General features: G+C 37.2%; 8 protein-coding genes across 9 annotated transcripts in view; 4 read left to right on the top strand and 4 right to left on the bottom strand.

Moving 5' to 3' along the window:
- The window catches only part of LOC139120442 (UNC5C-like protein), an 11,430-nt gene extending 4,705 nt beyond the window's left edge, over positions 1–6,725 (top strand). Inside the window, exons 3-5 of the mRNA XM_070684851.1 lie at positions 397–540; positions 3,445–3,672; positions 4,030–6,725. Coding sequence (XP_070540952.1) covers positions 397–540; positions 3,445–3,672; positions 4,030–4,554 — 897 coding nt within the window. The 3' untranslated portion in view covers positions 4,555–6,725. The remainder of the gene's footprint in view (positions 1–396; positions 541–3,444; positions 3,673–4,029) is intronic.
- Positions 6,726–9,463: 2,738 nt separating this feature from the next.
- Positions 9,464–111,125, bottom strand: LOC139120443 (golgin subfamily A member 4-like). The gene is given in 40 exon segments (XM_070684852.1): positions 9,464–13,193; positions 14,038–14,115; positions 14,710–14,844; positions 15,480–15,689; positions 16,021–16,205; positions 16,670–17,135; positions 17,598–18,274; positions 18,890–18,946; positions 20,081–20,203; positions 20,748–20,915; positions 21,375–21,521; positions 22,231–22,347; positions 22,990–23,061; positions 23,759–23,884; positions 25,357–25,389; positions 26,468–26,515; positions 27,393–28,634; positions 35,488–35,622; positions 36,551–36,738; positions 36,741–36,903; positions 37,710–39,550; positions 39,553–43,237; positions 46,570–46,644; positions 48,191–48,310; positions 51,007–51,021; positions 52,874–53,083; positions 53,716–53,862; positions 54,233–54,307; positions 59,449–59,502; positions 62,828–62,884; positions 63,894–64,115; positions 64,855–65,001; positions 66,058–66,360; positions 66,978–67,157; positions 67,680–67,811; positions 68,784–68,906; positions 71,956–72,171; positions 103,811–104,029; positions 104,031–104,622; positions 111,059–111,125. Coding segments are annotated over 33 exon segments (11,520 nt in total). The 5' UTR covers positions 104,457–104,622; positions 111,059–111,125; the 3' UTR covers positions 9,464–13,193; positions 14,038–14,115; positions 14,710–14,844; positions 15,480–15,689; positions 16,021–16,205; positions 16,670–17,135; positions 17,598–17,620.
- Positions 111,126–121,603: 10,478 nt separating this feature from the next.
- LOC139120444 (BCL2/adenovirus E1B 19 kDa protein-interacting protein 3-like) lies at positions 121,604–140,018 on the top strand. The gene is made up of 6 exons (XM_070684853.1): positions 121,604–121,796; positions 129,385–129,550; positions 130,557–130,644; positions 131,174–131,262; positions 133,300–133,446; positions 136,259–140,018. Exons 1-6 carry the CDS (start codon positions 121,754–121,756, stop codon positions 136,299–136,301), a joined length of 576 nt encoding a protein of 191 aa, XP_070540954.1. The 5' UTR covers positions 121,604–121,753; the 3' UTR covers positions 136,302–140,018.
- Positions 140,019–142,907: 2,889 nt separating this feature from the next.
- LOC139120445 (sideroflexin-2-like) lies at positions 142,908–162,812 on the bottom strand. Of its 2 annotated transcripts, none has more exons than XM_070684854.1 (10): positions 162,696–162,812; positions 159,540–159,741; positions 158,834–159,004; positions 157,846–157,944; positions 157,126–157,201; positions 156,758–156,904; positions 146,887–146,953; positions 146,190–146,289; positions 145,403–145,450; positions 142,908–145,082 (listed from the first exon to the last, which is right to left on the bottom strand). In XM_070684854.1, exons 2-10 carry the CDS (start codon positions 159,722–159,724, stop codon positions 144,986–144,988), a joined length of 990 nt encoding a protein of 329 aa, XP_070540955.1. In that variant the 5' UTR covers positions 159,725–159,741; positions 162,696–162,812; the 3' UTR covers positions 142,908–144,985. The 2 variants fall into 2 exon arrangements, with proteins under 2 accessions (XP_070540955.1, XP_070540956.1); XM_070684855.1 differs by having other exon boundaries at positions 162,700–162,780.
- Positions 162,769–179,404, top strand: LOC139120446 (ADP-ribosylation factor-like protein 3). The gene is made up of 5 exons (XM_070684856.1): positions 162,769–162,882; positions 164,980–165,184; positions 169,780–169,886; positions 174,926–175,111; positions 176,237–179,404. Exons 1-5 carry the CDS (start codon positions 162,880–162,882, stop codon positions 176,276–176,278), a joined length of 543 nt encoding a protein of 180 aa, XP_070540957.1. The 5' UTR covers positions 162,769–162,879; the 3' UTR covers positions 176,279–179,404.
- A 1,758-nt stretch (positions 179,405–181,162) lies between these two features.
- LOC139120447 (isocitrate dehydrogenase [NAD] subunit beta, mitochondrial-like) lies at positions 181,163–197,554 on the bottom strand. Its single transcript, XM_070684857.1, has 10 exons — positions 197,402–197,554; positions 193,308–193,379; positions 192,005–192,138; positions 190,901–191,035; positions 189,967–190,099; positions 188,506–188,639; positions 187,659–187,908; positions 184,098–184,192; positions 183,729–183,789; positions 181,163–183,071 (listed from the first exon to the last, which is right to left on the bottom strand). The coding sequence occupies exons 1-10, from the start codon at positions 197,441–197,443 to the stop codon at positions 182,994–182,996; spliced, it is 1,134 nt and encodes a 377-aa protein (XP_070540958.1). The 5' UTR covers positions 197,444–197,554; the 3' UTR covers positions 181,163–182,993.
- A 3,045-nt stretch (positions 197,555–200,599) lies between these two features.
- Positions 200,600–210,879, top strand: LOC139120450 (uncharacterized). Its single transcript, XM_070684859.1, has 4 exons — positions 200,600–200,706; positions 203,600–203,743; positions 204,474–204,704; positions 207,451–210,879. Exons 1-4 carry the CDS (start codon positions 200,665–200,667, stop codon positions 207,715–207,717), a joined length of 684 nt encoding a protein of 227 aa, XP_070540960.1. The 5' UTR covers positions 200,600–200,664; the 3' UTR covers positions 207,718–210,879.
- A 365-nt stretch (positions 210,880–211,244) lies between these two features.
- LOC139120449 (uncharacterized) lies at positions 211,245–243,408 on the bottom strand. The gene is made up of 21 exons (XM_070684858.1): positions 242,329–243,408; positions 234,077–234,151; positions 231,874–231,976; positions 231,367–231,463; positions 230,535–230,614; positions 229,858–229,938; positions 228,668–228,787; positions 227,922–228,036; positions 226,909–227,083; positions 224,707–224,832; positions 224,389–224,491; positions 223,332–223,513; positions 222,558–222,744; positions 221,125–221,166; positions 220,846–220,925; positions 218,735–218,865; positions 217,393–217,550; positions 216,519–216,678; positions 215,179–215,806; positions 213,986–214,066; positions 211,245–213,716 (listed from the first exon to the last, which is right to left on the bottom strand). The coding sequence occupies exons 1-21, from the start codon at positions 243,072–243,074 to the stop codon at positions 213,596–213,598; spliced, it is 3,591 nt and encodes a 1,196-aa protein (XP_070540959.1). The 5' UTR covers positions 243,075–243,408; the 3' UTR covers positions 211,245–213,595.
- Between the last annotated feature and the right edge of the window lie 8,266 nt (positions 243,409–251,674).

Below are 251,674 nucleotides of genomic sequence, written 5' to 3' on the forward strand. Positions count from 1 at the left end.
GACACGACTGTGATATTTTACAGGACCAGTAATGCTAACTTTGACATTTTTTTCAAAACTTTTGAGTGTGAACCATAATTCCTTCTTCTACTTCCCAAAGCGTATTGATATACACATTGATCAGCTTGTCAACTCAAGCCGCACGTGTGTAAACTGCATTGTCAATGTCCGGACTAGAATTCTGATTTAAACAATAACAATGCATTTTACACATGCTTATAGTAGCTAAATAGTGAGTGTTGCAACATTCTTTGGGGAGAAGAATAAGAAGTTGCAATTGATATACAAAAAAAAGAAAAATCGTCAAAAGTTATAATTACTGGTCCGATACGTTAAATTGTGTAAGCGAAAACATGAGATTTCGTCTGTGGTTGAAGTCCTAACGATTTATTATAGATGTTAGAACGAGAAGAAGAAGACCTCGGTGGACACCGGACTGATGCTGGTAGACCCTTGCTTCTAACGACTAATGGTAAAGATGTAACTGTTGAGGTGAAAGTCCAGGGGAACTCGTGGGAAATCTTTCCGACTTCAAAAAAGGTAATCAGAAAATTTAATTCGTCTAAGCTTCGAGAACTGTCAGGAAAAAGATGGTACTTAACCTTTATCTGGCAACTAACTGGACCCTCTCAAAGGCCCTGGTTCTATACACAGCTACTACAATCTTCTACAATCTTTTCGTGCAAAGAACTACGCGTACGAGCGAGACGCTAGTTCCTCCGGTGCACCGTGGTCTTAGCAATATCTTTCCACATCCATGGCGTTGCGTACACTGATTTGCCCTTGCCGATCTGACAGGGCAGGCCTTAAAGGCAACTCGATGAGCAACTCATAAAAGCACTCTTTTTTCGAGTGCTTTTATGTTTGATTAAATTTTAGTGTATTTTATCCTTCTCTTTTTTTATTTTCTTGTCTGTAAGTGGCTACCTGATGGCGCTGTTGATGATAAATAAATAAAATAAAATAAATAAAAACAAAATAACTCGATGAGCAACTCGACGAGCAACGCGACAGGCAACTCAAGTTGCCCAACGCGTTGCCTCGTTCATCTCGTTTGTACGATATGGTCGCGTCTCCCAAGAAGATCAGGCGACGAGTCGCCTGTCGCTTGGACGAGTTGCCTCCTGTACAGACGCGTCGCCCGATGAAACTTTTAACCTCTACTCATGCTAAGAACAGTGATTATGTTTGCGCTCATCGATCGTAGCTTGTTAGTACATGCAGTTTACCAAACTCGAACAGGAACGATACATACTGTGAACTGCAAAAAATCAATAAGTAAGTAAATCAATCTGTACATTGAATAAATCCCAAACAATATCTACCCTCTATAAATTTGACTTCGGAAAATTAGTTTTTATTTTACCTCTTAAATATCAGACCAACTGCTGAAAGACAATTTCTGCAAATTGACCATCAAAATACTCTGCTGTCCTCATATATAGAGGGTATTTCAAAGCCTCGAAAGCATCGATCCGGTCGGGACGACATAGGCAACACATCAGCCCACGAAAGACATACAATGTAAACGCACAGACAAATAGTATAAACAGACTGGAAACGCATGCATGCCTTTTTTTTCCATGGTCGTCTCGGTAGACTATTGGCTTTTCATATTAAAATGAGCTTCAAAGGTGTTAAACTTTTTGGAAGCTTTGTTTGTGGTTGATAATATAACGAGATTATAGGAAAAATACGACGAGATGGCATCGTACTGCCAGTCGCGTAGCAACCATAGTTACTTTGTGAGTTCTCAGGCCAGAAACACTGCTTCACGCCAATCAAAACATAACACGCCAGCAGTTTCATAAACATGTTCTTCCTTGACGCACGTGTAAAAGAGGGTATGACTGACCGTAAACCATTGAGTAAAACCAGACAGTATCGATAAAAGACTTTCAAATTTGGTTCAAACACACTCATTATATATTCATAAAAATATGAGAGGAATTTTTAAAACCGTAAAACTCACTTTCCTGAAGCTCAAAACACTCCCGTTTTCGCCAGCACGTCAATTCCGCTCAGCACCACACGACAACAACAACACAAACTTTGCCGAACCTACTTTCGCTTCACAATTGGCGAAAATCCGAAAATTACCGAAGGATGCATGGTCGGCACTCTTCGGAAAAGAGAGGCGAGAGCAACCTGAGGCGAGGCGAACATGGATGGGTTACGTAACCGCTTCACGCCTTAAACAATACCCGTTGCGACTCTATGTATGTTTCTCTGTGGTAAACGCAAACAACTGCGACAGACTTTAAAGATCCGCTCATTGTTCGTTTTCATCAAGTCATTTTATTTTAGGCGAACATGAAACGTTCTCACCTGATAATCATAGCTGTTTAACAGCTTTCGCCGTTGAAATATGTGTTAACTTCTAGTGCGAAGCAAACCTTACTGACAAATATGCTCGAGCCTTGTAATGTCACCGTGATATCAGTATTTTCGCCCTTTTTACATCACACAAAAAAAATGAATGAAATATATTTTCTTTCCACATATATTTGTCATGAAATTGAAAGTGTTTTACTCCTATTTTACCGTCTCTGCCGTTCTGTCTTTCTCGATCGATCAAAGTATTTTCATCCTCAATGTCCTCATGATTTGTCCAATTGCTGTAACCTTTAGCCTCTTGTGACGTCTTCCAGGTCTTCCGGCCAACGTACACAGACAGACATGCCAGGCCGCAGCATTGTACACCAGACGGACAATTTACGGGGTGTTTTGCGAAAAGGCGAATAAATCAAGTCATTATGGCGCAACTACACTAACGTCTTCAAACGTTAAAGTGGATATGTGCATGTCATTTAAATAAACGGTGTCGTCGATAGCAAGTACATGTATCACAATACCCTTTGCGAACAATAGCTGGCAAATCATCAAAATTCCCACCTCTTACCACAGAGTATTGCACGCATTATTCGTCTAGAAGTTATGGATGATCAATAAATGTCATGTATTAAACTTTTTTCATTGTACAAGCCTTACCTGTGTCGCGTGTTACTTTATCTCTGTATAGTACAGTATTTCAAAGAAAACAGTTTATATCTCTTAATTACAGTCCCTAATCCCTTCATTAATTTGTTCTGCCGATCACCAACGAGGGGGTTTATAACCTTATAAGCAAGTAACGATTTACTTGGTCAGAGAGAAAAGCCCCCACCCCAACCCACCCCCGCATTGGTGATCGGTAGGACAAATTAATGAAGGGGATTAGGGAGGGCAATTAACAGATATGAACTGTTTTCTTTGAAATACTATACACAGATAGCGAGGGTAAAGAAGGATCTTTAGGTACCTCCTTAGCAAAAGGCACACACCCGACACAGGTAATATAATGAAAAAAAGTTTAATACACGACACGATCGTATTCATAACTTACTTCTAGGCGAATATTGCCTGCAGTACCCTGAGCTCTTACTATATCCCGTTTGCACGCAGGTGTTGTCGTACAGGAGACTGTATCTGTGTAATAACGACACGGCCTCCTTTGTTGTTAAGAGAAACAACTTGCACCAATCTGGATCTGCTGAAAGTTGCCATCGTTTCGAATGTGAGATTTCCTTAATCCAGGACGACGAACCATCTCAAGATATCGTAACTTTTGTAGTTTCCGAAGAAATGGTTCCTTCTTCAGCAGCGGTTTCCATTCCTCCGGGAGATTTAAACGTAAGTAAAGAACACGTTTGACAGATATCGGTGATTCACAGAACCTATTCAGACTTTTTATCTTTGCTGTCGTCTTGTTTGCTTAGAAACAGCTTCCGTAACTTTATGTATCGTTATCCTCGCCCTTGTGACTTCATGTAAACTCCCTACCGTAAAACTTGAGATGAAAAATAACATTGAAATCACATCTAGAAAAGTTTAGTTATCATAACGATAAATAAGACAGAATAAGATCTCACTTGATCGCAAAATAAAGCCACGCTGTCTGGAAAATGATGAAGTGACGTCATGGGCCGATTGACTCGATCGAAACAAACAAAGACTTCCACTCATAACAAAGTTTTGAATATGTTTCAGAAATCGTCAGTAAAAGAGTTCACTCAATCCAAAGCTGCTTTTGAGTTTTCTGAGATACAACGACTACAGGTGATGGACGTACCTGACCCTACTGGTAAAGACTGGAGAAAATTTGCCGAAAAAATACTGAAGATGACGCACAAACAAATCAAACAGTTGGAGCGACAGGAAAGTCCGATGTCGACACTGATGGATATTTGGGAATCAGGGCATATCAATCCATCACGAGCGGATTTTAAGGAGTTGTATGACTTCTTTCGCACAATTCAGCGAGACGATGCAGCTGACGTAATCAAAGATCACATCGAGAACAACTTTACCAGAGAGACCAACTCGGTCTCAGAGGAAGAATCGGATTCGACCGCAGCAGATGCAGAATACTTGACTAGCCTCGAAAATCAATTTTTCGCAGTGGCCAAACACGCACGAACGAAAGTGTTACAACAGACGAGCGTCGACGACTCTGGTGTGGGTAGCAGTCGAGCTTCTTCAGCAGAAAATCGGGTATACAAAAAGAACGAATAAACATAATTGTCTACTGTATATGGTTGAACTGCTGACTGTTCAACTCCAGACTGTCAAAAAACAAAATTGCACACATGTACATTTCCAATGCCATTGTACTGTGTTTGAAAGTTTTCAGAAGACAAGTAATTTTAATTACTTTCTGGTTCAGGTGAAAAATAGTGCGAACCTTCGAGTTTCGATAATGCATTTGTGCTTGCTTAGTTCGAACATTAATTTGGAAGGATTTTTGTAAAGATAATTATCTGTTGTGAAAGATGATTGTAGCATTCTGGAAGGCCCATGGAAATCATAGCAATGAGCATGACTTTCTGCAAAAAACACCTCTGGGAACACTATTTTCATCACTTTTAAGGTTATCATAATTTTCGTGAACTTGCTCACATAAATGCATCAGTAGTCAAGATGACATTGACATAACACCTGTCAAGAGGATTCGTGCCATTGAATGTGAAAATTTAGCTCAACGCTACTGTGGTGGCCTATCGGAAATTCAAGTCATGGTCTTGTGCCGACAATTCCTTCGTATTTGAACTTTTTTGGAGAACAGGAAGAATTTATATTTCAAGAGTAAACAGAAACATTATTTACATGGGCGGGTGGGATATAAAAGTTAGCAAGACGGTGGCGACGTTTTGTTATACAAGATGTCTGTGTGTTACCTCAATGCATCGACAAAGCAACACTCAGTAGTCAGCAATGCAAAAGGCGATAGCTTGCAGTGGCAGGCAGATAGAGTACAGGATCGATAGGTCGAGCAGAAAATCGATCGATCAAGCAGACTAATCAGGCGCCCGTGCAGCCATGGCTACGATCATGTGTACTCCACTCCGCGACCATAACATGCAGTGTGACAACTCAATATGTAATGTATTGCTTTTCGTGCCAAATGATGTCATTTGAAAAACATGAGGGGAGCTGATGTTTTTTTCCGATGCACTTCCCCGGAGTAATTGAAGGCCCCGATCGCGTTTCATAGTCACTATGTTCTGTGTTGGACGCTAGGGCAATGCTGCTCAAAAATCGTATAGCAGTATAACAGATTTATACTACCAACCTTTGGGAGCTTTGTATTATCTTAGCACTGGTTTTGTAAATAATTCTTTTTCTCCTTCACTGTATCATATATCAGATTTTTAAGGTACAACTTTTTACCTCCGTTTATGTGTTTCGTTAAAAGTCTTGCCATAGTGAAACGCACCGAACTATACTTAAAAACTACAGGTATATCAAAAACTCTTCAGGAACCTATTTGGTTAAATGACCAGTACAGAAAGACAACTAGCTACAATTTACAATATTCAATCGGAAATTCAAAAATGCCATTGGCTGTGAAAGGTAACTTTCAGCCATAAAGGATTATAAAAAACATGTTTTCTGCTGTTTTATTGTATGCTAAACATGATTGTAACTTATTTGGGAGAATTGGATATTTTAATTGTTCAAGCGTCAGGTGCCCCATGGCTGAAAGTTGCGACATTACAAATTACCCACAAAAACAGTAAAGACAGATGCGCTTACATTTTCAGGTTAAATCAACATTACTACACTATCCAATTATCCCAAATTAGTTCAAATCCTGTTGAAATGATCAGCTGCCATCCTAGGTATATATTTTTTTGAATAAATTTCGGAATCCCTCGGTGGCATTTACTGGTTGTTGATGACATGGCAGCCTGCTGGGTTTGCACATTCACCAAAAATATATCAATTTTGGTACTTATCTTTACATTTCAGTACATATTAATGGTATATGGTAATAAATACTATAGGATAAAGCCCGAGTACGAGGGCTCTTCTGGTATATAAAGTCCAACCCAACGATAAAATGTCGAGGCCGCAGGCCGAGACATTTTATCGTAGGGTTGGACTTTATATACCAGAAGAGCCCGAGTACGAGGGTTTTATCCGACTTAAAAACTATCGCCCCTAACTGATATATTTTTGTTTTCAATGTGTTTACGTCAACCGTCCCCTTTGTCAATGTAACATGTTTAGGATATGAATTAAAACTTTTATTTGTGAAATAGCCTTCCAATGTAATGGAACATCCTATAAATGCCCTAGGGCACATTATATAAATGCCCTAGGGCACAGCAGATTTTGTGTTGCAGCTGGTTTCCGCTGTGTTACCAAATTTGAATATTAAAATGTACCAGATGTCTACAGAATCTGACATGTTCACTTTTGATTGGACAGTACTCTACTACGGCGCTGTCATTCGTTTCTGGAATTTGGTGACCAAGGCTTTATGAGTAAATAAAACACCCTAAATTGAGCACTCTGATTGGTCAATCAACAGTAGATAGTTTTTAATATATGTTTAAATGTTTGTCTGAGTGACACTGAATACTCTCTTAATCCACTTTTACAAGGATTAATTTACATTTTTTGTCAATGTTCATCGGCCAGTATCTGTAACTTTTGATTATTTTTTTCACTATTTCCGTTGTGAAAGTCCATGTAAATGTTAAATCACGACTTGTCAACAACTGTTATTGCTGTTTACATTTGAATTCTAGTGTGGACCAGAATTCAGTTTTCAGTGAGAACAATTCAGTCTACACTGTGTACAGGTGGAGTATCTCAACATGCTTTGGGGAGTAGAATAAGAGCCTGCAGTTGATATTAAAAAAACCCCAAAGTTGTGAGCAAGTCATCAAAAAGTTACAGCTACTGGCGCTTTCAGCAACAGAGGGCTGAAATGAAGATTGGTTAGACAGTGCTTTTCCCAGCAGTGTTACAGTTTGTTATTATACACATTGTGTCAGTGTTTATCAGTCAGCAAATAAAGACTATTTTAAAACGCTGTTTTCATTGTTTCAAGAGACAATCATATGAAAGCCAATACTTCCATTTGCTTTTCATGTTGATGGCACTTGTAACAGCAGCGACTCTGAGAGTCGGTGTACTATGGTTGTTCAACAGCACAGCGAACGGAAAGAACAGAATTGAAACTTAAAATTTTCAAAAGAACTTGATGTCTCGTGTGTACTAAAAGCTTGCTACGTATTTTTAAGCTAAACAATGTCCCCTGTACACATCTGTATGTGAATGTGTCATGTAAAATATGAGAAATGTAAGGTACACAAGTTGTTAGTTGCAGTTAGCTGTTATGTTCAAATCTTCAATGAAACAAGCGACCTAGCGGCCGATATAGCTCCGCTGTGTTTATGTAGAGAATAACTATTTTTGACACATGTTGATGAAGAAGGTGGAAATCTTTGATAGCTCAATGCAGTGGCCAGAAAAAAGTGGCTAAAATAGCTGCAAAAATACACAATAGAAGATTTCATTGTACTTTGAATATATCACATGGATCATCCCTAAGAACATGTCAACCAAAGGTATCTGATGAGTAGTTTTTTGGAGAATAAAATTTTCTGACCAAAAATGGCAACAATTGCCCCAAAAAATAAAATTTGCAGATTTCATCATAATTTCAAAAGATCAAATTTAGTTCATCTATAGAAACCTGTATACCAAATTTCAAAGCTGTTGAACAGTACTTTTTGAGAAACACATTTTTTAACCAAAAATGGAAAAAATTGACCCAAAAATTCAAAATTGCAGATTTCATCATAATTTCAATAAATATTATTTAGTTCATCTATAGAAACCTCTATACCAAATTTCAAAGCTATCAGATGAGTAGTTTTGGAAATACACATTTTTTGACCAAAAGTGGCAAAAATTGCCCCAAAAATACAAAATTGCAGATTTCATCATAATTTCAATAAATATCATTTAGTTCATCTGTAGGAACCTGTATACCAAGTTTCAAAGCTATCAGATGCCCCAAAAATACAAAATTACAGATTTCATCAGAAATTCAATATATATTACTTAGCTCATCTGTAGAAACCTGTATACCAAATTTCAAAGCTATCAGACCAGTACTTTTTGAGAAACACATTTTTTGACCAAAAATGGCAAAAATTGCCCCAAAATTACAAAATTGCAGATTTCACCATAATTTCAATAAATATCATTAAGGTGATCTGTAGGAACCTGTATACAAAATTGCAAAGCTATCAGATGAGTAGTTTTGGAAATACACATTTTTTGACCAAAAATGGCAAAAATTGCCCCAAAAATACAAAATTGCAGATTTCATCATAATTTCAATAAATATCATTTAGTTCATCTGTAGGAACCTGTATACCAAGTTTCAAAGCTATCAGATGAGTACTTTTGGAAATACACATTTTTTGACCAAAAATGGCAAAAATTGCCCCCAAAATACAAAATTACAGATTTCATCAGAAACTCAATATATATTACTTAGTTCATCTGTAGAAACCTGTATACCAAATTTCAAAACTATCAGACTAGTACTTTTTGAGAAATACATTTTTGACCAAAAATCGCAAAAATTGCCTTAAAAATGCAAATTTGCATATTTCTGCACAATTTGAACAAATCTGAAATAGATCATCCCTAGGGACATATGTACCAAATATCAAAGCTATCTGACTGGTAGTTTTGAAGGAGAAGATTTTTAAAGATTTTTTTACCAAAATGACAATAATTGCCTTAAAAATACAAATATGCAAATTTCACCACAATTTGAACAAATCTGACTGAAGTCACCCCAAGTAAACTGCATATCAAATTTCAAAGCAATCAGACAAGCGGTTTCAGAGAAGAAGATTTTTTTACCAAAAACACCAAAAAATGCCCCAAAAATACAAATATGCAAATTTCACTACGATTTGAACAAACTTAAGTGAGGTCACCCAAAGTGAGCTGCATATAAAATTTCAAAGCAATTGGACTTGCGGTTTCAGAGGAGAAGGCAATTGTTGACGGACGACGACGGACGACGACGGACGACGACGGAAAATCAACCTATTTGATAAGCTCCGCGTCGCTGACAGCGGAGCTAAAAATGAAGCCACGAGACAAGTTTAACCATCATTTTACTTCTAGCTTAGCATTCTTTATTTCAGTCTTAAAAGCACTGAAGTGCTGTAGGAAGTGTGATGTGTTACAGAAAACACAGTATCAAAAGTACAAAAATACAAACTAGCTGTGAAACAGCGGTAAATAGCCCCTACACTTCAGTCAGTTCAAGCAAGGCTCAGTTATACTTGTTGTACGATCCACGTCCTTCGTAACTTGCAAAGGAAGTGCATCATACAGGCTACAACTAAAACAACCAGCTCTTCACCGATTCGACACATTCAGACTCAAACATGTATTTGCGATACTGTTTTGCGGGGACTTTGCGAAGCAACGAAGAGCGGTCATTGGCGGAGATATTGATACAAAGAAGCGAGATTTATTGCAGCTGAGCTACTCTGAATCAGGTCATGAGTTCCTTCTGATCAAAATTGGTGATGGTAAAATCAAACTTTGGAAGGCGGTATTCGAGTTTGCCTGTCCAATGTTCATGACCCTTGGGCAACAGGTGACAGAAGAGCGCCCTCACACACTCATATGAAGAAGGAGAGAAACAACTGTAATATTCTTCTGCCAGACGTCAAAGAGATATCAGTACTTTGAATATTACAACCTCCCATAATTTGATTTTTGAAATGATTTGCGATATTGGAATGTCAATATTTCCAATCATTTTGTGGATCTGAAGGAAGTCACACCAGTGTACAATACACTATGAAAAATAGATAATGGCAGATGCACTTGGATGGATAATCACACAGCTATAAGCTTACATATTCTAAATAGCAGATTCGCTATGAGCTTAAATATTCTAAATCTAAGATTCACATTTTATTTGGAGCATATTTTCTAGAAATCTTCGTTTCAATCCTGTAAATCAACACACTACATATATCAAAATCTAGTCAATAATATTACTACGATTTCTATGATTTTTTCAAATCTACATTTTTTATTCGATACCTTTATCATTTGTAAAGTCCATCCAAGTGCATCTTTCCCAAAAAGTGATTCTCTTGTTCTTTTGAAACGGCTGATTCGTACTCGGCCACTTTGGAAATGGCAGACTAATTGGCCATATTGGACTGGTCAACTGGTCAGCCATTTTGAAGTGAGCGGCTAGCACGCGTCTCATTCCCTATGCGGAGAATTTGTCAGCAATTTCAAAAGAACATTACATCTTCAAAATACATATCACATGTCTGCCTCTAAGAGACAAATAACTAGTAAAACTGAAAAAAATTGAGAAGATTTCTCAGTATGGAGAAAAAAGTATATAAATATTATTTTGTGCAAATGCTGCTGCTTCACTTCTCCTCTCACTCCAGCAACCATGAAATACTCCCCTTTTTAGACGAATTCATCTCAATTTTTTTAGAAAAGTCTACCACCACATCCCCGTTGACTCCATAATATTCCTGCTTTGACTCGCTCTCAGTAGTTAAAAGACCCTTAACGAGGCAATTTTCAATGCACCAAAGCCAACACAGAGAAAGGAATGGGTAGCCAACTTATTTCTAGTCAATTAAGCAGACAAGATGCATAATTAACCTCTTCTCCAACAATTCAAAATTAAATTTATGTTTGAAACAAAAGAAAAAAGTAAGGTTGAGGGGGCATATATATCAAACTTTTACAAGGGCATTGTGGGTGATGCATGCTTTATCAAATTTGGTCTACCGGTTCATCATGTAACAGTCACATGACCTATTGTAACCAATGAGATGGTCTTCATGCACAATGTGTGACAGTCACCTGATCATTTGTACCCAATGGGAGAAGAGCCATGGTGTTACATTTTTGTCTGCCGTTTTTTTTATCGGGTCAAATTTAACTCAGTTTTGAGTCAGCATTATCAGCCGAATAAAACTGAGGTATCTTGGACAAAAGCATGATTTTTTTGAGCGTAATCATACTTACAATGCACAAAACAAAATGACAAAAGGGCGAACAGGTATAAAACAATGGAATTTAAAAATTGTTTTTAGTCTTTCTTATGCCGTTTGGGGCTTACAGACAAACGTAGTACTGAGGGAAGAAAATAAAAAGGTAAGTAGAATTTAAAAGTTGCATGCTATGACATTTCGGTTTATGAGATGTGAACTACAGACACAGCATAAGAAAGACTAGTGATTATGTATTAACATAAAAACCACCCCGATGTTTTGGTTGGGTGGATTTTAATACTTGTAATTCAGTCATCACTTTTTCCATCAGGAAAAAATGCCTCACCCCTGAATGTGTTTAGTAAACTATCTACACTATATTAGTAGGGAAGACAGTGTAAAATCTATAAATAGGGGATGTTACTAATAACGGTCTGACGGGAAATTTTTATTTAAATAGTTAAAACAATTCGATAAAAAAAACTAAACACTTCCACACACACAGAATAAAGATAGAACAACAGAAAGAAAATGACATTTAGGAATAGACTTGGCCTTGGGAAAGGGGGAATTGAAAGAAAGATGTGCGACTCCCGGCTGAAAATCCCTGAGGAGGAAAATTCCCCGGAGTCACAGGTTGAGGAATGTGTCTCAAAGTCCCCTACCTGCAGCAAATCAAGTAAGAAAATCCAATTTAAAAAATAATTGAAAATAATTTACAAGGTGTATGTTCCCAGTTAAAGAAACGTTAATGGCTGACCATACAACAAGCATATATAAAGGAAAAGCTGCAGGGCGACTGTCAGACACGAAAAATTTGCATAGTTCGATAAAGGAAAGTTCTTGCACAAGGTGGGAAGCCTTTTCACAAAAATTATTTTTTTTTGTAAAAATATAGTTAAATTTACATTATATTTACATATTAAATACAGGATTATCATTATTCTGAGTGTCATCATGCATAGTTTTTTTTCTTCTAATATTTGGGAAAACTGGTCTCTACAACATACGACTAACAATATCACACACAGTTTACACTGAACATGGACACTGTTGAAAATGTGTCGACACGCAACATAGCTGCATTTCATTTCAAGAAATGAAAGAGAGCTACATCAAGTGTTCATCTTCAGTCATTTTCAGCAGTGTCATTTAGAATTACAGACAGAGAATATTTCTTGTCAGCGGAGCTCAGACCAGCAGTGGCATGGTACAACCGTAACTGGTCTGAACCGGTTCTGTCTGGTTTCTTCCAGCCAGAACCTGGTGACTTGACAAATCAGGTTGGTTCATTTTAATGCTGTCGTTCCCTGATTACTTCAGTTGCGTATCAGTTTTCACTGATATATAAAATGTCGGGTACATAATTTTTATATTACTTATTTTTTGTTCATTTTTTTTCCGGTTTTTTATCCTTTTCCAGTAGAGTAATATTGAGTGAGTTCACATGTTTACGGAATTAGTATATCTTTACAAATGGTTATTTGTTATTTACAATCATTACTGATTTTGCAGAAAAACCAGCAAGTTAGTACCTTCGGTAATATTTTTTCCCAAAATAATTGTTCTGGCTTATTGCATAAGTCATGACAAATTTTTGGGGGTCAGAATTTTGAATACTTCCATCACATCTTGGAGTTCATCCGTGTGGTGAGTATGTCTTTGAGTAGACTTGTATTTTGGGGGGCTTGTGGGGGGCATCGTTTTGATTTTTCTTCAGACTTTAGAGCCACTTCTTGAAGTCTTTCCCGAGGATGGTCTACTGCTTCTTGCAGAGCGTTGTCGAGGAGTGTCGCTAGGCGTCGACGAGTGGCCATTTTGTAGGCTGCCCTGACTGCGTGATTTCTTCTGCAGGGATAACATTCAGAGAGACAAAAATCAGTGTAGCCAATGAAAACCAGCATGCACATTCTACAGTTTGCTGTTTTGGAAAAAAGAGAATCCCTTGTAATTAAGTTTGGGAGTTTTGAATTTTGAAACATCTTTATCATCAGGGCAGTTTGTACATTTTCCAGGTTTTTCATTTCAAAGTGTGTAATCTTCAGACTTCTGTGATACTCCTTAAAGCAGGTTCACATATACACTATTCATCATGTGAATGGAGTCTGTATGTGTAAAGCTGGCATTATTATCTATAAAAAGACAATTTAAGTCATTCATTGAATTCCCTTTTCAGCAATAACCCTGTATAGTATATATACACACACGAGTTGTGTTTGTTACCAAGCTAAATGCCCTGTATAAGAAAATTCTGTAGGTTATGCAACGGGAACCTGTGCTTAATGCATGGAACAAACTTAAGGAATAATATCTCCAAACAGCATCCATGTAACCCCTCTTGAAATTCTATATCACATTATTTTCAACATTTTAACAGCCTGGATAAAAACAACTTCCCAGGACCTAGTTGATTTATTAACACCATATTTCTCAGAAAATGCCAAAACACAGACTTTGGTGGTTGTTCCAATTTGCTAAAAAACTGCTGTGGTGAGATAATGACTATGGAAGGATTATGGAAATTCTTCAATGAATGAAAGGTGAAAATAATTGTTTGCCATATTCTTTATACTTTCCACTGTACAAAGCTCTCTCAATCTGCAATGATGCTCTCAATTGTGCAAACACTGTTTAGCAAAAGGTTTCACACATGGCATAGTCATAAACTCTAGATTGTAAAAGCAAGACTCACTTTTCGGTGGCTTTTAGACTCAGTGACGTGAATCTCTTCAACAAAGTTGGATGGGACAAGTCCTTTCCTACCACGTAGCTGTCAAAAATAAAACATAACACAGTTATCAAGACTCACAGAAATCACTTGATGGCTCAGTTCATGGTGATCACATGCTTTCATGTGCCTGTTTCAAAATTACAACCGTATATTACAGAATGTATGACACTTGATTTATGAATATTCATATCTGATAAAGAGTCATTACGAAATTTGCATATCTATCTATACAAAACTCATTAATAAACTGTCTGCAAATGAATACTTGAATACTTCTAAATCACACTTCAAACACTGGTTGTATTTATGGCTTCAAAACAACAAAGGAAATGAAGTGAATGTAACTGCTCCACCTTTCACAACTTTGCAATCCAACTCTGCCATCCCTGTACAAATGTACTTGAGTTATGGCAATCTGATGAAACTGCCTGACAAACCTATCGACACTCTTCCTAACCATAATCCATGATAATTTGGTTTAGCCAAAGTGTTTTCAATTGGCACAGTTGCATCAATACGCTGAAGTATTGGTATAAAAGGCTATACTTGGTGACTCGATGACACAGAATATACCTGTTACCTTGCACACAACACGGAAAAGAAACCGGCTGATTCATGCCTCGCGTTTCTCACCTTGCCATGAAAGAATCCATCGGAGCGGACTGTTCCATACACAGAGATGATGTCACCTTCTTTGAACGAGAGTTCAAATGATGGATAGTCATTGGGCGAATGCTCCATTGGGTTGTAACTGTATATGGCAATGAACTGAAACATAAAAAAAGATATATTTGTGAGATACAATATATGAAATTTCAAGTGCTGTAAAAACTGCCATGTCTCTATTTCCGTGCATGTTGTCACTCTTGTTAAAATTCTCTGTTCTCCTTGACGAAGCAGGTGAAATCTCTGAATGTGCCCAATCTCAAGAAATCGGAAAGAAACTTACAAATAATTGGCTTGTGATAGAGTTTGAAAGGAAATGTTGATAGTCATTTTCTTTTAAGGAGAGCTGTGTCCATAGGGAAAATGTGACTCATGACTGGACTCATCAACTACTACAGAGATGAGAAGGAAACGTGAACTTTTTGTAGCATATCTGGTTTTGTTTACTTTCAAATTGAAATCAAGTGATTGGGCAACCAATCAACAGACAGGATAACCATGATTTTCATTTTTAACTGCCAGAGTTTGTTCATCTATGAACCGTTAGATGCTGGCAAACTTGTTTTTTGAGTCGATGTGTTGTGTTAATAAACCAGCTTAAGAGATGCACTCAAATTCAAACATGTTACTTAAAGACCCTGACTTGGTCTGTAGCAGTGCTCCATATCAAGACTGTGCTCATGCAGGCCAGTATGTTTGAAATAATAGGGCAGAGTATATTCATGGGAGTTGCTTACTGTTCGTTTCCTTGGTTCACTCATGTCACTGAGGATTGAAGAGACTTCCGTATCTGCCACCGAGTCGCTGTACGTAGATTCCGTTGGATGTGGTGATGACACCGACCCTGAGTGATAAGTATCTACCCTTCTGGATGTCTGGCCAGTAACTGTCACAGTCTCAATGCTGAATGCCATCGGATTTCTCACATTGATGTTCTCAATCAGGGCCTGAAAAAAGAATTTGTTTGATCCATTTAGGCTTTCAGTTTGTGGATGAGGTTACCATTTGATGGAGTTGATGTGTCTGACAGAGTAGGAGATATTTCACAGTATTTTATCGAAATAGTGAAGAGTTTCTTGAAACAATTTTCTCATTATCTTACCCCGAATATCAAAAGTGTTAATAAAAGGGACTACAATATACCGCAACTTCTGAATACGTCCAAGTGTCAGTATTTGCTGTGAAACTACCTTTTCCTTCAAAAATTTATTCATCAAAAATGTGCAAAATACACAAACTCAGCTAATTCCAATTTTTTAAAATCTAATCCTCTGTTACCTTTGTAAGATGAGCACTGTTGACCAGCTGTTTCTGTCTCTCATTGAGGTAGATTTTGTAGCCAGCGACCTGGGCGCCGTTACTCTTTGCCATCTCGTCGAGCGGGGGCGGTGTCCACGCCAGGAGAATACTGCGACTGCTGACCACTCGGGAAATCCGGAAGTCACTTGGAGGTTGAGGGGGTCCTGAACAGACAGATGCACGTAATATTAGGTTTCCTAATACTTTATCATACCTTTGATCTTTTCAGGCCATAATTGCCCTAAATGTGTCTGAACAGGGCATCATGTAGATTCAATTTCTCACTTTGCAGACTCAATGTTTTCAGAGGAACCCTTAATTTCTTACATGGAGAGGTCATATCTCTCATATAAATATGCCTTCTTAGAGAGACACAACTGTATCATTACAACTTGCTATCACTGGTACAATCCATACTTTCACTGAAAATACATAATACTCATGGTCAATCACATGTTGCATCTGTACAACACTCTGTCGATGTCTGTCGCCCTCTATTGTTCATGAATGCGAAATTTCTGTCAAAAGTGTAAAAGTTCCGCGGTAGATTCAGTACCTAAAAACACTGTTCTTTACAACTACACCAAAATTTGGCACTTAATTAATTCAAAGTGTGAATTTTCGTTACCTTCCACTGGAAGACTTGATGGATGCAACATAAGATGATGGAGTGTGCCATTCGGGGACACAGCGGTACTGCTGCTCCCGATGGAGAGGTTAGCCAAGTCCGGCATATCCACACCTCCGAGGTGTGCTGGCGAGCTGCCGTTGCCCATGAATGGCATATCCCCATTTGGCAGCCTGGCAAACGCTGAAGGAGAATTCCCAAGATGCATTGGTGGTAGGCTAAGATGGCCGCCTTGGGACAGTGAGGACTGAGGCATCACAGACAGGTTTGTGAGAAGAGGGGAGCGCGGAAGGCCGTTTGTAAACGATTTGCTGGTACCGTTCAGCTGTTCTGCCAACCTATTTGCTTCTTCGGCCAGCAAAGGAGAGGGTTCATAGTTCAGCGAAAACTGTCCAGAAGTAGGGTCGTGGGATCGATCAGCCATGTTAAGGATATTTCCAGAACCTTGACTCAAATGTGCACCGTCCTGTAAATGATAGAAAAAGATATGCCATTCATGATCCATTCATTTTTGTTTCACATGGATTTCTTTTCAGAGAACTCACTGTACAAAATGTACTTCACTTCAACTGTGAAAGGTAAGCATATTTCTACTGTTCATGATAAACATTTATTGATATGTACATGCATTGGTCTTGCAATTATTGTAATGAGTCACAAAAAAAATATTTTCAGAGGACTTGAACTTGTGACTTTTAGTGTACTTTTTATATAACAATCTCTCAGTAATTAACGCTCAAATTTTACTTCAATGGGAACATGCAATTGAGATAAACTTCTTTATTTATTCTTACAAAAGAAGTAACAAAAAAGAATATGACAAGAATGATTACTGCATCCATTCAGTGGTGTCTAATTTCAGGTTTGTAGAAACTAAATGTACATCACTCACAATGGTATAATCATTTCACAGATACACAAAACCTACCCTTTGCCTCTGCTGTCTGGGAGTCACTCTACCAGCCATGACATTGGACAGCTCATAACTGTAATCCCCGATGGTGCTTGCACTGTCTCTGCCGCTGGCTCCTCTCTCCAGCATCCTGCAAGTTCTGGATCGGCTGAAAGCAGATCCTGCAAGGCACTGCCTGGTGACATGCGACTCCTGGAAGATGATCGGCCGGATGCTCCACCTGATGTCAGGTCTCCCATGTCGGTGCTCAGACTCTGCAAGAGTTCCTGCATGGCTGCCTCGTCTGACAGCTGACTACCGCTGTTCTGACTGGCCGATGGTCTCACTGGGGCAGGGGAGGAACTCTCGATTGCCTGCCATAGCGGCTCGCTCAGTTCATTTATTGCACTTTCTGACAGATTGGGCGTACCCCTAACTGGTTCAGCCATCGGTGAACTTCTGGATGAACTTTCCACTCTGATCTCTTGCCTTCCAACTACGACCTCTGGCTCCTCATTGATTCCTACAAGGCTGGTGCTGTACGGTGTCAAAGGCTCGTTGTATTCCTCATCGGGCATTCGAGATTGTAACCTGCAAACCGCATCCAACAGCTCGCTGGTCCTTCCTCCATATTGCTCTCTGAGTTCTGCAGCGAGCCTTTTGATGACCGCATCCCGCTCTTTGCATTTCTTGACCAGCCTTGAAACTTTAGCCTGAAGTCGTGAAAAATGAGACCATAAATACGCAAATCATCATCACTGACCTGCTGTCATGATCATCTTGTGTTAGTAGAGCGATAACGGTGAAAGAACTTTGACATGCAAAGACACAAAACTAAGAATACTCTATACTTAATTTTACAAACATAGCACAGTGGATTAAATTGGCAAAGACACGTCATGAAATATAAACAGATGGGACTTTCCATTCTCTCTTATCAAGTAAGATTGTCCGCTTGGTACTTCATTGCCTGTCGACAGTCCCTTGTTCCTTCTTTGCCTATAACACCGACATAGCTACTATGGCAGATGCCGTGGAGTATGCTAGTCCCTACAACTGAGAGCCGCAGGTTCAAGGGCGAGTGCTGCAGGAAGGCCCAGCAAAATGTTTGAACTGTAGGCCCACAATGGCACCAGCAGCTGTCAACAGTCTAGGTATTTCATTTTGAAACTGGCTTTGTTTATCAATATGAAACGTTTTCATTCACTGCCCTACAGTGTAAACTAATTTTTGCGACTATAAACATGTAGTACTGTGTTTGTTATCTTGTCACAAAAACATCCCATAAAGCCGCTAGAGTAACATGCTGAATGCTGGGATTTATCTACCTTGAGAGGAGCCACTGCAAGTTCAGCTTCTCGTTTCTTATGCTCCATGTCGTCAAACTAAAGTAAAGTTGACAGGTGAGGTGGTGTACAGTTGTGAGGATCAGAAACACACGACAGAGAGGTGAAATCAAGAAGTGATGGTGGTGATAGGGAAGAAGAGGAAAAGAAGACAGAAAAGAATTAAAAATTAGAAAATAAACATTGACACACTCATTACATGTTAGAAATTATTAAATACTTAAACACACAATATATAAACACAATTATAGTAAAAACAGTATTGTTTGCTGTTAAACATTGGCAAGTTCTTGCCAGGAGAAATTTGTTTTAAAATCATAGAATTGCCGAGCCTGTATAATGAGTGATGAATTTTTGAAGCATCTTTGACAAAACAATTGTTGTGAGAAATATAATGGTACATACAGGTAGCACAGAAACTCTATTTATGTCACCTACAAATACTGATGATGACTATCGGTTATAGAGGTGGTAGTTCACAAAAACAACAGATATAAGAAGAATACTGCTAGCTTGTCCAATAATGTTAAACTAGTTGTCAATATTGATGATCAGTATAATTATCATCAACCACCACGAAAAGAGATAATTACTCATTAAGCCTAACACTATAGTTTGTATGAGAAACTTGTCTAAAATAATGTATACACTTTTTTAAGTTATTAATGCTTTGGATTATGTAACAGCCCCCCCCCAACTGAAAAAAAATGATTTGAAGTCTAAGACTAAATCTGAAATGCTGTCTTTGAAAAGAATTATCAACACAATACTGATATAAACAGATCAACATTGCTAACATATACTCTAACACACACACATATCTGCACACATTCCCTACTGCAAATTCTTCCAAACATCAGACGAACTGGTCAACAGAGCTCCCAGTTTACATTCTGTCCACTGTCCCAGTCTTTGCTACTGTTAAACTACGGAAGCCAGTGAACCACAAATCAAGTCTAGTGTGTATCAAATTCCACCAATCAATGTCACAGTTACAACATAAAGTAAACAAAAACATTGTCTCCTCTGTACAACAATGTGACCCATGTGACCTTTCATCGCACATCTTCCTATCATATGCAATCATTCCCAGGTCAAAGTTTGAGGTCAGTGACCTCAAAAAGCAGGAGAAATTCAAAACTTTGGGAGTGCAATATTTGTATGTATGCCTACCCTGAGCTTGATATCCGTGTAATTCTCTTCCAGTCCGTCCCGGGTTGCGTTCAGTTTTTCATACTCCGTCACTTTGCTCTGAAGGCTGGCCACTTCTTGGAACAGATCTCGCTCTTGTTCAGTCTATGAATTTAATATGAAAAATTTAGCATTTCAAGGTCCTCTCTAAACATGAGGACATTTTTCAAATGCCCATCTCTACTAGAGATCCTCTATAAAGGAAACACGTCTACTTGAAAACATTTGAGGTGGCATCAACATTTTTGTTTGTAGCTCATTAAATCTAGAAATCAAACAATCTGAGATAAGTATAAGAGTCATCTTTGGTGAGACAACAACTGTACAAAATTGAAAGCACCTCTGATACTATTATATGACAAGTCGTTCCAATGCCTTGAAGAAAATAGAGTCAAAAGTAACAATACTACTTCATGACCTGCGATAAACAATAGATCTGGCTGGCATTGCAAGCAAACATCCTGTTTTAAATGACCAAACCACAGTGAATTAGTAGATTTACATGAAGCATCACTCAAATTCCTAAAATCCCTCCCATCAAGTTTACATAAACAATTAGATATATATCACAAATAACGATGTACAAATCATTCTTGCCACTAGAGGGCGCCACATAAAATATGCCCCGGTTTTAGTCTGGTCAACTTACCTTCTGTCTCAGTGCAGACTCTGCAGCTTGTAGTTTACCATGCAGGATGTCTCTTTCACTCTGTAAGTTTTCCACACCCTTCAGTTTGTTCCTCAGCTCTGCCAGGTGTTCTTCAAGTCTTGCTAGCTCCTGAGTGGTATCATCCAGTTCCATACTCTTCGTTTGCAGCTGTGGTTATTGAGGAGACAGAGAGGGGGAGAGAGGGAGGGGAGATCATGTATAAAGTTACATTATATTAATAGTCTGAATTCACTTTTTAAAATGCTATATACTTTGAGCATCATGCAAAATCATGACGGTCTTACATTACAATTCAGTATGTGAGTATTTATTCAACATGATAAAAGTCTATTCTTACAGGACACCTTATAAAATACAGTTTCATAATGGTCAACATTTGAATTGGCACTGCAGCAAAATCAGTATTTGATGTTTTCTGCATCTATGATCTATAACACTTGAGTTTACCGATATCTATATACAACATGAAACTTCTCCTAGTGTACATGATGCAGGACAGCAAAAACTAGAATCTACTATAAAAACATGTGAGAGGGTGTTCCTGGTACTTTCGCATAACGTCAATTCACAACATTATTTCAAGGTTTCATGGAATTTTATAATCACCTCTCTCTTCAAAGCTTCATATTTTCCTGCCAATTCACTGTATTTTGTGTCAGCCTCTACTTGCTGCATTCTGTTGGTTTGTTCCAGGCTGCTCATCTGCTGTCTGAGTCTCTGCAATTCAGTGATCTTCTCTCCCAGCTCTTCCTCCTTGAGAAACAAAAATCAAAGTCAAATGTCAATATTTTCTCAATGTCCTCTAGTTAACCTGTTCATCCCATAATGCCCTGCAAAGTAGGTCTACACTAACGGTAAACCTGTTCACCTTTGATTCCCTGTAATCAGGTTCTACAATCACCATTGATATAACAATGGGTTTGGGAGGAACCATGGTGGTGAAAGGGTTAAATATTAAGTGACATTCAAATTGGCTTCACACTGTCAAATTAGAGATCAAATCCATAAAAAATTACTTTCAATACTTCCTGGAAAGTGACAAAACATCACAATCAGATTCACTCCTAAGAAACCATTCCTGTGGTTACCTTATTCCCACTGTGGATCTGAACACTCAAAGTCACTTAAAAGTCAAGGATTTTTTTCAACAATTTTCAATGACTTTTAGGTCCAAAATACCATTTTCAAGGTATCATTTTTACGAATAATTTTACATATCATTTTGACAATATCACAACTCATCATCTTGTCATTTTTTCTTAAAATACGGATGAATCATCAATTTTCCTGGACTCGATTTCATTTTCATAGACTTTTCCAGGACTTTCCAAGAGGCATTAAAATTTAAGGACTTTCCAGGAGTGTACAGACTCTGTCCCATTGTATAAATTTCTAATAGTAGCTACCACATCCACAGCATTTTACATGATAGAAACAGACAACGACAGCAATAGACACTTACCTTGGAAGCAAGTTCTTTCTCTCGTCTATCCAATTTTGTTTTATACATGATGTTGCTGTCGTCCATACTCTTGATGTCTTCTTCTTTCTGACTCAGCTGTTGTTGAACCTGCTCCAACTGAAAGCATAACAAAAAACAACATTACGTATTTCAAAACTTTCAGTTTTCTCAGCACAGGACACTGGCAGCTTCAGTCTATCACCGAACACTTCACTGTTTTGAGCTCACCTCTACCTGGAAATTTTTTTCAATATTTTTCCAAATGTTTGCAGCCAAAATATGACAGAGCTTGGGGCTGTCACAATGGATGGATTGTGTCCAATATGCCACTGTGTACAATCATAGCCCCTACATAGAGAGGGGTCTATGGTACAATGACGATAAAAAAACACTTATTTTACAGTGACTCGATTTACCTTACAAGTAACACAACAACCTGTTTCTGTAGAATTTTACCAAAGTTTCATTTGATATGTCAATATCAAGTGAAAAAATTTGGAATAAATGCAGAGAATCAAAACTATCAACGCTCTGACTGTAGATTAAATCAAATTTTGCACAATATTCAATTATAGAGACACAATTCTTCTTGCTACACATCACTGATTTACAAAGATACATTAGAACATGATAAAATCATTGCACCCCGTCGGGAACAACGTCATGTTTTCATCCATGCTCTTTCCTAGTTCTCTATGGAATAAAGATAAGTTTTCTGATGTGAAATGTTGGGCACAGAAAACTGGAAGCAGGAATTACCTCTTCTCTAAGCTGTCCCACAATATCTTCATCGGTTTTGTTGACTTTCAGCAGCCTCTCAAGTCGCATCACCTTTCAAATGAAAAAAAAACATTATTCAATTTACAAACAAACTCATCCTTCACCTTGCACAGTTGTTAATGACTTCAAAAACATATCAAATCTGAGGATCAGCTCAACAGCTCAAGTGATTTGTAGACAATCACTATGACATGTTAGAAGCAGTGGATGCGTGGGTTGGTGATATTTTGTAAAGCAAGCAGTTTGCAAATGAAATACTAACTCGAATAATTTATGGATGAATGTAACTGCAAAAGCACCAATTTTAAATGCAAGCTCTCTCCAGCTAGAGTGAACATATACCTCAGCATCCTCATGTTGGTATCCTAGCAACTCTCAACAATTTTTTTGTTGTCTTGCAATATTGGAGCCTCATCTTAAACAGAGCTGTCGTTGTGTGTTTTTTTTTAAATTATCAATCAAGTTTTGCAGTCAACATACAGAATTTCACGTAAACATATGGCTCACTTTACAAGTGCAATTTAAAATACAAATTTGGAAAACAATGTCTTCGGCAAAAATGTTTTTGCAAGTTATTTTGCTAAATTTCCTAACCAGGGTTTCAGTAAGCAAATGAAGCTTTCATTGGAAAGTGAAACAGGCAAGCTCTGCCGATGACATCACTACATTTCAATTCCAAACACAAGTTAGCCATGACATGCGAAAAAAACCCACAAATCACCCAAGTATAGAAACAGCAAAAACTGACCTCAGCCTTAAGGGCCGTGATCTGACTGTTCTTTTCCCTGAACTCAGAATGCAGCTGTGTGTTTTCAACTCGGAGACTGCGGCACAAATTAGCCTTCTCTTTGACTGCTTCCTCTGTCTCTTGAAGCTGGTACATTTTAACGCAAAGGACGAGGGGGGGAAAATATTACAATTTATGGTTAATATGTGATTATGATGGAGCCGTCACCCGATGGTAGGATCAACTGGGTCGTGTTTGCAGACGTCAGTCATGTTATTATTAAAGGTGACTATTAAATGTTGATTATTATTAACAATTCAAGTCAAGATTTTCATTTCATTAGTACATCAGGTTAACTACTGGGAAATGTAAAATGGACTGAAATGTGGATTTGCTTTGTCTTAATTTCACTTGATTAACACAACAAGTGATGTACCATTGTTAAACTGAAGTTCAGCGTGTCATTGGTAATGGTGATGAAAGCTCAGTGGGTTGCCCTTGAACTTGGCTAAGATAACGAGTGATACAGGGGTGACACCAGTAAAAAATTATGGAGTTCAAGGGTTACAGAGTACAATTTAATTCTGTTTGTGATAGAGGATCTGTAAAATTAATATTCATGAAAATTTGCCAGGTATGTTGCCTTGGTAACAGAGGACATTAAGGCACAGGGTAATATAATAATATGCACACAGTGGCCGTATCAATTTCTTTGATACAGTTTTATGAGAGTCATATAAAGTATACAAGCGTGTCATAATTAACATATATAATTTTCATTAGCATTATACGTAACACATGTATGAAGCGCTTTCGTCATTCTGACTAAGTGAAGTTAATTGACAGGGTATTGAGCGGGCAAGCACTGCTTGGCACTGTGTTGCTTTATATTCACATACATTATCAGTGCTTATGGTACACATCAACTGTACAAACAGAGAGTTTGACCTCTGAACTCCTCAATGCTCATCACTTCACAGATGTTGTATACTGAGGTCAACTTTACCATCTGTTTAAAAATAATAAAGACTTTGACGATTCATTGCAATAACACAGAGGGCTACCTTCAATAACTCTTTTCATACGCTGAAGTGGTCCCTATCATGTCAATATTATTTTTGCAGACTTCCTATTCTTTCATCATGGATACATTTAACAGGAGTAAATGTTTATTTTTGGCATTTGTATTGTTCGATGGCCTTGGTCTTTTGATGATAACAAATTTATGAAAATGCAGGGTACATCAATGCCATGAAACGTGTATAATGAAAACTGATTGACAATTTGCATATCATTAGCAACACAATGTTATTGGATGAACGTTATAAAATGTGGTCACATGACAGTCATGTGACCAGAAGACCCCCGAGCGAGCGTGTATTTGGATATTTATATTCATTTTTGTGAACTATCTGTCTTTGATGTTTTCTGAGTCAGTGTTACTAGACCTATTGTTTTGTGTATATTATATATCATTAGTTCACAAAGAAGAGTTATTTCACAGATAGGACATGAAGAAAATGTTGTTCAGGAAGGTCCTGATTTTAAAGACTCAAAGAGGAGAAATCTCAATGTCAATCCTGATTGACAGAGACTGACAAGATGACCCTTGACCTCACCTTGCATTTTAATTCACCGATATCCTCAATTTCCTGCATGCAAAGGATGATGGGAGAAACGATTGTTGAAGTTGGTTAGTGAAGATGTACATATTGATATGTTGGTGACATAATCTCTTGAAATGATCAACGAACAAAACTGACTGAACACGTCATTGTGAGGCACAAAGGTGTACCTGAGGTTCACAGAGTACACAGATGATGTGAAATTTTGGCATGGAATGATAGATAACTGAGCAATGCCAGAGTTGAAAAGAATGCCACACATGGACAGAATAAGAGAAATAGAAAGTAACAAGTGAAAAGTACATGGAACCACATGTGAAATGAACATAAAACACCACAAAAGGCAAACCAGGAAAGCTGCACAGAATTGAAGGCATTTGGCATCAAAACAAATAAAATACTGCGACACACAGGAACCTGAAAATGGAACTCAAAAAGTAAAAAATGAAAAAAGAAGTTGTCATGAACAGAAGAAGTACAAAAAGCACCAAGACCAAAAACATTTATAAGAGATCTGAAAGTATTGCAATAGATGGGTTAGATGTTTAGTAATGATAGCTTGTCTTAATAATGTGTTAGTACAAAAACAAAGGGTGCTATTACATATGATAGTGTTAATGTGTTTATTTGCCGATAAAAACTTACACTACAACAACAAACTAAAGAAACCACACTGGCAAAACATGAAAATATTAGTGCAGTGTTCATGAGTGAAATGGGAAAGAGGACATACTGATTTTAAAGACAAATTTTTGGATAACTTCTTCCATAATGTCTATCTTCCTGGGAAAATTTGGTTAGCATTTGAAGTTTTCAAGTTTCAAATAACCCCTCATGTATCATTTATTTATTTGAACAAATTGGTAGCAACGCAGCAGAAGGTACGATTGTTGACAAAATTTCAATAAAAGAATGAATGAATGAATAAACAAATGAATGGATGAAATAAATCAATATTTAAATTTCAAAGCCAAACTCAAGTTTAAAATACATAAAACTTCACACACAAAAAATCACAAATACACGAAAAAATATTTTGCTAAAGCCGAGTGCAAAACAAAAAAGCAAGAAGAGAGATTTAGAGTTGTGCTCCCTGGCGTCCCACCTGGATTCTAGCAGCGATCTCCCTCTCTCGCAGCACAGCTTCCCTCTCCTGCAATGGATGCAGGATGGAGAGAAGACAGGGAGGGAAAAAGAAGGGGGGAAATGTAATTTGGTTTACAGGAACTACTCGTGTTTAGATTGAGAAGTGTCTACACCACTTAAACCTAGATCCCAGTGGGCTATTACGGAGGGAAAATTAAAACATGCAATGATGATGAAATTTACTTTTGTTCATGACGTTGTTTGTTATATAGTATGCATTTATACAATATGGATTATTTGTACACAGTTCAGTTATATGTGTACAAAGTATGAGTACTTTGTCAAGTTTTCAAAATAAAAAAAATACCAGCAGCAACATCTGGAAGGCAACCTTGACTGAGATAGGATGCAACAGAACAACAAGACGCCAAAAATTCTGAACCATGGAGAGTATATGAACGAGACAATGAAGATCCAACATTCATGAGGGAAAAAAAGTTGACAGAGACAGTGGGATGATGACATGCAGGAAAACATCACAGAACACACCATTTGGTGAAAGCAGTGTTCAAGAACTTGCAAACGTAACGTAATCTGTAAATGACAATGTTGTTAATGAAGCAAGCACATTTTTCATGCTTTTTAATGAATATTACATCTGGTTAAAATATCTAAGTATATGAATTAAAATAACTTGAATGGAATTTTTCATCCAATGATCATGAGTTTGAAAGAATTGAGCGATTTGTGACTGAATGTTTTAAATTATCGTCGTTTCTCCATGATGTTTCTATAATCTACTAGTCAACCGTGACATCAGAATAGCAAGTAACTATCCCGTTTTGGAAGAGATACTTAATTCTTCCGTTCTGGATGACAACGATGATTGGCAGTGTTTCCATGTTGATCATCTGAAAGTGGTAAGTTCTCAGAATTTGCGTTACCTCGCTTTCCGCTCGCAGACGGGAGATCTCGCCTTTGAGTTGCTCTGTCTCCGCGGTGTACAGGTCCTTCTCGCTCTTTCGTCTCTGCACCATCTTCTGAATCCAAAGTGGAGTTGGCGGTTTAGGCAGGACCTCTGGAGGTTCACTCAATGGAGTCTTTGGAAGAGTGAGTGGTTTGCCGGTGTCGGGGAATGCGAAGACCGAGTTTTCTGAGTTTTCCACGTAATCCCGGTCGGTTCCGGTGGACTGGGAGTCCATGCCACTGTCAAAGGAAGGTGGTTTCCGGAGATGCAGGGTTGCCTGCTTTCCGGATCTGTCCAAGACCAGATCTGAAATTTTGGGAGGGTCTGAGCTTGGCAGGGGAGGTAGTTCAACGTCTGAATAGTCTGATTCAGAATCAGATTGGGAGTCTACCATTCTTTCAACCTGAGTTGGGATTGGAGTGGAGGGCAGTGGAGGGGGGACATCAGAATCTGAGCTCAAGGACTTGGAATGACTTTGGAAATGGAAGGATGGATGCATGGAAGATGGCATGGACGGAGCTTCCTGACTGACATCGGAGTTGGAATCAGCGTAGTACAGAGTTTGTGAGACTATCTCCTGTTCATCCGCTAAATCTCTGAACGGCACAGACTCAACCTTGTCCTGTTTCAAGGCATATACTTTGTCTTCCCCTGGAAGGTTTGCAATGAGGCCTTCAATGAGCTTCTTCCTTTCATGAGGTCCAGCAGTATCAAGTCCTCTGGGCGCGGCTCTCGTTCTATCTGGAATGGTTTTCCGCTGGATGTCTTCTCGGATGGAATACAGGCCGTGAGACTTTTGCGCAGGTCTGGTTTTGACGTCTTGATCTGAAGATTTGCTCTGTGGCAAGTTTTCGACCAGCTGGTGAATTGTCCTGCTCCTGCCTAGATCTGCCGTCTTTTGCATCTGCAGACAAACCGACTGCCGATACACGGGCGTGACGTTAGCGTCCACCAATCCCTGGTCAGTATTGATGATCACCCTGTCTATGCCGTTTTCCCACTGACGCTGGGACCTTACCGATTTCTGCGAGATGCTGCCCAGCTTTGGCACCTGAGAATTGTACGGCAGCGCCTCAACGAACTGGGCCAGAGTGATTTGTTTGTTTTGCGGGGTGAAGACTGTGGACTGCATGGCTTCCCCGCAGAGATACCGCAGAGCATCGGTCTGGGTGAATTTGCTGGTGCGCTTGGTGTAGATGGAGTTGAGGATGTCGCCTTTCTGGAATGGAAGCAGTGAAATGGGACAAGGTGAGGTGGCGTGAAATGTTAGCTGACAAGCACTCAAGCCAAGCAACTAATGTTATTATCGGGATGTACGTGACTTTTTTTAACAACTATGAAAGAGAGAATCCAGTGCAACCACACTGATCTACAACTCTACTGGGTTGGCCCACACACAAAGGGATTGAGGTTTACATTAGCAAATTTACATAAAGCTGACATGAAATTTACATGGAAAATGATGACAAACAAATTGACAAAATAACAATCACTGGGGAATTTCTTTAGGAATTGTAATGAAGATGATTTTGACATTGAATGAAAAATGTTGGAAACTCACACACACTTTGAGACATAAAACTAGATATCCGAATTGCAAATATATGTGACAATTTTTTTTTATCCTGTTAATATGACTTTACATTAAGTTAAAGCTTGTTTGCCACCAACACTGAAGATACTTGATATGTTTGACTGGGTATAGCTACAATATATTTTGTTATCTCTGATGCGAACTGATCTTGAGTGTAACCATTGACATTGACATTCCTTTTGTATCTGTGACCTACATTTGGCCTTCTAGCTTTGAGATTAACATCGCAGCCAAACAATCATCGGAAAGTATACTGCCATTGTTGGTATGACGTGTTTTGCAATGATCAATGGCAAATCCTGAAAGTTGCTCGCCTGTGGAAGCAGGTGACACATGAGCTGCAGAATGTATTGAAAATGAGTCGTGTGGCACATGTCAAATGTCCTGATCTGGATGAAAGTGTATGAAAGAACCTGGAAATGTTTGACATAAAATGTAATGAGAGACCACAATGCTCAATATTGGTATTTGAAAAACTTGAGATCTCATTCGCTTTGAAAGTAAAAGACATCATGCTTGTGTTCCTTGCATCCCATGACTATAGACTCTTAATATATCAACTGTAGAGCACTGTAGGTTTACATTAAGTACAGTATAGTTCAGTTAGTGTTGGATTTATAATGTATGAAAAACCAAGTAGGATTTTATCATTGAGTCAAAAAAGCTGGGTTTATAAATTATGAAAACCGTGTAAGGTTTTCTCATTGAGTCAAACTCCATGGTGCAAGCATGTTCCTGCAAGTAAATGCCTTTCCTCCTCTGAACTGTTGACAATTAAAAGGAATAATTGAATTATCAATCATACATACTGATTTAACCAGGATGAATGGAAAGTAACTTTTCCCGTCCCTCCATTAATTTTTGAAAAAGAGCCACTGAAATGTAACTCACTGACCAACCATCAACATTATGCAACTTTTGGTTGGTTTTATAAACAAAGTTGTACTTCACAACCTAGCATAACATAAGTACACTCCTGTTGCATTACCTGTTGAATAACATTCTCCATTAAATAGATTAATGTACAGTTATTGAATGTCAAATGATATTTTTACTGCAACCTGTATGAGCAAATGAGTGCTAAAAATGAATTCTCAATATTGATATCCACATTGACTTCCAGCCACAATCATGTATTGTTGACAAGAGACCAGGTGAGAACATCCATTATATTGCATTATTCAAAGTTTAAGATGACAAGGAGTGACCTTGGCCAATCACATGAGGCCAAAGCTTTCACAATCTATCTATTTTCAGGCAAGGAAGACCAGGTGAAATACTGTGAGTTTATACAGTAGCTACACAGCCTTTGTTTTGATTTCCAACTGATGTGTGTCATACTCAAACAATCTGCAACGTGGCATTAGCAAGTCAGCACACAACATTCAGAGCTATACTTTTTGACTCTGTGCCAAGTTTAAAAGCACACACAGGCAGGTTCAAAACCATTCTTCTTTAACCCTTTCACCCCAGTTCCCTGTGTACAGATCAAACTTTACCATAGAAAACAACGGATTTGGGACAAACCATGGTGGTGAAAGGGTTAAAGTCAACAAATGGTGGCTTCTACCATCCACACACAGCTTGCCCTACATGTAAAAAGATTTATGGCGATTTATCTTGACTTCAATTCTGTTAAATATTTGAGTTGCCAGCTGAATTAGAATTTTATCACCAGATATACTGGCTGCCACTTTGATATCAACCTGCAGTTTTACACCAATATATAACACTATAAAAAAATATGGCACAATAATCTAACTGCTGGTATACAAACAAAAGCCATAACATTTGCAGCAGTCAAAAATACAAAGAAAATACACTTTGCTAAAAAACTTCCTGAAGCTGATGAACTGAGAATTCTGAACCTATACATATCAAAACCAAGTCTTCTTGTACAGTTGATATATAAAGCCTACTGACACACAATCTTCTGCCTAAACCAAATCAGTAATAAAAGAATCTAGAGTTGACTGTGCTTTATATGTCGGCAGGTTTCTAGAGCTCTGTCTGGCTTACCTTAAAACACCTTTGGAATCACGTTGAGATATCCACTCACAAAGATGGACTAACCAGAGTCTCAGAGCACTTCATACACCAGTTCACTAAACTCCTGGCTGTTTTGCCCTGGTTTAACTGTTACATCCCCTGTGTAATTAACCCTAGCTTTACTGAGAGGGGTGTCAAAATCTCAGTCAACAAACAATGGCTTTTAAGTGGCTATCCAGGGATGCTTGGTTGGGACACACACATGACACGGTTGCCAGTGAACTAAGAACTCTATCAGTAATATCTCTCAGGGCTTGGATGCTGATATTTCTTTCTCTCAGTAACTGTTGATCAATTCTTATCATCAGAAAAATTTAATTTATAAATGGAAGCGATTAAATCTAAATATGTTTTAACTGTTTTATATTCTTCTATCGCTACAAAAGCATGGACAGGGGCTTTTGCAAAACAATTATGTCTTAACAGAAGCCTTTGAAGGAATTCCAGATAAAATTGAATGTTAAATTAGCTCAATTGTTACTTCTCACAGGAATCTGGTCGAATACAATTTTTGATTTTCAGTAAAAGATCACATATTGAAATTCATTTTAAAACAAAATTCAATTTGAGATTTCGAGCTGCAAAAAAGACAAGATGATCAAGAAGACCTTGTCAAATGTTTTAGAGAGTTTATGCAAAAATCGAATGCTCTGTATATTTTGAGCTTACATACTTATATACAACATAGAAAGGTAAGATTTAAGCTGTCATCAGCTCGCACTGATGAACAGCACAGATTAAAATGTAAAAGCAGTGACATTTGAAAACTCCACCTAAATAATTTTGAAAATTAAACAAAATATTTTGCTTTGAATTTTGTAGTCCCCCTTCAAAACAATGTTCAATGAAAATGTTTCACAGTACTGTTAAAAGTGATTACACGACAGATTCTAAATCCACAACAGCTGTGACACACAATTCTTTTTCACTGCATTATACGCGACGATAGCAAATCCATTTTTCACAAAAAAAATTGAACAGAGCGTGTGACTCATGAAACAAAATATTACATTTGTTGATTGTCTATTGCTGGGACACACCCATAAAAACAACCTTAGTGTTAAAATACTGATCTGAACTACTAGTATTTCAAAACTCCCCGGCAAAAACTTGCTCTACCAATATAGGTGTGGCCTATGATGTAATTTCAGGTATTTCGATAATTTGTATAACTTTACCAGCCTGGTGCTGTATGGCTTCAAATAAATTGCAATTGCTGTTCCAATACCTCATGAAACAACCTTCTGGTTTGTTTGTAGTGACTTGAGGAAATTGTTCATGACCTTGGGTATTTCAAAGTGCTTTATGTTTTTAAAATTAACATTTGATAAAGAGTGACCATATAAAAATATAATTATTTTTTCATCATCCCATGCTATGTTGACTCGATAATGTCAGCAAGATCACACTTCAATTTGGATCCATATATTCTTAATGTGACTTGCGGGGGCTCTTAAATTCGATCATTAACCTGTTCTGTTTAAAAGCATTCAAAAATTTTGCTGGTATGTGATAGTAATAACTACTGTAGAATTACATTTTACAAAAACCAGTAGGGTCACTTGAAATCTAGCAAATGTGCTGGAATTCCTCTTCCTAACATTGTGACAGAGTCACGCACACACGCAAAGGATATTGATACTCTTTAATCAATAGATTCTTGGCATTTTAATTTGTGTGATGGAAGACATTATGACCCACTTACAATTTCAAAATGGCAATTGAATAAGGAATAATACTGTAGTATTTGAACAAGTCAAGTATCAAGCAGCTTGTTAGAGATAATTTGATGTTGGTGTTATCAGTCTGTTGCCATGGTTACAAAGGTGTATATTTAATCGAAGCAACCTTGTTCACATTTCATTTCTCTCTCTTATTAATGCCGCCATAACCAGCAGCCTTTCCTCAATGCCTGAATTAGTCTGAGAACAAAATATGATGTCTACTGTGTGACTAACAAATTGCTATGCCCTGTAGCATTATATAAATTATCCCGCATGTAAATTTCAATTGCATGTATATTTATGCCACTGTGACATTAAGGAATGTAGCACTTATTGTGAATGTTTTGTGTTTCCTATCATTTGTAAATTTGGCTCCAAAAAAAACCCAAAAGAAAACATAATCTGAGACAAGACTGTTCTGAGATTAAAATTACAGTATGAACAATAATCATCAGCCTTTCTACCACAATTAAAATACATTTTTTTATAGAAAGACACCACTATTAAATATGACCCTCACAATAATGTTTTTAATCCTTGACCCCCAAATTATATTGGCATTACTGCTACTAAATTGCAACTAGTTGTATTATATATTTTGGTTGAATACAGAATAGATATGCAGGGTTACTTCAAAATTTTTTATTCAAAGTAAATAGCAAAACACCAAAAAATTTGGTGTTTTTCCCAAAAAATGTGGCACTATCCATAGTATAGATCATTTACTTACCAGGTTATTTTGAGCTATGTAGAGTTACACATTACCTTTACAGTGATCACAGAACTGATGATTGATGCTAATTTTATCCCAAAGTGAGCTTGAAATTACTACAGATCCGTACTCCTCCAGAATCACAAAAACAGTCAATGTATCAAAGCATGGACTCCATAACCGTTCATGAAAAAGATATTTCCCAAAGGCATGCAGGCAACACCAATGAAATTTTCAGGAATTATCTCAATTCTCAGCACTAAAGGTACAGTGGCCGTATACACACACATACAGCTGCTACGTTGACAATTCATCTGCTACAACAATGGCCGCCGGTCTTACGAGCTGTGCACACACAATTCAGCCGGCAAGAGACACAATAGCTTACACGGTTCATTTTAATGATAATGGCATGATTTGAATGACAAATGAGGATAAATGTACAGCTCTGCTCTCACTTTCCAGGGTTTGGTAGCCACGTTGGTGGCTCAATATTGCTGGTAGACTATGTCATTGCAAATATTTAAATATTTAAATTTTGATTAGCATACAGTGGTACACTGTAATACACAGCAGGCTACAACACTCGCTACGCAGGCCCAGATGTTATTATTTGATTGCTATAACCAGGGTAGTTGAATTTATAATGCACTTACTTCAAATTTATAGAAAGTAAAAAAATACACAAAAATCAAAAATATCTGCAGTTACTGAGACTATTACAGGACAGGGAGTTCCAGCGCTGAAAATTTATGGCACCTGAAAGTCTTCAGATATAAGCCCTGACAGATGTATTTTACATGTTACCATATGTCTGCTGATCACTGTAAGCAGTAACAAATTTCTATCCTTTTTGAATAAGTCCATGGATTTGGGGGTACCATGGATACATCAAGAGACTTTCTGTAGGAAAGGGACAGGTCTTTGTCTTTTATAAATGCTGTAGTAGAAATCTAAATATGAGTACCACCAGATAATTTTTCCATGCTAATCTTGGATAAATAAAGGTTTCATTGCGTGATTCATGAATGGATGGGTATATAACTACCCATAATAACATGGAAAGGGGTGGGGTCAGTACAGTGTAGGATCAAAGTTCACAGAAATATTTCATTGATGCTTTGTATATCATGACACCTGTGGCTCACCATCAACCATTTACTTGTATATACTTTGTTAATTGTACATTTATGTTAGGCTCTATCAAAATTAAATTTTACCAAAAGCATCTATTCAGAAAAAGTACATATTATAAGCCTTTGGACTGGGAAAGGGCATTTTATCTGTTGAAGCTAATGCCCTGATACTGTTACACTTATCACCATTTTTACTGGTCACCTAGATTTTTATGCATTGTACTCTCATCATGTATGTACTACATCCCTTCAAACTTGAGGTCTGAATTTAGAGTGAAATGCTTAAGATGTATTTCTTTCCTATTTGAATAATTGTGTTATCACAACTGTCTACTTTAATGTTTTTGGTACCTTTTTCTCATGCTAAGAATATGTGTATTACATGTAATCCACACCTTGGAAGAAAACTGAGGTCATCTCATGAAACAGTTTATTAGATATAATTCTATGGATTTTATATTGATTTCTGCACTCTGTGTGTTTGCATGTGTGGGAGCGGGTCAGATATTGCGAGATACAAAATGGCATTGAATCACATCTCAGCTAGCTTACAGACTTACCTGTCAGTGTCTTTATCAAGTCTAAATCACCTTTATTACTTTGTAATTGTATATCTATATCTGTCAGTGTGGCGCTGTTTCATCATCAGTTTGTGTGGCTATGTGTATTGATCATCATCAAATTTGTGCTTCATTATCATTTTTTGTGTGTCTGTGTCCGTATATTCTTCATCCGTTTCTGCGTGTATGTGTACTTCATCATCAGCTTTTGTGAATTGGCATGTGTCATTTGTTTTTGTGTGTCACCGAAATGTATATTAACAGACTTTTAAGTAGTACCAAGTTTAAATTTCTCACCTCAAGTGACTCTTGCAGGTCCTTCAGTTCCCGTCTGACACCAGTGTGGTTTGATCTTAGATCAGTGACTTGTCTCTGAGCTGTCTTCAGATGCAACTGAGCTTCATCGTACTTCTCATTCAGTTTACCAATCTCCTGTGTGACACAAAGCACAAAAGCAACAATGCTAGATTTCCTGAAATCACCGCAGCTTAGCTTTCCCAAATGCCTGGGTGACTAGCTTGGAATATAACACAACTGAAATTGATACAGACTGCTGCAAGGGATATACATGGAAACCTGTAACATTGTAGGTAGAATGATACAATAAAGGTACTGCACATAATAGATACTGCATGAATTAGTGTGAAAGATACAGATGTAAAGAAAGTATTTTTTAACTGACTGCTGGGATTAATCCATATGGCAGGTTGGGTATTTTTATAGTAATGTGCTGAAATATTCCCTCACTTCCATTTAGATACCATGTGGGGATAACTTAGTGCTGATAGCTAATTTTAACAGACACACATACTGTATGCCCTGACATGGACAAATCCACATCTGGGTACACTTGACAGCTATCTTTCATAGCACGTTAACTGACATGCTCTCAACATGGTTGCTAGGGGGAGCTACACCTATATTACAGGGTATAACGGTACAGTCAATTTGGAGACTACTGTAGCAATACTTGTGCACTACTGAAAACAGTTATTTAAAAAATCCTACAACATTGCCAGATACATCTAGAGTTCCAGTATACTAACATGGAATATAAATACAGATAATCTTATTGCAATTCACTGCAAAGGCTTCTCTATGTTTTGGGCAAACATTATTGAATTATTAATCCCTTGTATGCTAACATTTCCGACCTAAAATCCCAGTGAAGAGCAAGTTGTGAAGAAAAAATGTTATGCTAGTTTTTGTTGTGGTATTTTCTGTTACTGAAACAAAACAAAGCCAAGAAAATATACAAATTACAATCAACAAAGACATTTTCAAACTTGTAAAAACATGAACAAGACACGTCTTCCATATTGTAAAGTAACTACCAGAATGACATTTTCCAATACAGTACCTTGTCCTTCTCTTCCAGTCGGCATCTCATTTCCAGGATTTCCTTATCAGCATCTGTGTAGTCCTTCTGTGCTTCCACCTGTCTCAACTTGTCCTTGAGTTTGGCTTCCGCCTTTTGAAGCTCCTCCACATTCTGTTCCGTCATCTCCAGGAGCGCCGTCTGGGCCTTCATGCGCTTGAACTCTTCCAGGGAATGCTGATCATCTGGCCGGTGGCGAGATCGTCTTCCAGATTTTCCAGCTGTCTCTTCAACGAGGCCTTGGTTCTTTCAAGCTGGTCAACTTTCATGTTGGCTTCCTGCAGCTCTTGCTGGATGTTGGTGAAGTCTTTCTCCAGCTCTGCAGCTTCAGCACTCTGAGAACAAAACAATTTATTAAAAGGTTCTTGATGAGTTATGTGCTCAAGTCATTGTTGTGCATTAAAAATAACTCTACCTTCCATGATCAAGGTATCAAGGTTATTTCAGGTCACTGAAACAGCCAGGCAGTCCAATAGTGGCGTCTTCTCAGGGAGCAACAGTGCAACCAACAATAAAACATTTTCAGAATACCGTGTACCCATTTCTTCACTGAATAAGGTCTCAATACCAAACAGACCATATGGACACAATGACCACCTTTGGGCATTATTTTAGCCACTTTACAGTAAGTTTATATGTAATTTGGTATCTTGAGACATTTTGAATAAGTAGTTGTGAAATACAGTACCCAAACACCTCCTTCCATATCAGAAAAAGAAAGAATGTTTTAACATAATTTGTGATCTGTATGAGAGAGACAGGCTAATAACTGATATGATAGTTACTCATCGGCAAAGCTGAAACCTTTGAGCATTATATAGTGAGTTAATGTTGGATCCTGATTACAGTATACGGCTAGTTTTCAATCGGGTTCGAACCCACAACATACGGCATCAGTTGCCTAGCGGAGAGGCCACAGAGAGAACCGCTCGGCTAAATCTCCACTCCCAAAAAAGAGTGGTTCAATAGCCGGCTAAGTATATCATACATCAATACAACTGGATTACAGGGTTGATTTTAAGGGGTTGTGTTACTGTGCTCCTGACATTTTAAAATGAAAATGTCAAAATGATTTGAACTTTGAATTACTGGCCCTTGAGAAGATGGTACAAATTTTCGTTTATAAAAAAAAATTTCTCACCCTTCTCTCCAGAGCAGCAGCATTTGATTCCATTTCCCTGATTTTGTCTCTGAATGCGTTTCCTTTCTTCTCAAGCTCTTGAATATCCTCTTTCAATTTGCTCTCGTTCTTCTGCATTTCTTCCACTTTTGCCTGCAGTGATCTCTGAGACTCTTTCAGCTCTGCCACTTTCTCATTCAGGAGATCCTTCTCAAGCGTCAGCTGGTCGTTGTCCATTTTCAGCATCCTTTCCCCACTCTCCAACTCTCTCATGTTGTGCCTGAGATCGATGATGTCGTTCTCGAAGTCGGACACCTCCTTTCTGAGAGTGCTTTCAGAGTTTTCAAGTTTCTTCAGCTTTTGCTTCAGGTTGTTTTCCTCTTTTTCCAAATCCTGGACCCTCTGCTTCAACACCTGCTCAGAGTCTTCTAAATCTTTATTCTTCCTCTCCAACGCTTTGTTTGTCTGCTTTAGAACCCCTTCCATCTTGTCATGCCTTTCTTCAGCTGTACTCATTTCTTTCTGGAGAGTTTTTTCAACTTGCTTAGCATCAGTCAATTTCTTCTGCAAAGTTTTCTCAGCAGTTTCTAGAGTGCCAACCTTTTCTTCATACTGTTTCTTCTCTGCTTCAGCGCTTTTCTTCAGCTGTTCATGTTCTTTCTCCAGTTGTTTCACTTTTTCTTGCTCTTTCTTTTCCCGATCCTGCAAATATGCAAAATCTTCTTCAAGAGTCTTGAGCAACTTCTGCAGTTTGTTTTCATTCTTCTCACTCCTGGCTATCTCGTTTCTCAAGTCTTCTTTGTCACCTTCCAGTGCTTGTACCTTGTCCTTAAGCGTCTCAATTTCTCTGTTTTGAGCTCTGCCTTCCTGATTTTTCAGAGCGCTAATTTCACTTTTTAGATCTTCTTCACACTTTTGCATTTTATCCACTTTTGCACAGAGCTCTTTTTCTCTCTTTTCACCTTTGGCAGCTCGCTCCATAAGCATTGCCTGAGAGTCTTCCTGGAGGGTCAGCTGCGTTTTCAAGTCCCTCTCTCTGTTCTCCAACTGTTCAATCCTCTTCCTTAAGGTGTTGGTCAATTCCTTGCTCCTGATTTCCTGCCTGCTGGCATCCTGGATCTGAAGACTCTGGAATTTGATATGAGGTTCAATTCTTTCCATGTCCCATTCCTTCTTCTTGACATCCAAGCCCAGCAGGTACACTTGTTCTTTCAGCTGCATTTCAACTTCTTCTTGGTCCTGGATTTTCTTCCTAAGCTCATCTTTTTCTTTCTTCCTCTGTTGTAAGATTCTGTCGATGTCTTCATTCTTTTCAGCTATCTTTAGCTTCAATTTCTGCCCAGTTTTCTCCATATGTTCAACTTCATCTCGCATTATGTCCTCTGACATCTCCAGTTCATTGATTCTTTTCTTCATATCTTCTAAGGTCTCCTCAAACTTCATCTTCCTCTCCTCCTCCACTTTTTCCTTTTCCCGAAGTTTGTCCCTAAGCTCACATTCAGTTTTTCCTAACTCCTCAGCTTTCTCCTCTGCGTCTTTTGCTTTTCTTCTCAGATCACAGGCTTCATCTTCCAAGTCAGTGATCTTGTCATTCAAATCCCGCATGTCTCCTCTAGATTTCTTGTTCTCACCCTCCAAACTTTGAACTTGGTCTTCAAGGAGTGATTTTGCAGCCTCAAGTTCATAAACCTTGTTCTGGTTCTTGTTTTCAATCTCCTCAAGCTCTCTGATCTTGTCGTTTAAATTTTTCTCATTGGATCTTCTCTCATACTGCAAAGTTTCAATTTGCTGCAAAAGCTGAGTCTGTGATTCCTTGTCAACCCTCTCAGCTTCTTCAAGGAGTCTCTCAGACTTATTCAACTTTCTTTAAGGCAATAAACTTCATCTTCAAGTTCATCTTGTCTTTCTTCCAGTACCCTTTTCTCCTTCCTAATTTCTTTAACTTTCTTCTCTTCATCTTCAACTTGGCCCATCAGTGAGTTTCTATAACTTTCAAGTTCGTGTACCTTTCCCTGCATCTCACCCTGCTCTTCTTCAAGATTCTCTATCCTTTCTTTAAGAGACTCCTCATTCTGTCGGTACACGGCATTGGCTTCCTGCAACATATCCCGCGCATTATTCTCAGCTTCAATTACTTGGGCCATCTTCTCTTTCAGGATATTCTCTGACTCTTCAAGTTCCTGTAGTTTTGCCTTGTAGAGAAATATCGATGATTCCAAAGTGTTCTCACTCTCCTTGGCCATCTTGGCTAATTGTTCATTCATTTCCTGTTCTCTCTTTCTAAGTTCTTCAACTTCACCTTTCAGTGTTCCTTCAGACTCTTCTAGTTCTGCAACTCTCTCACTCAGGGCATTTTCACTCTGTAGCCAAATTTCAGCGGACACTTCACTTTCCCGGACCTTGGCTTCAAGTTGTTCTTGCACTTCAATCTCTCTTTCCTCGGCAGTGGACAACCTGTTTTTCAGATCATCTTCAGTTTCTTCACATGACTTGACCTTCTCCTTCAAGACCTCTTCATTCTGTTTCCACGATTTTGAAGCTTCTGCAAACTCTTTTCTCAGGTTGTTCTCTGAAGACGTAAGTTGAGATACTTTTTCCTGTAGCAATGCTTCAGACTCTGTAAGCTTAGTAATCCTGCCTTCCAAAGTCTTACCCATGTCTTCACTCTCTCTTCGTACTTTTAATCTATACTCTTCTTGCTTTTTAACTTCTCCTTTCAGTGCAGATTCAGTTTGTTGAAGCTCTTTAAATCTGTCCTCTTGACCCCTGGCATTTTCTTCGAGTTCTTTAACTCTGTTTTTCAGGCTCCTCTCCTGTTCATTCCATGCTTCCTGAGACTCTTCAAAATGTTTGATCTGTTCCTGCAAAGCGGCGACTTCTTTGAGATGTTCTTCCTTCAAGTCACTGTCTATAGATTTCCTCTCCTCCAACTCTTGTTCAAGATCTTCTACCTTCATTTTCAATGACTCCTCGCTGCCTTCTAGTATAACAATGCGATCATCTAACTCGCTCATTTTACACTTCAGTATTTGTTCCTGGGCAGCAAGTTCATCAGCCCTTCTCTCAGACTCATTCAATGAAGTCCTACTGTCTTCCAGTTCTGCTTCATTTTCCTGCAGCGCTTCATCCAAACTCTCAAGCTCAGCTACTCTTTCCTTTAGCACCTTTTCAGAACTCTCAAGCTCTGCAATCTTGCCCTTATATTGTCTCTCCGACTCTTCTAGCTCTGAAACTTTTGCTTCAGATGTTTTGTGGGATTTTTCAACTTCTGCCAATTTCTCCTTCAGAGAGGCTTCCTGACCTTGTAGCTCACTGATGATGTTCTGCAGCTCATCTTCTTTTGCTCTCTTTTCTTCAACGGAACTTGTAGCTTCTTTAAGTTGGTGCGATAACTCATCTCTTCTGGCTGATAGTACATCAATCTTTCCAGAAAGCTCTTCTGATTCAGCCTTCAAAGATTCAAGAGTCAGTTCTTTTTCTTTGAGGGTGTCATTGCCATCTTTCAAATCCTCTAACAATGTTTCTCTTTCTGCCATCATCTCTCCTAACTGTTCCGTCAGATTTGACTCAGACTCTCTCAAGTTGCCTAACATTGTTTCATTTTCTTCCAGCTGTTGCCTTGCCTCTAACAGTTTTTGTTCAATCTCTTCTTTCTCCGCCGCAACTTCAGCTATTTCCTCTTTCAGCTCAGCTTGAGATGTTTGGACCTCTTTTATTGTTTGATCTTTCTCCGCACACTGTTCTTCAGCTAGCTTAAGTCTCTCAGAAACTTCTTGCAGCTTGACAGAAGTGTCACGTTCTTTCTCAGTCTTGATTTTCTCCTGCTCTTCAATTGCAAGTTTCTGCTCATGCAACACACTCTCCTTGTTCTTTAACTCTTCTTCCATGGCTTTGCTTTTCTCCTCCACAGCAGTGATGGCATTCCTCAGCTCACTGACTTCAGAGGTTAGATTCTCATTTTCCTTTCTCAAAACATCTTCAGATGATTTTAAATCATTTAAGTCCTGTTTAAGTTCATCCCTGCTGGCTTGCAATTCTGAAATCTTCACCTCTAAAGACTGTTGTTCTGCCACTGCTTTCTCACTTGAAATTTCATCCTCGTCAGGAAACTGTGTGCCTGTTGTTCTTTGAGCTTTCTCTGCTTCTGTAGCAATTTGGACTCCTGACTCTGAAACATTAAAAGTACCATGCTGCGTTGGTTCCTCCATCACAAAAGTTCCGCCAAAGGCAGCTTCACTTTCATTCCTGATGGTCTCCTTTAAGATCAACTCTTCTTCAACGAATATCTTCGCACACTGTCCTTCTTTGGCATCCACATCAATTGCACTGTCAAGCTCTTCATCACTTGCGTCTTCTCGAAGCATCGTCAGGGCTTCCTGCACGTCAGGATCCTCAAAGGACGATCTCTGTAATAGACCTTCTTGAGTACATTCTGCACTCTCTCTGACAACAGGCTCTTCTAGGGCAGGGGTACTGACTCTCATCATTGCCTCTTCCTTACTGATATCTGCAGATTCCCTTCCTCCGTTTTCATATTCCTGTATCTTCTCCAGGGCTTCTTTGTACATGGTAAGCAGATCTTCCTTTTCACTTGTTTTAGTATCTTGAGAAGCTCTAAGATCCTCAACAGCATGACCCACAGTCTCATTGTTTGCCATATCTTGTATCGGTTCTAATAATTCTTCCTTATCTGCATCTGTCAGTGACAAATAATTCACCTGCTGTTTGGTCACTTTGTCCGGCGACTCTGCGGGTAATTTTTTCAGCTTGGCTAATAAATTTTCATTTTCTGCACGCAGTTCCTTTACATCAGATTCTAGAGATTTTTCAGAATTTTCTAGCTCCCATACCCTGTCCCTCAATTTAAGAATTTCATTTTTCGCATCCTCCTTGTCCATATCTGTACCGTCTGTGGCACTCTCTGTTGGCAGTGCATTCTTTAATTTTTCATTCTCACTTTGTAAAACACTAGTCTGATCCTTCAACAGTTCATTGTCTGACCTGAGTTGATTTATCAGCTCTTTTAATGCCTTTTCTGAAAACTCAAAAACAGTCAGCTTGTCTGTCAATTCATGATTTTCCTCTTTGATCATCTTCAGCTCAGATTCCAAATCACTCAGGGCATTCTTGGATGTTTCTATAGCAGCAGCTTTAATCCTAGCAATTTCCTCCTCCTGCGTCGCTGCCTCCGCCTCTCTCGCATCGCGGAGAGATACCAACTCCCTCTCTAATTCATCTACTTTCTCCTTCAGGGAGGTTTCTGACTTTTCAAGTTCATCAACTCTCCTTTGGAGCTCCTTGTTTTCCATTTCTATATTTGATTCCCCGGACAATATCTTTTGCAGTTCCTCTTTAAGTTCTCCCTTTTCCTGTTTCACTTTTTTTATTTTGTCCTTCAATTGCGCTTCCCTCTCCTCGTAATCTTCAACAACCTCGTTTTGTTTTTCTTTGCTTCGGTGGACATGTTGTTGTAATTCGGCTACCTCTTGTTCAAGTTCATCAATGTGCTCTTTGAGCGCTAGCTCTGTTTGTTCCATTTTGGCAATTTTCTGAAAATGGAGGAAAAAGCAGGACACATGTCAAGGCAAAAATGGTAAACGGACATTACAAAATAAAAAAAAACTTGAAGGCTCACATGTAAACATAGTAATCTGAAAAGTTCAAAAATTAGCATGAAAATTTTGTCTTTTCACTTGCAAAATATCTAAGTTTATACTTATTGTATAAAGTACAGATCTTTTGTCAAACAGACTTTCAATATTCAATAACCATCTTCTGAAACACAATTGGGAAATTGGTGTCTGAGACCACATTCAAAATAATGAGGCCATTTGCAAATATCTTTCAATCGAAGAAACTGATTATATCTTACATATACATAGAAAAATATAAACACAAAAAGTAAAAGGTTTGATTTCTTGCATGCTAAGTGCTGACATGTCCACACCGTGAATGGACAATTGGGGTTGTGAATGATTTGTTCAATAGGGGATTAACTTGGCAAACAGACACTGTCTGTATTTGAACTGAAAGAAATTACTCTGAGACACATTCAAGTCCCACACCGCACACATGAGTTTTAACCAAAAACAGTGGCATTTAAATAAATTCTTGTAAATTATTTTAGGGATGAAACAATACAAAAAAGGTCCAATAACGTCAAAAGCAAACCACAAGTCAATATTTCAACCTGCACTGACTGACATGTGTACAACCCTACTGTTTCTTTATTTTCACATTTGGTAATACCTGATAACAAAGTGTTGTGTTACCCACAATTATATAATTGTTAGAAAAGGGAAAGGACGTGAAATGGAAAAAATGTACACAGGTGGAACAAAGCAGAAAAAATATGCTAAATAAGGACAAACAAGCACCAATCACTAGCATTACGACTTTGAATTTTTGTCAACCCTGATGTGATATATTTTGTTTTCAAATCTGGGTGAACAATAGTTTGAATAAAGTGCCAAAACTGAAGAGATGTACTGGTTTTCACGACTGACACAAACAAAATCACAGAAAAAGTCAACACAGGGGATATGTTGTGGCAAATGACAAATGACAGGGTGGGCTGGTAAAACTTGAAAAGAAACCTATCGGTGTACCAGGGGGACCACTTCAAAGCTATTTCACATGTGAAATGAACCAAAAACACGATGGTATATAGCTTGTTATGATGCTTCATAAAAGATTTTAAATTCATTGTATCCCATCTCATCCAAACAATGCTTCAGTATGTATGGTTTAAAATTCCATAATAATATCATCCCACCACACCAAGATAAGAGAAAAGATGAAAATAAATGACATTACAACCTTTTCCAGGCCAAGCCTGCATTTGCTGAGAATCGTTACTTTTACTCATGTTGCCTGTCACTTCTGACCCAGCACCCATCTCAAAGAACTGCGTACTCAAACTGCACAAACCAACTGTAATCGGGCTGTTTATACATGTACCTGAGGGGGTTTTGATGCACGGTTGATGGCAAAAACCCCCCTTTGACTTTCCGGTACCTTGAAAAGTTCTCCTTTAGGTAACCAAATAGGCTTGATAACAATAGCTTTGTGTCTAAGCTTTCCTTTTGTTACTGAGAAAACCACAGTAAGGTGGATAGCCTATGGTGAATTCCTCAAGAAAATAAAAGAAATGGGTGAACCTGGCGGAGTTCCAAAACAACTACTTGTAATGAATCTACTGTTATACTTTTGTTACGAGTAACCCTGCAAGAAGCTTTACTTGTTGTGACAGAACATCGACACATGTATCATGCTGTCAAGACACATTGCCTTCCTTGCTGATTGGGGTAAAATTACAGAAAATTGTACGCTTGATTTTCAGGTTCCAGGTAACAATAGACAGGTGAAGGATTCTCGACCTCATTATCATACAAATGCATGTACTACAAATGGTTGGGTAATGTACAATGAAAAGACTACTCAAAGCAGTCTGTTTTGTCCCTTTGTGGGGAAAAAACAGAATGTATTGTGCTTATAATCTCTGAAACGTGATTTTTTGAGAATGAGCTGAGATTTGTCGGTACACTTAAGCAGCAGTGTAAATCTCAGGGAATGTTGTGATGATAATAAATGTAAAATTTGGTGGATTTCTGAAAGGTTAAAATTTTCTTTCATGCTATGAATTATATTTCATGGCCATAATTCGAAATGCAGGCTTTGTGATTAAACTGTCTCCAATGAAAATGTGCAATTTCCTGAGAGAAAGAAAAGAAGTGCGGCAAAAGAAAATGTCCAGCCTTCCAACTGAACATTCAACCTAAAAGCACACAATCACAATTTCATGGTAAGCATTTTCTGTCATCATAATCAGAGTGACTGAGAAGTTTGATACAACAATGATAGAGTCACAAGCTCAAAGGATAGCATCCACACTCATAAGATACAATATTGGGGAAGTGATAACAAACTTTTACTGTGGGAAACTTTCAGAAGTTCCCCATAAATCTGGGTATTTGAACGATGTTCTCAGCAGAGACAGGGCTGTCAATTTCTTTGAAGACACTGACTGCGGCAGCACTGGAAAGAAGCGATGTGTTTTTCACAAAACAGACAAAACCAGAATTCTTGAATCTCACTTTTTTACAAAGCAGATCAAAGATAACACCTTACCTGATTGTGCCGTGAAATACCATGATCAAAGAAAATGCAAAGAAAAAGATGGCTCTACAGACTTTACAATTCTAATGCCCTGCTACCAAATTTAGGGCACGGTCATTTGTCTCCATGGCAACTACAAAGGTCAAGTTGGTAATGCCTCTTACTTGTGCTAGTTCATTATTGGTGCCAAGAATTGCAAGTAGCATATTCGTTACTTGAGTGTTCATGAATATGTTCACTTATGAAGACTACATAACCTATTGACATTATGTCTTTCTGCTCTCTTTAAGTAGTTCAGCTGCAAAGATCTGCTTTTGCTTCTTTCCAAAACTGACACTGACATCAGGCATGTTGTGACCAAAGATGAAATATTTAGCCCTAAAAATGATTAAATGTTTAATTGCCACCGAAGATTTGAATAGCAATATGTCAGCCCTAACGACAACTGCACACACAAATTCAAATTCATGCAATTTTGAAATTTTTACAAACATTTCATGATTTGCAAGTAATATGACACTATAAACAGTAACTTTTCCTCAAGATTTAAAGTATTATAAATTTTCATCCAAGACAACACAGCCTTGTGTAATATATATCTTAAACCATGGTAGAGGGTCTAAACAACGTAACTCATGTGCTTCTGTTTTGTCGGCAGAACAGAATATAAACTGGCATGGAAGGAAAGCATTTTGGAAGATGAAACTGCACATTACAGAACAACTTCAATTGACCAAAAAAAGCAACAACAACGCTCACTTACCAATTCGGCTTCTTGGATTTGTTGCACTTTGTTTTTCAGATAATCAAGCTCTTCCAACGTCATTATATTGCTCAACTGCAACAGAGAGAGAAAACGATAACACATACCATGTTGACCATGAGTGAGATCATAATAAAACTGATGGAAAAACCAACTAGCACTTGCTGGTACCAATGATCACTCTCAAGATTTTTGCATATTGAAAATGTTCAATACCTGTCATCATGAGTACCATCAAAAACATGAAATATTTCAAAAATTTGGAGGCAAGGCAGAACACATGAATATGACTTAATGTCTTCTTTCAAGGGCCAAAACACTGTCAGTGATAGGACTTGACCACGGCGTTTGATCAATCACAAGTTATATTACAGGGTAGATCATAAGATCGAAATCAGGGGTATTGCATGTACTTCGTAATTTTCCAGGGAAGATTTCAAGATAGCCAGTTCATCATAAACAGCACGGATTGAACCGTTTCCTGAAATGGGCTTCATAAGAATTTTAATTATGAAATGGGCCATAGTTGTGCAATGTCATAACTTGATACCACTACCAGTATAGTAGTTCTTCCTTGAAGCAAATTGAGTTGCCTTTATGCTTAGACAATGTCCACACTTCATAAACATGGATGTTGATGTGTACATACGTATGCTGGATCTTTACTAGAAAATTTACAAGTCATCTTTACAATTATGTTTACCCACATAACACCTGTTCTGAGTAAACATACTAGGTATTTAAAGTAAATATTGATGTTAGAAGCCAGGGCTGGAAACTACCACTACGCACTGAAAAAAACTTTTGGAAATAATTCTCAAATCTTCATAATAAGTAAAACCAGCCACTGTTTTTATGAAACCACTTCCATTGCATGAAGGCTAATGAGAATAATCAGGATAGAAATCTTGTGTATCGTGCTAAAACACTTACAATACACCTCCACAAACTAGGGCATTGCGTTTTTAGGGCATTTCAGTTCATAATTATCGTGCCAAAGTACTTCAAGGTTTGAACTCCTCTAACTGTATAGCTCTAAGGTAACAATACCAAGACCAGGTATTTATGGTCGATAAGGAACCTGCATGATATATGATGATTTTGTTGACACATCACAGGTCATATTGTACAGAACGCAGTAAACATATTTATGACAGGTCCTGACTTATAAACACCAAAACAAAATACTTGCAGGATTCCCTGGTAATGTGCAGCTTCTAAGAAGCTCGTAGCTTATTGGTTAGCCAAAAATTATTGACATTCATTTGTCATTTCAAACAGCCAATCATCTATACAGAAGCCTTTGCGGCTATATTTTGACCCAAAAGTTGTGTGACAAGGCTTTTCAGTACATTGTTTACAGACGGTTCATTATATTTTGTTCAGACAGTCATCCAAGTCAACCATGGATGGAACATATCTCAATTGCTAATTATCTCTCAGACAATTATTTTAGTTTATAAAATATGTCTCCATGTGTAATTTTACACATTTATCAATTTTCTTTTCAGAAGATGAATCATATACAACATTTCTTCAAAAGGCTGTAAATAATCAGTTATCCATAAGATATACATCAGACTCTCAGAGTGGCAACTGAGGTGACTAAATCTGTACAAACCTCAATTTTCTTGCTCTTAATCTCGGCCCCCTCTTCAGAAGCCATGGTTGTCTGGTCTTTGAGCAGACGGTCTAACTTTTCTTGAAGTTTTGAGTTTTCCTTCTCAAGGGCGGTGACTTTCTGTGATCATATCACAAAAATGAAAAAAAAATGTAAAGAGATAATTCTCTGAAATTGTCAAAGAGAAGGGATTATAGACATACACTTCAGACTGTAAAAACTGTGTAGCAAATTATGAGAAATGCAGTATACAGAGCAAGCAATTTAACACAAACTCTTGCAAGAAAGTATGGCTTCTTCTGACCAAACTTCATTGGTAATTAGTGATGCATTTTATGGATCAGCTGGTCAAAATCCACTGGATGAAGCCCCTTGATACTTTCATCAGAAAATCGGTATATGTTAAGCTGATGGCTGCAACATTAACATTATTCTCATACGGCATTTCTCTTAACTTGTTAAACTACAGACCAAAGGTGCGTTCAATTGTTAGGTGGGAATTCATGGAACTGTAAAGTGTTCCCATTACGCTAGTATTGGTTTCAGATTAGTTGATTACTTCTGTCACTGACTACAGTTAACAAGAGACTGACTATGGTATCGTTGGTATGTAAGGTTAAGTCATTGTTAATACGTGACAATTTTACTGCAGATTAGCCAGCCCTACAATCCTACAACCCTCCCTCCCTTCATCAAACTAGAAACTAAATTTTGTCTTTCTGTCTGTCCTCCCTCCCTGAGAAAGTTCCCCACTTAGGTCCTATTCAATCTCTGGTATGTCTTCTATCTCCCCTGTACTGCCTATTTCCTGATGTCTCTCTGTTTTACTTCCCTATTCAGCCCTTCAGACCTCTTCATAACTCCCAAACTTCTTTACGACTTCTTTTAATCACTTTGGCAGTTGATGCAATTCCTAAGGTTTTGATAATCTCTTTTTGCATCGAGCTATGTGTCAGTCTGTCTTTTGGTCAGTCTGTCTGTCTGTCTGTTTATCTGTCTGTGTCTATGTCTGTATGTTTGTCCATCTGTCTGTACGCTTTTCGTCTCTATTAGTCTGTTACACACCCTTCTATTCCTCTACACTTGATCTGTCTCTCTTTACACTCCAGAATTGTCTTTTTAAAATATCATGACAGTTGTATAGAAATATTGCGTAACACCTTTAAGACACTGTAACAACTAACAAACTACTGTACGGCAAGTTTTCACTACTCTACGGACAATGATATGCAAACCATGCATGGTATAGGTACACTTGAACTTATACATCAACAAATAACGACAACAACAACAACAACAACATGCATTTAAAAGCACAAACATGGAAGTGCATACATTCAAATGACAAGGCAAAGGGACAGGCATGAGGGTCGAGAGCATCAAAACTCTGGTATCTACCTTATATATGTTACTATACCATCAAACTCTTGAGAATTTATGTTCCCATCTTTTGGCCAAAGCAGTAAACTCATGCACTGAACCCTAAAACTTGAAACTGAATACTTAAAATTCTTCCTAAACAGACAGGCAGACCAATGTAACCCATGCAACTTTAATAATCAAGAATTGTGTGACAGTTTAACTCGATCACCGTTCCCACACTATTACAATGATCCATCAATTCACAAAACAAACCAGATGTTGGACAAGAGCATTTTTCAGAAGAGTACCTTGCTAAGACTAGATTACAACAAAACAATTTGGAAGAAAAAACTTACAAAATCCACAGGTTGTCGCTGTCTTACCGAGCCACGGGGTATGTAAACACTACTATACGTTTTGCACACATTTGAATTTGACAAAAATCAATAACCCTACCTCAAAAGCCCAATTAGGAAAGAACAGTTGCCTTTTTTGTGTCTTACACATTGTTGAAAACATAGAAACATTGATTTGCTTTGTTTGAAGCCGTTCCTGACATTTCACACTGTGAAATTTCTGCATTGATCACTTATAGAGTTGAGTTGAAAAACAAAAACAACCACTTGAAGTTTAAATTTCTCTGATGAAGAAATTGAGTTGCTTAATTCATTCCACTTCTACATTGAATCATTAGATGTCAAACTGTTTTGAGTTGTCATCCTGCCAAATTATGACAACTGTGTACTTCTGAAAGTGTGTATCTATAGGTACAACTTACTTATGCAAAGCAGAGTGTCAAAATGGAATCAGCATATTTGACTTTTTGGATTGTCCTTTGACATGGCCCATACTGGTTTATTCTCAGAAACAATCTGGTCAAAAAATGTCAAGAATCAGCAATTTTTTTTAAAATTTTACTATGACAAGAGCTGGTCAGTCTGAATTTTTAATGAAGCACAGCCTTCGTTTGCCTACGCACCAGTTCTTTAATCTTATCCTGTCATTTCTCACAGACTTGAACAATAAAAAGGGGAAAAGGGTTACAGCGTTCAACAACACATGCAGGGTAACGGAACATCACTTCAAAATATCAAATATTTTGAAAAACAAACTGCATGCACATGCAAGGAACACACAAAAAGGCACGTACACAGACAGTACAATATTCAAGCTACACAAGGCACATATTTCTAGTCCTTTCACCCTAAAATCACTTCAAATGAAACAGGCCCCGCCACATACGTGCACTTTGATTATTCCATGTTACAGACATGTACGTATCATATCGTAAAAAATATGTCACATTCAAGTTTATCAAGATAACCATTACCCTTACTGATCTACTGAACTACAGTTCTACATACCACCCTTTATATCTTGGACAGAAACAAGCTACATTCTAATAATTACTGTTAGTTACTGTTGGGTAAATGATGTAAAAATGAATATTTCACCTGTGGAGTTTCGGGCTGCATGCAAAGGAAAAAATGTCATTTGATGGTGTTAGCAAGGAAAGGAAAAAAACAACTCATTGCTTGAAAATGATTAGAGAATACGCATAGATAATCAACAGAATTAAATTCAAAATAATCTATTAAAAAAAAACTATCTGCAATGATCAGAGCCATAAATGACTCCATTCCCCCTATATCTCAGTAAGATGAAATGATCCAGACATGTGATACCAATTGAATCATTCCATCATACTAAGAATTAGGGGTGGTTATAACATTTTCATGTTCTCAGTTTAAAACAGTCATTGCAAACTGCAGACCATGATTTATTTTATGCAAACTGCAGACCATGATTTATTTTATAAAAATTGCAGATAATTTTTTCATTTTTCTCATACAGCCCAGAGTGCCACTGGTTTAGTGATTTCAAGATTTGACAGAGACTGCACACACTTCAGTGATTCAGTCGAAAGAGTTCTCAAGTGTGTGTATAAGAAAGTGTTCATCCCCTCACCAACACACCATTTTGTTGGACAGAAAAACAAAAGGCACTCTTTGGAAAATATACACTCACATTGAATTGAAAATCCAGTATTTGCTAGCCTGTTGACAGGATGCAAAGCGACTCTTAGAAGATCATGCAAGTAGGATTTTTCTCCGTCTGTACAGCTGAAATGCACTTCCCAGGCATCAGCTCAAACAGGGAGCTTTTCAGCCACAACCAGCAATCACACGACAACCCTTCCCAGATCCCCAAATAGTTAAATTTTCTACAAAGCCCATCTACCAGCAAGCATGTATATAGCGCACGGCTTAAATATTTTAGATCATTAAAACTGCAAGCACAGCAAAGAATCAGTATTTTAATCAACAGAAATTAAACGAGTTTTTTTTATGAAAGCAAAATAATAGAACTCATTACATTTTGCATTTTTATGGCACTAAATTAAGCCAAAAATTGACAAAACAAAAATGTACTAGTTAAAAGAGAAGCATACAGATTTCATTCAAAAGCAATGCAGATAAGTTTTTAATAAAGGCAAGGTTTTTTCGCTTTAGCAGATTTGGTAGCAAGGGTAGGTATTTAAAAAGACAGAGACACTAATCAGGCAGCATAAAAATTATTAACTTAAGTTTTAAAGACAGGGAAGCACACTTAAGCTGTACACATTTTCCTTAACGGCAGACCCCTTTTCACAAATCAATGATCGAAAATTTACCCCTCTCTGCTTTAGCCGATGAAAATGAATATGTTTATCAAAATAAAAGCTATTCCTTATATCACCCAGTATAACAATGAGATATTTCTTGCTGTACCTAGAAATGAAATCTAATTTACATATAATGACGAAAACTTGGTATTGACTTCAATGTTTACATTGGCAAAGTGGTTGTGAATCTGTGAGGCTGCAATGCTAATGTCACACACAGTTGAAAAATTCATCAACTGTATTATGTAAGCACTGATAGATCAGAGGGTTGAAATTTTGCAAGAATTTCTTTAAATAGAATCCATCCAGTGAGGACATGACTATAATTGATATTATGTTTAATTGTTCACATATCATTGATCTCTTTCATTCAAAACTTTGAGATTGATTGTCACAGTTTGACTGTCAAATGTAAAGAATTGTGTTTTTGAAAATACCAGAACTTTTTGAATTTCAATTTATTTTGTTCAGAATGAGGCTGATTTCATACACCAGCGAATGAAAATTTGAAAGTACATCTAAACAAAGCAAAAACTGTTTGTTCTTTACAATTTAAAGCCAATCAAACATAGGTCAAGAACAGTTCACCAAAATCATGCATGACTTGGAATATTTTATTGATGTTTTATCTTATTCTAATTTATTTGAAGACATACCTCTTTCTCTTGTTTGACCTCTGCAATTTTTTGGAAAAGGAGTTCATTTTCGTAGTTCCTTCCCTCCCTGGCTGATGCCATTTGTTTTTTCAATGTTGTGATTTCATCGCATAGTTTGGATTCATTATTCAGGTAGACATCCTCCTGGGCACGGAACTTTGCCTCCGATCGTTTCATCTTCTGAATGATGTCCTCAAGCTCATCAACTCTCTGATCAACAAATACAAAACAAATTTACTTTGTGGCATCATGTGAAAACGTGCATGAAAAAACATCAGGAGTATAACAGGAAAGTTTGGCCTTGCAGTCTTGTCATGTTGAAAGACAAACTAACTTTTATTTTATATACACTCTGATAAAAAAATGCTTATCATGCAAAATACCAGCATTCAATCTCAGATGATCCATTTTAGGAATCGTTCTCTTTGGACAAAAGTTTTTTTTGTAACTGGTAAGCCGACCCAGTCGTTGAAATTTCTACCTCAACCAGTTTTCAGAATCAAAAATGCAAAGAGACATCCTCAGCATGTGTGATTAAACTTACTGCGCAGTTTTCAACTTTTCTCAAAAATACATTTGAACCACAAATTTCAAACATTTGGATCACATTCCACAATGTCGGTGACAAACAAGTGGCTGGTTAAAATACTTGGCTTCTTGTTATTTATGATTTATTTTCTGTACTAGAATTTACTGATTACCAGCACCTTCATTTGTGTTGATTCTTTTTTATTCAACTTTTTCCAAAATGTTTGTTTTAGCTTTAAAATAAGGTACATCACTGACACTGAAAACAGAGTAACATAAGCTATCAATTCAACAACACATGTAGTCATACTAACCTTGTTGGACTCCTCAAGCTCACTAAGTTTATTTCGAAGTTCCGCTTCCAAACTACATATCTTGGCAGCCAGCCTGTCTTTCTCGTGTTCCAAATCCATAGTTTTCCTCTTAAGACTGCTTTCCGTCGCAGTCATTTTCTTGAGTTTCTAGGAGGGAAAAACAAAATTGGAAAAAAATAAATTTTGTAAATTCAAGAGATTGAAATCAGATGAAATTAAATTATTGAAATTAAGTCTACTTATGGACTTTGTCTGCTTTTCTGAAAACATGTCTGTTCATTTGAGTCCACCACACCTGAGAGACTAATAGCTGGCACTTCTATAGACAGACTGCAAATGGTTGCTGATAAAGCTTGAAGATTGTCTATCATTGACATTGTACTGAAACACTAACACACACTTTACCATTGAAAGGTTGAATGTGACCTGCTTTTCCATCACAACAAGTTGGTTTGCAAGTGGGTACAGGGAAAAAAAGGCTAAAAGATCTGTAAGATAAACAGGTATTTCAACCTACCAGGTCTGCAATATCAAGCATTGCTCTGGCTCGCACCAGTGTTTTCTTTTCTTCCACTGAGAGCCTATCTTGTTCCTGTAACCAGAGAGAGAGAAACATGTGTGAACTATGGTGCAAAACTTTATTAGACTATATACGAATTGATTCCTTGTGATGAGATATTCTTTATTTCCGTCAGCAATATCAAGTTTGTTTTTGATTAGAGTTGTTAAAACAGTTGATGAAATATGTAATATTGTATTTAATGTATCATTGGCGTGGCAGATTTACTACATAATAATACCAGTATCCATTCGAGTAAAAAAACTTCTTAAATACTAGCGTAACATGAACTTGCAATTTCTCATATAATTTCCAGTCATTCATACATGCACCAGAAATGCCCACTTCTTTAAATTTTTTTAAAGTTTTGCATGAAAAATATTAACAGCTAAAACATGAGTCCAAAGAAAAGATACCATGACACCACTCCTTTAAAAACTTTTGCATGAAAAATATTAACAGCTAAAACTTGAGTCCAAAGAAAAGATACCATGACACCACTCCTTTAAAAACTTTTTCATGAAAAATATTAACAGCTAAAACTTGAGTCCAAAGAAAAGATACCATGACACCACTCCTTTAAAAACTTTTGCATGAAAAATATTAATAGCTAAAACTTGAGTCCAAAGAAAAGATACCATGACACCACTCCTTTCATAATGACAGACAGGATCAAAAAAACATCCGCTTGGTAGACGTCTACTGGCGTATTTTCAAGATTTGTCAAATTAAAGCTGTAACTTTTGAGGTTAATTCCAGTGTTCTGTATTGCTTTTTAGAACAGAGTTCTTTGTTTTAATCCTCAAAAATCATCATAAAATGCTTGATGTCATATCTGTCAACACAGCCTGTATGTGTATGGCATCAAATGTCATTGTTGAAAACTGATTCACAAGTTTACTTTCAACCAGAACACGTTTGTTTCAGGTAGTATGTGAGAACAAAAATCAAGGAGCACCTTGCAAAGTTTGGAACCATAGAAACAAATTACCTAAAAATTCAAAAATGGCTGCTGTCCCAATGCTAACTATATAGGGGGAAATGAAATTTTTAAATTTTCGAAAACTGTTCTTACTGCAAGAGCTTTCAAAAGAGCCCCCACATGTGGTAGACCAGAAAAGAATTGAAAAAAATTTGAGAGTCTGAATATCTGTCCCTGTCGCACATTCTACCATTGTGCATATTGCACAAAATGTGTACCTGGTAGCATTTGCAGAGCTATATGTAATTCTTTCAATTTCAACATGGTTTAGGGTGAAGAAGAAAAAATGTACCAAGTCTTGTTTTCTAGTGAAAAAAATAAAATCGTAGAAGTTACAGCTAACGTTCTTTTTTCACCCTTTGAATGACAGACATAACATTTTTAAAACAGATTTTCAGCCTGTAATTTATCTCTGGGTTACTTCCAGAACATTACACAATATCACAATGTCTATAATACCATTAAATCCATCTGATTCCTGTCAATGCAATTCAGCTGATGAACTGATGGTGTCAATGAGATGCTAGTGCAGCTGGGTCAAACAAGCCTGAAAGGTGAATGCCCTGTATACCTAAAATTGCTCATACTACAATAACAGAGAAAAGTGCTGGGCAATTGCATTTCATTGAAGGTGCACCGTCAATCTATAATTTTGATCTACTAGTTATGTCTTCTACTACTGTTCTTAAGAAAAGAGACTTTTTTTTTGAAAAGGTTTTCACGTTTGACCTCACTGTAAAAACAAGAGGTTTATTCTTGTCCTGATACAATTCAATGAATGAGTATTACAGAAAATGGGACAAAATCATAATTTTCTATGTTTGAACAACATGGACACCAGTTAACAAACGAAACTGGGTTACACTTAGGGTTTTTATTTGCCAAAGAATTAAGCTATAAATCGATGAATCTTTGCACATTGCCAATGGAAAATTCATTTTAAGTAACACTGTCATGAACTTATAGTGAAAATAGATCATTTCATTTATAAGTATTCTTGTGAAATCACAGTTTTTCATAAACACTACACCCAATCCTTGTTTAACGCTGTACGTACATGTTTCTATAAAACATAATAAATTTCACCCTTTTCATATTTTTGTCAAAACTCTGAATTAGCTGTTGGTGAAAGCTACCACATTTCTAAAGACTCCTTATTAAAATTGATATTTCAAAATTCATCGAACATTATTGAGAATAATTTGCCAAAAAACAACAATATTTTACTTTGAAACAGAAAATAACTCACAAATCTTACTATTAGTGGTAAGTAGCATATGCACAATGAAATTGACTGTTTCAAAGTATTACCTATTCTTGGGAGCAACCAGATGGTACAATGCAATGGTTTCAAAAATAAGTAATTCCTTCTGTGTTTGCTTATCATGTATTTGCCTGAACAGCTAGTGTTATAAAAAATTTCTCCCCCTTCAATAATTAATTTGATAGCTATATGACTTTATCAGAACTGTATTTTCTCAGAATGTCAGACAGTCATTTGACATATACGGTACCGGTCCCTGTCACACCAATGTTGTCAAAGTTGATCAAGGTGACAACTTGTGACATTTGCATGTGTCATTACTCTGACATGTCCAATATACAAAGACAACCTCACTACAATACGAAACACACCATTCTCCATGTGCGACATCATGCATACAACATAGGCAATCCTTACCAGAAGGTATAGGGTCTTTCCTGACATTTTGAGCAACTGTTTATGTCCTCAAGCACAAAATATAAAATAATTTGTAAACATGTACAGCGACAGGTGTCCTACTGTTCCTGATCAACGATGATAATTTTGGCTGTTATCATATCCTGAACCAATCGCTAATTGTCACAGAACAATGAGACAATCAAGCAGAACAATGTAACACGTAGTAACAATGAAAGTATGTACCTCCCGCTGTCTGTCTCTCCTGAGCATTGCGGCTGTCTTTGGCAGAGGAAAGCTGGCCATAATTGTGATTAAAAAAGCCCAGTGTTACACTCTGTTCTAGTCGGATAATACACCGATACACATCCTACTCCTGTTCGTACATGTTTTACCAGCCATGGTACCGCACTTTCGTTCAACGTATCCCATTTGGTCAGGATACTATTTAGCAATTTTGCTGGTTGTGGAGTTTATTTTTGGCACTAATATGTCTAACATTAAGTGCCACGCTGAACCCCTAAATAGTTGAGGGGTTTTTAATTCCAATGTTGGAAAAGGAAAGTCAAATAATTGATATAATTTAAATTTGAAAATATTTTACTGAAGAAAGTTAAAATCATGAACATTGCAGACAACTGTAAAAGTATATGACACAAAAACACTGCACCATCATTATTTTCCATATACCAGTTCTTTAATTTCTATAAACTAAATATAACTGACTGTTTTATCAAGAACAAATTCTCCATGGAACCTCAATCATATTATCATTATGATCTCAATAGTTTATTTACATTCTCTATATATAGAATTAAATTTACACAAAATGGTAAATCTACTGATGTTGATCCACAACTTTGTTCTCCATGCGGGTTTCCAAACAAGGTCAGAGTATCAAGCTCAAACCATTAACTGTGAGGGTGGGTAACATGGATGACCTTTGACCTGGTTCATACCACCATTTTTCCCCAATAGAGACTGTTTATATACAAAGGATGACTATTCCAAATAGAGGAAGTTATTGCTATCTTATCAAAATGGAGGTTGTTCCCTTCAAAACATGCAGTAATCTTACAATTACATGGATGACCTTTGACCTGGTTCATACCATCATTTTTACAACAAAGACTTTATATACAAAGGATGACTATTCCGAATAGAGGAAGTTAATTGCTATCTTACCAAAATGGAAGGTAGCCCCTTCAAAAAATGCTGTAATCTTAAAACCCATACCTGACTGTCAACATCAAAGAAATGTGGTATATTTGGTATATTTTAACAGTACAAACACACAAGGGTAAATTCCAAGCCGTACAGTGCAGATGAAGGAATTTTGACACAACATTTAACCCTTGGTATGCATTGCATCATGTTTGATCATGATTATCAAAATAACAATCACTTACTCATCAGTTACACATTTTAAATTTGATGGGACATTGAAAACACTATGGCTACTTGAATACTGAAGGTTAGAGTATGTTTTTACCTTTACCTAACTGAAATTACAATTTTTTCATAGTTGAAAAACTGTTGCTAAGTCACATTCACTGTGTCAAGCATAGCGTTCATCGTAACTTGAAGTAAATCTACGTATTAGAACTGCAGGACATTTGTGGTGCTATCATTCTACGTCTCCAGTAAAATTTTATATCCACAAGAAAATTGTCAACATGTTAGAATCTACTACATCTTTAATGTAAGGACAATATTAAAGCTGCATTTTTTGTATTCTTTGAAAACTCTCTGCACAAATTAACAAAGATATCCTTTGTTTCAAAACTTATCACAAATCAATATACGATTCATGAATTCAACGCGGTGTCTCGCCCTTGTCATCGCTGCAATGAGGAACTACAAAAGATAGTACAGAACCTTACTAACCCCTAACCCAAAAATTCCACCAGCATTACAATATTCTTTTGTTCTTTCTCTTCAGAAGCAAGAAAGAAAAACAAATTTGATGTACTAGAAGCATTTCACACTGAATCCAAAGTTTAGTGATATGACCTGCCCAATAAACCACCTGTTGATGCAGATCCAAAGAAGAATAAGTCCAACTATAGAGGGCATACTTCATTTGAGGCAGGTTTTATCAGGTCATAAACTTCACTTGTGACCATCCTATATTGTCAACTCTTTGTTCGAGAGATTTTACATGCTTTATATGACGAAATTCCCAAGAAAACAGCACTGAAACTCAAAACTTCTTTCATCCATGCCAGCTAATAAAGTAAAAATTCCTCGGATACTTAGTGTAAACTATTAAAGTGCACTTAATGTCCGAATTACGGGCATGTCGTTAGTTTATTAGTTCCTACACTTCTGTATGATATTTATTACTTGTTTACTCAAAGGCATTGAAATCTACACATAGCATTCAAACCAACTCAGTTCACACTTACATTCCACTGCAATAATAGGTGTGATTTGACCATGGCATTGCTGGTTTCTGAACAGAACCATATCAATTACAATCTCTGTCAGCTGATCAAACTTTAAGGAGGGTGAAAAACCAGAGACACTCACCTGAAGGCTTCCCATTTTCTCAAGTTTCTTCTTAATCTCCGAAACAGACATTCCCTGGAAGAGATCGGAGGATTCCATGAGTTCTGACCAATACTTGCTGCCAATCTTCACCAACAATGACTGGCAAAAAACAGACAACTTTTTTTTGCTCTGAAGTCCCAGACAGGCAATTACTAATTACATATCTGACTAGTTCTAATGCAAATCCCATGCAGAAGAAAAGACATATTTGTGATAGGACGGCATATCACAGCACAGACTAAAGCAGGCTTTGGACAAGCTCCAAGAAATTGGGAGAAAACGCAACATGTGTACATTACCCCCTGCAGATTGATCACATTAACTTGCAAACTTGACGGCAGAAATGCTGAGATCACCGCGTACAAATTTTTATGACTGCCTGTACGTCAACAGTATGATGAAACAAACCTGACATTGCAATGAACAGAGTGACTATGGATACCGACCCAGAGCAATATGCATACCATAAGATGATAATTAGAAGCCTTATAAATTATTTTTGAAACAAAATCAATAACCCTGGCCGCAAACCATAGACTTTGCTCTTCTGAAGACGTGTGACCTACATTTTTTTGTATCGATTGATTGTTATGGTGATTTCACCTGTACTGGTGAGTGAATGACCCGCTACACCTCCACTGAGTCAACAACGGAATTTCACATGGATTTTTTCAGCTAATAAAACAGAACAACCAAAAACTGTTCCCACTTGAAACTGAACAGTGTTGGTAGGTGTGAATCATGATGAAATATTTGAATCATAGCTTTCAATCTTTTGTCTATAATTGAAGTTGCTGATTCAGGACCCAGTCAACTGTCAATCTTTAAAACGGCTAATGATGAACTGTTGCATTGTTTTGTTTAAACTTTATCTTGTAGGCTTAGGACAAAAACATTTTAATCGATTAGTACAGCAAAACAACTTCATCACAACGACACATGGGAGTAATGTTTGCATGGTCAGTCATACAGCAAAGTTTCAAACATATTTGTCATTTTTACAAATCTTAGTTGACTTTTGACTTTGTTTATGCACAGAGAAATTAGCATTTTTTCGCCCAATACTGAATCTTTTACTGTGGATTAAAATTGAAAATACTTGTTTAAAACTTGAGATAGTTTTTAACCTTCAAATTGGTACCAACTAATATCATGCCAAATAAGTTGTGAATCATGAATTCTTGAAAAATGGTACTGATCAATCCATGAAGTCACAGAGAGAAGTATTCATTAATATTTTTTACATGTCTTCAACTTTTTTCATGCAAAAATATACTTATTTTTATGAGTAACCGCCTGGCAAAGAAATAATATGCGCAAACAAGAGCCACATGCATAAGGAAGCAAAAGGTTGTATTTTTAATGTCCCCATATATGCAACTTAAAAAGGAAAATATGGCAGGCTATATAATGATGGAAAATGGAAGTACCTCGTCGCTATGGAGATTTGTCAGCTGATGGGTCAGCAAAATTAATGAAAAAAATCACTGTGAATGTTGTTATGAATTTGACAAGATGTAAGATACACTGACGACAGAACTGTTTTGCCATGCAATGTCTGTGCTAGAAAGCTTCAAGTATTGATAGGTCAACATCTATGCAAATATTTTGATGCGACTTTCTGCCCATGTATTGACGTGACGTGAACGTCTTTTTCTTTCTCTCTCAATAGAATACTGATATGCTACCTAGGGCTTAGAGAACAAACCGCAAAGAACTCTGCATTCTGGAAAATGTGATAACGCACGCACATATTACACTAGACAGGGGACTCTGAACAATGTGACTGAACCAGTGAAGTGCTCAGTCAACATACATATCTGTGTTACCCAAGTGAATCAACTATACACATATTGAAAATTAATTCTGCTTCTGTATTCAGTAATGGAAAAATGATCACGTAACACAGTGACTGTACTGTGTTGAGCGTTTTAAGATTAGATGGAGGATCAAGGACCAATGAAAACCAGGCTTCCTTTGGGTGGATTTCATTCAGACATTAAAAGTTTGTTTGGAACTTCTCCCAAAGTACAATTTATTGTCTGCTTCACCAACAATAAATTTTGACCTTGATTTACTAGTCTTTCCAAAACGGTCAGTGTTATGGTACTTGCTGTCAATTTAGCCCTGAACTACAAACTGTCACTAATGGACATTTAGATTTTTTATCCAATGATGATAAATAACCGATGCCCAGCAAGGTGACTTTACATTGGTTTTCGCTGTTTCAATAGGTCCCTCTACTTCAATATTTTCCTCTGATCAATACAAACTTATTGAAAGATAATTCTTCCACATTTGGTGACACAACTATTGTTAGCTCATGAAACAGATTGTAATATCTAAATGACAGTGCATTACACAAACTATCTACTCTGAATATCTAATTCTACAAAGGAGACAATAAACATGCATGCTGGTACATTTATAGTCATTCAAACACGGTACCTAGAATATTCAATGCTATCTATTCAATGCTAAAAATACGAAAACATTCATTAGTAACATTCACCGAAGACAAATTCTGTAAATACAAGAGACATGACGTTAATACAAAGTAACATAACAAAACGATACCAGTCCCAAATAATATGAGACAACATCTATGTGTATAGTCATAGTCTTTGTAAAATAGTTTTATGATATGACAAAGTTTGTGACACTTATAAATTTCATGGAAACAACAAGCTTGATAGAGCAATATATTTGTTTTCTTCACTTTGGCAAAACTGTCAGATTTACATATTGTTACTAAACCCTAATTGTCTGCTTTAAGCAATAATTCTCATCTATATCATTGCTACCTTGACATTGAGAAATTTTTATAAGAAATTAGACATTTTACCTGTAATATATCATATCGACATTCTACTGGTATAATTTAAGTGCAATATTTTGAACCTCATGATGAAAGGTCGTCTGAATATAAAGATCAAACTTTGGGATTAAACACAAACCCTTTCTAATCAAAACTTTTTCTATGAAACGTTCACTGATGTTTGACAAGATTTTTCGATGACAAAAAATCAGAAATTCCCATGAATTCATAAAATTTTAGGTCAGCTAGCTATTAACAGAGTTTTATAAAAATGCTCAGTAAAATTAAACAATAATCAAACAATATCAGTAGCAAAAGATTTAAGATTGTAAATTTTGATTGGCGAACAACAAAGTTACACCGTTGTATCATTTTGTTCATCATATTGACTATTAAAGACAAAGACTATGACTGTATTCACATAAAATTACAACAGTACGACAATTGGTATAAAAATTACAGAGTACACTGGGGAGGGATACGACTGGGACACCACTGCACTGGACTACATTTACATTTGGTGGAGTTTTATTTCCTTACTGTAAAGCCTTCCTCGGTAACGGCGATTTGTAAAGCATTGCCATCACTCTCTGCCACCTGTAACACAATTCACTATGTCAATTCCAAAGGGACACCAGATGTCTGCCGATTTGTTTTGACACAAAAATGTGACCAGATCAGAGCTAATCGACTGAAGAGATTCCGATTCCCCTAAACAGTCTACAGGCATCTCTTTGTAGCAAAAAAAATTGAAAATATTGCAGCAGAAAAACTTGAAATTAGGCTATTTCTTTGAGACCTTGGTATCTAAAAACTTTGGTTGTTGTGATGTTTATTTTGTATGATGTCACACACAAAAATTTCCATCCATAAATAAGTGGATGTTGAAAAAATATCTTCATGTATATAGTTTGCATGCAGTACATACAACAACCAAAGATACAACTGCATTTTAATAACTTATACCAATCAACAAATTTCAATTTCATTTATGAACAGAGCATTCAGCCTTCGAACACAATCCTCAGTACTATTAATTAACCCTTGGAGCACCAAGTCAATTTTTTGTCACCTTTATAAATATTACCTTAGTCAATTTTTTTCAGATTTTTACCAAAATTTGATAAAAACTGTAGCCAATAAAATATGATGTCCATTTTGTCCAAAATTATTAAAAGACTCACAGAAAAATTCATAAAAATTTGTAAAATATTGCACTAAAATGTTGGTGGGAAACATTACAGCACTAAAAGGGTTAATACTGTAATTTATACTGGTAAGAACAACTCTCTTGTGATTGTGCGACTGTGAAAACAGATGACAACTTGTTTGTGAACTCTTCATCTCATGTCATAATGTGACACCCACGATATACAGGGTCAGACCAGACAATGTCTTCTGTACCATTAGCAGATTCCTTTGTGTACTAAACATAACAAAACCTCAAGCTAGCCAAACCATCCATCGCTAATCTATGGTGCTCTTGCAGAGACCTGCAGCGCAAATGTCTAACGCATACACTATGTGATAACTGCCATATTCTTCTATGTTGAATACCCACTATATGAACTAAAACACTATTCCACTGAAAAAAACCAAATCTCACCTCAATTTCTGGCAAAACCGATGTCGTAGGTGAATCGGATCTCTTGACTAGCTTCTCCGGTGACTCTGATGACAGAGAGGATAGGGATTCCGGCGTTACGGAATGTGCCGTCTCCATTCTCTCTTCCAGTTCTAAGATACGGAATTCCAGTAGTTCGTTTTGGTCTTTAGAATCTCGTAAGTCAAACTTAACTTTGTTGATGTTTTCCTCTTGGTCTTTGATCTAGGAAGGAAATGAATGAAATATGGAAAAGCATGTGATAACGAATGCCAAGCCTGATTTTTTTGGATCGACTGCCCTACAAATACTAGTTGCTTTCTGAGTGTAGTCTTGGAAGCAGCAAAAAAATCTCTAAAGGTTGGTCACTGGGTCAAAATGCAACAGCCAACAAATGCCTATCAGGTTGCTTCACCAGATATCTATTTTCCTTGCAAGACTTCAATTTGAATTGCCAGTGAACGCAACAAAAGACACAAGATTGTATTACGGTTGCATGACACCAGTCACTATAGACTATAGTATAGACGGGTCTGGAATTAGCTGCTTCTCAGAGGATAATGTTCTCTCAAGCCTCACTGAAAATTCTTCAAGAGTGATTATAAGTCAAGCCTTCCTATGTATACTGCCATGTTGATCTCAGTAAATTTTTTGAACATGATTTTTAATTTCGCCTAGACGCAAAGTAAATACTATCATGTGTATCTTAGCATATTAAAAGTACTTCATGCCTTTTAACCCTTTCAATACCAAAGTTTAGAAAAGTCCTATTGTTTTCTAGTGCAAGGTTGGACAAGGAGGGGTGAAAGGGTTAAGCTACCATTTCTCAGGCAATCAGTCACCTACTCTTGATTTGCACAAAGCTTTGAACAGCCCTGTCTTCAGTATTCCATAAACAAAATCTTCACTGACACCTTTTTCTCAAGCTTTTCCATGACTACAACTGAAGATTTGGAACAGTTACCTTTTCCTGTAGTTTTCTATTTAACATAATCAACTTTTGCTTTTCTTCCACCCAGCCAGAGTCTTTGCCTTGCTCATGGACAATGTTGTTCAAGTCTTCTATTCTAGCTTGACTGTCAAGGAGGTCCAGCTCTAGTTGTTGTCGAAGCTGCGGCAAAGAGAGAAAATATACTGATGCGTAAAATCAATACAAGCTGTTACAAATCAATAATGTGGTTATCGGAAATCAGTTTATCTGATATAGGGGATCAAAATAGCCAGACATACCTTACATTGTCTCGAGACCCTCCCATCACAATCTGAGATGTACAGGCTTTATTAAAGCACCTTTAGTTGTAACTTATGGTGAATTTTCCTGTATTTTTGTTCAGTTTTGTGCAATAAAGTAGCATGCTTACATATAGACCTTTTCTTTGGTTATCCCACAATCCATTGCAGGGGCAGTTTAAAACTGTGCATATGCACTCGAAACAAAATGTGACTTTTGTTGTGTTGCATACAAATTGTATCACATTGTCCAGTCATACAGTTCATGATGCTAAATATTTTTTGGTGCCTCGTGTTTAAATCGATGACCAATGTATTGAATGAATGAATTGGCCATGGTAGCATCACCCATAACTGCCAGAAGTTCATCACCCTGCTGCGAAAAGCTTCATGGAAGCGGTAAGAGGCCTACTGCACACAATGCTTTGATTTGGTGAAGCTGATTATTTATATTTTGACACACTCCAGGGTGAAAAATAACAGAACATTATTAAGAGTTACAGTTATTTTTCCTTTAAAGGTAGAATGTGCCTCGGGGACAGATATTCAGACTCTCAAACTTTTATAATTTTTTTCTGATATACCACTTTTAGGGAGCTCATTTTAAAGCTCTTGATGTGAGGAAAATTTTCAGTTTTTTGATAATCGAAAATATTGTTTTTCTCCATAAAGTTAACACAGGCATGGTGGCCATTTTGAATTTCAAATATCGGTAAATCTTGGATAATTTGTTTCTCTAGTACAAAAATTTGCACTTTGACCCCGATTCTTATTCTTGATTTTGAAACAGCATAGTTAAAAGATTCCTTGAGGAACGTTTGAGCAAAAGTTTAAGTCCTTCACTTTCGAGGCGCATACTACCTTAAGTGGTAGAATATCAATCGGTCATCAGAAATCAGTCATTTTATTATCTGATGATGAAAGTAGCCCACCATACCTTACATTCTCTCTGTACATCGAGGGACCCTCCTATCATAGCCTGTAGTCGTGCATAGGCTTTCTTCAGCTGTAAATATTCTTTGGAAAGCTGCTGGTAATTTCCTTCTAGTTCGGCTCTTTCGAGTTCGTCCCATTCCCCAGACAGGGTGTTGTCGGACATCTGGGAAATGGACGATGCAATGGACGCAGAATCTATTCCAGTTTCATCTTCTTGGCCTTTAGGGGACTCCAGAATTGCGGGCTGTCTCCGCCTTGCTCTTCTCCGCCTGTGTTGGATGAGATCAAGCCGACGATCTCTTTCCTGAAACACAAGGCAACATAACTTTTATTGTTTTAATAGTAGTTTTTGTACATGATACATTTCAAAACTGCAGAATATTTAAAATTTAAATCTGCTGTGTGTTTTTAGTTAAAGTGTGGTAGTAAATGAAAGTCAACAGGTGAAAACACTTTTGACTAGACACTGCCTCTTGGAGACCTGTGGTGAACTGCTTCTAGACCTGTGGTGAACTGTGAGACTAGAATTCCCTTAGTGCAAATTTACATGAACCTTTACAGTATGTCTTCACGCAAAGCAGCTACATACATCAAGACAAAGGGAAAGCGGGTGTGTAGGGAAGGGATGCACAAACCAAGTTTTCCATGGTCTGAGTTGACATAATTTTTCACCCAAAGTCAGGATTCTCCCATTTTGTGGCCCTATGATCAAGTTAGTGCAAATAGAGGTGTATATCAAAACAATACACAGGAATATGAAGTTAGGCTGTAGGACCACCAAATTTTCCTCAATACTGGCTACTGAAGACCAGGTCTAATTTGCCAATCTTTCCAAATCCACTGTAGATTTGAATGGAAGCAATAATAAAATAGGGATAATGCAAACTTTGCTACAATATCAGAACTCATCAGCCTACTCACAATGATTTGTTGTTTGAGTTCAGTGATTGTTTTAAAGTGATCATCGGCTTGCTTCTTCAGCTGCTCTACTTCACTTTGATCATCAGAAGAGTTTTTACTCAGTCTACCATTTATCTCTACGGTTGGTGATTTCCTTGGATGTTGAGCATCCTGTCTCCTGATAGGGATCCTGGATCCTCTCTGCAAGAAAAAAAAAGTTTCGCATGTACAATTTTTTACCATCAAATTTTGTTATACCCCTATTGTTGTCAATAGGATGAGAAAAACCTATTTATAATGAAATAAAGTGAATGTCTCAATTTTTGTTTGGTTTTGATTTTTTCTTGAGCCTCATATGTCAACTTATTACACTGCTCATTCAAGTTTTTGATATCATTCACAGTCTACACAGAATTCCAGAATTACTGTAAAGCTACTGCGAATTTACTGAAGTTAGAAATTTGGACAAATACTGTAATTTACAACAGCTTAAAAGTCTAGAAGGTGAGACATGATATGTGAATAACACTTTTGCATGATTCTATTGCTTCACAATTGACTCGCTAATAACTATATGAATAGACTGTGACTGGAACTGATGGTTTTGCACAATAAGACAACTCCCCTCCTTCTTTTCTTGTCTGTAAAAGTCAGACAAGATGTTTTTTTGTCCAAATATGCCAACATTAAAGTAACAGAGAGAGCATGGTTACAAAGACTTACAAGTTTATTGTTGTCTTCATTGAGAAACTTGCACCTGTCTTCAAGCCTCTTCTTATCATGTTCCAGATCTTGGATCTGTTTTGCGAGTTTATATCTCTCCGATGTGAAATCTGAGTTCTTCAGCTTTGATTCCTATATTTCACAAAGTGAAAAAACATGAGTCTGTCATCAACTTGGCTCATCTTAATTGGTTTTATCATGTTTTTGGGGTTTTTTTTTTAACTTGCCTACCGGTATACTAATATTTCATGATCTCATTCTTCAAATAATGAGTGGATTCCATTAATCTGTCTTTCATACCCTGACAACACTTATACTATAGGCAGCTCAAATCATTTTATCAAATGTCGTATCATGTTGATTAGGTTTGATGCTTTTTTATGCATCTATTATATCCAACTTAGCGCAAATTTCTCTTCATGTAATGTCGATCAATATAATTTTATGTGATCTTTTCAGCACATTTTTATACTTTTCTTGTTTTTGTAATATCATATAATTTGTCACAAACATTATTTGATTTATCATCCATTGTATAGATATTTGATCCTGGGTACTAAAACCACAAAAATATTTCCCATTTGTGAAATAGGGTTCTTGTGATGGAAGCAGCTGTGGTAGTTTTTTCCGAAACAATGCTAAATTACAATGTTAGATAATTATCAAAGAAAAGACATCAGTACCGTGTTCTGTGTCTATTTTAAACACACCTCTTGAGCCGTTACTAATATCTACATATACATGTACATTACCTGTAATTTGTTGGTTGACACTTGACAAAATCTCAAACATAAATAACACAAAACAAAAATACTAAAACAATACAGGATTTTTGACGACACATCGAACACATGAACAAATAAACACTTTGAGCATGTACAACAAACATTTTTTTTCACAGGATGTCTTCACAGAAATTTCTTTTTGACTGACCAAAAGTATTCTTATTTTCTTCAGATAATGCCTTCTGCACTATCCCTTTGACGAAACTTTAGCATCAAGTTTCAACTCTTCCTGCTAACCAATGTCAGAGTTTGAACTAATATCGATATAAACCATTTATACTCTTTAAAGTGATGGAATTGTCCAGTTTGAAAGACATACCAACACAGCTTTATCCTTTAAAAGTGTCTCATTCACGATTTCCAGTCGTCGAATGAAAGCGATGAGCTCGGTTAGTTTGCGGTGAAACCGTTCTCTCTCGAAGTCCTCTAAGGCCTGAGAGTCCTGGTCATTTGGTTGTTGCCATGCAGATAAACACAAGATGGTCAATTTTGTATTTCTTGTATTTATTATTTATTTAAGTGTGTTTTTATTAATTTTGGTTAAGTATGTGTTTGACAGAATAAATCAGACAAATGTCCAATGTGAGATTACCAAGCGAAATGAGTGAGCGTGACAAGCTGGCCAGACACTCCGAACTGAAAAGTGCAAAATCACATTTGCTGCTGAGAAACCAGACCTACAACACAGGAATGACATCAAAATTTGCATTTGAGATCAATTTATGAGAAAGTTCCTCATCATGGAAGAGAAGGCTTTACACTGAGAAGTCCACAGAATGTTTTCCCTGCATTATAGTGTTACTGCTATTGATTTTTCACAGGTATTGCTCTACTCCTTGATCAGTTTTACCACAGAACAGTATACATAATGCTGGCAAAGAATGTAAAACATTCAGCTCTTATGAAGTCTCTGAAAACTTGATGCACTGTTAGAAACTGTTTCAAATATGCTACAAGTACTTTTGATTGATACAAGTGATGTCAGACAGAGAAGACATAATGCTAAAGTAGAACTTCTACAAAATTAATATAGCGCCCTCACATTACTGACTGAATATTTCCTTTGTTTTTTTAGTTCAACCTCATTTGAGAACTCTTACAAAAGATTAATCCTATGTTATGACATTTCCAGGTTTTTAATCTACAGTTGGTACATTTTGAGGTCATTCCTGTGCAAGTCAAAGCAGTGGATATTATTATTTGCCTTTAAAGCCACACCAATAAACCACCAAATGCATTGCAGACACTTCACAACAACCCTAAGTGAACAGATACACAACAGCTCAATATGGCCACCAATACCAAAAAAGTGTACCAGATACAGAGTTTTGCTAAAATTTTTAATTTACATGAAGCAACTGAATCAATGATGGAATACTGAAGAGACCAATTTTATATTAATTAGTGATAATTACAAAGCGCATTTATAAATTCTGAGCACTTTATCTGCATCAAGCCAATTACATTGCTGTAGATGCACACTGAGCAATTGAATTGCATTTCCGTTTATACATATACATATTCAAAACAAAATTTTCATTCAGCAAGAAAAAAAGAAATAATCACTGAGACCATAAAAAAGAGATCGATCAAAAAAAGCCAAATCCACAGTGAAAGATCACCAACACCAACACCGCAAACACCGTCAACACCACAACAAACTGTAGCATGATTGCAGTTCAGACATGACTTTGAAACCAATGTGATTTGACAGTCCCTGCCCTGTACACACATGACTGTTTTGTTTTACAAATTGGATTTATACCTAAACACTGGCCAAGTATTTGATTTCTTACATATTTTGTAATTTTTCAGTGACTACGTTATCAGGGTGGTAAAAGTGAGTTGGGGAAAAAACAACAAGCTCTTTTGATTTCCAGAAATGTCACTGGTTTTCAGTTGTTATTCAGCTTTTATATGTGTTAAAGTCTTTGGGTAGAATTACAAAAGGGCCCCCTCCACGTTAGTATTTATCTATCCTGTCTGCTTTGAAAATTTATGTCTTGCCTATGTCTCAGAATGTTCCAGTCTCAACATATTCCAATTTGGTTCTTTACATGTATACTGCAATTACTGACTGTATATCCTGATTCTATGGCAGCAAACTTAGTTATTTCAGTGTACATTTGAAACTGAATTTATCCGACACCAAACAAAACATGCATGTGTTGTGCAGGCGATAGAACACCACAGTGAGTGCATTGAAAACTTACAGGCAGAGAAGGAACTGGACTTAAAAATCTACGGTTGAGGACAGCACACTGAGACACCGTGGCATTGAACTGAGGCAGTGCTGATGGCATCTCCTTGTGATCACATGACAAATGGATGAATTAAGATGAGATTGTGAAAACATAATACGGGCAAGAAAAGATGCAGTTACACATATCTGAGAAAAATCCTTTACAATGCCTTATTCCTTGTACCAATTTTGTTGTCAACTTTATGATAAGCATGCTTTGCCTTCCAAACTCATTTACATAATTTTCATATGAGCTTGAAATATATGTATGCTTTTGGCAGAATACAAAATTTACAAAAATGTGAAATATCTCCAAACAAGGAATGACCAAGTGGAGGCAAGGAAAGGATTTTATGGTGATTGCCCTTTTTGTGGCAACACTATGGAATAGTCCAGAGTATTTTGTATGTCAGCTCATTCCACTTTTGGCAGGAACAGGTATGAGCAGCATGGCACAGAATGGTAACTTAAGTTTTTGAAGTTTGTGTGCAGACAATAATGACGGATATAGAAGCATGCTCATGACAGTAATAAAGAAATTACAGTAAGAGACAGTATGTGTGTGTGTCTGTGTTTGTGTGTTCCTGTATGTATGTACACAAGGGAACAAGTATTTCATTCATGCATGTACATTCGTGCGTAGCAGTCCAACAGAAACACTACTGGAAAGACAAAACAAAATAATATGTAAAACATGCAAGGAAAACAAAGAAACAGTATCAAACAGGCATTTAGTAAACATTCAACATAATAAACATAACAAAGAACAATAATACTAGGTTCATGGTGGCCATAGTCAAGGTAAATAATATAGGTTTTTGAAATACGCTGCAGTCAAATCATGAAATTCTTCAATGATTTACAAATTGATAAATTACATTTAGTTACTGGATTTTAGAACTGGTATCTAATTGTTTTAAACTTTCGACTAAATGCTACTTTTTCACTGGATTTCTTTTATGAATACCTACCTACTCATCATGTTTTATACACTTCACCTTTAAAAATTCTAATTATTTTGAACACACTCTTCTCTCTCTCCTCTCTCTCTCTCTCTCTCTCTCTCATCAGTACACCTCTCCCCTCATCTATTCTTAGCTCTAATCTCTCATCCTTTACACTTTGCACTGCTGACTTCTTTCCCTTTTATCTAAAACACTGCTACTCATCTCTGACTACTTAGCATTCACATGAAAGGGACAACACTATCACCACAATCAAAGTGTGTCCCATCATCATTGATACTTACAGGACTAAGCCTTCCCAAAGCATCAGGTCGAGGGCTTGGTATCTGTCTTGGAGATGGACTGCTTTTCTCCCAAGTTTCGGCCATCTTGACCAGGGTTTGAAGTTCTCCTTTCAGCGAATCTTTCTCAGCTTGGAGTTTCTTTGACTGTCCGCTCTGTTGGCCGACCTCTTTCTGCAGCTCGCTAATAACCTTGTTCTTCTTTTTCAGCTCATCCACCTGGTAAGTGACCAATGAAAAGTGTACTTCATAATTCTTTGAATAATATATAACTATATTCAAATAAGTCATGTGTATCTCAGCCAGCGTCATTTTATTGATGCACCCATAAGGTCATTATCATGTCATACGCAAATGCATAAGGCTGGCCATAGTTGAGGTTGACATTGGACTTCCAGGTTATTCTATCACATGGAGCTTGTGTGTGTGACTTAACGTTGAAAAACATCACTCATGTTTACAATAACATTGGAAACATGAAAGTACATAGTGTGAAGAATGGCAAAATTCATCACAACTTACAAGTCACCGAAATTCTTTTCTCGCAGACAGAACTACAATGTGGTGTATCACTGATTTCTTCAAAAATTTTCGCCACAAAATTATAGGATTCAAGTGTATGATTATGAAAGAAGTGCTAAGTCTTGCTTTACAACTTCCAACCAACACATGTACTCCCCTTAAAATTCATATCTCTGGTAATGCATTTGTGTGGTAATAACCACAATGATGTCAAATATCAGAAATATTTCATTAGCTGCAGTTGTCCACCTGTTCAGTTGACGTCACAATCAATTTTAATTAGCTAATGTGTGTAACATAACACAACTGACGATCAAAAGGAATCCAATAAAGAAAGAAAATTAAAGAAAATTAGTCAGATGTGACTGTATTCGAAATTGAGAAAACATGTCTACTGTATTCCCAATGAGCAAATATGAAGAAAGAAACGTGGCTGTTCCCTGTATTCACTGATTGGCTACCAGGAAATGTACTTGACACCAAATTAATGACTTGAATTTGTATGATCAATAGTCAACTTTCAATGTACTGGATGTGAAAACAGAGTATATAGATGTAATAGAACACACTTTTCCACCATGTCTGATTGTATCAATTATCTGGAAACCATTCACTCATTACTGGCCCTCATGTCCAAGTACCGGTGTTTGCGTCAGGCTCTACTTTGAAGACCTATCATCTTTCTATTCCAGTGACCAGACAGCCTCAAGAGACTCGGAGTAGTGTTTCAATAAAAAAGGAATTGAGTTTCAATAAACACACACCGGTTGATTGAGCAAATCTTTCAAGTGCTCTCATGTGTGTAAAACTTGATACATTTCAACAATGTCGGAATGATGTACATTTACCATATTTACCGGCAGTAGCCTACCTCGCACTTCCAACAGGACATCTGAGGTCAACTTTAAAGTCAGAATCAGAAGATTGCCCCCCAAAACATTTGAAGAACAGGAACCACAGAATGCAAAGCAAACTTGTTGTTTTCGTGTTTCTGAGTAATTGCCACCTGGTAAACATACTTGGCCACAAAACAGCCTCATTACGCGATATCATTGTCTTGCTTGCTCTTCTTTTGACTTTTGACTCACATTTACATGAATATTTGATGAATTTCATTCATGACCACACATGAATGGGACAAAAATCAATATCGTTCCTTGCTGGTACAATTAAACTACCCCTAAATGGAACATTGTCTTAGCAAAGGGAATTTAACACTCAAAAGTTAAAGCCCCAAGTGACTGTAACTGTCGACAAATTTTTTAGTTATTGACTTGTTCTGAAGGGTAAAATGCACATGTACAGATACTGTAGCAGTATTTAGGGGGTTCCAAAATTTGATAATATATTGGCACGGGAATGTCATTACCATATCCTGGACAGACAGCAAATTAATCCATACCTTGAAACAAATAAGACAAATGCCTATATTGGCAAAATAGTAAAGTTTAATTTGTTGAATCACTGATCTATTCTATCTGCGTTTTTCCTCAAATTTCATCCTCATCTGGTGAACTTCTGTCACCATCTTAATACAATGTCTGTGGTTTTACGACTTATCCGGACACCAAACTTGCTAATTACCCAGCAACTTCGCTGACGATATTGAGACTTTGATCGGTAATTACCAAAGCACTTCGGTAATTCACCTCAAACTTGATACTTGATCTGGCTGCATGAGTGCTCCATGGGGTACACAATGTGTATACAAAGTCACTGATAAGTATCATACTAGTGCCATAAACTAATTTGTGAGGAGGGGTTGGCATTCCACTGAACAGCATTCCTCAGTAAAACCAACATACAAAAAGCACATGTACGTATGTACATGTGTGCTGTTCATCCGTGTTACATGTAAAACTCAACTACGGAGAGGTATAGGAGAGTATAATGGGTCGTTAGAGTTTGTTAAATTACTTTTCAGAACAGAAGAACTATTACTAACGTTAAAGCAAGCTGACATTTGAATTCCTGTTACGGCATTATGAGGAAAATCCTACATTATCCAGTTTATTTAATCCTATGACCCTCCGTCTCCGTCACCTAAATAGAATAGTCCCAATCCGTGCGCGCATCCGCCATTGGTTTTCACACTGGTTTTCACACTGTGCTGTTGATCGGCAAAGTACAAGACGTCTTTGTTTCACTTTTTTTTATTTCAAGATATGATTCATGTGAAAATTTTACCAAATGTCACTGATGGGATTGTGTTTTCAATTTCATTTGATGCAGGGATATGAAATACCGTGTCAGTTTAGCTCGGAATCATTGCTGAGTTTTGCTGCCTTTTGGCAATGGTTGTCTATCAGCATAAATGTGATCGAGGAATGCCCGTTCATGAAGATAGAGAGATTGAAAATCTTTTCTGTATTCTAGCTTCCTTTACAATTTCTTCAGGTGTAAGTCGATTTAGGAAAGAGATTGAAAGTTTGAGTGGTGTTCAATAATTGTGCCTAAATCAGCACGAATTGAGCGGAAAAAGTATTTAAGTAGGACTGTTCAATCAGGCATGATGTCCATTGAAGTTACAGAAATATTTTTGGTGCAGTGGGCAGGTTTACTGCAATGCAAGTTGTATTTGTCCTGTGCCATTTTCATCACTTTGTTCAGCAATTTTTTGTATGGGTACACTGTTGAAAACTTTGAGTGCAAACTCATGTCTCAAATTGGTTTATGCTATCACTGTATGCACTGAGATGTCGGCGTCTGTGTTTACACTTTGCCACCCATGGAGTTACTGCAGCCAGATCAAGTATCAAGTTTGAGGTGAATTACCAAAGTGCTTTGGTAATTACTGATCGAAGTCTCAATAGAGCCGTTCACATTAGCCAAAAAAGACTAGGCCCTTGTCCTAGCCAGGTTCGTGGCCGACCAAAAAAACAGGTGTGAACGGTTCTGGCCGGCCACTGTCCGGACAATTTCTGTCCTAGTCGAGAGGGGTGGTTTGTGGCCGACCCAGGTCTCTGGCCGAGCAGTAAACAGCGTATGTGAACGCGTTTTGTCCGACTCAGGTCCCAGTTGACGCCCTCTGTAGTTGACATGCAGTGTAGTCTTTGACCTATTCGACGATTCAGTATCATTTTAGACATGGCGAGTCGAGGAGTCACTGGGTACGGAAGAAATCAAGTGTCTTTTAGGCATTTGGAATGAAGATATGGTGAAAATCTGATGAACGGCACGTCAAGGGATCGAATCGCCTACAATATCATCTCACAGCGTTTGTAATAAAGGGAAAGCGGCTGCACAACATCGCCTACACTATTTTTTTTTTCTCTGTGTTTGTGTTTGATTTTGTGTGTTTGGCTATTGGTGTAGATATAAGCCATGGCGAGACGTAGCCGTAATCTGGCTGTCGAATGACAGGGTGATCCTTTGACGCTACGTTTCGAAACCAGTGTGTGGTTTCTTCCTCAGTCGCTTTTCTTTGGAGATTGCTCTCCTTAGATTTATGTTTCACTGTTCGTGGTTTAATTATTGTCAGTGTTTTTTTCGTCTAGCAAGGAGGCTAGAATACTTATAGCCAAGACGGAGTGAGCTTGGACTCTCTGTTGTGCCGCGCAACAAAGTAAATGCATTCACTGACGTTTTTTCAGACAGAACACCCAAACTAACCGCCATCAAACAATCGCACAAATCAATCAAAATATTCAATTTGTATCCTTTTTGTAACAAATAATTACGTGTGCAGAATTTCTCTACAGACGGATCAATTGGCAACACACTGAAAACATTCATCATTCCAGCGACTGCAGACTGTAAAATGAAATGAGAGAAAAACCGCAACCGTCTTTCTAGGGTTACCTGGTTCGTTCTCAGGAGAAGGACCTATTTCCCAGGAAAAACTATATGGTCAAATAGCCAACTGCGCGATAAAAGCCGAGGCAATCACCAGGCGTAATTTCCATTACTGCGCGAAGGACAGCATATTGTTTATTGTCCTCAAACAAATGCCTGAATATCGGTCTTTTGCATAGTGTCTTTAAGTGTCCAAAAACATATTCAGCTGCGTTGAAGTCAGGCGAGTAAGTTGGCGTGAAAATGTACTGTATTCCCATGAGATCTAAGAATTGTGCCAAAAGTTCACCTCCACGATTGTGATGAGTTGGGCAATTGTCAACAATGACGACGTCGCCAACCATGAGCGAAGGAGTACCATCGTCCATTACCGAATTTGCTGCCTAGAAACGAATCAGTGTCAGGCGCCCCATCCACTACGTTTGCATGACAAGTAGACTCAGCGTTACATTTGGTTGTTTAGCGTACCGCTGTATTTCAACACAGCGAGTGCCGATAGCTGCATGTCCGTACAGGCTATTACAAACTCCCGGATAACTAGATCATGATTCGTCAAAAAAGAGAGAGTAAGAGATGGCATTCAATTATTGGGTCGATGGTAAAAAAATACGATGGGTTCGAGAATAAAACAAAAATACGGTAAATCCTGTACAGAAAGAGCTTGAACGGCGCGGTATCACGTTTCCTGCGCCCGAATCCATATAAACGCCCGATCGAGGAGGTGGTGTTAGCTTCAGCGAAAGTGGGATTGCGTCAACCTAGCAATCTCCACAGCATGCAGCTCAATTTAGATTGCTGCCTTCGTATTGCCAGTACTACACACCTTATCCGTATTATGCGATGCCACCTTACCTTCATCACCGTACGTCTATTATCAATGTCCAGGTGAAATTCCGACAACAGCGAGCACACCGTCAGCGACCGTGACTGTGACCGACTCCTCCACCGCTCTCCCGCTAAACACATCAGCGACTAGTATCCTTACCGATGAATGGTTCCCACCCATTCCCAAAGAACCTCCACCATCGTATCCACAAAAACCTTGAATTGCAAGCAACACGACTGGTATTGCCAGGCTAATACGAACTTGTTGACATTTTCTTGCATGTTCTTGTTTTAAAATTTTAGTGTTTCCATAGACCCTATCCATGCTTGGGGTCAGTTTTGCCCCCAAAACGGAAAGCCTTCGTTTCTGAGTCGGATAAAATCGTTGAAATATTGAAATTTAACTTTTTTCAGTAGTTTTTGTTCTCGATATGTGTAAATGTTTATCGAACATCCATGATGAAATCAACACGTTCAAAACCGTCCTGGTAACGCCAGCACGCCTTTTCAACAAAAAAGATGTCATGATATTTGCTACATTGTCTGTATGTTTTGTCTGTAATAAACGTCAGTTGCTACGTTTATTTTGTTGCTCGGCATGAGAGAGAGTCCACGGTGACTCCGTTTTGGCCGTATGTTTGGGTCCGTTTGTTGTGTTTCATTTTGTTCGGTCGTTTTTCTAAGATTGTGTACTTGTGCATTTATGAGTGTGTCGCCAATGTTTGGATTTCTTTTGTAAGCGATGATCGGTTTCATCGTGAATAAATTATTTAGTGTTTGGTCTTTTTCTATTTCTTCCCAGTTCTTCAGGAGTGCTTGTTTGATGTCTTTTGTTTTGATGTGTGGACTATATTTGGTAGCAAATATCAATTTATTTGTGTTGTTGTTGTGCGTTTGTTTGTGATTTAAATGTGTTCTTCGTGTAGCGTAATTTGTTTCCACATTGATGTTTGATATTTCTTGTTGTGGATATTCTCGCAGTAATAGCTTTTCATTAAATGTTTTGACTTTGTTGTTGAAGTCTTCTTCATTGTTACATGTCCTCATGTACCTTAATGTTTCGCCTTTGATTAGGCCATTGAAGGTTGATTTTGGATGACTTGATTTTCTATGTAGGAACTGGAATGTATGTGATGAATGTATTTTGACCTGTATAAGGTAAAAGGTCGGCTAGACGCTACCAAATGATCTAGGCCAGGACAGCGTTGAACGTAATGTGAACGCGGACAAAAGATTAGCTTATCTTCTCACATTCTGCCGGATTAGTTCTGGCCGGCCCTGGGCCTAGATGTGAACCCCATAAATATCATCAGCGAAGTTGCTGGGTAATTAGCAAGTTTGGTGTCCGGATAAGTCGTAAAACGACAGTAATACAATGTCTTAGTGTCTTTGGGCAGTCGTCATAGACTACATCTACTGGTTTGTAATCCAACAAATGAAACAGAAAACAATAAAAAACTTGTATCAGCCTGTACAACAAGGTCTAACAGCCATCTCCTACATGGATCTTCTCATTGAAACAATGAAAGAGAGATTAAACTGATCCCCCTTTGGTTTTTCAGTCTTGCAGCATGAAGGAACTTGTAGAGTATGAATACTAACCAGTATAAATATGTTTGTACTTCTCGCAAAGATAAACTTAATGAATTAACAAGAGATAAAATGCCTGCTACCCTCTAGTTTACAAGGACAACGGTTTCAGTATCAAGAAAGCCTTGCGGTGCATGTAATCTGGGGTTTAACATTGGATTCTTACCCATCTGTGTGGTAATTATTGGCAAATGTTCAAAAGTCTCCCTTTTGTCGCAGAAACCCTTACGGGTGGCCGCTTGTATCAAAGTTGTAAAATTTAACGTTCTCATTGATAAAATTGGAAGCCATCACTGGAAGAAGTCCATTCCAAGCAAACTTATCACACCTGATATTCTGCCATAACCATAAACCGTAGCTTTAACACTTGCTAAAACCTTGTTTACAGCCCTCCCACATGCATGAACCCCCTCTGGCAAAGGTTCAAATTTTTTCACCGACAAAGGCATCATTTTAACAGCGTAGATTACATGCATGCTGGAATTCAATAGTAGAGAACTAATTGGACGTCAGGATTGAAATGAAATCCGGAAAAGCAATTTGAACTTCTGTAGATGAATACACATGGACACATGTTAACAACAACTCAACATAGTTCTGTGAGGGCGTGGGAGTGGGCGTTGATTAAACACAGGAAAAATTTCTCAGAGTTTGAAAAACAGAAGTTATTTGAATTTTGCACTGGTTAAGTATTATTAACATTTGATTGGAGATCAGCAATTCCCTATGTGGCATGACAGAATTATTTCTGTTCATGCAATGAGGCATTATGGGATATCAATATGGTCATATCAAAGACATTCTACCTCTCATTACAGATATACTGGTATGTAAAATTTGCTAGTAATAGCAGTGTAGTAATTTCATGATTTTGAATTACCTTTTAATTGGCAATTCACAGGATTATTAACCACATACCACAGTTTAAATAACACATACTTGTTTTCAGTTTTAGCAGTATGGTATTCTATTGTCTATTTTGTTGATCATGGATTTCTTCACAAACATCTGCTGTTGTGTGGTAGTCATAATTCTGTATTTTGCCAGGCAATCTTATCTCACCTGAACTGCAATTAATTTTGAAATGTTTGATGACAACATTTAACATGTGCAAACTCTCCCATGACTGAGAATTTTGAAAAGCCCCAGTAGATGAAATTTTCTGATACAGGCATGTTGAAAACATTTTAACTATAACTCCTCATTGCTATCAGTGTCATAAGTAAACAAAAAAACACTTTTTTGATGAGCAATATATTCTTTTAGAATAAACTATCTTAAATGATTCTGAATGTCTTTTCTACGAGGACCTTTCCAACAAATATTTGCAACATATTTATGACTGCCAAAATATTGATATTGAGATTAAGCGGTGGCTATCTAGATAATTTTCCACATATGATGCAAAGAATTGTAGAAATACGGCAAATTAATAAAATTGAAAGAGGGATTGACAATTGTGTTATTTTGTGTTTACTTTCACTTGTGTTGAATGTATCACATTGCAAGGGGATATCTTTCACTGTTGTGTGACAATTGATGGGTTGATATTAAACTCTGTCCATATACCAGGCAATTTATTCTTCTCACTGCCATATGTTCCACTGCTCAATACAAATAACTGTCAACGTTTCATCAATACATGTGTCATGCTACTCCTGACATTTTAAAATTTGTCTACCATATAAAAAACGGTGTGGTTCAAACCATATTCGCCAAATTTGCACACAGCAGTAAAGTCGGCCCCTTCTGAATTCTTAAGCCATGGGTCAAGTATTGGTAAAGCACAAAAATGCTTCATGCCAATTATTATAGTCTAAATATAAGCCTTAGCAAATTGAGAGTGAAAAGAGTTGATTTAGCTCAGGGAACAAAGCTCGATATAAAGCTTGGCAGGATAACGAGAGGGATTTGCACACCCATGTCATATACAGACAGACTGGCCACATCACAATCGCCAGCCCAGCTGTTTCCAAACTAAGCCACTATAAATAGCCAACCAAAATCTCCGCAGCTATTCATGGGCTGACTGATTTTTTAAACTTTTTGTGCTATTGTTCGAATATATGACTCCCTGCAGCGTAGCATACATCAAGGCAGTCTTTTGATAGTGACAAAAATTTGTTAATCTAAATATTTCACATATTCGAAGTAAAAATGTTCATTTTAAGGAATTTGCTAGAGTCCATAATAGGTATAAAATGACAGTTTTCCCTATGTTTTGATAAATGACTCAATCCTTACTGTACTTAGAAAAATTTTATTTTGGTTATATTGTCTGCTATCCATAGCAACATAAAAATCTACTCCCAACATCTCACACTGTAATTTTGGCTATAATAATTGATTGATATACAAGTCCCTGGATTTTTTATTTTTATTGTTTTCATTTGTTCCAAGAATGAATAATAAGATCTGATGGACTAAAGGTTATAATGGTACTGAACAACAGCTGAAGGCACTTTAAGTTTATGACAGTTAAATGCTTTTTTAATGGAGTTAATTTTTTCCCTGTAATTTCTGATTATCAAATCTAAGTAGGTTTATAGCTGAAATGCAATTATATCTTTCATTCTCACACTTAGGTATCAATCCATTGATTTCACAGATGGACTAGACTTAGAAAGATAGGGGATGCCATAGAACACTGAGTTTCTTCATCTTCATACAACAATTGTCAGCGTGGCAACCTGTTATTTTTACGCAGTGTCAATGGCGCTGTTCGCAGTCACAGGTTTGTTGCTTAAGATAGCTGCACGTGCCTGACATCAGACACTGTCACTTGAAATGCGGACGAATTTTGTCAGTCTTGAAGTCTGAGATGTTAATCTGCATTTATGTGTTTATTGTAACATTAGCAGTCACCCACTATGTTGTGTTGTTATTGTTGTTCTTGAATGCGTAACTTCCAAAAATATCATCTAAATTTGCTGACAAATATTCATTTTTTGCAATTAATGAGAAAACAATGACATCATTTACAAACAAACACCAAGCGATTAAAACATTACAAGTTGCATTTTCACAAGGCCTTCATGAAGCCAGTCAGTGCCAGTTGTTTGTTTGTAAACAACAACATGGTACTCTTCATGATATTTTATGAATCAGAGAGAAGGAGAACAAATAAAGTGGAACAAAGACAGGAATCACTAAAAGCTTCAAAGCGTGACCTGAATTCACTAAATCTGCTGATGGAACTGCTAAACCAACAAGTCATCGTTGATGACACAGTCCCCACTTGTTAATGGGTACTTTGATTACAGGTCCTCAGAGAGGATAGAGTCCTCTTCAGTAGGTCTGTGATAAAAATACTTTTGAATAAATTCGCTTGAAAAATGTGTGAGTTGTAGTTCAGGACATGGAAAAATCGTAATAAAATGGCCACACGGTGGCCATATTGGATCTAACAAAACAAATAAATGTGCATATGTATGACATAGGTCAATGTCCTTGTAGCATATTTGATTAAAATTGGTTGAGATATGCCTGAGTTATGGCTTGTACATGAAAAAATCATAACAAAATGGCCGCACAGCAGCCATATTGGATCGTATCACAAAACAAATTAATGTGCATATGTATGACATTGGTCAATCTCCTTGTACCAACTTTGAATAAATTCACTTGATACATGCTGAGTTATGGTTCTGACATGAAAAAAATATAATAAAATGGCCGCACGGCGGCCATATTGGATCGTATCACAAAACAAATCAATGTGCATGTGTATGACATAGGTCAATATCCTTGTACCAAGTTTGAATAAAATCGGTTGAGTTATGCCTGAGTTATGGCTCTGTACATGAAAAAATCGTAACAAAATGGCCGCAGAGCGGCCATATTGGATCGTATCACAAAACAAATTGATGTGTATAGCTATGACATTGGTCAATGTCCTTGTACCAACTTTGAATAAAATCTGTTGAAACATGCCTGAGTAATGGCTCTGTACATGAAAAAATCGTAACAAAATGGCTGCATGGCGGCCATATTGGATCGTATCACAAAAAAAATTGACGTGCGTATCTATGACATTGGTCAATGTCCTGTACCAACTTTGAATAAAATCAGTTGAAACATGCCTGAGTTATGGCTCTATACATGAAAAAATCATAATAAAATGGCCGCCTGGCAGCCATATTGGATCGCATCACAAACAAATCGACGTGCATCTGTATGACATATGAAGTAATCCTTGTACCAAGTTTGAATGAAATCGCTCCAGGCATCTCTGAGATATCTGCGTGAACGGACGGACGCACGGACGGACGGACGGACGGACGCACGCACGGACATGACCAAACCTATAAGTCCCCCCGGACGGTGTCCGTGGGGACTAACAAATCCTGTTTACTTTTAAACAACAGCATTTCTGCCCGGTTTTGCCCTTTGCATTAGAAAATGTTTTCACTTCATTTTATAATTAGGTTACATGTTAATATGCAAATACTGTACGATGCGAAACTCTTCAATCAAGCGATGAAAATGGGTAGTCAGAACTATGATTTATTGTAATTTCTGAATAAAAGAAATATTCTGAAGTTGTTTTGTTGTGAAATGCTCTTTTCAAATATAATAATATGTACATAAGCTATTTATATTTCCATAGGTCTGCCATTTTACATTTTGCAAAATGTTTTTTGTCTTCAATGATATTTCTGGTGGATTTAAAATTCTGAAGAGTAAGCCAGTGATTTCTACTCTAACTGTACAACAGAAAGGACACATTTTACATAAATGTACACCTGTACTTCAAAAAATGTTTTGCTGTTGTGTACCTGGAATCCGGCAGCTGCATTCTTGATCTGTACAGGTAATTCCAGCCACACTTTATTGACAATGTTATTACTCCTTCATTAGATTTTTACATGATTTACAAACCCAATCTATACAGTTGATGGCTTCCTCCGTTCCTCGGCTGTTGCCTAGCAACCAGCAGCAGGTGATAGCATGAACTGTGCATGAGTTCACTGGAATCACGCTGGCAGACCATTTTAATATTGATGACGGAGGTTGTACATTCCTACCTGCTGTTCCATATGTTAAAGAACAGCATTTTGACATAAAAGTACTGCAATTGCTGATTGCTGGCATAAAAATCTCGCTGTTTACATATTTTGGTTGAATTTAGCAATAAAACAGACCCAATATGACATAAAATTCTCACAAGCTTGTTGGAACAACATGAAACATTTCAATTTATAAAGTGCAAACCTGCGCACAAAATTTACGGTATCTTTGTCGACAAAGTGGTATCCAGATAATATATGTGTGTCATTTGAATGCTGTAAGCACCTTTTTTCAACAATAATTTTAAATGTAAAACTATCTCAATTAAAAGTTAAATCAGGACTAACGCACTGAGGTGGAAATGTAGCGGTCATCTATATTCATAGCGGTCATCTCTATTCAGAATTCAAAACGATGAAGATGGAGATTCAGAATTCAATATAGCAACATCCTTATGAATTTCCATATGCAATGCATCTATATATACCTCGAGCACTACAGTATCTCAAACCTATCAGTCTGAATTGCTACACAGGTATTTACAACCAGTACAGTTTATATCTGCACAATGTGACAACTGCCTACTTAATTGACAGAATCAATGCTTCACTGCACAGGTTATGTTATCATTCTAATACCTAATTACAACAAACTAATCACCTGCACTATGTGAATTGGTGATTATAGAAACCTTTTATTTAGATTTATGCAGACTATAATAATTATGATAATAATTGATCTATCATAAAATAATTACTATTGTGCTCCTTTCCTTGAGAGAAATTTTCATCAGGAATATTTATAAGTTGATTTACTATGATTGATTAGCAGAAAATGTAGGTTCAATGACCAACAGTAAAAGATGATGTACATTATACTGACCTCAACTTTTTTAAACCTCTAAATATGCATAAATCTACATTTTTCCTGATCTGTTTTGATCAAACCTTTTCCTAGTTATTAAATTATCTACCAAATATTTATGGCATTTCAGAAATTAAAAAATGCTTTGACGCAGGAGTTGAAGCGGTAAAAGGTGACGATAACCCCTGCATTCAGAACTACAGTACATGCTATGTGTTTGCAGTATTAATACCCAGTGGCAAAAACCTACAAAATATGTAAATATTTACATAAGGTATGCTAACAAGTACAAGTGGACAAGAAGGACATGTGAATGCTACTGTTTAAGAATTGACGGCAAAAATTGTGCAGTTGCTGGTACCATATGCATGGCTAGAAGGCCCTTCCCAGGATGCCTGGGCAGTTGTGGTTAGGTCAAGGGTCATAGAAAAATTGATTGATAACTATTTGAAGTGCACCTGTCTCTCACAGAGTACACTTTGAATAAACAATTATGTTTTTCTCATTGGGTCTTGTGGTAGAATATCAAGGCACCCACCCTCCTGAACTGCGTATAAACAAGCTGTATAGACAAATTTTGGCGACAAACTATCAGAACCATACTTTTGGCATAAACCTTCATTTTTCTATATTTTTGTCACTGAGTAGGCTGTTGTTTTTTAAAAGATCAAGAACCAGTGGTAGATACAAGAATAATCAAACAAAAATATAAACCAACACATTTCCTAAATTTTTCATTGAACGTCAATCAAAAGAAAAACACACAATTACCGCCAACACAAAATTTAACTGAACTTCAATGTGCAATAAGCTTTTGCTTTGGCACCCCACACTGGTCAGGTAACATTCACTCAACAATAGATAACTATACAGTACAGTATTTGATATATTGAATACCGCATACTTATATCTGCAAATAAATACTGAAATGTCAAAATTGTTATAATTTCTGCTTCCTTTGATGAAATTTATGACCGGTGAAGGCAATGTTTACAGTTTGTGATGACCTGATAAAATATGGTGTAATGTTATGACTATTAGTTTTTTCTAACACAGTACTGTACACTATTGACTCATTGAATTAATTTGCATGAAGTTTGATTATCGGTATCAGTAGCTTCACATCCATAAACATGCATATTTAACCTTGCATCTCCTATTAATTGATGTCAAAAATACGCAATGTGACCTTGAACTGCAACAGGTGTTTTCACAAGGTTCGCTGTACTATTTTTGGAATCTCCCAAATCTCCACAAATGTAAACAATAACATTTACCTCAAGTACAACAACCACCAAGAGAATTGTATTCAGGACAGTGCATCCAAATTACAATGGAAAGAATTCTCAACAGCAGATTTTCATCAAAGTCACACATGCTGTGATTTGTAAAGTTGTTCGGGAGGGCATGGCAGAGTGATCATTTTCTAAACCAAACGAGGATGATTCTCATGTTTAGGATAAAGATAATCAATCACCTCGTTTGTCTGCTGTGGCACAGCTTTAGTGTTCAGTATTGAAAAGGTAAAAAATTCACAATTGATCAAATGATTTATTTTTTTGATACAGAACAGCTGGGATAGTCTTTGTATTGAAGAATTCTGTAGATATAAACATTGTCTTCTGGTTTCACTCCTAACAGGCCATTGCAATCCAGCCCATCTATGACTATTTCATTAAGGGTTGGTGTTATTTTTTAATTTTCGCAATGTAATCAAAATGGTGATTAATCTAAGAGTATGTTTGCATATAGCGTAGCTAATATAGCTTTGTGATTGTTTTAAAATTACAGCCTACAGTTCACCGCCCTTAAGAGCAACTAGAGGAAATTAAACCAATGAAATGAATAAGTTATTAATACGGTTCAATCAGTGCCAAGAGAAAGTCAACAAAATGAGGCAGTTGAGTACTGTGACCATAGCAAGTGAATGTAGAACAAAGAAAACCAAAATTTATGGCTGGCTTTGGTCAACAATGCTTATCATATGTCAGCTTCACTCAGTCAAAACATGAAGTCAACTTTACAATCTATGGTATTCAGCTTCTACAGAAAGGAGAATATTAACTCTTCAAGATGCTGGAGGCACAGGGGTAATTTCTAGTCTGCAGTACAAGAATGAATGAATGAAAAGGGATTTCAGTGGAGACAGTATGACATCCTGGTCAATACTTACTGAGTCCTGAGAGTCCAGTCAAGACAGGAAAGCAAGCTTTCTGGATTCATATCAGAGAATCGAACGAAATCAACACAGCTCTACCAGCTGGTGTATTGTCAATTTCACTGGCAGCATTTCACCTCAGTCAGGTGGTACAGCGGTTGACATCGTGACTCATCCACAGAGTTTCCGTTCAGACATGAGATTGAGAGAAATAACGGCGACTCTAATCTACAGTGGTACAGCCAGTCAGCCCAATGCAGACCCGGCATGTACTGGCAATATGTGACAATTCCAGATTGGCACTAAATTCACCTGAGAGTCGCTGTTTCCAAAGCTATGCTTTCATTTGCATGTGAAAAGGCTGCCGCAACCTGACACCCCGTTTGAAAACAGTGAGAGAGACGCATTGTGCCCCTTCCATGCGTTTATCATGTGTAAAATGTTACAAGAGCGTTAATGGCATTACACGATGCGCTAACATATGCCGTACAACAGGGGAGGCTGTATTGGTAAAAAAGGGAGTGATAACAATCTAGAAAACACCTGAGGGAAAACGGCTCTGGCTTCTGTTTCATTATTCTATTAGCCACTGAACAGACTCCCAGGTCTCTCAGACCATTAACACTGCCATTTAATAAATAACCACTGAAAGGTTTCAAAATTTATTCTGCAGGGTTCTGGCAAGGTGCTTGTCATCTAGTGAATATTATAAAGTCAGAGAATCCCTGAGTCACAGAATTTCCAGTCGTATTCAGCTGACTTCTTCTTCGCTGTCATTAAAAGATTACGGGATAATCACGACAAAAGAGAAAGTAAAGTTTATTCACCTTAAAATCACTTCATCTTTCTCTGAGAAACATGACTCGCTGAACTGAAAATGTCCATACTGTGTTCTTGCTTCTTTTTCAAATCTATTCTTAACTGACTATGTATTACTTAAAAGCCATATGTATAGTTTTTCTGATAACTGTATTAAAATACAATGGGACAGTGAATTGCACGCCAAATCAAATTCTACGAATGCATGAAGATTGAGAAGCCACACAGCCTAATCATCAAACCATGATGACATATCTGCCATAAGAAATTTTGTTTTTTGTGAAAATGTTCAGTTTCTTTATTGTTGACACTGTCTTCACTGGCCTTCCTCAGTGAGTGGCCAATGTTATTGACACCTGTTGCTGCTAAATGGAGTCCCATAGTCTATCTCATTGTCTCTTAATTGCTTGACGTCAACTGCGTGAATGGGGGACACTTAGGAAATGCTCATTTATTTTTATGCAAGTTAGGGTACATGAAGGCGATAGCTTTCCATGTCGAACCACAACAAGGAGTGCAGGGTATTTCTTTTCTTTGCTTGTTGTCTCTGTGTTTCTGTCTATCTGTCTTTCTCATTTGCAAATGAAAATAACACATACGGTACATCAAAATAAAGCGAGGGAAATATGTCAATTAAAATAGTAAAGCATGTTAACTTGGACTGTAGACTCTCTCTCACCGTGATTTTCCACCAGACATAAAAAAACACAGAAAGCCTCATACTTTCATTTTTAAAACATTACCACATCATACGAAACAGACTAGAGAATAAAGCACAAGTTCAAGTTTGCCGCTAGCACTATCTGAAGTGAAAGGAAAATACCTAGTATGTTATTCCTACCTGTTTTCAATGCAGTATTCAATGGGCTTCTAACACACCATGTAATGTAGGTATGTGCAATGCTTTAAAACCATGACAAAAGCCGTACCTGTCAACACTGCAGACTCACTATAATATCTCATGGGGTACCTGGTCACTCTGTCCTACAAAGTCCATTTTTTAGGTGCCCAAATCCAAAGATCACAAATCTATGGAACTCTTCTTCAAATGATCCTGGATCCTGTCTTACCTCCACTTTGAAATTCAAAACACACTTAGTCTGGTATCCCTCTTTACCATATGAATTCTAAGCCTTATTAGTATTAATGTATGCTGACAGCTAATAGAGATGTGTCATGGGGTCAAAGGTTACACACCTGATTACAGGTACACTAACACTTACCTACCAATGTTCATTCAACCAATGCAATCACAGAAACTTTCAAATGCCAGTGTTTTTTTTTCAGTTACTATCAAATATCAAAATACAGAGGCAAAATTACAGCTATGGTTGGTGTGCAAACATAAATAATTGTCATGTAAGATTTTACCAGAAGTTATCAGCAGTAATTAATATTGACATGTAGCCACTGCCAAAACTACCAATCTTAACACATAATATACAAAAAATTTTTATGTTTATTGATCAGATAGATTGATGGGATACCTGATAGACTTAAAGTGTTATATTGGGTTGCCATTAGCAACAAATTTACGTAAGAAAAGAAAGATATTGTACAAACACCTTATGGGGGCGCTCTAAACTTTGCAAGGCTTTGATTGCGACTATCCTCAAGCAACATTCTCTCTCTGTTCCAAATTACATATAGGTATTTTTGTAACTTTGCTCAGCACAGTTATTAAGGTAGAATGCCCCTCTGGTACAGATTTTCAGATGCTTTAATTTTTACAAAACTTTTCTCTTCTATAGCTTGTGGGGGCTCATTTTGAAGCTTTTGGAGTAAGAAATATTTTCACTGCCTCAGTCCGAAAGTTTTGAAAGTCGAAATTATATTTTTTCTCCATGGATTTAACACAGGGATGGCACCCATGTTGAATTTCAAATATCAGTAAATCTTGGGCAGTCTGCTTCTCTAGTTCCAAAATTTGCACAGTGACCCACAATTTTATTCCTGATTTTGAAAGAGAATGGTTAAAAGTTGCCATGTGGTATAAAGTTTGAGCAAAAGTTTAAGTCTTTCAGTTTCAAGGTGGGTATTACCCTAAATTCATCATAGCTATATTGGGACTCAGACGAAAGGATATGTCATTTCCATGAAACAAAAATGTTGAGAAACACTACTTTTTTTTGAATACACACTGATACATGTCATTCAAATCATTCTTTATACATCCTGGAAGAACTTCATACATTACTGATTTTGTTTTCAATAACGCTTCTTTAGTTGTCTTTACATTCTAAAAATTCTGAGAATGCTATCAGATTATAATAAAAACAACCAAGTCATCGTTGATGACACAGTCCCCACTTGTTAATGGGTGCTTTGATTACAGGTCCTCAGAGAGGATAGAGTCCTCTTCATTAGGTCTGTGATAAAATACTTTTGAATAAATTCGCTTGATACATGTCTGAGTTGTAGTTCAGGACATGAAAAAATCGTAATAAAATGGCCACATGGTGGCCATAATGGATCGAATCACAATACGGTAGGATAATGTCCTTGTACCAACTTTGATTAAAGTTATTTGAAATATGCCTGAGTTATGGCTTTGTACATGAAAAATCATAACAAAATGGCAGTACAGCAGCCATATTGGATCGTATCACAAAACAAATTAACATGCATATGTATGACATTGGTCAATCTCCTTGTACCAACTTTGAATAAATTTGCTTGATACATGTCTCAGTTATGGTTCTGGACATGAAAAAATGTAATAAAATGGCCACACGGCGGCCATATTGGATCGTATCACAAAACAAGTCAATGTGCATGTGTATGACATAGGTTGATGTCCTTGTACCAACTTTGAATAAAATTGGTTGAGATATGCCTGAGTTATGGCTCTGTACATGAAAAAATCGTAACAAAATGGCCGCACGGCGGCCATATTGGATCGTATCACAAAAAAAAATTGATGTGCATAGCTATGACATTGGTCAATGTCCTTGTACCAACTTTGAATAAAATCTGTAGAAACATGCCTGAGTTATGGCTCTGTACATGAAAAAATCGTAATAAAATGGCCGCCTGGCGGCCATATTGGATCGTATCACAAAACAAATTGATGTGCATATGTATGACATAGGTCAATGTCCTTGTACCAAGTTTGAATATAATCGGTTGAGATATGCCTGAGTTATGGCTCTGTACATGAAAAAATCGTGACAAAATGGCCGCACGGCGGCCATATTGGATTGTATCACAAAAAGAATTGACGTGCATATCTATGACATCGGTCAATGTCCTTGTACCAACTTTGAATAAAATCAGTTGAAACATGCCTGAATTATGGCTCTGTACATGAAAAATCGTAATAAAATGGCCGCCTGGCAGCCATATTGGATCATATCACAAAACAAATTGACGTGCATCTGTATGACATATGAAGTAATCCTTGTACCAAGTTTGAATGAAATCGCTTCAGGCATCTCTGAGATATCTGCGTGAACGGACGGACGGACGCACGGACGGACGCACGCACACACGCACGGACACGACCAAACCTATAAGTCCCCCCGGACGGTGTCCGTGGGGACTAACAACCAAGTTTTAAAATGAAGAAATTTGGTTTTATATCACACAGATTTCCATCTGGTACATTTTCTCATAGACCCTAGAGATCACCCCATGACAGAGAATTCTTCCTAATTGATGGCAAATTTCAAGGTTCATACCTTTTCACTTTCCATTGGAACCAATTTCCCAGATCCGATCACAATTTACAGCCATACTTTTGACATTTTAAAGGGCCGTAATCTTACAAATTTCCCATCTGAAAAAACAGCCAGTGAACGCTCTGGGAATGAAAGCATAAATCTATGACATTTAATCTAAAATGTCCTAATCCTAAGATATGTGCTTTTACAAAAATAAAAGTACTTTTTTATCACACCATAAAACTAATACACAAAAAACAGTGAAATATTCTGTTAAATAAAAACTTTCATGTCTTTCAAACAACAGCTATGTGCTTGCATGTAAAACTGAACATAAATAATATTGCATTTCATTTGAATAAAATATATCATGTATGTCATTTACCCAAAGCTGAACATGCATGTATATTCTGTTTCACATGCAACACATGAAAATTTCTGTTCAGCTTTTAAATAGATATTGTGTAACACTCGGTAACATATCTCATAAACAGACGAAGTATAAATCTTGTTGTTCTGGTTTCTTTCAGTTTGGTACATTCTGTAATGCTATACTCCGATGACTTTTCAATCATTCCTCGTCATAAACAGCACTCATCCATGATCCCTTATCATCTTGTTCCCTCAGTGCCGAAAAGGACAATTTTTAAGCACCTCAAGATAGTAATTCAATAAAATACGCCATATGCTGATGTCACCCACAAGGGCAGACACGAGGTCAGATGTCACATCTAGTGACGACAAACAAAATATAATGACCAGCCGTTCTTAGACATAAAAATATCTCTATCGTCCACTTGTTTGCAAAGTCTGTTATTAATTTATCATTATGGTCAATTGAAAAGAAAAAAATTTTACGGTTGCCGAAGGTTGCTGACAGCCTTGGAAAAAGTCAGTACATATAAATACACTTTAAAGATTCTGACTGCTGTGTAGAAGACATCGCATGTACCCTTCGAGTGACCTTTGACCCATTCAATCCCATTCCCATCACAGTTGTCTCTGAACGTTCTTACCAGTAATTTCATATGGCAGATACTTAAGCAATCAGAGCATAACAGCTCAATTTTTCATATTGAAGACTTGCCAAAAAGTTTGGCGATAGATTTACATCAGGATGATGTCATATCGAGCCAGCATGGTTTTAGTTTCATTGTGTGGCATCATGGGATGCATAACTAGCGTCTGAGACAAGATACTAAAATTAAATTGCTGTGGCTTGTACCGGTAGAACTGATGTGGTTTGGTTTGTTAACTCAACTGATTTTTTGTCAGTGACTAACATTACTGATTCATCGTTTCTATATTTATTGTTCATGCTTTGGTTTTACCAATTGGCATTTGTGTGATACTAATAACACTGAGGTCAATAATTCCGTATTAAGATTGGTTACTTGCATTACAAAAATATTCCCAGTAGAATTGACTGCTGGTAATGCTGTGTTAAGTCACCCACAAGAGATGTTAAGTGGACTTGTATTGAAAGTTCATAAAGCATTCCATGGAAGGCTACACTGCTGTTTGACCTGTATGAAAGGTTATTGCTGGTATTAACAAATTAGTATTATGATGGAAACACAGTCGAGTTAGGCCCACTGTAAGCATTACAAAGAGAGAAAGTTCAGAACCAAAATTTTCATTTCTTACAACAGCTGCAGTACATGTACATTTGAAAGTAGTGGTTTTCTGATCAGCCATTATCTACTGTCTCTCTGTGATCACTTGAAACATTTAAATTTGAGTATGCTGACTCAACCAATGAGTGTACGGCAGCTGTATTGTTGGAAAGGGTCACCTTGGGAACGGTACCCTAAAGTGCACAGAAGTTCAATTTTGACGCAAGGAGGATAGCAGGTATGAACGAATTTAGAGATGTAATGGAATCCATCGATGCAAGTATAGTGAATAAATTTTGCCTTTTTGTGAGGGAAATTTATCTACGAACTCAGTAATACATGGTATCACAGCCATTACGTTAGCAAAGTTCCTCTCTTTCTGATGCTTACAGGGTCCCTCACAGTGTTTTGAACCACAAGCGACTGTGGACAGAAATACCCGGTATTGTTTACCTATTGCTAACGATTGGTTATAGGTTCAATTTTAGCTGGTTACCAAACTTCACTGTATCTGTATTGATAGTCACTGGTTGCTGGAAATCACATAATTTGTCAACAGTATCTCTTGATTAAGTTAGCTATTGTGGGTTTGTTTTGAAGTTGACAAAGCTGTAATACTGCTTTGCAGAAGTTTGAAAAATCAAAAAGCTGAGTGAACGATGAACTGAAGCATGACAAACAAGTAATAGACTTTTGATTGCTGGTCCAATAATTTATTTGACTGATGGATTAATAATAGATCAATATGTGCAAAGATTGTTATCTGGAATAACTAATTGATTGATTGATTGAACAACTGAGTTGGTGACTGATTGATTGATGGTTGGATTGAGCGCAGAAATACTGAGGTATCAATCTCACTTATTGACAGAAAATATATTCATGTGAAACAACAACTACAGATCACTGAAATATGGTAGATTTGTCAGCCAAGATATTAATAGTTTACTTGATCAATCAAAACAATTGATTCTATAGTATCCTGGCAATTATCAATTCAGACTCTCTGTATGGATGTAACGCACTCAGATCACAAACAAAATTCTTGATTCAATATATATATCTTCCCTGATATCAATTTTCATGATATCAAGTTCTGAACTGACAAGCTTCTCGGTTCAATACATGCAGTGCACAAACAAGATTTAATCATCTCTGAGTCATATACAAGTATCATAAATTTGCCTTCAGGGAGTGTGTCGGCTGTAATGACATACAGACTTTTATGGTTGGACAATATCAGGGATCATATGGCTATCAGTTTACCACAGGGAAACCGCATGAACCACGTCTCGGATCGACTGGGACCATTTTAGTTTTGGGAGACCGGTATTGTTTTACAATTTTGCAGTAATTAATCAACTTTATTAAAATGATATTCAACGTGCAAGACAATCAGCAGAGGCCGGAAAGGGCGAGTTTGAGTTTGTAGGGTTATAAATTTGCCTGTTTTTTTTCTTATATTTGAGTGTTGAAGTTGGATGCAATAATGACAGATGACTGAATTTCCTGCAGAAAACTGTTAGTCAACATATGGCGATGACACCCCGACTGTCAAAGTAATGGTTGATCTAGGTCAACTCACATTTCATTCTGGGATGAATAAAACCTGTCCCAGATTTTTCAGACCAAGGCTGAAATCGAGTTGGTACATCAGTTAGATGATTGATCATCCAGGTTCAAGGGTCATTAATCAAGACGTCAAGAGCAGATTATTAACGATATTTAACCTTTACATGTTGTTGAAAACTAAGAACCCAGGACGGCAGAGAGGGCACAACTGAAATGCATCGCCAAGGAATACAGTGATAGCAAACAAGAGTGCTGCACCTTTAGCATGGATCCTCATCCCAAGGGGCTGACACCAGTCAGTCATAGTCACTTTCACTTCCGATAAATTTTCCTGTCCCTGGACAAGATACCGGAAGTCCAATACTACAGGTACCATTGCCACATTCAAGTTATTTTGGAAACTACATTCCACCATCTAGACAGGATTCACTCATACTAACAATAACATTTGTTCTTTAACTTATTTCAAATCCATCCTATGCTGATATAATATCTCGTTGTCAATTATATGCATTGAGTTGTACCCTATATTTGTATATTAGTTCATTTAGTATTTCAACAAGGCCCCCGAAAAGCTGGCTCTTGCCACAGACGGACATCAGCAAAATCCACTAATGCTATTAAACCACAAGACATACTTTGAGTCCATGGTAAATAATTTTACAGTCTGTGAGCCTGTGACATCTGTTCACACAATCAGTGAGATCACTTGGGAATGTAACACATGTTCTCCCTGGGATTTATCTGGGGACAAGGAGCAGGAGGGTGTATGTATTTCAGCTTTTCCAACAGCCAACTTTGGACAAACCCCCTTGCAGGATTTAAAACAGAACACAGCTGGGCTTCTGTTGCCCTGTGCCATGAAATGTTCAGATGAAATGCCATCTTATGAACTTTGCTGGAAGTCAGTGAAATCTAATATTTATGATCTATTTCGCTGAGTGTTATTTGCTTTTGGAATATGCACCCCTGTACATCTCTGCTGGAAAGTGTCAGCCTTAACCCTTTGAGCACTGTGATTTTTCCCCCTAAATATCAGGGCAACATTTTACCAACTTTTATGAATTTTTCTGTAATTTTTTCCATGATTTTGGACTTTATGGATATTAAATTTCATGGGCTATACTTTTTGACCAAAATTTTAGGAAAAATCAGAAAAAATTGTCTACATCTGAAAGAAACTGTTGTTATTAGATTGTATAAAGGCAACAAAAGTGGCCTTTGGCACTCAAAGGGTTAATATGACTAGCTTTACAGATCAGATCCCTACATATCCTATAAAACATCTTTTGATTATTGATGTTTGTGTAACTTCTATGAGCTGCTGAAGATTAAACTACAAAATAATAGATATAAGAGAAATGTCCATTTTTTATGGTTGTTTGTTGTTTCTTCCTTGTTTCTGCAAACTTAGAAAGAAGACCTGGGAAACTTACAATTTCGTAACCTGGCAACCTGGCGCTATCTGGTGATGCAGTATTTGTATTTCCTAACTACTTTCTTGGAGTAATTGACGATCATACCTGATATACAATACAGGCACAATGATGGTACCCTTGCAAGAAAATGAAAACCTGTGTGCGTCGTTTATCACCGTATGATTTATTTGTTGATGGAGACTGAACAGGCTGGACAATATGTTACTCATTACCTTTCTGAAATGGAATTTTTTGGCACTGATGGTAAAGAGCTTTCGTCCTCATTACGGAGAGTACTACAAACTTGAAAGTTCATTAAAGGGTTATACACGACTGATGCCAATCCACTACATCATCAGTCGATAATTCATCATCTTTTTCGCATAGCGCCATCAGTGGCCAGATTCTACCAGCATGCATGCATCTCATCAGGCTTGTCATTGTTAAAGAGAAACTAAGTTGTTCAGCAGCGTTGACAACGATTGAAAACCTGATGAAAGTTTACGACCATTCAAGAGAGTGGACCTCGGTCGGCTTGATAAACTGTATCAACTTCATCACATTATTCATAATTCATAAAACACAACAGTGATCCCAAAACAACTCTGAGACTGCTCATTACACGCAAACTACTAAATAGCACACATATTTTACATACTGACACATCCTGATTGCTATTTCTGATTTGTCCGCCTGACTACTTTTTCGCTGTCCTCCAAATTCCCTAGTCAGAAAAAGAACACAACATCATCAGATTGCCACCAATGACATTAGCAAGCTTTATTTTTCAGTTGCTCTGGAATTGAAAAATTTGTAGGAGATCATTGACCCGAAATGCCCGACCATGATGATGATTTTGTGAGGCGTACGACATATCTCTCCTTGGATGACTACAAACAAGAGTAATCTCAGAGACTGACTGACCTTCTTTCATCTCTCGGCTTGACTCACTCACGGAAAGTTAAGACAGGAAATGCCAGAAATATTATTAGCTCATCCATATTGCTCTGACGAGAAAATCACAATGGGAAGGTATAACTGACTTCCATCTCCGCTACTTTTACTGGTTACATATTTTAAAATGTTCAGTATTTAGGTATTGGCAGCCAGTCCTGTACCCTCATCCAGCTTATTCATCTACAAACATACAGGTTAACTGAACACTAAAATTCGTTTACCAATGTTTGGCAACATTCCATTATTTCATCACAACTGAATGAAAGCAAAGGCTTCAATCATTGGATGTAATAAACTGCTAGCTAATAAAATTTCATGACAAATTTTTCTCGGCTTTGACAATTTTAAGCAGTCTGTGTTCCTTGAATGATGGATGGAAAGTTATCGGCTGTCGTACAAAAAAAACTTGAGATCAGTTCTCTGATAAAAGCCGAAAAGCATTCAATCAGTGATAATACAAAGCTGTAATTGAAAATTCTGAATGTTAATTGAAAATATCGAAATATGAACTGTGAAAAATTAGTTAAATGCCACTCAGTGCTATTGGCACTATGCAAATATTCTAACATTTATGGTGACTTATGATGCTATTTCCATATTTTCAGAAAGTGGAATTTCGCCAAGTGCTGGTGCTTTATTTCATTGGAATTCAAAAACCAATTTGATGAAATGTTGGGTTCTTTACAACCACTACCAAATAAACAGCTGTAACAAGCAGCGCCAGATCTTAAATACAGCTTCTGACAAGAAATCTGAACAAGTATTGATTTATTTTTCCCTTTTCACTGTCTAAATATTCTTAAATTAAATTCTAAATCTTGCATCACAAGAAAAAAAAACATTCGATGCTCCAAACGGAAATAGTTTTGAACTCTTTCACCTCTTGATGTCTTTTAAACTGATTGTTTTCAATGATGAGACTGGATTGATGGTTTATGTTGGATATCAGAGGGTGACAGGTCAAATGGTATCGTTTGTCATCAGTCTCTCTTCTCTGGAGGATTTCTTTGCAAAAAGTGTAATACGAGACATTACTGCAGAATGCTTCAGATTGTTTTCTAAGTTTGCACAAACTCAGATGAAGACTTTGCTAGTTTTCTTACCATTGGAAATCCTGCTTGCTTCCAGCCTTTCACCAATTCCATGTAAAAGATGTAACAACATTCAAAGCACACCAGTTTTTTTTCAGAAATACCATGGATGCTGTTTCAAATTGAAATTTCAGTTCAGGTAGAAATTCCTAATTTCGTTGACATTTTTATTGCCTGGGTGTGGCTAATTTTCATGGGATAAACTGAATGAGTTTTTATTGATTTCAGAACCCTAGAAAGCTTACCAAACGATACTGCATCAATTGGGTGACTTTGACTTTGCTCAGGTTAATCAAAGCACAGTGTCCATACAATCTCTGCATTTGGCCTTCACGCACTTTCACTGACAATCTGATATTCCGAAATGACAGATGTGAATTGGGAATTTCAGCAAAGCTATTCCATTAAAAATTGACAGTTAAAATGTCTACTATCACTCAAAGTGAGCTAAGTAACTTTGATAACATACTAGGACCATCTGGACTACACTCTATGCAATAGAAGTTGGTGCACGTAGATAGATAATGCTAACATTTGTTAAAATTCTGACTTTATGGATACATAAAATATATCAGGATAGCTTGAGCATATTTGCATGGTTGAATTGTGTTTTTGATATACTTTTATGGACTTATTTACCAAAAACCTTGAAAATGAACATTCTAATTGCACCCAATGCAAATATTTATCAAACTCAGATATCATTTCAACCATTACGAATGTACTGCTTGTCAAGACTGAAAAGATAAACACTGGCGTGACACAAGTTCTGGCTTTCACATGTAGAAAAATACAGGCACACCAATGTACTATACCCCGAGTTGAAATTATCAACACCTTCAAACATTTGTCTATGATCACCTGGGACCTCTGTGTTTGGATATGAAATGCGTGTCAATACTTGACTGCTTGTGTCATCGATGACCCTTACTCTATTGAGGTCATGCAACTGACTGACAGGTCAGAATGGAAGCCCAGTCCGGCAAACACTCCAAGGTTTTAAGCAACAACATTCTGGGACAATACCAGTTGCACGAAGAATGAACCAATGTCTGAGTGACAATGGGAATGCGGAGGAAGGAGAACTATTCTTCTCGGCGGACTCTCTCGCTGTTGTATTGTTACAGATGGCGTTGAAGAGTTCTGTAATAGTACTAAATGACTGCCTCCTCTTGATAAACACCATGGAAGTACTATTGATGAATGGCCCGCCATGGTCCGATGAGATTTGTGCTACGCTACCATCAAGGCAGACGAAAGAATTCATCATCTTTCCACTTCCAAAACAAATTAACATACTTTTTGTTTCTATGCTACTTGTAACAATGATTGAACTTATCAGATAGCTGTCCCCGGTTTGTGGAAATAAATATGTGAGTTGTGACTTGCAAATACTGTTTTCAAGGCACAATCTACAAAGAAGACCTACAGATACATAGGAAATGACAGGAAGTGTCTTGAAAGCCAATGTTGATGACTGCTGAGCAATAGAATAAGTTCGATGACACTCAATACAGAACCAACATACATGTCCACTACACATAAATTTCCTGTTTTCACAGGTGTACAATTTGACCAAGTTTGACTTCAACAAATTGATGCACATTTTTCAAATGCAATGATCTTATTTCTATTATAATTAATTTTCAATTATAAATCTGAAGCTAGCTTTCTTACACAAGGATGGCTGACACCATCCAATCATTTCTGCTGAAATCAGGTTATTGCTGTTCTAAAAATACAATTGGTACAACTTCATCCCACCTTTTCTATTTATCATAAAATTATAGCTGGCCTGAGATACTGCCAATGGTAAATGATATGGTGAATGTTGTCCATAGTTTAAGCATAGACCCTTGAGTTTTTCTCAAGGTTGTATGGAATAAGTGATGAGGAAAACAGTTTAATATCATGAATTTATTCTATTCTTTACAACCAGCATCATTCTTCTTAATTACACGGACCTACATCCAGACCCTATCTATGTAAACAACCCTGGGCCGGGTGAAGGAAAATAAATGATTTATTTTCAGGAAATCATTTAATCCTACTTAGGCTAGGTAGCAGTTCATATCTTTGATTTCCATGTTCTGTCTTGGCAAAAAGTTTGAAAGGGGAGAAAAGATGTATGCATACCATTTGAAGCAGGGTTGCAGAAATTGAAAATGGCCTTGTACTACTTCAACAGTTGGAACCAAAAAAATCTGGCAATGTGCCTGGAATAGACTTTTATAATGCAAACAACAAAACCACACACACACACCACACCACACTCACAAAAAATATCTGATTTATTGGCTTGGTCTACACCGATCAACGACCAACAATCACTCTTGGCAAATTGCCTAAGCTCTCATTGAACAAGGGACACAAAGCTACCAGCACCTGAACCTGTGCCAAAATGATTCCACTGTCTGTTTAAAACTAAGCAAGCAAGCGTCTGTCTGAATGTCTTATCAGTCCAAAGCCGGTCCGATAATTTCTTCATGAAATAGGTAAATCCTCCATTTTTATCATATTCAAACTGCTGAAACTGGCAATCCAATGTAATCAGAGTTTTCAAGCTACCTGAAAAATACTTACTGAATAATAAAGATTTACCAAGTGCACAATTACAATGATAGCCCTTACCTAATCACCAGACAGGCGCATGTAATACGGATTAATTCATTAACGGAATAGCTTTCAATGGGACTGTTGTCACAGCAACAAGCAGGCAACATTTCTTTTTATCAATGGATGTGAGATTTAGTTTTGGTTTGAAACAAATCTTCCTGGCTAACCCCTGTGTCAGCAATATTCTTTTAGCTGTAAAGCGACTGAAACTGCTGGGTCAGAAGTTAGTCGCCAAGAAAGGCCAAAGTTCAGACACATCATTTTAATAAAACTGTTAAACCCTTTGAGTGTTGTAATTTTTCCCACCAAAATTTTCATGCAAAATTTTACCAATTTCTATAATATTTTTTGTAATCTTTTTGATAATTTTGGACTAAGTGGACATCAAATTTCATTGCCTACAGTCTTTTATCAAAATTTTGTCAAAACTCTAACAAAATTGACTGCTGCACATTTAGTAAATGCGACAAAAACTGACTTTGGCGCCCAAAGGGTTAAAATGTTTTTTCATCACGTAATGCTATAACCCAAAGGTCAGAGACATTTTTGCTATGTGTACGAAGGTATCAAGGAATCAGTGGGACATTTAGTTTGTCCTTTCAATCAAATGTAAATACACCAATGTGATATCAACCACTGTTCACTGACTTTTCATTGAAATATGTACAAACACTACCACATCATTTCAGCTGTCGCCAGCTTGGATCTTGCAGATAATTACCTATCCGATTCTTCTAAACTTTTTTTTGTCCACATTGTTCACAAAGTTAGAATTCCTACCACTGTAATTCATGACTTTGAGAGCTACACTCAGTTACTAGCATTCACTGGTAATCTTCATCAAATATTGGAAAACAGGAACATTTGAGAAATTCCAGTGGCACATGTTCAGTGTTGTGCATTGCAAAGTTTGATAACACTAAACACATATCATGCAACAGAGTTTATTTCCTGTACAAATCTTTGGATTGACATGGATGATGGATAAGACCATGGCAAATATACAACACAGTTATTACTTATTGGCACAATGACAGTTTTCCTTCGGATTGTTTTGCTTTTCCTGAAAGTCAGCAGACAAAAAAAAAACTGGAAAAATTCACTCAAAACATTATCTAGCCTCACACACAAACATTTTGCAAATTTCACAACTTTTTCTTCACTCTCCGTATAATGTTTCTAGTGTGATTTATATACAAGAACCTGCCTTTTCTATAAGTTGAAATGTATTTCTGATCAATGATACAATAAAATTTGCCTGTCACAGCAAGGTGGAATTCTTGTCCAAGATCCAAGAAGATAGCAAAGACCATGAAAATTTTGCGCACTACAAACTTTGACTGGGAAAATTGTAAATTTAGCAAAAAACAGAATTGTGAGCAAATAATTCAGTTTTCTTTTACCCTGACCAGGACATTAGCAGTAATTTTTTCAGCTATTTTCATTTTGCTGGTACATTCTTTTTTCCTTTCCCTAAAGTATGTTGAATTTTTAGTCTTGCCGACACATTGCATGGTGTATGCATGCAATGGTATTGTGGACAACTGAATTCTAGTCTGGACTAAAATTCTGTTGTCAACAATAACACCAAACATTGCATACATCATACAGACTATGCTGACATTCACACTTGACATTTCAACTTGATTTTGAAGTAGAACAAGAAACTGTACCTCAAAGACACAACAAAAATATTGGAAAATATTTCAAAACCTACATCTAATGGAGTCTGAATCATCTAAGAACAAGATTTCCCTGTGACACTTCTAAGTTCTCTCTACCGGAGGGAAGCTTTCATAAGATAAACACAGCACTATATATAAATTAATTAACATTATTTGCCTGTGGGAAAAAAGATTAAGTTGTCTCAACCTCTTGACTTACACGTTCTGGACCACTCTAAAATTAGTATAATTGATTTCAGACAAACACTTGGCACGTGCCACTTTAACAAATCAACTCACGCAACAATGTACAAAAACACCCCTCCGGTCCTCAGATTTCAATCTCCCTGGGCCCTGAGTACATAGAGAACTTTTCTGGGCAGTTCCTAATGCAGAGATCCTTGCTGAGCGGTTTAGCAATTATCTACCGACAAAGATTTTAAAAATAGTTAAATTATCTGGCAAAGGGGGATCGGATGACAGATTTATAATTTCATTTCTTGAGAAAGATCATCAATTGTCGACCAAGGTTGCCCCGGAGGACAAAGTTGCCTGATCTCTGCATGGGGAAAAGTGATTGTCATCTTCATCATGATAGCTTTATCATCTCTGTCATTGGATCCATTGCTACAGATATGACAGTATTATCTATTATCGCTGCCGACAGGGAAGCACGTGTAAGCTTCCACCACCAAATTTTTCTGCAACCTAATAGGGCTGTTCGCAAATGACATCATTGTTTTGTCAATAATGGCAAAAATTACCATTTGTCTACAAATGAGATTACATTTTTGGAAATTATGTACCGGTATGTAAGAACGACAAAATTTCATTTTTACCTGCAACTATCAATGTTATAGTGAATGCTAAAAGACATGCACCTGCAGTAAAGCTGCACATTACCAGAGTGCCCCGAACTCTTGAGTCAATCTTTAAAATTGTTTTGATATTTACTTGAGTCAGCTCTATGCACACTGAATTGGTTCAGAGGGCATACTGGCACCTGGGTAGGTGGCTGGGTGGAACTGCCTGGGCCGCAAATGAATTCAAGTCTTGACAAGAACAGCTGCAGAGTTCTGGCCAGACTTCACTGTACAACCGTAGCATGAAACACGTACATCCATCATGCATAGTTTTCTTATCAACCTCTCAGAAACTGCGAACAGCATTAAAATAATAATCAGCTGAATGGTCGTTTGCAAAGATGAGACATCTGGTGCCCTGTTGGCAGACATTAAGTGTCTCTCCCAGCAGCACTGAAGCAAATCTTTACCAATACAATGCCCTTGTCACGATGCCTTTCTGGCCCAGTTTAGATGTGTAACACCGTCCCATTATTCAGAATACCTCTATTGCAACTATCTGTAGGAATACTGGTAAACTTGGAGGCTTTTAAACTTTTGGTATCATAAAAAAAATGTTGAGATTATTTTAAAAGTGGAATTGGACCAAAAAACAGTACACATTAACATGCTAGACATTTCATTGTGTGACCCAAGAATAAACAAGTTGCAGGACTCTCTCTGTGAACTGGAGATGCAGTTCCAAGGAGCATTTGTGGGATTCTCAAGTTTCACCTCTTATTCATAACGCCTTAAAGACCTCACTTTAATGCTCAGTAACGTGATCTTTGAATTGCGTATGATGATGTGCGTCATAGATCTTAAAAAAAGACTTACCAGTCTGACGATGTCTCTCCTTGCATCTTTCTTCAGCTGATCAACTTCAAGAAGATGTTTGTCATGTTTCCATTTCATCTCTGTTGATCGCTTCCTGTCTGCCTCCTTTGCGTCGCATAACGATATCTCTACTTTCTTCTTTCCTTCTTTAAGTTCGTTAATCTCTTGCAACAAACGAGTCCTCTCTCCTTCAAATTTCTTTTTTGTCTCTTCCTGAGCAGTCAGCAGCGATCTTGTTCTTCATTTTCATGAGAAATTCCTCTTTTGTCTTGAGGAGCTCCGTCTGCATCTTTCCCAGAGCGTCCTCTTTCTGTCGCACCATCTTCTTGATCTCATTCTCAAACTGTTTTGTCAAGGTCTCTTTCTGAGCGAGCAGTTCGTTGATTTTCTCCTGGTGGAATTTGGTCTTAAGTTCTGAAATGGCAGCCATTGTGCGTTGCTGTTCCTGGTCGCGCACAGTCCTAACATCCATAACTCTTTCCCGTTTGAGTTTTCTGTACTTACTCTTTTCCATTTCTAACTCAGCTTTCAGTTTTGCTATATGTCTCCTCATACCGTCACTTGTTTTCTTCAAACCCTGTATGGTCACATCTGGCGATGTGGCCGTCAGTCGGCTCACAGGCGCGCTGTCTACTTTAGTTGCCATTGTTTGTTGTGAATAAATATAATTTCTTTAAATATCTTAGTTGAAACTTTGTTTAAATAAATAAGGGGAGTTTTATCATGAGTCTTAATAATTATTTCTTCTTCGTCTTCTTCTTCTTTTTCTTATCATTGGCAGTGTTCTGGAGTTCAAGGCCTTCAATCTCACCCTGCAAAAACAAAAGACCAAATCAAGATCTGTAGCTGGGAGTTTTTATCTATCTATTTATTTATGTATTTATTTATTTATGTATTTATTTATTTATTATTTATTTATATATTTATTTATTTATTTATATGTTTGTTTACTTTATTTTATTTATCTATTTGTTTATTTATTTATTTATTTATTCTTTGTTATTTTTGGCTTGCTTTGCCGTCTGTAGCTGAGTTGAACCATGAACTGTTCTAGGTTTACAGTTGTACTGTACTCGTGCAACAAATCTGCAGCATTTGTCATTCAGTGGCAAGGAATTCCATAGGGCTGTTCTGTTTTCAATTCAAAATACACTTGATAATCAATGAAACGAACACTGTATGTGGATTAGATGTCATAAGCACATACATGCACATGTATGTATTACAGGGAGCTCTCTTCATAATGTTTTTGCTGATGACTGGCATTCACACATGACAAGTTTGTTCTGTAAACAGATGAGGTATGGCTTACTTGAAGCGATCTGAGAATTCACTGAAATCTGATGAGTCAGTCTTTTATCATTGCATTAATATGACAGTGTTTGCACGTCACACATTTACTGGTAAATCATATGTCAACTCAGCATCATCAGCATGCTTACCAAATGACTATGAAGTCATACTGAAAGTACAGAACCTACATGTATTTGAAGTACAAATGTATACAAGGATGACATCTGACACATGGATGATATTTTTTTAATAATGTGGAGTGAATGCATGACTGACATTTGACCTCTTCATATGTGTGCAATTGAATTACACAAAGGTCACTCCTTGGCGTATATTAATGTTTAAGATTGTGGAATTTTTATAAGTTGCCGAAATATTGCAAAATGACCAAGAATTTCTGGGCAATTTTTGACAAAAGACTAACAAAATTTAATATACAAAAGCACTAAGAATTACCCTGCAGGACAAACAGGAAAAACTTTGGTGATGAAAAACATTTTCTATGGTTTATTTTTTGAAACAAATATATTCTACTCTTTTCTTGTCAGCAAAAACACTGACAGATAGAATCTAAACAATCTAAAATAAAAATGAAATAATTCATTTTCTACATACAGCAAGAAAGGAAACAGCTAATGTTTTCAAAAGAATTCTACATTGAAGTTGAAATCATAGGCACAGGCAGAAGAAGCCTGCAATGCTCACCATACCAACTTTTCATAATATTGGATTTTGATTTACTAGCAACCTCATTTCTTGAAGGATCTTGGGTGTCAACCAAAACTTTTTTTCATAAACAATGACCTGATTTACCGCGAACGGAAATATCTCCCTCTCCCAGCTGGGCCTCAATTTTGCTGCACTTTATTGGGACACAGACTGACACTGATCGGTATTTAGAACCAAGTATTAAAGCATCCATAAACACATTGTTACAACTATGCAATGTCTGCTAGCCCACAAATACTGTACCACTTTGGGCATTCCATTTTAGCAATATAATGCCGCACTAAAATGGCTTAGTATCTTTTTCATAGGCCACTAGAATAGCAAATGTTATGCTCATTGGTCTGACCTAAAGATAACATTATCCACATTATTGCACACAGCGAGCAGAGTGCATGCATGCATTGTAATGTTAACAAACAAATGTATTCTTCACAAACTCCATGATTGCATGCAATGAGGCAAAACAAAACCTAAAAGTAAGAAAAAAAAAATATAAATGCACAAAACCCAGAGCACACATACACGGCCAGTAACTGTAACTTTCAATGATTTTCTCACTATTTTTGTCTTAAATGTCTGCTACAGTTTCTCATGCTACTCCCTGAAGTATGTTGAAACATAGACCCTTGCTCCAGGGTCTGGGGTTGAAACACCTACTATTTAGTTTCTCCACACAGTGTCCATAAGTAAACAATGCACTGTTATTGTTTGTGTTCGCCTTTGAATTCTAGTCCGGACCAGAATTCACTTGTCAATAACAACAATGCAGTCCACACATGTATGGACTGAGTCGACAAGCTGAATACTGTGTATCTCAACGTGGTTTTTTAATAGAACAAACAACTTGACAATGACTTTAAAAAACAAGCATAGTGAAAAATCCAACAAAAGTAACAGCTACTGGCCCTCCAAACTAACAAACTTTTTGAGTTAATTTAGGAATATCCAGAAATTCCTTGATGTCTGCCCAATACCAGTACATGTCATGTGTACAATTTTCTTGAGCCAGAAACTGTTGTGAACCTTCAGCAAGTTATTTAGCTAATAGAACATACTGACAAAGACATCTCCCAATATCAGGAAAGAAGATATTTTGGGTTTGCACAGTTTATTTGCATTTTCTCTTGAGAAAGTCCCTGGTGTACCTTACTAAATAAAATTTGAAATGATGTTTTGTCGGCAAAGGATCACACAAGAATTTATTTCTGTCCTTGACAATCAGGTTAATAGATGGAATATTGTTGCATTAATGACATTTCGGACAATTTAAGATTAAAATTATATTTTTCATGACAAAATACTTAAAGGTACAATCAAATATTGTTGTTATTGAAGAAAATTGCAGCAAGAAACCAGCTGACATACATTCAATTGTAACTTGTAATGACAAGTGTGTGGATGACAAGCTTAATATCAATGTTTTCATGACGGATTGCTGGATAACAGAACTACATGTAAGCTGGCTTTGATATGGTGTGATATTGAACGAATATCATGAATATGTCCCTACTCGCTTTATGTCAGAAAGACATCAACATCACAGCAATCGAATCACCATTGTTCATATCATCGGAACCAAATTTCTCTCATTCTTGTAATATTGTCCTGTAAATACAACAAATTACTTATTCAAGGGCAGTTTTCTTGTTTTCTTTTCAAAATATTGCAGGCAACCATCTTGGAGGCCAGTCTCAATACACCAGCAGCTGTGATCACCAAGATGTATTCCTTGAGGAAAACGGTGTTTTGAAAACCTTGGCCCACCTACTTCACAAGATCATTGCCTCAAGGCCAACAGAAGTTGCAGTATAGATGGCAAATGGATAATTTGAAATCACTGAACCATACGTGATCTTAAAAACAAGAAATCCCGCAGTTGACTTTTGAGTCATCAACAACTGTGAAGAGTGTAACGCAGTCAGACAGCACCATGAGAGAACAGGTTACTTTTCAAATCACCAGTCATTAATTAATATCACAGGGTGCATGAGCTGTAAGGGATCTCCTGCACCTGTTTCGGTAGAATTTTCAATATAAGTCAGGTTTGCAGTTATGAAAACAGTAATTAAAAGTTATACAACTTCAAAATGCATTACTCAAAATAGTAAATTTGCAGTTTCTAGAAATCATAAAACTTTTCAAAGGGGTATCAAATATTCAGCCCAAATATTTCTTCAAATATCACTCCATACAGATGAAAATTCAAAATAAAATAGACATGTTAAATCATTACGTTTGAGTAAATTTGTTCAGTAAATTTGTCTCTTGCGTAAATTTCAGTTTTCAAAAGCTCCTACTTGCAATTGGCCAACACATCAGTAACAAGTACACAGTACACCAATCCTTTCACCCCTATTAGAGAGTACAGTGACACAATGTCCCTAATTGCAGAACAATAGGGACAAACTATAGTGGAGCCACTGAAAGGTTAGGAAACAAGCACTACACTTATCTGTTCAATGGTCACTGCATAAAGTATCCCTGAATTATCCTCAGATATATACAAGGAAATATTGACAATTCTTTAGGCCGAACAAAAGAATTGGATCGATGGTCCCACCAATCAACAAATGCTTCATTGTTTGTTGATTGTTCATCCAGCTATAAAAGAGCATGACAGTTCGAAGTTCTCACCAGTTGGTAAAGTTTTGATAAATATTATCAAAAGTCTAAAGTTGTTAAACAGTTGAATGATGTAAACAAGCAGGTAGTGTTGATAACATGGGTACCTAAAGTACCTACATACAGTGGAACAGTTATGTATATCATACACGGTGATTGTGTGACACATATTGCCAAGTTGTGGTGAAATACAGGGTAGAGGTTTTGCAGTGTCTGGGAAAGAAAGTATGATTTAACCCCTTGACTGCTGTAATTTTTCCCACCAAAATTTTAATGCAATATTTTACCAATTTTCGTGAACTAATCTGTAAGTTTTTTCATAATTTTGGACCAAATGGATATCACATTTCATTGGCTACAGTTTTTATCAAAATTTTGGCAAAAATCAGAAAAAATTGATCTATATCATCAACCATTTATCACATTTTTCATTCAGTGTTGTGACCAATTGGCAAATGAAATGGAAGATTACAAATATCAGCACTGTGTCCACCTGGTATCATCATATGCATTCTGTCTGGTAGGCTGTCAAAACAATAATTTCATCATGACTTGGTTTCTTAATTTTACTCTGCACAGTAAAATATTCTGAAGTAATTTACTTATTATTGACAAACTGTACAACCAGTCACTGCTGGTGGTGATAACATTGGCCTTGAAACAAACACAGACCAAAGAGATAAACTTGAAAGAATCTTAAGGAAAATATCCGAGGAGAATTCCAAGATACCATTTATGACTCACAGTAGTCTATAGGCAAGTAACCAATTCTCAATAAATAATGTAACATTGGCATGATCATAATACATGTAGTTTGAACTATCTAAATGTTTTGACATAAATGTTATGGTAACAGAGGTTCTTCTTATCCAAAAGCCTTGAATAGTCATTTTATCTGTTTCTCACTTATAATTAATTTTATATAATAATAAGGCAAATGATAAGAAAAATAAGTGGATTATCAATTTTAACAAATAAAGTTCCTTTAGCTACCGTTAATGTATTTTCTGACAGTTTTCGTCTGTTCATAAATATTGTTTTTTATTCTACTCAAAAGTTTATGTTGAAATGCCTAGTTTTCAACTTTCTATGGAACCCCAACCTGTGTTCTGTCCATGGATGTCCATTTTTTACATCCATGTTATTGTCCGATGTTACTGTGGGGAACTGAATTTAACTTTCTGCCAGTAGCGTTCCTCTGCCAATAATACCATCACACATTGAGCTAAAGCCAGTGTGTTTGCAAGACAACTAGTTTGTACCAATATTGCAACATTCATATACTTAAAGTGAGCAGAAGAAAGTGTACCTTTTTCCTGAACAATAATAATGAAAATATCAAAAGTCACTGTTATTAAATGTCCCTTTATTATATAACTAAAACTCATCCATCAGCTTTTATATCTTGTGAAGATGAGTGAGCACTTTAATTATCATGTAAATTTGTATCGTTGCATTTAATTGGTGTTTTTTTTTATTTCAGCCTGGACCAGACAGTTTTTAATACAATCATGGAGCAAATGGCAATGTAATTTTTCTCTGGTTATAGATTGAGTTTTATATACCTAAATTGTCTCGCTTGAGATTTGAAAACACTGTCAAAGTCAGATAGCCTCACTGCAAAGTTGACATCAAGATACTACGTACATGATTGACTTGGCATAAGTTTGTCTTGAGAATGCATAGCAACTTAGCCGATGATCAGTTATTTTCTTGTAGGCTCAACTTCACCAGGACGCCACTGCACCCCTCCCCCACCCACCCCAGCCCCCTCTCCACACACACACGCAACACACACATACGAAAGGATAGGAAACTGACATCAACATAAGCTGAACCACCATGTATTTACCCACGGTGTTTGCACACCTCAGGTATTCACCATTTTGAAGTGACAAGAAAGTGGGCAAATTGTGTATCTGTCCACAGGGTAGAGTCAGTGGTTATTTCATGGTCCAAAGACGGTGTATGGTCCATGATTCACACTGATTACACGGGTCTGAGCGCACCATCAGTCCGTACGCTATTGGTATTCAAATTTTCGTGATCGAGAGGTGCTTTGGTCAAAGGATCTTTAATTAGTGAGTTGTGAACTTTAACAGTTCCTCGTTGATTAAGGGCTTGTTCACGCTGTAAGTTTATCTTATACGAGTCATACACATGTCATGCAATCAGCAGACAAGACGAATACCTCCGCAAAGTCCGTGTGACTGCCTAGGCAGGCTGGCTGGTGACTGCTATAAAGCGTTCTTGACGACCAAAGTCAAAGGCGATGAAATGACAACTATGGCAACAGCGTCAAAAGTAGTGAGAGTGCAAAACCCGGCATAAAGCACACACCTCTGTGATGTAAATATACGATCACCTATCATAAACATGTTTAGTTTACAAACAATTACAAGAGTCTCGCTACTGTATAAGTTTCGAGCCTGATCTGTGATCATGCAATTTCAAGGATACAGGACTTCAAGAAACCCTAGTGATCATATTACGCATGATTGATATTATCTGGACAAAGTGCCTTGTCAATTATGTACAATATACTTGGCCGACTCTCATGTCTTCCGGGGTCTACGGGCGAAAAGCACAACAACTTTGTTTTACCTTGCAGCAGCGTTTGTGATGTTTCCTCCATGGCTGGGTGAGCAGCTTCTGAAGTATTGACCGTACTACACTGGTAGAAGTCAGAGGGATTCCCTCCGCCATAAAAAATATAGTTCCAAACCTATTCATATTTAGGGTGATCAGGGCTTTTTTATTGCTTTAGGATAAGTTTCTTTCCTCAGTTTAGTATATTGGAATATCATAGTAATAATGGTATACTTCAGTTTTTGTAGTTAGGTGAATTAATACATTCAAAGAGATTTTAGCGCGCATGAATCTACGACAATGAACCGCAACACAAGGGGCGCATTGTTTGAAATGAGAGATACCACTGCACTGCCAGCCCAGTCCAGTCAGTCTCGGATATTGACCCAGGCCGACGACCGTACAGCATTACTAATGCTGCGGGCTCTTTACGTCGTGATCAGGGATGAATTTTTATCATTCTCGGTAGTTCGACATAACAGACAGAAAATTGTGAAGTGGCGAGGGTTTAAATTTAATTCGAAATTTACCAAACAGTTGTCTCCGCAGTCGAACACTAGAGAGAATTCGTCAGATTCGTGTTGAACATGGCACCGTACCAAAGATAGATATTGGCATGAAGCCAGTGACATACGCGTACAACAACGCGGTTTGGCTGATAGCTTGACATTTATTCGGTCAAGTGATAACCTAACAGTCAAAACACAAAGGAATGTCCACATAATGTAACACTGCTTATCTATTTTTTTATCTTATGTTTGTCGTTTACTCGAAAATTCAACCGGCAGTGCATTATAAAGTAGAAGTAAAAATGCGGAACTGAGAGAAAAATATTTTCGTCGTTAAAAATGTTATTTTGTCTGTTTCTTTATTCGTTTGTTTGTTTGTTTGTTTCTGTTGCTTATGTTGCTTGTCCATTTATTTGTTCTGGTGTAGCCGTACTTGCCGCTGACGAGAGCTGAAATCGAGATCTGTGATCAACTGTTGATGAGCTGAGCTGATAACATTACAGTAATTACAGTAGCTATCATCAACATCATTCGTTATCTTCTTCATCATCCCTCCCCTCCTCTCCTCTTGCTCTTTCTCATGATAACCATCCTCATATCAAACGAGAAAAGAGAATCCGTCCAATTTAAATTTATTCGTGAGCAACAAGATTCGACAACAAAACATCATGAAAATGACCGTATAATGCAGTCCGACAGATTTTCTTGTTGTTCCGACATTATTTTGTCAGTCGATGACGTCATACTACTCATATTGTATATACAGCAGCACGATCTGCCGGCCAGTGGCAAAATTGGGGGCGCTATACTATAAAGCAACTTTAATATTAAACTGAAATCACGTTGGATATTTTCAGTTATTGTAGTTATAAACCATCTAGTGGATGGCGGCTAGGATGGTAAAGACAAATTACATAAATTGGGCGAGAACAAGCCAAGAAAATATATAGTTTTAAATAAAAAGGGAGACAGAACCCCGGGGACAGAACAAGGACATTACGTACACGGTCGTACTGATAAATTTCAAACTGACCTCCCCCGTAGGCTAAGATGCTGTTTTGCTTTAACTCAGAAAGATAAGATCTTCCCAAAAGCATCAGGCCTAAGCCTACACTCTCGAGAGAGAGAAACGTACTGTAGCGAAAAAAAAATAAAAAAGTATATGTTTCCTGCAACCCAACCTGCCCTATTTGAAACCCGTTTACCCTGTAAGACCTTTTCTGCTCTTTTCAGAAATGACCAGGACGGGAATCTACAAAATTTTGCTGTGTTACTTGAAGTCATGGGGAACGAGCAAATTAAAGGAATATTCCCGATCTGGGACGTCTACTTGTCGTATTTTCTGCCCGGGCACATTACAGGAAAGATATCTTTTTATTTTGATTCTTCGTATGAGGCAGACCCGAGTAAATCCACACCAAGTTCCACTTTGTGGAGGGACCGTGTCCACATCAACTAAAACATTCCTGAATATTGCAACATGTATCGTGTGTTGGCCTACACTTAAAGAAAGAATGTCGACGGTAATATATTCGTACAAGTATCTATTTCAGTTTACAAACGAGTGTGGGGGATACACCACTGCACACAGGTAACTGACCGCTGGGGTGTTCACGATACGAAAACATCCTTCACACCAACTTCTCACCTTGTCATGAATATTTGAGGAAAGTGGCACAGTCGGTAATTATACTGCCCTCTACGGCAAGAAGTTTAAAGACAATTGTTTTTACCTATACTATCATCGCTGTGATCAGCTCCGTTTTCCAATAGCCATGTCAAAAATTGTTTTCTAGTCGTACGATCATACGTGCGTACTCGTAATTTAATCATTATAATGTCGTCTATTATTCAACTTCAGTTACGTGTCTACAAGTACGCCCGGGGGTCGTACGAGCGCTTTTCTGCGCAACCATAATTGTTACGTGCTGAAGATGCACACTTAATTCAGGTCAGTTACGTCCTCAGCGGTCAAGGTTACCTCACACACCGAGCAAGAATCCCCTAAACCATGTTTTGCCACTTTTTTTTCAATCTGACCAGGGACAAAATGTAAGCCAATCAGGATAATGATACTTGGAGAGTAGTAATAAGCCTAGGCATGAGGTAAAGTCGCGGCGCGCCTCTTCTCATACTTTTTGTGTTTCCATTTTTAGGGGCCATGGATAATTAAAACGCGCGCACGGCAAACATAACTTCCGCGTGTAGGGGGGAAGGGGTTTGGCTGTGTTTCGATTACCGTGCGCAAAAATTGCACCACATGTTTTCATATCAACATCTCGCTCCATGTTTTACTGTATCGCAAAATATCGCGCTATACTGTTTGGCTTGTACCAGGCCAGTGAAGCACCTGCGCTACACCATGTGTATTCTTTTGACATACATGTGGTTCAGTGTTCAGTGTAAAATAACGTAACAAACATTTTGGATACATTGCAATATTGTCGAATTGGCGCTGAACAAAAATTGATTTTAGAGGGGGTATGCCAGTGGTGGTGGGAGCGTGTGCGTGATGCTTGATTTGGCCGAGTATTTCTTGTCTGTTGCTTCTCCACTAGGTGACTGGATGCTTTATGTTGTGGGTTCGAACCCGATTGAAAACACCGTATATTCATAGCCATGTAATTACCGATTGTAGATATGATACAGAATGAGGCTGGGTTGGATTTTCGCACTTCCAAACTTTCGTTTAGGAGGGAGGAGGGGGCTGAGGCCAAACGCACTTAGTTTCGTTTACCTTACGCATGCCACGACCCCTTGTGTGAAACGGTTTACAAAGTAGCATTATCGTCCGCGGGTTTTCAACTTTGATATTTGAGCTTGTATGAAAGTCATGTATGTTGTACGAACGTGGAAATAAATTACATGAAAGCGGCGGTTTTTCATTTGCATGCCAACGGGCACCTTGTTGTGGGCTTTCAACTTTGGTTTGAACAAATGCCGATGATGGCGCTGCAGTAAGGTACACTGTAGGTTCACTGCACATACAATTTTGAAATTCCGCTATATAGGGGACACATATGATGGTCATGCGTTGCATCACATACAATACACTTTACTGTAGTCACAAATTAAGGTATTGTACTATCGGGTACATCAACACCCAATACATAACACATATAGCCTAGCTCCTTCCATAGCCTTGAATTTGCCTGCGGTATATACTGCATTCAAAATACATTATCTAATTTTCGTTCCACATTGAAGATACATGTCATTTGTCCTGCTTGCCTTAGGCTTCGTCTCAATGCTGCATGGCGCCTAGATTTAACTATAATCAATGTCATCATCATTTATGTATTTGAAAGAGTTTCAGGGGAGATTCTTCAGACCAACAACTTCTTCCCGATTCAGCACATTAGACCATAACTAACCTAGTTATTGAAGATACGGTATCTTAAATGTCTATAATTCTTGAGTACCAGCTAGGTGAGCATTATTCGATTCAACTCAGGGACTGCTGTATTTTGTCGCATTTCAAGCCTCCGACCTTGTATATTTCAAGGAATATCATTTTAGAAAACATTTACACTTGGTAAATAAATATCCCCATTGTGATTTTGTAAATTTTCTGCTGATGACTACCAGTGTTAGCAGAATTATTTAATTACATCCTTGATTCTGGATTTTGCATCACTGAAAAAGTACAAAGAATTTGGTGTCGTCGACTGCTTGCAGTGCTTGCACTGACGAAGCAGTCGTAGGTGAATGTGGTCGTCTATCTGTTTTTGGATCCACACTTCGATGTTGTATTAGAATTAGTTATGGACTTAAAGGGAAACAGTCGTCGGAACTGCGTCTGTGCGAGTTTCTTGTTTACAAACAATGTATTTCGTGCACAATATCTAGATGCACCTCATCATCATAGCTGCAACATTTAAATTATACGATGTAGATTATGACAGACATGTTTTAACTTTCATCAATCACCATCGGTACCTTGGATACAGTGTTTACATTGGTCGTATGGGTCCCATGCGACCTTTGAGCGCAGTTCCGACGACTGTACCCCTTTACTAGTAAACTCCTGGAGATGCCACCTGCATGACAGACTTCCCCGCCATGCTTATCTCATGCTATGTAACTTAGACAACTTAGGTAGACACAATCGTGTTACAACGATCAAACACATTTTATTTTCATACGGTTACGGGTATATCTTGATCTCACCAGAAGAAGGAGATAAGAACATGTTTCTGTCGTCATTTATCTCCGGGGTAACGGATGTATGTTAGCAAACATGGTTATTTAATGTGAGGAGTAAACGTTGCATGTAAAAAATGTTTGCAATACAGGAAGGACAATCAGGGTATTGCTTCGAATCTAAGATTATGTAAATTGTGTAATAGCGGAGACGTGGAAGATGAATACCATTTCTTATTGATTTGTCCGATTTAAAACAATCTCAGAGCTGAATATTACTACGTGATACATTCATTGAACCAAGTTATGATACATTTCAAAGATTAATGAGCACAGCAGATTCAGATGTACCAGTTAACCTCTGTTTATCAAGCAACTGAATTAAGAAATTCCAGAATCAATCCATAATGTTTCCTTTTAATTTCTTCTTCACTATTTAGCTCGCTATGTGCCTTTACCATGAAATGTGCACTTTTCTGCGTGGTTGAGAATTCTTTATGTATTGACTAACTTTTGTAAGACTAGTAAGACCCTTGCATATGGGCCGTTGGCGCAATAAACTTACATATTAGTCACTTGATAAATTGTGATACGGAGTATACAGCTGAGTATACTATCACTAAAGCGAGGGCATGCGTTCGCCGTATAGCTTATGCCATCTCGGGTGGGTTCGATGATTATAGCACCTCCATACCAGCGGATCAAGCATGACAGTACTCAGTTCATGCATTAGCGCTGTCTAGGCCGGTCTCGCTCCGCAGTACGACGATGTATACTGCTTAATTTCTGCGGTGTCCTGTGTGGGCCTTATGCCTTACGTGTAAATAGACAAATTTACATGATTAGTCTCATTTGAAGATTGTAACAGACGACATAAATGCACAGAAATTCAGATGGATAAATCTTCAGTTGGAATATAAATTAAACTAAGGCAAATGTCTTTGTATGCGGGCTATCCTGTAAAAAAACCTGCGTGAATTTCGTATTTGTCTTGGACCTTGTCCAATTTGCATACCTTGAACCACATTTCATTACAATGCGTCTTCAGCTACTTAAATATTCGTCATAAGACATGCATGTACACCAAAACAGACCAACATTTGAAAACAGTTGCAATCACGGTGAAGGTGCAAGTATTTTCTGTTTCCTAGTCTGTTTGCTATTATTAAAACTGACACAATTACGCATTTTTTGCTCACTACTGATATCAGCCCATCGTTTCTCCGCTAGGTTACTGGGTGCCGTACGTTGTGATTTCGAACCCGACTGAAAACACTGTATTACAAACATACTGGATTGGAAATTCACTCTCAGGCAGAAAGAAACCCCTTATTACGGGCTTCGCTACTCGAGCAAACCAGGCGTACCCAACACCATGTGAAAATTTTTAAAAATGTGTTTTTATACAGACGTCACCAAGGTTAGCTTTTCCAACGAATCACAGTGAACGAGTATATCGTGCATATATGTGGCAACCTAACAAGGCATCAATTCTATTCATGGTATCCAAAACTTAACACAACCGTTCAAATAATGCAATAAAATACAAATTCTGTTATCCGCCGCAGGAATATATTCACCCTTGCGAAAAGCCACCTTCCCCAAGCCCCATACTTCGAGACTAAAAATATACGCGTTCAAGAAAGTGAAGTTTAAATACGCAATTGTTCATTTCTCTTTGCATGCAAGATATAAATATATATATATATATATATATATATATATATTATATATATATATATATATATATATACAAGCAAGTGTATATATTAGCAAGTGTTTAATAAATGGTATTGGACTTTATAAATGTGATGTTTCATACTTTATTCCGAACATCTTTGGCTGCGAAGCTAATTTCAAATTAAGGTTTGCAAACAGTGGCAGTGCAAATTAACAAATTTCTTAACCTAGTGACGAGTAGGCTAATTCACTATTCCCCGCAGAATATTGTCGATGTCCCAGGGTTTGTGTAATTAGTAAAAGTGTGGGCTAGCGCGCTTGTCGTAAAAACTCACAGTTGAATGACCTATCGTCGTGATACCGCGTGACCTGATTATCTGGACAAGAGAACGCGCACGTACGCAAATTGTAGTCTGCGTGATCAGGTTTCAAAAGTGCCATCCGAGTGGGCTGATGCGATCTTTAGCGCGGAACGGAAAATTCACAATACAATAGAGGGAGGGGATTTGGTGATCCGCTACGGTCGTCTGATAAAACAAATATCGCAATTTGAAATAGGAATTTATCGATTGTTCTTGAACTGTTTGACCAGCATGACATTTTATGAGCACTTTCGCGCCAATAATTTTGCTTAAGCTAGCAATTCCTGTGAGCTTATTGGTTATAATGCAAACCCCGGATGTAAACAATAACACAAAAGAAGAATCACTGTTCACGGCAAATGCACTTTTTGCACTCGTGCCACTCTGTACATGTAAAGGTTGGCCGCTGCATGACACCAAATGTGTCTTCCAGCACGTAAAGCTTTTGGGTATGCTTGTCGCACGCAGAATGGTTCATGTCTCGCAGTCATGATATTTGTTGTGGAAGCTGCTATCAATGATTCTAGGAAGGAATCAGTGTGAACATATTATTTTTACCCCGTCGTACGACCCAATTAGTAACAATCTAGAAAAATTATGTGTTTTTAGGTGATTTTGTTCTATTTCGTTTCATACTGGTTTTATATGGCATCGACCATGGCAATAGTTCCTTATATCCAGTTAAAAACTATCTACTGTTGATTGACCAATCAGAGTGCTCAATTCAGGGTGTTTTATTTACTCATAAAGCCTTGGTCACCAAATTCCAAAAACGAATGACAGCGCCGTAGTAAAGTACTGTCCAATCACAAGTGAACATGTCATATTCTGTAGACATCTGGTACATTTTAATATTCAAATTTGGTAACACAGCGGAAACCAGCTGAAAAACAAAATCTGCTGTGCCCTAGGGCATTTTTATAATGTGCACTAGGGCATTTATAGAATGTTTCATTACATTGGAAGGCTATTTCACAAATAAAAGTTTTAATTCATATCCTAAACATGTTACATTGACAAAGGGGACGGTTGACGTAAACACTTTGAAAACGAAAATATATCAGTTAGGGGCGATAGTTTTTAAGTCGGATAAAACCCTCGTACTCGGCTCTTCTGGTATATAAAGTCCAACCCTACGATAAAATGTCTCGGCCTGCGGCCTCGACATTTTATCTTTGGGTTGGACTTTATATACCAGAAGAGCCCGAGTACTCAGGCTTTATCCTATACTCAAAATGTATCAAGTAATGTTAGCGCACCTGTCGTTACGGTTTCCTTTTTATAGCATGTATAGTTTTGGTCATTTTCAATCAGGTGACATGCCATTAATATATATTAGGTCGCGATTTACGTTGATTTTATTGTGTGGAAGGCAGTTTAAATATTGTAAACGCCGATGCCACGCAAAAGAACTACTGTAACATTGAAAGGTTCACATTGATTTCAAATTGATTGCCAGGGCTATTTTCAATGCAATTTTCAATGTTTTTGTAAAAGCAGAGACGTTGTAAGATAATAGTTCCAGCAATAGACGTTTTTACCAGAATATGGCCGATCGGGTCGCTAAATTGTGTGTGGAGCTCTCAGATCTTCGTACCCCAGGCAAGACTTGACCATGTATAATGCCGCCGGTGCTGTTTGAACCTTCAGCTGCTTCAGGTTAAGACAGACTTGGATAAGCGACGACATTAATTTATAATTATCCCGCGCTTTTCTTGTTTCCAATACCGTATCGTATTTACAAACTGTAGAACTCTTCTTCCTCTTTTCACAAGTATGTGACACGAAAGCGTTCAATGTTCAATGTTGTAATTTCTGGTATGAATCAAAATTTTCCTCGTCTTTGAGCAGTGTCTAGCTCGAACGCAGTCATTTTGCAACTAACCACTAAATCGTTGCTGCATGAGCAAATGGAGCTAACCCCCAGAATGAAACAAAAATGATGAAGATGTATACATTTTCCACATCATTCTCTCATTTAGACGGGAAAAATCACAGTTTTCGTGTATTTCAACACCATATTAAATACATTCTTAAAAAATCATCCAAAATATTCACTTATCCTCCTCTAGCTGCTATCACCTCTAGATCTCTCCATACCAGAAATGAACAAACACGGAAGAGGGCTGGCAATCTCAAGCTTTGCATCTGATTTTGATAACATTAAAATCAATCGTAAAACCTGAAATATGTTGATCAAGCATGACATGGGTGTCTAAAACAAGGGTAAAACTTATAGCGCCGTCCATGACTTTTGTAAATGAAAGAAACGCGATACGATATCTAGTCTCCGAAAGTAATTTTAATATCGACTAGCTTTATAGTCTAGACTAGCAGAATAGCAATCAGCAAAAACAATCTTCGCCAAAATCACAACAACGGAGGATAATTATTTTCTTTTACCCGGATTTCAACGTTTCAGCAGAAACATGTTGTTGCTGTGTCTAGTGAGGGCAATAGGGTGTCCGAGCAACTGGTGACTTGTACTTAGGTAAAAATGTGAGCCTTATAGAGATGGTCAAAAATAAATATCAAAGTGGCTTTTTCAGTTTAGTAACTGCGCAGTTGACCGTTAGAGCTATAACATGGCCCTGGTGATGATACAATAGTGGACTATGCTATCAACCGATTCATTGAGTCACACGAAGGCACTCTGATTGAGTATATATTCAACACGGTCACTGTCCATGCAAAGATTGAGTGCCATATTCGAGAAACGACATATGCATTGAAATTCCCTACTATATGCCTGCCATTGTATCTCGATAACATTTTCCCCGCGTATATTTCGTAGCATTTAGGCTATAAAGTTAAAATTAACATGTGGGTTCTCGTGGTATTTGATAGCCTATACGTATGTTATTACTTACGCTAACACCGTGACTGTGAAATTCGAAAAACTCGCCGTTTAATTCGTCTAAAGTTACTGTGTGAGTCACATTGTTCGGCGTCGGTAGCTGCTTGTAAACGATTTTGAAATTTATCTGCAATGATAAATTTACAAAGTTGAGGTAAACAGACTCCAACTAGTTCATACTTTCATATAGATATTTCTGTTTAATTATGAATTTAACTCCCGGTTGGCCTATACTTATAGTTCGAAAAAATATGTTTCATACCATAACTATCTGGCGTCCGGCAGACTACTCAACGAGCCCCTGCGGTACTGAGTCATTTTTTTAACTCAATGAAATACAAACTTTAGGTTTGTAAAATTAATTTGAATTAATTTTTAATGGACCATTTTAATATTATCTCCAAATTAAGATTAAGGGATAAACCGATTATGACATTTTAATAGGCCTATGGTATAATGAAAGTAAAACACTGTGCTTCAACTTCTCTATTCTACCACCACTATCTCGGTTTTTTGTTGTATCATGGTAAAGTTTATAGTTGATATCCCGTTATCTTAGAATCGTCGTCATATAGGCCTACTGTTGACACGATTAAGGCGACACGTGTAGTTAATATACTGGCAGAAAGTTTAGATGTGTTTGTACGTTGCTAGGCAAAACTATCATGAATCACTTAGTGTCAAACCCATTTCTGAAAATACTATTTTCTTTTGTTGTGGTCCCTCCTAAATGACTTTCTTCGGAGTTTTAACGACCGAATGGACTTCGGTCATCGGTGACTAAGATATAGCATTGAAATTAAAGTAGGTGGAAGGTGATACAAAAGTGTGACAATGAGTAAACCATGTTTGGTGGACCGTGGTTTAGGAAACTTGCCAGGGTTCTGAAGCCAATGACGCCATCAACGTGATTCGGACTCAACTCGACTAAGGAGGTCAATATATTCTTATTTGAATGAGGGCAATCAGGTGATGTCTGATTTAAGCCATGATTGGCTAAAATCTGAATAAATTACGTAAATTTTATGTTAATAAGACTATGTTGACGTCGCCATTTTGCACTCTGCGGAACAAAAACAAACTACGTGTAGGGCGAATCGCAACGTCATATTAGCTTCAGAGAACTGCTCACAGAATATAGCACAGTAGACCAGAAAAAATGGCAAATCAGCCTTTAACCGAACAAGAAGATGCGCTTAATGGTAGGTACATCTGGCGCAGCTCTTGCTTTTGTGTTTTCTTCAGTATTTTGTATGAATGACATTTGCGCAATGGTAACATTGGCATTGAGGAATGAGGGTTTGTGGCCGGGTTTGTTGACGTTGCGCGCAAGGGAGGTTTTTGGACTAAATTGACTGATTACGCGCTGGGCGTTCAGGAAGTGGGGAATTGCACGGGTGAAATTGCGCCCAAACAGTTCCAGATTCACACCCATTGATACTGTTCTTATGACATGTTCAGAATTGCGGATATTTCTCTGATAACGGACACTTCCCCCAGTGAGAAGCTGTCCACGATGTATTTATCATGAACCCTTCCTCAGTGTTAATTAATGTTGTGCAAGCGTCATCGGCGTCAAACAATGTTCGGCAAGAAGATACCGCGTCCCTTTGCCTGAAAGTGGAGCCAAGGAGACAACGGGTGCGATAGGACCGCTCAAACCTTTACATAATATAAACAATGGGCGTTGCCACGTCTGAAAAGCTAACGGGACTTCAAAGATCTTCCAAATCAGTTTTCATGTCGTATCATGCATAAGGAAAGTGTACACATATGGCGTATATTTTGTTTCTTTGTTGTCATTTTTTCACCTGGACGCAGAATGGATGGCAAGACTCTTTGCGAACGAGTCAAATGAGACGACACGCCTCTCAATTAAAAATATAAAAATGGGAAGAAGTAAATGCAACGGTTATTGGTGTGCAAGTTTTTCCGTCGGTTGTTTTAACCTAGCTACAACCATCATTTTGGGGCATTTTTTTCTGCTATTAAATATCAGAATCAATATTAGCAATGTTTTCATCATATGGTCAACATACTGCCAGATCTGCTTAATTAAGTGTTTTAATGACAAAGTTGCCAGGATTAGTCACAGTTTTATGCTGCTCACTTTTATTTTCTTTTCATATTGCTCAACCCAACATAACAGCAATGTCATAATTTATCTTTGACAGAAATACAACATCTTGCATAAGACAATCCTTTAGACAATGCCTGAGCGTGTTAAATATTGGGTGTGATCGCCTGCTTATGGATTCATATTAAATTGACTTACCGATAAATAATTCGCTGTTATGTTGCCTTGTGCACAAAAAAAGCTAAATCATAAATTTTACTCATCGTTTCCATTTGTGTGTCAAGTGTTTCTGAATTATTCTTTATTGACTCGTTCAATTTAAATCTATTTATTCAGGCCAGCTTTATAAATTTTTGATTTTCATGGCTTTAAATTATTTACGTTTTTCATGAATCTCGAATAAACAGCTTTCCAATGGTGAGGGCACAATTTTTGTGGACAATGAGCAGTAATAGTGGGATTCATGTTTCTAACACTTAGACTACAGCTGTGATTGTCATGTGTTCTGCGTATGGGAGCTGGAATTACAATGCATCTCAGGTATTCTGAAATGAAGGAAAAACAAGAAAATTGAATGCTGTGTAGCTGCAAATAGTTTCTAAATATGTAAAATGTAACAGTTGAAGTCAGATTTAAATCATGCTATATCTTGTGATATATATGTATTTTTTTATTGTTGCGTTTACTACAGTTTTGCTGTCTTGTATACATATCTTCACTACATTTTCTCCTAAAAGATAATTTTCTTCATGAACAGGTTTTCAGAGTAATGACAACAGAGTATGTGTTCCAAATATTTTTTCCTCTCTTTAATTAGAAATGCCAATCAGATAGAAACCGTGTTTGAAATTATGAAAACAAAAGAAATATGATGTTAAGCCTTCTTTTTGCCGATTAATGTAAATTCTTTTACAAAGGAGGGGAGGGGTGATGTATTGTCAGCAGTATTGTGACTCAAACAGTTTGTGACAACAGTAAAAATAGCTGACCACTGCTAAACACTTTATTTGGACCTGTGTGATAAGTTTGATATATATTAATAACTCCTAATCACCAATTTAAATTTCTGTAATTCAATGAGACTATATGAAATAGGCCACCATGATGCTTGGTGGTCTCTTCTGGCACAAGGTGTAATTGTAGTTCAATTGTAGGTCCTAAGGTAATAATACATAAGTTTCCCAATCAGATATACACTCAGTAGACCATTCCAAGTATCTGGCAAGCTCAGCTGTAATGTCATCAAAAACTTTTAGGTATCAATCACCCTAGCACCAAAACTAGCAAAATTCAAACACTTGGGCAAACAGCCTTTGTGGTATATACAGGCCAGTCTCAATCAAAGCAATCTCATAGACCAATGAGCATGTGTGATCCTGCAGGGTAGACATGTTGCGAACATGTATTTTGTGTGTACATATTTTTGTCCAGGGTCATCCGGTTGTCAGATGCAGATGTACAGCAGACAAAAGTATAGTGTCACAAATAACCATTGTAATATTTGAGATGGTAATTTAATGCTTTATAGGTGATGAAAGATATTTTTATGTCAGGTAGATGATTTATTCAACTAGATAGCATTGTTTAATATTGGTCCCTAGCAAGTAAATACGATTGCAGCTTGTCAAACAACACAGGTGATGTGAGAACTACAGTATTTTTTCTGATTTCCATGTACATGCAGAATAAAAAAAACAACTTTGTGTACTATTTAGGAAATATTTAAATATACGGGTTGTGAATGTTTATATATATATAATAAATATTAGAATCCTGGCTGTCATATTGAGCAGGGCTTTGTCACTCATTGCTGTGAAATCTTGAAGTGACTGATTCTTATGTTCTTGTACATTGCTTAGATGATGTATTTACAGTGAATATCATTCATATACAGACACGGTGTGTTTGTGGTGACATATCATAAAGGTCAGCCAAGTATTCGTTACGTAATACCGGTGCTTCTTTGTATGTCTTGTCTGGGTTGCAGTAATGAGAAACTTTTAGTTTTTATATGGAGTTTTTTACTCATCTTCCATAGTGAGTTTGGAAAATTGCCCTGAAAACTGATTAATGACCTTCAAAAGATCTTCCAATGGATGACATATGTAGGAGAGGTTGAATTAATTGATTGTTTTTGTCTACTAATGCTATCATGTCACCATGTAGATATTAATATATGTGTTTACAGACGTCCTTCCAATTTCATATTGTATTTTCTAAGGTCACATTGGTTAATTGGTCATAGGGCGTGTTTATTTGCACACTATGCAGTTTTAAAGACAGCACCAAGAAGTTTGAATCTATGAGGTCAACAAAAATTTTCTTATGCATGCACAAGAAACGATGAGTATATTCCAACCTTATAGGTGTTACAAGACAAAGTTGTATAAGGCTAATTACCATACATGTAACCTCTGACCCTTGATGTTCTTGAGAGAAGTTCAGTGACATCAATACTGTTGTGGCAAAATAAGGCTGAAAGGAAATTTCACTGAAAAATTCCTTGAATTTTGTGTCAAAATGTTTCAAGTTTACCTTATGAGACTCAGAGATATGTAAGTCAGGTTGAAATGCTGTATCATGTATGAATTTTTTTAAAAATCAAGCATTATAAAATACCTTATTCAAGAGCTATAAAATCGTATATTAAACCATTGTCAATGTTGATAATGGTAACTTTGGTTAATGTTTGTGCTCAGACAAAAAATTGTTATTCCATATTTTCAGCCGGGTGTCAGTAAACGTCTATCAATTTAAAAGTAGTATCTGCAAAGCTTTTATATCATTTTGCTGGGAAATGTTAGTTTTTGCCAAGTTTGTAGTAAAACAACATGATGTTCCAGTGAAGGTCTGTGAAAGGTAGCTGCATAACTCATCAACTTAAAGACAATATAGCATCAAAACTGGTAAAACCATGGCTCTTTAAGGCAATATCTTTACCAGGGCCATGCAATAAACACTATGATGATCTTAAAATATGAAAAGATGATTACTAATTATGCAGTCGACAAGTTTGACTTATCGTAGTTTATATGTCAACCCCCCCTTTTAGAAATATTTCGATCTCTTTGCAAAAGAAAGGATTTAAAGAGCCAACCTAGTTTTTTGCACAGATTGATTTTGACCTGGTATCTGCATATGCAACAATGGTATTATCGATTGACTCTGGAATGTTGGGATATATTATGTCTTTTCATTGATAGGGAAATTTTCAGCCCTGTTGTGTTTTTCTTCCAAGGCAGTGGGGCATGTTCCTCCCATATTACATAATGCAGACTTGTAACAAAGCAAGATGGGTAGTATTCATCAAAAAAAGCGTAATGCAAAAAAGATGAGTTTTTGAACTGTGTAAGGCTACTTTTCATACTGTACAGGAAACATGAATGGTTAAATAATGTTCATTAAATGTTTTGTGATATCTGTGTGCAATGATGACATGTGCTACGAAATAATTACGTTTGTTGGTCAATGACAGTTCCATATGGTCTGTGACAATACTCTGCTTAAATTTATACACAGGCTACCTGTGAGATGAACAAGTATAATACTGCTATATAAAAAGGGCATGAAGTGTTTTTGTCAAGTTCCTGCCCCAGGGCATACTAAAGAAGTGAAGGCCTTTGTTTTTTACACTTTGTATGGTAGAAATTTGTCGTAAAACATTGGGTGAAAGGGCTACGTTTTCCTTTCATCCCAAAATAGCTGTCAGCATACCGGGCAGTTGGCATCTTCCGGACCCCGTTTTATGGAGAGGCTAATTTTCCTTTTTCTGTTGACAGTTTATCCCATAATAGATTATACATTGGTTGCAGATTATTTATTTATATTTTGGGTGATACATGTTCAACTATTCCTTTGTCTTGGACCGCTTAAAGCCTTTAAAAATTAATCTGTATGAAGATGTTCTCAGCCATTGAGGTAAAACCGCTTGTAAACTTTTGTACAGCAACAGATTGAAGCTTGTCTATCAACAATGTTTTTTACGCAGAATCCTTAAACAAAAGTAAGCAAAGAGCTTTATGAACAGAATATGCAAGATGTAGGAAATTTATAGGGTGATTTAATCTGTCGTCATGAGGAGACTCTTAAGAGCTACTCTCTGCAAAAAAACTGATAAATCTAACACAGGTACTCAAGTACTCAAGAAGTAATGTTCCAGGAAAATCAATAAAGAATGCTAAACGTCAAGAAATTGTGATTTCATTTTGTTGATGTCGGTCAAATCAATACATTGCGTAGCTACATGACACTTTATGATATTTGTCTACGGGGGTTGTGTTGATAAGAAAAAAGATAATTGAAGATGCTGTTTATACATAATTGTGTGTATTAACAGTCTCTGCTTCTGATCTGAGTGTATATATATGTGTTGGTTGGTTCAATTTTCAATTTGCTTTTCCAGTTTTTCTCAAATCTCCATATATTTGTTTTATACGCAGCAGTTTACACCTAGTACATACAGATTTATGTGAATTATTTCAATGAATTTTCATAAGTCTATATATCTGCCATCAGGGTAATAGCTCATCTTTCTGTATAAACTTACATACATTGAGAATTATTAATAGATTAATGTAAATGACTTTTTCATGTAGCTTTTAAGGCATGTTCATGTACGGGTAGATGATGTAACTTTGAATATTTTCAGTGTTGGGGATACAGTAATTTCTCGGTATGAATTTCAAAAAGTTTAGAATTTAACTGCGGCAGTTCGTCGAGATATGAAAAGAGTGATTTTACAACAGTTAAAATTGTATTGACACCTGAAAGTGTGAGAGGTTAGAGTGACTCACAGAAACCGTATTTTAAGGAGGGATATGCAAATGTATTCATTGGCACGCTGAGATCATTCCATCTTTTTTGAATGGAGCAGCTGGTTACCTGGACCTCCTGCCATCTAATTCCTATGCAGGTCTCTTGAGATATCAAAGTACAGGTCTTCAAGGGGCCTGCAGTTGCATTATTAATCACAGAAATTATTGTCATAGTTGTCTTTGTGAAATTAAATATTTCCAAGAATTGTATGAATTACTTTGACTAAAAATGGTTAATATTTAAGTGCAATTTCTTTGTAGTTAATTAGATATGAATACATAATATTTTTTTGATAAATATTTTGTTATTAGGTTATATTTGTAAGAAGAGAGAAAGAAAGACATAAATAAAAGGCGAAATTGTTCAATTGCAGTATATGGTGCAATAAATTTTTTCAAAATATTTGCATTATTTTCAGGGATGTAGAAAATAACCGGCAGCCAGCAAAAACAACCAGCTGTCAGCTAAAATTTGCTGGCTGTGAAAATTTAGTTTTTGTAAAAGATCAAGACATTTTGCACAGACTTAATGTGCACATACAGTACTTGTAACTGCCTGTACTTTTATTTTTACCACTGTTGCAACCAAAATTTCCCACATCCCTGTATTTTGAGCAAAGTCTATTCTAAGGTTAACCAAGAACTGATTTACATTCCATTTTGGTTTGTGATCAAAAATTTATGGTGTGACTCTCACGGACTCAATCAGTGTTTGATTTATATTTATATGATTTCCCAGATTTTCTGATGCAATCATCTCACTGTGCCCTTACGTTGAACTCCTGGGCTTTGCTGAGACAGTTGCTCGCAAAGCCTGATAAATTTAGACAAGTGTAGAGGCCATACATGTAGCTCCGTTCAGATACCTTGTGGCTGTACAAGATTGCTTAAGGGGAAGGCTGAAATGAAATGGCTTTGAAGGTGGTAGTTACCGGCTATGTAATTTTGCAGCTTATGAAAAGTTTTGCACAGATGTTAGGAAATTGATTTTAAAAATTGATTTGAGAAAAATGCGTGAATGATTTACTTGTTAATCACTTCTGCATGGTGATGAGAAAATAATTTGTCTGAGCAGAAGACAGAGAAATGAAACCAATACTGCTCTTTGGTACAGATATTGATATTTTCATGTGAATGACAGGGAACTGCATGAAAAAGCAAATGATCTGACCATCCACAACTAATCTTGGTGATGGCTGAAGTAGGCATATTTGAGTTGTTGTCAGAATATGGTTGTCCTTTGGGACGGGATATGATACATATTGGTACATGATATATCTCTCAGTTGCAGCACATTTGGCACCGACACAAACATCTCGAAGGACTAACTTAATGTCTCTCACATGTATCCATAAATCTACAGTCTGCTGTAGATACTCCCTATCAGAATTTTGATATATGGATGTTCATCAAGACAAAATCATGGCCGTACATTTTATTTTGTTTATTCATTTATTTATTTATTTTTTTAAATAACTTAAATCTTTACAGAAACATTTTAGAAACAGCAATAAACAATTCAACGTTATGTTAAGCGAGGATCTGTTGAAAAATAAATGTAATTAAATATCAGTAATAATTTAACAAATGAATAATTTCTGTGAAGAATTTCTTTTTTTTGGTTGATTTAATAGTATTGAACATCTGAGTTTTTTGCATAGAGTAAGGTGAGCTCAAATTAGAAAGGAAATTTCCCAGGACATGCTGAATCTCAACTTACAGAATGCCCAAAGATTGCAAATAATTGCATTAAGCTTTTAAGTAACATGATGTCTAGCTCAGTTAGTTGATATTTAGCAGAATCTCAGGCTGAGCATCAACAACAGTCAGTCAGAAGATGAAAAATACCCAGAGACTGCAAATGAAAATTCTCAGTTAGACCATGTTTTATATTTGCAGAATCTTGGGTTGAATTACACTATGCCCAAGGTGGACCAGGACAGCATGAATCAACGCACTCTGGAGTTCCACTCTCAGCGTACAATGGAAACATGGAAAAGCTGCTGATGGAAGCACAGAGAGAATCATCCCGGTCAACTTCCAGGGGTAGCTCACAAGGTGGAAGGTAGGATACTTTACAAGTACACACACTCTCCCCACTCAAATTCCATATCCCCGAGGCATTCTTTTAAATATACCTGGAACTTTAACATCCCAGGAATGTAATTCCCTTCACATATTTCACTTTCTGACCCACTTGCTTGGCTTAGCCCAACCATGATATTTAAGCTCGCATATCCAAAGAAAAGTACATCAGATAATTGCACATAAGGTATAGGAATTTGTGAGAACATGGGCATATTCAATTTATTTACAAAATATGTGCAATAGTCTTTGAAAAATTGTGCAATTAGGTACATGATTATAAATAAATATGGATCATCAACATTGATGAAACATTCCACATGGTTGGTGAACTGATGCCAGTTCTGTCATATAAAAAACTTGTAATATACAGTACGCCATACTGTCGGCATAAAATCCATTAAAACTATTTTGGGGAAAGCTGACATCTGCTCTTGAGCTACGTGAAAACTGCCATGTTTTGAAGACGCTGTGAAGGTGAATGAACTTTCCCCCTGTTGAATGTTAGAGACAGATGTTGATTTCTCAGTGACATGTCAACTGATAAGAGAAGTAGGTGGTTCTGAATAAGGTCACATTGAAGGTCAGTTGACATTTTGCAAGTACATCTAAAATCATTTGTTTTGAAAATAAGTAATGCTTTAATTCTGTAATTAAGAAATGCATATCACACTCACCCTAATCTTTGTTTTCACAGGGATAATTACAGGTAAATTTTTGCTAATCGCAGGTAAAGGCATTGTGTAAATAACCATATTTAGACATGTGTATTTGAAGAGATACAAGCAATGTAAAGCTTGTCGCAAAGTCCATGTCTTACATATTTCTACAACTACTAATACTTAGCACCAAAAGGCAAAAGGAAAATTTACATTCAGATTTTTTGTAACTTTTCATCAGGTGAACATTTTTTTAGACTTGTTTGTAAATTCTCGGTTTGTTGATATCACATGAGAAGTATGTCTTTTTCTCTTTGCTGTTTTCAGCCCCAAGACTCCCAATAGCCCAATAAGTTCAGCAGCAGGTTCAACTACTGGATCGTCATTTGGACATGCGGAACAACCCCAGATTCAGGTAATATGTTTATTAGATGCAGGGTACCACCACTGAACTGAAACCAACTCTACCACTTTATCAGTCGTAAAAAAGTTTCACATTCGATGGATTTGATCATATTATTTTGTTGATAACATATCAAAGTTGGAAATTTGATATTCCATTAATAACACACTAGACCCTTGATATCAAAATCATGTGCAATTGAAACAAAATGTTTCCTGAACAAAGGATACATGTAGTTACTGTAATGTATGTATTTATGTGTTTTGCCCTTGACAGCCAAGTGATCTATATGGCAGTCTCTCTCTGTCCTTCTCTCTCTCTCTCTCTTCTCTCTCTCTCTCTCTCTCTCTCTCTCTCTCTCTCTCTCAAACTCTTGATCTCTCTCAAGAACTCTTTCTCCATCTCTGTCATCATCTATCACTCTACCTACTAGTAACTAACCTGTCTGTCTATCTCAATCAATTACTTTTCAGGAAGCTGTTTTACATGGACATATGAATCTTGATTATGAAACTAACCACATTAATTTTCAATTTGACAGCTTGGTATAGCTCAGGGTATGGTAGACAATACATCATCAGGTGACTGGATTTGGGACTGGTCAAGTCGGCCGGAATCACACCCTCCAAAGTAAGCCCTGGAAGTATCTATTAGTCTTTGTGATTTATACGATGTGTGTGGTTATATTGACTACAGCAAACAAATCTGATTGTATGGTATTTCTTAAAGCGATTCTGATAAATTACGTTGTTCAAAGATGACTGTCACATTTATCTTGTACACTGTTGTACCATGTTTATTACATGCCTCGATTTGGGTAGCAGCAGGAGACAATTTGCCCTCCTGGTGTCGGGCAAATTGTCACCTGCTCTCGGGCACATAAACCCATGTATTCAGGCAATAATATAATTATCATACATTAAAGTGATACCACCATACTGTTTAGGAGTCTTCGACTGATCATAACAGTAAAAATTGCAAACTGATATCAAACGTAAAACTTTGATGTCAAATTAATGTGATTTAATTGATATTGAAAGTATGGTAATTAATTCATATAAAGTTGTCATCTGCTTAGTATAGGGGATTCTGTTGTTATTGTTTCAAATCAGATTAATCCAGAGTGTATGATGATAAGACGGCCTTGCTGCAAACAATGCAAACTGTGTTCAACAAATTGCAGTTATCATATTGTTTCATTGTTCTCAGGATTGCCTTGAGAGAATTCCACCTTGTCAAAGGTCACCGTTTGGGTCAACGATAGTAAACATCAGTGTATGGGATATGTTTACCAATGTATCTGATCCCACAACATGGTGGCCAAATAATCAGTGAAGAAAAATCTTCTAAGAGCAATTGTTGTAATCATGGCCAGTGTTGTCATTTGTACAGTCCATTGTCAAGTGCTTCTTTACTGGCTTTTAAGGCGGTTGTTATTCCATTTCCTTCACGTTGGTCAAAATTATGAATCAAAGGATGAGAGACTGTGTAATGTGCAGGTTTTCATATGAACAGCTCATGTAAAGAGATGACTTCATGTTTCTCATTAGGAACTTGTGTGTATGACCAACAGAAAATAAACTAAATAAACAACATGTGTATTCACTGAATTGATGTTTTTGTTCCGCCAGTAACCTTCCACACTGGCCGTAAAACAAAAATGAGCTTTGTCTCAAACATATTGTAAATATTTTGAATTGTTAACAGTGGTGTTTACAAAACTCCAGGGACAGCCAATCGGGTTTCCTATTCTTAAACAGTTTATTTTGATTTCAAGGGCTCAGAAGAAACCTTAAGTTTATGAAACCGTGAAATGTTAAGGACACAGCTGTCTCTTAATCCTATAATGATATGTCAGAACCGTGGCAAACTCTTTCTGTGAGAGATTTACCTAGGAGACAAAAACATCTCGACTGAAAGACTAAAATTCTTAGAAAGGCTTTTGAATGAAAGCAGTTTGACTCAGTGATTCATGTGGAAGGATTTTGGGTTAGGAACGACATGATTTCCGCGATATTTAATAGTATCACCAGGGTTGGCGGAATAAATACCTCAGGATCTGTGGAATTTAGGGATGCTGCTGTACCTCCCAAGTATTGTTATGGAAGCTTGTTTCGGGACAAAGGTGAAGGCTGCATTGGCATTAAAATGTTCACCTTGAAATAGTTTGGAACTCTAGATAGCATACGGATTTGATGGATTTATGGCCCTAGATTTTAACACAATGAGTGAACACAAGATGGTGGAGTCAGCTGTCTGTTATGTTGCTGCCACTGGTTTTGCCCGGTGGGTTTCTCCTCAACTTTCAGTTAATTCTATTTTCCATTGTGGCACACACTTTTTACGCATCAATGAGGGAGGTTGGCTCTTCATACAGTGCCTTATTTACGTGACATGTTGAAGTAGACAGGCTGTTATAATTATTGACTTAGACTACTACAGCTATCACTGACACTGCACTGGTATGTAGATCTATAAAACAGAAGCCATAGCAATTCCATGAAACTCTCGTACCAGAGAAGTATCACCAAACTCAGTACGCCCAAGACTTTTAAAGTACTTATTGCTAGGAAGCTGACACAGATAGCCATCGTTTTTACTTAACACAATCATGAGTTTTCATAGCTCACACATGCTATTTCATTTATGTCCTTCTCTCTGTCACAGGGAATTCAAATTCAAGCATCCAGACAGAAAGTCAACTCTGAGTATGAGAAAATCAAAAGCCATGAAAAGTGGAATATTCTCAACAGAATTTCTTAGTGTATTCATTCCGTCTCTCATCTTGTCTCACCTGCTAACCCTTGGAGTAGGGTAAGTTCCCTTGTCGAAAAAATTTATTTATAAAAAATACAGACTTTTTTTTCCACAAGTTACTGTTCAACACTTTGATAAAGCCACACCCATGCTTTCAATAGGCAGTACCTAAGAGTTTTTAACACTTTGAATGCTGTAATTTTTTTCACACCAAAATTTTAGTGCAACATTTTACCAATTTTTATGAATTTTTCTGGAATAGTTTTGATAATTTTGGACCAAAAGAATATTACATTTCACTGGCTACAGTTTTTTATCAAAATTCTGTCAAAACTCTAAAGAAATTGACTTTAATATATTTTATAAAAGTGCCAAAAATTGACTCATTTGCTGATGAACTTGTGGTCTGTGCATCAAATACAATGTTTTTCTGTCATGCCAATTTTCTCTGCAAGGTTCCAGCTTTTTCAACAGAAACACAAATTTTCACCTTGTTTTTGTCTACTATGTTACGGCTATAGTGCCTGCTGAAATACTTGGTATTCAGCATGTCAAATACTGTCTACCATATGTCTTGCCAATTATTGTTGTCTAGTGATTTACAAGAGACCAATTTTGAGGAACTGTTGACACATGTTATATTTGTATGAACCATGCACAGAGTTCAAATATTAAACAATACTTCAGGTCTGGGATGACCACGCAGATCAAATGCACTGAAAAAAAATTATAAAGTTAAAGGTTCTGTCTGTCAATTCCATCAATAAAATACATCTTTACTTCTAAATTATCTCAGGTGGGGACATCCGTGTAAACTCAGTCTATCAACTTTTGGATAACATGTTTTCTGTATCCATATATCAAGTGTTTATTGAATTGTATCATCAAAAAAACTATCAGACATAAAACCTAAAGAACAGCTTGCTTAATAGGTTTACAAAACTTCCATACACTCTTAACCCTTTGAGTACTGTAATTTTTCCCACCAAAATTTTAGTGCATCATTTTACCAATTTTTATGAATGTTTCTGTAATTCCTTTGATAATTTGAGACCAAACAGACAGCACTTTTAATAGCTTACAGTTTTTGATCAAAATTTTTTGGAAAATCTGAAAAAAATTTTTGGACCTGACAAAAAATTGTCTACCTTCTATTTCAGAAAGACGATGAAAATCGACTTTGGTACTCAAAGGGTTAAACCTTCTGTATCTGTTTAATATTTGGTCAAAAAAGTTACAATCACACTCTAGTTTATCATGAAAGAAAAGGAATATACATTGTGAATGTAGAGCTGTTGTTGTTTTTGCCCCGAAAATTTAGTTGTCATGTATCATTTAAAGGTGTGATGAGATTTATAAATCAGGTATTAGCTGACCATGCGTGGAAATAAACTGTCATCTCATTATGTCCTTGAATTCATTGTAATACATACCTTTTGACCTCAATCAGCAATCAGACAGTTCTCTGTGTCTCCTGTAATGACCTCGGTGGCAGCAGGTATCTTTTTTTAGTCTGCTCATCCAGAACAAATAGTGTAACTGTCAGACTTTCAGTGTGTACTGATGTTGTGTAACACATGATTCACGTCAATGACATGTAACCCACATACGTGCCAACTGTCATGTCAGACCTCGGTGTTTGTAGGACTGGTGAGGGATGTCTAGGACATCTGTAAGACATTCTACTTTTAGATAACAATGTGTGAACACTGTGTTGCTTCTGCACCCCCTTTCAAAGCTGAATTTCGTGCAGCCCAATTATTCTATATGGAAAGGTTTGACCTCTGTAAAGCAATATGGAGGGGGAGGGGCAGGAGGGGGGAGAATAATTGAAATGTGAAAAAGTAATTATGCAGCATTCAAATATTGTTAATATTCCATATAAAGGACAAAGCAATTATTATTGTTTCTAACCTCTGTAAAGCATTGGGGTTGGGGAGGGGCAGGGAGGGGGGGAGAATAATTGAAATGTGAAAAAGTAATTATGCTGCATTCAAATATTGTTAATATTCCATGTAAAGGACAAAGCAATTATTTTCGTTCAAATTTGTAACTGTGGCAACATGCAAATTGCATGTATGTGTATTGTTTTGCAAACTGAAATGTGCTGACTGCAAAAAATCATGCATTACATAATATGTGGAATATATTGATGATGTATTAAATAGAATATGGTCATTGTGTATAAATATTTTTTCTCCACAATTTTAAATCACAAACTGTTGTAATCAAAGGGTTTCATGTAGCATATTTGAGTACATGTAATTACTGTTTTGGTGTGTCTTTGGTAACTCACAACCAAGCAACCTCCATATTTACTGAATAGCCTATCAAATTTTGTTATGTAGTGTTATGATTTTAACAATTCTGTTCCATTTCTGACATACCCTGTCAGTGTCAGATGTCATCATTGAAATCTGTAGATAGCAGTGTAGAGGGGTTAAGGTTCCAGGACAAGCATTAGGCCCTTCCAAACAATAAATTTTCTGCAAAGAACTGGGCTTGTTATCCAATTAGAGTATATATTTTCTGAAAGCCTAGGTGTCCGTGAATGCTGTGATTTGTATTTTGTAGTCATTGTTAAATAAGGATCATATGAAAGTCAATTTAAGCATCTGATAAATCAGTTTCACTAGGTCCCACACCCCTTAACCCTTTCACCAACAGATAATGGTACAGTCCTTCTCTTTTCAACAGGGTACAGTGGACCTTTTAACTCTGAAATAGGGATGAAAGGTTTGAAATGACAGACCTGTTACAAAATACACCTGATTAGTATAAACCCTGCTGCTGTGAAACACCTGCCAAAATGTAGATCTCGCAAGTTTTACATTTTCATTTTCTGACTTCTCTCTTCTCTCTTTTCCAGAATCTACATAGGAGCTCGCCTTGCATCCAACAAGACTTCCTAAACACCAAACGACCTCATCACATCACAGCTATGGTGACATTGTCACGGCAGAAGTGTAGCCAACCCGATGTTTTCGTTAGCCGAGTCATCGCTTCGGCTCCACCAATGGCAGCCTTGCGGTTGCCTTACAGATACTGCTATCAGTCCAAAATTCTGTTAAAATTAACTGTCAAAAACGCATCAAACACTCTCTGTATACTACAATAGTCAACACTGGGTAGTGCAGTGTTTTTTTTTTGGGTAAAAATTGCCTTCAAAATTAGCCTATCTTTGTAGTTTTTAATTTAAAAATTATGGAAGACAACGAGATTTATGTGCATCATGTAAAAATTGCCGTTTTATGTATATATATATAAATATATAACCTTCATGATCAATGTCAAAGTCTCTCATATCCAGGGTGATAAAATTTATACCCACATTATTACATATTTGAATTTTAGTATTTTGTTTTCAGTGTTCTGTTCTGGGTGTCTTTATATAGAATGACTTACACCAGGATGTTATCTGCCAAGTTATTCCTATTATCCTGTTTTTCTTAACTGTGGAATTTGCAATTACCATGCCATATTGCCACATGCTTTCCATGGAAACCTTTGCATATCAGATGCATGGAAAACATTAACTCCTGCATTCCAGTCAAAGATGCCCGATCCAACTTTTTTGTTATGTGGGTTTCAAAGCAATGCTAGATTTGTCTTTTGTAAACAAACAAAGATTCATTTTGAGTCATGCATTCACAGTTTTGACTGCCAGATTTTTTCTATACAAGATTCCAGGCAGATTCATCGCTGTCTATTGTATGTAGTGGTTTAAAACAATGTCACAAACACTTTATAGTCCAGACACCTCTGTAGTATGGTCAGTCACAAACACTTTATCAGAATCACACTTGAGTATGGGCAAATTAGTCGTATGTAATTAAAAAAAAAATTCACAAGCACTTTGTAATCCAAACACCTATGTAGTATGGAGAGGTGCATTAGTTATAGATGATTAACAAATAATATCACACTTTGTAGTCAGAACACCTACGTAGTACGAACAGATGCATTAGTTTTTAAATTGTCATTACAGGCACTCTGTACTCTGCAGACCTGTCCACGGACAGCTCTGTAAAGAGACAACAATACCAGCTACCTCTGTAATCTAAATAATCTGAGAGGGATAGGTGGTTCGGTTTTACGCTACATGACACCAGTGTAAACTGAACACCTATTTTTTTTTGACGTGTTAGACCTTTACACATTTAACATTACTTAGCCATCTAGCATATCCTAGCAAACTCAATACTGGGCACTTGATAAAACGTTCATCATCAGTTAGTAGTATTTTTGCTGTGTGGAAACTAATAAATGTATTTTTGCCTGAAGGAGACTGCCATAGTCATGCAAATATCCTGCAAGTGTAATCAGTAAAATAAAAAGAGGAAGAACTTACTTCCAGCGAGCTCATTTACATACAGGTATACCTTGGCTGTGTACCACTTTTTTAAAAAACAACAATTTTTGGCTTTTTTTTCTGGTTTTATGAGATGTTTTGGCAAAAAACCTGTAGATTTGTTTAATTTTAAGGCTTGCAGACAGTAATTTTGTAGGCATCAGGTGGCATTATGAACGTCAGTTTGTAACAAGCTTTGGCGATGATTCATCATGAATAGTGATTTATTTTAGAGACCCAACATTCATGGTAAAATGTGGGTCAAAGGGTGATAGTACAGACCTTTCAATTTGTGCATAATATATACAAGTTTTGGAGAACTTTACTTGTCCAATATAGTTACACTTTCAGGCCTAAACATACATACCGATATGTAGAGGTGATTCAAACGTTGTTAAAAAGAGGCTTGAGAGGTTTCAAATTGAACATCTGCAAATGGGGAACTCAGCTTGACTTGATGTGAGGTAGACAATGTCAGAAAAATTGAAGGGGAAGTGATCAACTTCCAGGTAGATGGCATATACGATACTATCCATTCTCTACATTTCAGTGATGGTTAGTGTGCAAATTCTATTGACCAATACTGTTCTTTCAGTTTCAAAACGTGTTGCGTGTTACTTCCAGGACCCTTACACCTTGTACCCGTATGGTTGGGAGCAAACCTCATTGTTTACAATAGTGAGTGTTGACCTGAGTGCAAGGATGTAGGGGTGAAAAAATTCAGTCACTTTGGAACAATCTGCTACACAAAGGGAAATACATTTCTCATGAATACAAGTAATCCACTTACAGAATCTTGGGAAAGAAAATCTGTTGAGTAAAATAATTGATAATAAATCATGGACTATTTAAAAGTTCTGATGCAGTTCTGTAATGACCTTGGAGTTAGTACTGGGTAGTTTCCAGTAGTTAATAATCAAACAGACCATACAAGCTTGATCAGACGCTAAGTTAAAAATGTGAAAACACTTGCCACGCTTTAGTCATATTAAAAGTCAATACAGAGTTGCAGGTCAGAATAATTCAACTCGTGATTCATGAAACTTTCGCAAATTAATGGCATCATCGTTCAGTAAATAGTATTGCCTCTTCCTGTCATTAAATTTCAAATCCCATTTCAAACTAGCAAATGGAAGTATAGAGAAATCACAAATAAAAAATCAATGTGCTATGCACTCAGAAGAAGTGCCCAGAGGCATTCTATTTTCTGCATGTGCAGATGATCTTCAGAAAATCTTAATTGTGGAAATGATTCTCAACAATTGTAAAAGACTTTTTAATAGCACACTACATCATGAAACTTGAAATGCAAGGTGTTAGGGTTTAGGTACTGCAGCCAAGCTGATTAAAATGCAAAGATCCCTATCCCGTGACACCATGCAATGTCATTTTTCTAACGAAGTCAAGAAAAGTTTCATGGGAAAGTTGCAAAATTTTAAATTTAATGTCGTGATTTGTGTGTGAATCATGGACCTTTTGCACTGATTGTTGGCAAAGAACTACAGATGGATGAGGGCATTTGCAAAAATTTCCGCCACAGCAAAGATATGTTTTTAGCTTAGTTGATAAGGAAGTGGCATTTTTGTCAAATAGAGGAAGTGAAAGAAGTAATTTGGGAAAATTATACTGGTATCAGTGATACCGTTAAGCCACTCATCTTTCATGCGTGTCATGGCTTTACCATTTGCTGTCACTCACGTTTGATTGATATGCTGTTTGTGATTCATGCAAGCCGTTTGTAGTTTTCACTTCACTTGAAATGTTATGTTATTGTAATTGTGTAGGGTTAAAGCAACAAACTTTGCAATTATTCAGCGACAAATCATATCAGTAAATTATTCAGTCAAATGTAAAGTTTTTCCTCAAAAAGACAATATTTATGATATTTTTTGAAATTTGTGATGACGTAAAAAGTGCAACAATTGATGTGTACCTTCAAGTGGGATGGAAAATTTTCCTGTCCAGATTTATACGCACAAATGTTAAAAGACAACAAACTTTGAGGACAAAAGTCGAGTGGTTAACATGACTTGTAAAATTTATGAAGAAAGCAAGGCTAAATTTTTTTGAGATTCAGTATTCAGATCTTTTAAAAATGTTTTCAATGCTGTCAAATTGGCACAAAGTTCTTTGAATAGAAGGAAAAAATCTTTGTATGGTATCATCATATTGTTTATTTGATAGCTTTTTGCATAGATTATGTAGATATTGTGCCTGGTTTCTGTTGTTATAATCAGTGTAGCATGCAGTGGAATAAAAAACCTGTTGCAAGCAGTAAGAGATTTCTGCTGGTCTTTTGTTAAAAAAAAATAACTCATTTTGGCATGTTACTAACGTGCAGCCACACTAAATTTTCTGGTCTTTCCATCATCAGCTACCATTTGCCTGTCACAACTAGCAGATATTGGCCAGAACTACAGCATAGGGAATCATGGCTAAAAGTCTTCACACCTTAGCTTTGATTTTCTGAGGTACTCTGTAACTGGTGTTGGCCGTTGTACTATCTGTGTAGAGGACACTATTTATTGTCTGTTACTACTGTGGTGCCAATTTTATCATAATTTGAGAAGTCGGAGTGCTAGTGATCAGAACAGTGAACCATGATGATTGAGATGTGTAGAGAAATAGTTGACAAAAAATATGCCTTGAACACTGTTCAAACTCTGTTCAAAGATTGAAAAGAAAATACAATTTTTGGTGTCTGTGAAATATATATGCAGATGAGCTATGTGTCTTAAAGACACATGCTCAATGCCAAGAACACAAAATCACAAAGATAATGTGCAAGCCAGTGTACCTTCCAACTTAAGGTAGTGACTGCCTTGAAAGTGAAAGACTTAAACTGTTGCTCAAACTTTCCTCAATGAAACTTTCAACCATTCTCTTACCAAATCAAGAATCAGTGGTCACTGTGTAAAATTTGATACTAGACAGGGCTCGAAATTAGCGGTAGTCCTGTGTCCACAGACTACCAACTTTTCCCTGGGGCTACCAAAACCCATGAAATGGTAGCCCACACGGACTACCAAAGCCCGGGACATGAAATTACATAGTGGACGACTTGTTGATCGCTGTGAGATGAAATAGTGTAAAATATAAAATATGTCAAATATCATTATCTGAACTGATGTACCAGGATGACAGGCTCAGGAAATGATGGCCAATGAAAATTCATTTTCATAGTTATTTAATCACAATGCAACAATCACAATTAAACACAAAATTATCCAAACTGCAAAGAAAAAGCTGTCGGGCCATCCACAAATTACGCTTTCCGAAGTGTACGAGATCATCCCATGATAGTGTACTATCGTAAGGAAATATATACAAAATTGCTAAAATTGCCAAGAAAGTATTTGGAACATGACTGTACCAAGTTGTCATCCTGAAATTCATAGCCAATCTATTTTTAGCCATGTTATGTTTACACGTGCTGAGTGAAAAGTCGTTGTCATGACGAACATCAAACTTTGCATATAAGCTGAGTCTGCGTATGTGTGAATAGGTCGTCAAACTTTGAGGCGTCACCGTTGTCCACTACACATGCTATACCGTTCTCCTAGGGCTATGATCTGCAGGTATTGATGTCAAATGACTAGAAAACTCACCTCCTGGATAGAATCATGCAAAATAAATGCTTCATTGTCTAGATATAAATAAAATATCCTTTACAAAAAACCTCTTCATTCATGCATGGGCTACCAGACCTTGTCACTGGGCTACCAACTTCAGAAAATGGTAGCCCAATGGGACTACCGGGGAAAAAAGTTAATTTCGAGCCCTGCTAGAGAAAGAAATTACTAAAATTTATGGACATTTGGAATTCAAAATTGCCATCATCCCTGGGGAAAAATAAAATTTTTGATTTTTGAAAAACTAAGACTGAAAATTTTTCTTACTTCAAGAGCTTTGAAATGAGTCCCTCAAGTGGTAGATCAAAGAAGAATTATACAAAGTTGAGTCTGAATATCTGTCCCCAAGGCGCATTCTACCTCAATTAACCCAGCACTGACTCAAGTTCTCTCTGGCTGAATTCTACTGGGAATTCTATGCATTGTGTGTTCTGGTAATGCAAAGATAATTTCCAGAAATTCTGAAACTGAGTCACAATGTTAGTGAAGATGGCACACTGGTACAAAGAGAGCACTTTTGTACCTCTTCAGATCTGAAATTTCGGCGTTGGACAATTCAAACATGGAAGGCAATTACTAGCTGCAGTACAGTAGCCTGAGGTTTTGCCTGAGTATTTGGATCGGACGGAAAAATCAGGTTTTGCCGTCCGATCCACAGTTCTAAGTGTTTAGATACATAGCGGCCGCCGCGTAATATGCATTATTCTACACATACTACACGGCGGCCGCTATGTATCACTACACTCGTAACTGTGGTCCGATCCAAATACCCAGGCAAAACCTCGAGCTACTGTACTGCAGCTAGGCAATCACATGCTATCTTCCTTCTCACAACACAGATCTCACGCTTTCTGAGTACATTTTAATACTCAGCCTCTGTGAATTTCATTGCTAGTCTGTTTCCCACTGTCGTCCCGTCCTGTGGGTTTTATGGTCATCAATGAGGTGTAGACTGTTTTTGTTGACCCATGAGGATAATGCTGATATTCACTGAGACTATCCTGTAAAACGACCAGGGTTTTGAGTCCTTTCTTGTCCAGTGCATTGTGCAGATGGGTATATGTATCTGTGTATGTTCAACAGGGAGACACTCCTGTGGGTTGCACCATTCAATGAAGTCACGCATGGTTGGGTTTAACTGACCAGAGATAAAGCTTTCTGGAATACAACCAGGACCAAATTTCGCAGTCATATGTGTGATGATGATTAAATCATGGTTTATATTGCATGCACAATTTTGCTCTTAAAATTCACTTCTAATAGAAAGTCTTGATTCAGTACATGATGGTCTGTCCACTTTGTGTAGTGAATTTTCAAAATGCGTATAATGTTCGCTTTGTACAAGGTTTTATCAGATTGGGTGTTCTTGAGAACTGAATTGTGAATAGTTGTGGAATGAAAAGTGTAAACTGATGCAAAATCGTCTTTGAAAGCAACAGATGAACATAATCTCCCGCGTAACCATAGCTCACACATGTCACCAATGAGGGCGCTGTTTGGACCTCTGCAAGACAGCAAACAACAGGAGACACAAATTTTATTTTGACCAAAATAAATGGAAGACTTTATTGTTATAATTATTGTGGAAAGCATTACTAGACTGTAAAATTGTCAACAGACTGGTCTTATTCCACAGCCTCTTGGCATGCAGTAGGTATTATTGATTTAAACAATAATCCAAAGTTGACAAAAATTTATAAACTACAAATAATCTTCATGACATTTCATATACGCCTATTGAGTGCAATTATAAGATAATTTGTTGCACATTTGACATCTCTAAAATATTCCAAACACTCAGCTACTGCCTGAATAAGATTTATTATGCTATTTCAGAATTGATAAGAATTTCACTGTTGAGGTATTTGAGTGGTTCACGAATGCTAACAATGTACAGTCGACAAAGAAAAATACAGCCTTTTGTGAGTTTAAAATTTTTCAAACCTATTTCTCAGATGGCACTTAACCTGTTCAGCCCCAATTCCCTGTAAACAGGTCAAGACTTGCCATTGATACCATGGCTGTGAAAAGGTTAAGATCAGTATAAAACACACGATTCAGCCCCATACCTTCGGTACAAGCGAAAAAATAAATCTAAAGAGTACGGTTTCACCCATGACATAGAACTTTGTTCTTCTGATTCATGATTTCCCTATTGTTGGCATGGTTACACTCGCAGGAAGTATCCATTTGCAGATTATGCATACCGGTACGATTCACCAGCAAGATGACCCCTAAAAGTACTCTACTACATGTAAATCCAACAGCAACTCCACTGTGCAGAAAAAATGCCTCATTCTTTATCACGATATTAAAAAAGATACCTCTTATTTGAGCAAAATTTTCCTAAATTCAAAGTTCACACAAAGTCACCTGTACCTTGCTATTTCTCATTCAGATTTTCCTGAGAATTAAAACATTGACTTTTTTTCATTTGATCGGACATTTTGCCAATTTTGAATTTTATAGCACTAAAGAGTATCCGATGATTTTTTTGGAGACGGTGTCTAACACACTCTCCTTACGGTTTTTTGCTTCACACATAATGTTCAATATGCAACTTTCACCATTGAAAATACGATAAGACATTCTTATGTTTTACATAAACACATTAGACTCTACACAAACTGTCAACAGACTATATTTGATATTTTCTTAGAATACATACACATTTCACAGCTGTACCAGTAAGTGTAGAAGTGTGCGTTAGTTGACAAAATCTGTGAAATGGCAATTTACTGACAAAAAATATTTTGTGGGCTAAGAAACCCTGAATTACGGTGACCGTACCATAACACTAAAGTGTCTTGGACATGCCTCCTTGCATTGAAAAAGCAAATGAGATAGAAAGATCACATTGATAAAAAAAATACCAGACATCCCTGAAAATTGTGAATTAGCCCACAATAAAAGAAGGAAGTGATTAGTTTTCAGCATTTGTAGACGGAGGCAAACTGAAGTAAGAAATTAAAATAAAGTTTATGTATGATGATGAATGTCACGTACAGAGTTGCAGTGCTCTTTGCTGTGGTTATCACTGTTTTGGAGTAGCTGGTAATCCTTTGACCTCTGACTCCGTTGGTGACCTTTGACACTGCATGTAGAGATTGAAACAAACATGCAAACACCATTGAAAGGGTTGACTTGGTATTATTAGTGATACTGGAAATCTTGTCATTGTTTTCGCGATCTGCACTGGTCTCCAAGTATAGCTGAGGCTTAATTCTTAATTTGTTTGGCAAATTTTTCAGCAGGCTGTGAGAAGAGTCAACTAAATGAAACACTGACAAATGCTATACCCCAAAAAAAAATCGACTTTAGTCCCTAAAAATGGATAAAAAAGTTTAGACATTTTCATCTTGTAATGCTGATAAAATAGTTACCCTCAGATTGCAAGATCTGCCACTTATATTTTCATTGCCATCAGGTCACTCATGCCTGGTGGTCATGACATTGAACTTTCAATCTGAGGTTACACCATATCATTCTAACATTGTGACTTAAAAACCTCACGATCACTACAGATGATGAATGTATCCCAGGCAGTATTTTGTGTTACATCCACAGGCAAGAACTTGTGTATGGATTATACAATCATGGTGACAGTACAGCACTACAATCCCTTGTTGAAGTAAACAGTGTCTAGATCTCCGTATTTCTCTTGAATATCTAGCCTGACATTCTCTTCTAACTTGCTGACCTTCATTGAGCTGCAATTAGCAATGCAAAACAAAATAAATAAATAGATAAACAATTAGAGGCACCTAAGAGAGAAAGTACCTTTTTTTGCAAACCATGTGATGAATAATTTTGAAATTTCTTTGATTTTTAAACAACTTTGTAAGGAACAGGAGACTTGGCAATGTTTCTTCCTGGATTTTTCATCAATTCAGCTGAAATACACAAAGAAATTACTCCTTTGCACAAGGATAGGAGACACAAGGTCACAGGTAAAAAGTAGCACAATTACAGTTACGGGGGATGGGTGATGATGGAAAACCTTTGATTGGTGTCGTTTGAGTGTACTTACCATTTCTGAGGAAACAAACTGCATGCTGTTGGGGTCATGAATAACAAACTGAAACAAAAAGTCAAAAAGATATTTTATTTACAACACTGACAATATACATTGATAATTATGATATAACTTTTTGGCTGTGAGGGCGCTGTTCATAAGTTAGCAAAAACAAAAGGAGTAAACAAAAATCTTCAGTGCAAGTGTGATTAAGGGAAGCATTTGGCTCCTTCTGGACAGAAAGAGGCAACATTAGTAATTTGCTAGTGTAGAACTGGACACAGAAATGGTATAATGTAACTAGATGACTTTCCATGAACTGTTATATTGTCTCATCAATGAGCAACTTTTTACGGATATAGATATTACTGGTATTGTCAAAAACTGTAACTATGTACATAACTGCCACTGCTGTAACGACTACTGGTGTAGGTCAGCTTTAAAAAGAATGTACAATTGTTAATAAACTGATTAGTTTTATGCAGTTGCAAACTTGTGTCCAATAAACAAGTCTGTGATACTTTGCACATAGCAGGTTCTGCTCACACCTGGTTCAAGGAAATAGAACTCCTATGTAAATACCACATCTGGGCCAGTCTACGTTGTCCCCAAACAGGAGCGAAAACACGCATATCAGAAATTTCAATATAGTCTAGGAACTCAGTTGGAAACAGTGTCAAGACCAGACATAAGCAAATCTATGAAAAAAAGCCTATGGTGACATTAACCTTGACATTCACAGGTGAACAGAGCGCAACAACACATTCATCTATGAACTCAGTAGATGACGTATTTTACTTACAAGCAGCCAACAGCTAGAGTTTGAAATGGAGCGTGTAGAAATTTGGCACTCCTAAACCAGTTGTACTTTTCAAGTCGTTCCATAATGATCGGCAAAATTACTGGAAATAAAATAATACATCCATATAAATGCATTCATAATTTCATTATTTTTTTTGCTGAGGTGAATATGTTCATTAGGCTATCTGAGCATGTTGTTGATCAAATACTTGAATATTATGGTAAAATTTGATTCATCTGCTCAGTATTCTTTACACTGGTCAGCTTCGTCAATGTGATTACCTCAGAACATCCAATAATTTCACAATTACACCCTTTGATCAACTGAATCATTAAAATCAGATCAAGGTATTATTTCAATAAGAACCAAGCGGATTTAATACATTCAAGTTTTAATGTTTGTATTTGCACTATGTTATGACATCATAATGTAGTTTTTAACCGTTGCACTCAACAAATAAAGTTACTACTGTCTGTAGCTTTCGGGTCCGTCCGGTAACCCTTCATCAGCATGAATGACACTGGCTGGACAATTGGCATCAGTCACGTGGTTCAGTGATCACATGTAAATCACATGACTGAATTAGGCTACTGTATACTGATGTATACTAATGGTAAGGCATAGCGGCCATGACATCTTGACATCTTGTAAAACTGATTTACATTTTTCATTTTCTAAAGTGAGAGGTGCCACTTACACATTCCCGGTGCAGCCATGGTGATCCTTGAGAAGACGACCTGTCCTATAGCCTTCCTTGCAGCTTTCTATGAAGAATGAATGAGTGAGTAAATGAATGAATGAACAAATAAATGAAACAAGTCATCGTTGATGACACAGTCCCCACTTGTTAATGGGTACTTTGATTACAGGTCCTCAGAAAGGATAGAGTCCTCTTCATTAGGTCTGTGATAAAAACACTTTTGAATGAATTCGCTTGATACTTGTCTGAGTTGTAGTTCAGGACATGAAAAAATCGTAATAAAAAGGCCAAACGGTTGGCCATATTGGATCGTATCACAAAACAAATACATGTGCATATGTATGACATAGGTCAATGTCCTTGTAGCAAATTTGATTAAAATTGGTTGAGATATGCCTGAGTTATGGCTTGTACATGAAAAAATCATAACAAAATGGCCGCACAGCAGCCATATTGGATCGTATCACAAAACAAATTAATGTGCATATGTATGACATTGGTCAATCTCCTTGTACCAATTTTGAATAAATTCGCTTGATATATGTCTGAGTTATGGTTCTGGACATGAAAAAATGTAATAAAATGGCCACAGGGCGGCCATATTGGATCGTATCACAAAACAAATCAATGTGCATGTGCATGACATAGGTCAATGTCCTTGTACCAAGTTTGAATAAAATCGGTTGAGTTACGCCTGAGTTATGGCTCTGTACATGAAAAATTCGTAACAAAATGGCCGCACAGCGGCCATATTGGATCGTATCACAAAACAAATTGATGTGCATAGCTATGACATTGGTCAATGTCCTTGTACCAACTTTGAATAAAATCTTTTGAAACATGCCTGAGTAATGGCTCTGTAAATGAAAAAATCGTAAGAAAATGGCCGCACGGCGGCCATATTGGATCGTATCACAAAAAAAATTGATGTGCATATCTATGACATTGGTCAATTTCCTTGTACCAACTTTGAATACTGCTGAAATCACTGATGTGTTCAAAACGTCAAAACAAAGACCCTGCCGCCAGCGCGTCTGACCGCAACTTTTCCCGGCTGTCAGTGAGACATGTCAACTGAAAACATGAGCCCGCCAAATTCAAAACATTGACGCGCGAAACAGAAAAGCTTGACTCCCCAGACCAAAAAGATAAAACCACGCCCACCTTCCGAACATCGACCACCACACACACTCCCCCGGACACACTCTGTATTTGACCATAGTACTTTCTCTACTGTCTAAGATTCGACGCGTGTTCGTGCACTGATTTTCTCTCAATTCAATTGTTTACCTGCGTCCGGTACTTTTACTCCCTGATGACTGAATACAACTTCACTAATTCAAAGGGACGGAGATTAGAAGAGGGAGAACAACCTTGCCCGAGTTACAGGATTTGATTGTCCAAGAAATTTTACTGCGAGGTGGGGATCCAGTTACCGGTGATTTTTCGTCGTTCCGAGAGGTGGCAGAAAAGTTCCGTTTCAGCGATCGTGGGTTACGAAATATATGGCAGCGCTTTGTATCCTGTAAAGTGTTAAAAGGAAACCGCGGCTCATATCCGAAGCTGAAAGATGGTGAAGTTGAACTCATCGAAACTTTGAAAAGGTTTCAACCGTCCATGACATACCGGGCTCTCAAAGAAAAAATCGACGAGTATGGCGATAGTGCAGAAGATGTCTCAACCAGTGCCATCGCACGAGCTGTGAGAAGCCGATTGTCAGGTGGGGAATGGACTTTAAAAAACTGACGCCAGTAGCCTATGAAAAATTCACCGATGAGAATATTACTTACTGTGATGAATATGTGAATTCTTACATGGACAAGACCCAAACAAAATCCAGTTCTTTGATGAAGCGGGTATTAAATTGAGTCAGGATTTAAATCCACGCTATGGTCATGCCTTACGTGGTGAACGAGCCGTCGAAATACAACGTTACATGAGATCTCCTGCGGTAACATTACATTTAATGATTAGTCTGGAAGGTGTCAGTTATGCCAAGGTAATCAACCAGAACACAGACACTGTGCAGTGTCTTTTGTTTTTTGAAGACGCCGTCGAGAACGTGCGTCTAATGTCCCACAGACCGGTTTTGGAGTACGGGGATTTCATTGTCGTCGACAATCACCCGGCTCATCATCATGAAGGGGGTCGATACTTAGGTGCGTGGCTCGATGCTATGGGTATCTATCTAGTGTACACGCCGTATTACTCCCCCGAACTGAACCCGTCGAATTCGTCTTCGGAAAATTAAAGCAGACGCTATCAAAACCAGAATATAACGAGTTAGCAAGGACCGATCTTCACCTCGCGGTAATTCAAGCTTTACGAGAGATCAAACCATCAGATGTACTTGGTTACTATCGTACTGTTGGATTAACTGCAAGTCCTTGTTCTACTCCCTACAGCATTTTGAAACACCCATTATTCACCTTGTCAACAGTCAGTTTATGTATAGATTGATTGTTATTGTTGACAAGTGAATTTTAGTCAAGGTTCAAATTCAGATGTAAACAATAACATTGCACTGTACATGTACACGTGTTGATAAGCTGGATACTGGGTGGTTCAACGTGCTTTTGAAGAAGAACAACTTGAATTTGATATACAAAACAGTAGTACTGAGAAAAGTCTTAATGGTTAAGGTGGTTGGAAAGGCTAGAGCGTCAGTTATAAATTTCAAAAATACCGTCAATGACGCTGTACCTTCTCTAATGTGTGGCCAGGTCAGGTAATTGGTTGTTGGCATGGAGTTGTTGGTACCGGTAAATAGTTGATGATGTAGGGGCATGAGGTGGGATATGGACCCAAAGAACCCAAAAGATGATTAAATACATCAATCAAAAAAATTCTAAGCTACAGTATAAACTGCCTAAAGATAGTTCAATGTTGGAAAAAGTTAAACAATTCAGAAATAAGAATTAACAGTCCAAAATAGTAATGACGCACTTCCTTACTGACCTGAGTGCATGTGAAATACACAACCTGGCATCTGTAAATTAAATGTATACCAAGTGATCATTTCCAGTCACTTTTAAGTGTTTTTAATGGATTTTCCAAAGAGTCCTGTGGAAATGATGAAAAACGCCTATCTGGTCTTGTGTTTGTATAACCTCATGGCTGATAATTGTCATAGTATTGAAAAAAAATTGAAAGTAAAGAAGTTACTGTTTTTAATAGGCATATTTTCCTTGAAATACATGACCATGTAAAGAATATATGCTAAAAGTGTTTAAGAGTAAATTTCTTTTCAAAAAATAATTTAATTTGTGACCAAACGATTTTTATTCTTTGAGTTTACAAATTCAAACATTGCAATTTGTTCAATCATCCTGTGCAGAGCAAAATTTATAAAATGACTGAAAAACAAAAAAAATTGGCAGAATTACAGTCTATGTGATGTAAAATTATGGGTTGACATCACGATAACTGTTAATCTGTTTGAAGTACTAATATACTATAATTTAAAAAGAAAAATTCATGCAGAAACGGTAAAATATATTGTCAGCAATGTAGTGTTAATTTTGACTTTACATCAAAATATGCCTTTGCTGGATACCAAATATATAGGGCGAAATATCAGCCATGTTCAGCAAAATCCACACAACAGCATTGATCCTTTTCTAATTTGATTTGATTTGCTTATGTTATCCTTGTATGACAGTCAGTACAATATGGAACTTGAACACAACACAGTGAATAAGTATGCTGTAAATGAAATGGTGTGGCTGCATCCACATGCAGCAATAGGAGTGCCTTTGTCTCTCACCCCTCATTTCCAACCTGTCCCATCCCTGAAAAAATAGTTTGGTCTTATATTTATAATGTTAATAATTTCTGTATTTTTTAAAATGTGCGCATCTCAAAAACTTTTGATCATAAACATTTTCATTGTTTTTTATAGCTGACCAATCAGTTAACCTGTTTATTTTGAATATTTGCGCATTTTTCCTCAGTATTTGACATTTTCTGAATACCTTCTTATTCAGTTTGTCATTTTCTAAAAGTTTAAATGCTCCATTGTGTGGTCAAGCTTTCCACAAGCATCAAATGTGGTACTTCATATAGGAGGGTCTGCCTCTAGAGGGCGGGCATCATGAACACTCCTGTGTTTGTTGGTTAATTCCTCCACGTAAACTTCTGATTGTACTGTAAACATTGAACATGGCCGACGTCCGATTTTCCTGTCTAAAACTTTCACTCATTTTCGTTCATATGACTCTGAAACTCCAGGAAACGATTGGGAAGAAAGAGTTATCTTGAAATATTGAGGTACTCGCCGATATTTTGCAAAATTTAATGAGAAAAAATGCAAGGAAAATGCCGACAGGCTTACACAATGACCGTTTTCAGACTCGGAGGCATATGATCATCTGCAGATTATGCAACAGGCCCATATCACGTGAGGCCATGAGGGGATATCCACGCAACTCAGTACCAAACACTAGCGCACACAGAGTGAGCAAACACAAAGTGAGTACCCCTAACGTCAGCTCAGTAGTCTGTAATAGATCGTAGTCAACTAAGAACCTTGGTGAAAGGCTTAACACTGTGGCTATGCCGCTAAGTCCCTTTTGATTTTTGTCACAGCTCAAAGTCATTCTCCTGCACCTCAACCTGAACCATGAACACCCCCACCAGTTTATGATATGACCCATCACGATGGCATGACGTCAACGGATCTTGACAGACGGACGTATTGACAGACGGAAGTTCTTGACAGCAGCATACTGGTTTTCAACTCTAATACCTTCTCTGTCTATAAATAGACACGAGAAGGTAACAAAACTATTAAAATATAAAAGTAGTTACATTCTCTGGGGAATAAAAAAAACTAGACATTTGGGCACAAAGGCATTGCAGAGTTATAGCCTGTTAAAACTTCTCAAAACTGACCAAATAAGAAGAAGTTGGGGAGTCCTTAGTGTATTAACTATGGTAGAGGTCCCCTAGCTTTTAATAAAATGTTTGAAAAGGGAAAGTCATTATTTACTGTTTTTCAGGAAAGTTTGACAAGGCGGTGCTGGCATTCAGAGTGAGTGACTGCTATTGTAAATGCATTTTTAGAATCTTTGGAGTGTCAAAGAGGTGTCAAAAGTGAGATATAACCAAAAAAATGCTCTATGACTTCAAAAGAGGGGTGCAAATATGGCTTGTTTTCAACATTTTTGACAGAATAACAGTTTTCCTACATAATTTTATACCAATTTAATCCAACTTTGAAATGAGATATGGACATGGAATTTTTACAGCCTATTAACAAGGTTAAAGATAAGATTTGTACGGCACAATTTTCCTGTATTTGAAGTACTTTTTGAAAAATCACATTTGAAATTTGAAAGAATTTTTAATAATTTTTTGATAAATAAACCCATGTAAAATCATAAAAACAAATTTTATTTACAAATCCTGCTGTACAAATCTTACAATAAATAGTGTCAACATATTTATAACTAATTTGGTAATATTAATACTATCCAATTATTATTAAATTCAAATATGTAAAAAAATATGAAAAATTAAATTTTAATATTTACTGCTGTCATATTTCAAAATCATGGCTGCAAATATACAATTTTTATATTCTTTGGAGAAAATATTAACTAAGGGAATTATCCTGAAATTTGAACTAAATATCTTGATTCTAACACTTGAAACTTGACATTAACTCTGAGAAAAGAATGTGTGCAAAAATAGCCTTTCCAACCACCTTAAGCTACTGTCTGTTGAAGACTAAAATAGTAGAGAAAGTATATCAAAATCATATATCTCATTCTATGAGTGATACAACGTATCAAGCTCAACTTTTTATTTCAACAATGTAAAACATGCAGAAATTATATCGCAGGAATACCAGTAAAATGCAAACCCTGCAAACGCATGTTATAAACAGGAGAACACTAAAGAACACTGGAATACTCAATATAGAACACAGGAACCTGATTCTTGCCAGGTGTGAATTTAAGTAACACGACAGAACAATGTATGTACCTGGCATCCATTCAAATTCACTGACTGGAATAACATGCTATACTGTAGAGAAAAATAGCCAAATGGTTATAAAATGATTTTGATACTGGCCTCTACATTACCCAATGGTAGCACAATACTATGTTTAATTTGTCAAAACATGATGTGGTGTTAAATTTGGATATGTCTGGACCTGAATAATTCCACATCCTTGCAATTTCTGTCAACCAAATAGTAAAAATCATTACAATCACAGGTAATGCAACAATTGAATTTTCTTCATTAGTTACCATTGAATTCCAAATAACCGAGGAACTGAGCCATATGGGCTGAACCAGTCACATCACAAACTGAACTCTGAACTGAACTGAACTGTGACTGAACTTTGATTAAAGTAATCTTAAGATAAAAGCTTATGAAAATTTCTGACTCAATTTTGAAACCCATCTTAGTCATGAACGCTCTAGAATACAAACAGCATGAAACTTCAAAATTTCCCTTTCCTTGAAAACTCAGAGTAAACTTCTCAATTCTAAATATCAGTATCACAAATTATCAAGCAAATAACAACAGTTCCTGATTAATCAGTAAAATGTTTCAAATTATGGGCATAGTTCTCACCTCAGCTATGTGTGAAACCGGGCACACAACATGTCAAAAGTTTTCTTTTGCTGATTTCAAATGATTTTATTTATCTGCAATAAATGATACGAGTTCATTTCTGATGACACTAAATGTAGTTTTTTCCTGTCGAAAACATTTGATCGTACAGTTGAGTGTTCAATCTGCGTAACAAATGATTTACAAGTCTCCCAGATGACGAGCCGATTCATACAATGCCAACTAATTGGTTATGTTTTCACTTCCGGATTGAGTTGGTTGAGGTATATCAAGCGAGGATGTATTTACATTTGACATTTGCACTTGACTTTCAATGTCCTCATTAGTTCCACAACTATCGACAGTTGAGGATCCCACAGGTGTGCAACTAGTTGTCGGTAAAGTGCGATGGAAATCAATGATAGGCTCAGCTGCCAAACTACCTGGCACTGGAAAAAATCCACCCTGATCTTGCACCGAACTATATATTCCGCGTTGTGTTAACAAACTTTGCCCTTGATCACTAGCGTGTGTATTTTCACAATTTCTATTTGACATCTGTTCGCGCATAACGGTGTACCGTTGGCCAATATCTTGGTTATATAAAGAATTTGGTATAGGAACTGAATACATGGAATATTGTGTTTTTGGTACCGGTGGATGTTCCAACATTGTACTCGCGTTGCAGTTTATTTGATTGGCGTGAACGATTTCGCCAGGGTATTTGTTTTTTGCCGGTGACTTTGACAAAATATATTCTACGCTGAACTTATTTTTCTGTCGTGGTGGTGTGTGGATATTATTAGTATCTGACTGAAAACGCGTTGGTACAACCTTGGCTTGAGTACCGTGCTCAGGCACAGGAAAGTCAGGTTTAGCAGATGGAGTATGTTTTTCCTGAACAATGTTCGTGTAGTTGACGTTCAGCTGCTGTTGACTCAAGATGGATATTTGTTGCTGCATGTTAGATAATACGGTGAAGATATTGTCTAACATCTGATCTCTATTTGGTTTGTTCATTGTTCTTTCCTGCTCTTCTTCATACGTCTTCATACTTTCTTCTATACCAATTTTCAGCAACATGTCATCATGCTGTTCGTTCGTTAAAACTGCGCCACGTTTCGAACTTTCCTTGTTTACATCTTTTTCGTTCGTCTCAGTGGTAGCCACTGTGGTTGTCTGCTTGCCTGGCCAATTCACCCCTTTCATTTTCCACAAATCAATTACTTTACTTTCGGCTTTCCTGATTTTCGAATTTCTATGGAGACACTTGTCATCGTAGTTCGCGATGAGCCGCTGTACATCTGAGGCCTCTTCAGGCAAGTCTCCACCTAAAACTGTCTCAAGTTTCCTAGTGTCAGCATTTACTTCAAGCCAGTTCACCGCGCCGTCACCTGACAAATATTTCTCAGTGTTGCTGTTGATTAATTTTCCTCTAATTTTAGAAGCATATGTGTTGCGACTGGCCGTAATAACGCTACACAGTCTTTGAAGTTGAAGCCGTTTTTCTTTGATTTTCTCTTTCGCTGACTTTATTTCACTTGAAATGTTTATCATCTTCCTCCTCTCCTTTCTATGTTCACTTCAATTTATGTCTTTGCAAAATGACGCACTTTCACACTTTGGAAATTTGCAATGGAGGACATTGTGGCCCAATTTTTGGTGGCAATTATATACTGCATGATGGACCATGCTTTACGTGCTTGTTGGTTGAAAGGATTCCTGCATACAGTTGAGGTCTTTTTGCAGTTTTTCTAAAGTTTGTTCAGTGTTTTCAATTTCCAGTTCCATGTCGATTTTCATTTTTTCGGATGGAGTCATATAGCTTCTACCCCGGTTTTGGCTCAGACGACGTTTGAGGGGAATCTCGTGGCCCACTAAATCGCTGTTTCCGTGATACGTTTAATGTTTCATCTACATGACCTTTCGTTGGCGATCGTGAACGTTTTCCCTTCGTGGACACGTTTATCGTAGTTGTGGGCTGATAGTTACTCTTTGAAGTACCGCCACTTGCATGGTTTACAATATGCGAAGTGTTCAACTTACTCGTGGCAGTGTTTTCCGGTTCATCCGATGACTTCGTATTCTTGATGGGAGTGCGTAGCTTGGCGGACTCGTATATGAGCAGACGTTTATCACCTGTTAGAATTTCCGGCAGAAAGTCCTGAATGTCTTCCGCTGTTAATCTCGCCATAGCTCGAAGACTGGTGTACCCAGCATTTTTTAAAGCCCTCGCATATTTCACAAGTTCCAAGTCGATATTTGCCAGCCATGCTTCTAGTTGTTTATCCCTATTCGGTGTTCCGTTTGTGTAAATGCTGCAGTTCATCGCTTCACACTATCTGGATTTTCAAAGATGAAACGACAGAAACGGCCGAAGCGCCACTGCATGCGGACTCGCCAGGACCAAATGTCTGAACGTCTGGGAAAGTGGTTGATCGTAAATTTGGGTTAAAATTAGAGGCGTGGTTTAGCAGATTTGTTTTGGCAGGTGAAACTTTTCTATTTCGCGCCACGATCTTTTGAGTGTGCGGTTTGATGTTTTCGCTTGACAAGTTGAGTGACAGCTGGGAATATCTTGCGGTGAGACGCGCTGGCGGCTGGGCCTTTGTTTTGACGTTTTGAACACATCAGTGATTTCAGCAGTAAAATCAGTTGAAACATGCCTGAGTTATGGTTCTGTACACGAAAAAATCATAATAAAATGGCCGCCTGGCAGCCATATTGAATCGTATCACAAAACAAATCGATGTGCATCTGTATGACATATGAAGTAATCCTTGTACCAAGTTTGAAAGAAATCGCTCCAGGCATCTCTGAGATATCTGCGTGAACGGACGCACGCACGCACGCACGCACGCACGCACACACGCACGGACATGACCAAACCTATAAGTTCCCCCGGACGGTGTCCGTGGGGACTAAAAAAAGAATCACCAACCAAATCAATCCACCACTACCCTTCTTTCCGGTAGTATCACCGAAAAGCTAAAAATTAAGTGGAAATTAGTGTAAGAGTAGCAAAGTCACCTTGTCATAGGCAGATTTTGGTAGATTTGAATTATTTTCAAAAGGGGTGGGTGGACCAATCATATGACTTCAGAATAGGGGGCGAAAGACTTATAGTTGAAAATTTGTGGCAAATTCAAATCACCACAGAAAAGTTTTACATTTCAGGTATTTCAAGTTAAAGAATGCAAACATATTAAAATTCATTGATAAATATAAGACTGTTGAGGGAATTCTCATAATATTTTAACGTTTGATCTGGCTAGAGAGGGCGCTAGTCCAATCTTCTCACCTGGGATTTCCCAACTTGATTGCCGTTGTCGTCAAAGAGTATGATACCGTCTAGCAATTCACGTTGTCTCATCATCGGGATGTTAACACAGTTAGCAGAAGCAACGGCGGCAAATGGTACATACCTTGCTAAAAGTGGTGGGGCAGTCTGTGCGAAAAAAGTCAAAGAATATTTTGATTAATTCCAAGCTTCAACGAAGAACAAAGATAAACATCTATTTGTGGGTATGATATACATCAAAGTGATTGGTATTTACAACTCAGGTGTAAAACCCACTGAACTATTATGTAGAGCAGTAAGTTTCACATGTAATGGAAATTTTCATGTCAGTGATTTTGATTTCCCAGGAGAAGATAAGGAATTCTTACCTTCACAAGAGAGTTAAGTCCTATTGCTGTTATAAGAGCACTGCTGGTTGCTGTAACATAGGCTAGGCCAATTTGTCTAGTAAAACAAAATATACCAGGTTATTTCAAAAAACAGAAGAAAATTCATATACTTATAGAGAGGGCAGTCTGTTATATAGTATGCTGATCAAGTGATATGTGGCACAAATATAAACACTTTTGCACTGTTCAATTTACATGTACATGAAGACTAAATTCTATCTTGGCTAAACTTTCAACATCTCTGCATTACTCTACAGAAACACGGTGCTAAGGACAGTTTGCAGAAATTCATTATAAACCTGACATAAAGGTTGTAACATTACAGAATAAAATAGTTGTGGTGTGAGGAAGACCAGGGTGGAAAGCAACAATGAAAATATGCACACACATAGTTATTCAAGGAGTGGTCAGAATTTTATTACACTACTAGAAATGTTATTTTGGGTGTATGTTTGCTCTCATTGTTCTGCAGTGGGAATGGAAAAAACTTGATACCAAGAAAAGCTGACATCGTCAGAGTTCAACAGTCATTCATTTCCATCAATAAATCTGCCAACTTTGAAAAAATTGGAGTATGAGATAATTTGAAACCATAATAACAAGACACTCATAATTAATTGTGACAAATGAATTGTCATGCAATGGATGACCAATACATGTCACTGTATAAATTAAATTAATAAACGAACCAGGACTTACTTATTTGTAATTGGAGATGCTGCATTTCGATTTGTGTAATTGACAAGTGCATTGAAAGACTGATTAATCCACTGCCAAGCGACCACACCAGACCATGTTCTATGAGACAAAATATGGGCCAGTATACATGTAAGTACCAGAAATTGTATGAAAAACGTGCAGCATGTTCAAGAGATACGGTGTGATAGGGAGGAATGAAATCTCTTTTATCCTCTATGGAAGTAAAATATGGCATTGGTATTTGCTGTTTTCTTTGTCTAGACTGTCACAAAATCATGCAGAAGGAAAAGCACAAGCATTTATGAAAATCCCCCCTGTAAGACGAAGTAGCTATAAAATACAATTCATTGACATGGTGCATTTCAGAATTAAGTGAATGTTAAGGCTTTGGTTTTATGAGTAACTCTGAAATGGACGTTCTAAAGTTAATGACATTTGGCAGTTGGATCTCATTCTGTCTACTGTTCTGAAAGTAGCATTGTCTTGTTGTAACCTCTTTAAAAATATTATTTCAATACCAATGGCCAATGTTTGACCCTGAACTTTCGTGCAGAGATGGCGACATCCTAGAAAAGAGGATGATGCTGTCAAGGCATGACCCTCTGAGTCTGACATTTCACGATTGTTTCTGATTTTGAAAAGACCTTTTCAAAAGATAGTCAATCAGTCTGATTGATAATGTTTTACACTTCATGTCACTGTGCTGTATGCTCACCAGATTTCAAACATGCTCTTTAGCTAAGCTCATTGGAGTACCAGTGATGAACTTTTGGGCTTCAGCACTAAAAATTCAGAAATTCCACACATAATTGGAAAGTCAAACATTGACTACCAGCATTAAAGTAACACGCTTAAAAGATGTTACAAAAACAATGCCATTTTATTGTCCAATGAGATTACACCTTTGTACCAAGATAAAGTCTTGTCTTCATCCCTCAGGAAAGACTTGTCATCATTGAGAAGGATAGAAAATAAGTGTTACACTTACTTATAAAACTGTAGCATGCCACCTGTGATGATCATACCACCTGGTACCTGACAGGACATCCGACCAATCAAATTCTGTTTCTCACCAGAATCAGGGTGAAATGCTGACATGTATAATTTCTGTGCATAGTACAGCTGTTCCTCAGTTGTTCCTGTAGGCTCTGTACCCAATCTGTATTTGCAGAGGATAATGACTTTGATAGCAGCTCGACTTCACTGATATGATGTCTAGTATACTCTGAATGTGTGTGGGGAACGCAGCTTGTGCAATCGAACACAGACAATAGAAAGTCTCTCAAAAGTGTGGATTTATAAAACAAATTTTCTTCTTTCCGATAAAGTATACTGAAATGCAAATATTAGCCTTCCAAACACCATACATTGTGTATGATGTGAAATGTTATTGTAGATTGATACATTGTGATCTAGACTAAAATGCAATTGCCAACAATAACATCAGGTATTGCATGCATACAGGCTGTGTTGACAAGTTGAATACCAGGCACTGTAACAAGATTGAGAAGTGGAGCAAGAAACTGCTGCAAAAAAAACAAAAAATAAAACATGAAACTTACAGCTCTAAATATCTCTGGTTTTGAGGCTGATTCTCAAATGTCAGGCTGTCAGAAGCCATTCTATGACACAACACCGGTCACCTCTAACATGCGCACCTGATGAACCGTTATTTGAAATTCATGAAACTTTACCTGTATTGGCTGACTAGTTCCTTGGCATTGTCCAGTTCTTTCTCACTACAGAGTAGAGTTCTAGGGTCGGTTATGTTGAAGAAATGTTTGAGTCTCCCTGTGAAAGTACTTTGGTCCCATCTCGGTGCATCAATATCTATCCTTGGTTTCACTGTTTGACTTTCTCCATCTACCTGGTTTGCCATGACCTTTGACCTGTGTGCTATAATGTAAAGAACACATACAACACTGGTATTTTCTATTTATTCGAATATGATAGTCCACTAACCAAGTGCCATGCTCTAAGTTATAGTTGTAGAGATACGATAAATGTTATTTTTGAAATTTTATTATGTGGATGAGCTACTTTTCTTATCTGCTCCTTGAAACATCTTGAAGCACGTTGTAAAGTCTGCACTTTTGTTGGCACTTGAATATTACTGGTAACTCCATACATAAATGTTAAGTCCAAATATACATTCAAACTGTACACCTCAACAAATGAATATTATGCCTTCAGTGTTCCCCTCAGGAATTTCTGATAGCACAGTGGTTAATTTGCATAACAATATATTTAATTGTTATGTTACAGAGTTTAATTGCTTTACCGAAAATAAAGAGTTGTAAGGGCAAAGCACAAATCAAAACTGGTTGAGGTTCTGCTGGTCAAACATATTACTTACTAGTGAAACAGATAACGTTTTTAGCATTTCGAACTAATTTCACTGATCTAGACAAATATTAGACTGGAAGATATGTCACTGGAGGCAGGGCTGTATACCCTTCCTCTTCCTATAGAGGTACTGGTACCTCTTCCCTGCCTTGAGAGCCAGATTTTCCAGGCTAGACAATTATAAGGAACCATGGTTTTGAAATTTTTAATATTTTTTTCTGCTCTGACTGAAGCAAAAGGGGCAAACACAGGTAAAACTATAATTTGAAAATGGGACATTTCCATGGAATTTGCAAATTTTCCCACATTAATGCTTGAATATATTTTATAACTTTTCAAGCTTTATCATCCAAGTTGTTTCTTTGTCTGACTGATAGTGAAATATCAATTTTGAGAATCTCAACAATGATCAAAGGTTGAACAAATATTTGCTGTTATCGGAATGGTTATCACTGATATCCCTGTAGTATAGTATTTCTAGAAATAAATAACAAAATCACATGATGAAGTTTGCCTGTCCAAAAACTCAAACCATGAAATGCTTCAAAATCTGCTCCATTAAACATAAGACACCACCAGAATTGTAATTTTTCATCTGGAATCAATCGATGACTGGCATGTATTATCATTTGTTGTAGACCTGTTACATGTTTATAAAGTGTGGTATGTATGTTTACTGGATCAAACAATGGGTTTGCACATTGTCCCATTTGTCAATTCATATGCAAATATCTACCACATCAAAATATAATCTCCTCTTAGGGACCATCGATAATAAAAGCTGACGCACGACAAACGTAATTCTTTCGTTTAGGGGGGGGGTAAAAGCTCATTTCGTTTTGTGTGCGTCAAAATCGCATAAGCGTTTTCTATTGTTTTTGAAGTGTGACTTTGCAGCGAGAACGCAAAACTACCCTCGCGTTCATCGAGAACAGAATGACCACAAAATACGGAGACAGAAAAGACAACGAAAAGAAATGAATGTGAAATAAAAACCTGTATGCTTTTTCAACTTGAAACATGTATGTGAAACATTTTCCTACGTGCAAAATACATTAAAATGTTCTGTCTTAAAAAGTGAAACGCGTAAAGTGGAGCTTTATCAATTAATGTGCCCTTCCGGTATTTTCTCATGGGCGTGTGGATCGGAGAGGTGCGTGAGGATTTGTCAGAAACGGTATCATAATACAAAATTGATTTCGCATAAGAACTTTCGTTTTGAGGGGGGAGGGAGGGGGTTTCAAGTAAAACGAAGGAATTACGTTTCTTGTGCGTCAGCTTTTATTATCGACGGCCCCTTACTGTAAGCCAATATGGCTGCCCTGATTATGTCCAATTCTATGCTAGTAGAGATATCCTTTAATGCAGTATTGTATAACCTATGATCTCATTTTGATTCCAAATTTTTAGGTGTCGTAGACATACTTTCCCTAAGTATACAAATTTCATACCTAGCATTTTGAAGACTATAAAGGTGTTCTATTACCAATGTTGCTTTGAAGAAACGTGTAAGATATCTAACTGTGAGATATTATTAGGAAAATGGGGCCAAAAGTGTCTGTGCTATCACATAATGAAAATGTTAAATATTGTTTATTTCCCCAAGAAATATTCTGAAAACCTTCGACCATCTTTCAAACACTACAACATGGAATAAGTGACCAAGGTACTACATCTCATAGGCTAACTGTGATGGCTTCATTTAGCATCATTTGGCACAGTGTTACTTGGACCTTTTCAGCCAGCAGCTTCACTTTACTGTTTTATGTAATGCTGAAATCATTACTTTTTCTGGTTGACCTTCAAGGTGTTAATTGATATAACCATTAAAATAGACCTAAAATAGATATGCGACATAGCTTGAACCATGACTACCGTGCTCAAATATACCTTAGGTATTTCTATGGTGAGAAGTGACAGCTATTCGTTAAACTCTTACTTGAGATCAACGGAAATTACAGTAAAGACAACATCAGCTGTGTTCAACCACATCCAGGCCCCCTCCACAGGGATCGTGGTTCAACCAAATGCTTATTCATTGTTCAAAGCCTGGCAGCCACAAAAAGTGAGCGAGACTATTTGAATATGGAGACATGGTAAAAATAAATAATAAGAGCGCACCGATGATTATGGAAATTTCTGAAATTCCGTTGGCATAGGGACGGGGCTTCTGATCAATGGATCATCCTTTGGATTGACGAACATAGCTACATATGGAAGACAAACTTCACATCTGCAAGAACCCGACTCGCTCTAATTGTTAGTGGATTTTCGTGTTCTTCTTGTCGGTCGCCAGACATCATCATCCCTATCTCCCCCCGACTTTCTTTGCCACATGATCAATCATTGAATCACAAGAGTACCGGTCACTCATTGACAAAACTAATGCAGAAAGTTTACTTCTTGCGACAAAACACTGAAATATGTCGGCAAATATATTGATTTTCAGCAATCTTCCAGTTTAAAACTTGATCAAAATGTTTACAATAAAATAAAGTCGTTACCTGCCTGCCAGTGATCGCACAAGTTTTACTTTCTGGACCTGGCGATGGCCAGATGTTTCTTCTTGCCTGCTATCGCTTTTGACCTTTCAACTACATGTCATGGCGCCTGCGTAAAACATATCACAGTCCCAGGATGCACCAGGTGTGACGTCACGCATAGTTACCCCGGCACAGTGTCTTCAAAATGGTGAGTATCTTTATTTCATTTTTGATTATATACCGAAAAAGATGCGCTCCTGTGTGGAACTGTCATCAAAATTACCCCTTCCTATTTACCTAACAGTACGGCCTGGGCTTCCATTGTAAAGTAGGGGATTTTCTTAACTGTCCTGAGAATCGATCGTAGCGTCTTCTTATGACTGCTGACGCGCCACACACGAACGAAGCATTGAAATTTGCTTCCTGCTTTCATCTCCGATAAGCGCACGTTTCAAGCACTTTCCCCGCCGCTAGAGCCTGTAAGCGAGAAAATCGTAAACTAGCAGAACCAGCGGCAAGTATTGTAGTTTGAGTATTTCATAATCGATCTTATTGTCTTCTTGCGAGACCGTGTGAATTTTCTCACCTATCTTGACATTCACCATAATTTTTTAGACTCAGTCACCGGTTTTGCATTATATTTTGCATCATAATTGCACATTTAATGTTTTCATTGGAACGCACATCTGCCACCGCCGCTACCACAACCATTGGTATACAAACAACAGTAAACACTACATGGTTTGTTGATTTTGTTTTCCATGGTTCCGCATTGTTTAAATTCTTTCTGACAAGCTGAAGAACATCCTGATGAAGATAGGTGAACACAAACTCTACTCATTCAATTTTATTGCAGATGGAAACCTTAGACATTAGGGTCTACGGGGAAACGAATCGACAGAAATGTTCAAAATTTCACTCAAATTGCACGTTTAACAGACAATTCTTTGATTATTCCCAGATCTAGATGGCTAGATCAGGGCAGTCAACTAAGTTACTGAGATCGCTCATGATGCAATAGTTCAATGGCTGTTGGTAGACGGTCTGATATTTAAAGAGAAACAGTGCCAGAAGTCTATCATTTTAATGATGTTGCAAATCATAGGCAGAAGAGAGGGAAAGATTTCCCCCCTCTACTATCTATTAACAAATACTGGCTGCAAAACACAGCAGACCTTGTACCTGTCTACTTTTGTATCATAACACTGCCATTGTGGTCTTCTCAAACAAAAATTATCCTCTCCATCTAGTTTGCACAATTTTAAGTCAACTAACCTTGGCCATATTATCAGTACAAGTTTGTATCAAGCTCTTTATATAAGTCATTTACAAGTATTTCTTACTGTATGCATTGTTTATATATTTATTGTGTAAACTATGGAATTCTAAGCATGGCAAGTTTAGATTGAGATGATACTATGATAATGATTGTGGATGTGAATGTCATCAAACAAAGTGGCCTAATCTTGATCTTGACATTGTATCACAGTAGCTGTGATTCAAAGCATCAGACTCAAGCTGTACTTCAGTAAAGTAACTCATTTAATTTTGACAACTTAAGAATAATATCATTTCAATAGCATAATTCCATCCGAAGCTTACTTGATCAAGCAGTGTATTCAATTTTCCGAATATAGAATCATAATTGGTCATAATGTTGAATTGGTCAGCATACTTCTCATCATCTACAGAAAACGAGAATAATTTATTTCATCAGCTGTTTTTTCCCCAATATTTGAAATAGTTCTATTCAATCTGTGTAGTGTACGGCTGCCTACATACATATTGTCTGCCAGAAATTCATGTTTATTATTAAATTTCAGAAATTCTTGTATATTCCTTGTAATTATTTAATATTCCTGTTCTGTCCCATTTACATTTAAAGGGATAGGGAGAGGTTTTTAGCTCTTGTCTACTCTAGCACATGTCATCAGCAGTATTGCCAAATACTTTTGACAGGGTGGGCATACCAGTGTGTGTAAGTCAATGTCTATGAATGCGTGAGATCAAAAGTACACGCACAGGAAAGATAACAGAATGTGTTACTTAGCACATTCTTTTTTATCAGTGGTAGAGGCTACGGGGCAGTTCCTATCTCGTAATGAGGTCCATTGTCATGACAAATACTATACAAACTGTGTAATTATTTTTTTTTCTCCATCTTCCATGGCTGAGGATATCAATACACATCCAATGCCCATCACAGATCATGCAATCATGAACTGTGATCATGACTAAGATTTTTAAATCTTCGTCAACCAGCCACCACGCCATTAACAACATCCATCTCTGCCTCTTTCCACAGGGACTATTAGCAATTCTAAGAAAGTTAAAGAGTGCGCCCGACAGGGAACTGCGGATTCTGCTCCTTGGCTTAGACAATGCTGGCAAAACCACCTTGTTAAAAAAACTAGCATCGGAAGATATTAGCCATATAACACCGACACAGGGATTTAATATCAAAAGCGTACAATCATCTGGGTTTAAACTCAATGTATGGGACATCGGAGGTAAGAAGTCTGCTTTTAATTTTGTCAATACTACAGCATGCTTCAGCTCTTATGCCTTTTTCTGCAAATGATGCCATAAACTGTATATATGTGTGATGTTGTTGTAGTCAAGAACATGTACTTTCTGAATACAACATGTTTCTTTGTAATCCTTTTTGATGGTGAGTTTTCAAGGTTGATTCGGCATTTCAAAGTACATGCAGACAAATATTGTTAATTGTGAATAAAATTCACCCTTTATAAACTATTCAATATTCCAACAAAAGCCAAATGTAAGAAAATGGAGGAGTTTCATTTTTCATCTGTGCTATAATATGTACTGTATCTAACAGCAATGTTCAGAAACAAACAAGACATAACAATAGAAAAAATTATTGTGCATTCTATATCAAGATAAGTTTCATCAAAATAATTCTTGCAAGAATATGCTACAGCTGGTGGCTACCAGCTTTACCTGAATAAGGCCAGTAGTTCTAGTGATTAAAGTGTGTCAATTGCCATTGTACATGCAACTTCCTCTTTGAATTCTCAAAACAGATATACACTGTTAGGTTTTATAACAACTGCATTTCTAAATATGTCCACCACTCAATTACCTGACTCTTTTCTCATGCAATGGACAACATTGCTAATCAATGTTCATGGATATTTCTCTGATTACAGTTTCAAATAGATAATTTCCTGTACAGTTTTATTCATGTATTTCTAAAAATTCCTAACAGTCTGAAGTCCTTCCAATAACCTAATATTTTTTCCTGTCATAAAGAGTTGGGTTTTAGATATGATCAAAAATGTTCATTATTCAAAAAATTGTTTTGATTTAGTTATTCTATGACAGAACGTATGTCAGTGTATAGTCTACGTTCAGTCAAGTGTTTCTATGGAATGGCGTGTTCATTTGAGGGCTATACTTGGTCAGATATGTAATATGAAATTACATATTTATACCAGAGGCAGGTCTACTGATCTAAATATTTTTTTAAATAATCATTCTTCTGAATTTGATTTCATTAACTTTTGATATTAATTTTTATGAATGTGATCTAGCTGATAAATTTTCTTCTCCCTGAAGTGCTTTTACATATATTTGTATCAGCCATATTGTTAAAATAAAAAACAGTTTGTGCAATATGCAATTGTAGTGCAAGGTTCTCCACAATGGGATTTTAAGGGACGGGCCACCCCTATGTTTTTGGTGTAATCTATACATATGTTAATAATGGCACAAAAGAACACATTTTCCCAACAAAACAATATCAAATTAGGTAGAGCCATGTGAACAGTCTGTATTGACATGTTGAGTACTCATTTTGACTTGACATAGGTAAGACAAGAAACTATACTTACAGACAGAACAAGAATACTGGAAAATACATCAAAAACAGCTAATGGAGCCTTAAATTCTTCCTACATTGTTTCATTACAATGTCTTTTTCAGTTTGACTGGCAGTAACTTTCCATAAATTTAAGTGTTGCTCAAAAGGTGTAGAAATATCAAATTTGGGATGTGTTGCAACCCTGTGTTTTTCCCCCACACAAGGTTAAACACCCAAAATTGTAATTGTATAACAATTGCAATGTTAATTTGCCACTGCAATGCTATTTATAGACAACTAAATTCTACTCCCATCTAAGATTCAGTTGCTAACAATAATATTTAGCATTACGCCTGGAATTTCAGCATGATTTTTGGAGTCGCCCAAGAAACAGTGTTTTATAGATGGAACAAAAACAGGAAATACAGTACAAGTTTCAGCTTAGCAGAGTGCACGCTTAGCATCTGACAACACCTGAACAAAGAGTGTCAGGCAGTTAATTTTACATGTGTCTTGCTGACACAATCCAATCAAACAATTAATCAATGTCAAATTCTACATACAATGCAATGTCCCGCACTTAATGGTGTGTTCCATGCGTGATAATGTATTTTACACGTACTAGTCCTCAAAAGACTTCAATTTTGCTAATTGTTAATCATATTGTCACAAATGACTTAAAGGGAAACCTAAGTCCAGCGACATTGACCGTTTATCCCTTCCAAAATCACCCTTGAATAAAATGCAGCTCAAATGTGTAACATAATTGCACGCGCCGACGACTACGGAGCGACGAAAAGAGACATTGAAGTAGACGACATTTATGGAAATGAGCTCGGAATCCCATGGGCGCGAAAGTGCTCATGGGAGGAGCGTGCGTGACGTCATCGGCGATACACGAACGTGTGTGACAGCCTACCAAAGCATTGGAGTCTATGACTGAAGGAGTGCAGTTCTGCACGTTAAGACTCTTTAATGCTCAGTAGCATAAAAAATAGTTAACTGTTGTTCGGTTGAGTGCAAAAATCACTCAGGAAAGAACAAACGGAGTCAGCTTTTACCGTCTTCCCACAGAACAGCTTTTTCGAAGACAGTGGCTAAAGAAAGTCCGGCGAGTTTAAAAATCTGTAAAAGATACAACGTTATGTTCTAATTCTTTCAGGATAATTGTTTTATAAGGGATTTCGGGATTCTGATACCGATACAAGACGATACTACACAATGCGGTTCGTATCTTGACATGCTGAGTCAGCCTACTATCGCCGGTTTTAACCAGATAAATATTAATATTGGCGATTTCGGGACTCTAAAATCCGAAGACGAAACTACACAAAGCGTCTCTTATCTTGACATCCCGGGTCTGCCAAATCTCCGATATATAACCAATAAATATAGGCAATTTCGGGACTATACCTGGTAATATTGATATTACAAGATATTGGAATGACTTTTTGCCTACTGTGTATCGGCACGCCGGGTGTGAGAAACCGCCGATATTATATTTACCCGATAAATATCAATATCGATACCAGACGATCCTAGATTTACTTGCACTGTATGGTGTTGGCATGCCGGGTCTACGAAATCACGGATATTTATCCGATAAATATCGGCGACTTTGGACTTTAACTCTGATACCAGACGATACTTTGTCAAATCGTGGGTAAATATCCGATGTATATCAGAGATTTCACCACCTAACAGATCTGACCACCCGAATACCTCTGTCCGACTCTTAGTTCAAAAATAGCATCCATGGCCGGAAGTCAAGAATACTGTATGTTTTATATTATTAGATTTATTAAAGCACGAAATACATTGTTTTACATGTAAAGCATTTTTTTTCATTAAATGTCCCTCGGGACTTCGTCGAGAGGGCTGATCGGATATCATCGGGACTCGGGAGGCCCTTGCACAAATTACATTCTTTACATGTAAACATTTTTACCTGGCGATCGGGACTTGAACAGAGGACATATCGGAAATCATCGGGAGTTTGGGCTGGTCTTGTATGAAGCACATTCCTTACAACAAGCTTTAAGACGATACTATTTTTTTAAATAGCGGGCAAATATTCATTATATCGGCGATTTCATCACTTTGTAGATCTGAGTAAGTCCGACTTCCTAAGTTTGACACCAGCTTCGAAAAACAGACAACACTATAATAGATTTGTCAAATCGCGAATAAATATTTTCTGATAGGCCTACATATCGGAGATTTCGCAACCTTAAAGATCTGGCCAAGCTCGACTTACACGGTAACACATACAATCAGTCAATCATTCCGTATCATTCACGAACCAAAAATTAATTTTAAGCGACTGATACAGAAAACTCTGTTTTAGAAACGTAGCGTTGAAGGATCGCAGGGTCACCCAGTCTCTCCAATCCAGTTCGGGGTCTCTACAAGCACAGTGACTCCCTCCGCTGAATCACTGATAGACAAAACGCAAGCAACCGAGATATGAACGACGTTTTGAGATGCTTTCTAATTATTACATATCTTGGACAGGTTCAAATTAGTATGGTTTGATTTTAGTCGGGGAAAAGTAATACTCGATGTCAGAAATATTGCTGTCCGAACTCTCCAGAGTCGTCTTACGAACGCGCTGAACTGTTCACAGTACTCCTCCAGCTGCAAGCTACAATCGTCTGTATCGCCGATGACATCACGCACGCTTCTCCCATGAGCCCTTTCGCGCCAATGGTATTCCGGGCTCATTTCCATAAATGTCGTCTACTTGAACTTCTCTTTTCGTCGCGCCGTAGTCGTCAGCGCGTGCAATTATGTTGCAAATTTGAGCTGCATTTTACTCAAGGGTGATTTTGGAAGGGATTAACTGTCAAAGTCGCTGGACTTAGGTTTCCCTTTAAATGCATTGTGATGACAAGGCTTGTATTATGGTACATTTTTCAACACAGAAAAGAGGAAGGGAAAGAAAATGTAATGTAATTATTTTTGTTTTCTACGTCAAAAATAATGAAAATGTATTTTAAAAATTTACTGCTATTGCCTCTTGAATATTTATTATCATGCTTTTAGTGGCATATATTATTAATTTCAACCAAAATCCCGAGGGTAAAGAAAAATTCAAAGAGATTGTGTGATCAATGTCACTGGAAAACAAAAAGCCAATACCATGGGAAGATATGTGTGAAGGATGGCTTTTAAGTGTTTAAGGACACTAGCTGAGATGTAAGTTGTAAATTGTAAGATCTCCATATGATAAAACAATTTGTTATATATCATCCCTGGTGTTCTCTTTTTTTCTCCCAGGTCAAAGAAAAATTCGTCCCTACTGGAAAAATTACTTTGAAAATACAGATATTCTCATATATGTAATTGATAGTGCAGATAGAAAGAGGTTTGAAGAAACGGGAACAGTAAGTGGTCTTACCTTTATCATTTTGAATAGAACTAATGAGGTCTGAGTCACAGCTAGAGATAGTATGTTACATCTGAAGGCACGTAAATTTTCTTTTCTGTGCCTTACGCATGTATTTTTTAATGGTTTCAAAGTTCTGACAAAAAAATGAAGAGAGAATGTGCATTAGGTCCTAAATTTTAATGCATATTTAGCTCAGCAATGCAGAACAAAATCAGTTTTGATCTGTGAAACTGTGTTGTCACAGCCATCTTGTTTTTTCAGTGTCAGACATTATCAGTAACCGTTTCAAGCTGAACTTAACAGAAACTGACTGACTATATAATTGTTTTACAGTGTTTCCTTCGTATTGAAGGTAGTAAGAGTCTCTGGCATAACAAAAATGTATGGTGATTTACATGTACAGTGATTTCCCTCTTATTGTTCATTCTGATTAATATAGCATGTCACATTGTGATCAACTTCACATTTATACATTTTAACAGATATGTGAATAAATGATCAATGGCAATACAATTCTAAAAGTCAATTTAATTTCACCAACAGTGAAGTACGCGGTCAAAATTTGACAAAAATCGGTCACTGTGCTTGTCAATAAAATTTCAATTACTTCAAACAAATCATGTCTGTTCACTCATACTTTATGTAAGGCTGGGCACATTTGAGATAGGATAGTAGCTCCTTCAATAAAGGTTTTTTTAGCTCCCATAGCCATATGTATATATGGCAATGGAAGCTATTCTTATAGGCTAGGGAAATGTCTGTATGTATGTATGTCTGTATGTCTGTATGTCTGTCCGTCAACATCAAAAACTCCAAAACCGCTGCACATTTCATCTTGATATTTGGTGTGTACATGGATGATGGGCTGTAGATGAGATTTTGTTCAAATGAAGTTGTCATTGCCAAAAATATGCAAATTAAGTGAAAAAATGTAAAAACAGTCAAAATTGAAAATCTCAATAACCACTGAGCAGATTACATGAAAAATTAGCATGTAAGTACTTTGGGCTGACCTGAAATAATTATGCTTTTTTTTGATTTTTTGATTTTGTTGAAAATATACAAATTAGTGCCAAAAAAGGCATTTTTGGTAAAAAATCTTCTTCTTCATGAACCGCTGGTCAGACAGCTTTGATATTTGATATACAGGTCCCTAGGGATAACCCAAATTGGATTTGTTCAAATTGTGATGAAATATGAAAATCTGTATTTTTAAGGAATTTTTTTGTCATTTTTGGTCAAAAATTTATTTCATCAAAACCGCTTGTCTGACAGCTTTGATATTTGGTATACAGGTTCCTACAGATAAACTAAATATGATATATAGAATATATGATGAAATCTGCAATTTTGTATTTTTGGTGCAATTTTTGCCATTTTTGGTCAAAAAATGTGTTTCTCAAAAAACTACTTGTCTGATGCCTTTGATATTTGGTATACAGGTTCCTGGGGGTTCTCCTAGTGTGATATAGTGAATTTGATGAAATCTTCAATTTTTGTATTTTTGGGTCAATTTTTGCCATTTTTGGTCAAAATATTTGTTTCTCAAAAGTTACTCATGTGATAGCTTTGATATTTGGTATACATTTTTATACATAATTATGATGAAATCATCAATTTTGTATTTTTGCAGCTAATGTTGCCATTTTAGGTCAGGCCATCCTGAAATGAGCTATCAAAGATCTCAACCATCTTCATCAATACATATGTCACAAAAAGTTGCTCTCTACATAACACAGCAGAGCTCTGTCGACTATTGGTCGCTTGTTTTTTTCAAAACCGCTGGTCAGACAGCTTTAATATTTGGTTAACAGGTCCCTAGGATGACCTTAGTGAGATGATTTCATACAGTCAGGAAATACTTAATTTTGTATCCATGTCTATAGTAGCTTCAGGGACATTGGCCCTATGTTTAAGATAATGTTGTGATTCAGTAAGCATTTGAAATGGTAAACTGTACTTGGTGTTGAAATGCGGTAAAAAATAATGAGAAACATAGCTGAGGTGATTTCAGCAGGTTTGGTTTCCAACAAATATATTCAAAATTTTTTTCAATGTTAAAGAGTGATGGAGGGGGGTCCTGAGGTCCTGGCAGATTTTGAAAAAAATCCAAACAAATGTCAATAAAAAAATCAGCCACAGAAGGTTTGTCAAAAAGAAAAGGTGGGATAGTGGGAAAAGAAGAATGTACAGTGTATCGGATAAAAGAGATGTTCCTCATCAATCTTCCAGACAACCCCCTTTTATCAAATGGTACACCCCTGATGTATTTTGTGTGCCATTAAACATGCAGTGTATTTAGTTTAAAATGTCAATCAAGTTAGGTAAGGATTTGAAAGGAATAGTCAAGTTCACCACAGTTTAACTTTATCTCTTGTGTCATCATCCTTGTGTAATTGGTTAAGTTTGTAAGTTGCTCCAGATGTGGATATACCAGCTGTTCTGGAAGAAAACAATGTTTACTTTTTCCTGTAGGGTTTCTGAGTTGATGATTGTATGTTGAAATTTCTCCATGTATCTGGTGTATGGGCAAAGTGTAAACATTGGGTGCATGTTATGTATTTCAGTCCATGTCAAATATTGTAAATGAAAAATCAAGAACAGTTTGCTGTGTGCTTGTAAAAGATAACATGTATGTCAATTAAATTATATAAAATAATTAAATATTAAATATTAAATTAAATTATGTCAATGAAATATGAAAACTGCCTTGCAGTTTGATTGTCTTAAAAATTATCACAGAAGTAGAAAACGAAAAGAAACTAATCAAATTGCTGTAACATATTCACCCTCAGTGTCTGTAGGCCTATACTTAACTATTTTATCATTACATTCAGCTTTTTGTTATATCTTTATCACTCTCCATGGGCCAAGGCACACTTGGGGTAAATGTCATCACTCTGTGCCAGTCTGTGAATGTCAGTCTGTCTGTATTTAGGCCCATGTTTCATACAATTGGTGGTTTGTTTTGATAACTATATTTGGTATATAGGGATAACCTAGCAATACAATTTTTTTGACAAAATGTGACATGACTTCGGTGACCTTTGACCTCAAATATACATATTTGTCCATAACTCAGTAACCACAAGTGCTACACCCTTCTTGTATAGTATGATGGGACACCTTATGATGCCATATATTGTACCTCATTATTTATGTTCATATCTAATTTTGAGCAAGCCAATAGAGCCAGAGGTCTGATTTTTGATATATAGGGATAACTGTAGGAGAGAATTTTTTTTGACAAAATGTAATGTGACCTCGGTGACCTTTGACCTCAAATATACATATTTGTCCATAACTCAGTAACCACAAGTGCTACACCCTTCATATCTGGTATGATTGGATACCTTATGATGCCACATATTGTAGCTCATTAATTATGCACATATCTCATTCTGAGCAAGCCAATAGAGCTGGATGTCTGATTTTTGGTATATAGGGATAACTATAGGAGAGAAATTTTTTGACCAAATGTCATGTGACCTTGATGACCTTTTACCTAAAATATATGTTTATGTCAATAAATAAGTAACTACAAGTGCTATGTCCTTTGTATTTAGTAGGATGGGAGACCTTATGACAACACATGCTTTACCTCATTAATTTTGCACACATCTAATCTGGGCAAGCAAATAGAGCTAGAGGTCTGATTTTTTGGCATATAGGGATTAATTAGCAATATAATTTTTTTTTCAAAATGTCATGTGACCTCCATGACCTTTGACCTTGATTATACATATATATGCATATTCAGTAACCACAAGTTCTATACCCTCCATTTTGATAGGATATTAGACCTTAAGATGTCACATCTTGTACCTCATTTATTATGCGCATATGTATTTCTTGCTGGCCAATACTGCTAGAGGTCTGATCTTTTTTCCCGATTTAGAACCATAACTTAAGACATGCCTCATGTGTTTCAAATTGGGAACAACGACATAGACCTATTTGCCCATAGATCTCAACATATACACTCCAGTGATACTTCTTAATGACCACATTTCCCTGCCCCATCAAGACTAATACTCCTATTACAAGTAGGGACTGTCATTGTCAATGACTTGTTTAGTTAATGGTTGTATCACAGTATTCGATATTTCTAATTCTGTATTTTTTCCATTTTATATTCTGAATAAATACATTAAACATATTTCACTGTCTCCAGTACATTACATTTAAGTATTTTCACTTCATGCACTTTATCCCTTTCACACATGTTCAAATATCTGACCAGAGAACAAACACTAAATAGTCCAGGATGGGAGCTACAGTGTCATTGACGCTATTTTTTTACTTCCAATGCCCGTGATTGAATGGTATTTACAAAGCCACATTGTCAGTGATATTACACATGCTAATTCCAAAACAATGCTGTCATTTACACACTAATGTTTATTGACATAGCCTCTGCTACTACTTGTCAAACATGGCAGTATAGTGTTTGTTGTCTATTTTGGATTGGAATATCGGTGAATTGGTGATATTCTTGAAAAAGTTTTTGCATATGAAACAAGTGCTCTCGATGTTCACAATATTTTATACGACAAGATTCATTTTCGTGGGTTTCATTTTACCAGAAACAAGACTATGACTATGACATTGATTTTACAAAATTGTGCAATACTGGAATTCTGCCATTCAGACATTCTTTTTGCTGACTCACTCTGTTTTCAACATGACCAAGATAACTGTGACTATATTAGGAGTCCATGATAGTTTCGTTTGACATAACTCATATTACTCCCAATGAAGAACCAGTTTGCATATTTCTTTAAACCCCCACCTTTTATAAATACTATGTATCTATTAAGGTTCACCCTAATCCACCGTATGTACAAAACAACTCTTACTAGCTGAGCTTATAAAGTTGCAAAGAAATCGGAATATCTTCATAGTCTGTAAAATTATCTGCATGCATAAGTAGTCCTAAATTGAACAAATTATGCTTACCGTAAAAATGCATATATGTATATGTTAAAGTGAACCATGAACAACAATCATCAAAATTTTTCTGTTGATTTCCAGGAATTAGCAGAACTTTTAGAAGAAGAAAAACTGAGCGGAGTGCCGTTACTCATATTTGCAAACAAGCAGGATCTATTCAGCGCTGCCCCAGCATCAGAAATCGCCGAGGGTTTAAATCTTCACACAATACGAGATAGGATCTGGCAGATACAGGCATGTTCAGCGACAAATGGGGAGGGTGTGCAGGTGAGAGGATCATCAATCAATCAATAAATCAATCACTCGGCAAAGTTTATGTAGTGCCAAAATCCAATACCAGTGAGAGAATCACCCCTTGTTACCCAATGTGATTTGGCCCAGTCCCATAGTTTTTGATGGCAGAGCGGACCTGTGTATCGGAAAATGGGGAAGAAGTACCGGGGAAAGAAGTAAACTTGCCCTTGTTGTTTCTCGGGGGAAAATATAGTTCATGTCCCGTCCATACACCTGAATGTGACTACGATTGATGCCTTGTGCTGGTTGTAGTAGCCCCCTGCTCAAGATTTGTAGTATGCAAAGCTTTATTAATCATTTACTTAGCATTCCTTTCAGTCTGTGAGTTAATTGATTGCAACAATTCATTCACAAGGAGACAATAAGACAAGCTCTGGAGGAAGATATCAACATGTGAAAATTGATAATCACTACTATTGTCTTTCTTGTGCAATATAGCAGACCATATAACCATCAGCTCTGTCATGTTATCAGGATATTTGTTGATAAACAGTTGTCAGTTTCATGTGTGGATTAAGAAATTTACACAAGTTGGCTGAGAAGATTTATATGCAATAGACCTGCCATCGTATTTGATTCCAAAGGAAGTGTCATTATGTAGTGTGTAGTCTCTGACCTGAAAAATAAGAGCAGTAATCTGACACATGTATAAGTAGTCTTTTGCACCGTAAGGGTCCTGAAAAAAAATAAACAGGTCATGACATAGCTTGCAGATTGTGACATCGCTGTGACCTTATCATGAATCAAGACGTGTCAATTTCCATGCAGGGTTATGAAGTCAGACACTATGGTTACTGTAGATCTGATTGACTTGTCCTACATGCTAGCGAGGGAGATCAGTTATCAAAGGTGGCAACCTTTCCTATGTACATTTAAAAAACACACTGAAATTTTCTTTTGTACTGGTGACCCGTTGTAGGTGATTGGGGGGGGGGGGGGGGGGGGGGGGGGGGGGGGGGGGGGCAATTGCAATACTGGTCACTTCCTGCAGTGAAGTTTCTAAAATTCAAAGAAACTTCCATTGCTTTTTTGCACACTTGCCACAAGTATTATGTAGATCTAATGTACAAAGTTAACCTCTTTTTTGTTCACTTTCAGGATGGAATGAACTGGGTGCTGAAGAATGTGAAGAAGAAGTAAAAACCATAACATCACCGATGAACTACAGCCTTTCAGTGAAGTCTGCCTATCCCCCCCTCCCCCAGCCACCTACCCCCTTTCACAGCTAAATATATACAATGCTCGTCATACCTTGTGCAAAAGTGATAGTGACATTGCGTCAGTTTTCATAGTTTTAAAAGATTCGCACATACATGTCATACTGCCAAGTTCCAAAAAAGGCAGTTTCCAAATATTCGTGGTGTTTGAAGGCTTAAAAATTGACTGCTTATCAAGTTCAATGGTCAGACCATATAAGACTAATAAGAATACGCTAACAATTACATGTAATATTGCTATGCAAGTATAGGCCAAATTTGAAATTTAAAAAAAATTAACCTCAATGACTAGTCATCTCAAATGAATTATGAGATGTGAACTTGAAATGAACGTTTCCCCGCATATAGTGATCAAATTTTCTACGCAGAAGAAATCTACTTTAGCCGAACGTACATTCTCAACAGCTTCACCTCAAAATATGTGATGTGTAGCTTTGCTAGATCGGAAAGAAAATGAGTGTTTCCTTTGTCTATTTTCAGATATTTTTGCCTAGGGACTGGTGTCTGCTGTCAAAAATCTGCTTCTGTTTGGTATAAAAGTTGCTTGTTTCATGAGCAGCAGAGAACACAACAGACATAGTCATAGACACACACACACACACACACACACACAAATAACATTTACTGCAAATTTGTATAAGTACAAATGTTTTCAGCATATCACATATGAAGAAAATTCTAAAAAGAAAAGAATGGCAAAAAGCCATTCATATTAGTATTGTATGTCGAGATTTCTGAGTTAACATGTTTTTAAATGTAATATGATTTCTAGCATGTATTGGATACTTATACTGATTTTACCTAAGGGGCAAATGCATGTATTGTGTTGTCATCCCTTCTGTTTATGTACACTTAGGATTCGCCACCTCAGTGTCGAAACCAAATCTAACGATGAATGTAAATTTTTCAGATATATGTAAATTTTGAACTTTGACCTCAACACTACCAACCAGTAATTTTGAACGTCAAACACTACCAACTAGTAATTTAAAACCGCAAACACTACCAACCAGTAATTGGTCAGCCTGATAAGTAATACTTCTTGCAGCAAAGCAAGACCACTTTGTCTGCAATCTGTATGACAAATTACAGAGGATGATTCCAAATTCTGTACTGATAAACATAATTACTGGTTCACGCATGGACAGCAGTCTTGCTTCCACTGTCTATGGTTTAACCTGTTCACTCCCCTAATTACCTGTCACAGGTCCACACTCAACCACTGATACAATTGGTTTGGAAGAAACCATTGTGGTGAAAGGGTTTAGAAAACTTCAAATTCTACCTGTTCTTGCTTTCTTGAAAGCAACTGTGTACTTTTATCAAATGAGGTGGGGTGTCTTCTTCAGTGATATCTACTTACCTTCAGATTGTTCTGTGTAAAATACTTAAAGTTAACCTTGCGTAGAGCATTATTATCAGCATACATTGTATCACCTTGCCTGTGAGTGCATTTTCACAGTTCCTCAGATGTAGAATCCATATCAGCTCTGAACAGTCCATCCACAGTATTTTGACAGACACTGATTAAAATTCAGAACAACTGTAGATGCTAGTAGACTCCAAGTTGGAATGAAACTTTAGTTCCTGCTTGTCATGATTTTTTGCATCTCCTGTTATGTCCAAGTGGTCTTTCGGGTAAAATCTGTGCTTTTCTGTGCGTCCCATCCCGTCCAAAACTTTTGTTTGTTGCCAAACTTTCATTGTAGAAATGTCCAAGTTGTTGTACACATGCTTCGTTTGATCTGGTACGCTCTACTTCTCCCATTGAACTTAAATGAGAAGTCTGATCCAAAACTACACAGACAGATGTGATATTTTGGTCACAACTTAAAATTTCTCCAAAGTAATCAATTTCTATAATTCATTTAACTGTGTATATCCATTAGTGGCGGCCATTCCTGTACCGAAATGTTTACTTTTTATTTCAGTCAAACTTGTATCATTCCATGTCTTTTTGAGGGCTGTGGCAACTTTTGGGTGGCTTAGTTTATATTTCGATGAAACAAACATTTGTCAGTGAAATGTACATGCAGCTACTGCATCTTTCAAAACTATAAAACCATGTCAGAATAATTTGCAAATTGTCATTCTAGTACTGTCAGTGCTACCTATTCCGATCCAGTCAGTTTGGAGAAATATTAGTTAGGCTTTATTTGTCCATCGCAACCTCCCCTCTGCAAGACTCAAACTACTTATCCAACCGTCCGTTATTTTAATCCAAAGCGTAGGCTTCTGTACAATAGTGTAGGGGTGTGAGGGATTATTGATAATACAATTAATGAGACTTTTGATTCAAACCTGCAAAATTACTGTATTGTATTCTTTCATGCTCTCAGAAATAGTGCATGTGTTGTTCGCTGTCTGCAAGACAAAGTGGTAGTAATGGACATGGCGATAAAAGTTAAAATTTAGTTTCTGATATTGCTAGTTAAAAGTGCAAATACTTCTCCGTGAAAGATTTGTTCATCATTTGACCCGATGTCCAGGATAAATCTCCACGTGTCAAAGGGTTAAGGTAGACATTTGCTCAACAAACTTGATGTGAACACCTTCAAATTTAGACTCACTCAGAGTCCCTGGTTCACCACACACAGCTTCTTATCCCTTACCTACCCAATGTGCCCTCAGATGATATGGTCGGGCCAGCTTCAAGCCAAATTCAGGCTAAGCCAGCTCACTGAGCTGGGCTGCATGAGCTCAAAATCAGGAGAGGGCAGCTGTGTGTAGCCGACAAGGGGCTGTTAGGTAGTCTAATTCAAATTGCCTAGTGAAAACTGCACTTTTTCGAGTTTTGATATTTAGAATTTCGCTGTGACAACTACCCATAGCAGATACAAACATGTTTTGACAACAAAAAACGATACACTGTACCAGTAATTTTTACTGCTGACCCAATGTTTTTCAATGTTGCCACCGGGGACTTGATTAGCTACTTATTGTAAATTCTGTTCGTCATTTACTCAGTATTGTGTGTATATCCTGTCAAAGTTATCAGTGTAGCCCCTTTTGGAGGAAATAAAAAAAGAAGAAAATTCTTTATCTACAACTATTGAGTGTTGTCTTCATTTTGTACGTAGATTGTGGTTTGTTTCATTGCCAGCCATACAACTGAAAATCTGGCGGTGGGAAGAGTTGTGTTCAACCACATCTAGAGAGAGACGAGCATTAATTTAATAATGAACACAAGTCTCTTCTGTTGTCAGTGCATCATGATCTCTGCATTGGCATAAATACATGATGTACTGCAGTGGCAAGAACATTGCAGTATTGATTTTACAGGTACCTTGAATGTAGTGATGCTATCCCATATGCACTTTTCTACAGTGGATTGCATTTATTGCAGTACTGTAAATTTCCCATAATTCATTGCAATTTGTATCCTCAGAGATTACCCAGAGAAGTCTACCAGGTCTCCCATGTGTAGACAAATTCATAGACTAGCTGTAAAAATTCTGAAAACGTACTTTTAAGGACACAATTCTTTTCAATCCTCATTTTAAACGATTTGGACAATTATGCAAGATTGAGAGAGGAGATAGCATTTTTGTAAAATTTTCCACTGATTGTGTCTTCGGCCATACAGAATAATGTGATGGAAAGTAGGGAGACCAGTTGCACCTGTTTTTTGAAACAAAAGGATACTGATTTTTTCCAATGGAAATGACAAAAGAAATTTGCATTCTAAGTATTTTCAGAGAATGACTCCTTCAGTTCGTCATAACTTGCTGCCTAAAAATATGGCATTTGTAGTACCTACAAAATGTGACTGCCATGCTTGTTTAATGGTTACTTGGAAACTTTCACTGAAATTTCTAAACGTACTTTTACTTGATATTTATCAATTATTCTGATGCTGCACTTTAGTGCTTACATGCAGAACTGAAAAAGTTATAGAAAAGTAACCTTTAAGGATACTAATCAAAGAGAATTGTGGGTAATTTATTGTACATTGAACTCTAGTGCACTCTATTCAGTTCTTCAGTATTACATAATGGATCACTTAGTTTGGTATATATATATATCCATTTCTAAAAATTGTTCAGAATATTGCAGCTATTTGGAAACTCTTGACTGTCCAATATGCCAGAGGAATCAAGATTAAAGGCAGAAGGCACTTAAAATGTTCATGCAAATGTTAAAGTAGCATCATTGACATAAAAATGTGTCTATGTTAATATATATCTCTTATAATCAATTGACTGACACAAAATTTCTTTAATGTATACTTCCGAAAGGCCCATGAGCTGCACCTCTGCAAAATTTGTTCAACCTCAAGGTACCTCCAATTTCCTCAGATATTCATTGCAATCTGAAAACTGAACGATTTAGTCGTTAACTATGCCTCAACGTCCTCAACGTTTGCTTGTTGCAGAATAGGCAAGAAATTGAATAGATTTTTGTTCATTTTAAATTTCCCGCCATTTTCAAAATCTCACCATGTTACATGAAACAGAATTTTTTGTCAAAGTGGAGTGAATCCCTTTCTCGTCCTTTCAGTGGGTTGCACCATGTTGTGTTTGTTAAGATTCAAATGTGTACATGCACCATTTCCGCTGTTTATCATGTAGTTGTATGGAGGTCGTCATATTTGGATACGGCATCCATTTATTATTTGTCTCACGGAAACCTCCCCATGCAGTCATACTCAGTGGATAATTATACTTGAGTAAGCATCTGAGCCATCTCTGAGTAAGACTATTTCTATGAACTAATTTTAATCTAAATATAAAATCATGAAAATCATGTCAAAAGTTGCAGCTCATGTGCCTTTAAGCACCTGGGTGACAAAAAACAGCACTAAATGTGAATGTAAATATTAGCTTTAATCTGGCAGGTAGTTAAATAGCACATTATAAATACTCTGTGCTCTTTAAATAGGAACAGTGCTGTTAAAATTCTCTGTAGTACACAGCAATGAAAAGGGTATTAAAAAAGATAAAATACACATACATCATTCCAAAATAAAAATGGTCATAATGCGAACGTGTTTTCTTGAAGTAGGGGTGGTTGTACTGTAAATGCTGTGGACCCATCTACGTTCTAGCAGTAGCGTGGAGAAACTTATTAAATCGAGGTTGAAAATATATTGTTTTCACAAATAAAAATCATTTGAGGTCCTATCATTTCATACTCTTGCATTGTAAACTTTGCTATCTTTTGTTTGGATTCTATGGTCACTTCTTATGTTTGTTATCAATTCCAACTTCAAAGGCTTCGACACACAATTTGTGACATAATCATTAGAGATTTGTTCACAAACTCTGTGGAAAGCTTCCTACAAAAGTGGCGCCATCCTAGATTTGCCTTTAACACCAACAAGACCATGTTTTTTCTTTATGAATATATACAAAAGAAGGGATAAGTTATCGAACACACAGAAGGTGCAATTATGAGTACAAGTACTTCAAAGATGTTTGTCTGAGATGTGTCTTGGTATACAACATATCTTCTAAGAAACATTATTTCAGTGACTGTTTGCTACTCTGAACAAAAATAAAATATTTTCATGTTGACATAAACTTGTACAAAACTTGAGTATATTGTTGACTTTCAAAGACTTCAAATGTCGCTTTCATGTTTATATTTCACAGAACTCACCATATACAATGCGAAGTTGCTCTTTTGAGGTGAACTTGCCAATTTGACTGCTTTGCTAAACAATGATGAGCAGTTTGTGTTCTTTGCTACATGACTAAAAGATATATTGACAAAACATAATTTTTTATTGAAAATATCAACGAGTATCGAAGGCATGTGTCGCATTGAGATGAAACATGAAATTAGACTGGTAGATGTAACAGCTAGGTCGAATATAAACCCAAAGTATCTCATTGTTGTGGTTTCTCAAAACTTCCTTTGAATTACCGTTATTGGTAGCATAGTTCAAAAGCAGTCTGATTCCATGATTCTTTTCTTCTGACATAAGACATCAAGACTCTATTTACATTCTTTATGTATTTCTCATTTCACAAATGGCATGCCTATGTGAAAACAGTTCACTGCTAGTTTCAAAATAGATGATGCTAGATGAATCTCTTCGACAATCTTTGCTATTTAAACAGTAAAATCACCTTTGATGTTAATTTACAATAATAGATTGAAAACTCTCCTGCGGCCAATCACATCACATAGTAAAATAGTTCAACACAACAATTGGAACACACAGAGCCACACTTAGATCACATTTGATGGACAGACATACCATATCATGTCACCTAGTCTCATTATTACACAACACTCCAAAGAAAAAACCTTTCTTTTGACATAGGGCACGACAAAACATCACATGGTGTCTGCTCTGATCATAAAATTTTCAGTACTAAGGCTTTGAAATTCCTATCATCCTAAGTCTTAACACAATCTACTGGACCTGACACTCCTAACACTGGCCGATTATCAAAAGGACATGGTACTATGTTTTGTCAAAGCTTTTATGAGTATATCACACAAAGTTGACTATGTCTGTATCAGCTGTACCGTATATTTCCATAAATAACTACATGCACCTGCTTCAATACATTCTCTTTTGCTCTCAACTACGACACTTCAAATAAATAAACACAGATACAATTGAGTTGTGCAGATTTCAGCGACAGCCTCGTATGATGTCACTTTGCGTCCGATCTTGTCAGTTTTCATACACGGATGTTGTTGGTGACTGCCCTTGTGAATTCCGTAGAAGTGGCATAACCTCCCATATCTCGAGTGCGAACCTAGACAGTGAAATGAACATACAAATAAATATCATGCACAAAGTTTTTGTTATGACATCAGCACTAGATTTTCCAGGTCTTCAATATGCATGAAGGCAAAGAAACCAACAACTAGCAACTGAACATGGCTCCTTGAGACAACAGTGTAGAAAATATGAATAACTTTTTAGGTTTTGTCTTGGCATCTTCTCTGCTAAACTTCACGTTTTGAGGACAGTGGATAACTTAAAATTCACCTACTGAAATGATCAAAGCTGTCCATGTGAAATCAACAGATAAGATATTAGCATATCTACACGTCTTCTCTCTAGACATGCATCTAAATTACCCAAAGAAACATATTCTATCATCTAAGCTGCATTAAAGGGGCAGGTTTTCTATCAGCTTTATCAATGAGCAAATTGACTAACTGTGCACAACTTTCAAGGAGAACACAGGACTAAAATCACATAAACAGTCAGTATCAACAACTGCTAATGTGAGAACCAAGGATTGAGTACTGCCCCTTTAAGTTTCTTTCCTTTGTGGCAAATCATTTCAAGTCAATTTCTGTTTTTGATCAACATCACAGACTTCTTTTTTTTAACTTTTCTTCAATAGGTTGAAAGCTTCCCTTCTGCTCTTGAATTCTAAAAAGCAAAACCCACGCTGACTTACTTTTCCAACTCTGATGACCTTCTCCACAGCATTCTGGATCAAATTAGCATGGAACTGTAAACTGAAAGATGAACAGTGCAAGATATTGAAAGTCAAACATTTTTGTCAACATTTCACAAAATTATTGGGCATGTACTTCAGCACAGGGTCATATAGTGACAGCCCCAATAAAGTGTTGAAGAGTGGAGTTCTTGCTATTATAGTAAATTAAAAGTACTCCTGTACATTCCCTAAGTGTTCTAGCATCCTTGCCAAGTAGACTGAGGATACAAGACAGATATCTATTTGCCGTTGTAATGAACAACACTCTCTTTTAACGTTATGATAAAAGACAATTATAGTATTTAGCTGTTGAAACCAGACACTTACTTGAGATGGCGGAGCATGTTTGAAGCACAAAGAAGCATTGCTGTAGGGTTGGCTACATTCCTACCAGCTGCCTGGGAATAGGTATGTCTAGCACCCTGCAAAATGATTAATGTGAGATTTTATGTAAAACACACAAAAACATGATTTTTTGAACAATTTTACATGAAGGCAAGAAGCTGTCTATCACTTGTGTCAAACCAAACATAGGAATGCATGACTGGATGTCTGTGATACTATGGCTTAATCGACCACATTTCACGGCTAATACTAAAGACTGGTGACTCTCAAGATATTTCATCATTTATGACAGGTTACCTCTTACTTACTATAAGCCGAATCAATGCATGAACTCAGCCAGATGTGTATAATATGTTCCAGTAATGGTCTATTTGAGTGTATTAACCAAACCTGTTCAACCTATTCCTTGTAAAAAAGTCCACAGTCACCATTGATAACAGTGGGTTTGGGCCAAACCATGGCGGCTAAAGGGTTAAGGAAATCACTTACACTAGTAAAACCTGCACACTGATCTTTATAGTGGCCAATGAAAACTCTCGGTTATAATTTTAAATACCAAAGTCAATTTGATGTTCCAAGCAAAGACTTTGTCACAAGTTTTACATCTAGTTTTGATTCTTAGATACACATTGTGAAATACTTTGGGTTACTATAACATGAGAACAAACTGTCATTGGTTATGTGGCAGTCAAACTCTCACACACCAAGGCTGAACATAATATTATTGACTGTACAATGACAATTACACGTACTTCAACGAGAAATCAAAAACTTTTCACTGTATCATTAAGTACGCATCATGTAGTACAGAACATCTCAGATGAATGGAACAAGGGCACTTTTTTCTTCATACTTCCAATCCATGGAGTCTAATTACTGACTGTCACCAGTCATTGTTGTCATGGAAATGCCAATTTCCTGGAGGCTGTTGCTATGGATATTCACTTTGACATTTAAGAATGGCCATAACATGGCCATAATTGTTCCTTTCATAAGTCAAATTTTTATTCTTGGGTCAATAACTTATCAAGTTTTTATACTGTCTTGCATTCCATTCGATTAATCTCCTGAACATTTCCTATGGTGACAAAAATCAAATCCATTTTTTTTTCTGATAAAATATGTAGGGTAAAAAATTTTATTTTTCACTCCAATACAGGGTAAGAAGACATACAGCAGATGTGATGCATCAGAATTGTGGTAGATTTGTTCCAATGAGGAATCTCTCCAAGATCTCGCATTTAAAATAAACAGTTTGAGTGCATAAATATTCTACCTGCAATTTATCAACGTCAAATACTTTGCTAATAAATGAAATAAACCAAACATCCGATAGCATGTGCTAACATTAGCAAACAATAAAGTCCTCACTATAGATGAAGATAAGGAAAGTATAGTGTATTACTGTGATTCAGAATGATTTTAGAATGCTAGTTTTCAATGAAAAGGAATCACACCATGTAGACAGTACACTATTATTACTGAAGTCCAGAATGATTTCAGAATGCTGGTTTTTTTTTCAAAACAAACACATTTATTTGTATGGCATTCCATCAAATTATTGTATGATGGATCACAATTATGTCTTGTGGTCCAGACAGTTTTTATTTTCAGCTTTAAAGATGACTCTGAACAGGCTGTTATATAAAATATACCTGGAGTACACCATATCATGATAGATTTTATATTTTTCAGACCACAGTCTCTCATTATACAGGCAGACACATGAACAAACTCATCACAGTGAGAGATATATTGCATGAGAAAGTTAGCAATGACTTTAAAAAGTGCTGTTCACAGTTACACATTTGTTACTAAATATAGCTGCTCCAGAAAATTTGGACAAAGTTTGTCAGTGTTCCACTGCGGGACGAACGTATGCCTGAATGTTTCGTATTCCGCGAAGCATATATTCTACCTGAGAGCGCTTTCGGCCGGTTGCTAGTGACGACAGCGAACATTGTATCAATTTATTTTCAATAGAATATCGATCGACATCTGCTGGCGTACGGGCTCATGTGTCGAGGTCAAATCATTAATATGTCCACATAGCCCGTATATATTGACTTAGCTAGCATAAAATCAACGTATCCGTCGGTTTCTTGTACTTAGATTGAATCGTCGACACTTTTTTACAGTTTTGGCGATGCGTTCACATTTTGGCGCTCTTTGCAAGTTTGGCGCCATTGTGAGCTGAATATGACCTGCGAGTGAGCACGACAACAATGTATCAATTTCCGATAAAAGGATATCGATCGATAACGTTCACTGCACGATTACAGTGGAGAGTCTGCGCCCGTTCGCCTCCGTTCTGTGGTTTTTTTCAAATTTACTGGAATTTTCATCGTTGATTTTCGCCAAAATTTGGTATAAATTACAACAACATGACATGCATTTGGTCTGTACATCTTACAAGACGCATACTGATAAAAATGCGTCAATTTAAGGCCCGTGTTCTGCATATGTACACGCCGTCAGCTCGCAAATCATTGACGGCAACAGTATATTTCAGTGATCGGAATAAATAAATTTCAAATAAAACAATTTTCGTGAAGAAATTCAAAAATCTAAAACGATAGGAATTTTGTATATTAATCAAAGGATCACCATGTCAATTTTCATCAGTATTCGTTCAAAATTGAGGAATTTGAACCGACGAGAAGTGTGCAATCTGTTCGGTATATTACACGCTATTGTTTTCTACGGGAAATCAAGCTTATTCGCCGCGTCGTAAAATGAAAAATATATCTGAAAAAACCCATTGGTTTAACTTTTTCATTTCGCCGTAATTTCTTACGATATTTGAAATAGCACATCTCATGAAGGTTAACTAAAACTCTATCGTTTTACTTTTTTGATTTCCCTCTTATTTTTATGAAATGACGAGTTAACGATCGTTTGGCTGTTGACTGTTTTCACCTATTTTTGCATATGAATAATTATCACATATGTATTTTCATAATTCCTTCATGAAATTATTGCCAAAATATCATAATGGAAAGGTCAACATGTGAGGAAATTGAATCTGCAACTCTTCCATCAATATTAAGCTGTGCAGCGTGGAAATTTTGCGAAATTTAATACATAGCGTAAAAGGCGGATTTGACTCACTGTACGCGTACACGACGTATGTGCGGCGAAAAAGTGACACGCTAATATGAAACAAAATGGGGGGCCTTTGGCCCCGCAGTGATTGCATGCTCGGCTGTTGTTGCAGCTTGTAGTCTGTGTCGTATATATGTCTTTTAGTATACACAGTAACACCATAAATTGCCTACTAAATTGTACTTTCATCATTCTTGCATGCATAATATCCAAAATTGTAATATAAAATATGCAGACAAATATTGTTATTTTTACATATTACTGTTGGAACAATGACGTCATTTTGGAATTATATTTATATCACAATGTATATCCTCTTACACATAAAACTACTCTAATATTAAATCACAGAAAACAGATATAAAACAAAAGTCTCACTTCACACTGGTTTACTACCCATGATTCTTTGCATCACCTTGGTGACACATCGACACTTACCGGTTCAAAGATGGCAAAGTCATTGGAGTAGCTCTCCCCTGGCACCACGCCGGCACCACCAACAAGTCCAGCGGCCACGTTGTCAACGATGGATCCGTACAGGTTGGGCATCACCATGACATCAAACTGGTGTGGATTGGAGACAAGCTGCATACAGCAGTTATCGATGATCATCGACTCAAACTTGATCTTGGGGTAGAGTTCAGATACCTCTTGACAGCTCTGTAGAAACAAGCCATCACCGAGCTTCCTGAAATGACAAAATCATATCCAAGTCGTACTTTTATGAATTGTATGAGAAAGTGTTTATGTGCCAAGTTTCAACTGCTCTATTACTTCCCCATTGCAAATATTTTTCCTAAATTATTTTCAACTTTCTGAAAAATTTCCCGGCTGACGTGTGCTTGTCATATTATGGAGGAATAAATAGCACTTAAGCTGTTCACCCCTAATTCCAAGTAAACGGGTCCATGCCCACCACTGATAACAACAGGTTTGGGCTAAACCATTGTGGTGAAATGGTTAAGGGTACTACACGGTATGTGACTGAACCATGTTAGAGGTTGAATCTATGAAAAAGTCTAATCTGCCGAAAAAGAATGAGTTGGAGTTATTTTTGTGTTATCATTTGTCATTGGTAAATATACAAACAGCAAAGTATCACAATAGAAACATGGAAAATGTCTAGTTGAATGTCGGCAACTAGGAAACCTACATCAAATCAATAATGAGACATCATCAATTTTCTACAATAAACAGCAACATTGACAGCAAATATCTACATATCCATGGAAGGGTAGTAGCAGTATGAGAACGACAAACCAAGGTCAACTTCTGTCACACTCACATGATATTTGCCTTGTGTACAGCGGTGACTTTCTTTCTGCCGTGTTTGGTGGCGTAGTCAAAGGCAAACTTGGCTATCCTCCTGGACTTAGCCCGTGTTATGATCTTAAGACACTCCACTACTCCATCCACACTCTGCAATGCAAAATAACAAGCTCCACTTTGATGATATGTAAAACAATGGAGAAAACAGTGAGCATTGAATACTTTGCGCCAGTTCTAATTGTTGTAGAATGGGTACAGATATTCAGACTCTAAAATTTTTACCATGCTTTCCTGGTCTACTGCTTGAGGAGGCTTATTTTGAAACTCCTGGAGTAATAAAGTTTTCACTGTTCTTTTTTCTGAAAATCAAAAATTTAATTTCCCCAATTGACTTAAAGGTATACAGTCACCTGTAATCTAAATATGTCCAAATATGGTGGAAATATGCCCAAATATGGTCAAAGGGGCGTTCCTTGGTACTCAAAATGCTCATGTCAGGGTGCTGGTTAGATTTTCTCTTTCCATGGTAACTGTGGCAAAATTGGAACAGGTGATAGTATACCTTTTAAGACTGGAATGGCAGCCATTTTGAATTTCATAGGTCAGTAAACATTTCTAGCACCAAAATTTGCAGAGTGATCCCCAATTTGCATTCTTGATTCAAAAGAAAATGGTTAAGTTTCCTTTTGGAAAGTTTGAACAAAAGTTTATTAATTAAGTCTTTCAGTATTGAGGTGCATACTGCCTTAAGTAGTTTTATAATTATAATCAGGTTGGGCTGAGGTGCCTTGCATGATCAAAAAATGTAAAAGTACCCATGGGCTTATGTTGAACTGCAATAATAGCTCCACATAGAAAGGGGCATTGCCAGTGATGTGTTTGCCATACATGCTTCACTGCTACGTCTGGATGGGCAAACAGGAATTATTCTGGAACAGCTTTTTTAATAATTCAATATTCAATGCGGCTCACATCCTCTATTGCAGGATGTTCCTTCATTATTCAATGCAATTGCACAGAGGAATTTTTATGGACAGGTTCTATTCCAACCATGGAGATGTACAGCATGGTACAAAATGAGAACAATAATGCAAAATGATTTAGTTACCATACACAGGCTTATTTCTAGTTTTCTTGGTAAAACAGATTGTGATTTGAAAGTTTAAAATTACCTAAAAGTATTCTCCTGGCAATGCAACAATTTTCTTTTGTTGCAAGAGAACGTTGTATAAGTTCAAAATGCATGGTGACATTGATGTCACATACAATATACTCGCTTAGAAAATGGTAGAACTCCAGAATTTAATTTAAAATTTAAATTTAAAAGAATTTAAAATTAATACAAAATTGTTACTGACTTTCTTGATAAATTTAATCAGTCAGCTCTGATGCTAAAACAAAACACGATGCAACCCTTGCTGAAAAGTACTGTAATGATGATTTGATCATGACAGTACTGTCAACAGATATCACTCACCTCGTGTTCCAGTGAGCTGTATTCACCCTCTGTCTGCTCTCTCACAACAACAAGGTCAAGGTTTGAGTGTTTTGTGTGCAGGCCTGGCATGCTACGACACTTCACTACGTTGGCAAACATGTCAAGCCCCCTCCTGTGACAAAAAACACAAGATGTTTACTGAATTGCTATGTTGACAATCAGAGTATACATTGACAGATCCACAAACCAATATTTGACTCCAGATTAACGTCTCTCTGGATTTGTTCCATAGTTTTCTGGTCTACCACTTTTTGGGGTTCATTTTAAAGCTCTTGGAGTATGGAAAATTTTCACCATCTCATTTTTTTGAAAATTGAACATTTCATTTTTCCCCATAAGTTTACACAGGGATTGCAGCCATTTGATTTTCAAATATTGGTAAATATTTCATTGAGGAGAGTTTGAGCAAAAGTTTTAAGTCTTTCACTTTTGAGACGGATACCAGTACTAATATGCTATTCTGAAAATTGGGCGGTTTTCCGGACGACCACCTCCAAAATGTCAGAAACATCTAAGTTGATTTGCATATGGGTTGGGGAGTAGTGTGCTCATGTCTACTGCTCTGACAAGATCAGCTTTTCTTTAAATGTAACAAACAGCACATGTTATGCCTCACTGGTTTTAACCGACTTGACCTGATTGTGACATAGGAACTTGGAAGGATAAAGGTTAAAGGTCTAAAATTTACAAGCCGGCCGGAAACTACAATGTACCATGGTACATACTGGTACATCATCTTCAACATATCATGTGAAAAAAATCAGTCTAACTTGTCATAACCATTGTTAACTTTGCTGTAGTGGTTACCTTTCAATACCTTACGACTCTTAACCAATAACCTTTAACCAAATAATTTCACCTCTGCCACAGGAGCTGATAGTAACTGTAATGCACTGTGGTGTCTTCATTTTACCTGATTTTTATGTTGAGTGTTTCCAGTTCACCGCTGTCTTGAAAAGGGTTTTCTATGGGTCCCTTGAGGCTTACACTGTTTCTCTTGAAGGAATCTATGATGTCATCCAAGGAGGCACTTTGACCATGGACATCACTGCAAGGAAAAAAGTACCAAATCAAAAAACTCTCTTCCCGCTGGAAAGCTTCTTGCAATCATTGTATCAACCTGTCTCCACTATGCCTTGCTCAAACCCAGAAGGGTGACGTTTGACCACTGTGTATAGGCAAACTTGCAACATCAGTTGAGTACAACAACAGGCTATGTTTTGCACATCAGATCATTTTTAAAGGCTCCACACAAATTAGGGGGCACAAGATTGCAGAACTGAGAGGGGTCAAAGACCTCTCACACAGTTCTCAGAGTATCTCAATGCAGACACAGAATGGCTTCAGACAACTACCATATGGTTCACCAAAACCTATATATACCAAATGGTTTTTTTTGCAAACATATGAGTATTGATAGAATTTATTGAGCGCCAAAGTCAAATTTTGTCGCCTTTGAAAAATATATCCCAGTCAATTTTTTTAAGATTTTTGCCAAAATTTTGATGAGAAACTGTAGCCAATGAAATGTGATGACCATTTGGTTCAAAATTATCAAAAAAATTTACAGAAAAAATCATTAAAATTGGTAAAATGTTGCACTAAAATTTTGGGTTAAAATTGATTTGGAATTAAGCAGAAGCATGGCACAGAAATGTATGCACTATCTTATTATGCTAAACTATTGACAACAGAAGAATAATACTACAAAGACAAATGTGTGACAAATAAAATGACCTTCTACATTTCTGGATTTGGGATAAGTTTGTTGTAGTAATTTGTGAAGCATAGGATGTCAATGTTGATCTCAGACGCATACTTAACACATAGCTATACGCAAGCTTGTCAAGTTGGTCAAAATGGGGTTACAATCAACTAACTTGTAAAAAATCAGACTGTCAAATACACTACCGTATCAGAAGGTTACGGATATTCTTTGTACCTAGTATCTAGAATCATCAGTATCAAATCTTTCTGAATTATCAAAGTTACTAATTAGAAGAGACTTCACCTTTACCTGACAAAGATTTCTTCAAAATCTACAGGCACACCTGTGTGTTTAAACACTTCCCTGACACATCCCATCATCTCAGGGCCGACTCCATCTCCCGGTATCATTGTAACTGTCTTCACTGAATCACCCTTGGCAGTCTGTGTGTTCAATATTGAGAGAGAAACAGACCAGATGTAAACAACATCAATTCATTTTGGAATTTGACAATATACGCCCCCACACATATCCATACACAGATCCTCAAACATCACAAAAACAACATGTGCATAAATGTACATATATACATTGGTAAAGGCAACAATCAATTGTTGCTTCGAACAAATGAAAAAGTTGCATATTTAAAGAATGAAAACTAACATCATGAACGTGAATAAAATATAAACAATGGTGGATGTGACTTTGAAGTAGGACTATTCTATTCAGGTAATGGGGGATGGAAGGTCACAGAAGCATAAAGGTACTGGAAAACCTGCCATTTTCTTTGAGATACTGTCGCAGGAACTGCAATGTCCCTTTGTTTGAACATCTTATAATAGTTTCTGTGATCTGAAAAGTAATTTTACCAACTGTAATGACTCATTATACTCTCCTAACTTTCCGTATGTGAGTTAAACTCGGATAGAGCCTATACACCAACGTACAACATTTCCAAAAATCTTCTGAAATCAGTATAGGGGCTATACACAAGCAGGGGCTTATACTCAGATGAGTACTGTATTTTCAAACTATCTGTTGATATACAGCCATGCTCTCGTCTTTGCCAGTTCAACTTTTATTACTGGTCATGATGAATTACCATATGGCTTTCCTGGGATTGTACATGGATATCTATCATCAATGTAATGTTTCAAAAACAACAAAACTGCCCAATTCTGACCCTTTTCACAGTTTACTGATCCAAGGAGAGAACAAAATTATTTATACTTTAACTCTGTACCAAAGTTTGGCTACAAGAGGTTTTCAGTAATTAAACCTTTTTCCCCGTTTCTCCAACCTTACCGTTGAAACCAATGAGGATGTCCAAATGTTTGGATGTAGATGTTGAAACAATGGCACAATATATTCTCATATATACAGTGTTTTATCTAGACAGGGGGATGGGGATTCCCGTCTGTTGAAATGTTGGCACCCCCTAGTAATTTGTCGATGGGGGACCGGCCCGACGACCCCCATGAAATGGTGCCAGTCACACCTTAGAGATACAAGTAGAACACATGAACTGGTGAAATCCCCCTAAATTTCTGGTAACGGGGGAATACCCCCTGTTGATGCCATCCTGGATGAAACACTGTATATATCTACTTACCTCTGTCTGTTGTGACTGCACCTGAGACATTGAGAAGTGTCTTGCAGTGTTACACCAGCCATTGTCAGTGATCTGAGAGAAAGAAGAAGACCACATTGAATTTTTCCATAGGGTTGACATATCTGGGGAAATTTCACTAACCAATGGTACCTTTCTCAACAATTTTTTTTTATGGTACACACAGCATATAGCTACAATTCCTTGGATATTGGTGGTGTTTGTACAGTACAGTCATAAAAAACAATCCCATCTAAGGGAGGTAAAAGAAAAATATCATCATATATACATTGTATAAATATCTTTTAATATATGATATTTCCTATTCCAGCACTTTTTTCTGAATCAAATTGCATAGGGTCAACTGTAGAACTTAAAACTATGAGTGTGTACAAAACAAAAGCAATGTCTTATAAAACAAATTTTTAAAATTTTTATATTGTTATGGGATATATGAGTAACTGATAAGTGATGTTTGTAGTCTAAAATAGATGACCATTTACTGTGTTATGAAATAGTAATATTTTGCAGACACTATTGCTGTTGGGTGCCAACAAGCCTGGTAAAGACAGAAGACAGAAGAACTTGTCATCTAAAATCATCTGCATCACAGTTTGAAATAGGGGAAAAACTGTATCACCAAAACCAAAGCTAGGTAAGGAGACTGCCTAAAATCATATTTGAATAGTTGCCTGAGCAAATGACAGTCAGAACAGATTTAACAGAATGCCCTTTTCTCCTCAAAGTTCAAAAGGGGATTCGTCTGTTTGCACCTACAGGATTTATGAAACATGTTTCTCTAATATCCCTGATGATGATTGCTGCTACTTTCTTATTTTTCATTTTTTGTGTTGTAATGAATAACTAAAGCGGAATAAGCGGAATAACCGCTTCTACTTAGCACCTTGGAATATCATTTTGGATATTGCAGAAAATATACACAGCAATTATTTTACTTTCAGGGCATTTTTATTGTGCACTATTTTCACCTTTTTTTTGGTTTTATTCTTGGAGCATGTGGAAATTAATCCTCAGGATTTGTTCTGTTAATACTGCCTGTGTATGTAATGCCTCTATTAGGGTGGAAAGCAGGGCTCCCGCTACCCGATCGACATAATAGCCAAATGCGAAAGAAAGTTAAAAATGGCTACAAAAATTCCAGTTTGGCGAACATAGTGGCTAATGAATTTTTACTGCCCTGGTGCCACTTCAACAAAAAACTACAGCTAACAATAAAAAAGTTGTACGATGCGATGTTGAAACAGTTTACTCTCCTTCCTACAAAGTTGCAATGTATTGAAACAGTTTACTCTCCTTTCTACAAAGTTACAAATTCCCTGGTACGTAGAGCAGACATTGTTGCTGTTCCGTCTGTGGTACACAGAGGCTTTGTTGTTTTGCCTCCGTACCGTGAGCCCCGTTCGTCCTTCAGTCTATCTAGAAGTTTTACCTACTTTGCTAGAATCAAAATTTGGCCTGCAAATACTCAGTTTGATAGTAGAAACCATACTTTAAAAGGGAAATTTCACAAACGGAGCAATAATACAAAGGAAGAGGAGAAAAACTGAGGTTTTCTGAAAGGTCAAGTCTAGGTCATCTCACCATGTGATGTCATGCATGAAGACCCTTTAAGTGTACAATTATTGTTCAAAAGAGCCACCTAGGGTGGTACAATAGGTAAAAAGTAATTTTGGTGTCTTCCAATTTAAATTGCATTCAGCTTGACTGTCAGTTTTAAAATAAATTTATTAAAAGTCATTGCAAAGGGATATTGTCAACAGTAATTGCAGTAAGCATATCCATTGTCAAATCATCACATTTGTGAATTGCAATTTTGCATGTAGGCTAAACATTAAAGCAACAATTCATTAATATTTATTAATTCGGTCTATTTCAAACTGCTATAACTTACACAAGAAATTATGTGATTCTCAATTATTTTAATGTTTTTGCAGATTCTACCAGTTTAATGATGTAGAAGTAAACATCACCAGACATTTCTTTATGATATCAAAACATCAAGTGAAAATATATCTGTGTTAAAATGTTATCATAATCATTAAAACAATGTATACTCTCAAACAGTGAGTAATTTAAATGAACATATATCATTGTGTCTTGTTTTACAAGAGTTGTGTTTGGCCAAACCCTTTGGTCTCAAGAAAAATACTCATACTCAAAATGCTATTCAGCCTGCTTGATCACAACTAGACATACAAGTAACACCGGGGCCAATTGTATCTACACTGCCAGTGTGCTACTAAATGCTTTCTCCTGCACCATTTTTTATTCTTGTGGCTAAAACATTTTGGTTATGGAAAACTGCATAAATTTGCCGCATGAGAGACCTGTAGCTTATGACAAGCTTCATACTGTGAACACTAAATGAATGCCGCAGAAATGTTCTGTACCTGTTGTAATATACACTTCACTTTGCTACCAGATTTTTAGAATTCAATTGATACCTTATTTTATTTCTGGTGGTAATAGTTTACCATCTGAAATGAAAAAGTATTTCTATCCAGGAAATGTCATAAAAACACAGATTATTCAATACAAACTGAACAAATATGTCTTTAATGTAAATACTATCAGGAACATCATACAAAACATCTTGATTTGTCAAATTAAGAACTCCTGAATGGCAAAAAGCTGTAATTGCCACGCTTAATTGAGATCATAAACTGGCTAAAAGTTGCTTAAAGTGGCTACAAGATTTTTGATTTGGCTAATCAGTTGGCTAATCATTTTGGTGACTTAGGGGGAGCCCTGGAAAGTTTATAAAATCTAGAGTCCAAGTCATTAGTAACAAGGTAACTAGTGGGGGAAACGCTTGTTCATAAAAAACTAAAACAAATTTCACTAGCTGCCTCTGTAGCTTTGCTAAAAAATCCAAGTACATGTAACAGCAATTTTTCAAATATTTCTTTACCTATATAATTTAACATGCTATGTTTGTTTATAACTCACTCAAAACAACTTAACTTCTTAGTATTTTTTTTTGTCTTCATTTAAATTTTAACGTCTAGTCCACAGTCCCTCTACCATCGAAATGTGCCTGGAGTTGCCAGTGTAGTATACACCTTCTCTTTATGTATACTACACTGTAACTACAGGCACCTGTGGGATATCCAATTTTACGCAAATATTACCATGCACATGTTACGGTACATGCAAATTCAACATGCTTTTATCGGCCGAGTTTAACTTTTCTGACTATATATGAACCATGAGAAATCAGTGCATTCCACGAAGGTGCCTTCATGTTAATATTTTACATTTCATTGTGGATGATTGCGAATAAAAAAAGATAAGTCCACTCATGTGCGTGTACTTAAAATTTGCATGTCATGTACATAAAATTACGCAATACTGATAGCTATCACAGACAGTGTTCCTACAACCCGGGTCCTACAAGTACCCCTAGAATTGCTAGTTTGCGATTCTTCATGTCTTGATCACAGTCGCTCGAGAGTTATTCAGCTCTGGGACTAGTCGCCCCATAGACGAGTATACAGAAGCGAGAAATACCTCAAGTCTGGAACAGAATGGCTATTTCGTATAGGGATTTTGCCACCATGTCACTTCGATGTTCGATTTTACCGTGAAAAGTAGCAAGTTCATCTATCATGTAACCGTCGACCGTTCCCTATCATTCTCAAAATTCATACCTGGTACTTGATTTGCTTCACAAACGCTCGTTTCGTGTGATTTTCGGCCGAATTCGACGGACACGTCGCTAAAACATAAGCGTGAGCAACATCTCGCTTCTGTATACTCGTCTATGGGGCGACTAGTCCCAGAGCTGAATAACTCTCGAGCGACTGTGGTCTTGATTCTGTTTTGAGAATACGAATGAATGCAAAGGGGGTGTTGACTTCACATAAACATAAAAATAAGACCGGTTGATCATAGTTTTGAGAAGAAAAAGAGACGGATTTAAAACACGATGTACAGTCGTGAGGGATGCGATCATTTTATCACTAATATCAGGGAACCAGCCCTCGACTCTCAGGTTTGTTTTCTGGCTAAATATGTTTGGAATCAGATCAGGGCTCAGTAGTTTCAGTTACACACATTATAACGTTAAAACTCACTTGTAAACCGAGTTGACAGGCTCTCCGCAGTGCTCTCGCCATCTTTCTGGAGATACTGGATGCACTCGGGACAATCACTACGATGCTGAAGTTATTTTCGTATTCGTTTTCGTATTCGTTTTCGTATTCGTATTCGTATTCGTATTCGTATTGGAGTCACTGACAAAATTTTTTATTTTTAGTCCAAATTTCGTACGTATTATATAAAAGTTCTGTCTTTACAGAACTTAATGTGCTTTTTATATGACAATATATCAATACTTCAATATTTTAGAATGTAAGTTGAAAAAGATCCAATCTTTTTAGGCCCTAGATTGAAAGATATCGTTGCTATAATTAGAGGAGAGATTTAAAAACAAACGGCCAGTACACAGGCACTCCTTAGCTGGATAGTCTGTTGAATAGATCGATTTTTGGTTCGATTGATCGATCCCGTAGTCGATATGCGCGCCATTGTAACCAAAATACTCACTAGGTTACAGTGGCGGGTATACTGACCACGGGATCGATAGATCGAGCCGAAAATCGATCTATTTAGCAAACTACCAAGCTATTAGCGCCTGTGGGCCAGTAGGAATCTTTGGAGGAAAGATTTTTTAAACAAACATCATTTTCGTATTCGTATTCGTATTCGTTTTCGTATTAACTTTATCACAACAACCAACTTCGACATTCTGTTGACATCATTAGTATCGATAATGGAAATTTAGCTGACCGCCCAATTTGACGAGTTGTAAACTTAAAAGGTAATTTTCTTGTTTTAAACTGATATCTCTGAGAAAGTGATCATCATGATCCAGGGCTCAACGTTAATGCATGCCCCTAAGTCGATGACATGCTATATTTAGACTGCTGTCGCAAAGAAAATATCATCTCATATGATGTGGGAAAGCGTCATAAAAGAAAACGAGATGAATAAAATGGTATCATAGGCCTATGTCCCGATCGGTACATTTGTTTCCCTAATAAAGATTAAATTAATGTGTGAGCTGTTGCCAGAGTCTTTATTTCAGTACGGCCCATCTCTTTTTCTTTCGTTGCGTTTGCGTCAACTGTCATTGCCAGAACATGTTGATCAACTTGCGTTATGATAAGATACACCAGAATGCATGGAAATTAATTTGTATCGCGAAATATCGAGAAATACCTGTATTCTATGATAAATAGACTTCAGCTAGTCTAGTAGCTGTCGCAACTGGCTCGATCGGTTTCCGTCATTTGTTACTGTGCGATCCAGTTTTAGTGTTACGCAGTTTGCCCCGCTCTACAACTCCGTTCTGCAGGTCACTCCGAAAACTTTCAGCAGTACTATTTTGGGGGACCAATTAAGCCGCTAGCCGTAGATAGCTCCTTTTTTCAACAAAAACTCTGAATAGAAATGCAGCAACTATCAACTTTCGATAGATATTTTGAAGGCAAGAGAACAAAACTCAAACGTATTATGCGCATTTAATCCTAGCTGTGATATCGCAGCGGTACTTGTGGCGTGTATCGAACTCGCTCGGGTCATTGAGGTCATCGCCACAGTCCCATCCATGGTCTGTTCTCTACTACCTCCATGGTTCTACATAATTGCAGTCGCTACCCGGCAGATTTGCCATGATATTTCAACAAAGTTGCTTGCTATTTAGATCTAGCTGAAAACAAAAACCTTTATGAAACAGGATAATCCAGTCCAAGCTTGATGAAATCGATGCTTTGATCTGCTTTCCAAGGGACGATTTCCGGAAATGGTCTAGCCGGTCACATGCCACTAACGCAAATATTCATTACGCACGTGAACGCATGAAACATGTTGCAGTTACTGGTTGCTTGTTTTCCCTTGTCAGCTATATTTTGATGACATTTTATGCTGGGATTATGATTGGTTCATTTGAAATGATGTGACAGCACTAAAACTGCTTCTGATACTTGATTGGATTGTAGTAAAATTTATCATTAAATTCATGGGATATTTTGACAGATCATTCAAAATAACATCAGCAGACACATTGGCAGCGCTGTGCAGAGGAGAGAACGCGCTCAAACCTTTGAGTAACTCCGCTCAACGGCTATGCTTATTCAATGCGTATTTTGGGGTCGTGACCTTTCAGGACAATGCTCCGTGAACACTGAGCGAATATATGTTGTATTTGATCACGTATTACGGTATGGAGAAATGTCTTGAAAAAAATTCAGTCGCAATCTCATAAAATTTGCTCGCCTATGCGACTGAAAATGGTCGCTACTTTGAGCCCTGATTGAATGTAATACATGAATTATCAGTTGGTCCGGTTTTATGTATAATATTGCTCACATCTTTACTCTGAAAGATAAACTACCTATTGTCATTGATTTCTGTTACTTTCTCCCCTGTAGCAGCACGTACAACTTTGTCGTAACTTGCAATTTTGTAATTTTTGCCTTACCGCACTCCCTGAGTTTCGTAAAGTATTGTATTGTATTGTTATTATAATTTATTTCAGGTCTACGTAGAGCCATATCAAAATCAAGTAAAATACTTGAAATACAAATTGTAAATGGATATGATCATTCTAAAGTGAGTCCAAAAGGATGACCGGATATAACAATTTTCACATTTTTTTATTCAGATGGTTGTCCTAGACAAGTCCCCCGTTTATCATAGCTTTCAACAGTCATCCGTTTTGCAGCGCCTCACAAAACTTGCCCTCCCCGCAAAACAATGGTACAGTCCAGGGCAGCTCCTTTGCATCCGCTCTCACGAGTCCCATTACTTGGCACTGACCACCTGATTTCGGGGTGCATCCAGCTGCCCGGCCCGGTCAAGAGACATTGGCAAGCGAAGATGCTGCCTTACCAGATCCCAACCGATTTTAAGTATTTTTTTTCAAATAAATGAAGTGAACAAAATTCTTTAAAATCTACAAATGCAAATTTATGTAAATTTAACCAAATTTGGCAGATGAAATTACGAATCAAATTATCACAATATTTAAACCTCAGTAAATATCGTATATTGCACGTTTTATACCTGAAACCTGGACTAAAAATAACAATTTCTGTCAGTGACTCCAATACGAATACGAAATACGAATACGAAAACGAATACGAAAACGAATACGAAAATAACTTCAGCATCGTGCACTCGCTCGGGACAATCACTTCCACTTCCGGTAGAACCTTTAGGTAAATTGAAATTATACATTAGCTTGCACATATTAACGGAGTTACGGAGTTATCGAAATGGAACATCGCCCCCATGTGGTGACGTTGCGTGTAAGGTAAAGTTACTGCGCGAAGGTATGGCTCGTGTGTTACGGCAAGCCTGGCAGGTTGCTTCGCAAGTGAGTGATCAAAGTTATACTTATAAAAATGCGTGATCATACTGATTTCGTAAGCTCGAGAGTGCTGTTAGGTCATTTGAACCCAGCAGGCACACCATATGGGCATGTCTGCGCTTAATACGTATGAACAAAGTGTTCACTCTCTGTACTACCTCTATGCATGCTCCAGTTGAATACGCAGCCATAGGCGTACGGCGAATTTTAAAATCACTGCATTTTATTAATAACTGTACAAAATGGAAATCGTGCGGACAGCTTTTGAGACATCCAGTGAACAGCATCCAATCAATGCAGTGCACGGCTGTGGTAGCTCAGCTCTACTGTTACTTATAGCTCTGCGAATTTTATATAAAACCACGTACTTGTCAGTTGTCTGTATTTTAACGGTAAAACATGCATTTTATTAATAACTGTGCAAACAGAAATCATGCGGGCAGCTTTTGAGACATACAGTGAGCAGCGCCCAGGGCACGGCTTTAAGTAGCTCTGCGTGCCAGGGCTGTGTACACATGTGTGTTACCGGTGTTATACAGGTGTGGTGGGAGGCTGTATACCGCCGGTAACACACACGTCAGCTCAGGTATCATGCAGAGCTTAGGCTGTAAGGTGAACAAGACAGACGAAAGGTCATAGCCTGGTATTCTAGAATTCTGGGCGCTGCTCACTGTATGTCTCAAAAGCTGCCCGCATGATTTCCTTTTGCACAGTTATCAATAACATGCATGTTTCAACATTGAATTTACAGACAAGTGATTTTACTGAGTAAAGCAGAGCAGTAGAGCAGAGCGGCCACAGCCATGCAATTCACTGTATGTCTCAATAGCTTTCCGCTTGCACAATTATTAATAAAATGCATGTTTCAACATTAAAATTGCAGACAAGTGATTTTAATAGTCGTGCGCCTATGCACAGCATCGTACACAGGGCTAGTTTGCATTGTACTAACACTATCACGGTCTCGCCACAAAATTTTGTGGCTGCAGTGCTGTATGTAGTTCGACTTGAGGTTTTGCCTTGGTATTTGGGTCAGACAGCAAAACCTTTTCAGTTTTACCGTCTGGCCCAAATATCTAGACAAATCCTTAAGCTACAGCACTGCAGTTATTCAGTTTAAAGTACGGTAGTGTAGCTCGAGGTTTTGCCCAGGGCAAAGAGTTCCTTCAGTTAACGGCCTCCACCCCAATTTTTCTTGCTAAGTAGGATCATGGAGGTACCCTTTATGGTAGGATATACAATATTTTAAAGTATGCTAACCCTAAAACTAACCCTAACCCATATTCTAAACCCTTCCGAAAGTTGTATTTGATGTGCTTTTTCCAAGGAAAGTCCGCGATTAAAGTGATTTCCAGGGGGGCTTAAAGGAACTCTTGCCTGTCTGGGTATGTGGGTCTAATGGCAAAACCATTCAGTTTGGTGCTGTAGCAAGAATTTCTATGAGAAAATCTGCTTGCTTCAGAACAGTAATTAAGCCGTTTTGATATGCAAAATGCAGGCCCCATGGCCAAGCACCTGTGCATAAGTGGTGACGATTGGCCAGTCACATATACAGTGCATCTGCCTACGCCTGACCATGGAGGTTTACAGTACATGGTGCATTCCTGGCATTAGTGAGCTTCCAATAAAGCCCGTCAAAGTGCTATGATCATCAAACACAATTGTTGATGTGCTTTTGAGATAAGAATAAGGATACAAGTTTGTCTCCTTAATAGACACGCCAGCGGCTTACAGACTATCCATGCGCAGGTTCATAGTATACTATGCGAGTAACCGGAAGTGTACCCGACTAAATTCATGGATGCCGCCATTTTTTGTGAGTGCTCATAAACAATTAGAGATGTACAAAGTTTTATTTTATAACATGCCATTAATAAAATGTATCTCTTTTATTAGCCAGTAAGTATTATTATCAACCTTTATATTGCTGATACAAAATATCATTACTATCGCGCCTACAATATAGAAAAAGAGAAAACTGTCGTTGATACAATCGAGGACATAGCAAAGAGTGCTGGGATTGAATTTTAGAAAGCGCCTTCTGTATCAATAACTTGATGCAAAAATTGCCAGTTTTGGACGAAACGCTAGTTTTCAGCTTTCAATTGGAATTTAGGCAGTGCAGTTACTATTGCAGTGATAATGCAATGTAGGCAGTGCAGTTGATTTTGGTAACAACTTTAGTTTTCTCAATTGTTTTTATTTGTTCTATGAAGTCTACAGTGTACTAATTATATTGTTGTTGATGGGCTGCGAGGGTTATAGTATACATTTGTTGCCCGAGGGTCTTAGAGTCACCCCAAAACAGTCTGTTTTACAAGGAAGTAGGCTAAGGATAATGTCTTTTTCTGCGGGGAAGGGGGGACTCTTTAATTAGGCCCAAGAAAATACAACTGTATGCTATTACTCAAATATAGCTGTCAATATATATTTTGTAACATACCTCATCCAATTTTCTCACTGAAGAATCAAGAAGTTCCTCTGCCATCACGCATCTTGGTCGCAGACAACATTGATATCATCTGTCTGCAATTAATCCAGAATGTGCCTTTCAATTGATAGTGCTTTCAAACTATACTACTCAAACTGCAATTTGGTGTCTGACTGTTTGTATGCATTGTGCCAAAATGGTTCATAACACATGACCATAAATTTAAAAACTGTCTATAGAGAGTTGGTATGAGGTACATGTAATAGAGAGAGTTACGATACATGTGATTCAAATAAAATGGAAGGCAAGTATCATTTGACCAGAAGCTTTCAACACCTTATTCATTAGCAGACAATTTAGCATAACAATGCTAAAATCTGCCATGAAGACCTTTAGATTTTAAAGAAAGTGAGATTTTAATAACTAAACAATGAAAACTTATTAAGTCAAAATTTTTTATACTTATAGCTACAGCACAGTAGGATTCCTACTGTTGTAGGATGTCGCGCAGCAAGGTATATGTGTAGCCATCCGATCAGCCGATTTCCAATTCCAAAAAAGGAAGATCTGCCGGAAGATGTGGTCCAGCAGATGAATGAAGTTGAGGAAAAGGTGAGGTTAGCTGCATGATCACCTCCATCATCTGATATCTCCAAGTTCATGTTCAGGCCAATTATGATTGTAGGTTTGCAATCAAATGCTGTAGAGCTGTATATTTCTAGGAAGAACATACTATTCAAACTAAAGAGAGAAAGCTATCATGAATAGCCATATGTGCAGAAAAGAATGCATTTTTTAATGAGAAATGTGTATGAATATAACCATCTAAAGTAACTTTGAATCATGTTCAAAACATGTATCTAGTGACACTCACTCATCCAATTGACCTTGTATTCACCAAAATACAAATTGTTAACGTTAACGAGCCAGTACATGACTTTTCATAATTTTTTCACTATTGTGTTTTTATGTCAACAGCAGGTTCTTGTTCTACTCCCAAAGCATGTTGAAATGCCAGTTATTTTGCATGTAAACTCAGCATCCGCAAGCATAAAATGTAATGCTATTGTTCAAATTTGAATTCTAGTCTGGACCTGAAGTTCTATGTCAACAATAGGTACTAGTCTTCACATGTACAGGCTTGGTTAACAAGCTGAATACTGTATATCTCAACATGCTTTTGGAGTAAAACAAGAACTTGCTATTGACATGCAAAACAAAAATAGTGAAAAAATCATAAAAAATTACAGCAACTGGCCTTATAATTCTTAACACTTGAATTTTCCATCTAGGACTAATTTTGGGATGTTTTTGTTTGTTTGTTTGTTTTTTTGTGGTGCAGTCTGGGTTTCTACCAAATGTCTTTAAAGCACTGTCTCACCGACCAGATGAATTCCGTGCCTTCTTTGCGTACTATGACGCTTTGATGAACAAAGAGACCGGAAGACTGACCAAGGCTGACAAGGAGATGATAGTAGTGGCAACAAGTGCTCACAATAATTGTATATACTGCATCGTTGCTCATGGAGCTCTGTTGAGGGTGTTTTCAAAAAACAGAATTCTTGCAGACCAGGTAGGCAATCTGTAGTGAGAGGGACTCTTAGCTCTCGATATTTTTATTATGGATGTGTAAAACATTTACATCAGAACCACCAAAAGCACCAAAATATGATTGTGTTCATTAAGAGGATAACAATGATGGCCTATAATTATATAAATGGGCATCATAAAAATGAGTTGAAAACTTCTACTCGTACTTTTTCTCAAGGAACTGTAATTTGTTCTTTCATCAACAATAACAAGTCTCGATCACCACACACTTTTTTATCACAACTGGAAGCTGTGATGTAGAGGTGGTTTCAACCGGTGTTTGATGTCGTCCATTTCCGTAAACGACAAAAAGTCAAAAACTGCTGAACAGACTGCATTGATATTTGATACCGATACATAGACTGGTTCCAAGTTTCCGATTCAGAAAAATGGAGCCAAACGGAGCGCCGGTTAGATAGTTTTGGGAAATTTCTAACCCCCCTTTTTATCTAATTGATTTTAGGGGTCTTTCATATATGTAGTTTTGGAATGTACACCAATCCTGCATTGTGGACTGTTTTATGAGTTGTTGAACAGAAATGAGGTTTTGATGAATGTTAGAAATATGCAGGATGGCTGATTCGAAGTATAAGAGATTTCTATGGTCTTTTGGGCATCAAAAGCAATAAAAAAAACATATTTCATAGTTTAGATTCTCACTTTTGAGATGACCCTAGGCATTTGTTAAGTAAACATCCTTGAGTCAATATACAGACTTTGACATTCCAGAGATTAAGTATCCACAACCTCACATGTTACAGTCTTTCACTACAATGGTATGGCCCAAACCCATTGTTATCAATGGAGAGTGTGGACCTGTCTACAGGAAATTGGGGTGAACAGGTTTAGACAATGATGTTACAAGTTGTAGGTTAGTTATCAAGGTAGCACCAGCATAGAGTCCTGAGCATCTGTCCATGTGTTCTCACAGCAAATTACAGGGAAAAAAATGATTTGAGAAGTTTCTCTCCTTTAAATAGAAGTATATTACAATTTAAACCTGTCATGGATAGATTGCTCTCAAATGATCTGAAACACAGTTATTGCCCATTAGCAACAAATCTATAGCAAGATTATATATGTAAAGTTCATGAACTTACACAAGGTATTAGACAAAAGATGACCATGACTTTGCTACTTTTCAACATTTATTTCAATCAGATTTCCCCAGCTTAGTGTATAATTTTGTAATCTTAATTACTGTCAACTTAGCTTTAGCCTTTACTAACTTACTCTAACCTCATTATTCTTACACTAGTGTTATACCTTATAACCACAAAATTTCAAGAGATGCATATATGATTGTCACTTAACAAACAATTTACAAATATGTCTTCTGCTTTTTCTCCATATACATATACATGTCTCTTTTCTCATAAAAATGAGCTTAAAATCGCAATGTGAAAAATAGTCTTTCAGCTATATGTTGCTCATTGACTTCGTGGTCTGTCTAATTCACAGTGAGTGTGGTTGTTGATAAATGCCGATAATACTAGGCGGTCATTATGTCCAAGCGCCATTGGCGGTATTTTTTAACATAATGACCATAGGTCATTATCACATCTGGAAGTTGTGATATAGGGTTAGCTTCAACCGGTGGTGGACAGTGTCCATTTTCCGTAAACGACAAAAAGTCAAAAACCGCTGAACAGACTGCATTGATATTTGGTAGAGATATTCAGACTAATTCCAAGGTTCCGATTCCGAAAAATGGAGCCAAACGGAGCAGCGGTTAGATAGTTTTGGGAAATTTCTAACCCCCCTTTAACTAATTGATTTTAGGGGTCTTTCATATATGTAGTTTTGGAATGTACACCAATCCTGCATTGTGGACTATTTAATGAGTTGTGGAACAGAAATGAGGTTTTGATGAATGTTACAAATATGCAGGATGGCTGATTCAAAGTATCAGAGATTTTCATGCGCTTTTGGTAATAAAATTGATAAAAAACAACATATTTAATGTTTTGGATTTCTCACATTTGTTATGACCCTTAACATTACAGACTTTATGACATAACTAGCTGCTGGACCTGTTTACTGGCGCATTGATTTAAAGACAAAGATTGTTTTATTTTGTAATAAGGACGTGTGATTTCGTAAAACACAGTCTATTACCTGGAAATGTGATTTTTGCGAATATTGCTTACCCCACTGACAAACAGTGTGGTTTAAAATGGCTGGAATTCGCTACTTCGGGACTTTGTTTTATGTGTGCATTTACTGACAAACTCCAAACCCGCAGCACCTACCCATTCAGTATTTCATGTACAGGTGTACCAGAGATAGAGTAGTTTCACAATGTGCCAGTTGTGATCAAGTGCCATTGGCGCTATTTTTTGAACAGAGAATCATTTTACCTCAAATTCAGTGATATGTGAAAATTATCGAAATTTGCATTTTCACCAACAACATGATAGTCAAAACTAAATGTTCTGTGCATGTTTTAAAATGAGTCTACATAAGCCATGGACTGGTGAAGATTTTGATGATCAGAATATCTGTGCATTCTGCCGTAAATGAAGTGCCCACATATGAGTGAAAGGATGGGAAATTTCAGGGTAGTCTGATAGTGTGCATATGAATGATTGAGTAATTACAATAATATTGTGTTATGCTGAGTAAGAGCTCCACTTTATGTCTGACAATATGACAATAGAATCACGTGCAATGGTTTAGGAATAACTGTAGATTTCAAGTTTGTGAATCTAAAACAATTTTGTTCTCAGGTTGCAGCAAACTGGAGATGTGCTGACCTAGACGAGAGACAGAAGGCGATTCTGGAATTTGCCATGGTGGTGTGCAAGTCAGAAAGTGTGACAGAAGAACACTTTTCCGCACTGGAGAAACACGGATTCGATCGGGAAGATGCCTGGGACATCGGAGCAATTGCCGCCCTCTTTGCTCTGTCCAACAGAATGGCACATCTCAGCAACATGCGACCTAATGATGAGTTCTACTTGTTTGGGCGTATCCCAAGAGAAAAAAAGAACTAGACACTGTTGGAACGAATCCCTTGAAAATTTATTGTCATCAGGTGAAGGAAAAAAAATTGGTTACAGGTACAACTAATACCACCTTTTCTAGGGATGTGAATGTCTGATTGAAATGCTGATAGGATATAATGGTGATCCTTCAGTCAAAACTGTACTTTGGTTTTGGAAATATAATCAAGCTGAACTGGAAAAGAAATTGGTACCGTAACTCAGAGCTCTAGTCCTGTGAACCAAAATATTAACACCGTTGTTACCCAGTATTCAGTTTTGGTGATTGTTAATTTTTATTTATTTGTGATGCATGGGCATGAGCACACGTGCCTAACCTAATTAAATATAAAATTGTGTAAATATGGACCTTTGACACAAGTTTGCAACTTCATTGAAAGTGTTATGATCAACATAATGAACAATATTCACCACAGATTAATTCTAAAGGCCATTGAGTATTCAAATATGCAATTAGCTGACCTAGAAATAATTAATTTATTTGACTGCTGTCATTGTGTCACCACTTTACATAGCAGGTGTAATTGCCTTTGGTCAGGTCCTTCAAGCTATATATGCCAAACTGTGAAAGCTCGTCAGATATGCAAATCATAAATTAGCTCACAAGAAATGCGAAATGACTTTCAATATTGGTATAACCTGGTATAATCATCAATGTACATTTTGATAAACTTTGATCAAGTAAATCCAAGTATATATCCCAAATTAGGAAAGTTCATTAAATATGCAAATTAGGAATTGACTGAAATGTTCTCATTAAATGTGCAAATTAGGAATTTGCTGAAGCAAAAATGTTAAATGACTTTCAATAATGTCGTATCATAGTATCTTTAATGTACATAGCAAGTTTCATCAAATTTGGTCTTGTCAATTCAGATTAATATCCCTAATTAGGAAAGTTCATTAAATATGCAAATTGGGAATTGGCTGAAGTAAAACTGCTAAATGACTTTCAATAATGTTGTATTATGGTATCTTCAATATATGTAGCAAGATTCATCAACTTTGGTCGAGTCAATTCAGATATATATCTCTAATTAGGAAATCATTAAATATGCAAATAAGGAATTGACTGAAGTAAAAATGCTTAATGCCTTTCAATAATGTTATATCATAGTATCTTTAATGTACATAGCAAGTTTCATCAGTTTTAGTCAAGTCAATTCAAATATATATCCCTAATTTCAAAAGTTCATTAAATATGCAAGTTAGGAATTGGATGAAGTAAAAATACTTTATGACTTTGAAGAATGTTGTATCATAATATCTTCAATATATGTGGCAAGTTTTGTCAACTTTGGTCTAGTCATTGCAGATATATTGCTAATTAGGAAAGTTCATTGAATATGCAAATTAGCAATTATCTTTCATGTCACCCCTTAATATCTTTCACAGCTGATATATCTTGGTGTAATCAACATTTGTAGTAAATCAAATTGTGTGCAGTGGTTCTCAATGTATACCTGTGTTTTCTAAAATCATTAATTATGCAAATGAGCAAAAAGTAAGCAAGCCACACCCACCAAAATCTAATCACTTCTTGCCGTTTGCAAACTGAATCTATATGTACCAGATTTGATTCAGATATGATGAACCCTTTTTGAGATATCGAGCACACAGACAGACAGACATCGCTACGACACCAGCTCACGTGTATGAACATGTGAGCGAAAAAGGAATTTTCAGTAAGGTGAAATGCTTCAATAATCTGTGCATTGGTTTGATAGAGATTGAGAATAGGGCTGTTTGTGACGTCAATACCAGGTACTGATAATACGTGCCTTGCTAATCTTTTCAGCTTTTTGTGTTTCTTCTATCTTGCTATCTGTGTGAGGATATTGAGAGTAGAAGCTCTAAAAGTTTTTTGCCACAATTGTCACGGTTTTGACTTTTTTAGGCACTTTTCGTTTAGTTTTTATTGCTACACAGTAAAACAAAAACTAAAAGAGACAAATTCTACTAGAGATGATGGGCCTATCATGTAAGCAGACGTTTAAACTAAGATGTACATACAGATATAGTAACTATGTGTGAAATAAGTATGGGTTGCTTTAACTTGTGAGAAAAAATTAATTGATAACAGTTCTCTTTATAAATCAAGAAAAGGGTTCTACAATGCATCTACATAATAAACTTTCAATTCAAGTGGGAATAAAAATGAATTGGGGATTAATTTTCATCAAGTGGTGAAGTAACAAGTAATGAAATTAAAGATCTAGTAAAAGTCCTAGAGCTCTTTTATGACTGACTTGCAGCGTGTTTCAAGTCAGCGTGTTTGCAAGGCTATATCTGATTGGTCATTTGTCACTATTCACAGCAGCTTAGGGAGTTTATTTGTATTACTTAATTATGGCGGTAAGATTCTGCCAGCCAATTGGATAACAGCTTCCAAATCGCTGCAAGTCGGCCCCTCTTATATGCTGTATCTGCAAGGCTACCAGTATTGTTTCAATATTCAAATGTTAAGGATAGACATGGCAGAAACCAGCTGGTATGAATGGATTATGTTGATTTTTGTGTTAATTACTCTGATTGCCCAAGTGCTTGCATGGCATGTTCGTTCAGAGGAACACCCTGTGAATGAAACATTGACAAACATGTCACAAAAGATGCAAAAAAAAAAAAGCGTGTTTTTAGTCACAAGATTTGAAGTTACATAAAACCCTCATTCTCCGACTGTTCTTATATATACCCTCAATAAAATCGGCCCTTACTGTAATATGTCTTGGCTAGCTCTACTGTCAGGTCAGTTGGCTGTTACCACCTGTGCCTCAATCAGAGGCTGCACGTTGGTCACACAGTGTTGCACACATGCCTGCTGCCTCGACATAAAAGAAGAGCCCCTTGTACCTGGGCTTTATTCTCTATCTGAACAATACTAAATTCAGGTATAGTTGTACGTGAGAAAGGAGACCGCAGAAATTATTTTGAATGTACTTTCAATCACAAGGCAGCAGTACTATTTACAATCTTTTAGCACTTTATGGGTGATTGCTTTACAAATATCACATAAACTCCAAAATGTCCTGAGCAATGTGAGAGCAAATCTCTAAAGGAAGAGAAATTTGGGAACTCTCAATTTTCCAGTGTCACTGACCTGTATTAATTTTCACTCGTAAATAAATAAGTGAAAATATCACAAATGTCTCACAATATGTATTGTAGTGAGTCATTGAACTATTCATCTCTTTATACAAGCAATGGCAGATGAAAACAGTGATACTGAATACTGAATATTTTTGTACACCTATGAGTTTTATTGTACAGTATATCTTGGTATCAGGGGACACAGAGTACAATGACATTGATGCAGAGTCCAATAAGTTTTGATGTTATTCGACACTGACTATTTGACCTTTGAAGGACAAAACAAGAACAATTGAGAGAGAAGCCTAGACTGCCCCCCCCCCCCACTGCTCAAATTTGTTTCTTGAGTTTATTCTGTTTTTATATGTATATGCCCAAAGACTAAGACAGGGGACACAGAGTACTGAAACCCATTGATGATCAGCTGCACATAATGACAAAAGGTTTTTATTAAAAATACGTATGACAAACCAGACGTCTAGTATGTTCCGGAAAAAAGTCCGTAAAATTCATAGTATTCACAATTCTTTATTTCCATTTGGAGATTTTCTTTCATTTGGTCTGGCTTGCCTTGATATTACAGTAATTAAGGACAGTGAATTATGGACCTTGCTATGGGTAAACTGATTTTGAACATTACAATAGACAACAACTTAGACAACTAATCTAAATGACATACAAATAACAGTGAAAAATTTGACAAAAACACAAAACTGTTCACCTTGGTTTTTGATTTTCTGCATTCTTCACAATCCAAGAAAAAGGTCCATTTTTTTGTCATTGCCACTAAAAATAGGACACTGGAGCAAAATGCAAGCAATTGAAACGTTTGTGAATTTTATAATCCAGTACATAAAAATTCTGTCAAAAACTCTTGATAGCTGAAGACAATCCCTATACAGGTCTGACCACTCATGAATTATTATTTGGCCAGGTGTCATTTTGCATAGCCTGAAAGTGTAAATGTTTATTCTCATTTCAGTTTATTTGCATGGCGATCAATATGCCATGTAGTATTAGTTCAGTCACCAGTCAGCCTGTCTTCTCTGGGCTGGACTGTTGAGGGCGCAACACTGCACAGCACAGCAGCGCATGCATCACAGCCATATGGAAACTAGCATGAGGCAGTGACATAGTCTAAAGTTGGATAATTCAAATGATTTGTTGATATTGATTGCGCAAATCTTGAAATATTCCAAAGTGAAGCATGTAGATTTCATACGGTTTGTGGTTTGTAAAGCTGTCATCTCTAAAACATGAATCAAGGAAACGACTAGAAATTGGTTTAAAATGCAATAAAAAGAAACTATTTAAAGTGTGGCCTAAAAACATAAAATCAACATGGTCCATTCATTTGAGTTGATAAAGTAAGCTATCACATTCATTTTTATGCAAACGATGACAGGACACTTCATGACCTGTGTGTGACAAGTCAATATTTGATGTCCTTGAGTTACTTGTTAGGATGATACAGTAGAAACCAAAAAAGTTATCTTTCCAAATTATCAAATTTTCATCGGTGGAAATTAATCACACCAACAAAGACTGCACATTTAGCAATGTTCCCCAAAATAAACTAAAATAATTCAAAAGAAACTAGAGGAAATATTTTATGTAAAGTTTTTTCCGAGAGGAGATAAAAATACCGCTATTGCACAAGTCTTTTTGTAAGCATTAAAAAATACAACAATTTCTTGTAAGTTAACAAATCACTGTCTCTTATATGATTATCTCTTCAGTAGAAAGAGACCATATCATTTTGACTTGGTGTATCTGTCCTTTTATGTATGTACTTGTCTAAACTATGCCTTGGAAAACCTTTTGCTAATCAATCAAACTCTAAATCCACAGAAACTTATTACTTTCTGTTTCGTCTGATCAAGTATGTGCCTCTTTAAACTGGTATTCTACTGGCAATACAGATGTCAACTCACTTTGGTATTTCTCATTGTGATGGCAGCAAAGCTTTCAAAATTTACAATTTTGAAAAAATATAATTCTGAAAGAATTCTTGACAACCTTTTCTTATAATATTGCACAAAGTTATGAGAGTCATGACATTTCATTAAGATTACGACACAGACAATGTGTCCTCACTCTTGGAGTTGAATCAGTGCGTGAAGATCATCAGGTATGCATGCACACTTACCCAGGTTCTCTACTCACAATCATTGCATGTACCAGTGCTAAAATGTGGCGGGTGATCATCATAAAAACAATCCCTCTTTCTAATGTCTTTTTGATCTTCCAAAATCTATCTTCCTTTCCTCTCTTTTTATTTTCCAAAATATATCTTCTTTTCATCCCTTTTTTCTGGAACCAAGGCAGTTACAGACTCTACCTCTGCCAGTGTTATAAATATCTAGCCATTGCATTTGTATTGAGTTGCCTGCATGGTAAGGCTAAATATATGAATGATGCTGAGGACTCCGGTATCATGCATGCATATCTGATAACCTCCACGATACTCTTGTCTATCTTTATCTTTATCTTTGGAGCAGATCATTCTCCAAGTGCCTAGCAGGAAGACTGAAACATTGGAGAGGAATAAGATGGTGACATATCAGGTTTGGTACACTAACCATTTTGGCACTTGCTATAAAAACTAAACATAACACTCGTCTTGACAGGCTCATTAGATTCACACTGCTTGACAGGCGGCCATATTACATCTCAGACCCAACACTGAAGGATCTTGAAAAGTGCAATGACATGACAGCAGTCCAAAAAACAAACTGAATGTGCCTGCATTTGATTATCGTCAAAATTTTGGGTGACCCAACTATTTGAGTTGTGCATAGGTATAGAGAATACTCTGGATTGCAGCGACTGTTATAAAGACAAGGAATATCCCTCTGTAGTCTCTTCTCTCCAGTTTAACTATTTTCAATGGAACCAGTACACTGAAAGAAGAAAGCAAATATTGATGCATCAAATGAAATAAGCTATCATAGACTAAAGTTGGCTTATACCTGAATTTGTCTTTACAAATCCCAACTTGCAAAAACAGTATCAATGACACTGTTCCTCCCATATAGTTTACACAAAGTATGCCATCACTACGAACTTGTGCAAAAAAATTTAAAGACATCCGAAAAAGTAGTTTTGAATAATACAAGTAATAATAATAAAGTGAAGTGGTTTTGACTAAAGAAATACAGAATTGACTTACCCTTTTGTAAAGAGAATTACAGATAGAATAACCAAACCAAGCTTCAAGCCAATGTTGGAAACACTTGGATTGAGAGGTGCCCTGAAAGAGTTGATAACACACAAAACGTCAAACCAGCTCATTTACAAAGTCTACGAATAAAAGCCTGATTAGCTGTATCTTTTTGCATTTTTTTCCCATAGGATGCATCCTTAAGTGATCACGGAACATCTTTCAAACATTACCAATGAACGTGAAAGTTAGATTTTAATGATTAAATAACTTTTGACTTGCAATTCACATATGGCCACTGGCAGAGAGAACACACTGACTGTGATTCAGTGTGATTAATAGACTTAATCCATCACCCAGAATTGAAATATTCAAATCTTCAGAGACCATATGGCTTAATAAAGGGAATTAAAAATATCTCTCAGAAGATTGGATGGTATATCTTAGTAACCAAAATGCAAAATACACACCTTAGAGGGACTCTAACAGGGCAACCATGAGCTTTATGTATACCTTTTGCTACTAAAGATGAACACGTATATTGTATGGGAGCTTTTGTGAGGGTGCAGGCCAGGTGAGCAAATCAAGTTTTGAAATATCTTGGACCACAAAAGTTTTGCATAACACTCAACAAGAAGATCAGTGAAAATAATTGTACTTGAGTGATACAGAACGTAATTGCTGGACTTGAAAACGAGACTTCACGACTTCTTGATGTGTAGTGACACTGGCAAGGGGTTCATCTAATACTGCGTGGCTTTGCTCATCCCAGCACAGCGGTTCATGAACGGCTAACTAAAATATAATAAATTCTATTAAACCTAGTTTTGTGTATAAGCCTGTTTTTCCTTGTTCTCTTCTCTCACCCTATGTTTCCTCGCTCTGTGAGTTATGACTTTTCAGTGTTAATAATGTATGCATGATGCAGTTTTCCCTCCTTTGGTGAACTTCAGGCATGCTATATGATAGCCTTATAAGATGGCAACAGTATGGAGGTCAACACAGAAATCCTATACCAAAAGTTCAACAAGGGAGGGCGCACTGCATCAGTACTCCCTCTAAGGTTTTAAGTTGATGAGCAACTTAGGGTTTGGTGCCTGAAGGGCATGGCAGCGTCATAATACTGTATACACAGACAGTCATGATTAATAGTGCCAGGAAACATAGGGCCAGAGATGAGAACATAACTTAACTAAACTTACTTCTCGTCTATGACAACCACTGGATTATCCAACTTTTCCGGTTCTGATTCTTTAGGTTTCGCCATTTGGCTTGCTGCCACCAAGAAACGCCTCTGGATGTTGTGCATTCTCGCCTCTTTCTCAAACTGTTGCACCAGTTTATTGTTAAGTTTCAGGTTGCCATGATGATCCTTTTGTTCCTCTTCCTCAAAATCATCTCTCTCTGTCGGCATTGTGAATCGCAGGACATTGGTATCATCTTGGTTCTTATTACTTCCATCGCTGCCAGTCCCATCAACCAAGATTTGTGGCTGAAGAGGTGCCACAGTTACCATGGCAGCAGTCCTTGGCTGTTGCTTAGCAACTGTTTGTTCTTCATCCCTATTCATTTTGGTATATTCCTGTGATTTGTCTCTGGCAGCCAGGCCACTCTCTGCCTCCTTTGTTACCATGTTCAGTTGTGTTTCCTGCTTTTCATTTTCTGTCACATTCATAATTTTCAAATCAGGTTGCTCCACCGTTATGACTTCGTGAGTTGTTGGCTGTTCATCCACACCTGATTTTGCACCGAGTTTATAAATATCATAAAATGATGCCTGCAATGGCATTTCCATCATGTCCTCAACATTCCACAATCCATAGAGATGTTCTGTTGGGTCAAAAATGAACAACTGTCAGTCACAAATATGATGTGAGATCAGCACCACACTGCACTGCACTGCAATGCTCCACCAATAAATCATTATTGACAATTCAAGACTTTCCCATTGGTCAAGACATCACATGTGGCAAATACACTCATGGCTCTAACTTCTTTTGAAAGGCCACTTAAAATTCAAGAACTGTTCTCTATTGCTTGTAAGATGTGGTATTTTTCAACATACTACAAAATCAGTGACAGATATTTTTGTACTGTGACTTTTCCAGGAGCATATTGAGGTAATTGTCACTTTCTTGTTTCATTACACTGTGAATACATTTGTAGGGAACAATATGGTGATGTGCTTCTATCAAATGATATTTTACTTTACTGAAGGAGAAATTTGTTTGTCTCTTGCCATGTGTAGAATTGTGGAGAATAGAGTTTGTTGTCAAATGTCTGCACCTGACCAGCAACTATGCAATACTGAATGCAAGATTTTAAGTGATAATTTGGTCGATTTGTTGATCATAATTACATTATCATTCAGTCAACGGCTGACAATGGCACTCATTCACAATCACAAGGGTGCTCTTTATATGACATTTCCGAGGCTCAACACTAACTTCTTCACACTGAATGAAAATCATCTCTATCATATGGTGGCTAAGTCTTTCACAGCATGAGTTGCTATATGGTCAAAATTAAAAACTATACTCGCCTTTGGTGTTGTCGGTGAACCATTTACGCTTGACAAGGTGTATTTTTGTTGTGTAAGGAAAGGGATTCACTACACCAAGTTGGTGAAGAGTAAGTGTCCATGACCCTGTCCTCAACTCACTGCATGATATAGACGAGACAAGATACTGGGCATCCTCGGGCTGCAAAACAACAGCAAACTAAGATTATCTGGATCTTTGGAACTTTAATCAACAACGATAAATGCGATAAAATGACGGCTTTTGAGTGTTAACTCTTATTTGATTTTTGCAGAGTTTCAGAGCATACATTTTATTTGCAACGTACAGGGCCTGGGATCAATTTCAGACTATTATGAACAAATGTTACCGTCAAAAAAGGCAAACAAATGTACCTTTTTTTGACCATTCATCAAATTTCCTTTCACAGCAAGGCTTTCTGTGAGAATGGATTACGGCATAATTAGATATTAATTGCCATTTTAAAGATATGAAAAGTATGAAATATGCATCTACAAGAAAAACATCCATTTTCTTTGAAGCCCCATTAGCTAATATCTTTTTGTGTTTTGCCTCCCAAAATGATATCACCCGGTCTTTGGGGAGATTTTTTTGATTCCCATAATTATGCCATATTGTCTTTGAAAATGTCACCATTTCAATCCTTTGCGATAGACTCAGTCAAAGGTTTTGTGTGCTGTTGTAAACATTTCCATATAAGTTGCTTTTTATTCCAAAATATAGATCCAGCTAATGGGGCTTTTTAAGGGACGATCCATGTTTTATCAACGGTCTTATTATGCTAGGTGATAGGTGCCTTCTGTCAGGGGTTCAAGCCGTGCCAATAGCTCTTATTTCACTTGAAATTTGAGTAACATTTTGGCTTACAATACTCACACCATAGTGTTTTCTTGCTGACCAATCAAATGTGAGGATTCTGTGACATTGTAGTTTTCCGCTTGGACCGAAGATATGAGCTTGGAACTTGAGGGTCTTGTTCTTGCCAATAAAGACAAATCTGAAATTATCCTTCTCAACATTCTCATACTGCTTATCTGTCAAAAATAAAATTAGTTTCATGTTGATTAGATTTATAAGCAAAAATATGAAACATACCCTGAAAAGAAAACATGTGTATGCCTCTGTTTGCTTAACTCTATGTCCACCACATTGTATGTAGCCTTTTCTAGATAACCATGGCAATAGGGCTATTCACAATTGATGTCATTGTTCTCTCATTAATATGCAAAAATAAACATTTGTCTGCATTTTTTATTACACTTCAAAAAATTACGTATGGAAGACGTATGGAAGAATGATGAAAACACATCTTGGTGGGCGACTGCTAGTGTAACAATGAATACTCAAAGACGTGTTCACGACTCAGAGTACAAGCTGCAAAAACAGCTACGCATGCAACAATGATGACATTTGTCTGCATTTCAAGCTGCAGCGCCTGATGTTGCATTCGTGCAGAAACATTTAGTAACACACCTGTAACCGTGTAAAATTGTAATGGGCCAGTCAGTTCAATGATTCAGTTGATCAGATCAAATGATTGCCTGTATTTATTAAAGCGATAACATTGCATAGTTTCAGTTTTTCCTTCTCTGAAGTTGTAGCAGCGTCATCGGTATTGGCAGAGGATATTAAGAAGGGGTTGCTGTTGTAGTGGTTAAGATGACACTGAAGTATTTGATTTACTTAAAGTTAGTACATGCCACGTAAGTGAACACTTAAACTTTGACTCAAACTTTCCTAGGTGAAACTTTCAATCATTCTCTTATCAAATCAAGAATGAAAATAAGGGGTAACCATGCAAAGTTTTGGTGCTAGAGAAACAAATAACCTGACAATTACTGATATTTGAAATTCAAAATGGCCGCCATCCCTCTAGTAGTGTAGGAGTGACGGTGATGGTAGACAAGGTAGTCTTAACAGTGGTAGCTAGGTAAATAGTGGTGGTAGATATGATAATATCAGAACATAGATAATCCCTTTCCTTACATGACAAAGATACACCTTGTCAAACATAAACGGTTCACAGAAAACACCAAAGGCGAGTAAATTTGTTTTTAATATCAGAAAAGGTAGGTTGTGATGTGGTATTGTTGATCATAGCTCATGGTAATAGAAGTGTAATATTGATAGTTCACCTACCACTGGCAGTTGAGATAATTTTGTAAAAGAGTCAGTGATGATTGTATAAAAAAAAACAACATGTTGACTGTGTACTCACTCATTTTTTTCATATTTGCAACTTCATTGCAATATTTACAGGGTTTTCCTTGCTGCTTGAATTGTGCTCTGATGTGAAGATATTTGCCAATAGCCAGGTCGTACGGGTGTGGAGGGTTTTCAATTCCACGCCTACAAATACACATACAGACATTACAAAATTGAAACTGGAAACAGGTACAGATGGCTACTACTAAGAGATTCTTCACCAATGTATCTGACAAAATAAAATATAATCAAGGCCAATTAATGAGATCTTTGTGGGTAAATAATACATTTCTCTTTATGTAGTGCAACTCATATGCATGTGCATTTAAAGACATAATTAATATTGTCATAATAGGAACACAACATCATATGAACACTACAGCCTTCAACAAACACCTACATTACATTTTTTAAGTATAACCAGATATGAACTGTAAATGCTAACGTGTTTCATTGTACATGTATATTGCAGTTATGTGTAAATTTGAACCTTTGCCACATGTTTGCAACTTCATTGAAAGTATTATGATCAACATAATGAACAATATTCACCACAGATTAAACTCTATAGGTCATTAAGTATTCAAATACGCAATTAGCTGAAATAGAAATAATTAATTTCTTTGACTGCTGTCATTGTATCACCACTTTATATAGTAAGTGTAATTGCCTTTGGTCAAGTCCTTCAAACTATATATTCCAAACTTTGAAAGCTCATTAGATATGCAAACTATTAATTAGCTGACATGAAAACTTAATGTGCGAAATGACTTTCAATATTGGTATAACCTGGTATAATCATCAATGTACATAGCATGTTATGCCAACTTTGATCAAATAAATCCAAGTATGTATCCCTAATTAGGAAAGTTCATTAAATATACACATTAGGAATTGGCTGAAGCAAAAATGCTTTATAATGTTAGCCTACATAATAGTATCTTAATATACATAGCAATTTTCATCAATTTTCGTCATGTAAATTCAAATATATATCCCTAATTTCAAAAATTCATTAGATATGCAAATTAGGAGCTGGATGAAGTAAAATGCTTAATGACTTTCAATAATGTCGTATCATAGCATCTTTAATGTACATAGCAAGTTTTGTAAACTTTGGTTTAGTCAATACAGATAAATATCCCTGATTATGAAAGTTCATTAAATATGCAAATAAGGAATTGGCTAAAGTTCAAATGCTCAATGACTTTCAATAATGTTCTATCATAGTATCTTTGATGTACATAGCAAGTTTCATCAACTTTGGTCAGGTCAATTCAGATAAATACCCCTAATTAGGAAAATTCATAAAATATGCAAATTAGGAATTGGCTGATGTAAAAATGCTGAATGACATTTATTAATGTTTTATCATAGTATTTTTAATGTACATAGCAAGTTTCATCAATTTCGGTCATGTACAAATTTAAATCCCTAATTTCAAAAATTCATTAAATATGCAAATTAGGATTTGGATGAAGTAAAAATGCTTAATGACTTTCAGTAAGGTTAAATCATAGTATCTTCAATATGCATACCAAGTTTCGTCAATTTTGATCGAGTAAATTCAGATATATACACCTAACTAGGAAATTTCATTAAACATGCAATTAGTAGTTATCTTTCATGTCACCCCTTAATATCTTTCAAAGCTGATATATCTTGGTGTGATCAACATTTGTAGCGAATCTCATCAAATTGTGTGCAGTCGTTGTCAATATATATCAGTTTTTTCTAAAATCATTAGTTATGCAAATGAGCAAAAGTAAGCAAGCCACACCCACCAAAAACTAATCAGTTCTTGCCATTTGCAAACTGAATCTATGTACCAGATTTGATTCTGATCTGACGAGCCGTTTTTGAGATATTTAGTACACAGACAGACAGACAGACAGACAGACAGACAGACAGACACACAGACACACAGACATCGCTGCGACATATGCCAACGTGTGTCAACACGTGAGCAAAAAAATAAAAGCTACTGCATGTATAAATTTTAACTAAACATTTGAATTATTGCATCTCTATTTCTGAACAGAACTCGAAATACCAGGGGTTGAGGTTTTCAACATAAAAACAAACGTCAAGAAAATATTCAACACAGGGGGCGCTATGACTTACCCTCCAAACTTGTTGACACCCAAGACCTGAAGTGCCTTCAGGTGACCTTGACAGAAGCAGTCATACTGTTTCTTTGGCATCTGTAAGGTGTGTACAGGAAGACACGAATGATAAGTCAATAGAATGTGACACAAAAGGACAGGGTTTATAGATAGTGCTGTTCAAAGACCAAAGATGTTTGTGGCTGATTGTGAGTTTCTAATACAAAGCAACTCATTACAACAATATTAATTATATAACACCAAAAATTATGACAATAAAGCTGGTGATGATACTTACGAATGAAGCTCTCATTCTTGTTGTGGGTCCATTTATTTGCGTCTGCCAAAAGACAAAAAAAAAAGAAAGACAAAAATTAGAGACATTCCCTAAAAGACAGGGACATCTGCACCTCGAAATCTTCTCTTTTGGAACCACATCATCACTTTACCACATACAGATCATTACAAATTACTGAAACAACTCCACAATTGAAACTGGTCTTTGCTGTGATGTAGCAAGTATGTACCTTACACATCAGGTGATAAAATGTGAGAAAAAGACAACATTGATGTGTTGACATTCATGACAACAAAAGTAAACTACTGAGGTTCTGTATGAATACTGTACATCCTGTCACCTGAAAAAAAGTCTTGAAAAAGTTTCATGAATGCATCTGGTTCAAAAAATTTTACGTTGTCTGTACTGAATGCTCAAATATGGAAGTTGTAACTTTGCTGCTTGATCCATACCTTAAGCAATAACCCCGCCACAGGAGGGTATAAATGAGATTTTTGTACAATGCGTAACAAATAGCGCTCGCCTATCAGCTCGTGGAGTGAATTGTATCCAAATCGAGTGACATACTTTTACTGTGAGGAAGTGTCAATTTATTTGTGTATGAACAAATACAATCTTACATGCACATCTCACCAGATGTTGCATCTTGACTTCCGCAATATCAAGCAAAGTGCACGGTGCGCCGTTGCCCTAATGCAATGATTTGTGTACATCAAACCAAAATGTTCTGCTTCAGAGATGTCTTTCATCATCAATCCCAACTTGTTTGCACCGAGAGGTGAGTTACAGACCCATGCTTTATCTGTGTATAAAATTCAGACTTCAGTCTTTGAAATACAACGGACAGTTTTGGATTAACTTTAGAAATTTACGTTCAAATGCACTGACTGGGCAATTTTCGAAAATGCTGGTTAAGGGGCCCGTCGTTTTACCACTGCTATCAGTGCTAAAACAGTTTTTCAGCATTGTGGAACGAACTTTATATCAAAATGGCACATGGTAGCATGATAATATATAATCTCATGTAATTACTTGTATGATTTCTACACCAAATTATGATGTGATGGTATTTCTCTCAATGGCTTGGCTAGACATTTTTTTTTTTGGTAAATAACGGTGGATATCATGATAAACAGATAATCTCAGAGTCTCTCCATGCTCACAGACCTGGCATGCCAGCCTGATACTCTTTGCATAGGCAGTATGGGCCTTACTCAAGAGAACATCATTGCAAGGCAGAGATCTGGTTTTCAGGAAAGCAGAAGATGTGAGATAGTCTTACTGATGGCATAATATCAACATCACACGCATCAATTTGTTCAGCCTACAAAGAATTAAAAGAGAGTATTAATGGAAAAAACAAACACAGATTTGGAGCAAGAAGAACACAAAACCAAATATCCCATGCTTTTTTTCCTCATGTGTACACTCACCACTTCAAAATCAATCCAAATTCTTCTTTTCTGAACCAGCTCATTTCTACTGTTGAACACTGCCTGGCAGCACGGATCAGTCGGCTGAATCACGGGCAGAAGTCGCCATTCCTTTATGACAGGCTTATGCATCACTTTGTACCATTGATAACCATATTTCTTGTTGAGTGCCGATTGGACCAGAAGACTGACAATATAAAACATTCATGTGAACCACCATATTAAAAACAGGGTGTTGAACCGAGTAAAAGTTTTCAAGATTTGCAAATATCTACACTGGATCAAGCTGCTGATGGTACAGTCAAGTAATAAACCACACCCAGCGACAGTATACCACAAGATTTTGACCATGTTCACGACATATGTGTACGAGCAATAGTGAGTGCATATATGGAGTGAACTGGTAAAATCAAGTTGTATTCCATTGCTGGGTGTGGTTTATTGCTATTGTAATACAATACATCATATGTTGAAACTCTTAAAAAGTCGTATTATGCTGCACTGGAATGACCTTTTCACTGTATATTCCTACAATTTGTAGAAAGTTGACGACGATGAATCTGGTGAGATGTGCATGTAAAATTTGCACTCAAATTACATGTCAATGCTTCTTTAATCACAATGAAATACGGAACTGAAGTCAAAATTCATGTTTTCAGGTATAAAACAGCAGGTGAGGAATAATTATAATGTCACTCCATTACAAAAAGGGAAACTGCGCATAGATGTTTACCACAAGGGGCGCCCTCTATAGCCAGTAAAACAGGCACATACTTTAGGAAGTCTTGCTTCATGTAGTCTTCCATTACTTGATCATAGAATCCACCTTCTCTCCACTTAGCAAGTTCTCCTCGCAGCTGGCTGGTCACATTATCATCAAATTTTCGACCAAACATAAAAGTGTACGATTGGCTCTTCAGGTGATACAGACTACCATCTTTGAAATCCAATGGACCCTTTCACGACAGAAAAAAAGATAATAGAAACAAATCTTGTTCTTCCCATCAAGTTTAGTGCAACATTTTACAAATTTTAATGAATTTTTTGTGTAATTTTTTTGATAATTGTGGGCCAAATGGACACCATATTTAATTTGCTATAATTTTTTTATCATAATTTTGGCAAAACTCTGAAAAAAATTGACTGGGGTGGCGCTCAAAGGGTTAAAGCTCCACTGGCTGTGACTTTGGACTGATTTTCCAGTATTTTTGTTCAGACTGCAAAATAAGGTTTCGTGCTTTATTTCAGAATCATGCCTGCTGTTTAATTCGTCAGTACAGATATGTCTGGCGGTATTGTTAATGACTGGATTTTAGTCCAGACTAGAATTCATTTCAGACAACAAAACTGTATATTATACCCAATGAATTGCATTAGCTAGGCAATGTTATGTTGTCATACTTCAGGAAGAAGATTAAGAAACTAAATTTGTTTGATAGAGCCAAAATAATGAAAGAAATTGTTAAATGTTATAAACTGTCCCTTTTTATAGATGGGGAAAAAAATTTCATGAACATAACAGAATATGATAACAGAAGATTGCAGATTGGTGTATATGCTTATTACATAAACTGCCAGATATGTAGAGTCTCAGTATGCATGAAATTATTTGAATCCATGAAGGACAGCAAAGCAGTTATAAAATTGAGCGTTCAAAAGCTATGTCAACTTCATCTGGAAAAAAAGTACAATCAATTTTCTGCTTTACAGAGAAAAACACTGAATAAAGCGGTGTTCACATCTATAGTCAAGGGAATCTACCTTTGTAACCTGCAGTTACTTGCAAAATACTAATTGATAACTGTCCATAAAATTACATTACTTCACTCACCTGTCCACAAAAGTCAATATCTTCAGAGTGCCTGCAGAAACCTTTTTCATCATTTTGTGCAAAATTTTGAAATGTATGCAGGTTTCCTCCCACTACAGTATCCCTGAAAGTTGAACAAAAATAATATTCAAACATATTCTTCTCGTAATGCAATGCCCTTTACATTTCCAACCCAGGCTTCATGTAATGATTATAACTGTTGCGCTGGATGTTTAGCGCCCCCAACGGTCATAATTGCATTCTTGTGGCACAACGGTTTCTCCAGTGCATTTCTGCAAGGGAGGTGTACTGATTGGAAGAGCCTTAGAGACAACGAACCTGAGATGTGACATCATGATTGTTGATTTGAGATAAGATTCATCAGGAATGAGACTGCTCTGGGTGAAAAACTGTATTTCATGAAGTCCTTCCCTATCAGGAGACACCACAAACTCTGAGGCTTCGCTATGAAGAAACAAAAAAAAAACCATTTTCAGATATAAGTGACTATGTCGCTGCACTTCGTGCTTTCATATTACACTTTTTCTACATTAACAAAAACCTCAAATTATATTGGCAATACATGATACGATTTTTCTAACCCAGCTTTACCATAAGGGGAGATTTGTGTTTGTGAAAACAGCCTTTCACTTAGCTATATAACAGCACATTTCTGGGAGATTCTAAAAACATCTTGCCACTTTCTTCAACTTCTGTTTACGTGATGCTGAAATAAGGTAGGATTACAACTCTCATCACATATTTTCAATGTTCAGACAAGGGAGGTTTGAAGCCAATGGCCACAAAAATACATTGTCGTACACACACGCCCTCTTCGGCGAGTCTTATCACCCAACGCCGAAAAGGCCGTGGTATCACTGGCCACGTTTAGCGTTCACGCATTGCTGCAAGGCTCTATGATAGTCGAGGAAAAACCTACGAGCCAATCAGATTGCCCGTTACAGAGCCACTATTCGGCTGTTATCAGGCAAGGTGGCTGCCCCTGCTGGTGACAACGTGCAGCTGACTGACGGCGAAGAACGTGCCATTTCTTCCTATTTTGGCTTCGATTGCCTTTATGACCATCAAAGGAGACAGGAAAAAATGCTCTGGCTTGCGAGAATGGCTAGGCTCCCGATCGTCTCAACACTGCCGAAATCACAGATCTCGGAAAATTGCGTAGTTGTTCAAGTCCGATTATGTTTCATTAATTCATCACAAAAGTTACGCTAACAACGGAATCAAACCAAGAGAGGTGTTTGTTCCATGGGTTTGCAGTTTAGCTGGGTGCGAACACGTATAAGCTTATGCGTACACTCGCTCAGTGTGACCTGGTGACAATTTTCGGACAGGGTATACTACAGTGAATATAGCCCTGCGTGCGATGCTGTGTGTTAGCTGCTACAGCTAACACACAGCATCGCACGCAGGGCTAGCGATAGAGTTGCCGACATCGACGGTTATTTACGAGAAGTGAATAAAAGACTGGCATTTTTGGAAGCGATCGAGTAGCTGAGGTAGGCAGGGATACGACTTGGGCCCAAGAACGCTGAATTTCAGCAGTAATTTGGCTTTTTACGTCAAGTCCCAAAATGGATTTGAAGTCACCGACCCTACGTACGGGTCTTTGCAGGGCTGTGGTGAGCGGGGCGATTAGCTGTAGCGGAACACACAGCATCGTACGCAGGGCTATCTGTGTACATACCGAAGCCGTAGTATTCACATGGTGTCGCCGTTGCTCTCGATCATGACAGAAAAACTGTCAAAACTTTGAAAGCTGTCGGATTTAATGCAACATATGCCGGAAGAGATGCAACGGAACCAGAGGATCTCAGGCCCTGAAAGCTCAATTGTGTACACACAGACGATGAGGAGCTTACGACCCGACATGACTTTGTAAAACGGATTCGTGATTGGCTAATTCTGATGATATGTTCTCATGAATAATTAATTAACCCCCATTCATACTTCCGCAGTTTCTCGGCGTAATCTGCCAGAGCTTGATTTTTGCGTAGGTCAGCGGAGCGGAAATTATTGCTCTGGCTCGCGAGAATGCAAAAATAAAGTTTAAACAAAATCATGCACTTAAACCAGTGTTCCCTCTAAGGTTTGGAGTGGGTGAGCAACTTTGGCTTTGGTGTCCGAAGTGTGCCGCGAACACAAAAGCAGCCGTGTTGTGTCTTCTCTATATATGCTATTTGACTTTAATAAATCTGGTCACATAGTCACAACATACCCTGAATGCCTATGCATACCAAGTGTTTGTAACAACTACGCTGTCAAGGGCTTAAGCTCAAAACGCAGAAGTATAATCAGCACTGAGATCATGCCTTTCTCTCTGAGTTTTGACATTTATTGTGACAAAAACTAATACTGACTGACATTGACTGACACCAAAGCTCTGCATAAAAATGAAATTCCACTGTGAGAGCAGTCGGAGGCTTTGTGAAAACTAGCACACGATAAGCCTTAGTGGAAGCACTGCTTGTAACTATAATATGATCACTGATAATACAAATTAAAACAGTCAAATACACTCACCGGCTTAAAATAGTCCACTGAGAGGCGCTGTACATGTCTACTTGATCAGGCATTGCTCTGTAGGAAATGTTGAATACATGACAGTCACAGCTGTACCAAACACTTCGGAACTTTGGTTGTGGGATTTGCCAAGATTTCCAACGACCATTAATGTTGGCCCGAAAAAAAGTACGTCCTTTAAAAAGAGATCAGTAAATAGTGGGATGAGGCTGCTTTGACCATGAGCTCTAACTTTTAAAACTTTATCAAAAGAGTACTGACATTTCGGTAACCACACACTGACATCTTCAGGGTTACAGCTTAAAAAAGGACACGATTATATATATGTGTCATGACTTTAAAAATATCATTCAATATTTTTCAAAGTGTTAATTTTGTTTCAAGATTTATCTTCATGGATTTTTCACAAATTTCCCAATACAAAATAGTTTCCCACGTTATGTATGCTCTTGGTAATGAAGATGCTCTGACTTATTCAATAGGAGGGGGGCAATGATCTACCAATGTGCTGGCATACAATTGCTAATTTATTTACATTTTAGCAGCTTTTACTTGGTTCTAGATTTCGACCCTTCGTTTATGGCGCTGTGAAAGACATTGTCAATATTGTAAATGTTGTCAAATAATCAAATAACTCTACACCGGTAAAGACGTCAAATCTCAGGGACTAGGAAGCCTCTAATTTTTGGCCTTTAGTCAAATAATATTATATTGCATTCGATGAAAGCTGATGTTATTAAACAATGGATTTGCCATTCCCTACGTATACAATTAAAACTTTGCCCTTCCACTTCCAGTGGATTATAATAATACATCAGTTGCAGAGATATTTAGCTTGTTTCAGTTGATTACTTCTCGTGGAAAGTTTTCGTGAATCAGTAACAATTGTGACAAGCCCGTATGTTGATCAGAGGAGACAAATTGTTTGATGTTGCAAAGAGACCTTAGCTGTATTAATTTTGTACATACATTTGAAGCAATGTGAGAAACACAAGACGTTTGTGAATAATTACCTCTTACAGATGCCAGTGTTGCTGAAATATCATCCACATTTCTCAACGGCAAGTCAGCACCACTCAAATCTATTGCAAAATCCCATGGACCCATCCGTATTAACTCCTCCAGACACTACGGAGAAATATACGGACGTTGAAAACAATAACTGATAATACCGGTACAACAGCGAAATTGGTACAGACCAGTTCTTCAAAGTTTGCAAACTAAATCTGGATACTCAATGAATTCAAAAAGGAGTCATCCATGATTATTAGGAAAAAAATGGCTGACAGTATGATGCTATACATAATACATTGTCAATGTTATGTTGTATGACATTTGTGAAGGGACATATGCAGACCAAGCTGCCGACAGCTATATTGACAGTGAAATCCTGATCTGCACTGTTCATTTTATCCCTTCTTGAAGGGAATAGCCTTGTATTTGCAAGACTGCTGTATTGAACTTACTGCTTTCTACAGATTCAGATGTATGTTAATTGCTGCAATTTTTGTCTGGATGGTGCATATAAATTCGAGGAAACAGAAGTATAAATTTTTCTCCAGGATTTCAGGTCAACCATTAAAGTTAGGTTAAATGTGCATCATCTCGGAAGCTCTTATCCAATTATCATTGAATTATGCACAATAGACTCCCTAAGTTGCTGTGAACAGTGACAATCAACCAATCAGATATAACCTTCCCAGCAAGCTGCACATCAGCAGTCAAAGTTGTCACATTATCTTTTACAAATTACACAAACCTCTAGCTCTGCACGGATTATTTCATAGGAACCCCAGGATGTCGCAAATGACCTCGCTGCTGGAAGAACTCTGATATTCTCTGACAATCCAAATGTTTTAATAATCTTCCATATTAGTTCCTGAAAGGAAGAAAATCACATGTACTCCACATTATTTGGAAAATCACCATTAACGTTAAACACAATGGGTAGTGTAAAAATTCACTTTTTTTTTACTAAGGTAGTTCGCGCCTCGAAAGTAAAAGACTTAAACTTTTGCTAAAACTTTCTCTGAAGAATCTTTAAACCATTCTCTTTCAAAATCAAGAAAAAAAATCGGGGGTCACCATGCAAATTTTGGTACTAGGGAAACAAATAACCCAAGATTTACCGATATTTAAAATTCAAAATGGCCACCATCGCTGTGTTAACTCTATGGAGAAAAAATAAAATTTTCGAATTTAGAAAAACTAGGCCGGCGAAAAGTTTTCTTACACCAAGAGCTTTAAAATGAACCCCCACAAGTGGTATATCAGAAAAGAATTGTAAAAGTTTGAGAGTCCAAATTTGTGTCCCCGAGGCGCGTTCTACCTTAAGTAAAGACCAACATCAATAACCTACTCAGCTAAGGAAGCTTCAATAATAACAAAATGGAAACATGCTCTCCAGGCAGATTAAACACAGTGTGATCCAGTTTTTCAAATATTAAAATTTGTTCAGTACAAAAATAAAGGTGGATTTGTTTGCAATATTAAGGGGAAGTCGCTCTTTTTTTAGTCTTTTTTTATGAATTTTGTTTGATATGAAAAGTACTTTGTGTTGTTTGACTTCTTGATCTGCTTGCAGCCAGGCTAGATTAAACATTCAGTGAAACATTTTACAGTCTGTACCAAAAAAGTACAAATTCTGTGTGCATAACTTTAGTCATACATGGCTGTATATAAAAGGTGTTAAAAGGTGAACCCAACCAATGTTTTAATCTTGGGTTAACAAATTCATTAAAATTGAATGAATATTTGCAAAAACATGATTTTTGAGAAAAATACGTTGAGTTGGTTGCACCCCCCTTAAATGCCAATTCTTGAGAATGAAGGTTTGCTAGCATTTCTTGTAGTCTGTTGAAAATTATTCAATATAAATTATCCCAATAATCATTTTCTCTCAAAGTGGTACAAAATAAAGTATAGACTGCACAAATCTATTTTACTTACTGTTCTGACCGAGCCCTGCCTTTTGTCAACATGGATGACAAAATAATGAGCATTCCTGTACAGAGTTTCCAGCAAATGAATCTGAGGAAAAGTGAGACAAATCAAGTTTTATTGAACTTTTTCAATCATTGTACATGGACCACGGATAGACAGAATGGTCCTTCCAGCCCTCTAGACCTAAAAGTGTTTGCTGAGTGATTAAAACCATCGGCCTAGAAACAGGTCCTTGGTAAATTATACTTGAATTCTCTTGAAAAAGGTTAGTTTTATATGTACTTACTGGTACACACTGCTTGTTCAGCAACTATGTTCAACAACTGAGCAGAGAATGACACAATTCTGGGTATGTCATTATAGCATATTTCATAAAAATATTTTAAAATACTCACTCGAGAAACATACAGCAAGTCTCTTTGCTGAGCAATTATGTTCTCCTGATCAATATGTATAACACTCAGCATTATAAACAATGTAAATAGTTATGTCTAAAAGGCATAATTACCCCGTTTTTTGCATGGATTGTCAACATTGAGCCGTTTGACGAAGTTTGATAACCTTAAATTTTGGAATTCTATCAATGTACAGTAAAGATTCATATGTCACCCGTGTTCATCGGTTGGTGAAATATGATTGTAGGAATTTCACCCAGTCCTTGATAAACTTCAATCAGAACTTACCACTGTATCTGGGCTCTTGTGCACCAAAATAGAAAATGCTATTCTAGCCGGGATGAGTTTAGAAGATGGATGTGAGGTTACTGCAAAAGAAAAAGGTGGAATATGAATTTTCTGATCGGTAATTGTTTGAAATGATAAATTTGATACAACGTTAAAAGTTTCACAATCTCTAATTGCTATTTTTGTATAAACATTTTGTAAATATTTCTCATTCTTCTCCCTTGAGTATCTACTCATGCATGTCAAATACAGAGTATTTGCCTTGGAAACATAATGCATTGAGTACAATGGGCAAGGGTATTTTTCACAATTGAATTCATGTCAAGTTTAAAATTCAATCTCAGACAGTTACATTAGACACTACACAAATAGAGGCTGAAGTTATTGTGAACACGGAACATCCGGCATTTGCAAATGACTTTCCTCAAAGAATAGATCAACAAGCTATTTTATGACTACAACGAGAGATTACTTTATGAAAAGTATAAATATATAAAATTTAAGCTTGGACTGAATGATAAAAGTAATTAGAGTGAATATCATGCACACACCCAACACTTGCAGTCATCCATTGTGGCAAGAAACTGCACTGAAATCTGGCTTCAACGTTGACCATTTTCTTGTCAAAGTTTCCTTTTAGCATCTGATTGCTCTTAATGTTAATCCAATACAAATGAAGTTCAAAACGTGGTCAAAAAGTTTTAATATGAGATTGGAAAGAGACTAAATTTCCATGCAACATGGTGATATAAAAAGTCATCAACGCTGTGATTTGTATTTCAAGAAGATTTGATATGACCAGTTGAGGATTTATTTACAAGCATTTACTTACTTTGATTATGGATTTGCATGTCTGGTCTCTTTCCAGGATAAGGCAGGCTTTTGAAGCTAAATCCCCATGATCTACCCCCTTGCACAGACCCTGGACTCTGAAATATATATGACAGCAGAAAATTAGTATTTTAAGGCTGATTGTGACTGGAGCTGGTTTTCAATAGTAAATATAGCAACACACATACCATATTTGTTGCTTACAAAGAGAAATCAGACAGAGTTTGTCTCTGTTGCAACTTTCTGACGATGTGGTTTTTATAGTTTCAATGACAAAATCATGGTAAAAACGTACAAATTTTCACAATCTGTAAGATTGATTTTAAATGTTTCATAAAATGTTCAGACAAATACATATTTAGCACATTGACAATGAAGCAGTGATGTCATCACAACATCATCATTATAAAACATATATCTGATAAGAAAGATGCACAAACTGCTGTGTAAAGACAATTAGCCGATGATTTCTCAGTGGATTATTGATAACTGATTGTCACACACTCACCAGAGGGCGTACCAAGGCAGGAGGGACACATCCTCCAGAGCTGTTGTATTTGTAGGCACAGTATGCTTGGAGCAACTCCTTCCGGCATTCCGAGTGATTCGCCCTGCCATGGCAATTAACATTGAAATACTGCAAAATTATGACAAACTCAAACCACTGAAGAACAAGTCATCGCTGATGACACAGTCCCTGCTCACACCATTAATTGACATGCACATGCACACTACAATACAATGTCTGTGTGCCAAGTTTGAACGAAATCTGTTCAGGGATAGTTGAGTTATGGTTCAAAAACATGAAAAAATCGCAAAAAAATAGCCGCCTGGTGGCCATATTGGATTGTATCACGAAATAAATTGACGTGCATATATATGCCATAGTACATTCAGAGTTAATTCTAGGACGCGCAATTGCGCAATTTGCGCAAAAAAATCTCGAATGGCCCTCATTTCTACCTTTGATGCGCCACTAAGGGCGCAACATTTTATGAATGGGTCGGTCGATCACTCAGAGTTCACTTAGTTCATACATTTACGTAGCTCCCTGAAGGTCATAACCTCAGTCATAGTGTGCCATGTAAAACGATTCAGTTACCCTTCAACCTTTGCCCACTACGCCATATATGGTGGTGCATAGGAAGCTGGGTAGAAAGGACTGATGTAGGGGCAATGGTGTATTGGAGCCGTGCGCATGTGGTACGATCGATGAATGTAAACAACGGCTCCGGCCGCCGCGTTATCGTGAAAAGCTAGTCGCCGCTCATATTTTTAACGCCAGTACTATATAATAGTTGATGAACCCAGGATGATCAGGCAGTCCCTTAAATTGAAGCGTTTGCAACGTCTATCGTCCATACCAGCGAAACGTTGAAAACTGCAAGGAAAGCATTCATGCTTGGCCGGCCAGATGATCGTTTTGAAGAGCAACACACATGCAGTTTAGGTAGGACATATCTCATTTTCTAGAGTAGCCAGGTCTATGCATAGAGCAACACCGCTGTGTAAAACCCTTTGGTCAGAGCCAATGATCGTAAATTTGCTAATACAAACAAGTTATGTTTAAAAGTTGATGTATCGATCACTTTATGTAGGTCGTACGGGTTACACTCTCGTGTTGTATCAGTGTGATAATTGTCGACCAGTGCAAATCCGGGGCCACTCTCGGAGCCACTCTCGGAGAAATCCTACCGGTGCGCTAAGCTTTGATCATGATCGTTTCCAGTCAAAATCACAGTCCTTAGCAATTTGTACAGTTGTTCAAGTCCGACATATCAATAATTCATCGCATAAGTTACGTAAACAATTGAATCAAACCAAACGGTTAGTTTGCTGCTGCCATTGTTGGGCCTGTTGCGTATACGGGGCACAACTTTGTAGGCTTCGTTGGTTACAGGTGGCCCGATCTCTAGTATTCTCCTTTTCTTGACTTGATAGACTATAGTATTTTCAGGAGAAAATTCAAGGGTTTTACATGTGTGATCATGACGGCCCCCGATTTTCTAAAATGGCCCCCTTCGGACAGGAGTAGGGGCCCACAGTGGCCCCTTGTTTTTACGTCCTAGAATGAACACTGGTACATTATCTGTGTACCAACATTGAACAAAATCAGTTTAGGGATAGTTGAGTTATGGTTCAAAAACATGAAAAAATATGCCACAGTACTTTATCTGTGTACCAATATTGAACAAAATCGGTTCAGGGATATTTGAGTTATGGTTCAAAAACATGACAAAATCGCAACAAAATGGCCGCCCGGCGGCCATATATTGGATCGTATTGCGAAATAAAGTGACGTGCATATGTATGCTACAGTACGTTATCCTTGCACACAGTTTTAAAAAAATCGGCTCAGGAGTAACAGAGAAATAGCCGCTGACAGACAGACGGATGCACGGACAGACGGACGGGACCCAATCTATAAGTCCCCGCCGGACTACGTCTGCGGGGAGTAAAAAGTAGAGACAGACGCAATGCAATACAGTACATGTAAATTTAGAATGCAAAAGGGGTTGTTTTTTTGTACATATTCAATTTTCAGCTCTGACATTGTCTATTGTCTGAGATCTCTCTACCATTTTAGTACTCAAGCTACTGGGCAGATTATGATATGAAAATAATGGAGAAATTTCAGACTATCAGTATCTGTCTCACTGCAAGAAGCATACAATTGAAATACAAGTTGCTGAACTTGTCAATGTATTTACCTTGCCACTTTGTGCCAGATTTCTTGTACAATAGCCTCCTGAGATGGCGCCCTGTGCGTACACACACCAGCATACCTGTTGAGGAAAAATGACACAAAAAATGTCATTGCTAATGAAAGAGAACATCATTTTGCAGCCGATGTAACTGATACTGAGAATCCGAACAGAGAATGTAACTGAATGTAACATATTATAATTTCTTCCCCTCTTGAACCAAAATTTTACCACTTGATTTAGATTTCTTAAAAGGTAATGACTATACTGATGCCCATACATTATGATGGTGCTTCCCTTCAATTAAAAACAAGCGACCTATTAGTTGATAGAGCCCCGCTGTGTTATGTAAAGAATAATTATTTTGTGACAAATGTGTTGATGAAGGTGGAAATCTTTGATAACTCATTTCAGGATGCCTGACTAAAAATGGCAAAAATACACAATGTCACATTAAGATCATCCCTAAAGAAAACATGTCTACTAAATATCAAAGCTATCAGACTACCGGTAGTAGTTTTTGAAAAACACCTTTTTTACCAAAAAATGGCAAAAATTGCCCCCAAAATACAAATCTGCAGATTTCATCATAATTTCAATATATTAAATAAAGATAATCTGTAGGAATCTGTATACCAAATATCAAAGCTATCAGATGAGTAGTTTTTAAAAAACAAATTTGTTGACCAAAAATGGCAGAAAATGCCCTAAAAATAAAAATTGTAGGTTTCATCATCACATTTGATCATCCCTATGAACCTGTATACTAAATATCAAAGTTTTCGGAAGAGCATTTTAGGTGAAAAAAAAAATTTTGACCAAAAATGACAAAAACTGCCTTGAAAATACAAATTTGCAAATTTCTACAGAATTTAAATAAATCTAAAATATGTCCACCCTAGGAACCTATATCTCAAATATCAAAGCTGTCTGACCAGAAGTTTTGAAGAGGACTTTTAAAGATTTTTTGACCAAAAATGACAAAAATTGCCTTAAAATACTTGTAATTTGAACAAATCTATAAGGTCAACCTTAGGGACCTGTATACCAAATATTAAAGCTGTCTGACCAGATTAGCCTTAAAAATACAAATTTGCATATTTCATCACAATTTGAACAAATCTGATTAAGGTCATCCCTGGGGATCTGCATTAAAGGAACAGGATTGGCTGTTTCTTCGAAGAAGCTTGGAATGAAATGTTAGACCCCGGATACCGGACGACATCACATATCCACCTATCATATAAGCTCAACGTCGCTGACTGACAAGCTAGTAAACATGCAGATTTAAACATGTTACAAAATACTGTATGAGAATTCTGAGAATTTGTAATATTGGTAAAAGCTATTATAACAGAAATATACCTTGTATAGTCATTGAAAACTGGATCTTTGTTATTACTTTCAGCATCTTGCCATGGAGATAAAAACACTGTCTTCATTATTTGGTGAGTGATTTACGTCACACATTAGTAAAATCACTGAAAAGTGTTAAACAATGTGTGAAAAGACCAGATTCTTTTTTCCATTGGTAAATCCAAAATCAATACCTTTTCAAAAACAACAGCATCCATAGTTTCTGGTTAACATTCACAATTCAAATCAGTAAAAGTGTTTGTTCTTCAGCTTGGTCATAGACAATGTAACATGACCATAGTTTTGGGTTTGTTAATCTAGGCATGTAAGACGCACATTCAGACATCAATGGGACCTTAGTCTGGGCGATTTAAATCCAGGCATGTAAGGGGACCCATTGAATACTACTTCTTGTGTTATTCAGATATGACATTCATTTGTAAATTAGTTTGGGTAATTTGTTTGCTATCGGAAGTGATGATTCACTATGTCTACACAGTGAGCAAAGCCTGTGATCTATGAAGACAGTTCTACAATAAGGGATCAACCATTTGATCTCAGAGGGATTATGAAAATGGGGGAGGGGGGATTTCAAGAGCAAAAAGTAGAGTTATTTTTTAGAGCCATACTGATTTTGAGAAGAAAATATTCAAACATGATGGTATAGCTGATAAAGAAATGTGTATATATGTTTGGGGGAAATGGTATGCATTTGCTGCAAATTTTGCATGCCAGGATCCTGACCATCTTCCTACTAAGGTCTACTATCTATTCTTTCTTGCTAGGAGTAGCATTTTAAGTTACCATGGATAAAGACCAAGTTGCTAGCATTATCAATAAAACTCTTTGTTGTAACTTTTCATACCTAACTGTACATGTACTTTCGCCATGTTTTATGGTTCACAGATCCAATTGCATGCAACAATGTCACCAACATTTCTATGGTAGATTTGAACAGGAGCAATTGAATCATTTCACAGAAATTGTAAATTACCGGTATCGTACATACATGTCATGTCTTGGTTTTACATATGTATATCGCAGTCCAGTTTGAACTGGGATTACTAGTAATCAACATTACCAGCTATTCAAGTACTGGTCTAGGTGACAGACTTGCCCCTATTAAACCAAATTGTCAATTCAATTCAAACATTTCTTTACAACAAATCTCTTCCCTATATAAAAAAAGCTGCATCTAAAAACCACACCCTGGATGTTTTGAAACTTTTCATCATCCAATTTTCTACTTTTTTTGCCACATAAAATGTATGTAATATTTTTGGTTGTGATCTATAAAGTAATAGACACTCTACAGGGTTGCATCACAATGGTATACAAATATTTTATCAGATGTTACCACTGTAAACCTGATTTCAATAGAACACCAGTCTCACCACCAGTCACGGCCTGGACCTATTAACTCTGAATATAAACAGTGCTGGACATATTAGCTCAGAGCATACACAATGAACGCACTTCAGCATAGGGTTCTTTGTGATATCTTTCTTGTCTGTGGCATGACAGTGCAAAAAAAAAATTTCAAGATGTAATTTTGCTGAGTACAATTGCTCTGTTTTATGGATAAAACTGGCTTTGTACAGCTTCCCTACAACTGTTAATTTGGATCAGGGTGAACCAAAATTATATATCTGGAGTCTAGAATATCTACTCATAGAAACATTTGACAAAAAATTGCTGAAAGATGAAACATGGAGAGAAGCATATGGAAATCTGAAAATGTCTTTCCCCCCACAATCAACGTTACACACTTAATCTTCAAGAAACCCTTGTATTTATCACAAGTGCCCTTCTAAAACACTTATGCTAGAAAATCTGTGTAAACTGTTGGTGATAGGTCTATTCCTTCTTGCCATCTGGCTGTAAAATGTACAAAGTGCTATGATAATAGCACTTTTTCCCAAAGGCACATACACTGACAGTGTGTATTCAAATTTTGGTATTTCCATTATCTGGTAAACAGAAATGGTCTTATTTGGAGAGCTCTCATTCATTCACAAATCTGCAGACAACAGACAAGTCTGTATCATGTTACCCTCGGCAACAGACAGCAACGTGAGGTATTTCAAGTGGTACAATTAAATACTGCTTCAAAATGCTTACATAAAAATTCTAAATGTCCAAAAAGTTCAGGGGGTCACCTACTTGATAAGTTCCGCATCATTAATAGTGCAGGTTGGTAACTGCAGAAATACAATTGATGATAATCTTTCAAGAAATAACTACAAATGTCAAGGAAATAAGTATAGAGACACATATTAAAATGCTTTCATCACCAGACTGTTGTATGTCCTCAATGTTTGAACAGAAGGTTGAACAGACCTGGGTGCAGGAAGACAGGGGATTCCCTAAACCTGATCTGCTTGTCAGGATATCTACAGAATATTCCGACAGTGAAGCCATACAGAGATCAAAAATATTTTACTGAAAACTTAAAGAGGCACTCCCACTTGGTAACATTTTTAAACCACGTTTTTTTAATGCCAACGGTCAATATTTGACGTGGCGACTGCGCGCGGATCGCGAGATATTGATAAAAACATGTCATTTCCCGAGCGTATTTTTCACATCCCGAAGTTTCACGATCGTTTCTGATTTTGACCCGAAATCCCCCGAAGGTTTGTTGTTGTGCTGATTGACGATATTCTAGGGAGTCTACAATAAGTTCGAAGGACGCCTGCAAAGACTTTATATACAGCATTATGCCATTACCTCAGGTAATTTTTGTAAAACTTGTTAGTTTTGTCGTTTTCATTATTATAAATCAGTTGTACTATACTTTTAACCAATACCACATAAACATCAGTTTTTACTTTTAACCAATACCACATAAACATCAGTTTTTATCTGTCAAATATTAGCCGCCTCCGATGACTACATTTTGTTGTCTGCCACACAGTACGCCGCGTGCATGGTATGCGTCTATGCATACCACTCGGCGGCCGCTATGTATCAAACGCACGTAACTGTGCTAGTCACCTATGCAAATTCTGGTGGAATCAAACTTTGTTTTCAGTTTTTTCTCAGAGTAAGTAAGACTCAGCTTTCCCCCAGCAGGGGGCATGACAGATCACCGACGCGAGTGGTACTGTGGCATACAGCAGTGTTAGCGTAGACTCGTACTCCATAGCTTAGTTGACAATGGCCCCAGTGCCGAACGTTCGATGTTCGGAAGCTGAATTTAGGTGGGCCACCGGAATTCAAACTTTTACTTTTTTGAGGACATATTTTTATCGATATCTCGTGATCCGCGCGCAGTTCGCCACGTCAAATATCGACCGTTGGCATTAAAAAAATGTGCTTTAAAAATGTTAACAAGTGGGAGTGCCACTTTAAAGGGGCATTTTTTTTGACAAGCTTTATTTCTGAGCAAATTGACTAACCGTACACGAATTTCAAAGGAGAACAAATATGGACTAAACTAACATAAATAGTCAATGTGGCCCACTAATGTGAAAACCATGGATTGAAGACTGCCTTTGGCAGTCCTCAATACCTGGTTCTCACATTGGTGCTTGTTGACATTGAATGTTTATGTGATTTTTCCTCGTGTACTCCTTTGAAAGTGGTGTCCTGTCGTTCAATTTGTTCAGAGATATTTAAAGCTGATAAAAAACCTGCCCTAATTCATTGGGTTATCCACAGATCAAACTTATAAAGTGGTTGAATGGTGTGAGACCCCTCCAGCTGGGTGAAGACTATCTATTGGGCATCTTTGGCTTGATATTTTTATTTTTAATCCATAATCCAACAGGCATTGCCCAATTACAGGATGAGGTACCCATTACCCACTACCCAATGGAGCAATGAGGAGTTAAGTGCCTTGCTCAAGGGCACAAGACCACGTTACAGGCTCAAACTCACTATCCTCAAACAATGAGTCATTTACTCTGGAAGTAATGGGTCTCTAACTCACCGTCCTCTAATAGTGAGATCAGTAGCCTAACCATTGCCCCATGGTGCCTCCCCTTCATTGAAATTGTAGAAATGGTACATTTGTAAAAGAAATTCTGGCTGTAATTATAATAAAACATGGCGTTACAGACTGTAACCTTGTCGTGATTGGCTAAATTTGTCAGTCGTACATTGCTACCTTTGTCATGATTGGCTACATATTTGTCAGCAGTACTTTACTACACATGTTTATTTAATATGCTTAATTGCAATATATCTTAATTTACAGCCAATCACCATTGGATAAGGCTTGCAGTTCTTCTTAAATGAGAATTTGCTATTTCTGGTCAAAATTTCAACATGAAGCACGCTACCTTGACAGATATTCTGCTGTTCTAGAGCATGACATGCAAATTAGCCAGATGTTAAAGTTAATTGCAATTATGGTGTCATGTAGTGAAACCAAACAGGTGGACAGATTCAATCGCAGATTAATTAATTGCATAATATAAAGCACCATGCAGTGATAGATTGTAGTTGCCAATACAAAGAGCCCAGATTACAGAGTAATAATATACCATTACCGTATTATAATATTCCACTGCATGAAAATGACCATATATATATATATATATATATATATATATATATATATATATATATATATATATATATATATATATATATATATATATATATATATATATATATATATATATATATATATATATATATATATATATATAATATATATCCCCCCCCCCCCCCCCCATTCCTGATAAAGGACACTTGGACACATGATGGACATGCAGGCTCCCTTTTTTAACGTTTCTTGACAAAATGTCAATATATATGCTGGTACAACAGGTATACCACTCAGTTTTGACCAGTTTACTACATGCATGTACATAGATGTATGTGAACTCGCTACCACTTGTGCATATAAATCTTGTGAAATTGTCGATGCCTTGTGATACACCTGTTGATATCCTTGGGAGTATTCCTGAAATATACATGCATACTTGCAATATATCTATCACACATGTCTTTAGTGATGCTAACAGGTGGGAAGATTGAATCTGGGATTTAATTCATTGATAGTCACCTGTCAAGATAAGTAGAGCAAAACCATGCATTTCCACACTGACAGAATACATGTAAGTTGCATAACAGCTTTATCCATAGGAAGCTTAACCATGTGCCCATTGTATTGTTTTTCAAGTACAGCTAAATTTGTCCAACAGCAAGGGATATTTTGACAACTTTCTTGTTGACATTTACCATGACAACAGTAAACAAAATGAATATATCCTTCAATCATGGATCAATAGCAGTATCATGAACTCCCTCAAAGGCACCGTGCATTGTCAAAACCATGTACAGTTGTACAAACCTGTTTACTGTATAGTTTAATAGCGTGTACACATGCAAGGTTACACTTGTCTAATTACCGTTGGTCCAAAAAGTCTGCATGTTGTTAGATAGTTATACACTAGTGTATTTTTTGAACAAAGTTGACATTACAAATACATGTATCATACTATGCACAAACATGAATGACATACAAAGATTATAAATTATGCGCATGAATTTGAGGAGAACAAATGTCAGAACACATGTTCTGTTCAGATAATTGTCTGGATGTGAGCATGATGTGAGCTTGTCTGCTACAACGTACAAACAAGAATAAAAAACAAGCCTCACTCCTACTTTTTCTGGCTTTGCCTCAGTTCCGTAGCCTAAAACTTAATACCCGGCCATTTGGGGCGACCGAAAAAAGGCCAGTTAGAGTTGTGGGCTATGGAACTATAGAAACCTTGGGCTGTGCCACAGGGCAGTGACTGTACACATGAACTTCAGTGTATCTCTGTTATAAATAGAAGACAGGGTTACGTAACAACTGTGTAGAGTCAATAGATGCCCACAGGAGTGGAAGTTTCAATAGAAACAGGAAGAAATATTTTTCATTATGGTTTTCATAACATTGAACCATCAGAGTGATCTGAAAACAACCTTCATGCATGGCTGGGCTCACATACACGCCCTACAATCCATTGTGGTTCCTATGTTAGGCTTGTTACAGTATTGTTACATACTTTAGGAATATTGCTCCATCTGACACCTACTACATTCCTAAGACAGAGTGTGAATGTGAACAATTGAAAGGACTGCTTTATAGAAGTGTTTCGGAGGTCACTGATACTCGTTGTCAACTTTAAGTCAACTTTCAGTCATTTCAAGTAAATTGTAGTGTCCTTGCCACAACGGCAAGCTGCAATAATTTTTACGGTGCCCCTACATGTGTAATCCCAATTTCCGAGTACATAGATCCACCTGCTATTAGAAACTGGAATATTTCAAATGTCTGGTGGGTGAGAAAGCTATGTTTTTTACATTAAATGTAGTAAATAGTCACCTCATTTCATACATGTATACTAATCAGCCCTCTGTGCTTTAGTAATAAAATAATTTTTAGACTGAATTTGTGTACATGTACAAAGACAAAATTACATAACATTCCCACCGTCTCTAGACTACTAATTATTGCACAAGGCAAAGTGACAAGTTACAAATGCTTGCTCTATTTATCAGTGAACATATCACATAAGCATTTAGCTACATTTGAACATGTACATGTACATTGAAATCCGCCAACTTACAGGAGAATTGAAAGCTTCCCAGAACAGCGGAAGGAAATTTTATAAAAGACTGTATGCCTATGGTAGCTCCATGCTATGCCTGGGTGATAGCTGGCTCCATGGTGATAGACTAGCTCATGGAGGTAAAAATAAGTAAACAGACAGAAAGAAGGACAGGTTAGGTTAGCGAAGTCGGGGGACATATTTCGTGTGCGAAAAAACCTAACAGATAGTATATCACACACAAGGAGAAAAATGTTCTCCTTGTCTGTGAGTAATATCTTCATATATTCGGTGTTCTGCGTCCTACACAGACGAGGAGAAAAAGTCTCACAATCCATATATACTAACCCATATTTCGATGCGTCCTCAACTTTTGGACAATCAATTCCAAAAATCTCTTCTTCTTCCAAATATCTTTTATGGAGAAGAACTGTGTCGGGTTTCGACGGATGTTCCTCCCATGTCATATGCAGCACTTTGTTTTTTGTGGCGGCCACTGACTTGGCCAGTGTCTGGCTGGCTCTGGTACTCCCATGGAAATGTGAATCTCGCGTGCACTGGAAGACCACGTCGAGCACTTCACGATTGGAGTGCGGGTACTCATCGATGCCGCAGAACTCCACGCTGACTTTGAACAAGCATGCTTGGTGTCCGATGCAGTGTAGAAGCCCGATGCACTGCGGTATCGAGTGTTTGGACGCGTGCTCCTCGGTAATGTTGCGATTGTACCGTTTGAAAGCCAACCGCGACGTACTGTTCGGTTCCACAACGTTCATACTATATTGAGTGTCATTCTCGATCTTTGGTCGGTCTCCGACACCACGGTATTCCCAGTCCTTTCTGAGCGCCCACGATGTCCCAAAATTGTAAGTCACTCGTTCGATGAAGGAGTTCTGGGGGCAGAAGAAATACGCGCGTTGGTTTTCGTACCATCGACGTCGACCTGAAATCCATCCACTGCTTGGAAAGAGTTGATTTTTGTACGTGATTTTATCAGGATGACTGAGATCACGACTTTTCGCGGTTCCTTCGCCAAACTTACAGGCTATCGTAAAAATTATGAAAAAATTGCACAAAGACACTGTGACATGCATTTCTGATTTAGGCGGTCAGGATTCTTTCCATGAAGGTATTAATGTCGGTACCTATCCTTTGACTGGTTTCTGATCAGCAAGGCGGTTCTAGTTGGCTACTCCCTATCCCTCTTGCCTTGGTCCCTCTCGTTCAGTGTGTAGGCGTAACTAAAGTCATATCGGACACTTGCGTTGCCAAGCAAGTTGCCTCCTGCGATCTACCACGATCAGGGTGCGACACTCGGAGGATAGTACGTTCGATCGAAGTGGATCGGTAACTGGCACCACTTTCTTGAACATGGATGTATCTGAGTACCTCACATCACCGAATGCAAACATTATTTGAATTACAATGCGCGTTCATCACAGACTGCAGATTCCTGTTGTTTCTTGTTACGTCATCACGGACGCTCGAACTCTGCGCGACGTCATCGAGCGACGGCGAGCAGCAAACTGAAGTCGCACCCTCAGCTTTGTGTGTCAATTTTATGCAGTGACTTATTTTACATGGACATGATTCCGTTTTTGAATTTACTTAGAAATGTTGAAAATAATACCATTGAATCCGAGTTCTCAAAAGTGAATTGTTACAGCCAGCGTCAACAGATGACGTCACTATGACGACACAAGTGTAACAGCATGATCAGAACGTCGTTACTGAATCAATTTTTGGCAAAGTGGCGTGCAGGAAAACACGGGCTTGTTTCCAAATGTGTTTTATCCATTTCGGTTCCGAGTATGACCTCGCAGGAGGAGGGACACAGCACTGCAATTACGTACATTTTATGCCCACAGGCTTCCAATTATAAACAGTGGAGGGAGGACAAACGCTACTGTCTGTGATACAATTTACAAAATCAATTCTCAATAAACCACCTCCATGCTGATCGTTAGAATAAAGTTATACACAATAAACGTCTATAGACTCGTCAAGACTGTCCTTTGAGATTAAAACCCCGGCGCTTTTTCGATAAGAAAATAACGGACGAAATCTGTGGTAAAATTCAAGAATCGCTCCTTGGAATTGCTTTTCTCAAATTTTGCGGAGTCAACTTTTTCAAAAACACTACATCTTTCTAAAAGTATACATACTTTTGCACTGTAATCGTCAACAGGTTTTTATTTCATCGCATACAGTGAACACATTCGCTAGAAACGACATTTTCGATTGTTTCCACTGTAACGTCCTCCCTTTTATCTCCAAGCTGAAAGTATTACGAGCCAGACTGGTACCTCAACTCGTATTCCCCTAACTCTACAAGCGCAACACCACTATATGGTATTTACTGCAGCGACAGCTAGTCATTCAATGCCATCAAAATTTGGAAATTCACCGATAAAGTTGGCAGGTCAAAGTCATTTGCCGCCTCTTTTGAGTCTCAAATCTTCCGTTGTCTCTTCTGAATATCAACGATGTGTTCTGTGTGCGAACTGATATACTACACTAGTATTTATTGGCAAGATTGTCTTTCGAATATTGTTGCCATGATCAGTGGTCGCTTGTTCGATAGGACACTGCACATTATGAAATGGAAAATTAAGTCTTTGGAACAGCAACGTGTACACATTCCATGCATTGGAAATGCAGATATAATCCCTTTTCTCTTTGAAGGTCTACATTGAATTCAGTTGCATATGGGGAGCGACTGACAGTTGTAAACTTAATCGTCAATCGATTCGCCACGGCCTCACGCTGCTCGGAATGTTCAATGAACATTGAAACACACGAAATGCGAACAGTAAAACCCCTTTTTATTTGGTATGCACGCTGCTGTAAAAACGTGAAAGATAGGCGAAGAGAGGCATAACCAGAGTGAGTGGAAAAACGTCTCGTCTTTCTTTCTCACATTCATAAACCATCAAAATTCGTTCAAATGATTTATCATTGAGAGGGGGAGAGCCTGAGTAATAAAAAGGATAGGGCTGAGGGAAATCCATGTTTCGACAGGAACGGTTTGCAATTTATAGGTAAGTGATAAAAGTAAAGTAAAACATCGGACCAATAAGAATGACTCTATACAGTCGCGTGATTTAGATACCAGTTTTGTCTCAACCGGGGCGATGAGCGTGTCAACACCTGACAAGCAGGTAAAATTTGCGGCAAAAATTCAGACGATGCTACGGACAACATATGGATACCACGCTCGTTCTTTTTGGACGAATCTCAAAGGAAATTGACACCAAATCAAAAATCATGAGGGTGGGTTATCCACAGGCATGCGACACGTCGCTTCGCGATCGGTACCGATTCACAGTAGTCTGTTTACTGTTTATCAGTACCTATCGCGAAGCGACGTGTCGCGTGCCTGTAGGCTATTCATAGTTGTTTTCCAGTAAAAAAGTTTACCGTCATTATTTTGTGTAACAACTTTTGAGTCAATCCCAGCACATATGCGCACCCCATACACTTAAAAGTGCGGAGGGCACATTTGTAAATTCAATAGTCCCGGATTTCGTACTGAGACAATCATCGACTGACTTACCCAAAAATTCACATTCTGTCCGCAGATTACTATAATAAGAATCTATTGTTGTATAGCCTCGAAATTTTTACTATTTAGTGAAACCATAACATGGTAGCATTAATGACATGACTGTCACATCCGATCGCGTTCTAACATGATTATCGCTCCGATAACAGAAATATACGGTAAAGTGGGCACGGTGAGCGATAAGAATCATTCAGTAGCTGTGACTTTGGATAATTATTTCACTATTGTTGAATGTCAACTGAAGTATTCTGCTCGTCATCTCAGCCTGTATATGTGTGGACTGCATCAAGTTGCTGTTGACAAGTGAATTCTGGTCCGGAGTAGAATTCAAACCGCACAGTACATTTTACACATATAGACACTGTGTTGACAAGCTAAACACTGTAGTAAGTACTGTGCGATCATGCATTGGGAAGTAGACCGAGAAACTGTAGTTGACATTAAAACAAAAATTGTAATGACAATTGTGAAGAGTGACTGATACGTTACTGGTCTTTTGAACACACCATCCTCGTCTACAGTGAAACCCTTCGGTGAGAGGAAATCTGTATACCTTCTTCAATCATTTTAATTGGATGACTTTGTAACTTGGTATATTTACACTTCTTTCTAATGGCCGATTTTTCAAATATAAGACACTGTGTTGGATACGCTGACGAGCATGTGAATTGAAGTTCCCCCTTTTCCTTCTCAGAGCTGAATTGGCTTGAAAAACAAAAGATTCTCCAACTAGCGTGTTCTTGAGGGCGCTACTCGAAAATGAAAGCCTACAAATGCACTCCGCAGACGAACATGCCAGCACTCACACGTGGCCACACCAGGTGAACATACCGGACACTCCCTTCTGCATTACCTGACAGGATACAGCGTGCCGAGTATATCTATGTACATGAGTCCTTGTCGGGCGGCAACTCTACTTAATTTCTCCAATTAGATAATTCAGCTTCATCATTTTTCAGGAAAAATATACATGTATACCAATTCGTATTGTATTCGCCTTGTATCTAAAAGTTGCATGAGTGGAAATTTATCCACTATGACATTCAAAATAAGAACATTAAACCATGCGAATGTAACTCTTTCAAGACTAAATCGTCGAAAATTTACGTACCATGATTAACTATAATATAATTGACAAGTTCATTTTCGCTTGTGTCCTTCAAAATTGATTGACAATGGGAGTGAACTTTTCAGAAATGAACGAAATCCGTTACTTCAATTTTGCTATGCATTGTACTTCAAATACTACAATGCACGGGCCGTGCCACTCAACCAAGTTACTGGATGACAATAACCCACCCACTTTTCAATACACTAGGAAACTATACCTGTGCGCCAACAACAGTGTTTTGTTCAACTCAAAATCTTTGTCATAATTTGCCCAAGGTGTGTCTTACAAACAAAGTGGGGGTCATTTAATAACTGTGGTATCTGGGCATTTCAGCCATGCAAATATTGAACTTGATTCGGGGAGTCCACCTCTGGGTCCTGATAATCATTGCACATGTTACAAGCTCTGCTGCAGATGCCACCGAGGGATTGACCATTAATCTTTAGAGGGGTGGCTGGAATGACAACTACACTTTGCATGCTCAGACCTGGTAATTATTTCAGAGTAGACGAGACAAGACTCAAAAATTCTAGAATCCAAGTAGCTCTTTTCATTTAAAAGTTTATGGCCATGTGAATGTTCAGGTGTTGGGATTCACAGGTACGATATCAGTGGCATTACCTTCAAACGAAGGTAGTTGAACCATTGACGGTACGGGAGGATCTCTCACTCTCTCTCCTATTGTAAAACATACCGGTGCAACTGAATCACACTGGGTCCAGTCATAGTATAAACAATCTGTTTGTCGGGGCAAGGTTGTACATGAAAATATAACCAAAATGGATGTCAGTTCCTAGTATAACTTAGCTTGTGAAGTTGCCCCCCCCCACCCCACCCCACTTCTTCAATCTCGAAGGCATATTCTATTTAAAAAGATTGTCATGCGTTTACAAGGCAGTTCTCATTCTTAATATAGAAAATAGGAACTGAAGTTTCTACGGTGACAAACATTTTCTAGTCTACTGAAATTTTCAGAGTCCATATGGTTAACACTTGTGAAGACAGTGATAAAAAAATTACTTCGAAGTTTAATAAGTTAGTAACACTTGATGAAGTTTGTTTTATTTGACGCAGGAAAAAATGAAATGCTAAGAAATTCCAACAATGTCTTGTCACAAATGTCCTTCATATTCTGCCGAGCAAATTACACTGACAATATGTACGCACAGCTCAGCTTATCTAGTATCTTGAACACATCTGTATCGCAAACCTGCCGTAACATAAGTATAACTGTGTAAATATGCTGTACTTTCTGTGAGTCAATAGACCAAACATCCTGGAACATTTGGCCTCACTGTTTACACTTTAAAGGCAATAAATCTTGGAGAATTGAGTAGAATTTACTGAACTTGAATCATGGAGCAACGATGAGGTTGCCTTTCATATGAACACTTAAATGTGTTTCGCTGTTCTGTGACGTTCCCCTCCCATCGAAATCGTTCCGACGTCACTACAAAGTCAGAATACTGACGTAGCAGTACGAAGTAACAGACTGGCACATGTCTAGAGTTCTGTAAACTATATAACCTTGTTGTTCTGCTATTAAACGATATGATTATTTGAAAACGAAACATTCTTCGTTCAAATCAGCAAAGAGTAAACAATAAGACCAAGTTATCGTGACATATACAAACCATCATGCTGTTACAGGTCACTTGTTTACATAACTTTTCATGAAAGAAAAAAGTTAACAAGGTCATGGAGATGGTATTTATTCCATTAGGATGAAGCACAGTCGCTCGAGAGCTATTCAGCTCCGGGACTATTCGCCTCATAGACGAGTATACAGAAGCGAGAAATACCCTTCTGTATACTCGTCTATGGGGCGAATAGTCCCGGAGCTGAATAGCTCTCGAGCGACTGTGGATGAAGGAACAGATTTTGGCAGATTGTTTCACAATCGTACAAATTTAAACATATTTAGATAAGTAACTACAATTTTACTTTAGCAGGACTCCCATTGAAAGTCCATCCCTCGGCCCTCGGCTTGGCAAATGCTCTTGACACTGACACAGTGTCAGCGACAGAGTTGATTACATTATCCACAGTCGCTCGAGAGCTATTCAGCTCTGGGACTATTCGCCCCATAGACGAGTATTTCTCGCTTCTGTATACTCGTCCATTGGGCGAATAGTCCCAGAGCTGAATAGCTCTCGAGCGACTGTGCATTATCGAGTCCTATATTCACCGACTCACTCTGAACGTACACTCACCGAGGACTTTAAAAGAGTACTGGTCTTTCAGTGCGGGTGACGAATTGTTTGACTTCAGTTAAATATCTCTACCTCGACATGAAATTTAAAATCTCAGTGGCATAAATGACAAACGCCCAACGAACGACATGTATAATTGAACTGCATAATTGAACTTGCAAGATATACGGTCACTCCACAAATAGTATAGAGCCGTTCGATGCTTTGATTGAAAACGAACGATAACTTATCGTGGATATAAATTTACGTTTTGCTGAAAGAAATGTTAACGTTATTGTAAAATATTATTTTCACACAATTTTTACGTTATCGGCCAGCGACAAGAATTGATCGAAAACATAAAAATGTCGACGCTACTTTCTGACGCGCGCGTTCTTTCTTTCATTCCCTGTTCATCATTCGGAGGTTAGAGTTGTAAAGCTCTCGTTACATTCCCTCGGAGAATTAACGGCGCAGCTAGTCGTGGACGGATTCTCAAATAACGACAGTTTTTCAGTTTTTCCCATTCTTCATCGGTGATGCCTTTTTCGAGTTTGTTTCTGTCAACATAGTGCCACGACATGGGCCTCGGTCGTCTTGGCGGGCATTCGTGAATTGGCGGCAAAATTATCGGTGGCAGGACCAATGGACTCTCCTTTCGCACTTCAGTCTCAGAAAATGAACTCCGTGGGGTCACGCTCACAAGTTTGGTAGGGACGCGCTTTTCCGGCCCGTAAACCCGACTGAATCTCCTTTGCATTTCCTCTTTATATGAAAGAGGAGTGGTCGGTTTTGATTCCATGGTGGCTCGATCGAGAAACTCCTGTAACTTCAGCTGCGCCCCGGTCTTCGTTTCCCGTTCAACGACAGGGATGTACGTTTTCAACGGCGTTATTATCAGAGCGCTCAGCAATTCCGCTTCGCGATCTTTGCTGATGAGACCCTGTCTGTGAGAAGCTTTCTGACAGGAAGATATTGTACTCGCAGTGATCCCACCAATTGACCTATCTCTGCGGGATGGCGTTAACATCATTTTCAGCGGATCGACGAACTCGATGTCATGATGCTGTTCTCCTTCTCGTCCGGCCCCGGGACATGAATGTGTGAGTTTGCTGGTTGTCGATCCGAGTGGCGTGGAGCAAGAGGCGACGTCAGTTTTTATTGACTTTTGGTCGCATAGGGACACGTCCAAATCATACGAACTGGCTTCTATCGTGGGAACTTTCACATGGGTCACAGCTTGGCTCGTACTTTTGAACATCTCTGCCTTACAACTCCCTGCCCTCTGCCTCTGTTGCAAAAGTTCCACATTTCTGCGCATGAAATGCTGCTGTGTCCTGCTCAAGTAGTGTTCCTGCGATCGAAGCTCCTTCTCAATATTTCTTGCAGCTCTTCGAAAACGCATCTTCTCGACCGAGTTGTTTATGTTCATTTCCCGGGTGGCGCATTTTGACATCAAAACATCTCGAGGAAGCTCGCGTTTACTGGCGGCAAGCGAGCTGGCCATCGTCGCGTCGTGCATAAGTCGGGTCATCCAGTAAGGTCACGGTAAACAAGACATCCTAAATCTCTTCAAATATCATCAACAGATTACATCTGTTGGATGTTGTACACATCGAAGCTGAGAATAGTAAACAGTAATTAAAGTCGAGAATCCCAAATTGACACATTCAATCTCTACAAACAAGAAACAAACTCACGAACCATCGATCACAGTAGCATACATTCTTCGTAGCTGCTCTAGCAAAGTTTCCTATATATTCTCATGTCGACCCCCAGGGCCTCACAAAGTTCTTGAGAAGTCACACGCTGGGCGATACCATTTATCCAGGGGGTGGTTGACTCTCTCTCTTCGATGAGAGACGCGCGTTTTCAAATAAATGCAACGATACAGCTATTTATGAAAGAAGCCGACGTACATTTAAGTCTAGAAAAAGCGCAGTCATGTTTACAGTACTATACTAATGACTGAAAACCACCTAGGCATATGGTGCGGTCCCTTCATAAGATAGTTTCGTCCATCATATTTCCAACCAATCACATATCGCGTCCTACATGTAACGGTAAAAAGTGACATGTGTTTCATATTTTCTGAAGTTGGATGTGTTATTATAGCGTGTTTGCCGAACGTTACATGTAAGATCGTACGGACAAACAGGAGACAATAATGGAGCAGCCAGCTTGAACAGTCCTCGTGAAGATTTTCATGAAGTACGAAGAAATGTATTTAGGCTGTTTTTTTAAATTCGGCTGACATTTTGCCAATCATGTTCGGCTTACCTGATTCAGATGTCATCATTAGGCAAATTTCTTCTTCAGAGTGTTTTGAAATAAGATTGCAATAATAACTAAGTGTTAATATTATTAATAAAACCACTTCGGTATGTCATATAAATGGACTATTTCAATTTTACAATCATCGGACAATTACTGAAGTCATACATGATGCACGCGTCTAATGTCTACGTATAGTTTATACGTATACTGCCGCGCATGTGTAATTCGTATTTTATAATTATCATGATAATGTAATTCTCTGAAGAGAAAGTATGCCAAATGACCCCAATTGGGTGGGGTTATGCCAACGGACTCTTCCAGGAGATTGCGACAATTTTAAGTGATAACGCACCTTTATCGTTAAACCTAGACTGGTCCTCAGTCGCTTGGCTCAAAGTTTTATCGGCAGCAGTTGTGGGTCATCGCGTTCATCCCGCGATCTACGCAACAGCCTACCATACCACTAACGCTACAGTCTGCTAAAGTTTATTCCTTCAATTTATCAGTTTTGATATTTATATGCCAACAGACTTGGAACAAGTCTACCGT

Source organism: Ptychodera flava, chromosome 20, assembly GCF_041260155.1.
Source record: "Ptychodera flava strain L36383 chromosome 20, AS_Pfla_20210202, whole genome shotgun sequence".
In the NCBI taxonomy this organism is placed as follows: domain Eukaryota; kingdom Metazoa; phylum Hemichordata; class Enteropneusta; family Ptychoderidae; genus Ptychodera; species Ptychodera flava.

Coding starts and splice junctions, on each gene's coding strand:
- LOC139120447 (XM_070684857.1), bottom strand. CDS start 197,443: ATGGCGAGAGCACTGCGGAGAGCCTGTCAACTCGGTTTACAA. Junction 190,100..190,900: donor ACACTCAACATAAAAATCAG/GTAAAATGAAGA, acceptor TTTTTGTCACAG/GAGGGGGCTTGACATGTTTG. Junction 183,790..184,097: donor AACATGCTCCGCCATCTCAA/GTAAGTGTCTGG, acceptor TTCATCTTTCAG/TTTACAGTTCCATGCTAATT.
- LOC139120444 (XM_070684853.1), top strand. CDS start 121,754: ATGGCAAATCAGCCTTTAACCGAACAAGAAGATGCGCTTAATG. Junction 129,551..130,556: donor GGTAGCTCACAAGGTGGAAG/GTAGGATACTTT, acceptor TGCTGTTTTCAG/CCCCAAGACTCCCAATAGCC. Junction 133,447..136,258: donor CTGCTAACCCTTGGAGTAGG/GTAAGTTCCCTT, acceptor TCTCTTTTCCAG/AATCTACATAGGAGCTCGCC.
- LOC139120446 (XM_070684856.1), top strand. Junction 165,185..169,779: donor CAATGTATGGGACATCGGAG/GTAAGAAGTCTG, acceptor TTTTTCTCCCAG/GTCAAAGAAAAATTCGTCCC. Junction 175,112..176,236: donor CAAATGGGGAGGGTGTGCAG/GTGAGAGGATCA, acceptor GTTCACTTTCAG/GATGGAATGAACTGGGTGCT.
- LOC139120449 (XM_070684858.1), bottom strand. CDS start 243,074: ATGCATGTCACAGTGTCTTTGTGCAATTTTTTCATAATTTTTACGATA. Junction 234,152..242,328: donor GAGGACGCATCGAAATATGG/GTTAGTATATAT, acceptor TTTCCTCAACAG/GTATGCTGGTGTGTGTACGC. Junction 228,037..228,667: donor TAATCCGTGCAGAGCTAGAG/GTTTGTGTAATT, acceptor ATTTCTCCGTAG/TGTCTGGAGGAGTTAATACG.
- LOC139120445 (XM_070684854.1), bottom strand. CDS start 159,724: ATGGCAAACCAGGTAGATGGAGAAAGTCAAACAGTGAAACCAAGGATA. Junction 157,945..158,833: donor GGCATGCTACAGTTTTATAA/GTAAGTGTAACA, acceptor TTTGTCTCATAG/AACATGGTCTGGTGTGGTCG. Junction 145,083..145,402: donor AGTTTGTTTCCTCAGAAATG/GTAAGTACACTC, acceptor TGCTAATTGCAG/CTCAATGAAGGTCAGCAAGT.
- LOC139120450 (XM_070684859.1), top strand. CDS start 200,665: ATGGCTCGTGTGTTACGGCAAGCCTGGCAGGTTGCTTCGCAA. Junction 200,707..203,599: donor CCTGGCAGGTTGCTTCGCAA/GTGAGTGATCAA, acceptor TTATACTTATAG/CTACAGCACAGTAGGATTCC. Junction 203,744..204,473: donor TGAATGAAGTTGAGGAAAAG/GTGAGGTTAGCT, acceptor TTTGTGGTGCAG/TCTGGGTTTCTACCAAATGT.